This window comes from Microchirus variegatus, assembly GCF_963457635.1.
Source record: "Microchirus variegatus genome assembly, chromosome: 9".
NCBI lineage: Eukaryota > Metazoa > Chordata > Actinopteri > Pleuronectiformes > Soleidae > Microchirus > Microchirus variegatus.
The window spans coordinates 25,695,356-25,972,187 of record NC_139810.1 but is presented as its reverse complement, the minus strand read 5'-3'; the positions used below and the strand labels follow the sequence as shown (position 1 = coordinate 25,972,187).

General features: G+C 40.8%; 12 protein-coding genes across 13 annotated transcripts; 6 read left to right on the top strand and 6 right to left on the bottom strand.

Annotated features, from left to right (window-relative positions):
- Positions 1-42,817: 42,817 nt before the first annotated feature.
- On the bottom strand, positions 42,818-44,031 carry fam43b (family with sequence similarity 43 member B; the record flags this gene model as incomplete). The annotated part of the gene is made up of 1 exon (XM_083894641.1): positions 42,818-44,031. The coding sequence occupies exon 1, from the start codon at positions 43,817-43,819 to the stop codon at positions 42,818-42,820; it is 1,002 nt and encodes a 333-aa protein (XP_083750767.1). The 5' UTR covers positions 43,820-44,031.
- Positions 44,032-54,413: 10,382 nt separating this feature from the next.
- mul1 (mitochondrial E3 ubiquitin protein ligase 1) lies at positions 54,414-57,997 on the top strand. Of its 2 annotated transcripts, none has more exons than XM_083894890.1 (5): positions 54,414-54,552; positions 55,702-55,840; positions 55,928-56,015; positions 56,316-56,436; positions 57,120-57,997. In XM_083894890.1, exons 2-5 carry the CDS (start codon positions 55,721-55,723, stop codon positions 57,847-57,849), a joined length of 1,059 nt encoding a protein of 352 aa, XP_083751016.1. In that variant the 5' UTR covers positions 54,414-54,552; positions 55,702-55,720; the 3' UTR covers positions 57,850-57,997. The 2 variants fall into 2 exon arrangements, with proteins under 2 accessions (XP_083751016.1, XP_083751017.1); XM_083894891.1 differs by having other exon boundaries at positions 54,440-54,526.
- Positions 57,998-68,003: 10,006 nt separating this feature from the next.
- vwa5b1 (von Willebrand factor A domain containing 5B1) lies at positions 68,004-89,820 on the bottom strand (the record flags this gene model as incomplete). The annotated part of the gene is made up of 21 exons (XM_083895723.1): positions 68,004-68,669; positions 69,557-69,680; positions 70,962-71,031; positions 71,344-71,415; positions 72,331-72,465; positions 72,999-73,136; positions 73,582-73,878; positions 75,158-75,452; positions 77,292-77,488; positions 79,083-79,278; positions 79,455-79,640; positions 79,816-79,930; positions 81,579-81,781; positions 81,907-82,017; positions 83,375-83,551; positions 84,806-84,930; positions 86,590-86,721; positions 87,538-87,692; positions 88,595-88,814; positions 89,351-89,512; positions 89,682-89,820. The coding sequence occupies 21 exons, from the start codon at positions 89,818-89,820 to the stop codon at positions 68,004-68,006; spliced, it is 3,915 nt and encodes a 1,304-aa protein (XP_083751849.1).
- Positions 89,821-96,416: 6,596 nt separating this feature from the next.
- On the top strand, positions 96,417-101,119 carry ddx19a (DEAD-box helicase 19a; the record flags this gene model as incomplete). Its single annotated transcript, XM_083895708.1, has 9 exons — positions 96,417-96,601; positions 98,004-98,096; positions 98,403-98,505; positions 98,581-98,695; positions 98,775-98,952; positions 99,047-99,284; positions 99,829-99,991; positions 100,084-100,275; positions 101,058-101,119. The coding sequence occupies exons 2-9, from the start codon at positions 98,035-98,037 to the stop codon at positions 101,117-101,119; spliced, it is 1,113 nt and encodes a 370-aa protein (XP_083751834.1). The 5' UTR covers positions 96,417-96,601; positions 98,004-98,034.
- Positions 101,120-102,645: 1,526 nt separating this feature from the next.
- Positions 102,646-103,380, bottom strand: ubxn10 (UBX domain protein 10; the record flags this gene model as incomplete). Its single annotated transcript, XM_083895533.1, has 1 exon — positions 102,646-103,380. The coding sequence occupies one exon, from the start codon at positions 103,378-103,380 to the stop codon at positions 102,646-102,648; it is 735 nt and encodes a 244-aa protein (XP_083751659.1).
- Positions 103,381-105,285: 1,905 nt separating this feature from the next.
- Positions 105,286-106,488, bottom strand: cptp (ceramide-1-phosphate transfer protein; the record flags this gene model as incomplete). The annotated part of the gene is made up of 2 exons (XM_083894905.1): positions 105,286-105,808; positions 106,355-106,488. The coding sequence occupies 2 exons, from the start codon at positions 106,486-106,488 to the stop codon at positions 105,286-105,288; spliced, it is 657 nt and encodes a 218-aa protein (XP_083751031.1).
- Positions 106,489-107,169: 681 nt separating this feature from the next.
- Positions 107,170-117,964, top strand: ints11 (integrator complex subunit 11). Its single transcript, XM_083895713.1, has 17 exons — positions 107,170-107,292; positions 108,255-108,352; positions 109,172-109,245; positions 109,345-109,573; positions 109,687-109,785; positions 110,022-110,056; positions 110,303-110,441; positions 110,515-110,579; positions 110,856-111,045; positions 111,137-111,220; positions 111,290-111,379; positions 112,733-112,895; positions 113,017-113,127; positions 113,922-113,983; positions 114,101-114,243; positions 115,322-115,451; positions 117,698-117,964. Exons 1-17 carry the CDS (start codon positions 107,265-107,267, stop codon positions 117,761-117,763), a joined length of 1,806 nt encoding a protein of 601 aa, XP_083751839.1. The 5' UTR covers positions 107,170-107,264; the 3' UTR covers positions 117,764-117,964.
- A 123-nt stretch (positions 117,965-118,087) lies between these two features.
- On the bottom strand, positions 118,088-119,056 carry LOC310932239 (P2Y purinoceptor 1; the record flags this gene model as incomplete). Its single annotated transcript, XM_083895532.1, has 1 exon — positions 118,088-119,056. The coding sequence occupies one exon, from the start codon at positions 119,054-119,056 to the stop codon at positions 118,088-118,090; it is 969 nt and encodes a 322-aa protein (XP_083751658.1).
- Positions 119,057-131,402: 12,346 nt separating this feature from the next.
- LOC310931406 (arf-GAP with coiled-coil, ANK repeat and PH domain-containing protein 3-like) lies at positions 131,403-208,825 on the top strand. The gene is made up of 25 exons (XM_083894543.1): positions 131,403-131,474; positions 166,048-166,105; positions 171,880-171,999; positions 172,604-172,657; positions 182,775-182,833; positions 183,141-183,324; positions 184,641-184,685; positions 184,782-184,877; positions 185,324-185,398; positions 186,837-186,848; positions 190,682-190,794; positions 191,701-191,752; positions 191,976-192,076; positions 192,516-192,627; positions 193,418-193,626; positions 194,984-195,053; positions 195,306-195,400; positions 196,154-196,371; positions 196,500-196,589; positions 196,746-196,838; positions 197,940-198,166; positions 198,401-198,510; positions 199,842-199,952; positions 200,083-200,144; positions 208,442-208,825. The coding sequence occupies exons 1-25, from the start codon at positions 131,428-131,430 to the stop codon at positions 208,546-208,548; spliced, it is 2,520 nt and encodes an 839-aa protein (XP_083750669.1). The 5' UTR covers positions 131,403-131,427; the 3' UTR covers positions 208,549-208,825.
- A 1,833-nt stretch (positions 208,826-210,658) lies between these two features.
- hipk1a (homeodomain interacting protein kinase 1a) lies at positions 210,659-224,084 on the top strand. Its single transcript, XM_083895190.1, has 16 exons — positions 210,659-210,917; positions 211,958-212,688; positions 213,019-213,392; positions 213,484-213,607; positions 214,633-214,752; positions 214,837-214,923; positions 215,845-216,026; positions 216,120-216,270; positions 218,043-218,247; positions 218,483-218,601; positions 220,186-220,337; positions 220,496-220,639; positions 220,756-220,926; positions 221,025-221,218; positions 221,370-221,500; positions 222,343-224,084. The coding sequence occupies exons 2-16, from the start codon at positions 211,960-211,962 to the stop codon at positions 222,775-222,777; spliced, it is 3,318 nt and encodes a 1,105-aa protein (XP_083751316.1). The 5' UTR covers positions 210,659-210,917; positions 211,958-211,959; the 3' UTR covers positions 222,778-224,084.
- A 608-nt stretch (positions 224,085-224,692) lies between these two features.
- Positions 224,693-229,154, bottom strand: sdf4 (stromal cell derived factor 4). The gene is made up of 7 exons (XM_083894510.1): positions 228,940-229,154; positions 227,721-228,028; positions 227,194-227,330; positions 226,969-227,082; positions 226,519-226,677; positions 226,176-226,351; positions 224,693-226,061 (listed from the first exon to the last, which is right to left on the bottom strand). Exons 2-7 carry the CDS (start codon positions 228,020-228,022, stop codon positions 225,885-225,887), a joined length of 1,065 nt encoding a protein of 354 aa, XP_083750636.1. The 5' UTR covers positions 228,023-228,028; positions 228,940-229,154; the 3' UTR covers positions 224,693-225,884.
- Positions 229,155-231,659: 2,505 nt separating this feature from the next.
- On the top strand, positions 231,660-254,302 carry c1qtnf12 (C1q and TNF related 12; the record flags this gene model as incomplete). Its single annotated transcript, XM_083894738.1, has 8 exons — positions 231,660-231,839; positions 246,172-246,276; positions 246,384-246,495; positions 246,615-246,799; positions 248,774-248,882; positions 250,769-250,862; positions 253,914-253,992; positions 254,088-254,302. The coding sequence occupies 8 exons, from the start codon at positions 231,660-231,662 to the stop codon at positions 254,184-254,186; spliced, it is 963 nt and encodes a 320-aa protein (XP_083750864.1). The 3' UTR covers positions 254,187-254,302.
- Between the last annotated feature and the right edge of the window lie 22,530 nt (positions 254,303-276,832).

Sequence of the window (276,832 nt, the reverse complement as noted above, 5' to 3'; positions counted from 1 at the left end):
TGATCCGTAAATGTAAAATCGTCTTTCTCTTAAAATAAATCACTGCATTTAAAAAAGCACACACAAAAATACCCACAGTAACTCCACCAGATTGTCTTGGTGTCATTTAAAATACAAGAAAGTTCTAAACATATTCGCATAACGTTATTTCTCTCTCCTACAGCGTCCGTTACAATTACAAACACACGGCCAATTATGCAAATTAGGTGATGGCGTATCAATAGCTACTTTCCTTACTGAGGAATTGGCAAAATTGGAAACACAGTGAACTCACACAAACACGTTATTCCAACTTAACTGTACACTGCAACTGAAGCGCTCCATTCTCGCCCGTTAGCAGTGTTGTGTTGTCATTGAGAGTCCACTCAATGCTACTTCTTTAGCGATATTAGCAATCGTTTGCTGTGATGCTAATTTCTGATAGCAACGTCCTGCAACAAAGCATTAAAGCAGTGCATTATGTGCGATTAAAGCTTTATCCACTTTCTTGCCAAAAACAGTAGAAACTCATTGAGTATGCTAACTGAAGCTACAGCTAGCAGAGGTTACTATAAAGACGGGAAGCAGCAAAGTCCTAGCACCTCTAGCATGTCATAATTAAGAGAACATATCAAATTAGTTTCATAAATCAAGAAACCAATGACATGAAAGTGGTATCTTATTGCATTCTCGGCAAGAAAGTGAATAAACACATTTTTCTCAGGTAACTGACAAAACCGGACATTCTGGCCACATAACCACAACATAAAGTGCCATATTGCTGCATGACGTGCTCGAAACTTCCAAGGGCTTCAAAATGCAAATCATCTGCAACAAATATTGGAAAATACCCAGTAATCCTGTGCGTTAACCCTTTAAAATCAGTTGTAAAATGTACACAATAGTTTTGTTTGGCTGGAGCTGAAGTGATTGTTTGTCTGTTTTCAAAACAAAATAAATCACCAAAACGTTAATGGCTCTATCCTGAAGAAAAAACAAATTGTGATTCTAGTTCAGATTTGACTACTTTTTAGTTTTTGCTGTGTTATTTGAACAAAAAACGTATCCACATGACAAAAAAAAAATCTATATAATTTAAAATGAAAGAGAAAATAGTTGAATAAAAGGATTACGTGTTTTAATACAGACTAATTTAATCAGTTAAAGACCACTGTGTTGACATTAAGTTAAAGAAGCAAGTATATTTTTTTTCTGCCAATTCCAAGTTTATATATGGACTTGCCCGCTTATAAACCAGACACCGTGCATAAAGTACAGAGCCCAGGATTAGACTATTAGAGTGTGTTATAAAACAATTACTGTAACGATTGATTTCTTGTTTTACACAATTAATAAATGACTGATTATTAAATGTTTTTTTTTCCCTAGTTGACTTCTTTTATTTGAAATCACAACTCCAAATATTGCGGCTATGATTAAAGCTGTGATGTTATGGATGTGCCAGAGACAAAACAAGTTGGGGGAAGAAAAAAACAGTCATCAGTGATCATGCTACAGTGGTTACTATATTTGCAATATTTAAATCAATTGTTTAGATCAGGGGTTCTCAAAGTGTTGATACCTGAGGGCCAATTTAAGAACCCAACATTGGACTGAGGGCCGCCAAAGAAAAAAAAACCCAGAAAGAAATCCCATTTGTACTATTTTTGTACTAATTTTAATGACCAGCAGTTCTACAGTTTAGCGTTAAGTAATATAAGCGTTAATAAAATGTAATTTAAGCATTAATACAATAACGCTTTATAATTTAATGGGTAATTACCCAGTATTTTGGCCATTGTTCTTACCTTCTAATTACAGGTTAATACCAAGTAACACATTTCTGTTACCATATATTTACTGGGTAAATAGCTAGTAATTGGGGGCTGTAGCTACCTGCTTATTATCAGCTTATAACCTAATAATACACTAAAATTTACCATATACAAACCAGGTAAATACCCAGTATTTGTGTTTAAACTTATTGGTCTGTATACAGTAATGTCCAATAAACATTTAACAAGCTTAGTAGCTCCTGGATTAAAACTATCAACTGTAATTCATTGAGGGCCGCCAGAAATGTTTCTGCGGGCCGCCATTGGCCCCCGGACCGCACTTTGAGAACCAATGGTTTAGATGATCTGCTTCATGCAATGAATGACCCCTGTCTCGCGTTTTGACGAATAGACGAAGAAGAAATGAAGGTGTTCACCCGGGTCTTATGATCCCACTAACGCCCCTCGAGACAAAACTCAATCATGTGCATTGCTGGGGAGTGAATGCTGACTAATGGGAGTGGGGGGGGTAGGATAGATAACTCGCACAGTCACACGTCAGTAAAGCACTTACAGGGGAACACTTAAGTCAGTGCACTAATGAATTTTTTAAAACTACCACAGTCTCATTTGATGAAGAGCGTAAGTCTCAGTTTGCTTGTCGGCTTCTCGGCTTGCGTTCGCTCGTAACCCTGGAATGCCCTCATGAAAAATGCATGGCGCCAATCTCGCCTCTGATCTGATGACTGGACTCTCATGAAACCACTGCCTCAGCCAGCAGTGATTCCTGTAAGGACGCACAAAAGCCTGGTCAGGTGAAATCAGTGAAGATCGCATCGCACCTGAAAGGTGTACCCGATCATGACAAAAACAATAGTTGATGGCCTACTTAAAGGTGTCTCCGGTTTCCCTGCTCAGCCCTGTTCCTCTGTGGCGATGGGTGTGTCCCTGCCCTATGTGATTGATGAATTTCAGCCTCTTAGTTACAGACGGGTCTGTTGCTTTTTGTTTTTGTCCAGAGAAGACCTCTCTGAGGAGAGTTAGAGGTGATTGTCCATATAGATTAGGGAGTAGAGATTGTGATCACCAATCCCAGGGAACCTTCTAATGACGCACTCGGCAACGAATGAAAGTTTGTTTATTTAAGTTTTTAAGTTTAACATGTATTTTTTAACTTTAACGCAAGACGCGTTTCCATGACGACTGACCCGGAAAAAGACGCGTGGGACGTCATGTTTACGTGCCACGGCACCAGAGTCCAGGCACCGTTTACCAGTTAGCTCTGTTAACTGCGTTAGCTCCTTTAGCGCCGTTAGCGCGCCTACAGTCGAACCGGAGCGGTCTGTTTATTAAACGAAAAGAGCAGCGCTACAAATAACCAGCGTAGCTGTGTACTTTGTATGTGTGATTCGCTTTTTAAAGTTTAGCGTTACTTTAGAGACTAATTTTAACAAATCGTCACACCTTTTTCCGGGAGAGTCGCCATGAAAACGCGCCATGCGTTCACGGCCCAGCACTATTTTATATGCTTGTGTTTTTGTTGCAGGCCACACGGGCGGTGTCGTGGTTAGCACTTTTGCCTTTGCAGCAAGAAGACCTGGGGTTTGTGCCCCCGGTTGGGGGGCCTTTCTGCAAGTTCATGAGTTTGCATGTTCTCCACATGTGTACGTGGGTTTTCTCTGGGTTACTCAGTTCCTCCCACAGTCCAAAAACATGCAGATTTGGGGGATTAGGCAAATGGGAGACCCTAAATTGACCATAGGTTGGAGAGTGAATGGTTGTTTGTCTCCATGTGGCCCTGTGATGGACTGGTGAACTGTCCAGGGTGTAACCCGCCTATCGCCCTATGTCAGCTGAGATACGTACAGCACCCCTTGCGACCCTCCGGTGGAGGATAAATCGGTAGATGGATAGATAGATGGATGGATGGATGCTTATATTTTTGTTGCAGGCCACAAAGTTGGTGTCAAGAGCCAACCTGCGTGTTCTGCATGTTCATGAGTTTGCATGTTCTGCACATGCGTGCATGAGTTTTCTCCTGGTTCTCCGGTTTCCTCCCACAGTCCAAAAACATGCAGATTTGTGGGATTAGGCAAATTGGACACTCTAAATTGACCATAGGTAGGAGAGTGAATGGTTGTTTGTCTCCATGTGGCCCTGTGATGGACTGACGACCTGGCGACCCCGTCTTTCACCCTATGTCAGACACTGATGCGGAGGATAAAGCATCTGTTTGTGTTTCAGCTGTGCAGGGGGTGGCCCCGTGAGCCGCAAGTTTGACACCACTCTTCCTTTGGCGTGTCATCGTGTCATCTTCATTTCTCCTGTCAAAGGTGGATGTTTTTCAGATGCTTAAAGGGGGAAATTCTCACTGTTGCCGTGAGAGATGATGTACGGCAGCATAAATGACCGCATTTCCTTCTAGAAATACAGCAGAGCACAAGTAGAGAAAAATGCACTAAAGCATCTCAAATTTGCACTTAGGAGCCCTTGAGAAAACGTCCCTCGTTACCTCAGATATATGTGCTGACATCTCACCTGTTGCTGATGTTTGAAGTATTCCGGCAATGTTTTTGACTGCTTTTGAAAAAAAAAAGAGAAGAAGTCTGAACAAAAGGTAGTGGCTGATAAAAGCAGATTCAAATGCATGTGACTTCTTTAGACCACCAGTGGGCATTTGATCATTAAAGCATGAGGTATGGAAAAACAACAGATGAGGTGCAGGCCTGCAGGCGCTTCCTCTTCTCTTCTCTTCCTCCTTTGATTATAATAAATAAGCCTTTCCTCTCAAGTGCTGCGTCTCTGCATGAAATTATTAAGAAACGATTATGAATGTACGAAAATTAAAAAAACGCAGTCATGACTGTGCGTTTTTATTCCCGCCGCTTATGCGTCATTTGAGCAAGACTGAGAAGGTAGGGAGGACAAAAGGACAAAGAGAGCGGAGACATTTGTAAGGAGATCTGAGGTCTGGAGACCAGGCGACTGTCCAACTTTAGTTGGATGTCAGGAAGCTCCGAGGCATGACACAAGTTGAGAGGAAAATGTGACTGGATTATTCTCCTCAAATCCAAAGAGCCATTCAATTTCACAAACAGCATCTTCTTTTCCTTTTTCTTATACGACCCCGCAGAGATTCATGCACTTTATTATTATTTTTTTTTTTATTTTTTATTTTTTTTTACTGTTTCTGCCCGTACTTAAGTGACATGTCTTCAGCCTGAAGGGATGTTCATGAATCTGGGACAAGCACGTGTTAAATATGCAGACAGTGCAAAGATTTGGCTCAGAGGCAAAGACTCAATTTTGTATTCCCCCCCCCCCCCTTCCAATTTTATCAAGTATTATTTTTAGTGGCCGTAGTTTTTAAGAGGAATGGACAGAGGCGATGACGAAAAGTTCCATTCTATGATTCTTCATCTAATGTTGTATTATTATTGTGCATTCTTTGCATAGTGAAAGGATTCCTGAGGGCTGAACTACTCACCAGATATGGATGTTGCCACAGACTCTCTGCTAAGCACAGCACTTACATCAAGTTTAAAATCCAAGACTAAGTAAAACGTTAACAAAGAAAACATTAGTGGTAGAAGAGAGGACCTTCATTTTAACAGCAAGCTCATAATTTCTGGTTACACTCTTACACATATTTGCAGAAATAACTAAGCTGTAGGCATAGTTATTGGGATATTTTATTGTTTTTTAAATGTGTTGTTATGTGTGTGTGTGTGTGTGTGTGTGTGTGTGTGTGTTCTTGTACTTGCGGCATACTGAGGACCAGTGAGGGTTTTTAACCAACAAAGTGAGGTCATTTTTACAGGGTGAGGACATTTTGGCCGGTCCTCACTTTGTTTTCATTGAAATCACTTCCTTAGGTTGCTATAACATGCTATACTCAATTTGTAAAAAAAATCAAATTTTGGACGTTTTTGTCAAATGTTGGACCAACATTTTTTTGTCAAAAAATTTTTTCAAAATGTTTTCACATTTTTTTGAAAAACATTTTTTTCAAATTTTTTGTCAAACATTTTTTTCAAATTTTTTGTCAAACATTTTTTTCAAATTTTTTGTCAAACATTTTTTTCAAATTTTTTGTCAAACATTTTTTTCAAATTTGTTGTCAAACATTTTTTTCAAATTTGTTGTCAAACATTTTTTAAAAAATTTTTGTCAAACATTTTTTAAAAAATTTGGACCAAACATTTTTTTCAAATTTTGGACCAAACATTTTTTTCAAATTTTGGACCAAACATTTTTTTCAAATTTTGGACCAAACATTTTTTTCAAATTTTGGACCAAACATTTTTTTCAAATTTTGGACCAAACATTTTTTTCAAATTTTGGACCAAACATTTTTTTCAAATTTTGGACCAAACATTTTTTTCAAATTTTGGACCAAACATTTTTTTCAAATTTTGGACCAAACATTTTTTTCAAATTTTGGACCAAACATTTTTTTCAAAGTTTGGACCAATTTTTTTTTTTTTGTCCAACATTCTTGGGTACATTTTTTTTTTTTTTCAAATTTTGTACGACAGTATCGTACGACGTTTTTGTCAAATTTTGGGTACATTTTTTTTTTCAAATTTTGGACGACATAGTATAGTATGCTGTTTTTGTCAAATTTTGGACCAAAAATAATAATAATAAAAAAAATAAAAGTTTTCCAGCCCTTTTTGCTCTTGGGCTCCACCTGCAGACATGTTATGGTACTGCAACCAGTAGTTTTTTTTAGATGTCATTCATGAAGTAGATATTTGTAATTGTGTAGATTGTGTTTATAAAGTGGAAATGCTGGTCCTCAGTATGCAGCAAGTACAAGAATGTGTGTGTGTGTGTGTGTGTGTGTGTGTGTGTGTGTGTGTGTGTGTGTGTGTGTGTGTGTGTGTGTGTGTGTGTGTTGTGGCTCATTTTTAATGAATACATCTAGAGTGGCTGCCTTCGATTTCGTTGTATGTGGCATTATGGCAATAAAGATTTGTGATTGTCTCAGGTTTTACAGTCTGCACTAATATCATTACGTCAAATTCCGTTTGTTTCACCTGTCCATTTAGAAGATGAAAATAGGCTAATAGAAAATAACTATAAATACTTAAAGGTGCATTATGCAATAAATCTAAATCAACTGGCCATAAAATCCTCCTAATATGTCACAGAGACTCAGGAATAATGTTCATATAACAAACTGAACTCACCAACAACAACAGTACAGACAAAATATTTGCATTAAAAAAAATATTTTGCAGACTGCAAATCATGTCTATGTTTTGAAATCATGTTTTGGCATGTGGCGCCACCTACCGCCATCAACCAATCATTGCAGTCAGTAGAGTCTCAGCTGCCGAGCAACCCCGGGTTGTCAGTTACGTCAAAAAATGAAACCTAAAAGACCTCAGTATTTTGAATTTGAATGTAGTAACCGCTTTTGGCCACATTCTTATAAATGGCACCTTTAACTGTACATAAAATCAAAAAACTAATATCTTTACTCTACTTTTCAATGATAAAAAAAATACTATGGCGAGAAAATAAGTTGTCATACACAAATTAAAATCAACCCCAGCCTGTCAAAAAAGATACATTTTCAATCCCTCATGTACCCAAATATGTGATTGATATACTTAAAGGCTCATATCAGCAGATAGTGTACATCAAGATAAGACTGATATGATCAGGGGCCAGGCAAGTGGAAAACAGTTGATATGAGCTTAAAATTATATCAGGATATCTTAAAACATCAATATTCCAGAGAATTTCCAAATAAATGTGTTCATTTTAAAATGGAAGGGTATATAATTCACAGTAAACAATGCATATATGATGAAAAATTAATCTGTAAATTAAAAAGAACCTGTCAGCAGCTACTGTTGTGGCCTTTCTTGATTGGCAAAAAGACATTACACTATATATTGTTTAAATGAGCTTCCCATCGCACCTTTTCCCCTCTGAATAATTAATGTACAGAGCAGAGCGCCTGCAGTTTGGGGGCAGCTTTGCACCTTTACATAACTGATAACTCAAAAGACATCTGCTCAGCTACAAGACAACAACAAAACACGTTGTAAACAATTACAAAAGGGATTTGAGGCGCATGTGTCAGACTGTGACAGTCTGAAACAGTTTGAGCAACAGGAAAATAGCAAACGATCAGTACTGAGAAGCAAAGATGGAGATGATGACTGGAAACGGCAGCACTCACAGTTTCCATGAAAGACATTTACCACAGAGGCTGAGTGAGAGATCATCCATCTTTTCATCCACCTCCACAATCAAAGTGAGACGAACGTCTCGACATTCACAATCAAAGATATTTCACTGAAGTCGTTCATTGATCATCAGACGCATGGATGAAAATGCAGTCTGTCTTTGGTTTTGCTCTTCAATAAGTAGAGAGTGAATGGTGAGACATAGTTTAAGAAAAAGCTGCTTCCAAACCTCTTTTTTTTTAATGATTATTGTGAGGCTGTTGCCTTCAATGTCCTTTTTATTTCTTTCTCGGTGGATTTATCAAGTTTCCCCCTCAGAGAATTAGCAGGAAGTGGAGCACGTTAATCATGTTTCCTGACTTAGGACTGCCATCAAAGGCAAGCAGGCAGTGCTTTGTTCTTATGTGAAGATATTGCTGATAACCCCCTGGAGCCTGAGATCAGAGTTTGCTGACACTATTCCCCCACCAATTTATCAACTCACTTGTGGAAACATCATAACAAGTTTATGGTCATTGTAACTTAGGTATAGTGCCTCCAGTGGTGGATTTACGCAAGCAGTGAAATCAGCCACAGTTTTGGTGTATTTGTATTTTACTGGTGTATGCAACACTTTCACAACATGGGTGGGTAGGTAGGTCAGTCAGTGAGTCGGTAGGTAGGAAGTTGGATACGTAGGGTTTAAATGGATGGATGAATATATGGATAGGTTGGTCGGATGGATCGGTAGGTGGATCGATAGGTAGGTAGGTCAGTTGGTAGGTAGACTGATCGATAGGTAGGTCAGTCGGTAGGAGGGTAGATGGATCGGTGGTCGGTCGGTAGATAGATCGATAGGTAGGAAGGTACATAGATCTATAGGTAGGTAGGTAGATGGATCGATATGTAGGTCGGTCGGTCGGTAGGTAGGTAGACCGATAGGGAGGAAGGTACATAGATCTATAGGTAGGTCGGTAGATGGATCGGTGGTCAGTCGGTAGATAGATCGATAGGTAGGAAGGTACATAGATCTATAGGTAGGTCGGTAGATGGATCGATATGTAAGTCCGTCTGTCGGTAGGTAGACCGATAGGGAGGAAGGTACATAGATCTATAGGTAGGTCGGTAGATGGATCGATAGGTCGGTCGGCCGGTCGATCAATAGATAGATAGATAGATAGATAGATAGATAGATAGATAGATAGATAGATAGATAGATAGATAGATAGATAGATAGATAGATAGATAGATAGATAGATAGATCTGTTTCTGAGAATATTTTTCGTTTTGTTTTTATGTGTGCTGTTCACTGCATCACACAGCTCCAATTTTCCTGGATGTCGTCTGGACAAGTAACGATACCTTAAATGACAGATATACTGTACAGAATATTCTACTGGTAGTAGAAGTTACACACTTCAGCTTTCAGAGATTGTAATGCTTATTTAAAAAATTGCAAAATAAACATGCTGCACGGTACGGGTAACTTTGTTTTGTTCAGCAGACATGAGTCACCTCATCTCCGTTACCAGTCCACTGAGAGTTTTTTGAGATGTGTCTCATGTTAATCTGTCATGGTCTGAGGTCTCTGGTGTGCCCTCTAGTGGTATCCTTCTGTAACACATGTACAGTACACGGTGGTTTAAAAACAACATGTAGTGTCTACACTTGCACTGCCAAGTATCATGCATTTATACTCCATATTAGCACATAGTTGGTGCAATAAAGTAAGTTACTTATTTGGGCCCAGAGCCATATTTTGTAACACTATTTTTCACTGGTCATGAGAGTACATTTTTAAAGCAACTGTGTTAATTAAAAACACTTTCAGTTGGTGGAAGAACTTTTACAGTCACGTGATGAACGAAAGGGTAGTAGTACAGAGGGAGGCAATGTAAGGGAATCAAGTTTCCGTCACAATCGACATGAGGCTTGTTTTGTTTGGATTTGTGTCACTGTAACACCCCCAGTTTTAACAACACACATCCGCAGTCTCCAATCCAATCCAGCAGCGAGGTGCAGGTTTATGTAACAACAAATCACGGAGACAATCCCATCGCTGCACTGTGCTTCTCGCTCGAGGCGTGTGCTTTGCCTGCCTCCGGTGTAAAGTGAAGCGTCAGAGCCTGTGTAGCGGTGCCAAGAGACCTTTCGCTTTGACGTCTAAGAAGCTAGACAGCGTTGAAATTGTCTAAGGTAAAGGTAACAAGAGGACAAAGTGGATCAATTAATCTCCGCATGCTCCACCGTGTGAAGTGATGCCGCCACTCACAAGAGACCATAATCACACTTCCACCCGAATCTAGGAGAGAGACAGAGAAGAGAAGAGCTGCCGTGCAAAGAGCAATGAGGGAGGCTGTGGCACTTTGATTGGTGTTATGTGTGCAGTGGCTCCGAGTTCCCTTTTTGAAGTTGCCCTGCATAGAATCGTAAAATGTACTTGGCCAACAGTCTGAATCTTCAGTGGATTCTCCCCACAGAAAAGCAACTTTAACAAGCTTTCTCTTTATAGTCTCGCTGGGAAGAAAGATACATTCGATCCTGTGTCAGAGAGCACACAAAGTCGCATCTGAGCCTGAGCTGCTTTCACCGCGCAACTCTCCAGGTCACCACTCTGAGTGAGGGTGTTGAGTTTGGTCTCTGTGGAGCCGCAGTGTCATCCAGCAAACTTGAAACAATTGAAACTGGCAGAGTTGGACACAGGATGTCAGCGGTTGCAGAGGCCCCAGACACTGGATACTGCTCATCGTGAACGACAGCCGCCACCTCTACCCCCACTGTCCTATTTGTGTTTATGTGAGAGCAAATTCTTTTAGCCTTTAATTCTATCCAAAAAAAAAAAAAGCCCAGTTCAGTGCTGTGCACCTCGGCTGCTGCTGGATATCAGCTCTTTCAGCTGGAGAGGGCAGACAGGTTCCATCTCATCCATATGCAGAATGCAAAACCACTGCCAGTTCCCCTTTGCTGCCAGGCAGTGATAATTTGTGGAGGAGAAGAAGGGGTGGCAATCGATTAGGAGAGAAAGACTGATGGGATATTGGAGTAAACAGGCCTGGTCCTAATAGATCCACATGACTGCCCGGCCAATCCCAAACAGAGACAGGTGTTAGAAGGCTGCAGAGCCTCGGGGCAAAGCACACGCTCCCATATAATGAAGCTGGTGTCAGAGCCAGGGCAGGAAGAGAGCAATCTTTGCGGGAAGTCGTGAAACTTCTTGTGCGAGGAGGACATAAATATAGTCAAGAGGAGTTGTCAAACTGTGATTGGGTCTGACAAAGAATACAAATGAGTGATACTGTGTGTATGCAGCGTTCTGGGACAGGCAGAAAAAAAAAAACTTGACAAATACAAAATGCAAAACAACAACATGACACTGAATCCTGAAAAATAAGTTATCTGTAATCGGATCTGGTAAAAGTGTTTCCAGGCAAATGAAATGAAGATAGAGCTGCAACTAAAAATGATTTTCATCATCTATTACTCTGTCGATGAATCGAGTATTTGTTTTTCCCAAACCTCAAAATGACGATGTTCTCAAACGTCTCATTTTGTCCACAAACCGACATTTCTTTGTTAAATGGAGCAAAGAAACCAGGAAATATTCACATTTAAGAAACTGAAACATCAAAAAGCTTGTTTTAATTATTAAAGAATAATAAATAATCAGGATAGTTGATAGTTAATTTAGTAATGGAGTAATAATCAAATAATTGTTGCTGCCCTAAATAAATATACATTGTTTATTGTTGTTATAGGGTTTTTTTTCACCTCCTTTTATTTAAGTATCAAATCATGCACACATATTATATATAGAGCGCATATTATATAAACAAAAACAGAATAGGAAACAACTGAAAATAACATGCCAACCATAATATATCGTAATATATATGGTTTAAGAATATCTTGAAATCAGGAGGTGGTTCCTATTTAAGTGAAAAAGGCTGTGATGTGATCATTAGACATCTGTATTCGCTTCTATCTTTATGAACATTTGGCATTATAGTTTAATAAATCAAGAGAGGGGTTTAAATCAAACTCTGTCTGTAGGCTGTGGCAGTGAAAACTTAGTTTTTCTTGGATTGTGTCTGATCTGAAGTAATATTCTACTCTAATTATGAATAAAGAAATGCATCTTTTGATTGTTAAAGTCCTTTCTTAAAACATAACATGTTTTATTTTCTATAATTTGAAGCAGAACCTTTGTAACTTTTGTGAGGAAATGAGAATTTTGGCAGAAGCTTAAATGAAGAGCAGTGGGGACCTCGTGAATGACACGGTTACGTCAGATAAATTAATAATGTGTGCTCTGTTGTCACTTTGATTTACCAGCACTGTCGCTCACTTTTATGACGACGCCGGATTAACAAATAATTCATCCGCCCGACTTTCCAGCAGAGCATGAGCACATTCACTGCCAGCATAGTCGTGAAATTTGCAAAGATTTGCATTTAGCCTTCCCCGTAGATTAGTATTCAGCCTTCAGGCCAACTGTCAAATTTCCCCTCCTGTGCAAGCTAAAGTCCTTCCAAACCACAGATAAAACACCGTCTACTCTGATGTATCACCTTCTGTAATTTGCATAAAACTTTGTGAAATGATTCACGAAACTGTAATGAGACTCAAAACCTTGTGGCTAAAGGAAGATTAAAGATACATATGTAATAACAAACCTTATTGTCTAATTACTGCACAAGGTGCATGATCCTGAGCTTTACTGTAAATTCAAGGTCACACGGGAAGGTAAAAAATAAAATAAAAACGAAGCGTCTGTGCGGTGTGGCTCAGTGTGTCTCCGGGTACAAAACAGGGCTAATGTCTTCTTTAGTAAAGGTCAGTAATGAGGATTAATGAGTCTCCAGCACAACAAGCAGGCATCCCTGCACGTAAACCTCCATTTGTCCAGACTTCACCTGGTGTGTAAAAGAAACTAAATAGTGGCAACTTGGTTTGACATTGGAGTTTGTGGTGGCTGCTCATGAGATTGGATTAGATAAAAAAAAAAAACAACAACACTGTGTAGTATGGATTAGCATGGATTATATAAATGATAAATGGACATAGTCTTCCACTTCAAACCAAGAAGTAGGATAAAAGTGGCACTTGAACACCTGTTCGACCTGAATGAAAGTCCATGGGAAAATGAGTCTAATTCGCCCTTGAAAGATAACATCAGTGAACATTTTCCTGAGAAGGAGATGGTCTGAATTGCTATAGTTTCAGGTATTTCTCAGTTGAATATGATGTCAGTTTTGTAAATTATGTTTCCATTTAGTGGAAAATAGACAATTAAGTAGGACAAATATACAGTCAGGTCCATGTGTCCAGGTGTTGTATTGTAATCTCAGGCTCAGCGAGATTTCTGAAAAAAAAACCTGGTCCGGTTACATAAACAGCGGATCCTCCTGTCCGGGCACATCCGGTTGCGTACATTGTACCGCAGAAGAAGAAGAAGAACTTTGTGGATGTGTTTCGTGTCAAAGTCATAAAAGGGACTGAGGCGGGGAGTCGTGGAGAAGCTATTTTTAAACATTGTTAAAACAATGTTTTGATAATGAGTAGCAGTGCATCCACCGTTCCAGAGGGGGGAGCTGCGCTTCTGAGAGCTGGTGTACTGATTACATCACTTCCGGGTATTGGCCAATCACAAGACAGTTGAGAAAGCTCTCATTGGCTGACCAATCACAACACAGTCTGTCTTCTGAGGGTGAGATTTCAGTCTGACAGCGCGGCTGACGAGAGCTTCAGTGAGGAGAGATTTCTGTCGGCTCATTTACAGCAACTAGGAGGTTTTTGATCAAAAAACAAGTTCATGTATGTAAGTAACTCACATATATGTGCGATAGGACCATTCTATGGAAGCGTTAACTGAAATAAAAATAAAAATAAAAAGAGTTTGGAAAAAAAAACTATGCCATTTGTAGGAAAAATGTGCTTAGTTTTCGTCATTGTAAATTTATTTCACACAGAAATAATAGTTGTTGTGGCACATATCTGTACTGTGTGAGCACTAAGGGTTAAAATGGCATCTTTTGTTATGTTTTTATGACGCAATACTTTATCATGACCTTTATGAATCTTGCACCTCCACTCCATATTACAAAAAAACAAAACTTAATAAAATTAAATAAAGCTAATGAAAAATCAAAAACTATCATAATGTTGGATGTAAGTTATGGCCTAGATTTTATTGGTGATCAGAACACAGATACTGAGCTGCCTTGGTAAAGGTTTCTCTCATTTTAAAATGACTAATAATAGCCTATTTATTATATAGTTTTATTTTATTAAAACTATGATAATCCTCCAGCTCCTTTGGCTCCACATACAATTAGTAAAGTCATTTTTGAATTTGGAATCCAGGTCCTGGAGGAGCGTCTGACCGAGTCACTGCTCGTGCACACGCGCACGCACGCACGCACGAACGCACACACACACACACACATGCTGCTCTAACTCTTCTGTTGCTGTGGTTACAATCTCATGTGTGGAATATAGCCTGCTCTGTGGTGCAGTCTGGTGTGGGGAGGAGCTCTGACTGTTTTATTTGAGATCAACAGAAAAGAGAGGGAGGCAGGGAGATAAATGCATTCATATTTTTACGATCTCATTCCAATAATTCAGCTTTGGACACCAAAAAGGAGGCCTCGTAATTGAAATTTAAGTCGCTGTGAGCTGAGCTTCCTCCTTAACAGGTTTTTATTGCCTGAAAGCTGAGAATATTCTACAGTGTTGATTGGGATTTAGGTCACGCCAAGACAGCTCCTATGAAATCATCATTAAGTGGGAAACCGTGGGCCCCCCCCCCCCTGTGGGAACATCCACAAATCCAGTTCAGACGCTGCGTTTTGCTCCAAGGTTCTTCTTCTTCTTCACATCCTCATGAACGCCACGTGTCTTCAGAGAGAGAGAAGCAGCATCTGTTACAGCAAGCGAGCGTCTTGTAAAACCTACAAACTGCACAATTTAATTTATCACAGCCCCCGAGCAACCAACTAATGCCAGCCTCTGTATTTTTTAATTTGAACATATGTCTGATAGGACCAGAGCATTGGATGCTGCACACTGTGTTGGTATATGAAGGCGGTGTGATATCATTTCTGCCGTTTCATCTAAAAGAGAGTATGTGCAAACGCCTAAAAAAAAAAACTTAATCCGTCGAAGAAGAAATGTGATCTGTTCCCACGAAAGAACCAAATCGATGAGTCATTTCATTAAATGTACTTTTTTTTCTCTCTATTAGTAACATTAGTTCATGTCCTCAGTACTGAACTAAAGTGGAAGTTTGTATTCCACTCTAGAAAAAAAAAATCCTTTTCTTTTCCTCTTCAGCAAGTTTTTCTTTCTACATGCGTGATCTTTCTTTTAATTGATGCAAATTTAACTCTTGGCAAATTGCAGTGGGAATAATACACAGCTCCTTATATGGACATCCAGGGGTGTGTGTTTATAGGTCACATCTTCAGGGTTTACAAAATGCGTTTTTCTGTTGAGTGAAAGTTATGAAACATTAGGTATTGCATATTGCTTTTTTTATGTTTTTAAAAGTAATGATACTCGTGCAGATGTCACAAAATAGACCTTTTTTAAATTTCTATTAGGGATGTGAATCTTCGGGTGGCTCATGATTCGATTTGATTCCAATTCTTAGGGTCACGATTCGATTCAAAATCGATTCTCGATTCAACCGATTCGACTCATACGATTCAAAAATGTATACAATGCATAGTGTGTTAAGGCAAATTATGGCATCAAAACAATACAGCTTGTATAAGATAATGTGATAATGTGATCACACAAAGGCAAACTTGAGACAAAAGTTGACCTTTATTCATTCAAAACAAATAAAAACTTACTTACTGTACAAAAAAAAAATACTTGCACAAATAAAAGTTAGGCTAGCTGCCTTTTTTTCAAGAAGTTACAAAAATAAACTGTACACAAATTACACAAACTGGTGTTTTGTGTTGTTTTTCAAAATATAAAATCTTTCAAAAATCGATTTTTTTGAAGTTTATGAATCAATTCGGAATCGTGGATGATTAGAATCGCTATTCTTATGTGAATCGATTTTTCCCCCCACCCCTAATTTCTATTTATAAAAACGAGCCAAGCTAAAACACAACACTATCTATTAGAGGAAGCAAGCAAAGTTAGCAAAGAAGCCTGATACATTAATGAAAATTGGATACAAAACCTTAATCCTGTTCCAAAATTTTGTCGGCTCATGCACTAACTTTTCCCTAAATGTGATGCAAATCAGTTCAGCAGTTTTAAACCAATGCTGCCAAAAGAAAGAGTGTAAACACTGCCTTACTTGGTGGAGGTAACGACAGTGGGAGCTGCTGCAGAGTTGTCGTGTGTAAAATGATGAGCTCCCTGGAGAAATACGCTCTCGTCACTTATAATAACTAAGGATGTGCCTCCGTTCTGCCATTATCCCAACACAGAAATTGTTCCTCGTCCATGTCGATCATAAAGCTGTGTTAATGTTCTCGGGGTTGTCGTCGGCAATAAGTTTGACGTATCTAAAACAATGTTCAGTGGAAAAGACAATACAAAACAAACACGTCAGACAATTTATCTGGAGCTTATTCTTTTCTCTGCTCCCACCGGATCCTTAGTACCTTTTTAATAAGTCCTGTTGTTGTTGTATGTTGTTGGTATCTCCATGGTTCAGCTATCGCAGATTGAAATAGAAGTTATGGGCTAAAGAGATTGCTGTTGTGTGTTTACACGTGTGTGTGTGTCTTAGGGAGGAAGGAGAAAATTGCAAACCGTTCCTCTTTTCCATCCACTAATGTCTCACTTGGGCTCCCTCACTCAAATTGCTCATTTTCCAGTGGCTGCATTTTAATGGGAAGTTTGTCCTGTGAAACTGGACAATTGGTGAAAACCCACATAGAGCCATTTAACAACAGGATGTTAAATGACTCCACTGGGGCTCGTACATCATAGAAGTGACAGAGAGCAACATGCATAAAGTGCATTTCTCTTTTACAACACAGGGAATGGGCTTATTATGGGCACAGGAAGAACTGTGTCCCCTGTAAGTTACATTTAATAGGGCTGTGTATTGGCAAAAATCTGGCAATAAGATGCATATCTTGATTTGTAGAGGGATAGATCTACTTCATTGCAGACTTAGCGCCATAATATACAAAAAGAATTTGAGTTTGTGCAAATTGCCAAGATGGACTGCAAATTCAAAATGGCCGTCTTCCTGTTGAGACGAGGTCGTGGTCCCAATTTACTTTTTTGTTCGTCTTGGGCTGTTACAAGTTTCCACCATGTTTCGTGAAAAACGGTGCAACTCAATCTTGGCTTGCTCCATCCACGTTTCGCCTTAGGGTGGTGCGTTAGAGCCCTGGTCAGAGCCTATGTCGATTTTTGCCAGATCTGACCTCTGTGTTTCAAGAGTTTTTATGCACATTAACCCCCTCAAAAATGACTGCAATGACACAACATAATAATAATCTGAAGGATAACAACAGGCTCCTGGCACAAATTTGGGTCCTAATAAAAGCAAACGCACAATTCAAAAAAAACTAGCGTGTGTTTGTGTTTGTGTATGTGTTTTCAGAAGGCAGTTAAACAAGTGGTTCCAAAACTGAGACGTGTTTCACTAAACGTAATGCTTGTCAGTTTTAAAATGACTGTTATCAGACTCATTGAATACATTTGTACTGTCATCTTCCATCTGTAAGGTGCAGACACTCGAGCAGACACAAACAATTCACTGGCACGAGTCCATCTGGGCCCTTTTAGCAGGAATCTCAGAGCATCATCATACGCCACACTAGCGGAATCTGAAGGCTTCCTTATTTATAATTACACCATATCGACGTGCAGTGTATAGTGGGCTCGAATGGAGTTTAAACAACAAAGAGCTTCACTGCATCTGTGCAGGAACCTAATTTCCGTGACGGTACATTTGCTTGCGCGTATAACGCAGAGAGCATCGTCATCATCATCATCATCATCTGCCAGTCAATCTGGTATAAACTGTCCAAGATATTTCTCTGCGCCGCTCAGGACATTGATCTTCCTTTTGTTCGACGGATCATAACAACTCTTTTTTGTGGGATTATCTTTCGCATGACCAAGTCATCAGCGTACATGAGATGGTTCTCTGCTGTATTTCCAACCTTACAGCCTGTTCTGCACAAAATAAAAATCTAACAGAATAGGGGATAAAATGCTCCCTTGTCTGAAAAGGAGCAGACACACAGTTATCCCATTTGACCTTCACAGTCTGGTCAGCACACTAATAAAATAAGTATCTAACCATTTATTTATTTATTTAGGCACACATCATTTTTGCTTCTAAAAGCCTTTTTAGATCAGCATCTAAACACACAACACATGATTTTTTTCCTCTCTTGCAGTTACTCAATAATTTCTTTAAGGCATAGATGCATGCCATGTTCATGGATAACCCCTGAGACAGTAAGGATACTAGAAACATAGTGTAGTCTATTTTAAGAAAGGCTCTTAGAGTTATGATTAAAATGTAATGTTCATGAACAATATACAGTTTTCTTTGTCTAGTAAGAGGGCCGAAAAGTAGGTAATAGGAGGAGGAGGAGAGTCAAATGTGTGCTGCCAGCTAGTGGTCGGAGACTTAAGTACGACACAAGTCCAAGACTTTCAGAACCATCCCTGAAATACTGTGATAAACTAGTTTTCTTACAGAAATATATATATTAAATGTATGCTTATATATACAATATTTATCTTCATTCTTTTATAAATCTTTCCCAATGCAGTTGAATATAGATTCTAAAGCAAATGACAGACGAGACACGTTTCAATGAAACACAAGGTCACTGAAGGTTAGCTGAAGAGCAGTTTACGTTCCCTTTCATGGGCCACTGAGATAAATAAATACATTTATCATCAACCAGCATGAATTATTAATGTTATTAAGCTGCTTGTAGCTTATATACTGTAGTTTCTTTACTGAACAAAATAAAAGGAGAATGATTTTTTTCTCAGCAGTGCAGATATTCATGTTTGAGCATCAACATTTCCTGCTATTGTCACACATGTGAACTATGAAATGATGGGAGTTGTGAGATAACTCACCATTATCTTGAGTCAGACAGATTTAACAAAGGAGCTAAATTATCGCTGCTAAATGTAAACGTACTCCCACGGTTCACACTGCAGACCCAAGGCAACAAGGATCACTTACTAATTTCATCACCTGCAAGACTGGGAGATACAAACAAAAGGCTGCATAGGATTTATTTGCATGCAATCCAGCGAATCGGGTTTCTCAATATACTGTTTGAACTAGTTTGTGGCTTGGTTGAAGAAAGCTGATGCAAGTACATTTGAATTTTTAATGCAATTAAAGCTCCGCTCTGTGCCTCTGGCTCACAGTTATTAGCTGTGCATGTGGCGCCACTGAGCAGCAGAACATTTCAGTCAGACGCTCTGTTCTGCTTCGTCAAAAACAACTGTACGAGATTCATAAATTCATAATTCTGCTCTGGGATTCTTTCTTTTTGATATTTCTGTTTGCATGCTCTGAGGAGAGAATCCCACTACGCCAATTCCAGTTTTCCTGACCTATTTCCTTTTTATGTAACAGCGTGGCTGTAAAAGTCCTGTTCCAAATCAGCTCATACTCCGTTTTCCATGTCCTTTTCCCCTCTCACCAATATTAGTCCAAAAGTGAGCTATTATAGATTCCTTCAGTGTAATTCAGACCATCCATCCATCATTTACTGCTTTGTCCTCCACATGAGGGTAACTGGTGCCAATACAGCTGTAAACCATGGACCATGACATTGCCACATAGAGACAATTGTGTGAATGTGTACATGAAGAAGTACACATTTGGAGTCCCTGTCCGTTTTTGGATCCACGTACTTATGCCAGGCAGGTTTTCTCAAGCATGTCAATCCAAATGTGCATTTCATTTCATTTGAAAGTACTTTATGAGGTTGGGTATGAACAGCAATGAAATGTTTTCTCTTTGTAGTTCTTTAAATACAGTATATATGTATAAAACAAACTTTATACGTGATATTATCTTCATTTTAAGGGTCAAATAGTTTTTTGTGGCTCCAGATTAAATTTATTAGGGTGAGGAAGTGACCAAATGCCATTCCAACAGGGGAGCCATTCTACAGAGATCTGTGACTCATGCACCTTGGCAGTCGTATAAATATTTGGTGGTGCCCACTTGTCCAGGTGCCGATTGAAACCCAAGTCACACTATGAAATACGTCGTTATTACAGTTATATTGTTCTTGTAAATAAAGATGTTATATTTAGGGATGCACCGGTAATTCGGCGGCCTATTAAATGCTGGAAAGTCTCTTTGCGCTAAAGCGAAACTTGACTGCATAGGGAGCAGATTATGACTCCCCGCGACATTCACTTCACACCAGAGAACGAGTCTGTCACCACGTTTTACTAAGATCTACTCGGATCCCCTGCACTTCACCGTGACTGTACTTGATCCTCGTCATAAAGATTATTATTTGGATGTCGGGATAAAACTGCACTTGAAATGATCCAGTCTTTTCAAAGGATCCTTGTTCAGGGCGATGCCGACTTTTATGATGGAAGATTTCAAGTCATTCCGAGATACTTTTTGTTTTTTTGATGAAAGTGCATCAGGGAAAATGGATAATTTCCTGAATTTCAAAAATGTATTAAAATTATTCCTTAAGAGGTTTGCAAATATTTTCAACGGATCCTTGTTCAGGGCGATGCCGACTATTATGATGGTAAATTTCAAGTCATTACGAGATACTTTTTGTTTTTCTGAAGAAAGACAGCTCACTGTCAAAGTGAATCAGGGAAAATGGATAATTTCCTGAATTTCAAAAATTTATTAAAATTATTCCTTAAGAGGTTTGCAAATATGTTCAATGGATCCTTGTTCATTACGATGCCGACTATTATGATGGTAAATTTCAAGTCATTCCGAGATACTTTTTGTTTTTTTGAAGAAAGTGCATCAGGGAAAATGGATAATTTCCTGAATTTCAAAAATTCATTAAAATTATTCCTTAAGAGGTTTGCAAATATTTTCAACGGATCCTTGTTCAGGGCGATGCCGACTATTATGATGGTAAATTTCAAGTCATTCCGAGATACTTTTTGTTTTTCTGAAGAAAGTCAGCTCACTGTCAAAGTGCATCAGGGCAAATGGATCATTTCCTGAATTCCAAAAATTCATGAAAATTAGTCCTTAAGAGGTTTGCAAATATTTTCAACGGATCCTTGTTCAGGGCGATGCCGACTATTATGATGGTAAATTTCAAGTCATTCTGAGATACTTTTTGTTTTTTTGAAGAAAGTCAGTTCACTGTCAAAGTGAATCAGGGAAAATGGATCATTTCCTGAATTCCAAAAATTCATTAAAATTATTCCTTAAGAGGTTTGCAAATATTTTCAACGGATCCTTGTTCAGGGCGATGCCGACTATTATGATGGTAAATTTCAAGTCATTCCGAGATACTTTTTGTTTTTGAGACTAAAGTCTGATCACTGTCAAAGTGCATCAGGACAAATGGATCATTTGTCATTTGGACAACTTGCATGCGTCCCGAGTACACATGTGGAGAAGAATATCGATTTATTGGCCACGTGTGCCTGACTCCGCCTCCGTAGGTGGCGCTGTATCTCTCTATAAGTTTGTGCACTAATCGTGATACAAATTATATCGTTGCTGTGTTGTCTGAAGAAAGATGCCACCGCTGTATGATTACCGGCAACAGTAGTGCAGTTCATACTTGGTCTTCGACTCCAATCCGACTATGTGTATACATATTGAAGTAATCGGACTATGAACCGCATTACCCAGGTACGTTAGTCCGATTAACTAACCTATTAACTCTTTTACATGACATTGAGAAAATCGAAATGTTGTCTTAGTCCGACTAAAATCTGACTTTTAACATTAGAAAGAGAAAGTAGGAGATTGAGTCTTAAATTTGACATAGTTCTAAACAAAGCCTCATTATAATATATGAGGTTCGGAGACGATATCATTCAAAGCTTTGGTGTATTGCATCTGATGAGAAGCACCATGTTCTTGCCGAGTCTGAAGTACCATGTATTTGCATCTCGACTCCGAGAAAAGGTTTCTGAATCATTGTGTGGAGGCAGATCTTTTAATGAGCAGCTCACTTTGGGTTCTGAGCAACTCGGAGGTGCAAGGGGTTCATAAAATCTCACTGTGCAAACAGCAATTATAATGTTGCTTAGTTATTATTTTTCTTTTTTCGAGTCCAGCCTGGTGAAAACCCCTCTGTGTGGAGGAGTATTTTCTCCCTCAGCTCTGACAGAAAATATCCAACTGACATTTACACAGCTACTGTCTGTCCTAATCCTGGCAATTACTGTACCACAGCTCCGAACCACACCGAATGTTATTCAACTCGGCACAATTATGAAGGTTCTGCTAATTGTAGCTTTCAAAATGTATGTAATGTTTTCGATTACAGCTGTGATCACACATCATAGATAACTGATCAGTTTGAGGAATAAATGTGAATAAAGACTCAGGTTTGTGGTAATTAGAGCATTTTTTTTTTAACTACTGGATTTAGGTTGTAGGATGGATGTGTTGATTCGAATGTAAAATCAGTCATGTTTTTAATTAAGACATTACTTATTCAACCAGTTAGACATGTCATTAAACCTCACTAAATTAATCAGCACATTATCCACTTAATGCAATTGTAGGTTGAGGACATAAATCCATTCATGATGCACACAGAGGAGAACTGACCACAAATATTCAATTTAAAACTGGCCTTAATCCAGCCAGAGAATCAGCTCTGACAATTTCAGGTCCTTCAGGTTTATCTTGTTGGCAATCGAGCAAAACCACGACCTTCAGATTTTGTACTCCAGATTACCTGCTTATCTTCTCTCTTTAACCACTAACTTCCATTCTATTAGCCAGTTCTCATCTCCTTCACATACGTTCAGGATGTGGAGCAGGTCGTCCTCTACAACAGCGTTCACAATCCTAATTGCTTCAAAGAAACAGGCTATGCCGGCGTATGGCCCCCACTGTGTTGACACAACCACTCCTACTTTTTCGTTCTGAAGTCACAGCAATGTCATCCACACATCTCAAGCAGAACACGGCGGCAGTGTGAACTGACTAATGTGTTGGCTATTTATGGACGTCAGTGAGAGCTTCATGATTAACTGTGTCAAGTGTGTGGAGGCAGTGCTTTCACACATTGGAAAATGTACACGGAACCTTTCCTCTCCGTTGATTTAGTTCATCTGATTTAATAATGGCTTTGGTCTTTCATCTGCAGCATGTTCTCCCCTATGTCCTAAATATATCACTTACAATGTGGTTTAATGATGCAAAAAAAAAAGGTTCACAATGAGAGTGAGTCGAGAGCCAATCTGATCCTCTGTATCTGGCAGTGATTTTGCAGTAGATCTGATCACCAACGTGATAAATATTTACTTTTGGGGCACCAAGACCCCACTAACACCTAATTTTATTAACCTAATGGCCAAATGCGTTAATGTATCCCGAGATACAGTCATGCAGACCACATTCTATGGCCACATACTTAGCTGTGTGAATGGGCAAAGGATGACTACAATGATGGACCACCTCCTCAACTGATGCCCAATTTTCTGTTATTTTGAATGTAAACACAGTGTTTTCCATCTTTCTATTTTTCTATCTCCTAGTCTATCTCCTACCGACCTACCGACCTACCGACCTACCGACCTACCTACCTACCTACCTACCTACCTACCTACCTACCTACCTCATTATCATCTACCGACCTACCTATCATTTATCCACCTACCTACCTACCTACCTAGCTAGTACCTATACCTATCTGTCAATCTACCGACCTACCAATCCATCTATCATCTACTTACTAACCTGAAAAACACATTGAAAATTAACGTCTTTATAGTCAGACTATAGTAATATGTGTATATTTGCATACAGAGCTGGAAGGTGAGACCTAATCACAAGAGACACGTTCACGATGCATTTTAATTCTAGGTGTAAGCAGACATAATCAGAGTTGCCAATATTTAAAAACAGATGTTTACACTAAATCTAATCGGGGATGAAAAGCAAATTAGGAGATGATCATTATAGTCAGTACACTTAATCCACTGGGGAACATGAATAACTCCAAACCCAATGTGCTGGCAATCTGTTCAATAGTTATGGACATTCATTCGTTTCATGGTGGCGATAGAGGAAAGACAAGCAATCAACTCAGTCATTATGAGTCGTCCTCTGGAGACCATGAGTGTCTATGTAAACATAAAAAGGAAAAATCAACATGTAGTCATAATTGTTGCCACTCAACGGTGAAGTACTGAGGTTGCTTTGCAACAGATTAATTGCTTCGAGCTCTTGAGATGCCGCTGTGCCTGTTTCTGCTCTGCATCCATCCACGTGGCTCCAGAGCAGCAGAGCAGATAGACGGGTGTTGCTGGGGGATCATCTGCCTCTTCCAGCTTTAGCTTAGCTGATGGCTTGGCATGCCCTGCCTCCGACAGCCACATTGTTCAAAGCTTTAGGAGACGAGTTGAGCCGCAGCCTCTGCCAGGCACTGATACGACTGCAGCCGAGCGTATATCAGACCCGCTGAGTGGAAGCTGGGTCTGTCTCTCGGGAACACAGCGACAGGCGAGGAAGGGGAACAGGAAGCAGCGACTAACAAAAAAATATATCTGCAGTGCTGTCGGAGCAGAGGGCAGAGGTTAGGACCCTCCAGCACTGCACTCAACCTCAGGCAATCTCATTTTAAAATGTCCTCATTACCACCAAGCCACTGCAATCAGGTATGCCGTAAATCCACCGGATCCAATTTATTTTGGAGCGGGTGACACGAAGCCTCCAAACCCACTAATCGCTTTCCAGGACTGCACACTCTGGGTTAATCCACTGATTACAGCAGCTGACAAGGCAACAGTACTGCTGATCAAATGGATTATTGTTATCGTGGTGTTATGTTCAATATCTGGACTGTTAATTAAAGTCTCTCATCGTCACTAAAGCATCACATAATATCTCTGGGTGTAATTATAAACTATGTTATATTTCAATTTCCAATATCTATAAAAATGTCACTGGTTGTAAAATTAAAATGAAATTACACTTCTCGTCATTGTATAGTGTGTATGACTTTTCCATTATCAAAAGTATGGCAATAAATATTTTCCATTATCTTTAATGCTGAGCAACTTCTTTTAGTTCAGATTTCTGTGTCCCACCTTCGACCAGAGTTGCCATTACGACAGTGAGCCGTCTGCTGCTGCACACAGTGAACACATTGTTGACATTTTAAATAATAGTTGTAGTACTGTGTAATAAACTTAGGGTGCATTCACACCAGGCTCGGAAAGTCTGGTTCGTTTGGGGAGGTGCAACCGAACTCTGTTGCGCAATCGAAGAAGAGAACACTGGTCCACCTAAAAACGCATATGTCTTGCTTCAAGTAAACCAAATGCAGGAAGCTGACTATAACGCAAGGAATTGTGGGTAAACCCAACCAAAACATATGCGCGTGTGGAGCCACAGCCAGGAGAAATGGATTGTAGTCAGAGTGACAATGAGGTGAAAAGCTTGGCTAGAAATGGGACTGGAATACATTATTCAAGAGGTTTGTTTCATTTCACTTAAGTGCAGCAGCGTTAACATCAATAAACTTCAAACCTTCATTAACTCAAGACTACGCTTTACACTTGGAATCTGGTGGCCCAGGAAGATTAGTAATCAAGATCTACTGGAGAGAACAGGCCAGGAACTGGTGGGAGTCACCATTAGATGAAGGAAATGGAGACGGATAGGCAACACCCTACGAAAGCCTCCTGCATCCATCACTAGATCTGCCCTTGAGTGGAATCCTCAAGGGAAGAGAAGGAGGGCATGGCCACGGCTGTCTTGGAGGAGAGGTGTCAACAAGGACTTAACTAGAGCCAACACCTCGTGGCAAGAGGTGAAGAAGACCGGATGTGACCGGAAGCGGTGGAGACACTTCACTGAGGTCCTATGCTCCCGGACGGGTGAAGAGGATTAAGTCAAGTAAGTCAAGCATCAGTGTGAAAGCAAACTCGGGCCAGCTCAACATTGCAACCCACTATTGAACTCAGTCTCCAACCGTCTCTGGCAGACGATTAGGTGTGAAAACGACCTTATAAGCGTGCTAACATCACATATAAAGATTGAAATTACAGAGTAGATACGTGAATTTAAAAAGGGTGGACATGTTGTTGAACCTGTGTACGTTGAATGACACCGTCTTAAATCTTATATATTGTTGGAGCAGCGGAAAAAAGGAACCGTTCCTTTCCCACTTCCTACACACACTGAAGTAATAAAGTAACATTTATCTGACAGAAAGAGATGCCACCAGAGTTACAGCAACTTGCTGAGTTCCGGTACTTTGCTGGACTCGTCTATCAGGACTGATGGGAAAGCTGTGTCACTGTAGATCTGGTATGGGCTGATCCTTCCCCTCACATGATTTATTGCCAGTCGAGTTCAAGGACTGCCTTTGTTGTCGTTTCCTCGCACTAAAGGCCAAACCTCTAACTCGTATTAGAGACTCACCAGCTATAACTACAGGAGACCATAAAATTTCACAGCATACGCTCAGAGAACTCACTGAATTGAGCATATGGGGCGGAAGCTTGGAGCCACATCTAATGAGAAAGCTGTAAGTCATCCATTAATAGTAACAAACTAAATCACAAATTTTATGTCGCGCATTAATTCTGTCTCACAAAAATTACAGACCACAGTTTGAGAGCAGTTCCAAGGACAAACATCTGAAAGTCTCACAGTTAGGGCTGCAACAATTATTCCATTATTAATCAATTACTGAATAATCGTCAGCGATTTTGATGATCGATTGTTCGTTTTTGATTCGCTTTCTGATTTTATAGTTTCTGGTTACTTTGCTCCACTTGACAAATAAATCACTAAAGATTTAAAATATCGTTTAATGGAGCAATCAACATTTTTTTGTTGAGTTACAGCCCTATTCACAATATTTTTGTATATCAACACAATGACAAAAAACCTAATTTGATGAGACCAGGCAAGGAACACCGCGGGATCACGAGCATCCGTTCACCTCCTGATAAAGTGACTGATCCTCCAGGTCGTTTTCCCAAAATTGCTTTGTACTTAGTAGAACATGAAATAAAATATGATGAATCCTACTAAGAAGGAATATGAATTTAAATGGTTTAATGTGGGATGACCACTTTCTTTGGTTCACTCAAAATATTTTAATCCTCAAATAGTAGTAATAGTTACTTTAAACCCAATCAATATTTATAATGAATTCTAATTATCACTCACACAGAGTACTTTAAAAAAATTACAACATTTCCTCGTGTCATTCCTTGACACAAGGAAAAGAAACAGTTATACATAATATTACAAATATATGACTTACGATCAAAATAACAGCAGATCAACTTATTTATAACCTAGTGTTATTTTATACCGGGCTACACACAAAAAAAACAAAACACTTACAAATGTTTCAGAATATTCACAGATCTTTCCGAAACATTCAAAGTATCTTGAAATAACCGTTAAACGCCCCCCAAAAAATGACCATGTTCGCATTGTATTGAAAGTCAAAACTTTGAATTGTGCTCGGGATGAAGTCAGAAAGTCAGTGACCTCTTAGACAAGCGAAAATGAAATAAATAAATGCATGTGCGATTGGTTTTCTACTCACACTGTCTGTCCTCAGTTATAGTCTGCGGAGATGATGGGAGGGGAATAGGGAGGTGATGGATGGATGACGAAGAGGGAAAAGAGAAGAGGACCCGTGACCGCGGCCTTGACCGACGCCGCTTCTCATTCCCATTCCGATACCTGCCGCTCAAGGTCCAAGAAGTGTATTCTGGTCCTGTCCTCTGGCGAACACACACAAACGTCCTTTAACCAGTCAGTATCGACAGTCTCTATGCGCTTCCATGAGCTCATTCCGTGTTCACATAACAAACAACAGTATCGCACATTTAGCACAACAAGTAACGTGAGGCTACCACAGCTCAACATGTGTAAACGACCGTTAGCAAGCTAGCGCGAGCTAATCGCTAATGGCGTTTAGCAATCACATTGCAATATTATTAGCAGTAACGCAGTCCGTGGTTACCACAGCATCAACATTTACCTTGTGTATGCTTTTGTATATCCATAACTCTGCATTTATCATGGCAGGAGAACAATTACAATATAAATCACCCATGTTGTGTTCCCACCCCGGTGTCTCACGATTGGACGACAGTTAAATGCCAACTGAGCAGGAAACCAATTGACAAGCTTTACAGGAATAAATGAAACAAGGAAAAGAAACAGTTATACATAATATTACAAATATATGACTTGCGATCAAATTAACAGCAGATGAACTTATTTGTTATTTTATACCGGGCTACAGATTCAAACTTTTTTGAATTTTTTTCCCCCCCATCTGTGTGAAATGACAAAAAGACGAGATCTGCAGCTGCTTCACTGAATGTGAAGGAAAACCTGGTGTGATGATAATTGTTTTCATTGCTCAAAGCTTCCAAAATTTATTAAAGCTCCCATAGAGTGGTCCTATGGCACATAATATGTGAGTTATGGAGGTCTACTTCCATACATTAACTTGTTTTTATGGTCAAAAAACCTCCTAATTGATGACTAAATCTAAGGACTCGGATGCAGACAGAACAACGAGGAGAGTTTTAGGGGTTTTATTTAAAGCGTAAAGCAGGTAAACAACTGACAATACGGTAAGTATGTGTGTGTGTGTGTGCGTGTGAGTCAGTCTGCAGTGAGTGAGAGTGTGGATTGTGTCACTAATTCCTGGAAACGAGCCAATAGAAAACTCTCCTCACTGAGGCTCCTTCAGTTGCGCTGTTTCATACATAAATCTCGCACCCAGAAGACAGACTGTGTTGTCATTGGCCAGCCAACGACAGCTTTCCCAACTGTCCCAACATTGTGATTGGCCAATATCTGGAAGTGACTTAATCAGCACACCAGCTCTCAGAAGCGCAGCTCCCCCCTCTGGAACGGTGGATGCACTGCTACTCATTATCAAAACATTGTTTTAGCAATGTTTAAAAATAGCTTTTACGCCCTTGACCCGGAGTCTGACCCAGAGTCTGAAGACACTTTCGCAAGCGAAACACCTCCACAACTGACGTCCTACTTCTTCTGCAGTGGCTGAACTGTTTGTTTCGAACCTTCAGGTCTTCATAAACGAGGAAATGGCGCAGATACACACCAAAAAAACAGCGTTAATTGGAACGTCTTTTCTATGTCCGCTTTAAATAATAACTAACATTAAGCCAAAGTCTGAGTCTACGAAAAACCATCTTGTCATTTATTATTTGTGCAGCAGGTCCAGGTTTTGGTCTCTTGCTGATTTCACACGTGTGTACATACTCATTTATGGGTTTCAGGATCATGAATGTAGTTCACGCCAGCGCTCCTCCTCACCCTCGTGCTCTAATTCATTTGCTCATTATACGAAGGCCGCACCATTTTTCAGCAAACAGTGTACATGCATGAGTAATGAAGACTTGAGGTGGCCCGCTGTGTGCACTGCAGCATCCCTTTTCTGCTGTTAAATGCCTTGTTAGCAGCACATCCTACAACTCTCTCCCCTCCCTGGCATGATTGGAGGTAATTGTGTTCGATATGCCTCACTGAAATCCTCCTGGAAAGCAATAAAGTACCAGAATAAAAACAGACACGGTGGCAGCAGCATCTCTCTCGGTGTCACATTTGTTGTTCTGAACAATTAGTGAGGTTGATGTCACAGTTGTTTTTTCCCCCTGTTTCTGTGTATTGTACAGTGTGATTACACTTTAATGGAGTGTTTTCACACACACTGTATGGAAACCGTGTAACCGTACGACTGATTTCCATCTTTGTTATGGCTGGAGGGAGCTGTGGTTTTGATTTTCCTCCAGGCAGAGCGGCTGCTCAACACCACACAAACAGATGTTACCATGTACCTTTATTTATTTATTTTTGCAATTGAGAAGTGTGGAGTTTTCAGCAGCAGACTGAGGACACTGGGGTGTATCTTTTTCCTGCCAGAATTTACCCATCATTCAGAATTTACATATTGACAGATTATCTTATAATCTATCTTATATAAGGTTTTCTGTCATGGCAGACAAAGTTTTCCTGGTTCTGATTCTGAACTTCTACCAAGAGAATGAGAAAAGTAATTCATAGCCATGCATGCTGGCAGCATAACGGGAGGGGATCATTTGTCCTGCAGACAGGGAGAGCACACCATGCTGATAGGGTGGCATCCAAATATCTGAAACAGATTTGAGAGTCATCTCACACCGCATTTCTCCTCGTGTGCCATCGCAAGGTTGACATTATTATCGTGTCATAACAAAAGCATCTCACTAAATACCAGTGTTCCAGTGTGAATGAATTAGTGACACCTAAAGGTGAGACTGCAAAGTGTAGCAGATGAAACCTTTTCTTTATCTGAAGGGATACTTTGGTATAAGTTGAAGTCACCTTTTTATAATATTACTTTATGTAAGTAAAATCTTAAAGTATATGACATTTACTGTACTTACTGTACTGTATTTACTGTAGTAATTGTCTGACATAAAATGTACTTGAGTTTTAGAAGTAAAAATAAATGTTGGTTAAATTCCTGGCTCTTATAGTCTATGTGTCCTTGAGCAAGACACTTAAAGGTGCTATGTGTAAGAATGTGGCCAAAATCGGTTACTACATTCAAATTCAAAATGCCGAGGTCTTTTAGGTTTTGTTTTCTGACGTAACTGGCAACCCGTGGTTGCTCGGCAGCTGAGACTCTACTGCTCGACTGCAATGATTGGTAGACGGCGGTAGGTGGCGCCACATGCCAAAACATGATTTCAAAACATAAACATGATTTGCAGTCTGCAAAATATATTTTTTTAATGCAAATATTTTGTCTGTACTGTTGTTGTTGGTGAGTTCAGTTTGTTATATGAACATTATTCCTGAGTCTCTGTGACATATTAGGAGGATTTTATGGCCAGTTGCTTTAGATTTTATTACATAATGCACCTTTAACCCCACGTTGCAGTATGAAATTGGGTATGAAAGATGTGTGAATGGGTGTGAATGGATGACAAAACTGTACTATAAAGCAGCTCATCAAGACTAGAAAGGCGCTATATAAATACATTACCAACTCTATTTGGAAGTAAAGGTTCCTAGCAATAAAGTGCACATATGGGAATAAAGTGCTTGTACTTTGTTACATTACAACACTGCATGGAACTACGGTGGCCGTCACAGACCAGAAAGAAAATAAACTGTCCTATATGTAACACACCTGGACCTTTTAAATAAATTAGTTTTCAAAAAAGACACGTTGTGCAGATCTCAGGGGGTGTTTGACAGAGGTTATTACCTGACCTTGTCTTCACCGCCAAGTTCGAGCCTATATTTGTGGTACAGTCTTCAGCTCTTCTTTGGTCGGTTCTTATCTGCTAAATTTGTCGGTTAAAAATGAGCCTGCAAGACATCATTCATGTGTATTTAATATGTCGGAAATGCGTGTCGTGTTTTTTAAACTGCAGACTTTGTAGTGTCCAGGATAAATTTCCCATGAGACAATTAAGTCTATGCTGACGTCAGCTTTTTTGGTGAAGGTACCTTCATGTGTAAGCCTCAGAGAGCTCTGTTGTTTCCCACACGACGAGATGAAACTGTGTTTTGCCTTTAAAAGGAAACTTTGAACGTGTCCTGCTGTCGTTTTTTTGGTAATTATGTTGTTCTCTGGCACACGAAGAGTTACGTGTCGTTGGACATGCTAAACTCCCTGGCAACACCGCGGAGCCTGCCGGGTTCACCACATGCCTCATATCCGCAGATGGCGTGTATCTGCCAGGAAGCTGATAAAAAAAGGACGGTGCCAGATTGTTGGAAGCAGAGTCAGACGCAAAAGGAAATGGAAAATCCAAAACGGGGAGCAATTTTTTTTTATCGTTGCATAACATAGAATTGTGATGTTTATAAGAATACTTCAGAGGCTTACACAAGTAAAGGGATATGATGAGTATTAGGGGTGGGAATCACAGGGTACCTCACGATACGATACGATATATACATGGCCCACAATAACAATAATATCATCATACGACGATTCTGTCATAATCAACATATTGCAAGACAATCATACAGCGAATCACCACAACATCTGTCTAACTGAAGGAAACAAAACGTCCGTGAAATGTTAAATGCAGGATTTCTCTATTTATTCATAAAGTGCATAAAGTCTATGTATTAATCGTGGACGGAGGATCTCTTAAAGTAGCTTTTTCCACCATTTTTCCGCTGTAAAATCCCTAGGTAGGTTTCTCTCGTTCATTTGAGCAGCACCACTCGGCGAGTGAAACTTACGCCGAGCGCCTTAATTTATCAAATTGATATTTTGACCCACGCCTAATGGATATAAAGTATTTAGATATAATATGGGATTACATTTTCTATGTATTTGTTTAAGAAGATGTCCGTAGAGACAAATCCATGGAGTTAACTTTGAGTTCCATTTGCTCTACTAAGCATCGTTTGTGTCATTGTTTTGAACCTATAATCGTACAGAAATTGTACTAATATACCATATCCATCCATCTATCTACCTATGACTAAATTACTGTGTTGGATTTGTCGTATCAAGTTAAGAGGTGTCAGGAATATCTCTTAGGAAAATTTATAAATTAGTCATCGTGGTTTAAATCTGAAAAAAGCGAAACACTAAAACACACGTGATGAATTATTCACCAAACCAAACAAGCCTCTGCTTGTGTGCTGACTGATAATCCTGCTAACAGTGCCCCAGGGCAATCTTACTGTAGTTACATTTCAGTGATATCAATTTATTTTTTCTACCATACAACCCTAGTACAGAACAAAATTATTTGTAAATCTTGTACCTTTGGACACAGATCGTGTGTGAGTAAATGGAGTAAATGTTGGACCTTGTTTGCAGAACACAGACGTGGAGTTATAAATGCATACATGTACATGTACGACACGTATGCATGTACAGTTTCTTCCTTTCAAGACATAATAATGTAATTGCCATACAGTCGCCTTCATCTCTCTGTTTGAGCCACAGTAACTCAGCACTTACAGATAAAGGCACAGCAGATCAGTGGGGGCTCTGCGTGGGCAGATGTCAAATACATCACTTTTCATTAAAAGCTGCAACTTTCTTTTATTTTCTTATTTATCATTTACTCTTTCCTGTTGTCTGCTATTTTTACGAAGTTAAACTAAAATCAAAGTTCTGCAAACACCTGAACCCGACTGAACACCTCAGATCACGTCCACAACTCATTCCTCTCACGTTTTCCAAAGTCGATAAAAATGATAAGTCTGCTCTTCACTCTTGAAAGTGAAGAAGCAAAGATATTAATTCTGGCACTTGCTCTTTTTCTTTGAAATGTGAGAAGCGGCACTGAAGGTGTCAAAAAGACATTCATTCCACTCGTTTATCATATTCAGACTAAAACATCAAGCCGCCGGTTTCTGAGAAGTTATTTTGATGCGGTCGGCATTTACTTGTGAAATGAAACTTCCCCACGGACGGAGGTCATCTTGAGGCTTCACAAGCACATGGCAGCTGCATTTATATATATGTATATATGTATTTGATGGTGTGTGTGTTTCATGTTCGTTCTGCAGTTTTTTTTTTGTATGATTAGGAATTAATTAGGCCCCATTTCTTACCACTTACCATGACTTCTTTCTGTATATATATATATATATATATATATATATATATATATATATATACATATACAGATATGGATATTTCTATTAAATTTACTCATTTAGTAAATGTTTAATATGAGAGTCTGAGACTGAAAGAAAAGAAGAGTGCAAGTTTTAAAACAAGATGAGCAGATTTCATGTTTGCAAACTATTGTATTCATCAACTAGAATGTTTTTTGACGAGTGGATTATTGTTACGTGCCTAATTTATAGCTTTGTTTATTGTTGTTTTTGTGAACAGGTGTCAGCTGTGTCAACTGTTTTTGTGTTTAAGAAAACATTGATATTGCTCCTCTCTCACATAAGCCTGCACAGTATAACGACCCGCGGACGGGCCCCACTTTCTGATGAGTTAAAAAATATATCGGTCTTGATATCGACGATACTGGCCGGTGTCGGATCGATTTCACATTTTGCATCTAAACCAGAGCCGCAACTAACGATTGTTTTCGTAATCAATGAATCTGTTGATTATTTGGTCCATAAAATGTCAGATAATGTTAAAAAACCTCGATCAGTGTTTGTCAAACCTGGAAATGACGATGTTCTCGAACGTCCCGTTTTGTCCACAAACCAAAATGATTCAGTTTTTTTCTTTGTTATGTGTGGAGCAAAGAAACAAAGAAAATATTCACATTTAAGAAGCTAAATCTAAACTCCCTCTGAATGTAAACGGACAGGGAGAAAGCACAAGTTTTCACAAGGAAACAGAAAACCCTGCGACGGTCCTCATATTTAATGTTTACCTGATTTGAATTTCTGTTCAAAGTTTTACTCGGCGCCTCAGCTGGAGACGACCTCACACATTCAGTCGCTGGCTGTGAAAAGTAATGACAGCTCTTGATGAAAGAAATTAGGCTCAGCGTGTGCAGGCAGGAGGCTGCTGGGTATTCACGGAGCAGCTCGAGAGTGATGTACGATGACGGCCGTCTCTTTAAATAAGTCAGACAGTTATGAGTTTGTGTGGGGGCGGTAGCTCCGTGACAGAGTCGTCTTTTTTTTATCTTAGATTTTTATTATCGTTTTTTTAAATCATACACAACTAAGCCATACACATAGGAAAAACGGAAAGGGAGCTCTTCTGCATCAAACAGTCCAACGTTTACAATTATTTATCATTTCCTTTGGAAAAATTGCAGAAATAGAAAGTAGAGCCATTCCTAGGAACATCATAAGCCGGGAGTCGTCTTTCAACTGGAAGGTTGTGGGTTTGATTCCCAACTTCGCTTGTCCGCAGGCTACATGCTGATCCTGTGTCCTTGAGCAAGACACTTAAGCCCACACAGTTTATTCACATGGTGTAAATATGAGCCTGTGTGCTTGATGCTTTTGGGGACCTCACTAATATTCCCAACTCCAGCTCTTGTCATCATTTTCAAAGTTGGCTTGAGAAAATTGATGCTCGAGGAGAGGAGTGTCAAACTAGAATGACCAATGAGTATCTACAACCTTAGAAACAAGGGTTCCAAAAGAGTCCTTCTACCTGAGGGCTGAGGTTCTACCTGGAACCATTTGCTTCTGAAAAAACCCTTTCCCAAAGAAAGAGTTTTTCAAGGGTTCTTGGTAACACTAATGGTTCCAGTAAGAACCGTTTTGATCCAGAGAACCCTTGAAAACCCCTTTCCTGAATAAAGGGTTTTAAAAGGGTTCCTGGAGAAGTCCTTCTACCTGAGGGCTGAGGTTCTACCTGGAACCATTTGCTTCTGAAAAACCCTTTCCCGAAGAAAGAGTTTTTCAAGGGTTCTTGGTAACACTAATGGTTCCAGTAAGAACCATTTTGACCCAGAGAACCCTTGAAAACCCCTTTCCCGAATAAAGGGTTTTAAAAGGGTTCCTGGTGGAACCCTCCAAAAGGGTTCCAGGTGGAACCTTTATGAAAAGGTTCTACCTGGAGGCAAAAAGGGTTCTCCTATGAGGACAAGCCGAAGAACCTTATATGGTTCTACTTAGCACTTTAATTTCTAAGAGTGTACAGTCTAGTCAAAAGGGAAAAACAACAACTGTTCAGTCGCAGTTAGGCAATATAATCTATAAAATCTATAAAAGATAAAAAATGATAGCACAATATTTCCTTCATGATATCTCAGTTCAAATATTCATGATGATATTTCACAGAATTTCTAAGAAAAAAGTGCTTGTCTCGAAATTGGAATGATGTATACTTCACAATAACAACATTTATGTAATACTGTGAATATATCTAGTGTGATAATTACGACCAAATCTTATACCAAGTCTTATCATTACTACTATTACTATTATAAAAGATATTGCTAGCAAACATATTTAATATATTCTTTTTATATTATTCTATCAGCTGTGCCTCTGCCACACACACCGTGTCTGAAGGATGAGGACATGGTGATAACATGATATTAAGTTTGACACCTCCGCTCGAGGACATTCACATCAACTGAATAAATAAGTGCCTAAGCTTGTAGAGCGTTTAAACGCACACACACGGTGCACTGTTACGTACACATACATGTTTGAGCAGTTCTGAGTTATGCACTGGTGTTAAAAATTCAGTAAGACCAGTATCATCTTCTTTTTTGCAGCACGCAACCATCATCCTCAGCATTAACAGACTTCTTTCACGAGGAAGCGCTGTTAAATATACACTGTAATTGAAGTGAGTGTTTTATACATTTCTAATGGATTTTTTAAAATTATTTAACAGTTTGTGGATATATGAAGTGGGTGTTGTGAGTTTAAAATCCTCAGTGGCTTTATGTAACTCCGCTGCGTTATCCATGTAGGCTGCATGTCTCCTGGGATGGCAGCGTCTTTATGTCTTTAATGCTGGGTGAAAATTCCTTTTTATAAGTTTGTCTTAAGTGAAACCTGAACTTTTTTTTTGTTTTTTGTTAATAACATAGGAGGAGGATGCCATATATAACAACAAGACGCCATCAGGAAAACGAAAGAAGAGTTCATGACTCTTCCTTTGAAGGATGCTTCACGTCACGACATATATGCATTGACGTAAGTTACTTCCCAACTTTTCTACCACATTTTATAAAGACTGTAAATTATTAACCGACTTAACAGCATATGACAAGTTTTATTTCCAAAAAAAAAAGAACTTGATATTTAGCTTTACCCACTAATTCCAGGATTCTATTAATCCATCCATCCATCCATAGGGGCGAAAGGTGGGGGACACCTTGGACAGGTCACCAGTCCACTGGAGTGTCCTATTATCCCATGACTAGTTAAAGCAGGGGTCTCAAACTGGCGGCCCCGGGGGCCACATGCGGCGCCCCAATCGATTACACGCGGCCCCCCATTATAACAAATCATGTTATAATGAAAACATGGCCCACGACCTCACCGTCTTTTAAACACAGTGTGTAGCTGAGGCACAGCTGCCAGCGAGGTGATAGAATATAATATATGTTTGCTAGCAACAGTAATAATAAGACATTTGGTCATAATTATCCCATTATTAAATGTATCATATACAACATTCAATTACATACATATAAATACGCTTGTTAGGGCCCGAACCACGAATTGCAGTGGCAGAAATGGCTCCTGGCATGAACTTTAATGACAGTCCACACTATTATTTTTATGTAATTTAAAATAAATGTCTGTTTTTGATATTAATACATTAACAGTTGTGTTTTTCCCCCACTTTTTGGTCTCTCGGCCGGCCCCCTCTTGACCACAACGGATGCGCATTGGCCCCCAGGTCGTTTGAGTTTGAGACCCCTGAGTTATATAAAATGTAGGATTGAATCATCCCCGAAGTATCTGATGCTGGTCGGCGCATGAAATAATGTGTAAAGTTTAGCTGTCATAACAGGGAAATGTTCCCTCTTCTGTTTGTGTGTCTGCGTATCCAGTATTTGCCACGGCTCTCGTCACAACACGCCGTCCTCTGTGGCATCTGTGCCAGCCCACTCACATGCCAGCCCCGAGTCCACCCACGACCCATGTATTTCTCTGGCCCCCTTTATCCACCTGCCACTTTGTGTTACATCATCAAAGAGAGAGAAATGCTGTCTGTTTTTAAGTGAAAATGTCCTGAGCCCTCACTCGTGTTCTGGCCTCTCTATGTATGTGCGTGTGCCTAAGTGATTGCCGTCTGTACCTTGTTCCCAGAGTAAATGGAATCTTAGTAACAAATGGATGGTGGACTGATTGCCTCTTTTCCCTCCAACAAAATGCTCCGGGGGTAAATTGTTTTTCTTTTGCAGACTTGTTTTTTCGTCTACCACGCAACAACTTTCTCCACATAAAAGCGTTTCTGTTCTGGCCGTGACGTGATAAGACATCAAAGAGCTTAAGCTTCTTCACAGGTATTAATGATGAGTAGACCTACACTATTACGGCGGCAAAGAGTTGCAAATGTGATGATAATTGCAGCCAATTACTCTCCTGCTGCCCCCTGGTGTTTTGCAAGAGTCAAAGTGGCAACAACTCTCTCTCCATCTGCAGCAAACATCAGATGTTTAAAACAAAGACAACTGAGACACAAGTTCACGCAACACAAATGAGCTAGAATCAGCTTCCGGCTAAGCTAAGCTTCTCTTCTTACCATATAGAAATGGTGTTTATTATTACACTACCGTTCAAAAGTTTGTGGTCACCTATACAATTTTTGTGTTTTCCAATGAAAAACAGCTCCGCTTACATTATTGCACAAGGGTTTTCAAGGGTTTTCTAATCATCCAATAGCCTTCTAACACGATTAGCAAACACAGTGTACCATTAGAACACTGGAGAGATGGTTGCTGGAAATGGGCCTCTATACACCTATGTACATATTCCATTAAAAACCAGACGTTTGCAGCTAGAATAGTCGTTTACCACATTAAAAATGTATAGAGTGTATTTCTGATTCATTTAATGTTATATTAAAGTTTTTCCTACAAAAATAAGGACATTTCTAAGCGACCCCAAACTTTTGAACGATAGTGTATATGTAGCCCATTTGAATAATTTTGTAATTATAAGAACCAGCAGTATATTCACATATTTGGTCATATTTAGTACTTGGCATTTGGAATATTATAGTATTTAAAACTATTGTGCGTGCAGTTTAAATGTCCATTACAGTCAAACCATTGTCAGACGAGTTCACACAATACTGATTAAGTCTATCAGGTCCTCATGACTCTCTCTGTGTTCCTCAGAATAGCAGTGTTGCTATCTTGACAGGAAGTAGCTTGTTTCACGTCAAGAAATTAGACATTTGCAAACATGAGTTTGACTGAAAACACAAAGCAGTGCCCACAAAGAAAAAAAATTCTCCTGCTCCAAAAACCCCAATCATTCAGCAGTTTGACAGGACAACAGTGTTGCCAGACGTTGGATAATTATTCCAAAAATCCCACAATGTATGATAATTTGACAAGTTAATTCATGAGCAAACACAAACAGGATACGGATCCAGTGCATACATATTAGCGCTTGTTGATACCCATGTGTCTCACTTGCCTCTTTATAGCCAATCGACGCACAGCATAACGCGTGGTGACTCACAACTCAAGGGCTCATCCTGGATTTTTTTCAAGCCGTGGGAGAGAGAACAACTTCCTATTGCTCTAATTTTCCTCAAAATACGATCATTTTAAGCCGCCCGAACACTGCTGAGCAAACACTTCTTGCTGCCACCCGCCCCTGCACTGCTGCTGTATACACACAAACACTCCCTCACAATAACCTAAAAAAACAACAAAAATATGCAACGTTAAAGATAGACAACATGGCGACTCCTCCATGGGACACAAGCCACTCTTATATCCAGGATATTTGGGTTATTTTAAGACACTTTTGGCATGACTTATTATGTTTTAATAGGATAAAATCATTGATGTTTTATTGCAGTCACAAATCCTTTATTCTCATAAATCAGCTGTATAATTTTGCTCAATGGCACCAAAGTTTTTCTTTTTTATGTCAAACACAAAGTCAATTTCAGTCAAACCAAAATAAGTGCCGGAGTCAGTCTGCAGTTTTGTTTGTTCCAACAGAAGAATGCATATGCTGGGATTTTTCAATGAGTCTTGCAGCACAGCAAAAATACAGCACTCCGTTTACAATTCGCCAGGTGTGCAACTCTTTCTCGACACTAGACACTAAAATATGCATGAACGACGCTGGTTAACTTTGATGGCGCGACGCTGGTTAACTTCTTGCCTGGTATTCCTGTCCCTGTCAGTGTGCGTCTGTCTTTGTTTTCCGGGGCGTGAGCCCCCTTGTTATTGTGGAAGATAAGTGTGATAAAGCACAGCGTGTGTGCCTCACTGCTTCCGTCTGCTCCCGTCTCCTCCTGGTGAAGAGTTACGTCGAGTTAAAAACACAACACTGCCCTCATGTCAGACACGATGCATTTGTGTGACTTAATCACGTCATGCACTGTATGTTTATATAAATATATATATATGACTACTCATCTATGCAGAACCAGGGTTCTGACAAAATGGGCCAAGGATTAAAATGCAGGGGGGGGGGGGGGGGAGGGGAGGGTATGCACTGCAACAGAAACAAAATTGGTCTCTCAGTATTCTGATTCTGCAGTTTCCACAGTGAAATGAGAGGAGCTGAGGCAAGGACACGCGCATCCTTTATTATCTACCTTTTGGCATCGGCTCCTGTTTTTTGTTGAAAGGTAGCTTACTCCAGAAAAAACAGAAATATTGATCTCTCACGGTTCCAGCTGAAAGTGTCCTTTCAGTACAATCCATCTGGGTAATTCAAACGGACTCAAAATGATTTCCTGATATGTCAACAGAGCAACACCCATTCTTTATCTATTCTTCTTCTCAAAAGCTCGGATTCCTAATGTGGAATGTCAGTCCTAACCGATCTAACAACTCTTCTTGTTATTCTGCTGTTATATGAGACATTGAGCAGTTATGATATCAATAACGACATTTAGTGTTACACTACCGTTCAAAAGTTTGGGCTCACTTTGAAATGTCTTTATTTTTGAAGGAAAAACACTTTTTTTTTTTCAATGAATATAACATTTAATGAATCAGAAATACTCTCTATACATTGTTAATGTGGTAAACGACTATTCTAGCTGCAAACGTCTGGTTTTTAATGGAATATGTACATAGGTGTATAGAGGCCCATTTCCAGTGTTCTAATGGTACATTGTGTTTGCTAATCGCTACTGGATGATTAGAAAACCCTTGAAAACCCTTGTGCGATGATGTAAGCTCAGCTGAAAACAGTTTTGCCGGTTCTTTGACGAAAGGGCAACATTTTTATTTAGAATAAAAATCATTATTACTCATCTTGTCAATGTCTTGACTATATTTTCTATTCATTTTGCAACCCTTTTGGTGAATAAAAGTGTGACTTTTAAAACACAAACAAAATTGTGTAGGTGACCCCCAACTTTTGAACGGCAGTGTATTTATTGCACCGTAATAATAGATTGTGACCGTTTAGGAAAATTGAATACACGGCTGTCCAAACTGCCTGACGACACGGCTCTAACTTGCCGCGGCTTTAATTGACTCGTTGTTTTCACTCCGCTGATGTTTGTGTTCCAGAACAGCGCCGTAAAGATTCATCACCAAAGCAGCTGATGTGAGCAGTAAAATGGTTGATGGGTGGGTCAGCGTCCCCCAGTCCCCGTTTTGGATCACTTGGTTCTGTCAGTGACTGCTGAGGCAGATGCTTTATGTTCATTTCCCGAACAATTCCATTTGCTGATTAATTGCACCCCCACTCCACACACACACACACACACACACACACACACACCTTCAGGGTCAAGGTCTATAAAGCCAGTAAAGGGTTTGTAGAAATGTGTCAAACCATATTAATGTCTAACGGGAATGACAGACATTTTAAAGATGTTTTACTTGTGGCAAAACTATTTTTTATACTGCTCTGTAACTCAGGAAGCAGATGATACTTGTTATTGGTCTTTGAAATGCACACTGGACTCATTTGAATAATCCTTTTTTTTTTAAATGCCCTTCCTCCAAGATGCAAGCACAAAAAAAACAAGTGTGAGTAATTTTTATTCACCATATTTGGAAAATAAATAGCATCATTTCATCGTAATAACAACGCAACTTCAGACATGTATAGCACATATATTATTATTATTATTATTATTTTTATTATTATTAACAGGAAATCAGCTTATTTAAGACACATTGTTTTAACTTGTATGGGTCCTTGTGCATTTTTGCAAGGGCTCATGTGGACAAAAAAAAACAACTTATATTTGAAAAACTTTGATTTTGTTTTGTCGAACCAGTTTGACACTGGAATTTTGCAAATAAAACGTTGACGTGTAACAGTTATGTAGAGCTTTGTCCCTGGAGACACATTTATCACAGTGTTCATTTTGATAAAAAGCAGAAGGGTCAAATATGTGTCACATGAAGAACGAAAGACAAAAGCTTGGCAGGAAAAAGGTTAACGCCGACGTGTCATGCATTAATAATAGCTGTCGCGAATGGCAGCGATAAATACGACGACTCGATGGCTTGCTTCCTAAATTATAGCCTTGTTCATTAGTCAACTATGATCGTTAGTAAAACCGTAATAAATTCATCTCGCAGTTTGGCGCTCGAAAAAAGGTCAGCCTACAAACGACACCGTTGATGATTGTCATCTTAGAAAAATTACACAAATTTACAAAGAACCTCCCTGAAAAACATCACAATCCAAAAAACTTTCCCTGCTGGCAAAACACGGTATTAATTATACTCACAAAAATAAGATATCGAGGACTAATAAACACGTCCGTGTCAGTGAGCCCAGCTATGCTCTCTGAAATCCACCGTCCTCGTACATCATTGTGCTATTGTCAGTCTGTGCATCATCAGCCCTCTTTGTAAACAGTTTCCCCCTCAAACTGCCACAGTCAAGCCAGCGCCTGAGCCGTCGTCTGGCCAGAATAGAAATTAGTCCAACAGAGTGATGGTCTTCCTTTTCTCTGCCTCCTGGTAGAAGAAGAAGTTTCTGGTAAACACTTCACGGTACATGGACAGAGCAGGGGAGGGGGAGGACACAGCCTGAGTGGGGGCACCAGTGCAGGGCAAAGGAAGGAACACATTACTCTTGTGATACAGAATTGCACTCTTTCAACGGCGTTGTCGTCACACCAGAGAGGTTATAAACGTAAACGTGTTGTTGTTGATGTCACTGACAAAGTTGATTTGGCACTGCTCCAATCTGGCAATATCCACAATGTCCAACTCCGATAATAACTGAGTTGGGTCTGTGTTTGTCGTTAAAACCCTCCGTTTCTCTTGCTGCTCCTCAACCTCCACCTTCTTATCTCTGCTGTCCTTGTAATCCTCCTCCTCCTCCTCCTCCTCATCCTCCTCGTCTTCCTCTGTGATGGAGCAGAGTCGGGTGGCACTGCCGGGGTTGTCGGCAGGCGGTCTGTAGTGGCACTGGCCGTTCAGCAGCCTCCTCAGTGGCATCAGCGGCACCGCCTCCTCGCCCAGCAGCTGCTGCTGGCAGTGCCGGAAGTCGCTTTGGCGCTTCAGCCGCTTGAACTCGCTGAAGGCGGAGGTGGCGATTTGGTAGAGACTGTGGGAGATGGCTTGTGCCTTCTCTGACTTGCTGAGCAGGACGGCGTGGCAGCGAAGCACCACTGCCATGTTCTTGACCTGGTGCCTGTAGATCCAGGCCAGGATCTTGGGCCGGCATGGGTCAGCGGTGCAGTAAGTGATTCTGTTCAAAGAGTAAAGATGAAGCGGTTTCTTTTTCCCAGATTTGTCCACACTCATCCTGATGCCTTGGTGCCCCACTGTTAACCTCATCTTGACACTCTGCTCCCCGTAGTTGCTCCGAGCCCAGATTTTGGCAACTGCGTCCTGGGTGCAGCCGTCTCCCTTTGCCATAATGGTAACCACGCTCCCCAGGTAGCGCACGTTGTAAACAGGCTCCTCTTTGTTCAGTTCCACCTTTTGGCGTTTGGTGTGGAAGATGTTGCCCACCCAGTTGAAGGGGCAGTCGGGCAGCAAGTCGGGACAGGAGCGCAGCAGAGAGGAGAGGATGGAGTGGTAGGTAAACCCCGTCCCTAGGCTCTTGGTTTTATTCTTGGCTTCATCGTCCACCAGAACAAACTTATTCCTCTTCCAGGGCAGCATGGCGTGGGAGGAGTTGGAGCGATCGAGCTCCCTCAATGTTTGCTCTCGTCAGCTCGGACAAAAAGAGAGAGCAATAAAGCTGGTGTGTGTGTGCGAGAGAGAGAAAGAGGGAGAAAAAACAAAGAGAAGCTGCTTCATGAAGCACTGAGGAGAGACTGAGAGCTCAGAGCCTCAGCCAATCTGTTCCCCTCACTCGCTCCTCCCTCCTCTCCTCCTCCTCCTCCTCCTCCTCCTCCTCTTCTTTTCCCTCTGTTGTTTGCATCATGCTGCGCTGATCTGTGCAGGAGCCTCAGGCCAGCACTAAGGCACCCTCGTCCTCGTCGCTCCCCCCCCCCCCTCCCTGCTTTGTTGTTTTGCTTCCAAATGGCTCTGTACCAAAGCATTATTTATCGGTCCAGCTTTGCACTGAGGTATCACTGTATTTATGTTTCTTGTAAAGCCCGAGGAAGAGAGTACATCGCCGAGTCATTCTCTCTCCGGAGACGTAAAGTATGTGACTGTACTTCAGATATATAAAAGTCCGTCAACTTAATACGATGAAATACAGTCTTGTTTAGTGTCGTGTTTCATGAGTTTGTCACGGTTTGAAGGAGGATTAGACGGAGGCAACCTTGTACAACTGTGACATAATATTAGTGGATACTAGCAACTAAATATGGAGTCATTTAATCCTGAGTGTTTTTTTCATCAGCAGAGAAGAAAAACACACATTTCAAGCATTCATTATTGTCAGACTTAAATGACTTAGATACTACTATTACTAAGCAGTAAACGGGGGAGACGGGCCAAATGATTACACTGTAGTTATGCATTTAAAATAGTGCCCAGTCTATTTGTAACTGGAAATGTAATTTATATTCTGCAAAAACTTTCTCAAAAATAAACAGTGCATCAAAAATAATGCAACTTTTCTCAACCCTCGGACCTGCAAGCATACAAACTCCTCAGTAGTTAATAATAGTTCATTATGATTAACTATGTGTTTGTTTTCTTGTTAGAATGTTAAGGTAATCATATTGTCGTCTTAACATCAGGTCACGTTGTGCAGACTCTAAAAAGTGGGGTTTAGTAAGGATACGGAGTGGAGCTGTGACATCAAGGGGTCCCACAAACGCTTGATGAAGTGATGCAACTTCAGGCTTTACAAAATGTGATTTTTTTTGTGTGTGTTCTTATGTGTTGTTGAGTCAAAGTTAGGATTCATTCTATATTGCATACAACAGAAAATACGCTAGTGATACTTTTACTTTTTCTATTTTGGATCATAAAAAGGAGCCAAGCTAACTTGTTTGACCAGGTGTATTTATATAGTTGGTGAAATGGAATTCCTTAGTTTGCCTATAGGTTATGCTGAAGAAAAGGATATAAAACACTCTATATTGCACATTATTATAGGCCCTGTTTTAATATGGGGGGAAAAAGCAGTGCTAAGTGCTCTGTGTTCTAAGGGTTAATCCCACATTTAGCGTTAATGGCTAGTCCAAATCTTGCCCACCAGTAAAATAAATACTAGTTAATCCATCATTGTGATACAAACCACCAATAGAATCACAGAAACCAACAATCAATATGCCAATGTTAGCATTTAGGCAACATCTTAACAGAGACAATCATGGCTCATTTAACTAAACATAACCATTGGAGCTTGATATGGAATATTATTATATTATATTAAAAAAACAAAAGACATGGTTAAATAAAATCTGTCCTAGACTCATCAGCGCTCAACATTGAGAGCAGATAAAAGGCGGCTGCACTTTCAGTGGAACATTCTGTGAAAATGAATCATCTGTTTCTGCCAAGGACTGAATTGTCATGTGGAGGTGGTAGATAAAGTTCTCTGATGCTGAGGTCACTGTGGCAACACTGGGAGAAAAAATACGCGCCTAATAGAAAAATGTTATTGCTCTGAGCACCGTGTATACATGTGATTTATTATGATTCCGTCAAAAGGGAAGAAAACGTGAGTGTAAACAATGATCAGGACGAATCTTCACGAGTTACCAAGGACTGATCAAACGAGCATAATCATACAGCTGTGGCCTCATAAATCACCTGTGATGCGAGATAACTCATCTCTAACCACAGAAGATGAATGCAGGCCCAGATATGCTTAATTGAAAAAATCCATCATGAATTTGGCCTTTACAGAAAAGAATGGTGCGTATTCGGTATCGACTTATCTGCCATCTGATAAATCGGCCTGCAAGAGGCATGTTTGACGAAATGAGCAAATGTCTCAAGTCTCGTGTCTCAATTTCCATTGAGGGTTGCCAGTCTCTGCTCTCTTCTTTGCTCTAAAGAAGTATGAGAGCTGAAGATTAAAGCAATAATGATGTGAGCGTGCTCTCAATTTGAGTACATACTGCAGTGAGGACAGAGGAAAGATGGCTTAGTGTAAATTAGCTCTCAGGGACAGAGTGTGGTGCATTCTAATAAAGCTGTCTACATTCAAGGTGAGTCAGAGTATTAAAAAAATAAATAAATAAATTATACAGCAACCTTATACCCTCGATATACTGTGTGATCTGCCAGCTCAGTGTTGCTTTCCCTGGCAGAGGACAGCGCACAAAAGCAAGGCAAACAAATGGATTTACTCAGTGTTCAAACAGGGTCATCATAAGGATGTCAGTCCAACAGACAGAAACGTCCAGGGTCAAAAACACCAGGTCAGATCACACTGGCTAGTTACTACACAAGACAATTTTGGCAGGAGAAAATAAGGACGATGAAGGCAGATGTGAAGCTTTGTTTTGACTTTGCGGAGTTGAAAAGTTAACAGAAATGGAACATGGACGTAAATCCAATTCAGCCTCTCTCAGATCCAACCATTTTTTATGCACTTGCTGGCACGTGCACGCTCAGCGTCACTCGTGCACATGCAAGAGGATGTGTTTGAAGTTTCTCTTCTTTTATTCCTGGAAAAACATTACTCAGGAATCCAAATGTTTTTCCCCCCATTACATTGATAAACATCTCAAGCCACGCCATCACTTTTACAGGGTCAACATGATCTTCTGGCAAATGTGTTTCCCGCTCAAAAACATCCATGAGAATACTTAAACGGACCTACATTTGAAACAGCATTTCTCCTTAACAGCAGATCGTCCTGCTCTGGGCACTAGTCCGGGCACATCCGGTTGCGTACATTGAACCGCAGAAGAAAAATAACGTCCGTTGTGGAGGTGTTTCACGAGTGACAGTGTCTTCTGACTCTGGGTCTGACTCCGGGTCAAAGTCATAAAAGGGACTGTGGTGGAGAGTCGTTACGAAACAATTTTTAAACATTGTTAAAACAATGTTTTGATCATGAGTAGCATTGCATCCACCGTTCCAGAGGGGGGAGCTGCGCTTCTGAGAGCTGGTGTGCTGATTATGTCACTTCCGGGTATTGGCCAATCACAACACACTCTGTCTTCTGGGGGTGAGATTTCAGTCTGAAACACCGCGGCTGAGGACAGCGTCAGTAAGGAGAGACTTCTATCGGCTCGTTTACAGCAACTAGGAGGTTTTTGAGCATAAAAACAAGTTAATGTATGTAAGTAGACCTCCATAACTAACATATATGTGCAACAAGACCACTCTATGTGAGCTTTAACACGACCACTTTATTAGGTATACTTGTTGAACTGTATATGAAGAATAACTGTGCTTGAATTTTAAAAAGATTTTTATCCAATTACTAATGCTATAATTGGTAAAATACTTGTGTAATAAAATATAGTTGCCGCTGTTTGGAAGTGAAAGTTTACATATTTTCTAGTATGCAAAGGCCACTGTAGTTCCCCCGTTGCAGAGTTGAGCAGAGGAGATTCTTACACGTTTGACGTTGAAGCGAACGCCAATGTTAGAGCAATTAATCCTGTGGGGGAAATGAAAGTCTGAATCAGTGTAATGGATGAATGCACCCCACAGTTTCGCCGTGAATCAAGTGCTCTACAGGAAAGCCGGGAAGTCACAAAGCCGGTGTGAATCATCCTCTGCGGGGGTTGGAGCCTGTTCAACTGGTCGATGTTAAGACGTTTCACTGCATCTGGAACACATGATTTGGCGGCTTGTGATGTTGAATGACATTTTAGGGAATTATTAATTCCAACCCTGATAAATGGAGTCGAATGTCTTGAATGGTCTGCGCCAAATTTCATGGCAACATTTCAACTATGACCTGCATTTGTCACTGAAGAAAGAGTCACTGGATCACCAAAGTCAGCAGGATTCATTGTCTGGAAAACTGTGCGGATCAAAGCGATGCATCAACTTCTACACTATCAACACCACCATCTCCTGAGTCAGACCATTATAGAGAAACTGTTCACTGTTACAAATCCATCTGCAGCTCAGTCCTGTGAGTCATCCTCATTTCCCGTAACTCTGACTTCAATCCCCGCGGGAAGTAAATGTTAAAACAGTAGCAATCTAATTACTTTTATCTACGTGACATCGCCCTCTCAAACGTCTTCATCCCTTGTCCATAGGTACTTCTTGCTCTTGAGAGACAGCCCTTTTACTCCTCAGCGTACGCCACGTATTTCTGTCCAGCAAAGGCAACCTAATTGAATTAGGCCCTCTATTCATCATGCCACACTTACCCAGCGCAGTGTAATCAGGTCCCAGCTCTTACGTGGCTGATTTATGGTTGTATACGTGAGGGCAGCGGCGAGTCAGTCGTGCACACATTTAGGAACAAGAGAGAGGGGGATAATGACAGAAAGGGATGCTGCGATCTTCATTCATCAGCGTGCTGCAGATAACACTCCTGTACCCAATAAAACAAGTGCCACAAAAAATGATAGGGGGAGCCTTTTGCAAAGATGAAGTCAATTGTTTGTTTATAAAAAAGTAGAAGTGCACGGCCTCAAGACATGTAAATCAATAATATCTCATCCCGATGCTATAGATTATCATAGGCATGAATGATTCCATAATAAAGTTCAAGCAACTCATGCAGTGTTCTGCTCTCATTTACTCCCAAAGTGGAAATGGCTGCATGACAGTAAGTGATTTATTAGTCAGCATGTAAGGTCAAATTTAAAGAACAGAAAAAAAGTGAATTACCCAAACTCAATTAGAAATAAGAGCTGGTGACAGCGTGTTAATGTGACTTTGACATAGATGTGGTCTTTATTCAGGAGTCAGATTTGAAACAGTGAAAGGAAGAAAAACACTTAAGGGTTTTTGTTTGTTTTGTTTCTTTTGCTTTCTTGCCAAGGTGAGGAAATCCTCTCTACTTGCATGTCTGCACGTTAAATATAGAACTTAGAGCCAGGAGCCACTTACTGTAGCTACGTTGAGCTTAACCCTTAGTGCTCACGCGGCAAGGAGCTGTGCAGCAGGTGCACACAAGGTAAATTGCCGTGGGAATAAAACATGACTCCTTATATGGACATCCTGGGGGTGTGTGTGTTTATAGGCAGTGTTGTTTTTTTACAACCATCTTAGATTTAGTCTTAGTCTTTTGGACTAAAATGCTTATTGGTTTCAGTAAAATTTTTGTCACTTCTATATGTGATAGTTTTAGTCAACGAAAACTCAAAAGGGTTTTAGTCAAGTATTGGAGTTTGCTGTTGGGCAGTGTCACACATAAGTTGTGAAAATAGCAGCAGATCTATAAGTGCAACACATTGCAACATATATGATTATTTTTAGAGGGTTCCTGCATTTTAAATGTCTGACAGACCGCCCACTAACATTTTCGTTCATTCTCGTCTGGTCAACGAAAACACGCAAGTCTCATCATGTTTTAGTCATCAAAGAGCCATGTTTATATCGTCACTGTCTCGTTATCGTCATGAAAAAAAGTGGCGTAAACGAAATTCATCATCGTCATCGTTGACGAAAACAACATTGTTTATAGGTCAAATATTATTCAGGCTTTAAAAAATATGGGGGGGGGTTTCGTCTTCTTACTCGCATGTTTTTATATAGTTGTGAACATTAATCAGAATTTCTGTAGGTTGTGCTGAAAAAAAAGTATATAAGACACTGTATATTGCACATTCTTGTATATACTGTACGTTTTAACATGGAAAAAAAAAGCAGCCGAAATGTTCCGTGTTCTCAGGGTTAACATAGATATCAGCTGCGTTTGTTCTGCCCAAAACGACAAAAAACATTTTAAAGCTCACAAGGTCCACATTAAATCGCATTTATTTCATCTATACAATTGAAGTATAAAATGATAAATTATTCAATTACAGCAACACTTCAGGCCAGTGACTTCACACAGACTCTACAGAAAGTCGGTCTGATTGCACGGGATGTTCTTGATTAAAAGAAAAATAGGATATAAATTCCAGTCTGTCTGTCTGTGTTTTACGCGCATATCTCTCTTTACGGATGGTCCGATTGAGTTCAACCTTGACTGGTGTCTTGCTACAGGTACGAGTAAGTGCAGTGCCAATTTCGACATTGTTTGGATAAGTAATGTAAAAGATATCGTGAACTATATCGGTAAAAGAAGCACACATTGGCTTTCCCCGCTCTACTGTAGCCACTCCCCCTGAGGCTACCTGAGAGGACACATTAAAGTGCTCTATAGTGGTATATTTCTTTGCAACTGCCGCTTAAAGGCACATTTTGGACTCACGCTCAGATTCGTCGCTCCATGACGTTGACTCTTTCACACATATGATCCATTTTCTGCCATCGCTTATTCATACGGTGATAATTGCACATTTGCGATGTGCCCTCATATTCTGCATCATTAGCACCATTAGTGTTTCGTGCAGGTGGATCTGTTCTGAATATGAGAGGCACCACAATAAAGTCCGTAGCAAATCGCTTAATTATATGCCCAGAGCTCCTCTTTAAATAATCCTCAGATGTCATTTTTTTTTTCTCCACAGTGCCAGTTGATCTCAGTATCTTGAGGAGCTGAGACTAATAATGTGGTTTTTCAGCGGGGGAATGAGAATAAGCCGATTGTAAAGGCAGAGCGGAGCTGAAAGGTTTGTGACACGGTGAAAGAGCAAAAAAAATTCAACAAAATAATAAATCGGCTAATTATGCAAAATAGGCTATTGCCATTAGATAATATTCTTTTGAACTTTTAATTACATTTCCAAAGCCAAGATTTGTAATTCCATTAGAGCCATGCGAATGAAAGACACTATAATACGCCGAACAATGGTATTTGTCAAGTCGGGAATTACATAAAAAGTACAGATCGTGCTGAAAGTTCAAGACATTTAGTGGCAGCTTATTGTGCTGAAAGAATCTAAATGTTCAGATGTGACATTTTCAAGTTTAACAATGCATCAGTATCAGTATCAGTTATCTTTGTCTGAATAACCCTGTAACTTGAAACTAAAATGTCTGCAGTCGGGCAGTTTGTCATGTTTTTCTCAATTTGGGTGTCTGTGAGGTCAATTGCACACAGCGTTACGAGAAGTGCTGGTGCTGTGTGATTGGATAGAACCAAAGGAAGGGAGTTTGTCCTGATGTTGACAAGCAGACACGGTGCTAACCTTATCGAAGCACAGTAAATTCCAGCTGTCATCTTCTTAACACTACACTCCACACACACACTATATGTGCTTCTCACCTCTTGTGCCCTCCATAAAGCTGTTTCCCTCCATCTGTTGTTTTCTTTTCTTGCCTCTTTGAAAGCCACTTGAACGTGTGCCAGGCTGGCATTTGAACAAAAGTCATTATGTGAAAGACACAAAGAGGAATTTGGAGGGGGGGGGGGGGTCTGCAAGGTAGACTCAGTCCAAGAAACAAGGTGACTTATATTGACCTAAAGCCTGGAGGACATTTTTGTTCTTTTGCTGGGGTTGAGAACTAGCTAACACCTTTTATTCCAGCAGAAGCAAGCTGTGAATTCTTGTAGGCTTATCACTCACATGTCGGTGAAGGTGTCAGACAGAGGATACAACCAGAGGACGCCGTTTTCTCCACCCTTTGTTTTCACTGTGCCAGCTCTTAATGTTGCCTCCTTTAATTTTTTGTTTTTTCTTAATAAAGCATTTTAATTGAAAATCATAAGTACCTAATGCAAGGTACTTATTATGCAAATTAAGATTGAGTCTGTAATTTGTTTTTGAAACACTTTGTTAAAAAAAAACTTTTTAATAGCAGGCAACAATGCATTCCCCTCCCCGTCGTCTGCACTGGAATGATAGTGTCTCTGATTCTGACATGTCTGAATCACCAGTAAGAAGGCACTAAATATGATCATCATGAAACACACAGGTTGGCTTAGGGCTGAGCAATTCATCAAAATTTTATCAAAATCGCAATACAGCTTACTGCAATTTTCAAATCGCAGGAGACACAATATTTGTTCCAAAATGTGTGTCAAAATATCAATTTAGATCAATTATTGTCTTGATCCATACACATCTTATTCTACAGACTGAAGAGAACATCTTTGTTTCTCACAAAGCTGCACAAATATCACACATTACTCCTTTTAAATATGTTTTTCAAATGAAAATGAGAATAATGATTACCATTCCCTCTGATATCTTGAATTATATCGCAATGGCATTTCCTGTCAAAATAATCGCAATTAGATATTTATTCAAAATTGTTCAGCCCTAGGTTGGCTGGTCAGTCGAACTTTAGTCAGGCTAAGACAACAATTTGGTGTTCTTAAAGTCTTAAAATTAAAATAAAATTTAGCTAGTCTTAGACAGACTAACAGGCCTGGATAATGTGATTCATAGTCCGATTACTCCTGCTTAGACGGACTGGAGTCAGACTTAGCACTCTGCGCAAGAACCAACATTTACAGAAGTAGAAAGAGACTAAGTATAAACAGCAAAACTGTTGCTGGAAAAGAGAAAACATCACGATGGTGTCGACGAGAGAGCGAAAGCTACGGAGAAGATCCCCTTTTGGACTTTTCACGAAAACATACAGAACCACAGCACACCATCCATCTCACCATCCATCTCGCCGTTCGCTGTGTGTTTTTCTGTGACGTGAAGGTCACTGAAACCCCCCCCCCCCCCACACACACACACACACAATACTTAACATATTGATGGCTATGCCTTAAAGACGAAGTTAAATGATCTGCGAGTTCGTTGAAGTGTTTAAACGGGTTTAAACTCTGTTGGCGTGAAACAGTTATGAAATGAGCATTCACTCATGAAATGAACACAGTGGTTTTTAAATGATGTTTTCAAATTCATTCAAGAGCTTAGACGTATGGTGCACCTGCAGAATAACAGCCAAATGTATGAGTTCTTGTTTTAAATCCACAGCATCCATGCCTGGGTGAGTCGGTTATGATTGACTAGAACTGGCTGCTGGTAATTTGCTCCACAGTTCACTCACTGTTTACAACCAGTATTTTAATGGGCTGCCATGGGGGCAAAAACATCCATCCATCCATCTTCTACTGCATTATTTATTGTCCACATGAGGGTCACGGGAGGTGCTGGTGCCAATCCCAGCTAACGTAGGGTGAAACACTATAACACTATACACATACTGGACAGGTGACCAGTATGGGACGAACCCAAGAGCAAATTAACAAAAAATATATATCAGATCTGAGATACAGTATTTTAGTTTAGTAAATATAAGTGACATGACGCATCATCTGGATGTCCTGTGTTTATCTATGTACCAAAGGTGGTTTTTTTCCCAATGTTTGTAATGTTGAGAACATATGATGCAATGAGAACGCTTCGTGAAAACATGTTCATACACTGTGTACGGAGTCGATGAATTCATACTCTGGAGCGGCATCTTTTATTTATTTTTACTTTAATATAACTCGGTGCATGCACTGGTCTGGTGGGAAGTGTACGTGAACCCCAGACCATGCTCAATATCAGAGGCCACCAATAACCCTAAGCATTGAAAGCATTATTTGTATGCAGCTGGGGGACGAACACCTACCTGAGAGGGTCAAACTCTGGGTGAGCAAGTCTTCCTGACCTCCATCAGACCTGTGGGTGCTGGACGTGAGCGCTGGCTTATGTCCTTCTCTGTGACACAAGAAGAAAGAGTAAATGATAGTCACATCTGATATCTACAAAAGCACTCTTACTTGTCAAAACAACATCATTATGACTAGTCATGATTCAAGTTCAAGATATTACTTAATTGAAGATATATTTACATTGTCCTTTTCAGATATCTCGAATTGAGTTTCCGTTGTACATCTTGAAGTGGAATTTTGATATCCACAAACGATAGTATTGCAAATGTCACATATTTTAAGACTTTTACGTTTTACTTAAGTAATATTATTATTAAAAGTGACCTCAACTACTAGCAAAGATATTACTTAATTGAAGATATATCTACATTGTCCGTTTCAGATATCTTGAATTGAGTTTCCGTTGTACATCTTGAAGTTGAATTTTGATATCCACAAACGATAGTATTGCAAATGTCACATATTTTAAGACTTGTACGTTTTACTTAAGTAATATTATTATTATTAAAAGTGACCTCAACTAGTAGCAAAGTCGTGTAGTTAAACATTGTTTCTTTGTTGTTTCTGTCCTTACCACATTCTTGTGCTATCAAAACCAGGCTGAACTTAATTAGCATCATCACACTCAGGGGTATCATTACTAATTCTACAGCGACATCATCTGGCGCGGAGGAGGACTGCACCTGAACAGTGGCACACTCACTGGTGGTGTTGTTGTTGATGTTTTTGTCTGTTGAGAGCCTCGTCCGCTGTTGTTGAGGCTCTGAGTTGTTGACAGACCGACGGACACACACACACACACACTCTGGGTGTGTTTGTGTGTGTGAAAGCACAGGTTTGACATACGTTTCAAACAAACCTTGTTCGGTTTACGCTGACGGCGGCAGTGTCTTTTAAACGGTGTCTTCCTGGTCAGCTCGTGCTATAGCCGCGTCAGCTGCTAGCATACTGCTAATTTTGCTACGTAGCCAGTCAGACTTAACATGTGTCGGTACAAATGTAAAGAACAACTAGCGACTTCTTACGCTTTTGGAAGTATAATATTCAGTGTTAACGATGGATAAAACGTAATATTAAGACAGCAAATGTTGTCAATGTTGTTACCACAGTGTCCTGGTTATGTTCAGCTAACAACTCGTCTACCATGTGTGAAATGTTTTGTGCACCAGTTTGAAACCCTATGTTTCAAGGGGGAAAAAAATTTACATAAATATCAGCAAAAAAACAACTTTCTCACAGCCTCTTTTGACAGTTACCTTCCACCAAGGTGACATTGTAGAGCAGGGTTTCTCACGTCTGGTCCAGGGGAGCCACTCTCCCTTCCCAGGACCAGGAGTGAGAAACCCTTTTGTAGAGCCAGACCAACGTCTGCCCCAATTTAAAATAATTGGCCTATTATTACAAATTAATGTCTTAATTGAAACGTTTTTGAATGTATAAGTGCATTGCATTGAGTGGAGACACACCACAAGTGTTGTTTGACAAACATTTATTCAAGTTGAGTGACTTTGTGTATCGTGTGCTATAATTGTTAAACCATCTATTTCATCAGATGGGGAGAACAATTTAAACCAGGCAAACATATTAGCATAAAATAAACAGTATCATAGATCAGCTGTTGACTGCCTTGATTTATAGACGTCAGCAATGACAGAAAAACCTACTGCTTATGTGTTGTCTTTGTTTGTGTTGGAACCCTGAGTTTCTATCGCATGCTTAGATCAAATTATATGATAATAATAGCCCAGAATATTGTAAATTGTCTGTGGCTGCAGCAGTTCAGTGTTTCAACAGTGGAATAAGATAAATAAATAAAAAAAACATTTACATAGTAGAGCCTTTTCTTCAAAGTTGCGGTGCAGAAAAAAATAGATGAAAATGTCTATTGCTTCTAAATTGCATTTTGCTTGTACGACAGCAGCCATCAAATTAGCTGTTGAATACAAAGCTTGAATCTGCTCTTCTCACTCCGTTTTTAAAACAGCTCTGCTGTGGACGTCAGGATGGACTCCAGCGGAAAACCCTCAACGGCACAGATTGTGGTGTTAGCCACCAGCTCAGCTCTGACCGCCCTTTTCTACTCCATGTACAAAAGCAGAGCCACGACAGTTGCTCGATTAAAGGTCAGACGCATTTCTGCTCCTTCTAACATTGTCATGCGAATGTCACAGGCGCGTGGTAGTATTGACCGGTTGTGTTTGTCTTGACAGGGAGCCAAGAAAGTGGCCGTTGACCAGAATTTGAAAAGTTTCCTGTCTGAAACCCCTGGACGATGTGTCCCGTATGCTGTCATAGAAGGTGTGTTGAAGGCCCAAAAGAATTTATTGATTTATGTAGTATCAAGAAGTATTTTATTTAGAGATTGTTGTGTCTTATTGTGTTATTTAGTGTCTGTTGTACAGGTTTGAGGTCCATTTGTTACATTTACAATGTCACAGCAGCAAAGACAGTTAAGATAGGTTAAGATAATAAATAATAAACATGCATTTTCGCATCTGTGAATGTACAATAAAGAGAAACATCGACACTAAGGCCCAGTTAAAGTGGTCATCTCCTCCTCTGCCATGTCTAATTATAACATTGCATTGCCCACTGTAGGTGTGGTGAGAAATGTGAAGGAAACGCTGAGCAGTCAGTTTGTCGATAACTGCAAAGGCGTCATCGAAAGACTGACACTGAAGGAGGAAACGATGGTGTGGAATCGCACCACTCACCTCTGGTAAGTCTGAGAGAGATTTATAAAATAAAAAATATACATATATCTTTTAATTGTTAATATAGCAAATGCATTCACAAGGCAACGTGAACAATTTTGTGATTTCATGTTGAAGAATTTCTATCAGTCGTAGAAGACACAATAATAAGAAATAAGAAAGAATCAAGCCAAAAAATAATATGCAGAAATATTTATTTATTCATTCTTTGTCTACTGTGTGCGTCTCATTGAACGTTGCCTCTTCCGTTTCTTTGGACAAGAGCTTTTGCCAAATTTATGGATGTTTACGATTGTGAATAAATGTGCTGTGGCAGCTCAGCTGCATTAAACATTCCATAAACACAAGTGCAAATATCACCTCTGTGCATTGAAATGCTGCTGTGGTGACACAATGACACTTACCTCCAACTGTACATTCTGAATAAAACACTCTCCTTCCTGTAATTGAAAACCATGAACAATAAACATATTTAATACATAATAGATGTGCTTTCATTTGGAATTTAAACAACACTACAAATGACCTTGTTCATGTTCCTTTAACTCAGTTTTTCTCTCACAAAACTGCAGCCAAGAAACTAACGGATTAATCAAAAAAAAAGAAAAGGCAACCGACTGATAACTGATAACTTTAATAATAATTAGTTGCAGCCTCAAACAAAACCAACTGACTTGTTTTTGAACAGGAACAGCACAGAGAAAGTCATTCACCAGCGCACCAACACGGTTCCGTTTGCCCTCGGGTCTCATGACGACGACGTCGCGACCACGGTCCGGGTCATACGTCCTCTGGACGCTGTAGACTTGGACTTGGAGACCACGTACGAGAACTTCCACCCCACAGTCCAGTCCCTGTCCTCTGTTATTGGCCACTTCATCAGTGGAGAGCGACCCAAGGGCATCCACGAAACTGAGGAGATGCTGCGGCTGGGAGACAGTGTCACAGGAGTGGGAGAGCTAGTCCTGGATAACAACCTCATCAAGCTCCAACCTCCCAAGCAGGGTCTGTATTACTTCCTTACCCGCATGGACTATGAGTCTCTGCTGAGGAAGCAGGGACAAAGTGTCAGAGTGTGGAGGATTCTGGCTCTTCTCTCAGGCATCGCTGCCTGCTCCACGCTCATTTTCATCCTGTGGAAGAAATTTGTGCACCACAGACAGAGTAAGAAGGAGCGGAGGATCCTCGAGGAGTTCAAGGAGCAGCAGAAGAAGCGAAAGCGCGAACTTAACATCGAGGAGAGCAGCGTGTCGCCCACCAGCTGCGCTGTTTGTCTGAGCCGCGAGCGCTCCTGTGTGTTCCTGGAGTGCGGCCACGTGTGCGCCTGTGCTCCGTGCTACGAAGCCCTGCCACAGCCAAAGAAATGCCCCATCTGCAGGGCAACTATAGACAGAGCGGTGCCTCTTTACAACAGTTAACATGGGAAGTCCGCAGTCGTGGAAACATTTCATTAAAAAGCTGCAATATCATCAGACTTGTCGGGCTTAAAAGTTGTACTGTTTGTTTATTTTGTGTTTGTTTTTAACCCATGATCAAACATTCAAATCAGATTTGAAAACTGTTATTCACCTTGATGGCAAATATGGAATCATTTCTCTCATTTTGATAGAAATTAAATAATATATTCATTATTTACAGAACATACATGTCAAATTAAAGAGTATAACTTCCTTCACCTTGAAATATCTCAGTTCTTTTCCCTCTTTAGAAGATATTATTACTCAAAAGTGTTAATATTTTTTAATTTAGCTTTACAGAGACGTGGTTCAGCTGTAGTTTGTAGTCCAAGTTCTAAGTACTTTATAACTGCATTTTCACAAGATTAATTTCAAGAGTTGTTACAGGATTGATTGGAGAGGAGAAGAGGGGAAAAATGATTTCGTATGATATTCTCTCTTTCTCTTTGTGATAAATGGGGGAATAGTAGAGACATTTTTTCCTCTCACACAGGGAAACTGCTGACACAAGGCCTCAGTCAGACACAAAACCTACATGAGGAAATGTGTTTGGCAAGCACTTTATCATTTATCACTTTTACAGGACATAGTGTATGAATTTGACCTCAAAACCTTAAAATGCTTCTTTATGTTGTTTTTTTTACTGCTTTTATTGTTTCATGCAGTCAGTGTCATGCAGGTCTGTTTTATGTTCAGATTTCTGTCTTCTTTAATTGCTGATGCTTAATTGTCTGTCACGACAGGAAGGAAAAAAACTTCTTGATGTGCAAAATCTATTTCTGAAAATAATCAAAGATGCAGCATAAAAACAAATGAACACAAAATAAGTTACCTTGCTCTAAAGTGGCAGTGGTGCGTGATTTGAATCGCTTATTGTTTGTCAAAGATCTTTGTGGCAGTGAGAACAAGAGAACTGGAGCTCTTCACTGAACATGCTGAGCATGACTTTGAGGTGAGGTGAGGTGAGGTGCTGTTGTGTTGTGGGACTAATTGTATGAGCCTTGTTTGTGGATTATGGGGAAAGCTGACCCAGTCCTGCGGTGTTATTGCTTTTGTCTGATAATAAAAAAAAAAACACATGCTGCAGGAGCTCAGGCCCAGCAGACGCTCAGCCTCAGTGCACAGAGGCTACTCGTCTAGTCGACTGATATTGGAGAGGCAGATTACCTCTTAACCTGCTTTGCAGGCCACACAATAACAAGGTGTTAGCACTCAAAACCCAAGTTCAAGACCTGGTCATTAAAGAGTCTTTCTGCATGTGGATTTTTTTTTACCACAGTCTAAAAACATCCAGATTTGGGGATTAGGCAAATTGGGACACTCCAAATTGACCGTATGTGTGAGAGTGGATGGTTGTTTGTCTCTACTTGTGCAGCTACGCTAAATCGAAAATTAAAATGTTTGCGTTGTGCCTAATGAGGTTGCACAGTGTTTGTATTGTGTTAGCCCTATGCTAATGCTAATTGTAGCCTCGCTAGCTTACCTTTGGAAACCGGTTCGCCAAGTTAGCCGCAAAATAGTAGCATGCTAATGCTAAATTAATATGTGCTCGAGTATTGGTGAATGGACACCGACTTTGTCGTTTCAGTATAACACCATGTTCTGCGGTGAACCGTGTGAAGGACAGGACTCTTCACCCCCACAACCCCCCGGTCCAGACAGCGCAGCTGCTGCTGATGAGCCGCTGCCTGCCTGGTGTAGCGTGATAAATCGGCGAAAATTAAAATTGGATGCACACCATCGGGCCATGCTCAACCCATATCCATCTTAGGGTGATCTGACTAACGGTGAGCGAGGTATGCCCGTCACAGACGGACACAACTTTGCTTTATAGATAGATGTGGCCCTGTGATGGACTGGCGACCTGTCCAGGGTGAACTCCCCAACCTTTTGCCGTTATGTCAGCTTGGATTAGAACAGGGTTTTTCACTCCTGGTCCTGGGGAGCCTTTACTGTCCTGCATGTTTTAGGCGTTTCCCTGCTCCAACACACCTGATTCAAACCAATGGCTTGTTATCAGGCTTCAGCAGAGCTTACTGGCGAGCTGACCATTTGAATCAGGTGCGTTTGAGCAGGGTAACACACACATTAAACATGCAGGACCAGGAGTGAGAAACCCAGGATTAGAAGATGGATGAATAAATGAAGCTGCTTTTCCTATAGGTAACTTTATTTTGCAAGTGAAACCTGAAAAGACAAAAGTAGCTGTGGTTATTTCTGCCAGGAGAGGGGAGTGTGTGCCTTTGAAGAACAGAACAACGATTCATGAGTCTGGAGTCACAAGAAAGAGCATGAATAGAAATATAAAGATGCGTTGCCACACCACCGTTGTGTATTGAAATATTTAGGACATCCAGATGATGTGATACCAATACCCTTTCAGTTCTTGTTTTCCCCCTTTTCATTTTAATAGGCTGAGCAATGTAAAAAAGGCTTTTTATTTTACTCTTGTTGCAAATCAGATAATCATTCAAGCTCATTTTTAGTCCCGCGGTTATAGAGCCGAGCGTGGAAACAGCAGGGGGACCGGGGAATTCTTCGCCACGACTCCGTTTGAGTCCAGCAGGGAGGCAATTCTCTCTCCAGTCTCTCCGGAGGGGATCGACATACGCAGTTTGAGCACAGATCCATTCTTTGTGCTTTCAAATGATTCTTTGATATTTTATATTTGAAAGAAAGAAAGAAAAACCGTAATCATCAAAGCCCCGGTCGTGTTATCAGGCATTACGCTTGGATCTTGGCACACACCGTTATACATTAATATTCAACTAACCCGCAGATATCTAGTTTCCAGGAGTGAGCTAAATGTCAGATTTACAGTTAATCAAGCGGGAATGGTAATGTGCCGACCACCAGGCAGGATGGAATGACTGATATAAGAGTCACTTAACCCTCAGCAGCAGCATTATGCATTTACTCTGCTCATTTCATCGGCATGCTTTTCTTTGTTTCAACTGAAATATGCTGTAAAGTGGGTGCTGGATGCACAAAAATGTGATTTTTTTTCACAAAAATGTGATTTTTTTTCACAAAAATGTGATTTTTTTTCACAAAAATGTGATTTCTTTTCACAAAAATGTGATTTCTTTTCACAAAAAAATGTGATTTTTTTTCACAATTTTTTTTTTTTTTCAAAACAAATGTGAAATTTTTTTTCAAAACAAATGTGAAATTTTTTTTCAAAAAAATATGTGATTTTTTTTTCAAAAAAATGTGATTTTTTTTTCAAGAAAATTTTTTCAAAAAATGTGAAAAAAAAATTCAAAAAATGTGAATTTTTTTTCAAAAAAATGTGAAAAAAATTTCAAAAAAATGTGAAAATTTTTTCGAAAAAATGTGAATTTTTTTTCAAAAAAATGTTTTGATCCACAATTTGACAAAAACGTCATACTATACTATGGCGTCCAAAATGTTAATTTTTTTCTAAATAATTGTTTTGGTCCAAAATAAAAAAAAATAAAAAATCAGTTTTAAAAGAATAAACAAAATGCAAATTTTCAATTAAATATAGATAACGGGGTAATGGGAGCAATGGTCGCTAAATTTAGTTAATATTGAGTAATAATATTAGTTATTAGGAATATTAGGAGTGATATTATAGTATCTCTAAAGTAACCATCAAGCAATAGCTTAGAAATACAAATAAACAATGTTTTTGTGTGTTTGAATTATTGGATATTACTCGGTTTTAACATTCTACACACTTTGGAAATACCATTGTGATCGCAATAAAAAATAAATAATATATAGAAATAATGGCATAACATTAGCTCCTGATTACAAAGTTTTTATTGTACTATTACCATGTTATTACATCCAGGTAAATGGCTTATTTCTGATCTAAATATTGAATATTAACTTATTATAAACCCTTCATAAATGGGTTATCGCCTAATGTCACTAAGTTATATATCATCTTTTAAAATCTCCATTGCCTTGATCTGTGCCGTCCATTCAGACCGTATCTTTTTTTTTATTTCTTTAATGCGTCTGGAGAAGAACAACATCCTTGAGGATCACACATCACTTGTCCAGCCACTAGTCACATTTTAACAAATCACTCTCTGTCATCATGGGGTTACTAAACATAAAAGCAGCAGCTCTGCGCTGACGCCATGGAAACCCTTCAGGTTAGTAGCAGGAGGTGTCACTGTACTCGCCCTGAGTGAACCATCAAAGACATTCTCTCTATTATTCTCCATTTAAGAGGCCCTGCACAAGAACTGCACGATAAGAGCCACACACAAGCTTAATGACGGAGGTGAGACTGTACAGCGTTTATTCCAGGGATGGATTTGTACAATTTAATCACATTTCCTTCACATGCACAAAAACACCCCTGTGATTAAAATCCCCTAAATCATCTTCCTCAAACTATGATAATCTCAGAGCCCCAGTGCTTACAGCTTTAGTGACGCGATACATGCACAAAAAAACCAGATGTTCTGTGTCGGCAAGAGTCTTCAGCGCTGATCAAGTGTCCCTGGGGCGAATCTGTTGAGTTGTCGAGTTGTACGCGATCTTATTTTCTGACGTTTTTTACGCAATCAAATTATCTGCAGTGTGCGGCTGGAGCTGGTTCCACAACAACGTTTAGTCTACAGTTGTCAGTGAGAGGATGTTCATGTTCATGTCCACAAGAAAATGTAAGGATATACAGATGGCAAAAATGGATGAATCACTTTCCTCTTAGGTCTGCCCAGCCTATCAACAGGGTAATCTAGGATTCGCAGTCTTTAAAAAGTGATTTAAAGTCTTAAAAAGCATAATTTACCCGCATCATAATTGATCAGCTCCTCCAGGCTCCATGGAGTAGTTTCCTTGATATTGTGTGTGTGTGCGTGCGCTCTCTAAGTGCTTTGAATGGTCAATTAAACGTGCATCTACTGCACACAATGTGGTGATTTTGAATTGTTGGTGTTTTTGATTTAAGATGTCTGTGGTAGTTCCAAGTGTCTATGTTTTCTCTGTTGTATTTTAAATCTGGTGGTTTGGTGTCCTGCTGTGTTCAGACGCCGTCTATTTGTTTTTGTCTTTCATGGTTTGATGCCTCTGTGATTTGGTGTCTTTGTTGCAGTAAGTGGTGTTTTTGTGCTCATTTTATGTCTCTTTTTTGTGGTTTGAAGTATGTTTGTGGTAGTTTTGTCTCTTTGTTGTGGTTTAAAATTATTTTTGTGGTAGTTTTGTATCTTTGTTGTGATTTAAAATTATTTTCGTGGTAGTTGTATGTCTCTTTGTTATGGTTTGAAGTATTTTTGTGGTAGTTTTATGTCTCTTTGTTGTAGTTTAAAAGTATTGTGTGGTAGTTTAATGTCTCTGTTGTGGTTTGAAGTATTTTTGTGGTAGTTTTTTGTCTCTTTGTTCTGGTTTAAAATTATTTTTGTGGTAGTTGTGTCTTTGTTGTAGTTTAAAAGTATTGTGTGGTAGTTCTATGTATGTTGTTGTTTGAAGTATTTTTGTGGTAGTTTTATGTATCTTTGTTGCGGTTTGAAGTATTTTTGTGGTAGTTTGTTGTGATTTAAAATTATTTTTATGGTAGTTTTGTCTCTTTGTTGTGGTTTAAAATTATTTTGCGTGGTCGTTTTATGTCTCTTTGTTGTGGTTTGAAGTATTTGTGTGGTAGTTTTATGTCTCTGTTGTGATTTAAAATTATTTTAGTGGTAGTTTTGTGTCTTTGTTGTGGTTTAAAAGTATTGTGTGGTAGTTTTATGTCTCTTTGTTGTGTTTCAAAAGTATTTCTGTAGGAGTTTTGTCTCTTTGTTATTGTTTAATGTATGTTTGTGGTAGTTTTATGTCACTTTTTTGTAATTTGAAGTATTTTGTGGTAGTTTTATGTCTCTTTGTTGTAATTTAAAAGTAGTTTTGTAGTAGTATTGTCCCTTTGTTATTGTTTAATGTATGTTTGTGGTAGTTTTATGTCACTTTTTTGTAGTTTGAAGTATTTTGTGGTATAGTTTTATGTCTCTTTGTTGTGGTTTTGAGTATATTTTTGTGGTGGACTAATGTATCTTTGTTGTGGTTTAAAGTATTTATGTGGTAATATCTTTGTTGTGCTCTTGAGTATTGAGTGTTGTGGTGGATTAATGTCTCTTTTCTGGTTTATATATATATATATATATATATATATATATATATATACATATTAATTTTAACGTATCAAATAGTTATGATAGAGCTCACATAAGGGAACAAAGAAAAGAAAGTTCTGTTATTTTTGTAATGACATTATTGAGAACATTCTCACCAAACACGTGAAATAACAGTGGAAAGAGACTAAGGGTTTCCATAGGAACTGCTATTCATTTTCTTAACTCCTACTCCCCAAAGTTAACACAATATTCATTTATTGTGCCCTGTGAATTACCACTGGACTTGCTTTCAGCCACGCAGTGCAATTACTTATGTTTTTTTTATTTGTTCTGTCCCTGCGTGAGCACTTTATGTGCACATTAAAATGTTGTGATATACAGGCCTGGCTTACATCAGACATCTGCCTCCATTCGGCAGCCAGGGGAGATTAAGAACTAATAATTGTTGGCTGAATAATTATCACATAAGTTATTCTGTCAATAGACCTGAGTGGAGTGGGAAAAAAAACATGATGATTATGTGTGTGGAGAAAAATAATAGCTTTGTTTTTTCAAATGAAATCTAAATTAAGAGTGTTTGATTACGTGATTCTGTGAAAGTAACCGCTGTGCGGTCGCCTTCCAGCTGCGTTAATCTCATTATAAAGTTTAGTATACATAGCACAAGTAAAGAATATACTGTAATCGAGAGTGTACGTTTCAAACATATTATTTTTGCCTCGTGGGTACCATGGCAACACAATATTGTTCAAAGTTCTTGTAAGGTAAGCTTTTCCTTTGTCTGTCTTGAGAGAACTGGTGAAATTAATCAGCTTGTTATTTGAGTCTTGTTTGATGTCAGATGCACAGGTGGGGGCGTGGTTATTAGCACCACAGTCATTAAAGGAACTGTCATTATTTTTATTTCTGTGGTAGTTGTATGTCTCTTTGTAGTGGTTTGAAGTATTTTTGTAGTAGATTTATGTCTCTTTGTAGTTTGAAGTATTTGTGTGGTAGTTTTGTCTGTTGTGATTTAAAGTATTTTTGTAGTATGTGTATGTCTCTGTAGTTTGAAGTATTTGTGTGGTAGTTTTGTGTCTCTTTGTTGTGGTTTGAAGTATTTTTGTGGTCGTTTTATGTCTCTTTGATGTGGTTTGAAGTATTTTTGTGGTAGTTTTATGTCTCTTTGTTGTGATTTAAAGTATTTTTGTAGTAGATGTATGTCTCTGTAGTATTTTTGTGGTAGTGTTATGTCTCTTTGTTGTGGTTTGAAGTATTTGGGTGGTAGTTTTATGTCTCTTTGTTGTGATTTAAAGTATTTTTATGGTAGTGTTATGTCTCTTTGTTGTAGTTTGACATATTTGTGTGGTAGTTTTATGTCTCTTTGTTGTGGTTTGAAGTATTTTTGTGGTCGTTTTATGTCTCTTTGATGTGGTTTGAAGTATTTTTGTGGTAGTTGTATGTCTCTTTGATGTGGTTTGAAGTATTTTTGTGGTAGTTGTATGTCTCTTTGTTGTGATTTAAAGTATTTTTATGGTAGTGTTATGTCTCTTTGTTGTAGTTTGACATATTTGTGTGGTAGTTTTATGTCTCTTTGTTGTGGTTTGAAGTATTTTTATGGTCGTTTTATGTCTCTTTGTTGTGGTTTGAAGTATTTGTGTGGTAGTTTTATGTCTGTTTGTTGTGTTTTAGAGTGTGTGTTCCAAAGACGAGGAGGCCAAACTTGAATCAATGAGGTACCTCGTCTTGACAATAACAGCTACACAAACCGCATCTTTTGATCGTAGAATCATTTTTTATTACATGCACCTGCAGAGCTGGCCTTAGCATCGACAGTCAAAAAGACACTACAGAAGATTTTCAACAGCCTCAAACGGTCAACAATCATTTGTAAAGGCACACACAGCAAATTGAAAGATACTGCACTATACATTTGACCCAGTACGTTTAAAAAAATACAGAGTATTACAACCACAGCTGCACTTACTACTGCAATTACAGCACAAAAATATTAATATACTACTGTATATCTTATTTCAGAGGCGGGGGGGGGGGGGGGGGGGGATACTGCACTTCAGGCCCCACAGTATGAATTCAGTCATTACACATCATAACAAACACGTGTCCATGCAGAAGTACTTGTACAATCAGCCTGAGAGGTGAAAAAAGAACAAAACAAATACCTGAGTAAAGCAACACTGTAATGGAATAACAAATAGAAAAAAAGAAATACTGAAAAAATGCCCACGTAGGCCACCAACAGCAATCAAGAAGAAATTAGAAGACAAAAACGTTACCCACTGTATATCGAGGAAAAACAATCAGTCATTATCCACGCTGACTTAACAGGCGCAAACACAGTTACATTTTCTGCTGACTTCAAACCTTGGTTAGGCACTTGCGGTAAATGAGCTGTGACGACGACTGACCTAGCAGAGACCTTTCCTCTCCCCCAGTCCTGGAAAAATCAATTTCTGTCACTTACTGACAAGTTGTGAAAATTTAAATGAAAACCTCTAATTACATTCTTGAGCAGCATTTTTTTTTTATTATTCAAGTGTTGACCATATTGCACTCTTTGGCTTTGTTAGACGGTTCAGTTTACAGGGTGTAAATACTTGTTAATCTACACAACCGTTCAAGTTTGGGGTCGCTAAGAAATGTCCTTATTTTTTGACTTTTTTTTTATTACTCTCTATACACTCTATACATTGTTAATGTACTGTTAAATGACTATTCTAGCTGCAAATGTCTGGTTTTTAATGGAATATGTACATAGGTGTATAGAGGCCCATTTCCAGTGTTCTAATGGTACATTGTGTTTGCTAATCATGTTAGAAGGCTATTGGATGATTAGAAAACACTTGAAAACCCTTGTGCAATGATGTTAGCACAGCTGAAAACAGTTTTGCTGGTTCTTTGACGAAAGCTACTATTTTGAATAAAAATCATTATTTCTAATTTTGTTTCGACTATATTTCCCCTTCATTTTGCAACTCTTCTGATGAATAAAAGTGTGACTTTTAATGGAAAACACCCAAAAAATTGTATAGGTGACCCCAAGCTTTTGAACGGTAGTTCCCGTGTGACGTAACATATTTGAAACGAGTAAGGCATACGTCCAATAACATACTAATGGATCAAATAGCTCACTATTTAAGTGTTGTTTATTTTAAAAGTCTTATAACTAGGCTCATTTTAAATTTCAAACAAATGTTGCAACCAGCTCCAGGTCTGTGAACTCTTTCTAAATCCCCCCCCCCCCCCCAAAAATGATGCATGACCAAAACCTCTACATGCACAGATGATAAAACAAACGAACATTAATGTATCATCAATAATAAATAACATGCCAGTGGGGAACACATTCATAAATCCCCACCAAAGCCACATTTTTTTTTTAAAAAACACACACAACTCTTTGACATATACTGAATATTTTCTTTAGCGTTGTTTGCATATTTTTCTGTCTGCTATAATCAACTGCAAAATGGCAACATATCAATAACACTGTAATCGTAACAGCTATAAGAAAAGACGGGCAGCACTGCTAGCAACTACCCAGACGTTTTCATGTATTTTTTTTTTTTTTTCTCCACACAATACAATCAATACAGAAAATGCTGTAAAGATGTAGAACAGTCAATCAGTACAATCTCCATTCTTCCAGTAACATCAATATGATGACAATAAGAGCTTTTCTCAACAATGTTGGTGGTCAGTGGTCCAGCATGCTACTAATTCACATTCTTTACACTCCATTAAACTCTTAAAACTGCGGCATAACTCTGATTAGATCCCCTCGCAGGGAGCAGGGATGCAGCTACAGTATATGGCACCAGCAGGGTAACAGCTTGCACTTTGCCTCCGAGGAGCCTGTGATATGTTTTGAAGAAACAGCATACGAACAGAGGATAACACATTGTTCACAACTGCATTGGCAAAAATCAGACTCCGGAGAACATTAAAAAAAAAAAAAAAAAAAATAGCACAGCCTTATTAGCATAGTATCATATTGGATTAAGTACTCTTGGACGTTAGCAGGCCTCAAACACTGTTAGGGTTGTAACAGAGCATGTTAAGTTGCAGGTTTTCATCCCAGTGCCTGAGGATGATGAACAGCTGGTTAGCGGCGGCCTTGACGGACGCTAAATCTCGGCCTTCCGGGATGTCCTGCGCGCTCAGCCACATGCTGGCCTTGGCGGCTACCAGTTCCCACTCTATGAAGTAACTGGCGGAGCTGTGCTCCAGCCAGGCCAGAGCCACAGCCGTGGCCCACACCATGCCCTCCAGATTCGGCATCCTTTTAACGACAGCGCCGGGTGATGCCGTCTCCGTCGACCCCGACCCAGAGCTCTGTCCGCCGTCCGCCAGGGAGCTCGGAGAGAGCGGCGGCGGCGGCTCGGCAGCCGGGGACGGGCTCCCTGATGAGGAATGAGCGAAATCCGTGCAGGCGCTCCTGGGAGATTGAGAAGGACTGCGGGTGCTTACAGTCTGCTCTGCCGGATGCTGATATGTTTCCGCCCCACACGGTAATCTCTGCCCATCATCGGCTCTCTCAGCGCGGCGGCCGCTAGAGTGAGACAAGTGGCCCAGACTGGTGCGGTGGCTGGTGAACGGGGACGTCCATTTCAGCTTGTCCATGGGCACATTGATGGCATCACACAGAGCTGTGTCCAGGGGAAACGCACCACAAGCCAACTGCAGCAACAGCTGAGGGGCAGAGGGGAATATTTCACAGTTTGACATGAGATGTAGCTTCTTTTTTTTTTTTTTTTTTTAATCGTACAAACTTCAGTCCTTCAAAAGCACCTGATCAAATGATTTAAAGGAAACATATGATGCAAAATCAACTTTTTAATCATTTTAATACTTATATTTGGGACTCAGCCATGTAAGTACAGAAGATAAAACACGGGATGTTGACTTGTGGGCTCATTACTACGTCACAATTACACATTGTGACGTAGTAATGAGCTAAAGCTCCACTTTGTTGGAAGATGGGAAGTCCGCAAAGTGTTCTATTCTTGGCTGCACAGTGCAGCACAGAGTTCTACACAAACTCCCAGCCTCAGAGGATTAACGTGTCCAGTGGATACATTTTATATATGACGTCAATGTGCCGGCTAGAGTCGTCAAATGATGGCCTCAGTGACGCTGACGTAGTTTCCCGTGTCTGCCTGTCCCCACCATTTACCGACTGGAATGGATGCCCCCCCCTCCACCACCGTTACCCTCATTTGGAGGATAAAGCAGTAGAAGATGAATGAATGGTTCCCATTTATAGGAGATTCTTCTGAACTCCCCCTGGGTTCACCCAGGCTAGAGAGAGCGTTTGGTCTTTTAATATAACAGTGAGCAAGGACAACAGACTTCTCTTTTGTTACTGGCAATTTGAAAAATGAGAGAAGACTTGTTAATCGATCAATAAAGAAAAGTCCCGGGTTAGATGTAAACCCGGGACCCCCCCCCCCCCGACTCTACTGTTTGTGACACATTTGTCTCTCCAGACAGATCTACAGTCAGTTTAAATGATATACATCCATCAAAAACATGCAGGTTGTCTGAGCACTTCTTTCACATGTACATCTGCTACCCACCAGAGGAATGTAGTCTTTGTTCTCGTTGTCGCTCTCGCCGATGGAGTCGCCGGACTTGCTGTGAGAGCGGCTCATGAAGCCTTTGGCGGCTCGAGTCAGGAGCCGAGTTCTGCTGAGGGCCAACCTTACAGAGGAGCAGGAGACACACGCGTAAACACACTGTGTAGAATATGACCTGCTAACATCACTAACAATTACATCAGTAAAGTGACTAAACGCCTGCAAAGGGTTAGGGTTAGCAATAGCAATAATTAGCTACGTCCAGGTAGCTCCGGCAATTTAGTTTATTCTATCGCGTTTTCCCATGTAATTCTTTCCAGGATCTTGTCATTTCACTGGTGACAAGTACACCATCTACGTCATTGTCACACCCTGTCTCACCACTAAGCAGCAATCTTTGCAACACACACAGAGAGTTATCTTTATTTAATTAGATCACGTCTGTATCTAACCAGAAACCGTGAATGTCTTCAGTAGTTACTGTAGCTGCAGGCATCTGGGCTTGGACTTAATTTGAACTTAACCCAAGCCCAGGTTGCCTGCAGCTACAGTAACTACTGAAGAAGAAACTTTCAGTGGTCGTCCCTAGGACCTTTAATTTAACGGATTTGATTTTTTAACGATCCAGTATGTAACATTTAGGTGAAATTATTTTAATTTGGCAGCAAATTAGCTTTTTTTTTTAAATAAGTGTACGATGTCCTGATTGTGTGATTTGTTGTTTTTCATTAACCCAGAATGGAAAGGGGCCGGATCAGCTCTACGGAGGTCACCATTTTGGACCGCCATGTTTTTAAAATAGCCCGCAATAGACAACCAACACACATCTTCAGAATTTCAATGCAAATATTGCTGTTGATAAGTTCTCTAACGCATATTCAGCTAACAACAACGTGCAACTTCACCAGCAAATGTCGATGCACTGTACACATTGAATTTTTGCCCGTCTTCCCCCTCATTCGTTATGCACCAGTATAATGTGAAAACATATTGAATTGCCCATGAAACTGATCCCTACAGGTTACATTTATGCAAGGTTTCACTACACTTGCATATAAAAAGGCTATCTACCGTTTTTATGTCAGGGTTGTGTTTTGTCTGCAACAGAACCCCTCATTTTTCTGCTCTCACTCCATATTCTAGAAGAATTCAAACAGCCTCAATTTCCCACAACAGCTTTGCAGTGTTTGGATGTCTGTGATATCATAACCACACCTACTTCATACCATGATTGGCAGGTTGTGAGGGGATAAAAGGAGAATTTCTCTTTCTCACTGCTATTTTGTCATTTTTTTCATCATCCCGTATGGAAGTTCCGTCTTCTAGGTGTTTTTGCTTTCTTTCTGAAAATATCAGACATTCTCTCACTTTGAAAGATTCAATTATAGCACTCAAATCATCTTACCTGGCAGAAAAAAGGCTCTCCACCGATTTCTGTGATTGGTCAGAGGTCACAGACGGACTCCTTTGGGAGACTTAGAGACGGAGAGACGGAGTTAGACGAGAGATAAAGAAGCGCTTGGCATTTTTGTGTCAGTGGAGGACATGGAGCCTATTTCATCTATCTCCTCCTCTGCATATGTGTGACTTCACAACGCGTTAACCGTTTTTTATTGAGAAGTTCCAGGCAGTGTTTGTCAATACGAGCCACGGAATAGTCGATTCCCCCCCATCCTCCCCATCGCTTACAAGAGGGGTGACGAAAACGTCGATAACCTCACGTTTCAATTAATTTCCACGATGCAATTGTTGCAGACAGTTTACGGTGGCTGGTGTGCTGCACCTACCCTCTGTGAAGCTACATCTCTCCCAGCCAGAGGAGGAAGGAGTGCTGCATGGAGAGACACCGTCCTCTCCACCTAAGACAGCAATAAAGATGTCAAAGTTGTCCTATATGTGTGTAAAATAAAAAAAGAACATTTTCTCTTTCTCCTTAAAAGAGAGGGGAAAAAAGGGCTATATAGTGTTCACCTTTTTTAACCAGCGGTGCTCAAACAGTGTGCTCGTCTTGAAGCATGCTGTTGCTATGCCACTGCTGGAAACCAGTTCAAAATGCACTGGCCTTTTTTCTGAAGTTGGAGTATTTTTATAGCTTGTTGACACTGCTCAAAGTGTCACAGTGTTGGCAGTGCGACCTTATTATTTCAGATATTCTATAGACATAATTGTAGAGAAGGATATGCCATTTTTTGGAAAGACTGATGATGTAAGGGTTTCTCACTCCGCTGTCCTGCACGTTTTAGGTGTTTCCCTGCTCCGACACACCTGATTCAAATAAACGGGTCGTTGGGAAACATCTCGGGCCCCACGGTTGGTGTAGCGGTTAGCACTCTTGCCTTTGCAGCAAGAAGACCCGGGTTTGGGACAAATTTCGGAGCATGGGCCTTTCTGCAAGGAGTTTGCATGTTCTCCCCGCGTGTGCAGGGGTTTTCTCCGGGTTCTCCCTGGCTTCCTCCCACAGTCCAAAAACATGCGATATGGGGATTAGGTGAATTGGTCACTCTGAATTGACCGTAGGTGTGAGTGAATGGTTGTCTGTCTCTATATGTAGCCCTGCGATGGACTGGCGAACTGTCCAGGGTGTACCCCGCCTATCGCCTTATGTCAGCTGAGATAGGCACAGCACCCCCCCCCGCGACCCTCTGGTGGAGGATAAAGCGGTAGACGATGGATGGATGGGAAACATCTCAAACATGCAGGAAACTGGCTCCACAAGACCAGGAGTGAGAAAACCCTGACGTAAGCTAACGTTGGGAAACAAAAATGCAGCCTACTGTTGGGCGGATGGACGTCTTCAGCTTCCTCCGACATGCCGCCGGATTGTGAGCGACCCAGTCCAACAGAGTAACCTCTGTTCTTCCTGCTTCCTGAACGAGAGCTGGAGTGTGAGCCCTTCTTCAGGCCTTCGCCTGAAAACAATGATCCACTTTTATTTTATAGTGTTTTCCAGGCGAATGTAATCTCAAATTAAAGGGTGTATTTAATTAACCCTCGACTGTGATGCCAACCGTGCAGGAAAAAGTTGAAATCTTATTCAGCAAGGCGGCAGCGAGGTCAAGGTAAGATCTGTTTTTGTGATGTCGGATGTCTCCCTGATGCTCAAATTAAAAAATAAAAAGATTCCACCCGGAGCAAAACCAGTTATGGTTTAAATCTAATATTTTACTTTCACAATATTTCACAGCTCCTTAAAAAAATGTTAAGTTTAAGATGGGAATAAAGCAAAGAGCTGCACTAGCATAAGCTCTAAATAAGAGAAACAAGTCAACATTATAACTTAAGAAAAAATAAACTAGTCCTTACTTGAAGAACTAATTCATAGACCACACTGGTTTATAACTGCAAACCTTCACTTATCCTCCAGGTTATTTGTTTTTACTACACTTATACACTCAAATATGAAGAGGACTGATTTCATCACAATCAAGCCGTGACGACTTACTCGGGTTTATGTATTCGATGCATGTCTGCAAATACTCATTAGTGTCCAGGTCGATGGGAACAAACGCTGTGTATTTGCTCAGTATATTGCAGGCTTTGCTGGTCTGAATGGCATAGACCTGGTACTTCCTGCCAGAGCCTGTGAATGACAGGGGCATGCTGCGTTACATCGCATTCTAATGACATTATTCAAATGGTAGATAACATATGCATGCATAAACAAACGCAGCCCACAGGAATAGTTTTGACATTTTGAGAAATGCATTTCTACCGCTGCATTATTTTTCTGTTTATTATGAAGCTCGGGCCCAGCAGCTGGTATTATTAACATTAAGAGCGGAAAGACGCCGGAAGCGGCTTGTCTGGCGCTGTTAAGTGGTAGAAAAATGACCTATGAGCATCTAATTAACATGTCGTATCTTAATTGCTTAAAACAACAATGTAAAATGTAATTTATGATACTTGCGCTGCACAGAATTCCCCATGAAGCCACAGGGTTTAATATGAATAGACCTAATGCTGATCCGCCTCCATCATCTCAAAATTGAGATACGATAAACAGTGAATTAACACAGAATGCTCACCGTGCTCAATCTCACACTCTTTCTCCGCCATGTGCTCAAAATCGTAGATGATGGAGTGACCGGCCAGATGGTGGAAGGTCTCGTTCCAGAGCTCCTCGTGAACCTTCTCCTCGCGCTCTCGTCCGATCAGGTACGGCTGGATGTCAAAGACCACCTCCCACTTCATCGGCTTTCCGCACAGCAGTCCGGACACCACGGCCTTGCAGTCGGCTTTGCGCTGGTTGGCGACGACCAGGTCTGAAATAACACGGGCGTCCTGTGGCGTTTCCGCTTGACATAACTGGTGTCCGTAACCGTCTGAAAAGTCACAAAAAAGAAAGCGAGATTTATGTTCAGCATTTATCCATAACACTGTTTTCAGAGCTGGCTGTGGCTGCAGGATTATGTTAAAATTGTCCATATAATATTTTTATTGTGTCCTTAAATATATATAAAAAAAAAAACATTGCAGAGATCTAGTAATTCTATTGACTCTATTACAGTCAATGGTTTTATATCGGTTCCCTTAGAAACTAGGGATTCAGTGAACCAAATCATTTCAGGCAAATGTTATCACCACCACCAACATGGATACTGTATATAGAAATATAGAAATATGGGAAATTATATAGTTTAATATCTGACCGTTTGCGCTACGTTTGACCCCCTTTTTCTACCTATTGTTTAAAGGGACGCTGTGTAGTATTTATGGGTTTATATAACCCAAAATGACGAGGACGACATTTGACTGAGCTGCGGATACCGTAGTGCTCAGGGAAGGGAGGGGGTGAGCAGAGCAGCAGTTCTTTGTTGTAAATTTCAGCCTCTCCTCTAGATGGCACTATAAACTACTTACTTCACCTTTAACTCCACAGGTTGGTCATATTTCATAAGTGAACGTGCCCTGCTGCGAATGAACTGATAACGTGTAACGGCTCTACTTTCTCACTTATGCTCAGCAGCAGAAGGAAACGAACCTGGGCCAGTAAATAGCGACTGTGGACATAACTCGGGTGTTTCTCAATCCTGGTCCTCGGGGACCCACTGCCCTGCATGTTTAGATTCAGATAGTCGGCTCAATCAAAAACGCTCTGCAGAAGCCTGGTAACTGCCGATTTATTCGAGTCGGGTGTTTTGGAGCAAGAAAAACACCTAAAACATGCAGGGCAGTGTGTCCCGAGGACAGAAAATGTGAGTCCTAATGTAGAGCCATGTTGTCCTTTATGTAAAGGACAAGCCGGCAGAACAAAGCCATGTCATATTTTGGTAGCTGGTATGACATATATGATATTTGACAAAGATATTTTTAGAAAACAATCTCTTCTAACCTTTTACTTTTCACAGGTCTGCTCTGTTAAAGGCTAAATGTTAAAGGTGAGTGGGTAGTGTCATAAAATATATTAAAACTAATTAAAATGCAAAATCTGGACCTTTTGACAAAACTAAAATAACTCTTAACCTCTTAACTTGCACTGGTGATGTTGTCTTCAAATTTGCAAAAAGCTTAAAATACGCTCTATCTATTAATTTTGAAAACATCTATAACATTAGTGTGTGTTCAGTCATTTCTGTGTTCATTTATGCTGCACGGTCTCACCAGTGTCTCCGATGCTGCCAACAGATGGACTGTCACTGGAGGATCTGGATGCGTTTTCCACTGCGGTGTTTCGAGCTGCTGGTGGCACAACACCACCAACACCACCACCGCTGGTGCTGCTGCTGCTGCTGCTGCTACTGTTCAACACAGGGTTGTCCTGGACCTGGGGATGAGGCTCTGAAGCAGCGTCCTGCTGCTGCTGCTGCTGCTGCTGCGGCTCCTGCTGAGGGAGCAGCCGGTGGCAGCTGGCAGGATGCCCCCGAGATGATGTGGCACACAGGCTCGCCAGCTGTGGCTGATGACAAAAAACGTGAGAGACCTCATTTATTTATCTATTTATTTATTGTCATGTCGAAAAAAACCTTGAGGGCCTGTTCCCTCAAATTTGGAGTAAGTGATGATTTGAGCAAAGGTCAACATGACTCGTCAATTTCTTGTGAATGTGATGTACCGTACTGGAACACCTGAGGGAATTTCACACTAGTGTCTTTATATAGGATAAAACTATTCAGTGATGGACGCTCCCTCCCTCCCTCCCTCCTCACCGGGTGCATTCTTTCAAAACAAATTATATTTGTCACCATTCAAAGTTTGAATGTTTCAGGAGTGCATTGTCTATCCATATAGCAAGTTGTGTCTGTCTGTGTGTCTGTGAAGGCCATATCCCGCTGACCGTTAGTCAGATCGCCCTTAACTTTTGGATATGGTTTGAGCATGGCACAATGGGGGCCCTACCCTTTTTTTGAAAAAGGGTAGGGTTAGGGTTAGGGTTAGGGTAAGAGAAAGGGTCCTATGTTCCCCGGTCACATACAAAGCGGGGAACATAGGACCCGGGGAACATAGGACCCGGGGAACATAGGACCCGGGGAACATAGGACCCGGGGAACATAGGTACGGTCCCACACGATGGTGTGCATCCTTGATTTTCACTGATTTATAACCCTATACTAGCAGGCTACACCATGCGCACATCCGACGGCGCGTCAGGTGTGTCAACGACGGCTAGGCGGCGGCTCGTTTCACACGGTTCAACGCAGAACACGCTGTCGTACCGAAACGACGAAGTCGGCGTGTCCATTCGCCAATACGCGAGCTTTAGCATTAGCATGCTACTATTTTGCGGCTAACTTGGAGCACCCGTTTTCAAAAGTAAGCCAGCGAGGCTACGATTAGCATTAGCGCAGCTAGGTGTTTTGTGACCGTCAGCCACGCTTCAATCTCTTCACAAGGCGTATTTGATTTGCGTGTTTGTATTATGTTAGCCTTTTACGTTTCTTATCATGCATTACCATAACTGGAAAAACCTTCTTCATCTCCCACTATAGGAATACATACTTCCTACGGGCACTGCTAAATACTCAAAATATGTACAGTATTTTTTGATGTCACTGCGACGTCATAATGTTGAAGTCGTTACCGTAATACCTCGTGAACATAAGGGAAGATTGTGACCATTATTTACCCCAAATTGTTTGGTTAGTAAAGAATAATCCAGTCAAATTATCATGACATTCTGCATAAATAGGGACCTATTTTTTGTATAAAATAACGTCATCGCGGCGCGAGAATTGAATTACCTTTCGTTTCTACAATAACTCTCTAGTTCAACAATTTCTATGTCTTTCGTTTGTATAAATTTAACGAGAAAATTATCACCAGCTGCAAATGACTGTGATTAGATTTACGCTGATTAACAGTGACATTGGGGGCAAACTCGCGCTCAGCTGCGTCTAAAAAGGGAAAATATGATTCCTTCACACTCTGCTGAATTCCTTTTAATTATATTAGGATGCAACAAATGTTCGAACTAAATTACAATTCGTAGATTTTGCCCTTCATTACTGTGGAGTACACACGAGTCTGCTCTCGATTACTCACCAGTACAGACAAAGGACTAGACTAAAAACAAATTATATTTTTCTTCATACTAATTAACATTCTCCTGTCTTATTTAATGAGTCACTGTGTACTTTATTGTTATTTCAACGAACGAAGCACCCCCTTTTAGATCTATGAGCTAAATTACAAATTGAATCTAAAATGATCGCTGACCTAGTTCAGAAAGTGGCGCAGAGCAGAGCATCTCGTCTTCAAAACAATAATGTGGACGTTAGCAGAGAGCGAGGGCTCACACCTGGTAGTCGATCTTCCACTGCGCCTCATGCTCGGGACTCATCTGACCAATCAGCTCTTGGACCTTGGCTCTCCTCAGGGGATTCTTGCCCACCACAGAGCTGGGGTCACTGGGGGTGTAGACCTTCTTAACTGGGTTGTAGTCTGTGATCTGGTTGGTGCTGTACGCCCGCCTTCTTGGCGACGTCTTATCCAGCCCTAGATAAAGAAAGTCACACCAACAACGGACGGTTGGCGCTATAGTGCTGTTGTTGACGTCGTTAGTCCGCCTCTGTGTGGCCTTTGTGAAATTAAACAACGTGTGTACACTATGTTCTTCATCTGAAAACAAGCATTATTAGCAGACCTGACTGAGGCAGCGTTTCTCTTGTCAATTTTCTGAGCGACTGGGTTTTAATAGCGGAAGAATTCTAAAAACGTTTCTTGGCTTGGGCGCTTCTTTGTATATTTTCAGTCATTCTCCGAGCTGTTTGCATCCGTCTCATTTTACTTGCAAGACGTTGCCTTGGCCTGTCTTGACATAAAGCAAATTACTATTACCAGGCCACACAAGATCTAAACACTGTTATACTGAGAAACACAAACGAGTCCTGTGGAGCCGTTAGGCTTAATCAGCGCTCATTTGACGATGATTTGAATGTAACAGACACGTTTTTGTTTTAATTTAAAAGTCACGTGCTACAGTTGTAAATTCAGGATTGGAGGTAAAACATGAGGAGGATCAACAGATCATGTTTAATACTTTGCTCACGATCCACCTTTAGACAGCAAATTTGTGAACATAATGTAATCGCAATCAGTAATGTAACAAAGTACAAATACTGTACTTAAGTAGAATTTTCACATATCTGTACTTTACTTAGTTATTTATATTTCTGACAACTTTTACTCCACTACATTTCCTAAATCAAATGTGTACTTTTACTCCGATACATTTCCCTTGTCCATCTTCGTTACTACAAATTACAGGCTTATATTAGCATAAACCTAGCTCAGCTGTTAGCTGGGGGTCGTACCTATGTTCCCCGCTTTCCCCCAAAAAGGGATCTTCTGTTTCTCAGTTACTAGGGAGATGTTTCAGGTCTCTTCCTCGCGTTACGGTTACTGTTATGGTTATGGTGACCGGTAGGGTTAGGGAAATGGACATGGTAGGGGATATAGCGCACCGTCATGTGACCGCGGCTCCGTGGCGGAAATAACGTAACACCGCAATAACACCGTGCATTACTTTTCGTAGCTTTCAGTACGAATCTTTCATGGAAAAAATAATCACTATATATTATTGGACCTGTTATGGAAAAGCGGGGAACATAGGTACGCTCCCGTTAGCTGTTAGCTGCTCAGCTGTTAGTCGCTCAGCTGTTCGCTGTTAGCCGCTCAACTGTTAGCCGCAGATTTCAGCTCCAAGTGGACTTAAAACACACCAGTGTCTCGTTGTTTCCCGCCTCCGACACCGAGGCTCTGGTCTCTGGGTTCCTGTTGTACACTCGGACGCTGGGTTTTAGCTATCAGTTGTTTCAGCTCTCAGCTGAGTGTCCAACCAATACTTTTACTTTTACTTCTAATACTAAAGTACATTACATGTCAGGTACTTTCAGACTTTTACTCAAGTAATATTCTAAAAGATGACTTTAACTTCTACCAGAGTCATTTTTTGGTAAGATACTTGTACTTTTGCTCAAGTATCACTTTCAAGTACTTTATACATGACTGGTTGTCGACATATTCAATACGGTGAACCGGTCACATAAATGATGATCAATATTGCCGCATCTGTGTAAGTTGTTCTCACCAGTGGTGTCTTGTTCTGTGGTGACAGGGCTGCCGTCTGTCACTGAGTCCTGGTAGGAGTCGTACAGAGGGCCAGAGAGCGGCTCTCTGTAGGGACACTCGGCACCAGTCCTCACCACGTCCTCCTCTTGAGAGTGGTAAAACACTGAACTGGCTGATTCAGTCGAGCGCATCATGCTGTATCGCCTCCTCTTATCCTTTTAAGATTCACATCCAAGAGAAGAAGTGCCTCGGTTAAGAGCCATTAGCAAGGTTTAATTAATACGCTTCTGCAGTTGCTCTTTGCCTCACGATCCCCCTTAGGATTTTACTTCAAACACGTTCACAGAAAATTCATCAGTCTTTTTTTTTACGCCATTTGTCTTCTACTTACAGATTTGGGGTTGGCATGGTAACGGGTGGTGTCACACACCACGCTGTAGCCAATCAGGCGGTCCCCTGGAAACAGGAAGGTGTTGCCCACCGGAGAGAGTAGCACTTCTTTGGTCTCAGGGAAGAGCCATTCGATGGAAATGTCACTGAGCACTGGAGACAGGGTTTTCTTCAGGGACTTTATCATCTGTTGAGCAAAAACAGACTTTCCGATAGAAAACACAGCTTCCGTCTGACCGGTAAATAAAGCGAGTGGCGTCTGAGATAGCATCTCCTAATTGGTATGGGCAGCGGCCACTATATAATGGCTCTTCAGTGGCTTCACCGTCATTAGAGTGATCCACAGAGATGGAAATATGTACCTTGGGCTGCAGCCTCTCCCCTTCAGCCAGGAACTCTGCTCTCCCTTTGGAGACTGACGCCAATCCCTGCACCAGCCTCCTGCAGGCGTTTTGTCCAATTCCGAATGTAAAACATCTGCAGAAACACATTGGAAAAAAAGGGCAGATGAAGGCAGAGGTGGAAAGTAACGAAATACATTTACTCAAGTTACTGTATTGAATACTTTTTTGTGTGTATTTTGTATTTTTTAAGTACAATTTAAAATAGATTTTTTTTTGTATTTTACTTGACGTACGTATTGACTCAAGTATTGTACTTAGTTACTTTATAAATCCTATCCGTTACTGAGTAAAAATACAAATTCAGCACAATGAAGACCTACAGGGGGAAAATATACACTACAGAACCAGACGAATGATGATGTGATTAGCACCAGCACTGGTGCGTGAACGTAGAGGGCGAGCGCCAAAAGTGACGTAATATCCTGTGTCGCGCCGGGCGTGTGAGCTCCAAAATAGTTTTGTATTTCTGACCCCTTGTCATATTTCTACTACCCTCACACCCCACGCAAAGTAACTTTTACTTAAAGTACATTTCAAATGAACTACTTTTTACTTCTACTTTACATTTTCAGATGACTACTTTTACTTCTACTTGAGTAATATTTCATCAAAGTATTGGTACTTTTACTTGAGTACAATATTTTAGTACTTTTTCCTACTCTGGATGAAGGCATATATGAGCAATAAACACATTCAAATTAAAGATAATCATACAATTTGATCCGTCAGATGCAGCTTGGGGGGGGGGGGGGGAACCAGCATATTTTCTTTCATGGCAAAAAGTTGTATCATGCCCGCTGCTTTGTTACAGGTCTCTCAGTAGGTACAGGGAATGCTTCACTGTTTTTCACTTTCACAGAGAGATGAGCTGGCTAATTTCATTGCAGCAGCTTCATCTCTGAATTTTTAATAAGAGCAAATGAACAAAGGGAATCACTTTCTACACGCATTAAACACCAAACGTGCATTCTTCCTGCAAAACAGAGATACATGATTGTTTGATCTCGTCTGTGACTGGCGGCATTGGTTCGTAAAAAGCGCGGCGCGATAATGACCCAGGAAGTGTTGACGAACTGGCTGAGCCGTGTGTACCTAATGCAACCATCTGGGGACATGGATCCATTAAATGGGGGAAGACACAAGTCAATTATTTCCAGCGGGACTCAGGAGAGGGATTCACAGTGTGAGACTGAGATGCAATTGGCAAAAATTGGGAGTGACGTCTGTGTGCACTGCAGATCTGCTGCGCCACCAGCACTTGCACTCAGCTGGCAGATGCTGTTCGCAGGGAATATTGCTATGTCCCTTTTCTGTTGTCGTCTTAATCCGAAACCGAGCCCTCACAAACGTTGGCATGGAAACGGTTCTGTGGCGGTATGTGGTATTTGATTTCGGTACGACAGATGCTGCTTGATGTTATTTTTGAAAGGATGATGGTGCCATAACCAGGTGTTGCATTTAAATCCCTGACAATCCCTCACTGTAATATAAGTGTCATCTGAGCGCTCCAGCTTTCGCTATTTGCATAATGAGTGTAAACAAAGACGGATTTATTATCACTTGCTTTGGCACAACACACGCAAGGAGACTCTCTGCGAGTGTTTATTTGTTTCTAATAAGCTTACCCTTTATTCTTCACGTGTGATTATACAGTACGTGTACACACAAATTACGCAAATTAATTCGAAAACGTGCTATTTTCCGCGATACGTCCTACTTGCCTGACGTAGCGTGCATGTCTGCGGACCAGCTCGATAACTTTGCCCGTGTTGCCGACGGCTCCATCAGTGAGCAGGAACAGCAGGCGAGGGTGTCCGCTGAACATCGGCTGCCTCAGGATCCAGCTGAGCGGCGCCAGGATGTTTGTTCCTCCCATGTCGGCTCGGATCTTCCTGACATACTCGCACGCCAGAGCCAGGGCCTCCTGGGTTATCGCAAAAAAATACGTTCATGAAAGACAAACACTTAGGATATTAGACAACTGTTTTCAAAGCCTTTCCTAAGGTGACTGAACTAACACAATGTGGAATCAAATCGATGAGCCTTTACCTCCTCATAGTTCTGACTGGTCGTGAACAGCGATTTGAACGTGGAGCCGAAGCCTATGATGTTAAATAGGCAGCCAGGTACCAGACTCTTCAGGATCACCACCATGGCATCCTTAGAAAGAGACAGAAGTTCAGGTTAAGAATGCACGTCCAGGAAAGACTCTGCTCTGCAATCTGACATTTGGTGCTTAATGACCGGTTGCGATATTTGATCATTTCCGCTGCAGTGCAACGACACGTGCTGATGTCACGGCTGAATGGGAGCACGGTTCTCTACAGCGTTCCATTAGTGCAGAGCAGATTTTTTTTCAGGCAGTGTGAGTGTGGAGAGAGTGAGATTACACGGTATCATTATACATTCATCACTGTCTGTTCTACAACAGTTTCTGGAAGAATAACACGTCTCTCTCAACCTTTGCTCCACACTCGTAAGAAAAGGATAAAGACTTTTCTTACGAGTGTGTCACTTTGACAGGCAATGCAAAGTGACATTCTGATTATCGGAAAACTAATAATAATATAGAGTTGTAAATTGGCTTGGCTTCAAGCTCAGATGGGTAAGGTTTAGGATTAACAACATCAAATAAAAGAGTCTTAATCACAAATCGACCGCTCAATATCATATCACAACAACATAACATGTCAATTTGTATAAATTGCACAATTAATAAGAGTCGGTGTTGAATGTAGGTGTGAAAGACATCCTACATCAAGTGTCGATTACATGCGGCCACCCCTGCCAGAGAGGTGATAGAATATGTTTGCTAGCAATGTTTTTTTATAACAGTAATAATAAGACATTTGGTCATAATTATCCCATTATTAAATGTATCATATACAACATTCAATTACATATATAAATACACTTGTTAGGGCCCGAGCCACAAATTGGCAGTGGCCGAAACGGCTCCTCGTACAAATTTTAATTACAGCTGTCCACTCTGTTATTTATGTAATTTAAAATAAATATCTGTTTTTGATATTTATAGATGAATTTTGCATCATAAATAGTATTATTAAGTATACGTGTGATATCATGATGCAATATTGTGAACAGTTGTTTTTTTGGCCTTGGCCCCCAGGTCATTTGAGTTTGAGACCCCTGTCCTACATGAAGCCTTAAAAAGAAACTTTAAGATTTGCTGTTTAAAAAAAAAAAGAGGAACTAGTTTGGTGAATAGGGAATAATTTGTCTGAACAATATCCTCGAGTACATGGCCTTCACACCAGATCTATAATCTTCCCCCGAAACTGAGGGTTCAGTGTGGCGATGAGCCAGGAAAGCAATCGTGTGCAGCCTCTAATGGCGTATCGTATTCCTCACGTGTCCTGCTGCATCACATTAGCATTAGCTACCTCTTTTGTATATTTCCAGTGTTTGCCGATGACTGTAAAACATCATAGCAAATTTGCACGATCTGCATATAAACACGCAACAGCACTGCAGAGAACACAAAAATAAAAACAACCTTCACGCGGTTGATGTTGACTCCGCTCATGCTGCCGCTGCGGTCGATGAGGAAGATGAATTCTCCGTGAACCTTCCTCAGGTCTGAGCTGATTGACTTGAGGTCGGGGCAGAAGTTCAGCATCACCACAGGGTTGTGAAGGATGTCTTTGTGGAGTCGCCGATGAATAATATCTACCTGTAAAGACACGAAAGTGCAAGATTTGTACAAAATCACAGGATAACAGAATTCCCTTTAAATGTGTGCAAGCTTTAATTTAACAAACAGCTGATATTTAAAGGATAAAGGGACAAAAAAGAGACAGGGCAACAAGGGCAACAGACAGACTGCATATCAATTATTGTTGTAGATGTGCATGAAATTCCAGGCAGAGTGTGGTGAGCCTTTGGAGTGTTTCCATAGAAACCAGTTTTTATGGCTGTCCAGTTTCTCCCGTTTAGGTCTGCCGGTCACTCAACGACCTCAACACAGCTGAGATATGAATGGAGCCGCACAACTGTCATCAGTGAAGGAACGAAAAAAAAGCAAAAATGATCACAGAATGATAACATTATGTCAGTTTGACTGCGCTTGCTTTGTAATCACTGTGTAGCTGGGGTCCCGTCATGCAGACGTTCGGGCCTGATGGCAGCACTTTGTGTCAAAGTTTGTCACAATCAAATCTGAACATTTAATTTAAAGGCGCCATATGTAAAGAATGTGGCCAAAAACAGTTACTACATTCAAATTCAAAATACCAAGGTCTTTTAGGTTTTGTTTTCTGACGTAACTGGCAACCCGTGGTTGCTCGGCAGCTGAGACTCTACTGACTGCAATGATTAGTAGATGGCGGTAGGTGGCGCCACATGCCAAAACATAAACATGATTTGCAGTCTGCAAAATATTTTTTTTTTATGCAAATATTTTGTCTGTACTGTTGTTGTTGGTGAGTTCAGTTTGTTATATGAACATTATTCCTGAGTCTCTGTGACATATTAGGAGGATATTTATGGCCAGTTGATTTAGTTTTATTACATAATGCACCTTTAAGATTCAGTTTGACAGATTGCAAATACATGTCCATACATGTGCAGAGAGCTGCAGAACCTGTTTGCGAATCATCATGTTTCAAGTTCTATTATAGAAAAATAGAAATACAATACAATCGGCTAATGAATCAAACTTAATTTTCCAAATATAGTGTATAAAATCAGGTCCCAAGTTGTTGCCCATAGTATAGAACAAGTTAAATGATCAAATTAGAGATTATCTTCAATCGGATGAAAACAGATTATTATATATTGTGGCATATATGGATATGAATAAGACGACCAATAATAAGTAACATTACGGGTTTTTTTTACATTTGATATAGTACGTTTCATAATATAACGCTGCTGTTAGTGCGTTCTTTCCCCACCTTGTGAAAAAAACACTACGGTTATCACTCACTTTCCTCTCGTTGCTGGGGTCCTTTTTGGTGGCCTTGATGAAATCGCTGCGGCCATGAAGATACTCGTCGTACTCTTCCAGTGTCATGTCTCCGTTCTCGATGAGCACGTGAGGCAGATGAGGCTCTGCAGTGACGAGACAATGTCAGAAATGTCGGTGGCAGATTGAAAAGCAGATGGACAAACGTCTGAAAAGGACACCAGATTGCAGCAGCAGAGGGTGGTGGACCGCGGGGGGTCCGGAGCGAGAGACAATTGTGTCCACGTTGATGTGAAAATGAATGAGGTTTTTCCCAGCTTGGTCAGAATAAAAACAAAATAAGCTCAGAGGGATGGAGTGAATCCCAGTGGTGTTAGACTGCTATTTCTCGTTAGAGAATATATCCTGTAAGAATTTAGACATGTCCAGCTTAATCAGAGTATAGGATTAATTAAAAAATGTTTTATTTATCACTGTAACAAGATTAGATTATCGATCCCATGTCAATAAATGTACACACACGAAGCCTTATCATCTCAACATGCTGTCACAGTTTAAAATAGTATATAACATGGCACAATAATGTCCTTAAATATCTCAGATTTGACTTACAGCTGAGTCTCTTGACTGGACTGGACTGGACTGGACCCTTTATGTTGGTGTCACTCAGTCTTCTCTGAGCCTCCAGTTATTGCAAAATGCAGCTGTTCGCCTTTTAACAGACTCGATGAGATGGGAGCCCATCACTCCAATACTTTATTCTCTCCACTGGCTACTTGTGCGTTTTAGAATTCGTTTTTTAAAGCCCTTCATGGCTTTTAATACCCAGTCGTGTGGTGATAGTTTTCAATTATTCTTTCTTTTAGTTCAGTTTTGTCATGCTTTTATTTTGTAAAGCGCTTCGGGTCAACTGTGCCTTGTTGTAAAGGTCTGTAGAAATAATGTACGTTACATTACATTACAACTGGTCCTTAATATGTTTTCTAGCCTGTTGTTTTTGTATGCAGATTTATCTCTCCACCTTTGACCTTGTGTGGAAATGAATGCGTACCTTTATCGATTATTTATCTTTTTAGTTTGGTTAATACAATTTTTTTTCTCGTCCAAGCTAAACTTAACGATGCGCCTAAGAATTATTGATTGGATCATTGAGATGAACTGCTGGTGAATCTGGCAAATCGTATTTGTGAGTGATAATCATTAGACAATGATGATATTATCTTGGTGTATGTGGTATTAAAAATGTCTTACACTGGTGACTTTATAAAACACACACAGTCTGTGGTAAACAAACAAACCTTCGGGGTTTTGTTCATATGTACACACACACACACACACACACACCCATGCCTGTAATATAGCAGCATGTCTCTTGAGCATCTGTGTTGTGATTGAAACTGCAGCACCAGTCAGAGCTGAATTAAATTGCCGCAGGTCTTTTTGTGAGCAGTGCTTTCATAAGAGACCTGGATTGGATCGGTGAAGCCGGAGCCGACTCCTGCCTCTGGTGGGAGACGACTGGCCCACACATACTGCACCGTAGGTCAAGGCAGGAGTCAGGGCCAGACGAGAGGAGGAACGACCCGACAAAGCACACCCACAGTCAAGCCTCTAATGGCGTGTCCATGCATTGAAAACAGAAGAACACTCACGCAGAAAAACACTGTGAGTCAGTGAATCGCCTCGCACACAGAAAACAAAGGCCACGAGAGACACTTAGCGGCGCTTCCGTCTAAATGTTTTTAGACTTGACAAAGAGAAACACAAGCCATGCTGTGAGTGAGTTCGGAAAGCCGCATACCCACCGCTGGGATAAATGAGGATGTTGACAGGACAGTCGTAAGTGTATTTGTCCGCCAAAGTGATGACGACGTTGGTGGCAGAGCGGGCCAGAGGGTCGGCATCAGCTCGGATGGCGTGAGACGGGCTCTCCACACCTGCACAGAGCAGGAAGCCAATCAAGTGACCACGGACTTTTACCTCCAGCTACAGTAATTACTGACATTAAACCAACCCCTTAATTACACATAACCGTTGTTGTAAATGATGCTTTCAAACGCTGGAGCAGTTTGAGAAGACAAAGAGAAAACACTTGTCAGGTTGAAACGGAGACAAAATCTGGTGAGGACAAAGACTCAAGGACAACGCTGCTGTAGTGGCATCTCAGCACAGCTTGTATTTTTGTGTTTGGCTCAATTTGGCCTCAGTTTTTAAGAGCAATGACTATGAGGTCAGGAAGAACCTGCATCGTCTGCAAAAGAATGAAAAAAAGCGAGGAGACTTCAAGGACAGCGTCTAGTGTTCACTTCACACAGGTTGCTGGGTGATGAGAGCACGATGTCTCCACTTCTAAAAATCAATGGTTGTGTTTTCACAGCAGTTTAATCTGTATGTATCATTTGAGAGCTTTAGAGGTGCAGGTGTTTTTTTTTGTGTTTTTTTTCTAATTTGGACAGTGAGCTAAGCAAAACATCCCCTCGCTGTCGTGTCATACTGAACTGGCTTTACTTGGCAGTTATGTCTTCTCAACTATGTCTTTGATTTAAGCGCTTTACTGACTTCATCACAGTTACAACTTCTACAACAAACACGATGTCAGCAAACATTCTTATAGCAAACATAAGTCAGACTCCTGAGCTGCCAGATCACACAGCAGCTAAAGTCAACAGACCGTCACGGTCTATAGACACACGCCGTATACACAGTAGTAAAGCCACATCTTTGCCCTCTGAAAAATAGGTTCCTTGTCTCACCTGCCAGGAGGTAAGGGGCACGTATCTCCAGCTGGAAGTTAAACTTGTAGTCCATGGAGTTGATGGCCTCCTCCTCCAGCAGCGAGGTCAACCACAGCTGAGGAGAGTTGGGCGTTTGATCGTGAGGACTCGAGGCGCAGGTTTGCCTGTCCCGCCTAAAAGTGGCAAAGCGTCACTCCTTTAAGGGCTAACTTGAACAAAAAAGTTAGTTTACAGCAAGTTCCCATCCTAGAATATGTATTTATTTATATATATATATATATATATATATATATATAGGGGCCTAAAACATGGACACAATACGCTTTAGAGCGATTACATGCGGCCCCCCACTTAATACCATGTTATAATGGAAACATGGCCCACGACCTCACCGTCTTTTAAACACAGTGTTTAGCTGAGGCACAGCTGCCAGCGAGGTGACTATAGAATAGTTGACTATATGAGAATATAATATAATATATAAAAGTTTTTGCGGATTCAAAAAAAGCGTGACCGTGGCAACCCATTCGCCACGATACAGGAAGTGCCCTACTACTTCAGCATAGATTGAGTTCCACCAGATTTCCTGAAACGTGGTGGGAAGACCATGGCGTCAACTCAACAGGAAGTCGGCCTTTTTGAATTTTGGCGATTTGTGACTCTGTGTACGTTCCTACAAATCTATGTAGGAGCAATGTTAGTAAAGTTGTCGAAAGGTTTTGCGTATTCAAAACTGCGTGACCACAACAACCCTTGACCGAATTTCGACCATTAGCCACGAAACAGGAAGTGCCCTATAACTGAGTTCCACTGAATTTCCTGAAACTTGGCGGGAAGACCATGGCCTCACCTCAACAGGAAGTTGGTCTTTTTGAATTTTTCCATCCATTTTGGCGATTCGCACCCTACGTAAGTTGTTTTTTTCCCCCCACTTTTTGTTCTCTAGGCCGGCCCACTATTGACCACACTAGACTTTCATTGGCCCCCAGGTCATTTGACTTTGACACCCCTGCTTTAGAGTAAGCTCAGCCATTTGTATTGTTGTTTGCATACGTTTATGGTGGTTGTTTCTTACACTCGGGAGAAGTTTGGAGACAGTCCCTGCTCCTCGTTGATGGTCCTTTGTACTCGAGGCGTGCACACCGGTGGGGATGAGACCATGATGCCCCCACTGGGCAGGGTGGTGAGCTCTGAGGAGGTGCTCACCAGAATGTGGACAGTCTCCATCGGAGGGATGACCCCAAGGTTAACTACCAACACTGTCCGCTCCAAATCCTCGTCCAGCACGATGTGTCCTGGAACGCCAGACAACATTAGTAAATGTCACATTTGAGGTCATAAAAGCTGTCTACGGTGCTTGATTGCTTGATATATATTTTTTTTTTTTTCATTTTATCTTCTCCAGCATATATCGCTCATAGTATACAATGCTGAAATGACTTTGTGCTGGTTTAAGATCTAGAAGCAATATATTTCCTTAGATTCTCGTGGTCAAATCATTGGTTAAACGCTTTGAAACCTCAAAGTTGCGTAATTAGCTCAGGTTAAACTTGCATTACAGGCTGTACGCGAAAAGAAATGTATATGTGAATACAAACAGTGCATTGTAAATACTCTATTGTGTTCATTAACTCGTGTCTGATTTAGTGTTTCCTGATAACAACCAGAAAACCACACCGGTAATGACGAGAGCCATAAAAACGCCCCCCAGGGCCGGAAGGCAATGGCAGAGTTGTAATTCTCCGTGGTTTCATCTCTTTGTGCGACTCCTCTGGGATTCCACTTAGACATTTGAAACAGAAAAAAAAAAATATTGATCGATTCATCTTACCGCTGCCACTCTGAAGGACTCCATTAGCTGTGCTGCAGCAATCCAAATAACAGTCCTCAATTTTTGCCTTGTCTTTGATCTGCAACGTTATAATCTGATGAGATATCATGGCCTCAAACCCTACAACGATGGAATTCTCCTCCAGAGGATAAATAAAGATCCCTAAACAGATAAGAGAAGGGGAAACAACAAACAAATAAGTGAATGAACCGGAAACAACAAACAATCAATGCGACTTTCAGTCAATAATCAGTTTTACAAAAGTGCTTCAGAGCATAAAGTGGGTCAAGTTGGTTGAAAGCAGCTACTGCAGTATTGAGTGCACACTCACCCTCAATTGCATGATCCTCAATATTTTCATAGGTCATAGACGCTGTCAGAGCCAGAGAATAACCCCTGACACAGGAAGTGATGTCCGAGACACTGAGGGGCAGCGCGCTCCGATTCTCCTTGTTAATGAGTCCTGGCATGGTGCTGGTTTTATTCTGTTTATTTGTTGTCACGTGTGTGTGGGGAAAAAAAGACAAACACCTTCATCAGACAGGACAAGTAAACAAAAGCTGCCACCAATGTTAAAAAAAAAACATTATGAAATAATAGTCTGTATTTCATGGTACATGGGGTCACTTAGAAATGTCCTTATTTTTTGAAGGAAAACAACTTTTTTTCAATGAATATAACATTAAATGAACACTCTATACATTGTTAATGTGGTAAACGACTATTCTAGCTGCAAACGTCTGGTTTTTAATGGAATATGTACATAGGTGTATAGAGGCCCATTTACAGTGTTCTAATGGTACATTGTGTTAATCGTGTTAGAAGGCTATTGGATTATTAGAAACCCTTGAAAACCCTTGTGCAATGATGTTCGCACAGCTGAAAACAGTTTTGCTGGTTCTTTGACAAAAGGGCAAAATGATTATTTGGAATAAAAATCATTATTTCTAATCTTGTCAATGTCTTGACTTGATTTTCTATTCATTTTGCAACTCTTTTGATGAATAAAAGTGTGACTTTTAATGGAAAACACAAAAAAATGTATAGGTGACCCCAAACTTTTTGTATATATCTTACAGTATTCTATGGTATTTATGTCTTAATGACGACTCAACTGCCACACCCACGAACTTCACCGAAATAAACATACTTATGTGAGTCATTTGTAGAATAATTAATTAAATAATTATAACTTGGATTTAAAATGATGCTCGTTCAAAATTCTGTTTTTGTTTCATGATTCCAGGGCAACTTATATTTCGTAAACGTTTTGTATAATGGCAGTTTTCTTTCATAGGTCAGTTAGCGTTACTGTGGCCACTTTGTCATTGGAGAGTTTATAATCGAGTAGACTATTATCCTGAAGTGTCCAAGGGTGCGTTTTGCTATGGTTGTGAAGGAGAGGTAAAGAGTAAGTTTGCTTTTGCGGTACATTTTCATAAGTTTTATCCAATAAGCAGACCCGTGTGCCACAGAAGGGCTCTTCAATGTGCCACGTTTTCCTGTCCCTGAATTGAAAACTCCAAAGATGAACAGCAGGATGACACGTTTTCCTACCTTTGTACGAGTCAAACGGGAAAACACGCCATATTGTACAGACTCAAGTTCTCTCTTTCTTTTTTTTTTTTTTTTTTTAAATCAGATTTGACTGAAAACGTAGGGTAGCCTTTATTTCCCAGTGACCAGGTGGATCTCTTGCAATTCATTTATACAGGAGCTTAGGCTTGTTAGTCCATTATAACTGCCAGGGGGCATTACCAAGATGGCAGCTGAGTGGCAGGAGTTGTCCATAAGGGCTTTTGTTGTTTACACCCTCTCACACATCAGCCAGTATTCCTCCTGCCTCTCTTATAAGCTCCACATCAGAGGCGATTCTAGATTTTGTAGGGGCCCTAAGCAAAAATTCCCAGGGGGCCCTTCCAACCAGTGTACATCACCATTATGTTATAAATAATCTGACACCAATGAAAAATGTATGAGTTCAGAATATTTTTTGAGAAATGAATGAAATAACATGGAAAAACCTTGTAATTAAAGAGTATGTGAAAATTTACACGTAAAGAACAATAAAATACTGTAAATAGCTTTTAAAAAACTATGTAAACTTAGTAAAAAAAAATACATTACACTGTAAAGAACCCACATTATAAAACAATATAAATATATAGAACAATAAAATACTGTAAATAACTGAAAAAAAAACATGTATAAACTGAGTAAAAAGGATATGCATTACACTGTAAATAATCCTCATTTTCCAACTTCACACAGGTTAACTTGAGGTGGGGCCCCTTTAGGGAGGTTTCCTACTGAGATGTCATTGCAAATCGCCCATTGTTTTTTAAGGGGGGACGGGTAGACGGCTGGTCACTGCACATTTCAGTAAAAACAGCCCTCAGGCTCCGAGTGTCGGGGGCCCCCTATCAGCTCGGAGGCCCCAAGCAGTTGCCTGCCTTGCCTGTTCACAAGCTGCGCCTCTGCTCCACATTTATCAAATCTGGCTGAATGTTGAAGAAGAACAAGAAAAATCCCCCCCCCCCTAGTTTGACAAATTTTACTTAAGAACAAACAACGCTTCTCTCATTTTCATAAATGAATCACATCAAGCGTATGGCAGCGCCTCACCACAGCCTTAATCTATGTGTCAGTTTTAGTGTAGCAGGGTTTTTATCGGCACTCCAACCTCTGTAATCGTTTATGACATGACCGAGTCCTCTGGAGGGTGACGGGGTCCTTTGCACATTTGAGCTAAAGGTCACGACAATAAAACACAGCGAGGATTAAATCATTACAGCACAGCACAGCGTGTATGTATGTGTGTCACAATTCTGCGCCATGTGAGAGGGAACAGGACATTTAAAATGGCTTTTAAAAATCCTAGATGAGGAATATAACATTTCTAAGCGAGTTAAAAAAAACGACAACAAAAACCATCTGTTGCTGGAGTGCCGTGCTTCACTGCAAGTGTCATCTTCCTTCACCAGCAATCTTGGTCATGTGCTGTCAAAGGTCTGCGTCTGCTGCACGACCAGAGCCCCAGCGCAGGCTTGATAGCGAGCGTTATGACGAAAGCAATTTCCATAGAGACAGCTCTGCTCGCTCGCCTGTATAGACGGACCAGCAACATCTGCGAAAAGTGCACCTTGATTTGCTTTAACTGTAACCGACCGATCTCAAATCAGAATAGAATTAGACACACTTTTCACACTGATCGGTCTGGACGCGCATGGAGGCATTTTTCACATGCGATTAGTCTTTTCAGCGCCCAAACTGGGATTTTTTTCTGGCACCACATGGTTACTAATGGTGAGGAAAAAGGTCATACAGAAGCAATTATGGATTTATTCAGCTGCGTGTCTCAACAGTGCCATCATGTGTCCACTCAGCCACAGATTGAGAAACAGACATCCCCCCCTTTGTTGAGAAACAATCTTCGATCACTTTCAATTTGAATTAAGATGAGGGAAAAAAAGGGAAAAATTGCACCTGGACCATAAAACATCTTCTTGATATCTGAGAGAAAATATGACAACATGAGTTATGTGACAATGCATAACTAATCATTTAAAGAAATACCATGTAAAAGGGGGTTGTCCATTTAAAAATTGAAAGAGTTGGAATAATGCTTTAAAACGCTGCATTTCAGATTTTCTGTTTCTTATGCATCCTTTTTCTCTTCACGCTCTCTCGGGTTATAGTAATTAGTGTTAAAAGTGTCAGCCCCAGGATGCTTTTCTCCTGCTTGTCTCAGTCGCATGAATCATCGCCTCCCGGGATTCACTAAAAGACCAGAAACCCATCAACTCTCAACATTTTCTATCAGCGGTGTCGCACTCTTCTGCACTCATTAGTGTCAAAACAGAGAGCAGATGCTGTGGAAACCACCTGTTGGAACACACCAGCTGCACACACACACACACACAGAGAGACAGACCGACACAAATCAAGACGGATTTGCTGGCAGTTCAAAATCGTCATTTAAACGGATTGACCTTTTTCTTTTCTCCCTGATTTAAAACAAGCAAACAAAAACAAGGAGGTTTTAATTAATGTAACCATGAGAGAGAGACACACACACACACACACACACACACACACTGCAGCGTCAACGTGCTTCTGGTTCCGACTGCAGAGCATCAGCCTCATCATCTTACCTTTCATTTGTGTCAGCTGGACGTGCAGCGAGGATGCCTCTCAATCAGAAGTCCACTTATCATGAAAGATATCCTCCTCCACCCAGACCTCTTTCAGCTCTCCCCTGTCCTCCTGTTTTGTTCTTCCTCCCAGACTTGCTTTCTCTCTCTCTCTCTCTCACACACACACACACACACACACACACACTGTGGCGTAGAGGGAATAGGAGTGCTGCCACAGGTGGAACTACAGATGCAGTGGCCACATCTCGCTGGTTAAGACAAGACGTCCAATGCAAAACAAGGGGGAAGGAGGCAGCTACTGCAGCGCTTCAATGAGACACAGCAACATGTGGTGGCAGCAGCAGAACGGGAGTTTATCCTCGCCTCTTCCACCTCTACCTCCTCCTCCTCCTCCTCCTCCTGCCTGTTGATCCTGGAGTTGGAGGGCTTGGGCACAGAGAGATAGAGAGAGTATAAGACAGAGGGTCCAGTCGTTCCAATAAATATCCCCCTCCCCCTCCCCTATGCATTCAAAGCACCACCCACTCACCCCAGACCCCTCTAACACTGATGACAACAGGAACCATTCAGGTGGATGCTCTAATATCAAGGGATTTGTGTATTGTAACACCAAGGCAGATATAAATAAATAAATAAATAAATAAAACAGACGAGTGGGTGAGGGAGCACTGGATCTCGCCCTCCTTTCACCCATTATGTCTCCCTCCTCTTCTTCTTCCCTCTGGTGTGACTGGAAAGCCCTTAATGTTTTAAATCTAACGTGGGCGTTTGGCTGTCTCCGTGTTTTGTGAAACACTCGGTTTGATCCATCTGTTTTCATGCTGGGTTACCATGACGATATGTGTTTATGAAGTCTTTTTGGCGTAGTCGCTGAAATGTAGATTGTGTGTGTGTGTGTGTGTCTGTGTCTGCGTGTGTGTGTGTTGGCTGAAACGCAGCATCCGCTTCCAAATTGAATTTACCTGCAGCCAATAAAACTTGGCCTGTGCACCCCACCACCTCCACCACCACCCTCCAACCCAGCCACTGTTACTCAACCCCTCCATCACACACACACACACACACACACACACACTGGCTCTCTTCCTCACAGCATCAACACAGCAGGAGGATTTAAAGGCAGACGCCACTGAATTTTAAAGGGCATATATCAGCAAAAACCCTAACCAAAGTAAATGGAGTGATTTGAGAGAAAAGTACATTTTTCACAAAATGTTCCTTCTATTATTTCATTATCATTAATTGGCTGTGTCACCAAGCAGCCACGACAAGCCACACAAACATAAAAGAAACAATAATTGAAGAAGACAATAATAACTAATCATTTATTTATATTTAAAAAAATAAATAAATACTTAGTGTCCCCCCTCTCACCTGCTATGAGAGTTTTGATCAATTCTGATTGGTCAATAAAGAGGAAATTAATCTTTCCCTAAAAGTAATTGAATCAGTTGTTGTGCAAGCATAAATACTAATGCTCTTTTAATTAAATTCATAACAATAAATTCTAGCTGCAGAGCTAATAACAGATATATGTACTAGGTGTCACTGGATACACCAAAAAATGTTATATAGGCTTGGGCCTAATAACATGTAACTTTATTGTACATGTTATGTAAGTTGTAAACATCAGATAACCGGATAAGGAAATACAGTGTGTGAAAAGAAAGATCTTTGTATTTAAAAAAGCGTTATAAGATGGAATACCTGTTAACGAGTTAGCATAAAAACAGTGCACTTAATTGGCTTTTTTTTTTGTTTTTTTGTAGTTAAATACCTCATCATCCTGTTGCAGTTCAATGGGTTAGAATCTGTGTTTGAAAGTGTCTGCAGCCTCTCTGGGATTATCCAGTCCAGATTTGACAAGTCTAGGTACAGATGTGTTACATCCGGACCTGGTCCAATGTGGTCTAGATGCAGAAAAAAACAGTGACATGTCCCTTTAAAAAAAAAAAAAGAAAGAAAATAATAAAAAAAAGAAATTAAAAAAAATCCAATATCACACGTAAAAAAAAAGTGGTCAAACTCGTTTTTAAATGCCTAAAATGCACGGTCCAAGCAGTACGAGGTGAAATAAACGGAGGATCAATCAGAGGCTGCTAATCGGATGCTATTGCTAACTTCGACGTAGTTCAGTACGACGGTGCCTTCAGGTTCCGCCCAAGTAAATCTGGATACCGCTAAATTAAAATCGTGTTTCTTGTTTTCTTGAATTGCCAATTGTACAATTGTTTCAATTACTTTTAAAAGTACATTCTCCTCACTGTACACCACATATTCATAATTATAAATACCCAGTGTTGTAGAACAACCTGAAGGTTTACATTTATAGTCTGTTTATTTTGTTTCAAGAGTATCAGCTCATTAAGTGGCGACGTTTCCGACGCACATGAAGGCATCATTGGTGCTGCTGCCCAGTGGACTGCGGTTGGTTCAGCTCAGGTCAGCGGGTCCTCGTCACTTTCCCGTCACGTTTGGCAGCAAACTTTTCACCAAAAAGTGTGTTGTTTATCACGAAGGAAAAACACAATTAATGTCTGAAAATGTCCCAGAACTCGTGGGCGCAGGCTGTCGATGCCCAGGAGGCCACAGCTCCATCGGGGCAGGTGAGTTTTACAGGTGTAACACAACCGCCACACCCTAGCTCGTTAGCGTGTTAGCTTACCCCGCTGCGTAGCTTACATCGTCGTATTATAGTTTAGCTAATTATGTGATGAAGTGTGTTTTCTTTGACGATAGTTGGATTCTTCTAAGAAAGTTCATCGTTTGTATGGTGGGCCTAACACGAGAGGAGACGTAAACGGTAATTTAATTCTCTATTACTGAATTTCAATTAGCAGTTTTTGACCGTTGACTAATGGCGCGCGCGCGCGTGTGTGTGTTTTGGCTTAATCTGTGCAGCTAACATTGTCCTGGAGAAAAGAGAAAATGGAGGCAGGGCCAAAGACGGCGATTCGGTGGACCCGGCCGAACAGTCCCTGCTATACAAACTGATCCGCCGCTCCCTGGTGCGGAACAGAAACCAGGTGGAGGTCCTTCAGAGGGATCCAACCTCCCCTCTCTACTCCGTCAAGACGTTTGAGGAGCTGAGACTGTGAGTCTACACTGTTCTCTTTTAGTTGTAAAAAAAAAAAAGAAATGCAACCAAATGGGAACGTTGTGTGGAGACTCATTTTATTTTTATATTATATTATATTCCAGTTTTTGGTTCCCTCAGCGTTTAGGGAATGTTGGCCTTCTACAATCTGCATAAATGTTAGTTTTTGGTTTGGCTCTAACTTCAGGAGAACCATGGGCCAATGTTCTCTGAATTTTAGTAGGGTAGAAAGTTTCAAAAATAAATCCAGCATTTGTACCTGGATCACTAGCAAAATTTCCATGGACCATAACCAACTCACTCACTCATCTTCCACCACTTTATCCTCCACAGTTTGCCTTAACCCCAAATCATGTTTTTGGACTGTGGGAGGAAACTGGAGAACCCAGAGAACCCACATGCACACAGGGAGAACATGCAAACTCCATGCAGAAAGCCCCTTAACCTAAATCCATCCTTTACTTTGTGACTTACATAAATATTGACCAAAGTATAGTCCCAACAAAGTTACAATTAGAGGTGGCTCATCCATTATTCTTTTTTTTTAAAGTAATTATTGATATAGCAGAGATTTAAAAACACATTTGGCTGAGTCCCATATGTGTAATAAGATCACTGCTGCTGTTCATGTTTAAATCAAATATCCCCTCGTCCTCCTGAGGAAGTCCCTCATAATAATTCCCATTATGCATTCTGTTAGTCATGGGGCATGGACCGGTGAATGACACTCGAAGCATTGCATGCATGGATGGAGGGAGAACTGGATTCTTCTAAATATTAGTAAACTGTGGTTGCACGCATCCTGTAGGCGGTCATAAATCTGGAATTAATAAAAAGGGACAGGTTTCTCAAGCTGGTCAGTGATCCGGAGTGTGTCTTCAAATCCATCATGAACCACTAAACATAAGCTGAAGCTCTCTGTGGGAGATCTGTGGGTGAATTTGCAGTGATATGTAGCAAGAATGCCAAATCAAGATTAGAAATGTAATATCTGTATGCGATGCAACTATGGTTTAAAATGGATTTTAAAAAATATTGTAGTGTTGTGCCCCTCATCCTCCCCAGAGACGTGCAGTTGCCAGGTAGTTGGAGGATCCAATCCTGCACAGACTGAAAGACAAATCTACAAGGAGCTACACTTAAGCCCTCTGTCCACAACATAAACGCACACCACATTTGCTGGCTGTAAATTTGGTTTTAAATTGTGAATATGCTGACTGTATAAGTGTAATTTTTCAATTTATTCTCTAACCTATCATGATAGTTTTTTTTCACCCCGTTTCTAAGTTCACCGGGTAATAAGTAACATTGAAGTGATTATTTAAAAAAAAAAAAAAAAATGCACATTTTAACTGCACAGGCAGTTTTTCCTTAATATTTTTTACTTGATATTCAATAGGAAACCTGACCTGTTGAAGGGTGTGTACAACATGGGTTTTAACAGACCGTCCAGAATCCAGGAGAATGCATTGCCCATGATGCTGGCACAGCCGTGAGTTCATTTTCCTTCTTTTAAAGTTGTCCTGAGACATGTAATCGATTCATAAATGAGCCAATTGACAGAAAGCGAAGGCTCAAAAATATTTGGTCATGTAAAATGCAAATGTACTTCAGAGTGAGAGGGAAATTACTCATACTGTGTTAATGTTTTGTTAGCTACATTAACAGCTTAACTATTGCCCTTTAAATTTGATGGCAGCAACACAGCTGTTGTAATTAAAAAGTGATTGTACTCATTCCGAACATCTGTTTGGCCTGTGATGTATTTAAATCTACAATGTGTTTTCTGTGCTTGCAGACCTCAGAATCTGATTGCACAGGCTCAGTCCGGCACAGGTAAAACTGCTGCGTTTTCTCTGGCCATGCTCAGTCATGTAGATCCAGCCAATAAATGGACTCAGGTAAGCAGATCCTATCGTTCACCCTATTCAGTCCCTGAAATGTACTCACCATTTAAAGCTTTTGGGGTCTTTCAGTGCCTGTGCATCGCACCGACATATGAGCTCGCGCTGCAGATCGGTCATGTCATCGAACAAATGGGGAAATTTTATCCCGACGTGCAACTGGCATACGCCATTCGTGGCAACAGAAGTAAGAACATGGCCGTAATTGTAATAACCTCTGATGACAATGGCGATAAATGTTGGCTTTGTATTTGTGTTGTGTTCAGTGGAGCGAGGCTTCAAGTTACAACAGCAGATTGTCATTGGAACACCAGGCACCGTCCTCGACTGGTGCACCAAGTTCAAGCACATCGACCCCAAGAGGATCTCGATGTTTGTGCTGGACGAAGCGGATGTGATGATCGCCACGCAGGGTCATCGTGACCAGAGCTTTCGAATCCATAGGTGTGCTCCTTTTGGACATTAGGACCAAATCAATGAAATATTTTCTATCATGTCCTTTTAACATGTTTCCCCTGCTTTCTCATTACCAATACAGGCAGCTACCAAAGGACTGTCAAATGCTCCTGTTCTCTGCAACATTTGAGGACTCTGTGTGGAAGTTTGCAGAGAAAGTGGTTCCCGACCCAAACATCATCAAGCTGAGGCGCGAAGAGGAGACGCTGGACACAATCAAACAGTTCTACGTGGTCTGCGAGCGGGAGCAGGACAAGTTCATTGCTCTTTGCAATCTCTACGGATGTCTTACCATTGCACAGGCAATGATCTTCTGCCACGTATGTCAGTTGTTCATTTTCCAAAAGAAAATGTTTTCTGTCACTGTACACATCGGTTTATTGATGGTTTTTTCACATATATAGAGACAGTATCTGAGTTTACAACTAATACAGTTGTTGGTTATCTCCATTTTGTCCACACTGTGACACCTTCAGTAGTTAAAGCTGACAACTTTTTGGCTTAAACTTGCGACTGCGATGTTAAAACGTATTCATTTTGATCTCCCATTAGTCTCGTTTCCCACTATTATTCTCTTGGCTACCAGAACATAAAGAGACTGTTCACTCAGTATCTATGATTTATGTTTCACCTGGGTGCCTCATATACAACACCAGCTTTGATGAGAATTACCTGACTCATATTTTGTCACTGCTCTTTACCACAGGAACTGTAAGGACAGGAAATTTTTCTTTGTCATTGTAGAACTCCCCAGGAGATAAATTCTTTCAGCTTCTGGTGAATCACAAAGTGTGCATGTCGATCTGTATTCTTGGTACACACTGGATATAGTATATCGCTCTATTCCTTGTCCTCTTTCCTCAGACTCGCAGGATGGCTGCTTGGCTTGCTGAAAACCTGACTCAAGAGGGCCACCAGGTGGCGTTGCTGAGTGGAGAAATGACCGTGGAGCAAAGAGCTGCTGTCATTGAACGCTTCCGTAATGGCAAGGAGAAGGTGCTCGTGACCACAAATGTGTGCTCTCGAGGTGAAGGATACAGGTTTTTTTTTTATTATTATTGTAAATGAAGTTGAGAGACAATGTAAATATCTTTAAACTTGCCTGTGGTCGTGTTGCAGGTATTGATGTTGAACAGGTGTCACTTGTGGTGAACTTTGACCTGCCTGTGGACTTTAATGGAAATGCCCACAACGAGACATACCTTCACCGGATTGGCCGGACTGGACGCTTCGGCAGAAAAGGATTTGCTGTCAACATGGTTGACAGTGAACACAGCATGGACATCATCCACCAGATTGAGATGCATTTCAGTATGTTCCTCCTCCTTTCAGTATTTATTTAACACTTTAAATCATAAGATACTGATATTGGATAGCTAAATCAAATGCAGGGTTTCTTCTCTTTTTCCGTTTAGGATTTCTTTTGTACTGGAGCCATAATTGGCACACCTCCTTCTGAAATGCTGTATCAGTATAAAAGCACAGTAATCATAGGTTATCACCTGCTCTTATAAAAGTGCATTTGGTTTGCTTTGTCCCCAAAACTTGTCTTTCCTCGATGCACAAACGGAAAAGCTTTGCCACTCTTTTTAAAATTCCTTAAAATGAGGAAATGAAGTACAGAAGACGGGACGACTTTAGCTACAACAGCTCTGTGTTTATGTACAGCATGACGTTAAATTGCAACCACAATGGGGAAAAAGCCTTTCAACAAGTGGTTTGATATCCGTGTTTACATCTTTACATGATTTCACTTTCACTTTTTTTGAATGATTTAAATTGCCAAGTTGGTTAATAATTCCTGTGGGGTGACAAAAGTCAGCCAAGATGTTTTTAATTTATGTTTGCTCCTGAGTGAAAGTTTAACCAGATTGTTTTTTGTGCAAAAAATGACAGCCTTATTTAACAGAATATTTCACTAACTAAAACTAAACCTCAGAACAGTTATTCAGTATCTTGGTGTGTTCCCATAATTGCTGTGTATATATATTGTTATATTGATATTGAAGAAACTAACAGCAACAGTTATAATTGTCTCATCATCCAGGTTTATGTCAAACTGTAAATAACTTGGTTTTTTTTCTCCCCCACAGACAGGAAAATCATAGAAATTGACACCAACAATCTTGAAGAAATGGAAAAGCTGTTCAGTTGAAAAGCTCTTCTTTGCGCACTTGCCAACACCGGAGCAGTTCAAACATGTTACCTCAAATGTAAGTTCTTTCAAGAGATTTGTTCTCACATTTTATTGTTTTACAGAAAAGATGCATTCAAATGTTGATGCAAAGTTCTTGGGCCAAAGTTTTCACCTGGATTTCATTTGATATGTCTGAAGTTGATTTACCCCTGAAGTAAGCCTTTAAGATGAGTCTCCTGGAGACTGAACTAACCACTAGCTGTGAAAGCAGCATTTAAGTAAGGTGAAGATATTAATGTACTTGTTTGCTGTGTTTTGATTCTTTTCTCTTTTTATTAGAAGTGTATATTTCTGTAGATTAATGAGACATAATTATGTTTAATCTACACATCTCTGCATGGTTTGCTTCTGACTGATTTAATATCCTTGAGTGACTTATTTGGTTGTTCTATCTTGTTTGTGGATTTAAAAGAATAAATAAATGTACTGTCACATGTGAAAGACATTGAAATGCTGTTTCTGTCTTGACAGCTTTGGTTTGTTACAAAACAACATGGACTGTGTCTGAAAACAGTTTCTGAGATCTAATAGCTTACAATGTGGTCAAAAGGAAAGAAACCTGTAAATAATTCTCAGAGATTGTTTCAATAAATGTTCCCGCATCTTGACTTTGTCTTGAGCCTTTTGTTTAAAAGACATTTGAACACATCGACACATGATTTAAAAAAAAAAAAAAAAATCTTAAAATTAATTCTGAAATGGACAGGAGGTCAGTGGAGGGAGGCCAGGATGTGGCTAACGTGTTCCTCCTTAATGTTAAGAAAGTGTTTTTAAAAACGTATAAATGCACGTTATGCTTTATGAACAGTTTCATCAGCATCAAAAGTTTGTTTTACTTTAGTCGGAGTTGAAACTGCCGTCTTTCTGGTCACTGATGTTGGAATTCAGTTCTATGTAGAAAATGTCTTCAAAATTCCTTCTTGGTGGAACATTTTCCTCTTTGAATGTCCACTTTAATGTCTCTTCCTGAGATTTAAAGTCTCTTCCGTCTGCTCCATACGTAGTTATCTGTGCAATAATACAAGTGACTAAAATGATTTTAAAATCCACAGTTGAGGTTGATTTAATAATTTACAAAAAAGCCTGTGCACTATTCATATGTACATCCATATTGCATGATTTGCATATTTGTACCTCATTGTAATTTTTTTCTATCTATCTAATCATGCATTCATAGGTTTACTGGACACAAGATGTCTTTTGAGCTTCAAAGGACCAGTGTGTAACATTTTGTGAAATGTATTTGCAGAAGCGTGTGTTTTCATGTACCTTGCTATTCAAAAGGCCACCATATTTCCAAGGTCTCACAACAGTCTCACCATTAGATGTCACTAATTGTTTTTTTTACATACTGAACCTTTATGTTGAGTCCAGAAAAGTAGTGCATACAGGTCAGAGGGCAAACGCAGAGTGACGTGAGACTTTAAATGCCACCACAGGAGCCAGATTCCAGCTGCAAACCAAAACACGAAGCATGAATTCACTCACTCATGTTGCACCGCACCGTCATTGCTATTGAGTGTGATGCACAGCACTGATCTGTTCACGACGCCACACTGATCCAGAGTCATATCCATGTCTGTGAAGCTCCTGCGTGGCACGTCCATGGTTTCAATGAAGGCCTCTCCATACTGGAGTCCGAACCTGACCTCTGCGCTGGCTCTCACCGTCCGCAGCGTGTCCGTGGACTCAAAGTGCTGCTCGAACCTCCTGCCACACGGGGCTCTTATGGCTAAGAGCAAACTGCTGTTGGCGCCAGCTTCTCTGCTCGTCGTTGTTGGTCCTCCTGGCTCCGGTTCTGGAGGCTTGGACCGGATCCTGAGAGCGACGTCAGCCCGCTGCAGGACAGCATGACCGGACAGCGTGAGCGCGGACATGTGTTGGTCCAGACCACCTCCTCCACCTCCTCCTCCACCTCCTCCTGCAGCAGCGCTCACCTCTGACCGCCTCCTCTCGATGGACGGCAGGACCTTGTACTTGTTTAAGGACTGTGGTGGAGCAGCGGGAGCGCGCTGCCGCATCAGATGCAGCACTTGGTCCTCCCTCATGCTCATACTGGGCTGAGACTGGGAGCGGAGGGTTCTGTCCGTCCTGCTGTGGTGGACAACGGACTCTGGACTTCCGGGGACATGGTCACCTGCATGCGGGGAGTCGTTATTTGCAGCAGCAGCAGCAGGCCTGCTCCTTCCTTTGGAGGACTTGGGTCTCGTTAAATGCATCGCTAACCAGCTGTTTGGCTTCTGCAGTTCAGTGAAGATTCAGTCCTCGGATTTAAAAAAGTCGAGAAAAGTCATCGCCGAGTGAAAAATCTGTCCTCGAGGACGAGCGTGCCTGTGCTAGGCTAATGTCAGTTTTTGAAGTTCTGTTAAAATGTCAACATGTCGCTTGTTCGCATGACTTTTTCAGTCGCTTTCCACCCGGTTTCCCCAGTAATCAGTTCCTCCTTCAGCGTCACTGGTTACCATGAAAGCCGGGTTGCCATGACGACGACGTCCTCTATTTAAGAGGCATAGAGCTCCCTGGTGTTGGAAGTGCGCAACTGCAGCTACAGTCACCAGCCAGGCTAACACTGGATACTTACAAATAAAATGTCATATATATATATTTATATATATATATATATACCTTACAGCAATTTAAAACTTGATTACAAAACTTCAAACTAAATTCAGCTATATTTATATTGAATCACTTCCACATGCAGTACCGTCACGATCAATTAGGGGGCGGGGACCCACACTTTGGGAATAACTCACTGCCTTATATTGTGAGTTTAAGCTCTGCTATCTGTAGTCCAAATTGTCACAATCTTGTCGGATAGGGTAGCTTTATCTTTAATTTTAATAAAAATTTCAATATTGATTTGAAAAACTGTCTTATAATAAGTACCTCAATCTGATCTTGAGTTGTTTAGACACTGTGAGAAGCCTTGGAACAGGTTTGTGCTCTTATGAGGGCTTTTTCTAGTTCAATAATTTGAAATAAATCGAGTCCATTATACAAAAACAAAGGCATGTCTTCGCTGCACGGCTTGTGCAACTTTACAGTGTGGTATGCCACAGAAATAAACCAGTAGCTGGTTTAATGGGCTTTATTATTATTATTATTGTCAAATAGAGACACACACTTATATATGCATATATACATACAGTACAGTCCTGTAAACCAATACACCATCCAATTTAATCCTTACAGTAGCTATAAAAACAGCATGTTTGTCCTTCAGAGCTTCAATAATATGATTTACAGTGAAAAGTTCTGGTCGTCTGATTCATTACACATACTTTACTGAAATGTGCTCTAAGCAAATCTTTTAGTGATATTTGCATGAGTACATTCATGTTCTGGATGTGGCACATTCAAACTTCTTTTAGTCTCTGGATAAGTAGTTTGAAATCTGTGATTGCCTATTAAAATAATTTCCCTGCATTTTAAATACGTGACCGTTGTACATTATCTGCGTCATCACATTTGAGAGGTTTTCCGTTCTGTAGTGGGAGCATAAATGAGTTAATATTATTACATGAAATATAATCAGTTACCCTATTATTACATTTCCCTGATTTGTACAAATCGTGGTCGGCATCGGATCCAAACAGGGCACCAACAAACAATTATTTTCTGTGTCACCTAATTGGTTCGTTATCAAATCAGTGTAAATCAAATCAAAGATTACATTGTCAGTACAGGGAAAGTCGCAAATGGCTTACATTTGTAAACATGAAAAGAAATAACTTAAAAAGACACATCGGTTTAGTGTTTTTTTGTTAGAATAAACAATGGAAACAAATAGCTGTTGGCAGCAAAGAAAGAATAATGTGATTCCCTACCTATGGTCCCTTCATTTGTTTCAATGACAACAAATCAACCTACAAATAAAACATGGAATGAAACGGATGATTCACAGAGACGAGACAAACATGCAATATTACACGTAACAGCAGGTTTATATTAAAAATCGTATAATGAGTCGTTATTTCTGCCCAACACCGTATAGATAATGCACAACCTTCATCACGTTCTCTTTGCACAAGTAGCAGCTTGCTCAACAGCCTGTCAGCCGGTACATGTTGATATACAACCATGTCATTTAGAAAGAGGCAAATAACAGACGTTCTTGCTCTCTATGGTATATCCAGCAGATTATTTTGAGCATAAAGTTCCTCCGTTACTTGGTACACGTCAGAGATTAAAGGTAGTGCTTCTCCCAGTATGGCCACAACGTTGTCCGGGGGGCCGACATTCATCACCTCGAAGAAAGCAGGACGCCCGGGGAGCATGTGGAATGCCACGCCCGCAGCTGTTCGGACCACCCACGGGTGATGCTGGGCAAGAGAGTCGTTGTACGCCTCCGCGCACATGACGGACGTCTTGTCGTCCTCGGTGCTGGTGCGGAGTCGCTCCAGGAAAAGATCAAGCCACCTCAGTGCGCGGTGGAGCCTCAGCAGAGTGCGGCAGCCCGACTCTGGGTGGCTGCCTCGCTTGGTCAGGTCCACGAGTCCATTGTCCATCTCATACTTGACCATCGACTGGACAGTGACGTACTGAGACCCGTTGTCCCCACTCAGGTGGTTGACCAGAATCTGGATCTTGCCGACAGCATCCTTGGAAATGAAGCCAAAGACGTTGCCTAAGCTGTTCAGAAGCCTATGAAATGAAGCACAAAAACAACAATGTTACTACCATGACATTGTACAGTCAGGTTTTAAACTACTGATAAACCTGTGGGAATATAGGTCATGGCCTAAGGAGGAAGTTACTAGATTTTAAGTGTGATCCTGATTCTCGTCAGGTTAAATAGTGACCTTGGTGGAGGTTTGTGCACTCTGTCTGCTTGTTAGTTTGTTTCTTGAGTCCACATGCAATACTGTTAAAACTTATTTTACTCAATTTGAATGTATCATTACCTTTTACACACCTGGTTTTCATATTTCATAGTAATGTTATTAAATGTGCTTTACCACATGACATGTGTTTATAAAAAGGAATGTGTGTAAAATACTATTAACTACACTGTACTTTAAAGCTTAACACAATGTTTTTTGCACACATGATTGTTTTATGCATTTGTTTGTATACACTTTTCCATATTTGATGACCACGTGACATGTCTTGTATCATTTCCGTGTAGTGTACTCTAGAGGTGAGTTTGTGTATTCTTTATGAGCCAAATGTTGTCAAAAAATCTCTTACTTGATAAGCCCACGCCAGCCATCGACATAGTGTTGAAGGTAAACTTCCTTATTTCCCGACAGACAGAGCTTGAACGTGTCGAGCACCTGCTGTAAACAGAATTTCTGCTCCTGTGATGCCGCCGAACCAGCCATGGTTTTCAACAAGGATATAGTACCGTCAAACAGGCAATAGAGAGGGATACAAATATATATATATATATGGCCGTCAACGACGAACCTCACGTCACTGTAGAATACAGTCCTAATGTGTAATATTAAAGACGACACAAACCACCACCTAAAAACAACCTCAACGTGAAACACAACATTTATCTGGGGTTGTGATCTGTCCCTACTGCGCAGACTCGAGCCGGGAAACATCGGAAATCAACATACGCTGCCTTCAAAATAAAAGTAATCGCTGTTGAGATTAAGACACAGTGCCTCAAAAAAAGACATTTTGGTCTTGTAACAAAACACCAGAGGTAGGTACAAATATGAAATATGAATGTTAAAGTTAACTAAATGAGAATTTAAAAAAAATAAAAAGTATATTTCAAAATTACAATGATAACAAACAGGTTAAATATATTGGGAAAGTACATGAAAAATTACACTTTCAAGAGATGATTTCGCCATTGATTAATCAATTAATTGAATTCATTAATTCATAGTTATTGTCATAGGTTAGCTGTAGGAGAGGACTCAAGCAACTGAAGAGAACTGACCGTAAACCTTTTATTTTGAAACTGTTAAGTGGAAGTCCCATATTTGAAGGTAGCTACTAGCTTGACACCACAAACACCTCACATCACATGTACGTTTTCAACAAATGAGTAACTTTTTCTCTATATACAAAAGGTTCATCAGTGGAAACAGTCTGGTCGTGGAAGTGTCGCCTCACCTGTGCTCGGCACTGACGAGAAAACATGCCTGAAATAAACGTAACGCCACTTGGTGAGTATCGTTACAGGTACTTGCTGGCTAGCTAGCATCCCGCTAAGCTAGTTCCGTCAACACACTTGGCTGTAGCTTGATAAAGTCTATCTGTGGAGATGCCGCCCCATTTTGAACATTCCTTGCTATAAACAATGACTTTATAAAGAACACTCGTCTTCATGTGGAGCAAAACATGGTCCCATACAACTTAATGTGAGGGTTGGTGTTAGAAATTCGTAAATTGGTGTCAGGTTTAGGTATTAAATGGCTAAGAGGCTGGAAGCTGTTAAAAAAATAGAAGCTCTGCAAGTAATTGTGTGTTTGTGTTTGTGTGTGTGAGTGTGAGAGAGAGACAGAGCTATTTGAACGAATGAATGGAATCTTTATTTTCCAGTAGTAGTAGTAAACAAAAGAAAATAAACAAAGAAGGCCTTCAGACCTTGGATCACAGCTCTGAAAAGGAGTAGGCTCTACTAAAAAAAAACTAAATTGTACCATCGCTTCTCCAAAACTCAACCAAAATGAATTAACCATTCATCTTTACTTTTAATAGCACATGTTTTAAACCAAAGAAGACAACACCAACAGACTACATAAATGCACAGTAAACACCCAGTTATACACCTGCTTTCCTGTACCTTGTGAATATCATCGTCTCTATACATCCTCCGAAAGTGCTTCATGTTTGAACATCTCTTTAAAGTGATCCACTGCTTCACCCCACTAACCAAAATACCAAAGGTTTTCATTGTAGTGTGCACTCTTCTGTGTCATTTAAATGAACCCCTTAAATGATAAGTCCCTTCTCTTACAGTGAATATTTTCAGCTAATTGCTTGTTGTTTTCTGCTCTAAGCATTATCTGTAAAGTTTGGAAGTCCACTGGGTCTGAAAATGTAAGAATTTTAGACTGGAGTAATAAGGTTTTGATCTCGGTCTCCAGCCTTGAGATTTGAGTTATGAACTCCTCTTTCTCTCCAGGTGCTGGACAGGATGTCGGCCGCAGCTGCATTCTCGTCTCAATTGGAGGAAAGAACATCATGTTGGACTGTGGGATGCACATGGGATACAATGATGATGTAAGTGAAGCAGCTTATTATCTCAGGGCTTTACAATCTGTTTATGACTGACACCGTTTATCATTAGAACTAATGGTAAGGATAAAAATGTTTAAACTGGAAGAGCCACAGATATTAGAGTCCTCGCCCAGGGCAGACAGACAATAGATGGGAGTATTTGCAGAGCAAATTAAAAACAAAACACATTGTGAAGTATACCGTTATATTATGATGTTACAGTACACATACAATAATAGTAGTATTATGGCTAAACATATACAACCAGCATCTAAATCCTCTTTCTCTATTCTTCATGGATTGAATCTTATTTTTACCTGATTTTTAAAGGGTTTACATTGTGAGTATCAAATGTTTTGATATGGGCAAAAAAGAAATTGGTTGGATTTTGATGACAAATTAGATTTTAATTGTTTAACTCATTAATCGTTGCTTACAAATGATATCAACATGGACACCGTCAGGAAAACTTATTTCAAAGACAGCTGGAGATGCTGGTGTCTCCATGTTTTCTCCCTATTAGCATAACCACACGTGGCTAACCTGTGTCGCAGGGAGGATGCGAGCGAGAGGTCATGTGATCACATCGGCCCACTTGTGGTGATGTGATACTGAATCGTGCTCTCTGCTGCAGCAAGGAGAGCAGTTTGTGGAGTTTCAGTGCCTGTTTCATTGGTTTTTGTTCAGTCATTTGAATAAAAACATCACTTATGATATTATCTGAGATGATTTATCTTGCACAGCTCTATAGTGAAGAAAATAATCTACCGTCCAGTGTCACTTCATCCCAATAAATGTAATATGTCTATATTGTCATTCCAGAGACGTTTCCCAGATTTTTCCTACATAACCCAGAATGGACGCCTGACAGAATTTTTGGACTGTGTGATCATCAGGTTTGTTGTCTGAATCATGTCACTTCTATTCCATTCATATTAAAAAAAAATAAATCATGTATTTTTTTTTTACATGGCTGCACCTGTTCCTTTTTTCAGCCATTTCCACCTGGATCACTGCGGTGCTCTGCCCTACATGAGTGAGATGGTTGGCTACGACGGCCCCATCTACATGACCCATCCCACCAAGGCCATCTGTCCCATTTTACTGGAAGACTTCCGCAAGATTACGGTTGACAAAAAGGGAGAGACCAACTTTTTCACCTCACAGATGATCAAGGACTGCATGAAGAAAGTGGTACCTTTGAATCTTCACCAAACTGTCCAGGTACGTTGCTGACTTAAATGTCAATGTGTATCATTATCTGTTAATTGTGTCTGCACAAGCTGCTCGTCTGGTCCGGTGGCCAAACCAAGCTGTTTTTGTTTTGCTGCTGGCAGGTCGATGATGAGCTGGAGATCAAGGCGTACTATGCAGGCCATGTCCTCGGAGCTGCCATGGTGCACATCAAAGTGGGGTCAGAGTCTGTGGTCTACACTGTGAGTGTCAACAAGTCTGCACTGTGTAACTCAGCGGCCCTGTTTAGCCCTATCATTAACATCTGCCCTGCATGTGTCAATGGAAATCCATCCTCAGTGTGACATTAAAGACCCTGTAACCAGCCGTGTTTTTATTATTATTATTTATTTTCAAATCGACTGTAATTTCACAATGAACTGAAAATAAATTGACAATTTATTTGTGGATAAATCAAATTTCATCTTTTCTTTTACAGGGAGATTATAACATGACGCCTGACAGGCATTTAGGGTAAGTGGTATTTCCTTGAATTTAGTGATGGTACAAAATATGTAACCTATCGGCGATGTCTCTGACCACCAGAAGTGCAGACAGAAGGCTGCACCTGTTTATTAAAACACATTTTTTCAGTCGTCGCAATTTTATCGTTAACTGCAATTATTTTGGTCAGGATAATCGTAAAAAAAAAAAAGTGAATTTTCCTACGCAAATGATAAGTTATCTGTGACATGATGCTATATATCAACATATCTGCAGCGCTGCATGGATTGATAAGTGCCGTCCAGATATCCTCATCTCAGAGTCGACGTACGCCACCACCATCCGTGACTCGAAGAGATGCCGAGAGAGAGACTTTTTGAAGAAAGTACATGAAAGCATAGAAAGAGGAGGAAAGGTAAGACTGCGTTGGGGAGCAGGTTTTTTATTTATTTCCTTATATAATACTTTATTTATTATTCTCTTTTCAGGTTCTCATCCCTGTTTTTGCACTTGGACGAGCACAAGAACTCTGTATCCTGCTGGAAACATTTTGGTAGGGTTGTACCCACAAAGAGAATTTAAAGGGTTTTATAGGAGCTTTTTATCATTGAATTTCCAGTATAAGCTTGTTAATGTGAACAGGTCTACATCAGAGCGAGAAATAAAGCGCAAAGACAATATTAGAGGATATCTGACCATGTTTATGGTTGTAACAGGATGAACTGCAAATGGTTATAAATAAATAATGAAATAATAAATAAATATCTGTTGCCTAAATTAGCTGAATTGCTTCTCCGTGAATAACGGTGGACATTTATTCCCTGCACAGGGAGAGAATGAACTTAAAGGCCCCAATCTACTTCTCCACTGGGCTGACGGAGAAAGCTAATCATTACTACAAGCTTTTCATCACATGGACAAACCAGAAGATTCGGAAAACCTTTGTACAGAGAAACATGTTTGAATTTAAGCACATCAAACCTTTCGATCGCTCCTATGCTGATAATCCTGGACCTATGGTGAGTTTTGTTGTGTGTGCGCACAAGTGCAACATGTTTTCGATTTGAAAATTCTGATAGCAGTGAGATAATCTCATGTGTGCACTTACAGGTGGTGTTTGCCACACCGGGAATGCTGCATGCTGGTCAGTCTTTGCAAATCTTCAAGAAATGGGCTGGAAATGAGAAGAACATGGTGAGTGTTAGTAGTCTTACTAGTCTTAAATACTTTATATAATGATACAACTAATTCCTCTTTTCTTAGGTGATTATGCCTGGTTACTGTGTACAAGGGACGATTGGTCATAAGATCTTAAATGGGCAGAGGAAACTGGAGATGGAAGGGAGATCGACGGTAAGACAGACGTCTCTCCATTATGTTAATGTCATTTTCGTACAGCGTTCTTCGTGAGGACACACGTAGACATTCGTTTGTTCAACATTGAAGCCTTTTATTAACCCTGTAAAGCCAAAACCCTTAAATAATTGACAGAAAATTCTAATTATTTGACACTGAAGCCTTTATTGGTCCAAAATTCAAATATCAATTTCCATATAGGAGTTTTAATTTGTATCATATTTGATACAGCGGGTCACAATGATCAAATATTCTTTTTTTTCTTGAACAAAAAATACACAAACAAATCCAACAAAACAATGCAGCAATGGAAATGGCAGGGTGGTAGTCTGGAAGACATAACATTTCAGTTATTGTTACTCATTTTGCGGTTCACAACCTTTTTATTTTGAGTGATGGTAGGCTTGAAAACAGTCTGCATTTCTCACAGTACACATGGGCAATGTGGCCTACGCAGTGCCTGCATCTCTGTCCGGTTTCCCATCATTTTATACATCAGTGTGACAATTATACAAAATTGTCACACTGCTCGTGTTGAGGGCTCAAAAACTCATGTATCACATACTCACTGGTTTGAATCCAGTTTGACCTTGGGCCTTTCTGTGCTGAGTTTGCATGTTCTCCTGTTAGTGAGGGTTTTCTCCAAATACTCTGGTTTCCTCCCACAGTCCAGAAGCATGCTGAGGTTATGTGGACACTTTTAATTTGACTGTAGGTGTGAATGTGAGAGTGAATGGTTGTAGCATCTCTGTGTGTTTGCCTGGCAACCTGTCCAGAGTGTACCTTGCCTTTCTCTCCATGTCAGCCAGCTCGCACGCGACTCTCATGTGGAGGATAAAGCAGGACAAAATTAGTGTGAGAGGGGTTATGGATAAAGTCAGGGATAACACTTTTATTATGTTGTCCATATTAATGGATGTCAATGTGTGTATACATGCCCAGAGACATGTTTCACACAGATACAAATGATAAATCTGATATATTCCAGTCCGATAATCCTATATATCGCATGCTTTACTATGCACAGACTGTTAACATGTAAATCGACAGCATTTTAGTGGAGTCAGGTTGAGGGGCTTTTCATTTCTTCTTTATGAGAGAATAATATTTGTAAGACAGGTTTTGAAATGGCTACAGCACAAATGTGTTGTTAACAACTTCATAGTTTAAAAGGTCTGATCAAGAGTAGACTTTTATTGTTGGTTCTTAGGTCTATTAGGTCACATGTTTATGTTTTATTTATTTATCGCTGATGTACAGCACTTTGTTTGAGCTGCTGTTGTTTTTAAAGTACTTCATGAATACAGTTGGACTGGATTGGAATATCAACCTGCTCTGTGGTTGTTGCAGTTGGATGTGAAACTGCAGGTGGAGTACATGTCCTTCAGTGCCCATGCAGACGCTAAAGGCATCATGCAGCTCATTCGTATGGCAGAGCCTCGCAACATGCTGCTGGTACACGGGGAGGCCGTCAAAATGGAGTTCCTCAAGGGAAAGATCGAGCAGGAGTTCAGTAAGTGTACCTCCATTGTGTTGTTAATAATGTTTGTCTCATTAAAATCTAACGGTAGGAAGTGAAGGGGGCGGGGGGGGGGGTTTCCAGTCTTGCTAATGATTCTGTTTTTAAATGGCAGGTATAGACTGTTACATGCCAGCGAATGGCGAGACGGTAACTGTGACGACAAACCCCAGTGTTCCGGTGGATATCTCGCTCAATCTGCTGAAGAGGGAGATGGCTCTCGGAGGTACGTTATGACTGTAGCTCAGGAGTTTTTACAGCAAACTGGGTCATAAAAGGACACTGGTCTCGGTGGTAAAGACGGTGTTAAGGTAGCCCACGCACGTTTGGCAGAGGTGTTTGTTCAGTGTGCAAAACACGGCTGGGAATTTTGTTTGCAAAATGATAAATGCCGTTTATTGCTGGTGTTAAGTCATTAATTTAACCGTTTGTAATTGAAGCTGTAGTTTTGTCCTACGAGTCAACATTGCAAACACACTTGGAAGCACGAGGAAGAAAGAATAATAGGAACACTTTTCATGATTATGCTGTACATTCGAAAACCACCAGCAATAACATCTTAGTTAATTAATCATGAGCCTGAAAGATGATCTGTAGAAATCAGCCAGTGTGAGCTTATATTTGTCAATATGAAAACTTTTATTTTAATTATTGTCTATTTTATAGATGTAAATGTCAAGATTAGGTTTTCTTTTTTTACATTTTAGTGTGTGTATTGCCATCAGCCCAAAATAATCCATATTGTCTATTCAGTCAAGCTTGAGAATTATACAAGAATGAAAGAATAGAATCTTGGATGAATTCTTGCAATAGCTGCTGACTATAAGAAAGCTGTATAAATATTTACTAGTTCTTGAGTTGTTAAAAAGTTATTGTTCTGTTTTCCTCGGTCAGTGCTACGAGTGCTATACGTGCTACACACTACATACATGATATAATAATATTTGAATGTATTTTTATACTTATTTGCTTGTTAATTGTATATTCATGTTCTCAACTTACCTCTTTCTTGTGTTGAAGGTCCTTTGCCTGATCCCAAAAAACCTCGCACCATGCATGGAACACTGATCATGAAAGAAAACGTGAGTTCTCATTAACTCTTATTTAACTAAATTAATGTTACTGCTGTGTGACTCGCAGTCTGGTGTCTTTCTGCTTGATGACGGACACACTCTCGTTATCTGTCCTCCTGAGCACAGAGCCTGAAGCTGGTGTCCTCGGAGCAGGCTCTGAAGGACCTGGGCCTCAACGAACACCAGCTGCGCTTCACCTGCCGCGTGCAGCTCCAGGACCCGCACAGTGATAACGACACGCTCCAAAGGATCTATGTACACCTGAAAAGGTGAGCGGGCGCGCTGTCATCAGGGTCTTCTGCATTATGCATTATAGCCTGCATCACAGACTCGCAGTATAATTTATGTGTGATATTCTGGAGATTTTTAAGTTTACACTCTTTTATTGTTGGATGTTGTTTACCCTTAAGAACACAGAGCACTTCGGCTGCTTTTTTTCCCCCCATTATTATGTTAAAACTTATATAGAGAAGCTATAAGAATTAGAACTATAAAGGGTCTTATATTCTTTTTTTTCAGCACAAATTTTTACAACAAAACAAAACAACATTTTTTTAATTTTGACCAGCTATATACACTACCGTCCCACGACCCTCTGGTGGAGGATAAAGCGGTAGATAATGGATGGATGGATACACACTACCATTCAAAAGTTTGAGGTCACTTAGAAATGTCCTTATCTTTGAATGAAAAGCACTTTTTTTTCAAAGAATATAACATTAAATGAATCAGAAACACACTCTATACATTGTTAATGTGGTAAACGACTATTCTAGCTGCAAACGTCTGGTTTCTAATGGAATAGGTACATAGGTGTATAGAGGCCCATTTCCAGCAACCATCTCTCCAGTGTTCTAATGGTACATTGTGTTTGCTAATTGCGTTAGAAGGCTATTGGATGATGAGAAAACCCTTGAAAACCCTTGTGCAATGATGTTAGCACAGCTGAAAACAGTTTTGCTGGTTGTTTGATGAAAGCAAAGTTTGAAGGGCAAAAATCGGATTGAATTTGTGACATTTGTCACAGTTCAGAATTCGCTTGGCTCGTGTTTTTAAACAATAATAAAAGAAAAGTGAGAAAGAAAAACGAATGACAAAAAAATAAGAATGAGAAAGAAATACATATGCAATAATGCAATATAAAATTAATCACAACTTTGAATCAACTTTTGAAAAAAAATTTGTAGAGCCTGAAGTTGTAAACACACACCCCCAGGATGTCCCACGGCAATTTACCACGAGTACGCCTGCAGCATAGATCACTACGGCTTAACCTTGACGTGCACAAAACAGCAAAAACCTTTCTGAATTTTTAATATCTGTTGTTTTTACCCCCCTGTATTTCAGCGTATTAAAAGGTTACACCATCCAGCACCTCCCTGACGGCACCGTCATGGTGGAGTCTATCGTCATCAAAGTGTCGTCCTCCACTGAGGACCCCAACACCAAAGTCCTGCTGCTTTCTTGGAGTTATCAGGTATGACATTGTCACTGTGCGTGCCTCTGAATTAATGCCACTGTAGCTTCCGAGCGGTCGTGGGAAATGATTTGGAAAGTCAAAGTCGTTTAGCGTTAAGATTTTTCATTCTCTCACAAGAGGCAGAAAAGCACAATGACTCAGTTATAATGACAGTATAGATTGTGCTTTGAGTACATGATGAGATAAAGTGTTTATGATTATAGTTCAAATATAATACTACCTGATGTAATCCAGTTTTAAAGTTTAATCTTTGATTAATTCCCATGTTTGGCATAATAACTGTGTTTTGGCAGCTGATCTGGCTGTTTAATTCTGCAAACACTCAGTCACGTTATAATTATTGTTTTTGTTTGAATTATTCATTGCAGTTTGTCAAAAACTCTTACATTTATGACAATAAGCTAACAATAACAATAATTTTGTTTCAGCATGAAATGGGCTTTGTGCGCGCGTGCGTGCTTGTATTATATCTTTACGACCTTTCCTGGCATAACCACTGGCCTTGTCAGGACCAGTAGTCCTCATGGAGACTAAAGCCTGGTCCTAATGAGGCAGAAACTGATGGTCAAGTTCAGGGCTAAGATTTGATTTGTGGTTAGGGTTAGGGTTTGGTATTAACTGGTCATGGTTATGGTTATGGATAAAAGTCAATGCAGTGTCCTAAGAAAAGATAACTGCTTAATCCTCTGTTTGTGTGTGTGAATCTAAATGATATAGTTATGAAATAAAAAATGGCAGTTTAAAGATTACTTTAGAAAAGGGAACAAATAATAATGTGTCCACCTCCAGTGAGGAAGTGGAGACTTTAAAATCAGTTACTTCTGACATCTGAGCTTGAAGACTGAAGTCACTGAGCTCCTTTCTCTTTGCTCTTGGTTCAATTATTGACTTTTTTATTACTCTGGCGACCCCACACTGCTCCAATGAAAAGTTAAACTGAAGAATTCTTTCAACACTGGTTGCAAGAATCAACAGGAACACATTTTCAGATATGAACTCTGGTTGAAGATTTGAGCCCTATTTTTCTCGCTGTGGATTATTCAGACTTTCTCCTGCTGCTTTTTCACATGAGCTCATTTATTATATTCAGGCAGAAATCCGCTCTGTTCACAACAGCTATGTTTTTGTTCAAGATCGTTTGTAGCCACAGCACTAATGCTGTGCTTTTGTTACGTGGGGGAATCTTCTGGCCCGACTGCAGCATGAGTTAAACTGCGTGCGCTTTGATGCCCACGCAGTCCTAGTAAAGGTCTAATCAGCTCGAGAAGTGAAAACACTTGTGTGGGTGGACAGTATGAGAGTCAGGCCAATGAAAGGGAGAATAAATTGAAAGCAGGAGGTGGGGAAACCTGCCCGTGTAGCAGTGCGAGGTGGGAGTTTCGGTGGCTTCATATGTTCCATGCAAAGGGCAAGAAAAACAAGTTATGATCTGTATTTCTGCCTCTCCGTGATATCTGTCATCTTTAACTAATGTTTCCTGATAAAATTGAATAACCACTAAAATGAAACCCCAACCACACGTACAGTCGGTGGCTTAAATCGGGTCGTCTGTCTTGTGTGAGAGCTTTTATATATATATATATATATACGTATGTATACGTATGTATATGTATGTATATGTATATATTTACGTATGTATATGTATGTGTATGTGTATATACATATACACATATATACATGCACAAGCACACTATTATTTCTTTCTCTGATTAAGATGTCAAATTATAGTTTATTTACTTGCATTCTTGAACAGAAAAAAATAGTTTTAGTGGTTGAGCATTATGCTTGATTAAGTTCTGACTGCCAAATAAATAACAATGACATTTTTAGTTTTAGACTAGTTTTTTGAAATACTTGTAAAATATTTGTTTGTTTGTTTTCTTGTTTTAATGACAGGTGGTCTAATAAATGTGTTTAATCTTCTTCAAAGAGATACTTTTCAGATTATGTTCAGTCAGATGTCATAGTAAACTGAGAATGTTTGGATGATTCAAATAGAAAAGATGAAAATAACCAAGCGTGTGCGCTTTAATTCTCTGTAAACTGTAATATATCAGTGAGTGTAAGGGCTGGTTAGGGGCCACAACCCAATGTGTAGTGTGAGAAAGGAAAAAATACAAAATTATTCATGGATTCTTATCAAAATTCTTTATTGTTTTTTTTCTGAGGACACATCAGACACCTGTCCGTTCATATCTGCCTGTTTGTCTTCTTGACTTTGATATTCTGTTGTTCTCTGTCAGGATGAAGACCTGGGCAGCTTCCTTTCAACTCTGCTGAAAAAGGGGCTTCCATCTGGACTGTGCTGAAACATCTTTTTTTTTGTCTTTGTCCCAAAACTGTGAGCACATGAAGGAAATTAAGTAATGTGCTGCCAGACAAGACTCTGGACAATCCATTCTATCATTTGGAGGTCTCAGTTTTCTCAGTTTACTCCCCTCTCTTGTTGAGGCTGGCCCAGTCCCAGACACATTCACAGACACAACCTCTCAAGATAAAGAAAAAGAAGATACTCATGTTTTCATTTCTCCCTTTATTTTGACACAGTTTTAATAAACACTTTTATATGAAAGTCAACAAAGAATCATTTATATTTACATGAGGTTTTTTTTTTTATTTATTTCTCAGATCACTCAACTCACTGCGATGGTATAAACACCGGTTCTCTTCTGAATCCGTTTACACAGACACCTCAGGTTTAAACGCTTCCACTTGCAGTGGCGGGTGGTGACATAGTAAAGCACGGGGTCCAGGCACGTGTTGAGGGTGACGAGGGCCATGGTGACCCGCCTGGCCACATAGATGTGGTTGGCAGAGGCGCAGCTCTTGATGACGTCCATGCGTCGCAGTAGGTGCAACAAGTAGACCACATGGTTGGGCAGGAAGCAGAGCAGCGTGATCGCCAGGATGATGTAAATGACCCTCACAGCCCTTTGGGCTGTTTTTGACCGGATCATGGAGATGCGCCTCACAGCCAGTGGGTAGCACACCAGGATGATCGCGGACGGCAGCAGGGAGCAGAAGATCAGGCTAAGCAGGCTGTACGTCCTCAACCGCGTGTCCCACTCGTGCTTGGCGAAGTTCTCAAAGCAGCTGTGGCTGCCAGACTCGTCCACGTTGGTTTCCAGAGGTCCCATGAGGACAAAGACGAGCATCGCCACTATGGCGACGCACCAGAGCGCCGCGCTCACGGCCAGCGAGCCCCAGGGCCGCCGCATCCTCAGATAGGTGTGCGGATGGACCGTGGCCATGTAGCGGTCCACGCAGATGCACGTCATGAAACAGATGCTCAGGTAGATGTTGGCGTAGAACAGGATCCCCGTGATGCGGCAGGCGACGTCCCCAAACACCCAGTCGTTCCTGTTGAGGTGGTAGTGGATTCGGAAGGGCAGAGTGCAGAGGATGATGATGTCTGCCAGAGCCAGGTTACTGATGTACACACTGAAGGCCGTGCGAGGGGTGATCTTGAAGGTGAAGGCGAAGAGCGCAGCCAGATTTCCGGGCAGACCGACGACTAAAGCCAGGATGTAGACCACCGGAAAGAGGTAGTACTGGAACTCGACTGAAGGGATGCTGCAGCCAAAGTCTGTGATGTTCATCATGGCAGATTCCAGTGTTTGTGTTTTGTGAATGAAGTCAAATGAAAGCCAGAGAGAGAGCGTAGGTTGATCTTCACACAAGCTGCTGCTGCTGCATCACACCCCGTCCTCTGTAGCAACAGAGAAGTGTTTCCATTCAGACTTTTTCCACTTTAACTCAACCATGGAAAGTAATACTTTACTCATCTGATTTTAAAAAGCAAAAACATTTCCCTAAGGTAATTTCTTAAATGTATTTCTTACACTTTTGCTAACACTAACACAGTAATGAAGGAGATGTTTTCACCACATTTCTAATTTGTCCCTAAATTAAGATTTATTATAATTGTCTTGTAACGCTTAACACAAACTAAACCCATTCATGCAGGGTAATACAAATGAAGACTATTTGGACTGAAATAAATAAATCAAATAACTTACCGTATAATGTATTGATGGTCTCTGGTTGATGTCTAAAGGTGAACAGGTTAACAACACGCGCTCACACACACCGTGTTGTGGCTCTGCTGTCACTGAGCAGCTGCTTTTGGAAATGCTAAACGCTGATCTTCACTCTAATTTCCTGTCTGTGTTCTGGGGCAGGAAACCACACCATGAGACATAATGTATGCATGCAGTCTGTGTGGCTTTGAGCTTCAGTTTCCTTTTTTTTAATTTTATTTTTTTTATATAGTTGTGCTTGATGACTCTCTTCCTCCTGGGCTTCCATTTGCAGACTTTTACTCGCACCTCAAATCTGATGCCAGATGTAGCTACAGAGAAATATCAACAGGGTTTTTATATGTTCATCAACCTCACTTTTGTCTCTGAGGACTTTCCCTTTTGAAGAATGGGCTTTGAAAATGGAATCTAGAAGTGGTTTGCTATTTCAGCCAATTCTGCTTTTCTACAATTATCAAATTGTCCTAAAGTGGGAGTAGCCAAAAGGTTTTCTAAAGTGGATGATGCCATTTTATTTTGTATTTTTTTGAATAAATTGCACGTAATTTATTTTATGCACACAAAGAACCCACAAAATCAGCTCGAATGTGAAATACATAAAACAGGGAGTCCTGAAATCAGGGGTCTCAAACTGGCGGCCCAGGGGGGGCCACATGCATACGGCCCCCACTTAATATCATGTTATAATGAAAACATGGCTCACGACCTCACCGTCTTTTACACACAGTGTGTAGCTGAGGCACAGCTTCCAGCAAGGTGATGGAATATAATATGTTTAGTAGCAAGGTTTTTATAACAGTAATAATAAGACATTTGGCCATAATTACAAATAGCAGTGGCCAAAACGGCTCCTGGCACAAATTTTTATTAGTTGTCCACCCTATTATTTATGTAATTTAAAATAAATGTCTGTTTTTGATATTAACATTATAAATAAGGAGGTGGGAATTAAAAATGTATTTAACAAAGGTGGCAAATATGTAGTATACAAAATATATTGTGGCTTAAACAAAAGAAAATGGGCAGTGGATGGTGTTGAATTAAAAAAAAAATGCGTCTAAAAGACCCTGTCTAAAATAACCCTTCTTATTTATTTATTTACGTACAGCGAGGAGGTGTCCATGCTTTCCCTCATCTTAGTTTGCTCACTGGAGGTTTGACGTCACCCGTCACGTCCACGCCATGACTGGACCACAAAGAGACTACATTGCATTTGCTCTATCATTAAATGACAGGTTAAAAGCTTGGGGAGGGACTGATGTGCTTTGACATGTATTCTTTTCATTTTGTCCACCCTGTTCTGGTATATATATATATATTGTGTTCTATATAATTTGTGACTTTTACTTTTACCAGCAGTGTTGGTAATATGATTGCTATTAACATTTGGATAGCAATAAAGACACAGTCAATCCAGTGTATTCAAAAGAATACATCATAATCATAAATAATATATGCATGTTCTAACTCTAAAAACTAAATTCTTCACATAATCATTCAGACTTTGATGTATTGGGCTCTTAGATAAAGGTAAATACACAAATGACAGGGAGCCTTTGAACTTGGTTCTTCCAGAGCTCTTCATACTGTTACAACAACTCAATTTATTGTGACTATAGTTGTTTTTCATGCAAAAATTATTCACATTGTATATACCACAGCAGTAAAGCATTTAGAACAATTGTCGCAATCTGTTTTTGACCTACAGTGATTAAAATAGTGGTTGAGGCGACGGTTGATCCCACCCCGACACAGCAGGTGGCGGTATAAACCTTCGTAACGTTGGCTACGGAAGAAGACGAACTGAACACTGTTGGACAAAAAAAGTGCTCGCTATTCATTCATTCTTTCAGCCTATTTAACGTAAATTATTACCCATACAATGTAAAAAATAAACATTAGTAGGATTGTAAACCAATAACAGGAAACAGTGTCACTCAAGCCCAGTGACTTTATTTAAGGGAGCGCGTAAAACAATCATCATGTTGTTAGCTACCGGCTAAGCTAAGCTAGCTCACTGGGTGTCAACAAACTAAAAAATTGACTTCATTTAAATGTATTTTGTAATTGGTCCTTATTTCGGAGCATTCGCCGTTTGCCCATATTCTCAAATATCAAATTTGGCACATTTAATTACGGTCAAACCATTAAAACATTGAATCCAAAGTTAGTTTTGAGTACGAACTCAAACATGGAAACAGCGGATAAATGTCACATCTGTCTGAGTGACTTTGAGCAGCAGACTGTGGGCTCTCTGGAGAAGTGCCACCATGTCTTCTGTCTTGACTGTATTCTTCAGTGGTCCCAGGTAATGCTTTTCACTATGAAACTAATTAATTAACACAACTCTTCAGGCAAAACTGCAGCAAAAGATTATTACCTATCATCATTTAATCTGTGTGACTGTTTGAGCTCATAACTCAAAAATGGCCCCACAGCTGTCTTCAGGAATCAGCTTATATTATATAGAAAATGCATTAAATAAGACTTGTTGTTAATGCTCGATATCACTTAATATTGTATTTTAATTGTGTCCTAATTAAGGTATCACTCAATCATGTCAGCTGTGCAGCAGATTAATCACTCATTATACATGGACACCAACATTCACATTATTGTAAAGGCCAACAGTGATGAATTGATAATGAATTAACTTTTGATCTTCTTATTCCTTTGCTTCGCTTGTACAGTAAACTGAATATTTGTGGTTATTATAAATTATAATATTTCAGGATGAAGTCATTTAGAGTTTAGTTTAGTTTACAACTGCTCGAGAATATAATCAGTTATATTCAATGAAAAATGTCAGTTGCTGCCCTTCTATTGTCCCCATTCAGTTTGGGACATAATCGCTTCAAATGACTATTATTAGATTATTTTCTCCATTAATCAGTAAGTCAGAAAATGGCTGTGTTCAGTATTTGCTAAACTTGAAAATGACAACGTCCTAATGAGTCCAAAAGGACTAACAATTAATTTGTTTGTCAGTTAGTAGAAAATTCAGTAATGATTGAATTGTTGCATCCCAATAGGTCACTGTGATGTTTGATTATGATATTGATATCTCTGTTTACATGTTACAGCCCATCATCTGATTATGATTGTAATGTTAAGTCAGAATGCTTCACATCTGATTATTTCTTATTCTGTGTAGGACCTTATTCAGGTTATGATAATAATCAAAATATGCTTTTTACATGGCATTTTACAGTCTTTTACAGACTGTTGTTTTATTTAGGGTTGGTGTCAGAGCATTGTTGTGAGCCCTAGTTTAGATTCTTTTCTTATGTGTAATACTTATTCTAAAACAATACTTTACTAGGCTGAGCTGCATTAACCTTAATGGATTTGTTTGTTTTTTCCTTTACATTTTATCTCTCTGTCCCCATCCTCAGACTGCCAACACATGCCCAGTGGACCGGATCAGTTTTGCCGTCATCCACCAAAGGCAGCGTCGCGGAGGGGACGTTCAGGCAGAGGTAATAATCACTCGCTGTGTGGGAGGGGAGCTTACTCTGCAGAGTCTTTTAGGTAACGTGTGTGAACACTGTGCCGGCAGCTCTAACAGTTTGTGCCGCTTCTGCAGATCAAAGTAAAAGCAGTGAAAAGGGACAGTGATGATGAAGAGCAGGCGAGCGATGCTGTCATCTGCGAGGAATGTGGACGCAGTGACCGCAGGCAACGGCTGCTAGTGTGCGTGAGCTGTGATTCAGGGTATGGATTCACTTCACCTCACGGCATTTTCATATAAGGTTCCTCCTCCAGAATCTAATACAGACTATGAAATAACTTCATTCAAGTTTCAAGATTCAAGATTCAAGATTTTTATTTGTCACGTGGATGTACAAGTACACCCCAGTGAAATGACATTGCAAAACAAGCCCCTCTGTGCAACTGTGAAGCACTAATAAAATAAAATCAAATAAGATAAAGTAAAGTAGAGTAAAAATAAAAAACATAAAATAAAAAATAAAATACAATTTAAATTTAGAATAATTCCCAGATAAATATAAAAATATTCACAATACACAAGAATAAAAAATAAAAGCAGTAAGATGCAATAAAATACGGATCAAATGCACAATGTTCAATATGTTCAATATCCAATATAGCAGCAATGTGGATTTGTGTGTGTTGTGTGTGTGCTGTATTCACGTGGGTGGTTGAGAGTTCAGCATTCTGATGGCCTGAGGTAAGAAGCTCGACCTCAGCCTCTCTGTTTTGGCCATGCAGGAGCGGAGACGTATCATCATGTTGATCAGAAACCTGCTGACTGCGTATGGAGTGTATAATGATAGTGTGAGTTATTTAATCACGAAGCAGTAGTTGTACTTTGTGTTTACAGGTATCATATGGACTGCTTGACGCCAGCGGTAAGCACATCTCCTGAAGGTGACTGGGTTTGTCCAGACTGTGCAGCCATTCCTCCTCATACAGGTGAAACTGTGAAGTTATTGTAGATGTATATAAATCATAAAGCAGCAAGTGCAGTCCCCAGCTTTAAACTCTTCAGAATAAATACAAACCTTTTATTTTTTTCATTTTTCATGCAGCTAAAATCAAATTTTTGTGAAATTCTCTTTAAATAATGCCAACATTGTTATGAAGAAACCAGGCATATGTAGAGGTGTAAGTTTGTCTTTGATGTTGAACACGATCCAGATGTTTTTATTAATAATAAGCATTGAAACTTGACTTTTCAAAATTGTCTCCGTACAGACGACGCCTCCATGGTGGAAGAGATCAGTGATGGAGAACTTTCAGACCTTCTCGCTGAAGTCGATGACACGGAGTCTACCAGCAGTCGCCTTCGACCTTCGACCTTGACTCACGCGAGCGGCTTGTCAGTGCGACGACGCAGCACGAGGCTCCGGAACAGAGCCAGAGACGAGCCGAGTCCTCGGCCACAAACATCCTTGGTCAGTTTAACGTTGCACACCATCTGTTTTTATTTTCCAGACAGCTCGTGGTGAACACTTTATTGGAGATAGTGGTACAATTTAAGTTAAACCTTTCAACTACAGCAACAACAACAAAAAACATAAAACACCAGTTGATCCACTGGAGATATTTCCAGTGTCCTCACACACGCCTCTGTTAAGTAACCAGACATAATAAACAAATCTGTTTACTCCTTTTGTGCGACAGAGGAACTTTAAAGTCCAAGTGTTTCAAAAATTAGCTTTCAAATCGTGTAACTTTCTCTGCTCTGAGATGGAGGCTGTGTCCTCTGGAGAAGCGGAACGTGATAAATGAGGACAAAAGTCCACAAATGTGACACTGTCAGTTTTTATCCGAAATAAAAACGTAAACACGCTTAAAACAAAAAGTTCGGTTTAACTTTAATATGAATTCACATTGTTTGCTGTACATTAATCTGATAGATGTTAGATTCCTGTTGATTTCTAGTTAATATTTAGTGCAGGTTTCTTTTCTCACTACAATTTTTCTTGTGGGACTATCAATATAACTGATATTTATTCTTCCTTTAGAAGTGTAGAATTTCCCCTATTAAACCATAGCAAATTTACCCCTTTCTTCATAGTCATTCAGATGGTGAGAGGGCTATTAAATAACATTCAAACCAGTCACTGTAAATACACTGCTGTGGCACATAACCGCGTTTCCTGCTTAACTTTAGTACAGGTGCATGCAACGCAGCCATACGACCGACTGCACACTCATTTTCTGTGGCAGCATGTCGGCGAGATCGCGTAGTGTTTTAATTATTAGCAGGAGTAGAAGTAGTTTTTTTGGTTTTTAGTACAGTTGCAGGTTTGTTTTTGATACATTGTGGTGTATTTATTCTATACTAAACAGCATTTCACATGAATGAATATATACACATGTAGACACATCTGTAGTTCGCGTTGGCATTTATCTCTGCTGGTCCCGTGTGACCGTCAACCGTGAACTTTGAACCATGAGGCAGGTCAGTGGAATAAGACAAAATACTGAATAATAAAAGGTGACAAATAACATGAACAAAACAACAATAACAGTCAAGGAAAATCAGTATAGGCTCCAATTAAAGAATACATACTACTAGCCATACATAATATGTGATAAAACAAGGCAATTTTTTTTAAATAAAATGTTTGTTTGCCTTGTCTTATTTCCTTGTTTTTGTGTTCTGGTAGTTTTGGTTGTATTCATCAACCCTACGCCCCTTTACCCAGTTTGGGATCCATCATTCAAACTTATTAATTCTATCTTTCTCTCCGAGTTTCTTTAATTGTTGTAAAGTCATCCGCTGCATGTGTTTGGGTCTGTGAGTGTGAAGTTTTGAGAGCTTAAAAATACCCTGAAGCTTCCGTCTATGTTGTTTGTGATCCTTTCGTCATCAGCTTCCATTGTATTGATTGATTGATTTTTTTCTTTTTCTTTCAGCATGTACCTAAATACCTGCTCCGAGCATCGAGGCCTGCAGTCAGAGCAGAAGATGACGTAACCACAGATAATCGGAGCAATACCAGCAGTTCTTCTTCAGTAAGTTTGTCTTCAACTGTCACTTCACTTCAGTCTCTGCACAGTCTCTGATATTCAACATTTCTTCTTGTGTTTTTCACAGAGTTAAATACACAAACAAAGGCAAAGTCAGTATAAGAGGATGTTCTTCACCGTGTGATACATGTTCTGTTAATCGCCACTAGGCGGCAGCATTGTATTTGGCAGATACAACCATAGACTTGATGTAGGAAAATGTAACCTGCAGGTGCTTCTTTGTTGTTTTCTAGCCTCTGTATAAAACAAAAGTGTAAAAATAGATAGATTTAGATGTTTTTTTTATTGGGAATAAAAACTTAAAACAATGTATGAGTCTCAGTACTATGTTAGTGGACAGTGGCAGAAAGAACAGCAACAGTTATTTTAGAACTCAAGACTAAATGTAAATGAAAAGAAAGCCATGTACAATGTTCCAGATTAAATTATTTAACTGTACAAACAGAAATGAAAAGTGAGAATAAAGTTGAGAATTTTCCAGCACCCGTTAATGACTGTTTGTCTGTTTTTATTTCAATAACATAAAACTTTTAAGTTTGGATTATTGGACAAAGGACTCATTTTATGGATGAAATGAAATAAATTTTAAGTTTCATTTTGAAGTTTAAATCCAAAATGATCAATTATCAAATCGGTAATTTAATCAGCCCGTGAATATCATTTAATATGGTCCCATACATGTACAAAGTGTTAGAGAAAACGAAAATGAATATGAATCTTTTGTCTTGACTTAAGAGGGTGAAATAAGTGTCATAGTTGTGTTATTTTGGTGCAGGTGCCTCGGTGTGGATTACAGGAGGTGCACTGGGGTCTCGCACCTCAAATAGGAGTCGGCTCCTGTGATCGTCTGCAGGATTCCCTAATCCAACCTTTATCAGCGGCACCGAGCCATCGCTTAGCAACGGCAGCCTCAATGATTCCTCAGGATGTGATGCAGCTTTGAAGCACATGAGGAGGCGTTCTCACAAGGACACACAGGTTTATGCTGCTGTTCCCTTTTAAGGACTCACATTGACTTCCGTTCATCTGGACAGCCTAAACAAAGCAATATCCCTAACCTTAACCATAACCAGTTAATCCCTAACTGTAATTAAAATCTGATACCTAAACTTAACCAGTTCCTCCAGGTTTTCTTCTCCATCAGGACCAGGACAGTGTTTATTCCAGAAAAGGTCATAAAGAGAGGTAACGAATACAAACGCACTTCGACTGTTTTGATGTTTATCAATTTATGAAGCATCAGTGAATTCCCTTATCTTGTAATAAAGTTATGTATTTACTCTGAAGTTGTTATCAGTTTGTATTTAGAATCCGTCAAACAGAGACAAAACATGCCTGCAGCTCATGTCATACTTTTCCAACCCCAAAAAATTGAAGCGCAGGGGAAAAACACGTTTTCTGTCGTGCTGTGTTTAAACTAAGGAGAATGTCCCGGTTGTGTACTCGAGTGCTCAAACTGTGATTGTTGTTGTTCTTTTGTGAATACAACATAAAAATCATCTCTCAATCAATCATTTGAGCTGATGGAGAAAGGACTTCCCTCTGTTTCTCCTCCAGCTCTGACCCAGCGCTGACCCTTGTCCACACTTTATGAGATCCCGCCACTCGTCTCCCTGGCAGAACTCTGTAGTCTTTTGAAGAACTCTCCAGCACAGCGGATAAGGATCTGGGCCTGTGGTGCTGTTCTGACACAGTGGAGCCAAAGGTCAAAACATCTACTGACCCCGCTGCTGCTGCTCCTCTTCATGATGAGTACAGTATGTTCTTGACAGCTGATGTGCTCATTGACAATAACAGGCGCACACACAGTATAACTTATTTAAGTTCTATAACTTTTTAAACCCCCTTTAAAGCTTTTAAAAACATAGTTCAGTTTCTTTTGGGAAAATACTTTTTATTCAACCATCTTGCCAAGAGCTGGATTGGAATATCAGTACCATGTGTATGTCTGCATGCTGGAAACAAAGCTCAGGCCCAGAAGAAGAAGAAGAATGAAAAGAGGAAACGGTCTGGCTCAATCCAAAATGAAAAACAGTTCAATAACACCTGGTGCATAAAGTCCCACGTCTTATTTTTTTTAATCTGCACAAAAGAAAACATCATAGAACCATCCAGTTTTTATGGATTTTTCTTTTATAATATGTTTCGAGGACAGTGTCGGTACCATTAATATTGTGTAGTGTAGTGAGAAGACGCATACGCACATAATACACAGCATTATTGAGCTTCTGCACCTCACACCTGCAGTCAAAAGAGATGCCATTACATACTGTGTGCTCAGCAGCAGCAGCAGCAGCATGGCTTCTCACTGCTCTCTCTCTCTCTCCAACAGACCAAAGAGGGGAGCTAAAGTAGGTCACCCTCCCTGAGACCCACACATCTCCTCTCTCCCTGTGATTCAACGCTGCAGTCGTAGTGCGTGTGTGTGCGTCTGCCACGAGAGCGGCTGCCGAAATGTGAGTCGACAGCTTCTCTCTGCGCGTGTTTTGACAGGGCATGGTCGTCTCTCTGACCGAGTCTGACGCCACAGGAGCCACAGGTCCGTGCACAACCTTATTGATATGATAGACAATAATGATAGCCACACTCTTACTGACTGCAAAGACATTGGTGTTCTTTCCTCTGAGGACAAAGAAGTCTGAGAACACAGAACTATGTTTAAATATATACAGAGGCTATAAGAATGTGCAGTATAGAGTGCCAGTATATCCTTTTTTCAGCACAACCTATAGGCAATTGGATGAAAACCTTTTTTTTTTTAAATTATATTTTCACCAACTATATAAAATAACTACTAAAAATTTTTTGGAATTGGACTGAATTTGTGATATTTGGAAATACAAATCAAAAGTTCCGAGGTCTGTTGCCTTGTTTTTAGCAACAAAAATCAAATAAAAAGGCTCTATTTTGTGACTTTTGCACAATTATCACTACAAAAAAAAAAAGTATGCGACATAAAATGAATCATAACTTTGGTTCAACAACACGTGAAAGAAAATAATATGCATTTTGTGAATCTTGAAGGTGTGACCTATAAACACACGCTCCAGGATGTCCATATAAGGAGTTGTGTTGTTATTCCCGAGGGTGCACCTGCGGCACTGACCTGTGCTGTGTGAGCACTAAGGGTTAAAGGTCCAGTATGTTGGATGTTGGGGACGGATGTCGTAACAATATGTTTGTACAGTAGCCCAGAATGGACGTGAAGACCACTGCAGTTTCTTATAATACACTTGAATAAGCAGCAGGATGCAATATGCAACATGCCCCCTAGATGGCACTAAATCCTACACATTGGTTCACAACAGTTAGGTCAGCTGACCATCGTTAAAACACTCTCAATGTGTAATGCAGGGTTTTTATATCTCCACAAATAAATAAAATAAGTTTTTCCAAAAATTAAACACATAAAACTATGAAAAATACCCAAAACAGCCTGTACAAACTGATTAAAACATTACAAGAACATACTCAAACAATAAAGTAACAATAAATAGAAAGTGCAGAGATGCATCACTCTCTAAGAATAAGTCAGTTATAGGTGGATATTATTGGATGGGATTATTGTTGTTGCATATATTGTTGTTTGGCAATATATTAAAAGTATTTAAAACAACGGGTGTCTGTGCAGCTGCGAAAAAAATCCAAAACAGCATCAGGTTCAAGCTTTTACATAATTTGTTAGACAAAGTAAAGCAGATTCGGAGCTGCCAGGCCACCATACTGCACCGTCATGCCAGATAACAATAGTTTCTCCAGGATTTTAAGTGAAGCCAGCCGCTGACTCGGCAGTTTCACTGACCAAGAAGCTCTTGGAGCTCGTATCTCGTATTAGTAAAAGAAACTTGGGATGAAGCAGAGGAGGAGACGGCGTCACGTGACTGACCAAACTGCTGTTTTTTGTCCAAAAAGAATGGACATGGCCTGTTCTGGTGGACCGCTTGCTTTTAAGTGCCACAGGCTTATGATGATCCTGCTTGGTTTTATATTCCCTTTTTTGACTATTAGCAGAATCAACGTTCAACAGTATTTGTTTGTTATGTAAGGAGGAAACACTATACTGTGTCTTCCCTTTGAGATTCCCTTGAATGACTGTAGCATTTAGTCAAGTCACCTCCGCTGAGAGTCGATGAGATCATCTTCATTCATGTCCTGAGCTGCAGGCTTTTTAAAGCCGGGATGGGAAGGAACAATGGCGCTCTATGAAAACCTGCAGTGAAATCCCAAGCAGGCGCTCCTTCTCCAGCCTTTCCTATTTCCTGTGAATTAATAATAGCCTTTCTGGGTCAGTGGATGCACTTAAGATACTCTTGTTTAACAGCTGCACGGGGGAAGTGGTGCACTACAGCTATCCTGGAATCGTGTTAAACCTTTAAAAGGTTTTATTTTAAGTGTTTGGGAATTACTGTAAGTGAGTGAATTAAATGGCTTTTACATTACATGGATTTCACAGCTTGTGCGACGGTCAATAAGACTGAAAACGTACTATACGCAAAGGAGCGAAAGTAATGGATGGAAGTGGTATGAATCTGTGTGGGGATAGAGAGAAGATCCATACAAGCTGTGGAGAATTTAAAAATGAAAGAGAACTTGATTAACGGATTGAAAGGCCTCATAATTACAACTGGATTATAGTTCAAGTCACCAATAATCTTTATGGATATTTTGACGTTTGATCTGCATTGACTGAAATTCAAATCCTCAATTTTTTGTTTGTTTAAGTACAAAAACATAAAGAATAGTTAACTCACATCCATTCCATTTATTCAAATGAATTTAAACATGACGTCAGCACTCAAGATGAGGGATGAGCATGTGTTGCATTCATGCGCAAACAGAAAATTTCAGTGACAATTTAATTGGTGGTGTTTGGTTGATCATATTAACTCATATTGATCTGGTATTACTATTTTAGTGAAAAACAACAATTATTTATTTAAAAAAATATATATAAACAATAATTTCTGAGAACCAAAACACCAAAATCCAAATGGATTTTCCTTTGCTTAACTTAAAATGTCTTATTGTATTAAAGTTTTGCCGTTTCTCCATTTACAACTGAAAATATAACATTTACTCCACAATACGATTACTTTAAATACTTACTATGATTCTGGAACTGCTCTCACAGGTCCTACTGTAAGTCGAACGTATGGAGTTTTAAAATTTCCGACATTTCTGTGGAGCACGTGAAGGCAGCACGATGTGCAGAGCTGCTGGAGGAGTGCAGCGGCTCCTCAGACCGGATCAGACCGAGCAGAGTGAGGGGAGAGTGGGCAGCAGCAGGAGCAGGACAACGCGGGACAAGACTCACTGTAACTGGATACTAACTAAATACTCTGTTTTTTTAAAAAAACTACCTGGGAGATGAACCCCGCATTTTAAACACGTTGAAGTCTTTTTTTTTTTTTTTACTCCAACTTAAGAAAATGACGGTGGATTTTGAAGACTGCATCAAAGATTCACCCCGGTTTAGGTAAGAAACACGAAACTCTCCGGTTCATTTAACGTCTCAGAAGTGTTGAATTGCGAAATTGTGTTTGCGGGTTATTTCTGCGTAATTATAATAGACAGGGGAATGGTTTGAGCAGCGTGAGTCTCTTACATGTGTGAACTGCGACGTGTTGCACTGAAAAGTCGCTGGGAAATGATGGACTTCGAATTACAGTGTTGAGGTTCCCTCAGGCCCATCCCTGTGTCATTCATTTCACTTGATTTCATGATAATTATGTGGTGTCACATGGCCTCACTGGGAGCTGCTGAAATAAAAGCATAGATTATATACAGTTAAATTTACATACATGTGCACATAAACTCATATACAGTCATAAGTTCAGGTCTCAGCCTTGATTATTCTTGACTTGCCACAGTATTTTTTTCCCCCATTAGCATCCTTTGAAAAGCCGTTCAGTCAATTGGTGGAAAGCAAAAAAACCAAAACTTAAAGGTGCATTATGTAATAAATCTAAAGCAACTGATCGTAAAAAAAAATTAGAGCTGAAACGATTGATCGATGAATCGATTATTAATCGATGACTAAATTAATCGGCAACTATTTTGATAATCGATAATCGGTTTGAAGCTTTTTTCATGATTAAAACAAGATTTCTGATTGTTTTAGCTTCTTAAATGTGAATATTTTCTTTGTTTCTTCGCTCCACATAACAAAGAAATCATTAAAACTAAATCATTTTGGTTTGTGGACAAAACAAGACATTCAAGAACGTTGTCATTTCCAGGTTTGACGAACACGGATCAACGTTTTTTTTTAACATTTTATGGACCAACCGATTAATCAATTAATCGAGAAAATAATTGAGAGATTAATCGATTACTAAAATAATCGTTAGTTGCAGCTCTAAAGAAAATCCTCCTAATATGTCACAGAGACTCAGGAATAATGTTCATAAAACAAACTGAACTCACCAACAACAACAGTACAGCCAAAATATTCGCATTAAAAAAAATCTCTTGCAGACTGCAAATCATGTTTATGTTTTGAAATCATGTTTTGGCATGTGGCGCCACCTACCGCCGTCTACCAATCATTGCAGTCAGTGGAGTCTCAGCTGCCCGAGCAACCGCGGGTTGCCAGTTACAGTACGTCTAAGCTACAATGGCGGAGAAAACGAAACCTAAAAGACCACTGTATTTTGAATTTGAGTGTAGTAACCGTTTTTTGGCCACATTCTTACATATGGTGCCTTTAATGTAGTTAATATAGCTAGTATATCATACATTTTCTCTCAAAAAGTAGAGTTAGGGGTACACGACGAGCAGAAATGAATTGGCAACTTTGTTTCGCGACTCTCATTTCATGCAACATACACATCACTGTCCCCATATTTGAAATGTATAATGTCAACTTAGTTTTATAAACTCTTAGATTGCCATTGAAAAGAGATAAAGTGTGAAGAAGATGTAAACAAAAAGGATAACAAGCCATTTGTGATTTATCAGCTGTGTCAAATTGGCTCCATCTGAACAGATGAAGTCAATCTGCAAATCCTGCACAACTCATTTCCTTTTCAATATAATGCTTTTCACTCTCATAGCAGATCAAGTTGACTTTGCTGACCGCGCTAAAACCATACGTCGTGACTTGTTTAAAGGGCAAACTATGCAATACCCTAATTTAACAACTTCGGAGTCACTGAGATGGTTAAAATGGCTTGTCCGCGAGGAGATTGGCCGATGTCTCCGATTCCCCCTACTGTCTTTTAGCGGAAAACCAGCCCGAAATCGCACAAGACGCATGCGCCGCCCAGCCAGGTAGATGGAGGCGTCAAAATTTAGACGTTTATCACAGTAGACAAGAAGCAAACATCGGACTGGCTTTTTTTGAATGGCTTTTTCTTGCAGTTGTAAGAATCTTTCGGATAAACTCTCTACGCATTTATGTGTATTTGCACAAAACGGCGGTCGACCCAAGGGGGAGCGCCGTGGAGTTGACCTGTAAAGTTCCAAATTGTGCTAGTAGACTGAGACAGCTGCAAACGGTTTGGAGTTTTTGCAAAAAACACAAAAGAAGCGCCCACAAAAAGAAGTATATTCTTGTGCCCCGAGCAACTGCTGTATACACCCAAAGGCTCCCTCAGTCAGGTCTGCTACCATTGCTTGATGGAGCCCGCCTTTTGACGAAGGACCAAAGGTTACACACTGTAGCTTTACACTGTGATATTAGTACTTCTCCTTCTCAGTTTAGGATGTGAATACTTCCACCGCCACTCGCCTGTAATAATATATCATATTTCCGATCCAGGAGAACCAAAGGAAAGAAGTGAAAGTGATTTACTGCAATGTGCTAACAGCGGAAATCCATCGTAACGTTTAGATTCCCGTCATTAATAAGCTCCTGTCCAAGGATCCGTCTCAAAGTCGGGTTGCAACCAACGGTCAATCAATCATCTCGTCTGAAAAGCGCGAAAAGGTCACTTGTATGTTTTCTTAAAGCGTAATGCTGTCAAACATCTGTTCACCTGCAACAGAAAAGAAAAGGCTAATTCTCAACATGTACTGTACATTTCTATACAGTGACTGTTGTCTGTTGGCTTATGCTTCAAGTATTGTTTCAGCAGCAGCTCAATCAGTGTCACTTCAAACGGTTTCGCTAATCACTGGATCGCAGAAGGTTTCCACTCAGACTCTGAGTGACCGCTGTGCACCAGAGGTTACATCAATAAGACAGGAATTTTTCGACACCCACATCTAAACCTGGTCGTCTGCTCTGCCAAACTGTCTGAGAATCCACAATCCTTTCACACGTACAGAGGAGGAAAGATCCTTCACTGCAGCTGAAGTACCAATGAAATGATATGGGAAGATACTTGGTTATAAGTAAAAGTCTATAAGTCCAGGATAGGTCTTATATATAATAACATACATTACAGTCATCCACCGTATGTTTACACAGTTGGTTTAAAATGCTGATTTGAGTATTAAGTATTCCATTTATTTTTCAGTAATTTCAAATTGTGGCATTGAGCATTGTTGTCTCACAGCAAGATGATCACCGTGTGGAGTTTGCAACTGGGGATTAGGTTAATTGGACGCTCCATAAGGACTATAGGTGTCAGGGTTAAAGTAAACGGTGTTTGTCTCCTGTGATGGACTGACCATCTTTCGCTCTATGTCGGCTGGTATTGGCTCCAGCTCTCCCTGCAGCCCTCATGTGGAGGATGAAGAGGTAGACAGTGGATTGATGGATTCCAAATGGCATACAATGAAAAGCACGCATGAGTCGTGTGTGTCCTCAGTGATCGTCACCGAATATTTTGATTTTTAATCGCGAAAACAAATGGACGGACAAAAATGGAGTATAAATTGGCTGTTGGTGTTGGGGTTATTTGTGATTCATCAATGTGTTTCAGAATCTGCAGCTGCATTAGTTTGGTATTGTTGCAAATTAGTTCACAGTGCAGGGGATTGATTAATGCAGTGTGATTAATGGTGTGCATAATCGTTATCATATGTATGTTTCAAATTCCTTAATATTTTTATTGTTTTGTTTTTGTGAATTATTGGATAATTTGACCTGGAAAACAAAAGCTTTTCAGCTTTTTTTTGGCAAGACATCAAGCAAAAAGTTTTATCATTGTGATCTTTCATTTGCGCGCTCCCACGTAGAGAGAATCTGTGCTTCCAGACTTGACAGCAGCACGTAAATGACTGTCATCTGGAGCTGCAGAGAGGCGCACATGTCGCAGGAGGCTTTGCTCAGTGAGCGACGGGCGTTTGCACAAACCTTCTCCTTCTGTGTTTCACAGCGCAGTGAAGCTGCAGCGAGTCGGGGCTGCGTGTTAGCGTCAACTACCTCATTATTTGGGTTAGAAAGAAAATCAATGATTGTGTTAGTCCGACTAAAGCCAGACTTTTTAAAACAGATGTTAACATGTTAGTCCGACTAAAACCAGACTTTTTAAAACAGATGTTAACATGTTAGTCCGACTAAAACCAGACTTTTTAAATTAGATGTTAGTCCGACTAAAAGCAGACTTTTTAAAATAGATGTTGAAATGTTAGTCCGACTAAAACCAGACTTTTAAAATAGATGTTAACATGCTAGTCCGACTAAAAGCAGACTTTTTAAAACAGATGTTAACATGTTAGTCTGACTAAAATCAGACTTTTAAAATAGATGTTAACATGCTAGTCCGACTAAAACCAGACTTTTTAAAACAGATGTTAACATGTTAGTCTGACTAAAATCAGACTTTTAAAATTAGATGTTAGTCCGACTAAAACCAGACTTTTAAAATGGATGTTAACATGTTAGTCCGACAAAAAGCAGACTTTTTAAAATAGATGATGAAATGTTAGTCCGACTAAAACCAGACTTTTAAAAAAGATGTTAACATGCTAGTCCGACTAAAACCAGACTTTTAAAATAGATGCTGACATGTTAGTCTGACTAAAACCAGACTTTTTAAAATAGATGTTAGTCCGATTATAACCAGACTCTTACAATAGATGTTAACATGTTAGTCCTGCTGAAACCAGACTCTTTAAAATAGATGTTAACATGTTAGTCTGACTAAAACCAGACTTTTTAAAACAAATGTTAACATGTTGATCCGGCTAAAATTGTACTGTATGCAATTTCTCACAGTTGGGTTAACGTATCTGGCAATTGGGATTCAAATTACTACTGTAGGTATATATTCAGTTGGACTCAATCCACAGATCCCACCCTCTGTCTTTGACCTGGAAATAAGAGAAGAAACTGGTACACAGACAAAGAACAAGAACAAAAACATAGCAAAATCCAGACGTGCACTTTTGGTCTTCTAAGGACATTAAATGTGATCTGTCAGCTTTATTTTGAAGTTAATGGATGGTAGAAAGACATGGAATGACATGCTATCAACCAGCCACCAGCTAACGTTTGGTTTTGGAAGGACACTCAACTGTCTCCAATACAACTGCATCAATGACTTTAAACCACATGTACAAGTGGAGAAAGACGTTCCCGTTTTGCTCCAGATATTGTCAGTTACGTTTATATTACGAGTCTTTTATGTGCTGCCCGGGATGTTTAAATGACCAGAAAGAGTTCTCGCAGCCACTGTAGCCCCGTAACAGTGTTTTCAGAGAGCATCCAAATGGCTCTTTTGTGAAGCTAAAAGCAACACGCTACAGTTAAATATGAAGCGTTATGTAACCAGCCCGGAGGTGGATGACTGGAAGGAAGCAGCGGGCCCAGAATACAGGAAAATCAAGGGTTTTCACAATGAGCATTGGAACGACACACTGATTCCCACACATGTAAAATCAGACAGGGAATCAGTTCTGTGCTATTACTTCTCAAATATTCTCTACTAGCTTGATGCTCACTCTGCATTTGAACAAAGACGGTGAACAAACCAGGAGACGGCGGCCTGCTGCGTATGCTTTTCCTAACAACATCACAAGTATAACTCGTCCACTTCAGAGCTCGAACTAACTATTTGTGTTTTTCTGTTAGTTTCCATGGATACGCTGACTCAGACAGATGTGAGGCTGCGACCAGCAGCGATGCTCATGCACATCTGCTTTGAGAAAGTCTGTAACAAATAACAAGGCCACAGGAACTCATGTGTTTGTGTTTGCTCCGGCACAACATTGGCAACGCACGACGTTTGAGCTGTTTTCTCACCACTGACATGTTAATTTGAGGTCACACTTACATACTGTTGGAGCACAATATATATACGCAATGGCTTCACACACATGGCAGCCATTCACTTATGTTGTAGTTTATATTAGATGTATCGTGGCTGCGACTAATGATCATTTTCATTTGCAAATAATGAATCATGATATTGATTACACCAGCACTCAAGTGCCAGAACATTCGAAAAACAATGTTCATCATCTTTTCCCAGCGTCCACCATGATTCAGTTTAGTTTTGATAACTTGATTTACCGGTCGATCTACGTTCCAACCCTGACCTATAGTCATGAGGTTTGTGCAATGACTGAAAGAACGATATTGTGAATACAGACAGCCGAAATGAGTTTCCTCCGCAGGGCGGCAGGGCTCAGCCTTAGCGATAGGGTGAGGTCTGGGCATCTGGTTAGGATGTCTCCTGGACATGCCAACAACAAACATGTCTCCTGTGGAAGTGTTTTGGACTTCCGAGAGGAGACCTTGGGGCCGACCCAGGACACACTGGAAGGATTATATCTCTCGGCTGGCCTGGGATCACCTTGGGATCCCCCCCCCCCGGCTGGAGAGAGGGCTGTCTTGGCTTCCTTGCTACAGCAACCATCATGCATGGCTCCAGAATAGTATAGTATAGTAACACTAAACAGTATAGTAATAGTATGGTAATAACCTTGTTGTAGGGAGGGAGGTGATATTCAAGCAATACAATCTTATCTGAAATGCAATTTCCATTTTAACTATAGGGCTGAATGATTTAGATCTGATAGAACTGTCTCCAACTTGCATGTTTTTCCAATTTGCATTGAAAATAGACAACAATACCATGTGGCTTGGTAATGGGATCAATACATCTTTCACATGAACATATTTGTGATTACCATGATATAAAGTCCTCTATGTCCAACACACATTTCCCATTATAACCAACTATTATCTGGTGATTAACACAGTAATGAGATAATTCTTATTTTATTACAAACGATTACCATACTAATACTCTACTGTGTGCATTTTGTTGCTGTACTGTAAGTGTCACATTTCTGGTTCTTTCTTGCGTCCCAACAGTCCTGCAGCAGGATATGACTTTTGTCTTGTCCAGAGCTTGACTTCTGCTGTGGCTGAGAGACTTTGAGAGTCTTTTTTTTACCTGATTCTTAGTGGCCCGGGGGGCCAGAGACCTCCATGATACCTCCACCTCTACTGTGAGCAGCTGGGGGAGGAGAGCTGTGCCTCGGGCCGCCGTCATGGCAATGGGCCTCGTCACTGAGTCACAGGGCAGAGACCAGAGAGCGCCGGCAGGCGGGGAATTCAAGGCCAATGACCTGTGGCTCTTGCAGCTTGTGTGTATCCAGTGTCTGTGAGAAAATGAGTGGATGGATGGATTTTTGTGACAGTCAGATGACAGGGCTGGAGAGGGCTCCATGTGTGCAATTGTCTGGTGTGAAGGAATGCTGAGCATGTGGTGTTAACGTCTTGCTTTTGTACGGGTAGATTTACTCTGCCTGTTGAGAGGAAAGTTCAGCAAGAAATGCAGTAAGTTAGAAATCATATGCAATGTTGTGGCACATTTCTCACATTAATCTCACAATGTTGGAAATGTTTAAAACCAGACAGACATTAACAAATTAATGTTTAGTCGATGGTAGTTCTCTCTCAAAATGTTGTAAAAAATAATTACTTGATCAACTGTAAATGAACCGGCAACAATACTGGCCCTGACCCTGACCCTATATAGGATTTGAACCAGCGACCCCCCTTGTCTTAAACCCAATTCCTTTACTTTTGGCCAAGGGCTGCCAGGGGAAAAAAAACCCCCGCTTTTGTCAACTGAAGATCAAGGAAAACATAAAACGTTAGAAAATTGCGCCAAATTCTCACCACGTTGTCCAAAGACAACACTAAAGATAACGTCTCTCCCATGTTTGGTACGGTCCATCAACGGCACCAAAAACAGCACAAAAAAGACCAAAACTTCCACAGAATATCTTCACTAAACTGTGAAAAGTCCTTGTGATGTATTCAGTTTGCCTTCATCTTCTAACAGCTGTTGGATTATGATGAAACTACGCATCAGCGCTCACAGGTCGACCTTGTCCATCTTTAGAGGCGTCCATGTAAACTCTGTGCTGCGTTTCGTGAACTGCGACATTCATGATTTATTTGCTTTAACGTTTCAAGATGTACTATACTCTACCCATCTGTTTCATGTATGGTTGGATTTCATTCCGAGTTCATATCAAATACATATTTATAGAAAGGAGCTCGCTGCCAAGAGTGGAGTCTGTTCCTCATTATTGCTACTATAGATATTCAATTATTAAACAGCCGAGTGTCAAGTTCATCTCAGTCCGTGTGTGTGTGTGTGAGAGAGACATCACAGTTTTGGGGGATGTTGCTTGTGTTTCTGGAGGATCTACATCTCCAGCTGCAGCTGGTTGTGATGCTGTGCTGTGTGTGGTCCTGTTGCTTCTGCTCTAGTTTAGACTGACCTTCTTCCATCTGAGCAAAGAATGCTCCACCCAACACTGGGACTTTGGCTGGTTCACGGTGAAGGGCACACTCACTATGATAGTGGTTGAATAAACACCGCAGCTTATGTTAGTTTTTTGACTATCTTTGACCTTTGGTCTCCAGTGGTGGACTTTAACTGCATTTGTTCAAATCCTGTACGTCAGTACAATCTGGAGACGGGAAAGGATGAGTTGATTGTGTTGAATTTCCATGATGATCACAATTGGGAATTGAATTATCTTCTTGAAAATGCTGTATAGCTCGCAAAACATGCATTCTTTGTGATTTATTTTGAAGCTTCACAAGGGGGCATCTGCATCTTTATAATCATTCTAGGCCTTTATGAATTATAATGATCTTATTTAGGATTTATGTTCACTTGTTTTCTATCTGTGATGAAGGTACAATGTGTTCAGTGGGTTAAGGAGTGAATTAAGAATTTAAGGCAAACTGCCTATGCTTTTTTTTAATCCACTACATAAATTACAAATTAAGATTTCACTCTAAAATGCTTCTTTGTTATTCATAAATTCATAAATGCACTCATAACATTATGAGTTAGTTTTACTCGATGACATGTTCAACCTCCATCATGGAAGTTATGTTTGTGTTGTTGGTTGGTTGGTTGGTTGGTTGATTGGATGGTGAGTTGGTTGGTTGGTTGGTTGGTTGATTGGATGGTGAGTTGGTTGGTTGGTTGGTTGGTTGGTTGGTTGTTTGGTTGGTTGGTTGGTTGATTGGATGGTGAGTTGGTTGGTTGGTTGGTTGGTTGGTTGGTTGGTTGGTTGATTGGTTGATTGGATGGTGAGTTGGTTGGTTGGTTCGTTGGTTGGTTGGTTGGTTGATTGGATGGTGAGTTGGTTGGTTGGTTGGTTGGTTGTTTGGTTGGTTGGTTGGTTGGAGGCCAAGGAAGAACGCAGCTGATTGTGGAGAAAATCCGATTTAAGATTCATGGGATATTGGCGAGAAAAAGTGTTATGAAGGTTAATATGGATCGCACTTCTAAGATGGTGTTTGTGTTTGAATACTTCACGCTTGACAAACAGCATTGTTTCTGTTTGTTTAGTACTGAAGCAAAGCCTGTGTTCTGGTCTGTGACCTCTGCTTGTGATGTCAGCTTTACACGCATTAAACTCCAGCTCTGCTATCACCCCCCCCGAGGTGCACCCATGTGAGTTCATCTGCTATTTTAATTTTCATCCATGTGCTTGATTTTATGAGCTGGAGAGCTCAGTGGTGCTGGCCTGTGTGGGCTTATCACCATTTTGTTTAGGGCATCTGTGAGCTCTTATGTGCCGCAGCTAACAATTCCAGGTAATGAAAGTGACTAGGGATTAAGTCAGCAGTGTGCAGTGTGTCTTAATCGGGGATTGGCCCACATTCGCTTCAGCTCAATCCCTGGATGGTAAATTGTCACACCTGGAGGCTTAACATCCAATTGGTGACATGCTGATGTGAGGAAATGCAAATAGATCTAATGATACACACAGTGCTGCCGTGTAATTTCTTAATCACAGTGTTGTTGCCCTCCTACTAAAAAGGCCGTGCACCGCTAGTTGGGAAAAGGCTTTCATCTTTTTTAAAAGAGACCAGATGAAGGACTTGTGCCAGTTTGAGCCGCCGAGCTCTTCAAAGCATGTAGGGCAGCTATCGGAAGGTCGTCGCACAAAAAGACGATCAGAGTGCCACCTCCTAGTGTTTAAAGGCGTCTACATGTTCTCTACAGACACAAACTACAAGGCAATGTGTAGCAGATCGAGTGTTTATAAGGAAAAGCCCCTTTTCAGAGAAAGAAACATCGTGTTTTGCAGAGCTTCGAAATGACCCATTTTGCTGCAGAGCGTCTTCTGCACAGAGCGAAAATGAGATAGGATTGGAAGTTGTTTGTACGACCAGAGAGCATTATGCAAACCATTGTTTTCCTCTTCTTGAGATTTTCTGTTTGTTTGTCGGAGCCTTAACTCCTCCAGAAACGTCTCGCAGGCACGTCTGCATTTTTGTATCGTGGTGTTGATGTGTGAGGGAAGTTGTTTGTTGCCTCTTCAAACTTTCAGCCGTGGCTATAAATCACCATGTTCATTGAGTCTCAGTGAAAGGCTTTGTTGTGGGTGTGCAAATATTCTGGTGAAGGTGAATGTTCTGGTGAATATTCAGCACATGTTGAAAATTAAACATCGTTTTTTTGGTTTGTTTTGGACATGGAATAGCACAGATCCTTTGTGCCATAAATCAATACATTTTTTTATGTGAAAACTCATCCCAGTGGCAAAATGAATAGAAAATATAGTCAAGACATTGACAAGATTAGAAATAATGATTTTTATTGAAAATAATAATTTTGCCCTTTCGTCAAAGAACCAGCAAAACTGTTTTCAGCTGTGCTAACATCATTGCACAAGGGTTTTCAAGGGTTTTATAATCATCCAATAGCCTTCTAACGCTATTAGCAAACACAATGTACCATTGGAACACTGGAAATGGGCCTCTATACACCTATGTACATATTCCATTAAAACCAGACGTTTGCAGCTAGAATAGTCGTTTACCACATTAACAATGTATAGAGTGTATTTCTGGTTAATTGTTATATTCATTGAAATAATATGAAAATAAGGACATTTCTAAGTGACCCCAAACTTTTGAACGGTAGTGTAGGTATATGGAACCATAGTATAAACATTCATATGAATACTCGTGGATCAGTTTGGTATGTACAAGAGACTGCGATCAAATTCAGTTGTGGTTTCCCTAGTTACGCAACCATGTTAACTTTATGATGGTAATATAAGTTTGCCTTTGATGTGGTTTAGCTTGTGAAAAATCTCATAACCCACCGTTTGAAGTGTGCCTCTAAAAATCCTCGGTTTGAAGGTGATACTTAGTCCTTGCATTTCATTCCCGAATCCTCTCCCTCGAAAAAGTATTGGGACATGCTAAAATGTGAATGTGCAGAACAACAAAGGGGCTAAGTAAGCCTAAGTGGTGAAATGTGATTAGGCCTTAAAGGCTGCATGGATAGAAATTTGCCTACTTCTGGAACGTACTTACACGACAGTTCGAAAGTTTGCGGTCACTCAGAAATGTCCTTATTTTTGAAGGAAAAGCACTTTTTTTCAATGAATATAACATTAAATGAATCAGAAATACACTCTATATATTGTTATCTATGTACATAGGTGTATAGAGGCCCATTTCCAGTGTTCTAATGGTACATTGTGTTTGCTAATCACGTTAGAAGGCTATTGGATGATTAGAAAACCCTTGAAAGCCCTTGTGCAATGATGTTAGCACAGCTGAAAACAGTTTTGCTGGTTCTTTGACGAAAGGGCAAAATTATTATTTTGAATAAAAATCATTATTTCTAATCTTGTCAATGTCTTGACTATATTTTCTATTCATTTTGCAACTCTTTTGCTGAATAAAAGTGTGACTTTTAATGGAAAACACAAACGTGTTGACCCCAAACTTTTGAACGTTAGTGTATATTAATGTTTTTGGTGCTAATGTCAGAGTGCTCACACTTGTCCTTTAGACTGTTTGGTGTATCAGTTTATAAAGTGCTGTGTCCATCTGTTCTATATCCCGGAAGCGAATGAATGCTTTGTATAAATGGAGATGAATCCCCTGGTGAAATGCTTTGGGGTGCGGAGATGATGTCATCCCTGAGTCTTTTGTGAAAGGAGGGGAGAATCGCCGCGTGAGCCCCCACTGTCCTTCTTTTTTCATTTTGATGAATAGCGAGACGTTTCACTCACAAAGAGCTGTGGGGGGTGCAGAACGCTGCACTAATCTTCTTCTGTTGGACATCCTGAGAAGTGGCAAAGAGCTGGACAAAGTCGGTGCACAACTGGCAAGAGTGTGCGATGAAATCTAATGGATGAGGCTCAGTTCCTCTCCGCTCTCTTTCAAATCAACCGTCCGCTGTTGCCACAGGTTGCCCCTGGCTGAGACTCAGACATTGAATCGGCACTATGGCAACATCTTGAGCCCTAAATGATGGATGAGTTGTAGTAAATTGGCATTGGTGTTCCTACAACAGCCATCGGGTGAATCAAACCAGTGATCGCTAATGCAAGGCAAGGGGAGTTAGAAAGCAGGCGCTGTTCCAGACAGTGAGTGCAACATCACACACACGGAAACAACACACAGACTTTTAATACGGATAATCCACGTCTTTCTTCACAGAGTGGAGGAACAAAAAAAAACAAAAACTCAGCATTTGTTTTCCCTTTCTAGATTGGATTATGGTAATGGACCAAACATCTGATCTCAATTCTGTGTTGTCCGTGGATATCCGATGACTCATGTTGTTTGGAAATCCACTTTCTTTCCCCCCCGTTAATATGTCAGAGAGGGGCTCCAATTTGTCCCGGGATCAGACGCTGGTCACGTGTGTCTTACCTGTGAATGTCTCAATGTAGGAAGGAATGTTGAAAATGTTTGTCCCAAAGTTAACAGCTGGAATCTCTCGTCTCATCTGGGCACTGGGAACATTTCCTGACCTTTCATGGAGCAAGTTAAGTTCGGGCTGTAATGTGACTCCATGCATTTTAGCTCGTCACGCCGCATGAGAAGGATGATAATTCTGAGTGCATGTTAAAAAAAAAGTCTGGCTAATGTTCCTCGTACTGTAAAGATGTCACATTTGTCACAGGAGATTCACAGTAGGTTTTTTTTTCTTTTCCCCTCTATAGTCTTCCTCTTTTTTTTTTTGTCGGAATGGCTTGACATTTTGGGGAACTACATTTCTTCCCTTTTGTTGTAGACAATTATATGAGAACATCGCTACTGATCCAATGAAAACAAAACTAGAGCCAGTTCAGCGTAGCACAAATGTCCTCTCTCCTGACCAGTGCTTGGAGACAGGAGTTTCCAGTCTTTATGTTAAGCTATGATCACAACTTTATCAGGAAGCGAATGAAGCTGTTTCCCCGAAACCTTTTTTTTTTTTTTTTTTACTGCTGTGTGAGCTCGGTTTTGTTTAAAATACCTCCGCTCTCTTGAGTGCTTGACCTAGAAACTCAACACAGAGGTTCAAGCTCTTAGGTCTTAAAAAAAAAAAACACATTAATCGGTATCAGGTTTTCTCATTAGTGGTGTTTTGGCGGGTTTTTCACCTGCACAGGTTTTACATTCAAGAAATAAAAAAACAACATTAATTGGAAATAACCCAATTTCTCCACTGTGTTTTAAGTCTTTGTGCTATAAGAGATTTTTGTATGAGGAACTGTCTCATCCATGACATGAGTGACTGTGCTTTATTTGTCAGCAGACTATGAGACATGATGACTTGTGTTTGGCCTTTTTGTACCACTACGAGTCATGGATTATTGAAACAGTGAATTGATAAATATAAAGTCCCTGTAAAGTAATAAAGTATGTATCTTCTGACTTTGTCGCTCCACTGCCCTTCCCTTGGAGTACTACTGGAGTAAAGTGAGCTGATTGGGCGACAGAATCAGAGTCTTGATGTCTTGTGGAGACAAACTGCCTCGAACCAACCAAACGATCTGCTGGACGTCCTCTGTTGTTGTCTGTTGTGTCGCGTCCAATGTCGGTGTTCATCGCTGCCGAACCGGTACGATGTCACGCGCTACGTATCTCGCCTACCAAGTGAAGGTGCTGTTCTCAGTCGAAACCCATAACATACTGTACCAAAACCGAACTCTACCGTGATGGAAACACGGCTGAATAAAGAAATCTGCTGGCTCAGCTTTTAGCCCAGCTGAGCTAACAGCTAATGGTGCGTTCCAGAGCCCGTCCAAACAAATTCCAGGCAATTGAAGTCGAATGTTAGAAAACATGGACGATCGCGGCGCTTTCGCTTTATCTTTGAAGAGGCATTTTGACGGTCAGCAATTCAGTCTACTTACATACACAAGCGAGCCGTATATGTAAAAGCGATACATATCGATATGTAACGTCATGAGTATACTTTTACCGTAACCCTATATATCTTCATGCTAACAGATATCAAGGACGACATCATTTCACGCCATAACATGAAAAACAAGTTGTGATAAAATTGCCGTGTCTAAAACAACTCTACACGCAGAAACGTAAAGTTTATAGCCTATTCATGTGACTCCGTGGGCGCCACCATTTTTCTCCGACTTAGTTTTGGTGACGTGGGGGTAGGTCGATCAGCCCCGTCTTCGCGAGTAGGAGGTCCCACTTCGACTGGCATTCCAGTGCAATTTTTCTAGTTGGAGGTAGGGTAAGCCCCACGTCCAACTGGTTTGGATGGGCTCTGGAACGCACCATTAGCAGTACAGTTACTCAGTACTCGCTCTGAGCAGAGAAAGGTGGAGAGTGAAATGACTTGGGGAGCTTTCACACCTATAGTTCGATTGTTTTGGTCCGCACCAGTCAGAAAAAACGTTACAATGTAGCAAACAGACGTGGGTACGGTTTGCTTTCACACATGCATAGTTCTAAAGGAACCAAAATAGACCGCGAAGACCATCGGCGCTGGAACCAGACTAACCCCCGATATCCACCAGGCGCCTTCACCGCCACGGAACGTAAGCGCCGCGGTCACCGGAGCTGATCGATGGCTCACTGAATACGGCTGGCTCGCAAGGCAGCGCTCATGCTGCCATAACGCGCATCAAACCTACGCAAATGAAACAAAGCAAGAGACCAAACACGTTTGGTGCACACCAAATGCTGTAGGTGTGAAAGCACCCTAACTCTGTAAAAGACGATGTTCAACAATAGCTAAATTAGTCAGCAGCTAATTTTGTTATACATTTTTGACAACAAAGTTGGTTTATTGTTGCACTCCATTCCCGTACATTTGAATCTTTAACGTAGAAAGGCTGACGAGAGAGTTATGACTAACCAGTTCGCTGTTCAATGTCACGTCTCTGAAGCGTCTCGCCCGATGACCGAAATGCTTGAAAATCCGCTGTCTCATGGGGGAAAGTGGCTGGATAGAATCCAGGTGTGTCAACATCAGCCTATGCTAAATATTTATCGTCCTATGGGTCAGGAAATGGGATGAAGTTATAGAGAGAAGTCGGGGGGGGGGGGGGGGGGGGGGGGGGGGGGGATTCCAGCTGCACAGCTGTGGCTGTTTGTGGTCAACTGGGGAATATGAAGTAACCCCCACATCCAATACAAATACTAAGCCGTTATCCTCAAAGTGTGAAAAGGAGACGGAGTGACGGGACCCCGACTTCTCTGCCCAGTTTCGAAATGCTGAATCACATATGTACAAGCATCTGTTTTTGATTTTTTTTTTTTGCGTCGCTCTCACTCTCTCCCCCCCCTTTTCCCTCCTCTTTTCCGTCCTCCCTGCCTTCCTCTGTGTGCGGGGGCAGACTTTGAGTCGTGGCTGGGCCAGAACCGGGTCGAGGGATGGGTCAGGAAATGCGTCAGTCTGCCTGGATATTAAAAGCAGGCTTGTAGTGAAGGGTAAAATCCCAGGGCGATAGGGCGTGAGTGTGTGTGACGAGCTTTGCCGACACCAGGCCCTGAGTCACCAACGGAGAACAACCCTTAAAAGACACTGTTCCGCCGCTGACGAAGAGATGACTGATTATTTACGTGTAACTTTTGTTTATGTCATATGTCTTGCACAGAGTGAAAACACGTGTTGTTTAAGCAAGAGAGTCGAGGTTCAGGTGGTTTGGTCACGTGCAGAAGAGCGATGGTTATTATGTTGAAGATGGAGCTGTCGGGCAGGAGGAAAAAGAGGAAGGTTCATAGATGTGAGGACAGTCGGTGTAACCGAAGAAGACACAAGGTATAGGGCGACATTGATCCGCTGTGGTGATCCCTAAGCTGAAAGAAAAAGAAAACTTATAGTACTTTAAAGTCGAGGGTTTTAAGACTCTTGTTGTTTTATATGAGCAAAGATTGAATACATTCGATTCTCGACCTGAAATCTTAAATTGCAGGAGATATACTTGAATTCTGGATTGTTTGTCCTGAAGGGAATAGATATAATTCACATGCACTCATATAAATATTCAGTTTTCAGATTAATCAGAAACATCCAATGGTTCCCTGAGCAACCATCTACGTCACATCTACCGCTGTTATATTTCCTTACCTTCTGTTCCATCTCTAAACCAGAGCTTGTATCATACTAATCAGAATTTTTCATTGTTGTCTCACTGCTTTTTGTTGTTTGTTGTGGTTTTCTGTGCAGAGTGTGGTATTTTGTGACGGGGGCCAATGAGCCATGACTCGCCTCGTCTTTTTCTCACAGAACTGAGTAATTCTGCTCGTTTCTTCTTCCCTTCCTTCCTCTCTTGCTCTCCTCACTCAGAGTCGAGCGGAACGACTGTAGATGAAATCCTCTGGAGAGTGATTTCGACGTAGTTAATCAAGGACATGCAGCTGTCCCAAGCTTCACTTCAGCACATACTCATACTCAACTGTTGTTGAGGTTTTCTCACACATTCGCAATGTTGGCTTAACAGCATCTATATGTTCCATCTCAGATCTCAGAGCAAGTTCAAAACTTCCTGGTTTGTCGGTGTCAGGGTCTGGTCAGGTGTCTGCTGGTTGACACAGGAGTGACATCGGCACTCGGGTCAACGGACTAATGGGAAGAGGTCCCGGAATCTTGACGGCGAGCCAGAGACTGACGTCAGGGACGTGCTGCGATCTTCAAACCAGAGGAAACACCTGGGGGAAACCCAGGCGGAAGTGACGGGAGCCAACGCCTCTTCACTTGCCTTTGATTGTCTTTCGGTCTGACACTGGCACTGTCACATGATCGATGGGTGACCACCGTGGATCTGTTGCTGTTCAGAGTTCCGTCTCCAAGGGAGATTAAATTGTATTGTTTGGTATTTGCTTTTACTTTTCCATTTGTTTTAAAGGTCCCATATTATATCCTATTTCTCCAAGGTAACCTAGTTCCCTGGTGTCCTAATGAACATGTCTGTGACATTCTTTGGTCAAAATACCATAAGAATGAATGAAGCACCACAGCAGTTCAATCGCCCTGCCAAAACAGCCCTGTTCAGAACGCTCTGTTTAGTAGTATCTCTTTAAAAAATAGTAAAACAAAACTTAAGAGACAGGAAATGACATCAGCGACAGAGGCTACTGGGAGCTAACAGCAGTTAGCATTTGGAAAAGTGATCATTTGCAGGCTCTAGCAGGCACATTGCCGTCATATATAACATGTATCCACTGGACAAATAAATCCTCTGAGGCTGGAAGTTTGTGTAGAACTCTGTGCTGCACTGTGGAGCCAAGAATAGAACTTTTCGCGCACTTCGCGGAGCAATTCCAGGAATTTAGCGTCTTGTGACGTCCCAATGAGCGCGGAAGTCAACATTACGTGTTTTTCATCTCCTGTACTTAGACTGAGGAGGACCACAAAAAGACGAGTGAGTCATCTTTTTTCACACTTTGGCGACTGATAGGACCTCCAGAGTCCCAAATACATAAAGATTTAAATGATTAAAAAGTCGATTTTGCATAATATGGGACCTTTTAAGTCAGTTTACACTGAAAGGCACATGTTAGCGCTATTCCCAATGGAAGCTGTCTTGTCGTTTTTGAGCGGTTGTTCCTACGAGCTCCATCTCTCAAGCTTCTAGACAGGAAAAGAGCTGCACGCATCACAGGTCTGGTATGTCTTTCTTGTGCAAGCCAAGCTGCATGTTTAGCCCACAAAAATGCCGGGAAAGACTGTCAGCTCAGCTCCGACTGGACACATCGCGCCTGTGTGGGGATTTCACTGAGTTATTGCACCGAAATGTCAGGGTGTTACGCTGTAGGACTGGCTCTCTGTGAGCACTGCTGTATTCTGCGCTGGGGATTTTTCTTTTTTGTTTTTGGGCAGCGCAGCGTCTGTAGGCTTTATTGTCTTCCTCCCTTGAATGGAATATTGTCCAGGCCAGTTCTCACACTCCGGGCCTCCTCTGAATCTTCTCTCTCTCTCTCTGGTATCTGTGTGTTCTTTCTTTTTTTTTTTTTTTTTTCATCTCCTTCGCCCCGAATATCTTCATTGACATATTTGTGTGCTGGAGTAATCTCGGACCACCCTGAGTTAATATAAATCCCGCGAACACCAGACGAGACCTCTCATATCCTGGCCTCTCTTTACCCCGTCAGCCTCCCCCACCCCCACAATGACCAACAAACGGCCCACCCCTCACTCCCACTCATACAATACACTTACGTTGTACACATCCTCTTGCATCCTATGCAAATGAAAGTTGTCGTGATCTCATCCCAATGTGAACTCCCATTCTGAGGCCTCGAGATTAGTGACTTGGCCAGTGCCGTGTTGACTGAATTTCACTGACGTAAAACCTAACCCAGGTGCCTATCGCACAACACCAGCTGTCACACTGGTGCATTATTTACACATTTCATATCATTTGGCATAAACAAATCATAAACGTTGTAAATCAAATGAGAAATAGACTCATTTTCCCACGGCCATCCATTCAAATTGAGTTCTTCTTCTTGCATCCAGCAGAGTTGCCCCCTGGTGGCAATTCAATATATTTTTGCTTCCTGTCTACGGGAAGAGATAATGTCCATGTTTTTATATACAGTTTATGCTCCACAGTAATAACAAACACAGAATTTGAGATGATACACAGGAAACACATGCAAACGCTCCAGAGCATTGTTGTGCTTAATTTGTGTAACTTTTGCATGACCTGTCGTTGTTGGCTCCCTGTATGTAAGTGCCATATACCCATAGGCTGTGATGGGCTAATTACAGCACATGACCCAGTCACCACCACAGCTGATGAGGGATGGATGGGGCCGTCGTTGCATTATGCAGGGCCACTGCACCCCGCTGGTCCATCACAAGGCCTGTATAGAGCTAATATTAAAGCTCTTGCTCTGGCATAAGGCCAGAGGCACATTGTCAGCGCACATTATCTTCTCAGTCGCCGTTGCTTTCGAAGTTTAAAGTGAGCATGATACACAATCAGACCCTCAGTCAAAGAGCTTATGCACGTCAGAGAAATGGGGTCCACATGGGGTTTAGGTTCGTTTAAGTCAGCACTGAGTTATCGTCAGCTTCACTTGCAGCCAAGAGAAGGTCACCCGATTGGTTTCTAGATCATCACAGAGTTAATATCTGTGGCTTTTATGTCAGATTCGCCTGCAAAATGGATGCTTCACTATGTCATTAATTTCTGACGCTCACAGTCCTCAGATTTTCCAGAAGTCCAGAAGAGACGATCGTTCATTGCCACATCCACTACACTGCAGATCGAAAGCAAATTTTTTCTCACTTCTGAACTACGTGTAGTTTAATGTCTCAGTGCACATGTTAAATTAAATTAAAGTAAAGAACAAATCTTTAACTGAATTGTAAGATTTGAAGATGACGATTGTTTCTTTAGAGGTGAAGTAAGTAGTTTATAGTGCCATTTAGAGGAGAGGCTGAAATTTACAACAAAGACCTGCTCCTCTGCTCACCCCCTCCCTTCCCTGAGCGCTACGGTGTCCTCAGCCGGTCAAATGTCGTCCTCGTCGTCTTTCTCCGTGTCAGCAGATGAGGTTCGTGAGGCGAGGGAGAGGGCGGAGCTACCGCGGCCGTAGCAGACGAAGCGGAGAGAGTGGAGGCGGGACTTCCTCTACAAGTAAAGAGACGCTTGATTTGTTCTCTCGCGTTTGTCCTTACAGGCTCCGGTAGAAACATGGCGTCTCGCTGCTAACAGTGACTATGCAACCGCGGCCCGCGACCATGTTATTTTACATGACTTTTTGAAACACTACGAAAATGAAACAAAAAATATTATACAGCGACTAGACAATGCAGGAGCACATAATATGTATAAAAAAGTGGATTTTGGGTTATATAAACCCATAAATACTACACATTGTCCCTTCTGTTGCTCAAGAAGACCAGAAAGATCCGGCCGTTTGTTTAAATGTAATAATAATATGTTAAGTCCAGTTACAGACTGTTGCATCACACACAGCCGCCCCCCCCCCCCCCCCCCACACACACACACACTGAGGTTTTATCACTTAAAGCTTGAAACCAGCATCATTGTTTCTTCCAGTTTTGCTGTTATACGTTGTTTATGACTTCATCGATAGCCCACGACAGCGTACGGCCACTCGGGACTCGTGGGCCACTTTCCCGTTCATTGTCGCCTCGCTTCCCTTTTTTTTGTGAGCGACATTCCACCTTGGCTTCCAAGGAAAGTGGTGTCAGCAGGAAGTTCAGGAGGTGAGCAGCACACAGCTGCTCTCAAAATCTTAAAGTCTTATCCCCTTACACTCTTAGACTCTGACTGTATCATCTCATTATACACAGTCGATTTTAGCTCTTTGCCTGGACCCAGTGTCATCAGCTGATGCTAATAGATCCCTTTAATCTCTTGCGCCGATGGTTGTAGCATTCAGTGCAGACTGGGGATTTATTAGTGGCTAATGCTGCTCAAGCCACAAAGCTTCAGAGGCTTAAGATCACGGCTGCTGTGTGGAAAACTGCTCTAGGAACAAACCGCATTCGGTCTAAACTTTTCAGACTAAATGGAAAAGGACAGAGCATCCTCGTCTGTGCATCCTCATGTCGGACGCCACCTCTCTAAAGTTTTCCTCAAGCTGTCACTCACAGTGTCCACAGTGAGCACGGGCGTGCAAAATATCTTCTCTGGCACCTTAACAGTGTCCCTCAAATAAGAGGTACTTGAATATCCAATTTCTTTTTTAAGATCAGGGCTGCTACAGCTGCAGCACTTAAAGGGACACTGTGTGGTATTTATGGGTTTATATAACCCAAAATCCACTTTTTTATACATATTATGTGCTCCTGCATTGTCTAGTCGCTGTATAATAGTTTTTGTTTCATTTTCGTAGTGTTTCAAAAAGTCATGTAAAATAACATGGTCGCGGGCCGCTACTGCATTGCCACGACGCCATGTTTCTACGGGAGCCTGTAAGGACAAACGCGAGAGAACAAATCAGTCGTCTCTTTACTTGTAGCTGAAGTCCCGCCTCCACTCTCTCCGCTTCGTCCGCTACGGCCGCGGTAGCTCCTCCCTCTCCCTCGCCTCACGAACCTCATCTGCCGACACGGAGAAAGACGGCGAGGGCGACATTTGACCGGCTGAGGACACCGTAGCGCTCAGGGAAGGGAGGGGGTGAGCAGAGGAGCAGTTCTTTGTTGTAAATTTCAGCCTCTCCTCTAGATGGCACTATAAACTACTTACTTCACCTTTAAAGTTATTTTAACTTGATTATGACTATTCATTTTGCGTATAAAATATCATACGTGACCAATTGTCGGAGGAGGAGCTTAACACTAACAGGTAAAAATCATAAAATCTTGAAAATTAACAATGTTATATGTGATTCACATATGTCATGATTAAATGATTATTGTGGTTTATTACAATTATCCTCATAAACTATAAACTTGATCCTCAGAATTTTAATACACTCTTGGAAATAAAAGTACTAAGTAGAACCATATAAGGTTCTTCGGCTTGTCCTCGTAGGAGAACCCTTTTTGGCTCTAGGTAGAACCTTTTTATAAAGGTTCCACCAAGAACCCTTTTATAAAGGTTCCACCAAGAACCCTTTCAAAACTTTTTATTCAGGAAAAGGGTTTTAAAGGGTTCTCTGGATCAAAATTGTTCTTACTGGAACCATTAGTGTTACTAAGAAGGCTTGAAAAACCCTTTCTTCGGGAAAGGTTCTTGTAGAAGGACCCTTTTGGAACCCTTATTTCTAAGAGTGCACGGATACCTGTCCTCGCCAAACTATTACTTATAGTCCACAGATTCCCAGATAAACCTCCTTGGTCCTACTGTGTTCACTGTTTAGTCTGACTATAAATGTTAAATGCTTAAATAAACCTTATTCTGACGTGTCTTCGGGCCTTGACATCTATCCAGCTGCCTGACTACATAATGACAGACGACATTGTGCAGAAAACGTCTGTTCAAAGCGGACTGGTTTGAAATATTAGTGGAAAAGCTGACACGGGAAATAAAACCCTCTCAAATCCAGCTCGTGATTAGTAGCTACTGCCACATGACAGGAAGTCGGGCTTATAACTGTGGAGTTCAGGCATGTGCTTCGACTGCTCTGTCCTTATTTTTTTTTTGACGTAAGCAGAACAATTCTTTCCTCAGTATTTAGCTAATAATTCATGTTCTCCTGAAACGGCCTGAGCAGCAGAAGCTAAAATTGGATAATGCAGATGTTTTGCTATTCATGGATCCCCGAGCCAGACGAGGTTATAAATGGAAACGATGTTATTTGAGGTTTTAGAACAATCTCAGTGCGTGACTTCAATGAGAAGAAAGCAGCAGTGTGTGTCATATTTGCATACTTTGTAGTTGAAAGGGCCTTTTATCATTTGCTGATTTCCCTTCCCGCCCCCCCCTTTTTTTTCAAATTAATGCAGAGATTGTTTGCTTTACTTTTTGGCTGATTTTGTTCACACGGTAAACAAGGGTGTCTTCACACAGGCCTGGTGGGTCTCTTTGGGCTCAATGCTTTGAATTTGAAAAGACGATATGCCTCCTTCAGCTGTTGCTGTTGGACAGCAGCAGTCTGTGTGAGGCAAAGAGGAGAAATATGTTGTGTTTTTCTTTTGGCAGGCGAAGCCACCTCTTTATGTAGCCCTGTACTGCCTGATTCTGGAGTGTGTGGGGGGGCCACTCAGTGCAGCTGTTCACTCCATAGGGGGTTTGGACACTGTTGAAAGGTCGCTGCAGGGTCAGAAGTCATGGTTTGGCAGCTACTGTCTATTGTATGTCTACACAGTAAAGGCCACATTATACTTCTCTCGACTGCGTGATGCGTTATCCGACTGCGTAACCACGGAGACCCCTCGAGCCTTCATACTTCTCCGTCGTGTTGACGGATACGCGCTGCAATTTCCCGCCCCATCAGTAGGGGTCGCCACGCAAGGTTGTTGTGCTTTTGGCTACAGTGAGCAATGGCATCCGAGAGAGAAAGAGAGAGAAAGACTGTTGTTGTTGTTGCAGCTGAATAACATTGAAACAGTGGCCGTTTCTCACTTTTCTGTGTCCCGGAACGCAGTTTTAAGATCATTTTAGGCGAGAATTTAGCCATTTAGAGTCTAAACATGTGCTGTGTGTATTAAGATATGACATATTTATAGTTTGGCAGCGACGTTGTCGGCGGTGATCAGCTCCGCCTCTGTGGACGCTCGGTGCGCACTGTGAGCCGGCACAGAGCAGCGTTAGCTCGGCCTGTCCTGAGGACCAATCGTAGCCCTTGCCGTCTCCGTTGTCCCTTGACGGAGTGACGGACACTTAAAAAATATTTCGCCGACACAGAGGGCTCTGTGTAACCTACGTAGAGCACTTTACGCAGCAGTATAAATTGGGCTTGAGGAGTGAAAGAGCTGTGAGAACATAAACCTTTGGTGTCAAATGAAATGCTGTGTTTGTTGCATCATCATGAGCTTTTTTTAGCATGATCCTCGGAGGATAAATCTAACTTCCATTCATCTTCTACCACTTTATCCTCCACTAAATCTAACTAGACCTCCTGAAAGTCCCTTTAGACCCACCTTGAGGTTAACTTTGGTGGTTTTGTGTGATTCGTTTTTAAAATTGGTGAGAGTATAATTCGTTGCCCTCTCCTGGTAAAATGTATAACATCTTTGGTAATTCACCAAACATGTTGTCATCATGATGCCATTTGCAGTTTTTACAATATTTAAATACTAAAGAAAACACCTGCTAAACATTTGTTTAATCACTGTAATTAAACATCTAAGAGTAACGCAATGCTGTAGTTAAGCCTCAGTGTTGCCAGCATGGCTGCACTTTCGGTCTTGATTTAGTTTCTTTCATTAAGGTTTTTTTTAATGTTTGAGGAAAATATAGTTATTCAATTTTAATGCCAAAAGTTGGCTACAAAGATAAATGCTGCTCTCAATGAATATAAAGATACAGCAAGCATTGAATTAGCTTAGCTTAAAATCCAGAGCATATCTGTATCTCTATCAGAGATAACTAAATCATATTTGTGCTAAAATTCAAAACATTGGTTTAACGATTGCAAACACCAAACATCTTCATGCTAGCAGTGTCATTGTTGCCATGTTTGGGTTAGCCATTAGCTTAAACTATCGCTATGCCTTAGCTCAGTTTCACAGTACTGCTAGCATGGCTGTTTGTTTTGTAGCAGCTAAGGTGCAGTTTGATGTGTTGTCGAAATACGGTTTAATTTGCTTTGGAAAATTTGGATGTGAAGATTAGTGCTACCCTCAAGATATATGAATGTACAGCTGGCAGCAGGTTAGCTTAGCTTAAAACCCAAACATGGGAGGGAACTGGGCTGTCAAAGGCAACAGAATCTGACTACTGTGCGCAGCTGGTTGTAGCCTTAAGGCCCATTTATACTTTTTTGTCAGTTTTTGTATGTCCGTCCGCTCCAAAAGTTATCTCCTTCACTACCCTCACATATGTCTGTGCATCTTTTGCGTTGGTATGGACGTTTACACAATACTTTCTCGAATACTCGTTGGGGTTGCCATTGAGAGAGATCCATGATAAGCGGCATTTTCAATATTTCCGGTGGTATAATATGATGGACAATGATGGACAAAATGAACACAAAGCACAGAGGAAAGGCTCTATGTGTTTCAGTCATCCAAGTATAAATGGGCAAGAAGCAAGAAGAAGGAATTTCCCAGCACATCAAATGTTACCTTCATTTTGTCAAGTGTGAGTGTTTTTCCTTTGGACGATTCGTTGAACAACCCTGGCAGGAATTAGTGCAGGAACAAGCTTGGCTGCACTAGTTTTGTTTCATTTGAGTGTTTTTGCAGAAAAAAAACACGTCTCCCTGCTGTCTTTTCACATTGAGAAGATGGTATTCATCAACTTAAGTGGGAATGTTATTCCTGTGACGTGCTCAGGGACTTGCCTGGGAACCGTTGGTCGTTGGACTCTGCCAGAACTCATTTCTCTCTCCAAGGGAGGGTCAGAAAATATGCACACGTGTTGTTCAAGGTCCAACAAGACATAAACGGGCTGATGCAGGATATGGATTTTGCATCAGCGCAGATAATATTTTGCTTAAGCTTCCAACAGGAAGGAACACTGAAAGGACAGATGTGTTCATCTTCCATAATGTCTTCCTTTACTTTCATGCAATCTTTTCTGATGGGGAGATTCCACCAGTTTTACACTCAATTTACAAATGATATCAATTCACTGATGACGATTTGTATTAGGTAGAGTGGGTTATCAACTAATCACAGGGTTGGTGGTTTGATCCCCAGCTCCACGACACTGAACCTCCACCTCTTAAGACCAGCACACCCTATCTCATTGTTATATTCAAATGTGTGATTATAAACACATCTGTATATGATTTCTTTAAACACTGTTATACCAGATTGTTAAATCAGCAATACAATATAATCTCTTGATTACTTGTTGTGGAGGTTTTTTTTTCTCTTGGTTTTCCCATGAAAAGTATTTCAATATTAAAAGTAATTTGAAAGACTGAACATGTATAATTACTGGCAAAGGCACTGGCATAAATCAGCCTACTGGTGAAAAAGTGTTGGGCCTTGAAAAAGTCCTTAGTTAAGCCTTTATTTAAAAAAACACTAATATTTATTTCAACTGTTGCTTCTCTATGTGGCCTCAGTGTATATGATGAACACCAAAAATGTGCTTCTGACTTTGGTTTTTCTGGCTGATTTCTGAGCAGACACATCAGGTTTTTTTTTTTTTATTCCCTCAGGATTTATTTGCTGTGGTCTGTGGTGTGGAGAGACGCACCACACTGCCAACCCATGAGAGTGCAGGAGAGGGGGAGTTTGCAGGGGTGTGGCAGGAGGGAGGTGGTGGAGGAGGTGGAGGAGGAGGAGGAGGAGGAGGTGTAGGGAGCAGACAGGCAAAAGTTCACCCACAGCAGGCAAGCTGGTCATCTGAGGTGGGGAGCTCAACCCGTCGCCAGACTAGATATCTCTGTCAGTTAAAGAAAACATCAGGAGTGTTGATTTTGGACAGTTTGTGTACACTCTATTCATGAGATAGGAATATATTTGAAGTTCCCATTCTCTCCACAGCCAGACTCCTTTACCTTTCCCATCTTCTTTCACTCTCCTTTCATAACTTTCCATCCTATTGTTTCCAGACAGCTCTCTGAGATTCAGGTCTGTTAGAGTAAAGCTCAGCTGGCTCCACATGCACAGACTGACATTTTCTGAGATCCTTTTTCCAGTTCTGGCTTTGGGGGATTCCTTACTGTAAATCCACAGGAGCACTTGGTGTATGTTTTTCACTCAACCTTGTTGGTTTTGGGAAACTGATGCTGCTGACTTTATTCTGTCACATAATTGGAGGTTGGAAAAATGGAACTTGCTGCTCACTTGAATAAGGAAAAAAACTTTTTCTCACCCCTGACATAAGTCGGAGCGTTTACAATGCATGTTTAAAGTCTGATTTTAGTCTGACTAAGACAATCATTTGGTTTTCTTAATGTCATGTTGATCGATCTAGTCTTAGTTGGACTATCGTACCCGTATAATGCGATTCATAGTCCAATATATGCACTATGCAATGATGTTGCTAGAAAAGAACAAGCACAAACAACACAATGGCATCGGTGAGAACGGAAGCAAGGTAGATGACCCACTTTTGGTCTTTTCGCGATAAACCGTTTTTTTTTTTTGTAGTCAGCAGGAAACTGAATCAATACTAGATACAGCGCCACCTATGGAGGCAGAATGACACGTGCACAACCAATAAATCGATTTTTTTCTCCCCTGCATTCATACTCGAACTTGTCAAGTTATCCGGTTGCCTGTCATAGTCAGACTACGGCCTTAGCTTGATTAAGCTGTGCATGTAAATGTGGTTGTCGTTTACATTGTAATGTGAGGAACATGCTTGTTTTTACGTGCTGTGGATTTTGGTTGCAAAACTGCAAGGAACCGCTCGAGGAAACTGGCAACAGGGCTTCGTGTCAACACCATATGCACCTCTCATAATAATACATCCAGGATCCAAACACTTTAAGCTCTTCCCGTTATACTGAAGTTTAGATGGAGACTAAAATGTGGACTGAAACAAAGCATGCATTCGCTTCTATTTTTGAGACACCAGAATCAATTTGCATTTCAGAGACTTCTCCCAGTCTCAACGACAACAACACAACCTATTGTGTTCTTTTCACTGCGTTGGATTATTCTATTTTTGTCTTGGGTTTGATTAATCATGTCTGAGTCTCGTATAATTCTTCTTTTTTTTTTGGTTGTTTTTCTATATAACGATCCACATCTCTCCTGCTTTTGGCTCGCATCAGCTTCATGTCCTTCTTTTGTCGGCCTCTCGTCGTGAGTGGCCAGGGTTCACATATGCCCTTCTGCCAAAATACACCCATTTTTTTTGGTCTTTTCCACAAGGGCAAGCTCAGTCAAATGACTAGTCACTGCTGATTTAGACACTGCCTCACTGAAAGCCCTGTCGAACCCAGCTCTGGGTTCGCCTTCTAATCCTGGCAGATGTCAGTATTTTTGTTTCTATTAAATGGTGAAAGAAGTCTCTTCTCCAGTTCTACTGACCTTTGAGCTGGTCATAATCAATAGATATTTATTGTCCAATGCATTAGGGTTAGGGGTACTATGTGACAATCACCCATCTTGCAAGATTCTATTGCTTCTTTCTAGTGTCTAGAGTCTTTATTTTTAATGTTAAACAAGGACAATATCTACCAGAAGTGTCATAGTCACTGACCTTCTGCATAACAGGACATTAATTGGACTGTGTGCTTGAAGTCATTGTTGGAAAAGTTCAGGTTTTAGTTATTTCAATATGGACTCAAAATTCTAATAAATGGATGTTGTGAACATCAGTAACATCGTCTGGTATCTTTTATTTACTGAAACATTTCATAATTCTCTCCTCATATGTATACGAGAGAGTACCGGCACTGATTTAAGCACCTGTCCTGTCATTGATGCTATCCACGCTACTACGTCTATGCATTCACCTCTGCCGTGATGTGCTGGCCTTCTGCATGTTATAACTGAAGCATAAATTAGTAATCGCTGCTGCTGCTGCTGCAGTCATCATGTCACTTCTGTGAAGCCATTAGTGCAGATGTGTGTGTCAGAGGAGGAGAGCTCAGTGGAGTCTGCTGCAGAAATATTTATAGAGCAGCTCGGTGCGTCTCTTTCCTCTGTCGGAACAGAAAAAAGCAGGCTGCTTTAAGTAAGAGGGACACATCTAAGCTCTCGAGTGGAAATAAAAGCCTCGGCTTATGAACAATAGGCAGAGCTCTGAACACATGTTAGGGAGGGTATTATTGCAGACATTTGAACTCGCGCTGCACCTCAAATGCATTAGGATCGGGTTACTACATATTGCGGGGCGTCGTAAATCCTAAATTATTAGGATGACAATGTACACGTGACGCCAACTGGAAGAGTATAGGGGCTTTTTGTTGGAGGTCATAAAGTTAAGAATGTGCTCAATGCACACTGTGAATCAGGCATTTTTTATTTTATTATTTGGATGTGTTGTTACTGGACAGTGAAGACAGGACATGCAGAAAAGGCAACAGATTTGTTTTGTCGAGGACGAGCGGCTGGGTCTTATGACCCTACTCAGAAAATGTGCACACGTGTTGGACACGTCAATGAAAGGGATCATAAAAGTAAACTTGATGGTTTCCTACCACATGGTACTGTGCTGACAGACTGACACTAAAGCCATTATCTTCAGCAGTTAGTGGTCCATGAAAAAAGAGGGGAAAATAAACTACAATACAACTGTTGTTCTATGGCTTTGAAGAAGATGGCTGTTTACCAATGTAGCTCACAAAGCAAACTGGCTGAAGTTTGCTAATTTGACCAAGGATCCAGGTATTTTGATGTCTATCTTGACCTTTGAAATTGCAAAACTCTTCACTTTCCAAACTCTTCAGTATCTTGTATTACAGCCTGTATACATGCTTGGCTTTTAAGCCCAATTTATGCTCCTGCGTAAAGTGTTGGTTACGCAGAGCCCTCTGCGTCGCTGGAGAGCCTCTCCTTCGTCTCCGGCTGCATGAAATATTTTTAAGTGTCACTCCGTCAAGGGACAATGGCTACGATTGGTCCTCAGGCCGAGATAAAGCTGCTCTGTGCCGGCCACTGTGCGCCCCAAGCGTCCACAGACGCGGAGCTGACGAACTATAAATACGTCATATCTTAATACACAAACCACATGTTTAGATTCTAAATGGCCAATTTCTCACCTCAAATTATCTTAAAACTGCGTTCCGGGACAGAAAAATATTTATTTCAGGTGAGAAACTGCCACTGTTTCAATGCCATTCAGCTGCAACAACAACCACAACAGTATTTCTCTCTTGGACGCCATTGCTCACTGTAGCAAGAAACACAACAACCTTGCGTAGCGACCCCTACTGATCGGGCGGAAAATTGCAGTGCGTATCCGGCATCACGACATAGAACTATGAAGGCTCGAGGGGTCTCAGTGGTTACGCAGTCGGATAATGCATTACGCAGTCGGAGAATGGTACTGTGCCTTTAATGCTGGTTGTAGATTCTTCTGAGTCTGACGAGGTTGTGCTCTTAAAATGCACTCGGTATATTTGGCACAGCATAGCCGGGGTTTCCTCCCTGACCCTGAATCAGTTCACATAGTGGTCTAGAGGAGGAGGAGGAGGGGGATGTGGATGTGGAGAGCTGGGTAGGGCATTATTCACTAAGAATAACCCGAGCTGCTGCTCTGCTCAACATAGCTGAAAGGAATATGCTTGGGGATCCCACCCCAACCCCCCACCTCAAATTAGCCGTTCACGCATGCAATGCAGCCTCAATTGGGACACTAAAGCAATCAATATTATGACAAAAAAATGCAGCCTTTTCTCCAGACAGGAAGCTGCTTTGTCACAATGGAGCCCTCAGACAGACTGGGCCACCCTTTCTGCAACACTTGGCCTCCCCCCTTCCTCCTGCCCGCCCCAACGTCTACATCCACACAAGTAAAACATTCTTTGCAAGGTTTTTGAATTAAGATGACATTAAAGATACTGAGGAGAGAGCAAAATGGCAGATTCAGATATCAAACAGCTTGCTGATTACTGAGGATCACTTGAAGCTAACATCCAGTCTGCTCAACAGCTGAGCTCATTCGTATCCTGGCACCATCATCACCAGAGCGTGCTTACACCACTGCATCACTCAGCAGCTAATTCGCCCGTACCCAGCTGCCTGCTGTCTGATGGTTTAGTCTCCGTACCCCAGCTGGTGGATGTGCTTTAGGGGTCAGTACCTGGACCTAGTGTTGTGCTCTGTCCTCAACATTCCACCTGCCTCATTCCCCCTCCAGGTTATCATGAGTTCAGCTGCATCTCTTTCTGACAAGACTTACCTACTGACGTACTCGTGCTTAATTTACTTAATTTACTTTTTTATTGAAAGTAGTTGGCAACACTGCCGAACAATCCAGACACACAAGAGAAGGACGTCGATACAAACATAGACATACAGAGGTGGGACAAATGACGTCATTGTTTTCCTAAAGTGGCGTATTCGCTGTCTAGATCAGGGTCCTTCAGTCCTGGTCCTGGAGACCCACTGCCCTGCATGTTTTAGAAGTTTCCTTGCTCCAACACACCTGATTCAACTGATCAGGCTTCTGCAGAGCTTGTTGATAAGCTGAACATCTCAATCAGGTCTGTTGGAGCAAGGAAACTTCTAAAACATGCAGGGCAATGGGTCCCCAGGACCAGGATTGAAAAACCCTGGTCTAGATGAAAATGCAAGGCAACACTTTGAGATTTTCCCAATCTTCTGGGACCCAAATAATACAGTTTCAGGTCTCTCCAAACCCTGTTTCAGTGTGGATGGACCCTTAGATTTAGTGATAGCTGAGTTTGTTTGGGGGCGTCTTGACAAAAGGGGTTAAAGGCTCTGAAAAACAGGGGAAAAAGGATGTCAGTTTTTACAAACGACTCTTTCTGTAGCGGTGATGGCTCGATGGTGTGAGCAGGTGTGTTGAATCCCAATGAGGAACAGTTGAGTAGGCTGAAGGGGAAAGGAATAAGGGGAATCCATGCAGGGAGACTGGCAAAACCAAAGCACACCACTAATCCAAACATGATCATGAAGAAATAATAATACAACTACACTCGCACACGTGGTGATGTGCCAGGGAGTTGCGACAAAGTGTGTTTGGTAGGAGATGAAAACAGATGTTCATTAAGACAATATAAGAATACATTTAAATGTGTGTTTTGGTAGCACCGTCAGCAGCCAGGAAACCACAGGAGCTGCAGCTTACTCGGCACAATCTCTATTTTTTACACCAGCGTTTTTACTGCACTGTTCCATGTCCGATAAATGATTCCAGACTGAACCTGCCCATTAACAGGCGCACACACACACGCAGAATAACCTCAACCTGCTCAAATACGTTTCAATCAAACTCCAACAACAACCGATGACTTCACGTGTGTTTCAGTCAGTCAGTGATGGACTAGCATGTGACCTCATCAGTGCTGTTTCCTGATGAGGTTTTAATGAGGCAGCAATGGTCATCTGCTGTCCTGGTAGCCTTGTTGTGAATCATGTCATTATCTACTTAGCTTCCCTGCTCCCTGTGGTGTGAATGAGGGGGTCAACTCACAAACACACTGGGGACCTCTGCGGCCCACTTAGGCGATGGTTGCCGTGGCTACAGGCCTGGGGGCACTGTGTGTGCATCCATTATGGGAAGGAGGCATGTGCAGTGAAACTGGGCAGTGGTGGGGGTGAAGCTTTAGGGCGTGGGGTTGGACGTGAGCAGCTGTAACATGAGCCACAGTTTGCACATGTGGATCATCTGGCTCCATGTTGAGCCTCATTGGTTCAGGAGAAGGATGACAGATGACCCACTGCCATCCTCAGGCTTCGCTGCAAATATATCGATATTTAAGAGAGATGTATGCGATTTCCTATGTTTTGATGTTGTTGCATGAGCATTGGAAGTAATTTTGGGGCAAACTGAAAAGAAAGGTGCTTTAATTATTAAGTGCTGGCTCATTTTAGGTCATATGATCCTTTACTCAGGTGAAATCTAGGGATCCCTTCCAACAGTTTGTCTATGAACTGAACACAGTAACTGAACAGTTTTGTTTTGTTTAACATGATTGGCAAACTTTGCATCGAGCTTTGTTATCGTCTTATAAAGCAGATATCTACTGTATTCATATACCACAGGGACATTCATTTAGATCCTTGTATCTCAACACAGCATATTGGCTTCCAATGACATAGATTATTTTATGCAAAGCCACCAAACAGTCCAATAAACAGAAATGTTATGACCAAGGACAAACATTTAATAGTAAATGTATAATTTGCAAGGTTTTCCAATAAGAGACTTTTTTCTTTCTTTTTTTTAAATCAAAGACAGCTTCTAAAAAGCCCCTGCTTATCTTGTTAAAAAGACGTATGAAATATGATAGGAGAGCACACTAAGCCCTGCATTATCACATTAAAAGGGCCGTTTGAAAAAAAATGACATCAGCAATGAAAACAGCTTCGCTCACTGCAGGATTATCCGCGGGTGTGGTCGACCGAAGGCTGGTCAGAGATCAGCTGAGGTTACAATAACACATGTACACAGGTGGAATAATATATAACATTGATTATTTAGGTAATGTATGTTTCCATTCTGCATGAGTTGGAGCTTTTGACAGATATTTCCTATCTGGAGTATCTCCCCCCCCCCCCCCCCCACACACACACACACTCATGTGAGAGCAGACGTTGTGGGGGTTAAAAAAGTGTGTGGAGAGAGGAGCATGAGCGCTCTGCAGCCTGGCAAGCGAGCGAGCAAGCAGGCGGCTAATCCACCCAAGGCCAGGGAGGGCGGGAAGAGATGAGTTACAAGTTTTATATCCTGCCAGGCATGGCCGATATATGCCACAGATACTCTCATCACAGAGCTCCTCTGTTTGTGTGTGTGTGTGTGCAGAGCTGTGATTTGATATTAATTGGAAAACTACCTTTGTGTGTGTATCAGATCAGTTCAGCTCAGACCTTTATTGTCCCTCAACATCTTTATTGACCCCCACATGTTTGCTTGAAAAGAAAACTGATTACGTGCATCAATTGCACTCGGAATAAAAGAAAACTTCTATCTATTGCACGTTGCCTGAGGTAACCTCCAAGTGTAAAAGGTAGGCTGTTAAATTGGAGGAGATAAAACCCCGGGTCTAGCCCACACCAACTCACCAATTCTCTTTCTTCTTCTCCTAACATATTCCTGCAGGCTGCACAGCGAGACGTTAAATGCCGTCCTCCACAGTTTGAAGTCACCGTGCCCCTCGAAGTATCGACTGCTGGTTTAACGCTGATTCAGCCAAAACGTCCTAAAAAAATCTGATACATTTGAGTATATCTTATATAAAATAAATACATCCAGAATATATTTCATCTTCAATGTAATTGTAGAACAACCGTGGACAAGTCAAATATTTCCCCCTGAAATCTCTTCATTATAACCAACCTGGAATATAATTTACAAGCATAATTTATCTCTGCGCAGATTAATGATATGGAACAACAGATAGAATTTGTACAACAATAAATAAAACTAAAGTTGTAGAAGCATCATATATGTAGGTCAACTATTCCGCCAATGCAGTCATCTCTGTAATTATTATTATTATATGTATATGTAAAAATACACATTTTCTTTCCTAAGCTGCCAAAGAAATAGTATCTTCTATATCTACTTTTTTATGTTATGTTAACCGAAATCTAAATTGCAAAAGCAAAAAGTTTTCATTGAGAATGTGATTGTAGTGTGGGAGGGTGTGTCGTCAATTTATACGTTTGTCAAATTTAGTCTGCAGACACGTGTGTGATAGTTGTTGGAAATATATCAGGGGAGCGTTCATGATCCAAACACAACCTCCTGATGTCAACTGTTGAGAAGCTGCTGGGCGTTTTTTTTTTTTGTTTTTTTTTTAAGGAGTGACATCATCCAGCTGTGAGCCTCTGGGTGTAAATCACACCTCTGGCCCTTGCTTGTGGCTCCACATGCAGCTGGGTGTGGTGGTGACGTTGGCGGTGGTGTTGTCAGTGGGTAGGTGGACCGGGGGGGGTTTTGCTGCTGGATGCGACGTGCAGACTCCCCGTCTGTCACCATTGTTTTGACAGAGCTGAACTGCTCCCGTGACGGCGTCTCAACCACTTAAAGAACACACACAAACTCCCGTCTGTCCCGGCTGCACTAACTCATCTGCCGCTGGCTTTGCGAAAAAAACCACGAGTGTCATGCTTTCGAAAAACAAAAAACATGGGGAGTCACAAGCAGACTGTTGAGTGGCTGTTTTTTCAGTTGAATGGATGACTTTAATGGAATGTCTTTACGGTCATTAGGTTGCTCAAAACCACACAATTCAACACTAAACGTTTCTCTTTCTTTTGTTTTTCCAGGGCAAATATTGATGAGGTGGAAACCGAGGTTGTGGAGATTGAGGCAAAGCTAGATAAGGTAAGACGGCTCTGTGTCTGTGTCTGTGTCTGTGTCTGTGTCTGTGTGACCGAATCAATGCTATACAACGAGATTTTATTGATGCCACACGGTTGGTGTAGTGGTTAGCACTCTTGCCTTTGCAGCAAGAAGACCTGGCTTCAAGCCCCGGTTGGAACAAGCGCTTTTCTGCATGGAGATTACATGTTCTCTCCGTGAGTGCGTGGGTTTTCTCCGAGTTCCGTGTTCCAGTATTATGTGTGGCTTCGTGATGGACTGGTGAACTGTCCAGGGTGCACCCCACCTGTTGCCCTATGTCAGCTGAGATAGGCACAACAGCACCCTCCCGCGACCCTCCTGTGGAGGATAAAGCGGATGGAAGAGGATGGGTGGACGGTTTTAATGACACTGTCTCTAGGATATACCTCGTCTTTTGCCCTATGTCACCTCACATTACAACTAAGTGCTGTTAAAGCGGAACTAGACCAGAAGTTCCTATTAACGCTGTTTTTTTGGTGTGTATCTGCGTCATTACCTTGTTTATGAAGCCCTGACGGTTCGAAACAAACAGTTCAGCCACTGCTGAGAACGTTGTGTTTTATTGTAATCTCGGGGCTCAACGAGATCACTGAAAATCCCGTAATAGTTACGTAAGGGAGGTTCTCCTGAACAACCGATCGTCCTGCTCCGGGCGGGAGTCCGGGCACATCCGGTTGCGTACATTGAACCGCAGAAGAAGAATAACGTCCGTTGTGGAGGTGTTTCACGAGCGACAGTGTCTTCTGACTCTGGGTCTGACTCTGGTTTAAAGTCATAAAAGGGACTGCGGCGGGGAGTCGTGAAGAAGCTATTTTTAAACACTGTTAAAACAATGTTTTGATAATAAGGAGCAGTGCATCCACTGTTCCATAGGGGGGAGCTGCACTTCTGAGAACGGATGTGCTGGATAGTACTGGCCAATCACAAGACTCTGTCTTCTGGGGGTGAAAGTTCACTCTGAAATCTCGCAGCAGAAAAACACCGTCAGAAAAGAGGATTTCTATCGGCTCGTTTACAGCAACTAGGAGGTTTTTGACCATAAAAACAAGTTAATATATGTAAGTAGACCTCCATAACTAACATATATGTGCAACAGGACCACTCTATGTCACCTTTAAACAACTGGGGGTAGGAATCACAGGGTATCTCACAATACGACCCGCGAAACATGGTCCACGATACCAGTGATATCACGATACAATGATTCTGTGATTATCAAGTTAAGAAGTAGCGATACATCATAGTTTCTGTCTGAACTGAAGAAAACGAAATTTAAAAGTGCAGGATTTATTCACAGCATGTAGAACAAAGTGCATAAAGTCTATGTAACACTTTGGCAGAGACAAAACCGTTCAGCTGTGCCAGGCCAAGTCGTTGGTGCATGCTTGATATCTTCTTCAACAAGCCTCGAAGAGTAATGTGCTGATTTGGTTGACATGGAAAGGAAATCTTACTTCATCACCCTTAAGGCACCTGGTGACATCTCTGACAGAGTTGTGGCCAGAACTCTGACGCACCTGAAAGCAGCGCAGGGATGATTATTTGTATGGTTAATGTAACAGTGTGACCTATAAGGTACAGATGTGCCTTTAAACACCGCCGTTTATGTTGGTCCTTAGGATTTCCAAGTCATTCAGCTTCAGTGAAGCTCTCAGCATGATATTAGTCTACTCTCCGTTTAATTGGCACTCAGTTTGAACAGTTCAGCTCTGGGTTTGTTAAAACGTGACGTGGCAGTCGATGTGGATTCACTGCCCTCTCAGAGCATCTAGTCGCTCTGTAATGAAACAGCCAGATGCTTCGCCCTCTAATGTTCGTGTCTCCATCTGTCCATCTTCCGACTTTTAAAAGTGTTGACGTGTCAGGGAGGGACAGGATACTTCTTCTTCTTCATCATCATCTTCTTCTTCTTCTTCTCTTCTTGACATCTACATTGGAAACCCGCACTATCATTATGCTGCTCTAAAAAAAGGATCCTGGTCAGTTTTAATTGGAATATTCAAAATTCTGATTCCAAATAGTTCTCAGGCAGCGTTCTTGAACCGCAGAAGCGAAGCCAGTTCAACAGCGTTTGCGTCACTTTGCGTGAATGATTATTATGATGAAATCCAGCTTCACATGTTAAAATTAGATCATGAAAATGGCAAAAGGAGAAAAGGAAATAGTTAGAAACACATTTCTATGGCGTGTATGATATAGATATCACACTGTTCTCATTATCAAGTGAAGGATTTAAAGGAAAACTTTTGAATGTGCGTCATTCATTTTTGTTTGTATTGATGGCCTTCAGCTATTTCTATGTGCACCAACGGCCAAATTTGAATCACCTTCGTGATCTGTTGACTTTTCACATTGCACAAAAATAAGCTAATTAGCTAGGGGTGTGCCCAGAACTCGATTCACATAAGAATCACGATTCTCATTTACTACGATTCAGAATCGATATAAAATGTCCCAGACTCGATTTATTTATTTTTTTATAAAAAGGCACTATTATTTTTTTTACTTGTGCAATATGTGATAATGCTTTTGTTGTTGGGTTTTTCCACTGGACGCGTTACAGCCGCGGCACGTCTCAGCAGCGTCCCAGAAGCGGCTCGCCGCCCTGCAGCGATATCGATAGGTAGCAGTTCAGTTTTTGCCGTTGCCGCTGTTGAACCGCGTAAATTTCAACAGAGCAGATGGCAACAGACAGGAAGTCCGACACAGAATCAAAGTAAAACACTTCCGCCCCCCCTTTCAAAATAAAACACAATACGCAGGTCATATAGCCTGTCACAACTTCACATCAACATTACGTCGTGACCGGTGCTGCCAGGTAAACAGTCAATTAATCAGAGCGTCTCGGAGAGTCATGATGTACGAGATTGATTGTTGAAGTGGAGAAACATTGTGAAGAGAAGTGTTGTTGTTTCCTTTATACACACAGTTTATCGCGGGATCTCGCGAACTCGCGTCCGTTCGAGATTATCGCGTGAGCTTCCGTAAAATACCACTGGCTCCCAAGGCACCGCGCCGCTGCGCTGTAACGCGCCCGGTGGGGATTGACGCTGGGCAGAGGTTGCAACAGAACCGCTGACGTGCCGCGGCTGTAACGCGTCCAGTGGAAATCCGGGGGGTTAGGCTATGCAACAATTCTTCTAAGCATGGATAAAACTTACTAAATCTGAAAGATGTGTCATTCTGTCTTGCAAAGCACACTGGACTAGATCATCCTTTACACACCTATAGATTGAAGCAGAAATAGTTTTGAATCGAAAATTGATTTTGAATCAAGTCGTAGCCCCAAAAATCGGAATTGAATCTAATCAAATTGTGAGATAGTAAAAGAGTCCCACCCCTATTATAAGCCTAATCCTGTAAAATACTCTAAAATACTCTCCCCGTTACCCTTTGGTCTACAACTGTTACTTTTATGATGAAAACAGCTGGCGACGAGACCAGTTTTCTGACATATTGGCTGATTTGTGTGCCGTTTACTGTCAATGGGATGAACCCACGTTGCTGTTTCCTGCCAGAGTTATGTGATATCAACGCCCAGAGCTCTATAGTATTTGAGCTATTGAGGCATAAATGTGATTTGATTGGTCAGCATCTGTGTTGGTATATTTGCATAATGTCCTTTGGATGGCTGACGCTGAACAACCCACGATGCGGTTCGCCAACTCTGGACACTGCTCCATTCAAAGTGAATGAGAAGCTTGGATCAGAAGTACGTACGTGTGAGTCTATTGTTACTAGTACGTCTGGTTAGCAGATGGGTGGAAGTGGGACTGAAGAACAGAAAAGCCTGGCAGCAGAACACAGGATGTAAAATAACCAGAGATCCATTATTCTTTTTTCCCTCTTGAGAAAAGAAGCAGCTACACAAAGAAGATTTCATGGCAGATATTGCACATTTTTGCTGACAATGGCAGTGGAACAATGTGTTTGTGGTCAACACGGCACCAAACACAACATGCTCAATCATCAGCGCGTTATCAGTCTGGTCCAGGGTGACATTAATAACGTTTGCTGGTTGTCGACATATGGACTCCAGCTGACGACTGTAGCATAGAATACTGCGATGTCACCAAAGGTGGTAACGAGACAACAGACATGCGTCCTTGTCCGTGTGCCACGTGTTATGAGGAATATTGAGAATTTTATGTGAAAACAAAAGCTAAGTGAGAGCAGATTTTTTTAATCACCACAGTTTGAAAAAAAAAAAACATATAATCAGAATCAACATGGGCAGTTTTATTTTGTTTATTTTGTGCTTTTCAGTCTAAAGGACCATTTGTGCAGTATTTCCACTATATTTTTTAAGATTGAAATATCCACTGCTTTAACTCATTCAACTTATGAGTTATTACAGGACGTGGTTTGTAATAGACTTGGACATTTCACAGGTCCAAGCCAAAAGAGAGGGGGGGGGGGAAACGTTTCCACAGGAGAATCTGAACTCGCTCTCCGAGTCGATCTTATCACACAAATATGAAATGGATATGGATATTATAAAAAAAACTGTCAAGTGCTCAGATATATGGGGAAAAAAATGACACTATAAATAATTAAATAAATAGGTGTGTGCAAATAGGCAGGCGATTAAAACTATGGTAAAATAAAATCATTAAATTCCTACAAACAACAGAAGAGTCAATTGTGAGTCAATTGGACACACAATGGTGGGGGAAACACAGGAAGTGAATTTGTGTTGCGTTGCCAAACAGGAAATGGTAAATAATGCTAACAAAACATCTTCTGACTGAGAGATGATGTTTCAATATCACTATCGCAGGCATTTCCACAACAAAAAAATAATAATGACAAGATGCACGCCAAATTCAAAATGGCCTACTTCCTGTTGAGTTGAGGCCTTAGTCCCAATTTACTTTTTTGTTCGTCTTTGGCTGTTACAAGTTCCCACCAAGTTTCGTAAAATTCGGTGCAACTTCATCTTGACTTGCTCCTTACACGTTTCGCCTTAGGGGGGTGCTATAGAGGCGTGGTGCAACGCACGGGTCCAATATCGCATTTTCGGCACACCTGACCTCAATGCAAATTTTCAACACTTTTTATGCAGGTTAATGATCTTGTTTTAATAATGAAGCTGTCGAGCTTCAAACCGATTAATCGATTATCAAAATATTTGACGATTAATAATCGATTAATTGTTCCAGCTCTACTTACAACTGATTCAGCACAAACCGTGAAGAAATATAGGCAAATATACTAACCTTTTTTTCTCCCAATGACATTTTTATTTATACAATTTTAAAATATTGAGCATTTAAAGGTGCATTGTGTAATAAATCTAAAGCAACTGGCCATAAAATCCTCCTAATATGTCACAGAGACTCAGGAATAATGTTCATATAACAAACTGAACTCACCAACAACAACAGTGCAGCCAAAATATTTGCATTAAAAAATTACTTTGCAGACTGCAAATCATGTTTATGTTTTGAAATCATGTTTTGGCATGTGGCGCCACCTACCGCCGTCTACCAATCATTGCAGTCAGTAGAGTCTCAGCTGCAGAGCAACCACGGGTTGTCAGTTACGTCAGAAAACGAAACATAAAAGACCTCTGCATTTTGAATTTGAATGTAGTAACTGTTTTTGACCACATTCTTACATATGGCACCTTTAACTGCCCACAAACATATATATATCAGGCATGATTGACATAGTCCTGTATGGTTACTATGAAATCCACAGTATACTGCATTACCACTATTTATCGCTTTTTTCCCCCCCCTCTATCTCCACAGCTGGTGAAGCTATGCAGTGGGATGATTGAAGCGGGGAAGGCGTACGTGAGCGCCAACAAACTCTTCGTCAATGGCATCCGGGATCTGTCTCAGCAGTGCAAGAAGGACGAGGTGATCTCGGTGAGTTTCCTGATGAGCCTGGAATGATGAGTGTGGAATGAGTCCCAGTCTCTGTTTGATCCATTGTCGCCTTTACTGTGGTTTTTATTGCATTTAATGGAGGGGGGGGGGGGTGTTTTTACAGGGTGTTAGCTCTTAGAGCCCCTGTACTGTGTATATATTATATATATATATATGATGTGAGTAAACCTGATTACGAACACATTAGCTAGTGAGGAGCAGCTCACGTCTGGAAACTTACTTCTGGCTCAGCGTTGCAGCACCAGTGTCTCAGACTCTTTTCTTTGCTGCAGACACTATTAAAAGCCTTCTTGGCTTGAGCTGCATGACTAATTGTGAGTTTCTTATTAAAGTCTTGTTCATATTTGTCGTTTCCATTGAAAACCCTGCAATTACAGTTCCTTTTCCTCTACAAGTTTGAAAGGAAAAAGACTCGTCAGTACACTTCAGTGACATTAACCAGCTTTGACCTCATTTTTTTTTTTTACGATTTTGGTTTTGCTTTGTGACTATTTTTATTGTCAAATGTTAATGCAGCTGTAATAATAAAACATATTTCTTTTATTAAGCAGTTAAAGAACGTTTTATGCTGTTTCGTGTGCAGGTGTTCCTGGAAAAGTGCAGTGAAAGCCTCCAGGAGATCATCAACTACCACATGGTAAGTGAGCCCCGCATTGCACCATACGTTGTCCTCATATGCTCCACGTACACTAGACTGAGACACACCTGCGCAATTATTTCATCCACTGCTGGAACACGAACAGTAACTGGGATGTAAAGTCTCTCTGGGCTCCTAACAGTGTGATATAGAGGGTCAGGTTGGGCTGCAGGTGAACCGATGGATACAAGGCATTGGTTCTGTAGCTGTTAGAGCTGCAACGAACAGTTATTTTCACAATAAATGTCTGTTTCTCGATCATTTGGTCCATAAAATGTTGAAAACTGTTGATCGGTTTTTCTCAAACCTGGAAATGGTGATGTTCTCAAATGTCTTGTTTTGTCCACAAACTTTTCAGTACAGGATCGGGTTGAGTTTTAAGGATTTCTTTGATATATAGAGCAAAGAAACCAGGAAATATTCACATTTAAGAAGCTGAAAAATATAGAAAACACTGAAGCCGATTCATCGATAATCAAATTAGTTTCACTAGTAGCTGTCGGTGAAAGGCTGAGCTGGATCACGCCTGAGACAGGAGGACAAAAATAGGTCAACTCTGTCTTTAGTACAAGATGAATGTTCAGTAAAGATGGTGCCACACGACTGAGGCACCTGTTACAAATTGTGGCTTCTCTAATGGTTAATACATTATTTGTTAATGCTTTATAAATCAGATAAAACAAAGGTATAAGGAAGGCCAAACATGGATATTTTTTAAGATAATAACAAAGTTATTAATGGTGAACATGTCGGTTTTGCAATTCTACATGTTGACGAGCCCTAAAGGAAGGATTTTAATGATCCTGTGTTTGGTTGATGCTTTAGCTTTGTTTGACGTTGTTAGTGTAATTTACAGTGGTCAAATCCTCATCCCAGACACTCAGCTGAGCTTGTGTTTCACATCTGTGTCATTTCCTTTCCCGCCTCGGAGGCTCCTCGCCCCCCCCTGCCCCCATCGTGCTCCTCCAAGACCCCTTTGAAGCCCATTAGCTTCAACCCCTCGCATGCTGATGATGCAGTTAAATGCAGTGTGTGTGTGCGTGTGTGTGTGTACTGTGGGGGTCACATTCCTTTTTTTTTTGAAGCTGCAACAAAGATGTGTCTTTACAAATCAGCCTGCACCTCCTCCCCATTCACTCCCCAGTCTATTGGCACAAGGAGTTTAGCAGCACAAGTGGAAGCTTAGTGGCTCGGTGTTGATCAGGCGAGTGTGAATTAGCTTGAGTTGTTGGACAGTCGTGGCAGGGTACAGTATATATATATATCTATGTGTGTGACTGTTGATAGCTAGAGTGGATATCGTGTAAGAGCCATGTTGTGATGTGTCACAGCTGAAATTATAGACACGATCACAGACGGGCAGGATAACAGCTATTAACCTTTGACGCAAGGGTTGGGGAAAAGAAATGGAAGAAATCGACATAAAATGGTGACTTTTATATATGATACAGATACTGATTCTTGCCTGATGAACAGAAACAACTAAAAGTAGCAGTTGCTGATTTACTTATTGGGAGATCTGTTAATTATCTGGTTTAGAAAATACATTTTTCTCTTATTTGTGCCGTGTCCTGTTTTGAGCACAAGCTCAATGAGGGTTAGGGTTTGGTATTTAGAGTTAAAAAACACATTATTTTCTTTATTTTATCTTATTAGCAGTGGCAGATAAATATAGCAGTTAACTTCAAGGTTAGCTCATTGTCAGACCGACTGACTGTCATGTGATCTGCATTGATTATATAGAGGTGCAAAACTGCTGTATACAAACAAACAACAAAAGTATTCTTTCTGTTAGCAGTGGCCCAGTGATGTTGTTTTTGATTCGTTGTTGGTGTTTTCCCTCATAAAAATACAATTAAAGACTAAAATCTAAATTTTTTTATTATTATTATTAATAAATTAAAGGCGCCATATGTAAGAATGTGGCCAGAATGTGGTTACTGCACTCAAGTTCAAAATAATTAGGTCTTTTAGGTTTCGTTTTCTCCGCCATTGTAGCTCTCTACTGACTGCAATGATTGGTAGATGGCGGTAGGTGGCGCCACATGCCAAAACATGATTTCAAAACATAAACATGATTTGCAGTCTGCAAAAGATTTTTTTTAATGCAAATATTTTGGCTGTACTGTTGTTGTTGGTGAGTTCAGTTTGTTATATGAACATTATTCCTGAGTCTCTGTGACATATTAGGAGGATTTTAGCACCAGTTGCTTTACATTTATTACATAATGTACCTTTAACTAAAGCCTTTATTTATCACCTTACCTTTACAGTATAACCTTAATTCATATTCGTATGACTAACATGCTTCACAGTCTTAACGCAGTCACAATCCTGGTAGTTTTAGGGTTACACGGTGCGTCTCTGAGCTTCATCAGAGTCGGCATTGACAGATTCCCCTTTCAGTCTTTACAGAGACCACAACACAGCGTGCTTTGGCCTGCGACCAGCTGGCCTCCTCCACTGTAAGCTCAGCTGGGGTTTCAGCCTCCTGCTAGCCCCTCTCTCCTCTTCCCTCCAGTCCATTAGAGCCAAGACTCTGACTGGACATCAATATGATCGGCCCTCAAAGGTTTTCTTTGTGGCTTTGATGTAAAATCAGAATGGAGGAGGAGGAGGAGGATGCAAAGGCGGCGTAAGAAGAACAGCGCAAGATTCGGGCAATGAGAGAGATTCCCCTGAGGTTAAAGATTAAATGGAAATGTTCTTGCGACCTTAACGCAGCCTCGTGAGCCTCGTGATCTCGTCTTCCTGTTGACATCGTGTTTGTCTTTCAATAAAAGGCGGGACGAGCGATTAACTGTGCCGCTTTCCGCGTATCCGAGTGAGTCGAGCAGCGCTGGGTGAATGAATAAGACATGACGACGGTCATGTCTGCTATACTTTTGACAGATGTCCCGCTGTGTGCATGCTCTGCTGTGCCGCGTGACACGTGTGCTCACTCTATGTGTCAGACGCTTTAAGAATATGAAATGGGACGGTGCCGTGTGTTCCTCGTCTTAAGCCCAATTTATACTCCTGCGTAAAGTGCTCTGCGTCGACGCAGAGACTCTGCGTCGACGCAGAGCCTGTCGAAGAACCTCTGCGTCGTCTCCGACTGCACGGAATATTTTTTAAGTGTCCGTCACTCCGTCAAGGGACGACGGAGACGGCAAGAGCTGCGATTGGTCGTCAGGACAGGCCGAGCGAAGCTGCTCTGTGCCGGCTCACAGTGCGCACCCGAGCGTCCACAGAGGCGGAGCTGATCCCCGCCGAGAACGTCACTGCCAAACTATAGATACGTCATATCTTAATATCATATCTAAAACACAGCACATATTTAGACTCTAAATGGCTAATTTCTCGCCTCAAATGATCTTAAAACTGCGTTCCGTGACACAGAAAAGTGAGAAACGGCCACTGTTTCAACAACAACAGTCTTTCTCTCTCTTCCTCTCTCGACGCCATTGCTCACAGTAGCCAGAAGCACAACAACCTTGCGCAGCGACCCCTACTGATCGGAGCGAGAAATTGCAGCACGTGTCCGACACCACGACGCAGAAGTATAAAGGCTCGAGGCGTCTCCGCGGTGACGCAGTCGGATAACGCATACGCAGTCGGAGAAGTATTATGTGGCCTTCAGTCAGAGTGCATTCTCAAAGTGTGTTTAAAGCCCATGAAGGAAACACAAACGGCACATGTGTTTAAGCATTTACTGAGAGGAGCAAAACACGCCAAGAGAAGCGCAAGAGTCTCGGCCCTTTGCTTTCCTGTCCCTTCTCTTTTCCGATTGTTATTGTCTGTTATCAGAACTAAAGAACAAACAGCGTCTGCTTTGTTTTTAATGAATGCTTAAATGCAAGTCTTGCCCTCAGGTTTCACAGTCAAAGAGAGAGTTGTTTACTTTTCCGACGAGCAGAGACATCGGCGGAATCGGGCCAACGCTTTAACAGTTCTGTGTTTAATTCAAGCGTGAAACTCCGTATGAATACTCAATAAATTATTGACCTGTGTTTGACTCCCTGAGCATCCATTAGACATAAGAGGGGAAGCTGACACAGAGAGACAATGTTAGAGACTAACATATGAGCTGCTGCCAACTCTCAACGCACTGAAAACGATGGGATTTACAGAAAACATGTTATGAGTGGATGAATTTGGGTTATTGTTACGAGTGTCCTTGTGCTTTCTCAGCTCTACATAGTGAACGAGTGAGTTCCCCCGTGAGATGCCAGTGTGTCTCTCATTGTGTCTCTTTATATTTAGAAGCCAAACTGGAAAACAAAGGACACAATAGAAATACTTTTGTTTGTTTGCAACAGAACGTCCCACAGATCTAAACACATCATCTACTGCGTGTAAAGTAACTTAATACTCTAACGCTAACACTTAACATTAGGGAACACATATTCACCGTTAACTAGGTGCTTACTAACACATATAAGTCGCATACTAGCCCTTTAATAGTAATCATTAAGCACATATTAACACCTTATTCTACATAACTTAACTTATTTTTATTGACTGGCCTTTGTGTGATGCTGTCTTTATCTCTTTTTTTTAATGATTTTATTGTTTTATCCTTTTATCTCATTTCTTTCTAAGCACCGTAAATCAATGGAAATTTGTTTTATTTATACTGTTCATATGTGTGTATGTATTGTGTGTAAAAGCACTGTGTAAACTGTTGTTTTTAAAGGTGCTACACAAATAAAGGTATTATTATTATTATAATAACCTTATTCTACCTCTATTACAACATGAATTAAGATATTCCTACATAAGGTGTGTTAATACGTGCTTAATATTTACTAATAAAGGGCTAGTATGCTACTTATATGCATGTTAGTAAGCACCTAGTTAATGCTGAATATGTGTTCCCTAATCTTAAGGTTTCATTCATTAGCTGCAAGTTGCTGAAAATCCATCCTTAGCATGTGTTGGAGAAGACTTAAATGTAATGCAACAATTAAAAATAAATGTTGAATAAACTTAAAGGAGACCCATTTTATGCAAAATCAACTTTTTAATCATTTTAATGCTTATATTTGTGACGATGGAGGCACTATGAGTTGGCAAAGTGTGGAAAAAGCATGCGATGTTTACTTGCAGACGAGGGCAATAGTACCCAGAAGAGCAGAAGTCTGCAAAGTGTTCTATTCTTGGCTGCACAGTGCAGCACAGAGTTCTACACAAACTTCCAGCCTCAGAGGATTTACATATCTAGTGGATATATTTTATATGTGACGGCAATGTGCCGGCTAGAGTCGGCATATGATGGCTTTTCCAAACGCTAACTGCTGTTAGCTGCCGGGGCCTCAGTGACGCTGACGTAGTTTCCTGTGTCTCATTTGCATTTAAAGAGACAGGCACTCAAAAGCGAGTGTTCTGAACAGGGCTGTTTTGGCAGCGTGATTGAACTGCTGTGGTGACATGTTCATTAGGACACCAGGGAACTAGGTTCACTTGAAGAAATAGCGTATAATATGTTTATATTAAAAGTCGAGCAGCATTTTTGTTGTGCTTGAAATTGAGCACTAACACTACCCAAGGTTCCAGCAGAAGACGGAGTGTCTGTGTATGGGATATTTTTACTTGAGGACCTGGGAACACGAAGCAGAATTTATGATCAGTCAAGCCTTCTTGGTCTTTCTTGACGCTCTGTGACACTCAGCAGAGATGCTCATAGTGAGTTTGGTGTTTACTCTTTTTCAGATTAAAGTTAACCGCCTTGTTTGTGTCATTAGATGAGTCTGTGTCCTGACATGCCAGTGAAATGAGGAGGGGGGGGGGGGGAATTAAAGCGAGGCAACAGTCAGGAGGACAGTGCTCCATTGTGATGTTTGTGTGCGTTTGTAGCCGTCTCATTCTTGAGCCGTGATGTCATGTCGGTGAAGATGTGCCAGATTTCCCTTTCTTTCTTACAACGCAGCATTTTCCTTGTTTTTTTTTTTTTACCACAGCTCTGATTAAAAAAGTAAATATTATAATAGTCTGATTTACGTCTATAGCCACTATCGGACAGGAAGACTTTAACCTTCACCTTAACTTAGAGACTGTGTTAAATGTACATGTTTGAGTGCAAATATAGTGTAAAGGCAGTGCTTTATATAATATATAATTGTATATGTAGATTGTTTGTCATATGCCTTTGGTTCTCAAACTGTGGTGTGCGTACCACCAGTGGTACGCAAGTTTCCTCTGGTGGTACTTGGAGGAAAATCAGAAATACTGTTCTACTTTTATATACCAAGGTATGTGAAACAAATAACAATAATAACACATTAAATAATAATATTAATATTAATATTAATGAGCGTCACCTCCTGTGAAAAGGCCGTAGCTGACTTTGCTCGGCCTTTTTACACCACTGTATTTTAACGTTGGCGATACTTTTTGAGAGCTCAGTATTTTCTCAGGTATATAAAGTTTGAGAACCGCTGTCGTAGGCTACACTATATCATTGTCTACCTAGTGATTAGTAATTAGATTGTTTTGTGCCTTTCAACCAGAGAAGTGTGGTAAAATGACTATAAAGGTATATTATTTGAAGGTATGGCAAAAATATTATCTTCAAGTAAAATACACATTTGCGTCTTGTATTAATATTTATTTAACCAAATTTAATCAAGAAACAACCACATACTCTCAGCTCTCTGAGACAAAGAAGGAGGGATTTGGATCCCTACACGACCGTTGAAAAGTTTGCGGTCACTTAGAAATTTCCTTATTTTTGAAAGGAAAAGCACTTTTTTCAATGAATATAACATTAAATGAATCAGAAATACACTCTCTACATTGTTAATGTGGCAAACGACTATTCTAGCTGCAAACGACTGTTTTTTTAATGTACATAGGTGTATAGAGGCTCACAATGTGTTTGCTAATCATGTTATAAGACTACTGGATGATTAGAAAACCCTTGAAAACCCTTGTGCAATGATGTTAGCACAGCTGAAAACAGTTATACTGGTTCTTTGACGAAAGGGCAAAATTATTATTTGGAATAAAATGCTTTATTTTCTATTCATTTTGCAACTCTTTTGATGAATAAAAGTGTGACTTTTGATGGAAAACACAAAACAAATTGTATAGGTGACCCCAAACTTTTGAACGGTAGTGTATTTATTTTATTTATTTTTTTCAAAGTGCGTGCTCGAGGTCCTGTTGCTGCCCTGAAGTCGCTCAGAGGACTTTTCTCATGAACCAAATTATAGCTCCCGGCAAAAAAAAACTATGTGTATCTGAGGTGCAATAATTGAATGTTTTGACTTTCTCATGTGTTTGGAGGGTCATCATATATTTAGAAAACTTCATGGTCTGCTGCCTCGTTACTTTTCAGCACATCACCGTCTCCGTGTTGTGATTGTGGTGACGGGCTGCAGTTTCATGCCAGTGGGTTGTAGTGTGTGTTTTCTCTGTCTTATCGGAGTTGGCCTCTTTACAAGCCGATGACTGCGGCGAGAGTAAGGAGTCAGACGAGGTCGGGCGACGGCGTTGATGTTGTTCTCCTTCTTTTTTCTGCTAAATGTGGCTTCTAGTAGCGCAAGCGGCTTCTTAACGCTGCTTTTCAGATCTTGCAGAATTACAAAACTACATCGTGCGGCAACTTTTATCATCAAACGGTGCATTTTTTCTTCTTCTTCTTCTTAAAGGAGCTAATTAAAATACAAAAATCCTTCCAGGCATCTTTAGGCAGTGCACTGCTTATTCATCTTTCCTCTCTTTGCAGTCGGGCTCGTTCGCTGTCTATCGCGATCGAGCATGAGACACGACTTGTGAAACCTGGCTCCAATGAAAGTAGGGTGTCAGCTTCCCACAAAGCAGCTCAGGAATGCCACAGGCTGCTCTAACCTCAGACGCAGGAAGTCCCCGTCACAGCTTTGCTGCCACCGCTCACTCACAAACATCATGTGGAGGTGCACTTGTTGACTCCAGATGGTTAAAGCAGAACTAGACCGGAAGTTCCTATTATCGCTATTTTTTTGGTGTGTATCTGCGTCATTACCTTGTTTATGAAGCCCTGACGGTTCGAAACAAACAGTTCAGCCATTGCTGAGAACGTTGTGTTTTATTGTAATCTCGGGGCTCAACAAGATCACTGAAAATCCCGTAATAGTAACATAAGCAGCGGTTCTCCTGAACAACCGATCGTCCTGCTCCGGGCGGTAGTCCGGGCACATCCGGTTGCGTACATTGAACCCAAAAAGAAGAATAACGTCCGTTGTGGAGGTGTTTCACGAGCAACAGTGTCTTCTGACTCTGGGTCTGACTCCGGTTTAAAGTCATAAAAGGGACTGCGGGGGGGAGTCGTGACGAAGCTATATTTAAACACTGTTAAAACAATGTTTTGATAATGAGGAGCAGTGCATCCACCGTTCCAGAGGGGGGCGCTGCGCTTCTGAGAACGGATGTGCTGGATAGTACTGGCCAATCACTCACAAGAAGTATTCTGGGGGTGAAAGTTCACTCTGAAATCTCGCAGCAGAAAAACACCGTCAGAAAAGAGGATTTCTATTGGCACGTTTACAGCAACTAGGAGGTTTTTGACGAAGTTAATATATGTAAGTAGACCTCCATAACTAACATTTATGTGCAACAGGACCACTCTATGTCACCTTTAACATCCGAGTGATGATGCCCAAACTAAGCTTACACTTGGGTGTTTTTGGCCTGGATCGATGACCTCCCGCTTCTCACTTGCACTTGACCGCACGTGCAGTCTTTTAACGCCAACAAAGGGAGTTCATTTATCTGACGAGACTTGTTTCTGGTGTTTTGGAGTGGTTCCGTTGTGCATTGATGACTTGGATGCCTGAGCTTCTTTTGCTCCTCCACTTTCACACATTCATTTGACGTTGTGAGTTTATGGAGCAGTAAAAAAAAAAAAAAAAGAGGCCTAAAAACCCCATGATCAAAACAAACACTGCTCTTTTGGAGGCGCTGGCAAGAACACAATAAAGCTGACCACTTCCATCTGAGCCACATTTTTTTTGTTTTCAAGTCTGGTTAAAATTAAAGCCATCTATATTTATTGTGTTTCTGCTGGTTACTGGCTCCCACTGTTCCGCTGCCTTTTCCTCCTACAGTTGCAACAATAGAGAAGTTCCTTTTTCATCATCGGTTTCTGTAATCCCTGAGTTAAAGCACTCGGATGACTCGTCGTATAGGGAACTGAAGTCTCCTAATCCACACACACACACACACAGTTCTTTATCCAATTATTCAGACAGGACGAGGGTTGGTTTGCGTCCTGCATTGGATGCAGATCCTGTAATGTCACATGGAAGCAAAAGCCCATCCTCTCTCTTTCTCCCGCTCCTCGTCTCCTGCCCGAGTGACCTATTTAGCAGCAGCAGCAGCAGTAGTGGCACAGCAGGGGAAATCAAAGACGATGTGTAACTTCCGAGTGTCATCAGACAGGAGGGAGGGTTCTTGGATGTAAAGCATCTAATTGAAGGCAGCAGCACGTTATCACATTAGAGCAGGTGTGTTTGAGTCAGAGTGGCGTTCATTGCAACAGGCCGGAAGAGCCGATGTGCATCATTTGAATGCATCATAAAGTTGGGTTGTGTCGCCCTCTGTTGCTGGAAACAACCAGTGAAGCAGCCTTTTTGTTGTCATAATTAACTAAATGGGTTGAAATTGACACAGTTTGAGTTAATAATATCAATGGGTTTCAATATTATACTGTACAATCATGTCGGTTGCTATGGGTTACTTAACAAGCTTCAAGTATTTTCCTTATATATGTTATAAATATATTGTTTGGGGGGTTTTTTTGCACACAAGAAACATCAAGCAGCAAATGGAACTAGCAGAGAATACACATATTGTTATTAATTAAGGTTAAAAAGGTTAATAATTGTGACTTTAATGGTGTTAAAATCACAATTCTAGATGAAAATGGAGTAGATGGAACACATAAAGAATGTTTTACATGAGTAATTAATAATAAAAAATAAAAAAAGAGCCAAAAAATACATATTTTAATGCTAAATTATTGATATGTTGGTATAACTTTCATTCAGCACTCTAGAAATATGAATATTTTGCTAGCGTCTTGTATAAAGTCAACTTAAATTTAAGTTTCAGAGTTCAGACGTGCTCATTTATTCTTTCTTTCTGTGTGTTTCAGATTCTGTTCGATCAAGCTCAGCGGTCTGTGAAGCAGCAGTTGCACAACTTTGTCAAAGAGTGAGTAAACCGACTTCACTCGTATGAAAAATTCAACGCAGGTAGAAAAAAAACAAAAACCACCACAACTTTAATAGCGCAGACGTCCCCTCGTTGCCTCTGAAAAACCCTTTTTTTTGTCTCTTGAAATATTAAACAGAGTGCAGCCTAGATATTTTGTCACAGACATGTGAACAATTTAACAAACAAAGTCGGTTACTTTAAACCTCACGTTGACTTTGTGGTGACCCCTGGTCCTGGTAAATATCCGTGTTCTGTCGATGTCATTATTTGAGCTTGTTAACGCTCGGTTGTCCGTGTCTGTCAGGGATGTTCGGAAGTTCAAGGAGACCAAGAAGCACTTCGACAGGGTGCGAGAGGATATGGAGATCGCTCAGGTGAAGAACGCTCAGGCGCCGAGGAACAAGCCTCACGAGGTGGAAGAAGCCACCAGCACGCTGAGCATCACCCGCAGGTGCTTCAGACACCTCGCTCTGGACTATGTGCTACAGGTCAGCTCTTCTGTTTCTAACATATTATTTTTTCCATGTTTGAGTGTAATTTACAGCAGAGCATCTTTTACAGCTGCTGTCAGTTGATGTAATCTTTATGCCCACATTTAACCTTTGGATTATAGCGCTATTTAACCCATATTTCAACAAAAGTAGCAGCTTTAGTAATCCAGGAGGAAAACACAGTGGGTTGAAAGCACAAACGTGTCACCTCAAATACATCCGAAATCCTTGTATGTCCCAAACATATTTGATACATTTTTTTAATAAATACAAATATTTTAGAAATCTTTCAAAAACCTGTCGAAAATTAAAATATTAATGTTAGTTATTTGACAAATAACAAATGGAATTCATCTTTTTAGACCCAAATTCTGTATTATATATTATATATATACATACATAAGTATGCATGCATGTATGCATATACTGTATGTATGTGTATATATATATACATACATGTATGTATATATATATGTGTATGTATATATATATATATATGTGTGTATATATATGTATATGTGTATACATATGTATGTATGTATATATATTTATATATACTGTATATATATGTATGTATGTATGTATATATTTATATATACTGTATATATATGTATGTATGTATGTATGTGTATATATATATGTATGTATATATGTATATACACATATAGATACAGTATGTATATGTATATACATACTGTATATATGTATACTGTATATGCCTCAAAATTTCACAGGTGATTTTAAAAGTTTCTCAGTGTTACATGATCATTTCTTTTCATCTTTTATTCACAAATGTTTATCCTTGTTGTTCTCCAAGGTCTTTGTGCCGCTGTGAGAAGTCTATATTTCACGCAGTAAACACTGATTAATATGCGACTTCGTAACATATCTGCGTTACAGTTTATTTATCCTACACAGTGCGTGAATTCACTAAAAATACGACTTCTATCCTGCAGCAACGTCTGTGTCCATTCTTTCTCCCCTTTGTGACACATTCTGTTAATAAGCTGCGTTATGTTGCCCACATGTCGTAACCTCCTTCCTCGAAAGTGCCCGTGGGAACAAAGTGACTGATTCAGGTTCATTGCTGTGAGAGGCCGGACCCTCTTTCCATTTCGACTGTATGTCTCAAGGCGAGAAAAGGTCACAAAGCTGCAGGAAGATGTGTTATATATGTATATGTGACCTCTTAAATGCAGCACAAAACAAATGAATAATGTTGTCACAGTTGATGTCAACAAGAGGAAGTTAAGTCTAATATTGTTCATTCTTTAAAACATTGTTAATAATAATAATCTGTATTTTCACCGTAGATTAACGTCCTGCAGGCGAGGAAGAAGTTTGAGATTCTGGATGCTGTAAGTCGCTTTCTTCTCCAATCTTTATAACACGTTCCATAAATGCAGCATAGTGGGAAAAAAAAAGGTCACATTTTGCTTCTGTCCTCCACTCAGATGCTGTCCTTCATGCACGCCCAGTACTCGCTGTTTCAGCAGGGCTACAACCTGCTGGACGAGATCGACCCGTACATGAAGAAACTGGCCGCTGAGGTGAGCGGCAGCGTCTTTAACCCTCGCTCGGCGTGAGCTGCGACGACCTCCCAGTCGCGTCGTTGTTATCGAGCGGTCTATTGACGAGGAGCCGGTTGCGTAATATTGGTCGATTTAATTTCACTGTAAAAGATCGAACGATTGCGACGCGTTGGGTCATTGGGTTTATGATTATTTTATTACAGTATGTGTGTATATGCTGTAGGACGTTGTTCATGAGCCAACTCGTTTGTCACAGCAGGTTTATTGAATCGATGCTTCGTCCTTCCACAACTAACTGACCCAAACATGTCATTCTGAGCCTTAGCCTGTGTTTGAATCATAGCAGCTCTGACTCTGAATCCTTTTTCTAATTATTTTTACTGCTAAAGGAATGAATTTAACTGAACTTTTCTTTTTCCTGTTCTTTGTTGTTGTTGTTTTGCTCCTGTTGAACTGACCTTCAGCTGGATCAGCTAGTGATCGATTCAGCCATGGAGAAGAGGGAAATGGAGCATAAACATGCCACTATTCAGCAGAGGGTGAGTAACTATTAAGTAAACAAGTAAAATAAAGTATACGTAAAATATGATATTCAGACATGGACAGTCCTGGCATTTCTAAGTAAGTAAATTATCTTTGTTTATATCACATTAATTCATGGTTTCAGATGTCTACACTACCGTTCAAAAGTAAAAAAAAATTTTGTGTTTTCCATTAAAAGTCACGCTTTTATTCATCAAAAGAGTTGCAAAATTAATAGAAAATATAGTCAAGATATTGACAAGATTAGAAATAATGATTTTTATTTAAAATAATAAGTTTTCCCTTTCGTCAAAGAAACTGTTTTCTTTCACAGAAGAAAGGGTTTTTCAAGGGGTTCTTGGTAACACTAATGGTTCCAGTAAGAACCATTTTGATCCAGAGAACCCTTGAAAACCCCTTTCCTGAATAAAGGGAGAACCAGCTCTATCAGTAGTTCCTTAGCCCTTTTTGAGGTAAGGTTCTTCCTCTCTGCAGCAACTGTGGTTGCAGTTTATAACGTCGTGCCCAGGACGTTAGATAGCGATAATGCTAAGCTAATCCACAACCGAAAACAGCTTAAATCAAGTGGGTCCAGCATATGCTATCATGATATAATTGACAACACTGTCATATTTCTTTCAGATCTTCATTGATTCATTGCCTTTTTTTTTTTTTTCAAAGAGGCCCTGGAATCATATCATGTATTACTTTTTAATGCGATCACATCCGTGCGTGTAGAGTACATCTCTCTGTGTGATACCTCCTTTCTTTAATAATTCAAACAGACCTCTTTATTTTCAGGGGGCTCCTCTGTGCCCCCCCCCCCCCCCCAGGATCAGGGCCCATCTGTCAGACACAGCTTCAGTGTAGTCGTGGACAGAGCCACGGGGAAGGGCTGGGTCATGTGTGGAGCCACTTATTGATCTGTTATTGCCAGAGCTGTTAGACTCTTCACCAAGAGACATGCAGTAGAACATTTCAAAAATAAGGTTGTTATGATAAGTGGACGATGTTTTTGTTTTTTAGGTTTAAAAGAAAGATTATTGTGTTATTCACTCTTAGAAATCAAAGTGCTAAGTAGAGCCATATAAGGTTCTTTGGCATGTCCTCATAGGAGAACCCTTTTTGGCTCCAGGTAGAACCTTTTTATAACCCTTTTGGAGGGTTCCACCAAGAACCCTTTTAAAACCCTTTATTCAGAAAAAAGGGTCCTTTGGATCAAAATGGTTCTTACTGGAACCATTAGTGTTACCAAGAGCCCTTGAAAAACCCTTTCTTCTGTGAAAGGGTTTTTCAGAAGCATATGGTTCCAGGTAGAACCTCAGCCCTTGTAGAAGAACCCTTTTGGAACCCTTATTTCTAAGAGCGTTCCCAAACAAAACCTTTGGTGTTTCTAACGCCTCTAATTCTCTGTTCCTCTGTCTTCATGTTCCCTCTGCTGCCGTCTCCTCTCAGACCCTGATGCAGGTGAGAAATCTTCCATTTATTATTTTCCCCATAATGTTCCCATGAATCACAGCTTTGGTTCAGCGTGTTGGCAGAGTGCAGCGTTAGTGCTGAACATTAGAAACCCTCTTTGAAGTTTTCCTTGGGCTTTAGTCTCGACTCTGTCATCCTGAATAATTCACAAAGAGAAATGAGTTGAACTTAATTGCGAAGAAATGTAGAGAAATTCCCCTTTTGCAATTGTCTTAAAATGTGCTATTTTACTTGATGTCGAATGGAAACGCTGTTTTCAGAGCAGTGTGACATTTAATTATGTTCTTCCTCCTTAAAGAGTCTTAAGATATTCTTTTTTTCTTTCCTTCCTCACTCACTACGTCAAGCTCGTGCACTAATGTACTAAGCCTTGTGTAAACTAACACGAGGACAAAGGGTTTTTAGCCGTTGGTCAGAACAAGAGAAAACACCACGGGGAGCAGAAAAGGGAGTTGAAGTGGTCCACCTGTGGACTCTCACGAGCGCACGGATCAGCGACACGCATCTGAAGGCAGAGCCATTTATTTTTAACCACATATTTAATGGAGAAGTCCTGTCGGATGCAGCGGATGTGATGATGCTGCTGCTGCTCCATATTTCTACATTTACATCAGTGGCTGCGGCTCTACATGCGTCTCCTGCGTCTATTTTTACCACCTAATACTGCGGAGAGATGTCATGAAATAATGATATTTAGTCACAACATACTGTATACACTGCCGTTCAAAAGTTTGGGGTCACTTATACAATTTTGTTTTTGTTTTCCATTAAAAGTCACACTTTTATTCATTAAAAGAGTTGCAAAATGAATAGGAAATATAGTGAAGACATTGACAAGATTAGAAATAATTAATTTCCATTCATCATAATAATTTTGCTTTGGTCAAAGAACCAGCAGAACTGTTTTCAGCTGTGCTAACATCATTGCACAAGGGTTTTCTAATCATCCAATAGTCTTCTAACACGATTAGCAAACACAATGTACCATTAGAACACGAGAGATAGTTGCTGGAAATGGGCCTCTATACACCTATGTACATATTCTATTAAAAACCAGACGTTTGCAGCTAGAATAGTCGTTTACCACATTAACAATGTATAGAGTGTATTTCTGATTCATTTAATGTTATATTCATTGAAAAAAAAAAGTGCTTTTCCTTCAAAAATGAGGACATTTTTAAGTGACCCCAAACTTTTGAACGGTAGTGTCTGCTGTAATAATACGGCTATGGCTATTTTTTACCACCACTTTGCCAGTTATTTTCTATATTATATTTGTCATGAATTATTTAGTCTTCTTTATCACAATCAGGATACTTGTGTTGTTACAGTTTCTCCATATCAGACTATGACCCAGTGCACATCTTTTTCAGTGTCATGTGTGCTTTATTAAAAAAAAAAACAAAGGCTTATTGTGACAACTGAAGGTAAGACGGATTCCCTTCATCGTCTTTTTGAAGTTGCAGTGCACGTTTCAGCTTTTGTTCGTGTAGACCATTGGTTCTCAAGGTGCGGCCCGGGGGCCAATGGCGGCCCACAGAAACATTTCTGGCGGCCCGCAATGAATTACAGTTGATAGTTTTAATCCAGGAGCTACTAGGCTTGTTAAATGGTAATTGGACATTACTGGATACAGACCAATAAGTGTGAACAAAAATACTGGGTATTTACCTGGTTTCTATATGGTGAATTTTAGTGTATTATTGTGTTATAAGCTGGTAATAAGCAGGTAGCTACAGCCCCCAATTACTAGCGATTTACCCAGTAAATATATGGTAACAGAAATGTGTTACTTGGTATTAACCTGTAATTAGAAGATAAGAACAATGGCCAAAATACTGGGTAATCACCCAGTAAATTATAAAGCTTTATTATATTAATGCTTAAATTACATTATATTAACGCTTATATTACTTAAACGCTAAAGTGTAGAACTGCAATCTGGTCATTAAAATGATTACAAATGGGATTTCTTTCTGTTTTTTTTCCTTTGGCGGCCCTCAGTCCAATGTTGGGTTCCTAAATTGGCCCTCAGGTATCAACACTTTGAGAACCCCTGGTGTAGATGTGCAGTCTTCAGTAGTAGCCCTTTTGGTTTGGTGACCATAGAAAGACTGTAACTCCCACCTTCTCCAGGGAGGGAGGTGCGTTTAGACTCTGAAGTGTCAGAGCAGCCTGTTTTGTCTTTGGCTTCAAAAGCAGCTACAGTAAAGTACGGCGCAGTTCTCCCTCACAGCGTCCTGTTATGGAGAGATTGGCAGCTGTATGGTAATTAGAGATAATCCAGAGGCTCACGGGGCAGCAGGCAGGTGGATGAAGTGGAAGGGCACACATGTCAGTGTTGGAATTACTCAGCGCGATGCAGCAGCAGCAGCAGCAGCAGCAGCAGCAGCAGCAGCAGCAGCAGCAGCACAGTGCGCTGTGAGAGAGTGAAGAAGAACCATGTTTCTACTCTGAGACACTTACCTTTTTTTTTTTTTTGGACCTAATAGTTTATTTTATTTTTGTTGCTGCTTTTCCATGTTGTTGGAACACACCAAGCGTCTGAAAATGAAGATCTTTTGCCGGTGGAACAGCGGTTTGGTGGGTTTTATTTGCATTACACAGGCAGTTTAATGCCGTTCTTGCTTGAGCGATAGAAGGTTGCGATCTCAGACTTTGACTGCAGGTTGTTTTATTTGTCTTATTTGTTTTTGGTTTTTTTTGTCTCAGCAAATGTGATTCTTAGTGGTGAATTTAATGTCCTTTATAAAGGGTGTAATAATGACCAAATTTCAAACCCAATTTATGATGAAAGATTTTTTAACTTTTTGTTTAATTATGGAATTTTGACAGGGTATTGCGTCTGCTGTCTTATTGCTTAGCCAAACTGTCCATCTAAAAATATATATAGTGTAAAATATGATTATGTTCTATCTTAACTTGTATTCAACTGCAAATAACCTGCAGTTCTAGTGTTTAAGTGTTTGACAGAAATGTGCTCTCACTCTGTGTGTGTGTGTGTGTGTGAACTTGGCCTTTATTCCCTTTGTTTGCACATTTAAACAACAGTAAGTCTTGCTGTTCTTCAGTCATGTCGTGAGTAGTGAATGTTCTCAGTGCTGCTGCGAGTGCACACATTCTTCTTATCGTGCAACCGAGCCAGAGTTTTTCTTTTCGTATATTCGGGGACACTTTGTGAACCCTAACCCTAACTTAAAAGGTTTTTCTACTGACATTTTTTCAGTCGTCTGTGGAGATAATGTTCCATATTCCTCTTACGTTACGGCAAAACATCAAAAACACTCATGTTTACGTGGTGATTTTCGGTGCTTCCTGTATCCATTAACGACCCTCTGTTGGGTTTCATTAAAATGCTCGGTGTCATGATGTAGCTGAAGGTCATGAAAAGGTCGGATGGTAATTTTCACGTGAAAATCACCCCCTCGGTTTTATGTAATAATTTGCGTCACACTCGCATCTGTTGGGTTATGAAATGCCCTCCGTGTGCCGCACAGGAAGAAGACGGCACGACTCCACTCCCGTCGCGCACATACGCTCGCACGTGGTGTGCGTTTCTACATGATCGCACGATTTCTGCCGATTTGTCAGGGTTCGTGGACTCCGTGTACATTAAAATGACTGCGATTCCAGGAACAGCAACACATGCGAACCTCTTCATGACGTAAAAAGGAAAAAGAGAGTGTGTGTGTGTTTCCTGTTTGACCGGTTGAAGGACAGAACAGCATCCTGACAGGGATCAGCTGTGGTGGTGACCGTAGGATTAATTTTCCGCTTCCTGTGTGTCTCTCTCTCTCTCTTCTTTTTTTCCTGTCTCTCAGGACTTTGCATATGACGACACTAAGGTGGAGTTCAACGTGGATGCTCCTAATGGTGTGGTGATGGAGGGTTACCTGTTCAAGAGGGCCAGCAATGCCTTTAAGACCTGGAACAGGTACATTTGTACGACGCCAACAAAGGGTTATGTGTTTTAAAAGCATGAATAACGTGCAGCATTGTTTTTGTTTTATACGTCGTTCATAATTCGTTTGTATTTCTGCACGTTTATGGTTCACGTTGGATTTAATCTGTATGTTTTTGTTTGTGTGTTTGTTTGTCATGCCATTATCTTGTTTATAATAGGTGATATGTAAGATTTTACCCATACTGTATGTTTAATTAAATGAGGGGGCTTGCTGCTGGCTGGAGTTCTTAAAATAGGAAGATAGATGGTGATTATTATTTTTCCATATATTTTTCTGTATAGTAAGAACACAGACATTCTACACATATTTCTGAATCCAGACTGACATAGATTTCAGTCTTTTTAACCTTTCTTTTACAATTTTTACCTACTATTGAAGTTATTTTAGGGGTGAAATTTTTATTTTTTGAGATTTTTAGTGATACATCTGTCACATTATTACTGATACATCTATTAAATTTTTTACATACGTCCTTTTTCCCCCAATCCAAATGTATTTCTATTGCACATTTGAGTTGACCAATGTGCTGCACATAGCATAAATACATAAAACAGGCAGAATATAAAGAGCAATAAAAGTATAAAATGCAACAACTGCCAACTCTTATCATGAGGGAATTCTAAATAGAATTTTAGTCGAGATTTAAATAAAGGAGTTTTAACCTCGATCTACGTTCCGCAAAAAGTGATTTCTATCAGTGCTCATACGAAAAAAGATTTTCCTTGTGACTCCAGAACTTTCAACTAAAAGTGCTGTAAACCGTAGCCTGTCCTCGTGTCGAGTGTCCACAGTGGCTCTACCTTTGCACACTGAACGTTTACACATCCAAAGGATAATCCATCTAACACATGTTTTATTTACCTCCCTCTCTTCAGACGCTGGTTCTCCATACAGAACAGTCAGCTGGTCTATCAGAAGAAGCTCAAGGCAAGTCCATTTATCTTCTACCTATCAGTTTTCCCCAGGGCTAAAGAGGTTAAGTGCAGCGTTAGTGCAGGGGAATGTGGCATGTTTTTCACTCACAGAGTCGAGAGCTTTCTGCTTTTATCCGTGGATTCAGTCAGAGGCTCAACATGTGTGTTTTTCACATTATTTTGACCCTTTTTTTTGTAGTTTAATACGTAATGAGAAGGTGATTTTGCGTCAGCAGGACTCTCTGACGGTGGTGGTGGAAGACCTCCGACTGTGCTCCGTTAAACCATGCGAGGACATTGAGAGGAGGTTCTGCTTTGAAGTCGTGTCCCCGTCCAAGTAAGACACACACTCGCACTGCCATAAAAATAGTCACATATTCACTCTACCTCGTACTGAAATCATCATTACATTTGATTAAAACATACTCTTTTATCACATCGAATATCTCAGTTTCTGAAAACAGCTCAACATTAGCATGGTATGATGCACTTTGACAGTTTTTATAATTAAAGTCAGCATCATCCTGAACAAGGATCCATTGAAACTATTTGCAAACCTCTTAAATAATAATTTTAATGAATTTTTGAAATTGAGGGAAATTATCCCATTTGCCCTGATGCACTTTGATAGTGAGCTGACTTTATTAAAAAAAATAAAAAGTAACTTGAAATGACTTGAACTTTTCTATACTAATAGGCATCACCCTCTTACTATATTATAATGTATATAAGGCAGTGCACTTTGATTTGAACCACTGTGATGGTTTGTCTTGCAGGAGTTGTATGCTTCAGGCTGAATCTGAGAAACTAAGACAAGCATGGATTCAGGCAGTTCAAGCGAGCATCGCTTCAGCCTACAGAGAGAGCCCGGATTCTTATTATATAGAGGTAAGATTCTTATTATATAGAGATAGAGGTAAGATTCTTATTATATAGAGATACGATTCTTATTATATAGAGGTAAGATTCTTATTATATAGAGATAGAGGTAAGATTCTTATTATATAGAGATATAGGTAAGATTCTTATTATATAGAGATATAGGTAAGATTCTTATTATATAGAGGTAAGATTCTTATTATATAGACATAGAGGTTAGATTCTTATTATATAGAGATAGAGGTAATATTCTTATTATATTGAGATAGAGGTAAGATTCTTATTATATAGAGGTAAGATTCTTATTATATAGAGGTAAGATTCTTATTATATAGAGATAGAGGTAAGATTCTTATTATATAGAGATAGGGGTAAGATTCGTATTATATAGCGGTAATGTTCTTATTATATAGACATAGTGGTAAGATTCTTATTATATAGAGGTAAGATTCTTATTATATAGAGGTAAGATTCTTGTTATATAGAAATAGAGGTAAGATTCTTATTATATAGAAATAGAGGTAAGATTTTTATTATATAGAAGTAGAGGTAAGATTCTTATTATATAGAGGTAAGATTCTTATTATATAGAGGTAAGATTCTTATTATATAGAGGTAAGGTTCTTATTATATAGAGGTAAGATTCTTATTATATAGAGGTAAGGTTCCTATTATATAAAGGTAAGATTCTTATTATATAGAGGTAAGAATCTTAATATATAGAGGTATGTCACAGTACTCGTTTTGATTTTGGCTTGGTTCTGAGGTTTATTGACCCTGTTTTTCTGTTGACATTCAGCACCTGGACAGAACTGCGTCCCCGTCGACCAGCAGCATCGACTCGGCCAGCGAGCCCCGGGACCGCAGTGCCCGGAGCGAGACCATCCTGCAGCGGATTCAGAGTCTGCCAGGCAACGAGCAGTGCTGTGACTGCGGCCAGGCCGACCCGCGCTGGGCCTCCATCAACCTGGGCATCCTGCTGTGTATCGAGTGCTCGGGCATCCACAGGTAGAAAAAGAAAATCTAACAGGCGCTTTAACGCTGTCAGTTGTTTTGTCGACTTTTATCACTCAGGGTGAGTGAGGACGTTATCCTCACTTCCTGGAGCACAGAGTACTGAAGGTCAAACATCTAACACTGTTAGATGAGAACAGCGTCCAGTGCTGTGAGGTTAATGGCTCTGATAACAGGAAGTGTTTTCCTTGTGCTGCTAAAGGGGCTCGGTGTGGTTCCAGCACACACTTCCGAAGGGACTATTGGATCAGTTTGGCTTTGATTTAGAGGTTTTATATACGGGAGGGGAAGTGAGAAGTTAAAGAGGGGAAAAAAAAAGTCCTTAGTTCACTTCACAGCGGGATCTCAGTGAACGTGACGTAACGCTGTTGAATGAAGTTTCCTGCTGCAGGTAATAACATTTCCTCCTCGTCCAGATCAATGCACTGCTCTCATACTGAGGTCACGTGTTACATCACAGTGCTGCTTCACTGACTTGACTTGGAACAATCCCCTCTTGATTTATGTGTGTGTGTGTGTGTGTGTGTGTGTTATTTTAAATTGCATTATCAGTGTTTATGTAATCACAGACCCTGCTGCGTGTATGAATATTCATGTTCCCTCTTTGGCTACGGTTTAACACAGTGAGAGCAGACTTGGCCTTAGTGTGGCGGGGTAAACGAAGGGGAGAAACACTATCAGCTTCTTTTTCTTTTTCTTCTTCTTCTTCTTCTTCTTCTTCTTCTGCTGTGTCTCTGTTGCCAGGATACCAGACAGCATCATTGCAGGAACTCAGTGATTTGCATGACATTAGGTGCGGCTTCTCTAATTTCTCCAAAAGGATAATTTTAGGTTCTTGCAGCTTTACAAACCTGTCAGCATCAAACACTAAAAAAGTCACCAAATAGAACCAAACTGAGTGGAACAGAAAGTGTATCTCTGTGTAGTTCTTTTGTTAGTTTTAAGTACGTTTTAAAATTCCTTGATTTCTGTCTCTCTTGTTGTTGTTTTTGTCCATCTGCTGTTACATGGACAACGTGATAAAATCTTTAAATCACTTGATATTGATCATTTTCATGATTACCCTTCAGCAAAAGTTAAAAAAAAACACTTCATTTTGGTTTTAAACAACTTTTTTGGCAGAAAATAACACACACCTTTGAATCTCTTCGCGTTCATATCGTCTCATAATTGAACTCTGCTGCTTACAAGTTATTTTTAATAGAGATTTGGGATAGATCACCTATGGCCACAGTTTATGACTCATTTGTAAAAACATCTCTTTTCTATAAAGTGGAATATAAAGCCCTCAAATCATCACCTCATGGAAACAGCATATATTTTTTTTTAACCTGAGACGTTTCTGTTGCAGGAGTCTCGGGGTTCACTGTTCAAAGGTTCGCTCACTCACACTGGACTCATGGGAACCAGAGTTACTGAAGGTAAAGTTTGCCTCTTTAGGTCCTTATTTAATTCATTTAATTAATACTATATGCGATAATCTCAGCTTTAGAAGTGCTGATAAGTGTTTTATTTTGTGTGTGTGTGTGTTTAAAACATAGTGAGAAGAGTTGTTTCCACGTGTTTTTACTCTTCTCTAACTTTATATTCTGTGAACAGACTTTGTATTTCTATTTAAAATCCAGCGTTGGTTTGGACCACATTAATGTCACGTCTCTTGTCTTTCCCTGTAGTTGATGTGTGAGCTTGGAAACAGTGTCATCAACCACATTTATGAAGGCTCGTACCAAGGACAAGGTGTGAAGAAACCTTTGCCCTCCAGTTCAAGGTAAATACACCATCTCATTCATTATTAGGGCCAAAGCTTCTGGCACGAAGTGCTAGGAACCTGTTGTTCCTGTTGAGTTGATAATTTTTTTCTCCGATGTTGAGCTCAATTTTGAGGGGTTTAATGGGAATAAAAACTCTACAAATTTGGCACGGAGGTTGGGTCGGAGAAAATGCGATAGTGGCATAGGGCAAGAACTCGTTTGTAGCCCCAGGGCTGTATAGCGCCCCCAGAACTCGGTTCATGGTCAGATAAAAGTCCTTGGATCGGGGCGAACGACACTTGTGAGTGTGTCGGTCTTACACCAAATTCTCTTAAGGAATTTTTGGGGAATTTTTGAGAATAAGTGGTCAAAATTGCGTCAAGTGCTAAATATTAGATTCTTTGTTTTGTGTCTAAGTCGGACATAGTTGTTCCGATTTGAACCAAACTTGGTACACTTGTTGCTCTCATGATTCCAAACAAATTTCTAATTTACTTCCATTAGCTCCGCCCACCCAGTAGTCGGCCATTTTGGAAAAACAAAAGTGGCTAGTCTATGCATTTGAACGAACTCGTCCTAGCATGTTTGAGCTAGCCCCGACAAACTTGGTACATTATGTTCTAGACAAGTTGATGATGAACATTTATGAAAGGATTTTCGCTACCTCAAAAGGCGAGGCCTCAAAGTCGATGTTAAAATTGTAGGAAAACGACTTCAAAATTCCACTATTCCCACTAAATCGATGTCACACATGGTTCGGTCGTCTGCAGGCAGGAAAAAGAGGCTTGGATTAAGGCAAAGTACGTGGAGAAGAAGTTCCTGAAGAAGCTCGGCTGCACAGAGATTCTCATCAACGGGGAGAGGAAGCCGGAGCGGCGGTGGAGTGTGAAGAAGTGTCGGAGACACAACAGCGCCACCACCGTACCCAAAACACGGCGGAGATACCGACAAGAGCTCGGCAGCACGTCCCCTTCTACACTCTCTGCAGGTAGTTTAACCCTTTAACACTCATTTTGTGTCCTCGAAGAGCAAACGCTTTCCCTCTCTTGTGTCAATGTACATTTTCTTTCCACCGTTCTACTTAACCTCTCGCTTTAAATTGTGTTCGTCTCACAGCTGCTGCTAAATTCAGACGAGAATCCCTGTTTTGCCCTGACGAGTTGGACACGCTCTTCTCCTACTTTGATACAGGATCTGGGCCTCGAAGTAAGCAACTCCTTCTGTTCACATTTAACAGTCTTGTCGTGCAGATTAAAGACAGGATGTGGATGAGAGGCTTGAATCTTATTTAGAGGAGGCAGCTAATGCGGGTAATACCAAGTATCTAATGTGTCCATGTTGTGGCATCTCCTGGTCCGGCAGGTCTGAGCAGTGACAGCGGGTTGGGAGGAAGCACAGACGGCAGCACGGACATCCTGGTGTTTGGCTCGGTGGTGGACAGCGTCACAGAGGAGGGTGAGTCCATATGGGGAAGGTTAAGCAGATGGACTGTTTGTAACACATAGGTAGGAGGTGTACAGGGTCCAGTCCAGTCCTGTGTACAACTCAAATATTCAGTAGATTTGAATTCTAGTACATGTTTATTGCCAATTATATCCAGTAACGTCCCTCTTAACCTTTAGTGCTCCCGCGCTAGCACACTTGGTAAATTACTGTGGAAATAAAACACAACTCCTTATATGGACATCCTGGGGTAGTGTGTTTATAGGTCACATCTTCAGGCTTTACAAAAAGCATGTATCCATCTTTGAATGTGTTATGATTCATTTTGTATCACATATTTAAAAAAAAATATGGAGTAGTAATAACTGGGCAGAAGTCAACTGTGACATATTTCCAAATTTCACAAATGCAATCCGTTTTTAAAGATTTTGATATAATTGGTTAAAATGAACAAAAAATAAATTGCCTATAGGTTATGCTGAAATAAAGGCTATAAGACACTTTATATTGCACATTCTTATAGCATCTGTATATCCGTTTTAATATAGTCAGGGGTAAAAAAGCAGCCTAAATGCTCTGTCTTCTAAGGGTTAAATTAAGTTTCACATGTTTTGTATTGGCATTTTTTCAGCAAATGTTGCGCTGATAGTATTGCAACCAGTTACTTTACACAGCGTGCACTGACAAATGTTAGTGTCACAAAATTAATTTTACATAAGACTAATCAACTTCTCGGCATACTACAACACTGAAGTTAAGAAAAATACGTTTTTCTTTCATTTTGGTCGAATTTTTATTTATAATTGTATTCAAAAATTGACCTCTTGTGCTGTGTGGTCTCCCCTCGGTCAAACAACAGCACTTATTTAACAGAAAATATGTTTTTGTTAAATTATGGTGAATGGTTATTTTATCATTAAGAAATTTAAAAAATATTTTCAGTATTGAGTTATTGAAACTTTTTTTTGTTTCAAACGTATATATGAAGCCAAGGAAAGGTGTACAATGTTATGTAAATGTAGTGAAATGACTTTGCTTGTAACGCATGTGTTATGTGTGATGTAGCTTATGCTGCTGTGTTATAAATAATCCGTCTCCTTTCCTCGTCCTCAGAGTGCGAAGTGTCTGACGACTCGAGCGGAGACGCCGAGCTGGAGGCGGAGCCGGAGACGTCCGACCCGGAAGACGTATGTAACCTTCGTCCCGGAGCGCTGCTCTACAAAGCCTCGAAGGCTCGCAACCTGCCCGTCATGGCCGAAGCTCTAGCTCACGGAGCCGATGTCAATTTGGTGAGCGACGAGGACGAAGGGAAGACGCCGCTCATACAGGCAGTGATCGGGGTGAGTGGCCATCACCAGTGTGCATAATGTTGCTAGAAGATGAATGAATGAATGAATGAAGGATTTCAACTTCAGCTCTTACTCGATCATTGACTGCACCAAAATAATGACCAATGAAAATATCCATGTTGACAAAAACTGTCAGCTGCAAATGAGTTGAATATCGCTTTAAAAATAGTCTTTACACTCTCAATACTCATTCATTAGTTTTCAACAAATAATCCTTTATTTCAGGGCTCACTGATCGCGTGCGAGTTCCTGCTCCAGAACGCCGCTGACGTCAACCAAAGAGACGCGAGGGGGAGGCGTCCCCTGCATCACGCCACGTATCTGGGACACACGGGGTGAGTCACGGGAGAGGAAAAAAATATGACTGTTTACTCCAGGCTGCATCATTAGGGTCATTTGTAACCACTTCACACACACACACAAACACACACACACACACACACACACCTTTTTGTTGATGGGATGAAGCAAAACAGGCTTCATACAAGAACCACTTGTCTGTTGTGACACCTGGAACTCCTCTGAGGCTCTTCCCGGGGTTTCTAACATTCCCCCCCCCCCTCTACAGGAGTTTTTGTTGAGTTTTACCCCTCACTCGATGTGAGGGTCTAAGGATAGACTTTCACAGACTGTGAAGCCCTTCGAGGCTAATTGTGTTTGTGTTGTTGGGCTGTGCTATAAATAAAATTGACTTGACTTAAGTGAGTGAATCAAAAGAATCTGTGGGGATTCACTGCTGTCTCAGAGAAAAGCAAAGACTGCCTGTGAATTTATGAAAATTGAAATTGTGAAATTCTCTATTAGTGTAGAAAATTCAATAAAATTAAAAATGAGAGATAAGAGACTCTAACGTTAAATTTAAAGCTGCTATAATTGTTATCTTGATGACAGCAGTGTGCAAAATATTTTCGATGACTGATAGAGCTGAAACATTTAATCGATTAATCGAGATTTCTGATAGTTTTAGCTTCTCAAATGGGAACATGTTCTTTGTTTCTTTGCTTCACATAAACAAAGAAATCGTTCAAACTGAATCATTTTGGTCTGTGGACAAAAACAAGACATTTCGAGAACATCGTCATTTCCAGGTTTGACAAACACCGATCAACGGTTTTAAAACGGTTTTATGGACCAAACGATTCATCGAGAAAAGAATCGACAGATGAATCGATTACAAAAATAATCCTCAGTTGTTAGGGGTGGGAGGAAAAAAATCGAATCACATAGGAATCGCGATTCTAATCATCCACGATTCTGAATCGATTCATAAACTTCAAAAAATCGATTTTTGAAAATAACATTTTGTGTTATTTGTGTACAGTTTATTTTTGTAACTTCTGGGAGAAAAAGGCAGCTAGCCTAAGCTTTTATTTATGCATGTTATTATTTTGTACAGGAAGTAAGTTTTTATTCGTTTTGAATGAATGTGAACTTTTGTCTTAAGTTTGCCTTCTTGTGATCACGTTATCTTATACAAACTGTATTGTTTTGATGCCGTAATTTGCCTTAACACACTATGCATTGTATCAGTTTTTAAATCGAGAATCGATTTTGAATCGAGAATCGTGACCCTAAGAATCGGAATCGAATCGTGATCCACCCAAAGATTCACATCCCTGTTAGCCGCAGCTCTAATGACTGATCTGATTTTGCTTTGTGTTTCCAGGCAGGTGTGTTTGTTCCTGAAAAGAGGAGCGACGCAGAACGACGGCGACGAGGACGGCCAGGATCCCCTGAGTATAGCGGTGCAGCAAGCCAATGCAGATATAGTCACGCTGTATGTTCACATAACCACGTCCTGTGGTTGTATTTTCTTTGAGAGATTTTTTGTTGTTTCCCTCCAGCTTTGATGTTTTTCTAACACTCTTACTGCTCTTATTTTTCTTTCCTTTCGTCCTTCTCTTTAGTTTGCGTTTGGCCAGGATGAACGAGGAGATGCGGGAGTCGGAGGGACCCTTCGGACAACCAGGTCAATACCCGATCAGCAGTCCCACTGAGCAGCAGTATAAGAAATGCATTCAGGAGTTTATCTGTCTCACTATAGCGGAGTGTTAGAAACGACCACAGTCGGGTTTAAAAAAACGCAGTGTTCCTCGAAAAGGGGACTTTTCACCACTACATTAACTCCTAACATCTCTACATCACACATATCCAGACTAGTTCTTCTCTCCAGCACTCGTCTTGTCATCTTAAGTCCAGAGTCCACCAGCAGCAGCAGCAGCAGTCAGCTCCTCCTCTTCCTCTCAGGATCACAAAAACAATCAGTGTTAACCTCCTTAAAAATGATGTCAGATTTGAGCTGACTGACTTTGCCAAAACAGGGCAGGGGTGTCCAGTCAGTCTTTTCACTGCCAGGAGAGAGGGAGACATTTATTTAGCCTTTCGTTTCAGGCTTTAGCGGTTTAACAGCGAGCTCTGAACCAAAGAACCTGCAGCAGCTCGTTCGCTTGAACCATTCTCGGTTTAATTTAAATCATTTGTTGTGACGTGGTGTGTGAAGTGGGAGGAGATGTTTTGGACGTCCCAGTTGTGGAAGCATCCGTTTTCTCACAGACGGTGTCATGTGACTCACGGTTGTAGCGTGGATGACGAGGAAAGTTAGTTTTGCAGAAGCGTGTATGAGAAAATGATTATAACAAAGTCTTATTTTGGAGAAATGTTATGTTCTCTCCTAGAACATAAAGCAAACAATTGTAAAATTAGTTCATAACAACAGCAACAACATTGTGCTTGTTCAAAACGGCTCCTCACTAGAGGATAAACGGTCAGATTTAGCCCTTCCAACAGTCGTGTGTGTCCTCTGATTATAGGCTGATTTGAACAGATTATCTGGCCAGATTATCCTGCAGTGTGAGGGTTAACACACACGATTTTAATGTTAGTGGATGTGTCAGAGTCTTCCCAATTCCCAAAAATCATAAGTTTTAAACCGCGATGGGGGCGTGAGCAGAACCCCGCAATAACCAAATTAGAATTTTTTTATTGCATACTTTTGTTTAGAACCGTAACTTGTAAACGCCAAGTTGATTAACTTCATCCACAGTTTTTTTTTTTTGCACTTCTCAGCGCAAAACATCGCGCACACAGCTAACAGCTATTAACTGACGTCCGCCTTCACGTCTGTTTATATTCTGAAGTCACGTTAAATCACGCACGAGTTTCTGTGAGATACCACGTCCCTGGAATCTCATCCCTGAAATGGTTTGATTAAACGGCGTGTAAAAGTGTGAGATCCTGCGTCTTGACTAACTGGATCGTCTAGCCTAGAAAATTGGTTAAGTCTATGCTCTCCCATACTGCACTGGGGGGCAGGTCGTAGTCTGACTGAAAACACAACGAAATACAAAAAAAAAAAAAACCTGGTCCTCAGCAGTTTGACAGGATAAACGCTTCTTGCCCCGCCCACTGCTGACTCAGGTCTGATAGTATTGCGTGACAGAGAGCATTTTCAGATGAAGGACACTGCATATAAATAATATCACAATGTTTCCTGTTTACGCAGACTAAAGCCCAATTTATACTTCTGCGTAAAGTGCTCTGCGTAGGTTACGCAGAGTCCTCTGCGTCGACGCAGAGCCTGTCGAAGAGCCTCTGCGTCGTCTCCGACTGCACGAAATATTTTTTAAGTGTCCGTCACTCCGTCAAGGGACAACGGAGACGGCAAGAGCTGCGATTGGTCCTCAGGACAGGCCGAGATAGCGCTGCTCTGTGACGAGCGTCCACAGAGGCGGAGCTGATCCCCGCCGATAACGCCGCTGCCAAACTATAAATACGTCATATCTTAACACACACAGCACATGTTTAGACTCTAAATGGACTCAAATTATCTTAAAACTGCGTTCCGTGACACAGATAAGTGAGAAACGGCCACTGTTTCAACAACAACAGTCTTTCTCTCTCTTTCTCTCTCGGACACCGTTGCTCACTGTAGTCAGAAGCACAACAACCTTGTGCAGCGACCCCTACTGATCGAGCGGGAAATTACAGCGCGTATCCGTCACCACGACGCAGAAGTATAAAGGCTCGAGGCGTCTCCGTGGTGACGCAGTCGGATAACACATTACGCAGTCGGAGAAGTATAATGTGGCCTTAAACAGAGGCAGAATAATAGCAACCAAAATGGACGCATCGCCGCTTTTAACAATCTGGTCAATTAAGGATGGACTCATAAAAATCGTGTGCCATTTCTAACAGTAACGATGAGGTGTGTTGAGATCAAAACCTGTGGTCATAACATAAACTTACCTTACCTTAACCAGAAAAGTATTTTATACCTGGGTAAAGATAGTTTTAATGGAAATACACAGAAAAAAACCACCAGAATCAGCCCTCCTACTGTTTAGGTATTACATATATTATGAAGTATTTTAAGGAACTTGTTATCAGTGGTGACAGAGCTCTTTATTTTACACTGCAAAGGCTGTGATAACTGTGACGAAGAGCGAGTAAAAGCGAACATATGCACTTTTTTTCTTACCCAGGGTTTCGTTTTTCTTCTTGGATAAATAACCTTTTTAACATTTTTATTTTTTTTCCCCTATATTTGAATGCTTCCCTTTGCCCAGAGCAATAGTGCAATTATAATTTTTTTTTTGTCTGGTACAGATAATCTGTATTTTTAATTTTTTTTTTTTTTGTATTCAATGCAGATGGTATTTTTTTAGGCTGGATCTATTTTGTTAGATTTGACTTTGCTGAGCACTCTCTCATACTCGAGCACCAGTATTATATTATTCTCATGATGAGACAGAGAGCCAGTACACTTTCTTTATACAGAACCATGTGGACTAATTGCAGTGTACAATTGCACAAACGTGTATTACTCTATATACAGTATGTTATGGTAATTCAATGTTTCATGATTTTTCGGGCCAATATTAGATATGTTTTTTGTTTATAGTGCATACTGTAGGTGGCTGTTGCTCAGGTTTCCCTAAGCCTTGTTGCTTTTGTTTACTTCTGTACCCAGTGTATGTGACTCTTTGATATTTAGTATTGTTGATTAATGTTAAAACTTGTATGATATTTACTGCTCAATCATGGCAACAGTGCAACAAAATGACATTCAATACAGAAATCATGAGACTCGACACTCATTTCCCGCTGTCTTCCATCGGCCGGTTTCACGTATGTGCAAAAAGCTCCATGACAATGAACGTGACGTTTTTATGGTCTTAAATGATTTATTTGACCCCCCCCCCCCCCCCCTCTTTGATAGCTCACTATAAATGACAGTAATCCAGAATGTGCTGGAGGCAACTGTTGGTTAAAGACCAGAGACAGGTTTTTCGAACAGTTTTTTTTAAACCTACCTTTAAGAGACTGTACATACGTTATTGTGGCAGGGAGAAGGAGCAGCTTCTAAATCTCACCGCACTTATTTAATAACTCAGTGAATCAGTTATTTCTAAATAAATACCCCTCTTTGGCAATTAGGAATGTTGTCAGTTATCGTTAGTCAGTTATTATATTACACACATGGTGCTTTTAACAATTATTAGTTTGTATCACAGGCTCGGAATAGGCAGCTTTTTCTGTGTTAGTTGTGAGTAAGAGAAACAACGTTAACAACTACTGCATTTTTATTAGGAATAAGTCAAAATGGCTGAATCATACGATGGAGTATTAGGGCCAAACAACAAAGAAAAAAAAATAGAATCTTTCGAGAATAAAGTCGTAACATCACGGGGATAAAGACGGAATATTGACTTTATTCTTGTGATGTTACGACTTTATTCTCATAATGTTACTTTATTCTCATCACGGTACGACTTTATTCTCGTAATGTTGTGACTTTATTCTCTTAACGTTACGACTTTATTCTCCTAACGGTTACAACTTTATTCATGTAACGTTACGACTTTATTCTCATCATGTTACAACTTTATTCTCTGAATTTTGCGACTTTATTCTCGCAGTGTTACGACTTAATTCTCAAAAGATTTAAAAAAAAAATATTATCAGTTTGGCCCTAATTCTCTGTGGTAGAATCAGCATAGTAAAAAAGAAAAGTGTAATCTCATTCAATCTGTAAATCTTACGTAACACATTAATGCATCATTAAGCACAGAGAGTCGTGCAGGACTTGATTACATCAGCACAAATGTCTCACAGTTCAGCTATTTTTTTCTTGAAAGTCATTAAAAGGATATTTTGGACTGATATCGGTGTCAGCCTCACAAAAAAAGTGATCCCCAATTTTCATTTAGTAGTTAAAAGGATGACAACAGTGGTCAAAGAAAAGCTTCCTGCGATCTGAACGAGGCTGTTTGTGTCGATAACTCATTACTCTTTCTAGAAAAAACCATCTTAACATGCATTGATTTAGCACTAAAGCGTTCAACAAAGTCAATTTCATCTCATTTCCTTCTTTCCCTCGTTTGTTTTGTTGTCGGCGATGGATTCAATGCACCTTGAAACACTCGCACGCTCTCTCTTCATCCAGCGTTATCTTATTTTTGTGCAGTATTTTTTTACTAAAGTTCACAGGGAGCAGTTTTTACTAGAATTATGTCAACGTTGACCAGTCCTTGACATCGTGCCACTGAATGATTACTGTTCCCGTCTACAGCGTATAGTACTTCAACAAGTTGACTGTTGTGTATATAAACAAAACAAAAAACAAAAACAACTATTAACACTTTAACTGCCTGCTTCTTAACATGCAATTTTTAACATTGTTGTGTTTTTTCTGTCTCTGACTGTTTTCTGTACAACGGTGTGAGAGAACGTGTGTCTTTAAGTGAACAGTACGTGTCTATATTAACACTTAACTGCTACCTATGTTCGTTTGTCTTTGTTTAACCAGTCCTACCAGTGTCTTTCTCAAACGATACTGAAAATAAATGGACAACGTGACGAAAAACTAACCTCTACCTTTGCTTCTTTGCTCCATTTCTATTTTTTCCTGGCTTTTTTACTACATCTAACAGAAAAACGACAAACATCTAACATGATGTGCTGCTGGTGGTGGATTAAGTATTTGCAATACTATAGGGTATTTACTGTGTGAAGTAGTAAAAAGTATCAACTCCAAGGCAAAAGTCCAGATTGACATGCAGATAGTATTATGCTTTAATGGAAGTGAGAACAAACACTGCAGTTTCAATGGGCTTCAATGGGACATTTTTGGCTCTTAAGGGTGTGAGTGTGACAATTTGTTTGTACTGGAAATAACAAGATCAAACAAAAATACAAAATCTTGCCAAACTTCATACTATACGCACAAACATAGCTAAAATAACCCTCACAAGTACTTGAGAAGTAATACATGGTTTATAAACTTAAATAAATGACAAAAAAAAGTTCATTAAATTATTTCTCAAGTCTAAATCCTTACAGTGTTTCCTATTTGACCCATTTCTAAAGCCAACTGTCATAAAATACATAAAAGTTGAAATATAAAGTTGTTTTTTTTTCCCCAATTAGCAGTTGATATCTAATTATTTCTTGGTTATGTTAATGTGAAACTGGAAAAAACATCAGATTCTTACATTTTAGAAACTTCAAAAACTCGGCGTACAAATTAAATCACACATGAAAACTCGATGATACAACATTTCAGCTGCAAATCTGAACTTCATTCTTTGACTTTATCAACTAATCAACTAATTGATCATCTCTTTTTCCCCTCCATACTCTAACCCAGAGGTCTCAAACTCGCGGCCCCGGGGCCACATGCGGCCCTCCAATTGATTTCATGCGGCCCGCCACTTAATATCAAGTTATTTCTGTTTGTTTTTTCCATATTAAGATTAGCGGCAAGCAAAATGTGGCCCCCAAATCAATTTCATGTGGCCCACCACTAAATATAAAGTTATTTCTGTAGTTTTTTTTGCATCATAACTACATTTATTTTGTGAACTATTCATGGTTCCATATCAAAATGTACACTTTTATTTTGAAATGATGTGAAATGTCATCATCAATATTATTATTTTAATGTATTTTTCTCAAAAATGTAACTTTTTTTTTTTACTTGACGAGTGGCCCCTGACTGACCCTGAGTGACCCTAAACTAAACTATACTAAAACTGAACTTAAACTAAAACTAAACTAAACTAAACTAAAACTCAAATTAAACTAAAACTAAACCAAACTAAACTGAAACTGAAACTGAAACTAATCTTAAACTAAACTATATTAAAACTGAACTTAAACTAAATCAAACTAAACTGAAACTGAAGCTAATCTTAAACTAAACTATACTAAAACTTAACTTAAACTAAAACTTAACTTAAACTAAAACTAAACTAAACTAAAACTCAAATTAAACTAAAACTAAACCAAACTAAACTGAAACTGACACTGAAAGTAATCTTAAACCTTTCTTTACTTGACGAGTGGCCCCTGGGTCATTTGAGTTAGAGACCCCTGCACTAACCCTTTTTTAAAAAAAAAACTAAAAAAACAACAGGGTTTAAAATAACTAAAGTAAAACTATATTACAACTATACTACAACTAAACTATATTACAACTATACTACAACTAAACTAAACTGAAATTGCAACTAATCTTAAACTTAAACTATTCTACAACTAAACTAAACCAAATTAAACTAAACTATGCTATACCATACTAAAACTGAACTAAAACTAAACCATACTAAAACTTAACTTAAACTAAACCAAACTAAACTGAAACTGAAACTAATCTTAAACTAAACTATACTAAAACTGAACTTAAACTAAAACTAAACTAAACTAAAACTCAAATTAAACTTAAACTAAACCAAACTGAAACTGAAACTGAAACCAAAACTAATCTTACATCTTTTTTTTTACTTGACGAGTGGCCCCTGGGTCATTTGAGTTAGAGACCCCTGCACTAACCCTTTTTAAAAAAAACAAAACAAAAAAACACCAGGGTTTAAAATAACTTGAACTTTTTCCCACACACACACACACACACTAAGAGAGAGAAACCAGGAATGTTCATTCCTCTTTTTAATTAGCCGAGTCTGGGAGCTCTCATGGGACACAAAAGAGTTGAACTGCTTTTGTTGCGCCTGAAGACTCAGCTGTTGTCATGGACACAGGAGAAGTAAAGGCTCAGTATCTGCAGAGTTGAAAGAGGGGAAGCGTCATGGTGCCTCAGTCTGTTTCTGCCTCTCCATTCATCAGACGTTTCTTCCTCCATGGCTCCTCTTGCTTTCTGTTCTGCTCGTGGCGTGTGTTTGTAACTTTGATATAAAAGATGTTGTGACTGTTCACAGCCTAAAGTCTAGAGATTTCTCTCCCTGTCGAAAACCACATTTACAAAAATAACATAAGAGGACTGACTGAGAAAGAAGTAAAAAACCATAATAATCTGCACGTATCCAGTGACTCACATTCAGTGTTAGTGTATCAATACATTTACATGCTAAACTGGAAACATTGTATGTTACAGTACATTATAAAATGGTTATGAGATAATATTAGTTTAAAAGTCAGGTAATAGTTTGTTAATTAGAATTAGTTTAGTTTATTGTCAGTGCAAGACCTTCAAATGAAAATGTAAATAATAATTGTAATAGTTTAAACTTCTGCTTGTAAACTAAAAACTAAACCAAACCAAAACTATAATAAACTCAAAACTTATCTAAAACTAAACTAAAACTTATCTAAAACTAAACTAAAACTATACCTAGACTATACTACAACTAAACTAAACTAAACTAAAACTGTACTATACTATACTAAAGTAAACTAAACTGAAATTGAAACTGAAACTAATCTTAAACTTAAACTATACTACAACTAAACTAAACCACATTAAAATAAACTATACTATACTAAAACTGAACTTAAACTAAAACTAAACTAAACCAAACCAAATCAAACTGAAACTAATCTTATACTATACTAAAACTGAACTAAAACTGAACTTAAAGTAAACTAAACTAAAACTGAACTTAAACTAAACCAAACCAAACTAAACTGAAACTAATCTTAAACTTAACCTATACAATAACTAAACTAAACCAAATTAAACTAAACTATAATATACTATACTATACTTAAACTAAACTAAAACTGAACTTAAACTAAACTAAACCTAAAACTGAACTAAAATAAACAAATTTAATCCTAGCTTATGTACCACACACACTGCCTGTTGTTATTGGTAGAATTAGCATAATATTACTCCATATTGTACATAATTATGACCATACCATGTGCTGTTACTGTACTGTCATGTAAACTACGCAAAAAAAAATCTTTCCAGTTTGTGATGAACCATCATTTTCATCATTATTTTCACCATTGTTGTTTCCTCATCAGGCGACGCCACGTACCTCGACATCTTCCGAGAATTTTCCCACATGGCATCGCACAACCCGGAGAAGCTGAAACGGAGGAGCGTGCACTTCCGACACTCCTTCAGATAGTAGGCTGCCGTGTCCCTGGACAGGGACAGGAACAAGATCACGTACTTGAAAAGTGCAACAGCCACTTTCCAGACTCTACTTACAAGTCTACAATGATGGATGAACTGTATGTTAAACACCATCGACGTGTGATCCTGACGAGAAACACAGACCCAAGCGTCTCATTATATCACCATGTATCACCCAGAGAAATGTACACATTTTGTCATATTTAAAGTGAAACATAAGAATGCTGTTGTTTGTGTTGAATAAGCTGCATTACATCTGCATTAGACGTGTGTCCTTTGCTGTTCGGAGATCAGTCTTTTATGTCGATAGGTTTTCGCTTCGTGAGGATTTGCTGGTCATTTTCCTCTTAAATAAAGCATTTTTTTTTTTGGTTTACACAATGTTAGATTGGATTTTTGATAAAATGTCAAGCACTTGTTTTGTTGTTTCCTCTGCGTTTATTGAAGGAAATCCATCACTACTTTGTCTTTATATGTAATGCATGCAATTTACTCCAGTTATACTGTATATCATCCATTACCTGAACTTGAATTCTGCCATTGTAAGGGTATACATTGTTGTTCAGCGACCGATCCACCATCTTACTTTCTCTGTTTCTGAGCAAATCATTTTGTAATAATGTAAATGTTGTATTTCTGCATGGACTACGCTGGTGTAGACTTTGTAGTATTGTATTCAAGTGTATGTGGCAGCACCACTATGAACGGCAGTGATTGTGTTACAGTGTGTAAATGCTGTCGAAGCAAAAAAAAAAAAAGATAATATATCTGAATGGACAGGAAACCTGATCTTAAGTTGGAATGAAATAAAAGTCTGTTTTCATACTGTATGTGCACTCAAGGGTTTTTGTCTCAACCTGACATGCAGTCAGTCTATATAAAAGACATCAGCGCCCTCTTGTGTTGAAATGCGAGACTGCTGATAGAACTCCTCCCATGAATTTAATCTGATGTGAAAATACTATCAATACATATTTTTTTTTAAAGGACAGTGTATATTGAGGATAATCAAAGATATCTTGAATTATGGCGAGTGATAATGACGTTATAGATGTCTATGACTTCTTCTTTGTGGACGTCGTTGGCTGTGTTGATGCAAATTGCTTCAAATTTGAGTATTTTGGGATGAATTTTGAGTCTTTAATTCACCGTGCAAACAAAAAGAGGCGATCTATTGTGTCTATTGTGCAATATAGTGTTGAAATCCCTTCAAAATTTTTTTATTTTTTTTATGTCATGCAACAGAATAGACAGGATTATTTTAAATATTAATATTGAGGACTAAAAGTTTTCTATGGCAGTCTTTAAGAGAGCGTTTTTTGTGTCTTCAACTTTTGCAGCAAAAAACAACAGCTTCTTTTTGTTGTTTATTTTATATATTTTTTTAATAAAAATATCAGTTTACAGACAAAAGGGGGGTTAAGGGGTTAAAATCAGAAAATACAATAATAATGTATGGTAAGGACTGAAGTTTATGGTGGAGCATTACATTCACATAATAAAAAAAAAATTGTTATCTCGTAATTATGACATAAAGATCTTGTTCTCATAATTACGAGATCGTTATGTCATAATTACGAGGTAACCAGTTTTGTTTTATCATGTGACTGCAATGCGCCACTGTAGAAGATAAGGATTCATAAAAAAAGAGGAAAAATCTATGGTAGTCTTTAATATGGCAATTTTTTAAAATTTATTTTTTGACACTCCCTGGCTCGGATAATCTCCCTATAAAAATAAATACAATTTGCATATATGGGATGGAAAATATTTAACTTTTTGTGTGTTTTTTTGCTTTAAAAATGCCTTAAAAAAGTACTCATAAAAACTGGTTCAAATTATTAAAACAATATATATTAATATTTGTTATGTATAGTAAGGACTGAAGAAAATTATGACATTCATTAAAAAAATGTCTTTGGCATTTATTTATCATTTATTAACCAAGGGACACCAACGTTTTAGCAGCCACAGGCACGTGCCGACATCCTCGAGCTCTGACGTCAGCTACGTGACGTCGCTACGTCAGGAAGCGCCTTTCACGGCTTCTCTCTACTACTTGACGGACGACGATGACGATGGAGCTGCGTCTGCCTGAGAAACTGCGCTCGTTATGATAAATTGCGGACACTCGCGGCGACATTATGCCTCGTGCCGCGTCACCGTGAACATGTCATGTGACGACACAGTCCGCGCACATGCGACGTGAGTCGGACGCTCGCGACGCGTGAAGCTAACTGTTAGCTCAGTCACAGAGCTGCTGCTACCGCTGCTGCTGATGCTGCTGCTGATGATGACGATGATGATGAAGAAGAGGAAGAGACCTTAATCTGCGACGGTGTGTTCGGTCATCAAATACAGGTACGTGTGGTTTACTGTCTGTTCTGTACGAGCGATTTTACGACAGGGGCGTAAACCAAAAAAAACAACAACAACAACAACATCCAGGTGGGATGAAAAGAGGAGGAACCCCGTGATTTTGTGACATGAATGAGTGATGATGCTCTCAATCTGAACGTGTGGACACACATCTGTACATATTTACAGAGGTTTGTAGCATTTTCATTTTCTCAGAGTGAAATTGGGAACAAAGTATTTAAAAAATAATTATGTGGACTATTTGTAAATGCGTTTGGCTTTGCTGTTATTTAATTTAACAGTGTTGGAGCAGCAACTAAAGATTATTTTGTAATCAATTAATCTGTCTATTATTTTCTTGATTAATCAATTGTTCCATAAAATGAAAAAAAACAAAACATTGATCGGTGTTTGTCAAACCTGGAAATGACGATGATTCAGTTTGAATGATTTCTTTGAAAGGAAATTAATAAAATAGTCACATTTAAAAGTGCCATATGTAAGAATGTGGCCGAAAACGGTTACTACATTCAAATTCAAAATACAGAGGTCTTTTAGGTTTCGTTTTCTGACGTAACTGCCAACCCGTGGTTGCTCGGCAGCTGAGACTCTACTGACTGCAATTTTTGGTAAATGACGGTAGGTGGCGCCACATGCCAAAACATGATTTCAAAACATAAACATGATTTGCATTCTGCAAAAATAATTTTTTTAAATGCAAATATTTTGTCTGTACTGTTGTTGTTGGTGAGTTCAGTTTGTTATATGAACATTATTCCTGAGTCTCTGTGACATATTAGGAGGATTTTATGGCCAGTTGCTTTAGATTTATTACATAATGCACCTTTAAGAAGCTAAAACAATCAGAAATCCTGTTTTAATCATGAAAAAAGCTTCAAACCGATTCATCGATTATCAAAATAGTTGACAATTCGTTTAGTAATCGATTAATCATTCATTGTTTCATCTCTAAACAGTGTAAACTACACTGGTGTTGACGTGTCCAGTTTTTGATTACAACCAGTTGTTCCTCTCATCCGCAGACATGGCGTCACAGCTTCAGGTGTTCTCCTCCCCCTCGGTGTCCTCCAGTGCCTATTCTCGTTCAAAGAGGCTCAAAGTAGAGAACCCTGCCTGGGATGTGTCCAGCCAGCTCGGAGACAATGCTTACTACCAGCAGAGTCCCAGCCAGGGAGCTGCACCCTCCACCTCTGGCTCTAACTTCAACCCAGTGTACAACCTCAACCAGGTCCATCTGCCTGCTGCCGGTTCACGGGAGCAGACGGTGGTGCGGGCAGCGGACAGCACAGGCAGCCTTCGCGGACCCCCCTCGTCCACCTCGTCCACCTCCTCCAGCCGCCGCGTCAAGGACGCCACGTCATCCTCGCAGCCGTGCGACCTCTACCCCAAGCAGTACAGCTTGAAGCGGAAAAGCGAGGAGGTGGACAGCAGTGACAGCGTCCAGATACTGGAGGAGCTCTCGGCACCTGTCGTCTCAAACCGCACAGGCGGCGGAGCAGGGACCACCACCGCGCAATCCATAGCACATTCCACTTCGACCACGAAGAGCAGCAACTCCCACAGCGAGGGCGACTACCAGCTGGTCCAGCACGAGATCCTGTGCTCGATGTCAAACAGTTACGAGGTGCTCGAGTTCCTCGGGCGCGGCACTTTCGGACAGGTAGCCAAATGCTGGAAGCGCGGCACAAATGAGATCGTGGCCATCAAGATCTTGAAGAATCACCCCTCTTATGCTCGGCAAGGACAAATAGAAGTGAGTATGATGCTGTGAAGGAGTTCAGGATCAGTGGCTCAAAAGCTGTAGGCCCTTTGCTGTCGCCATTTTGACATATTTCACGGGTAGGCACAGGTGTTACTGATCACATTAACAATGGCTCTGTTCATGAAAGTCAGGATAGGGTGACAGTGAAGCCACATGCACCCTGAAGACCCTGAGTCCTACTATGACCGGTCAAAATGGCTGCTGTGTAAAGGGCCCATTCTGTGCTTAACCTCGAGCAAGTGATTGACAAATAATATGCTAGGATGCTACTCATCATAAAAAGGACTCACTCTCATCTCCCCCTGTCTCTCCTCTGTTCAGGTGAGCATCCTGAGCAGACTGAGCACAGAGAACGCCGACGAGTTCAACTTTGTCCGCTCGTACGAGTGTTTCCAGCACAAGAACCACACGTGCCTCGTGTTCGAGATGCTGGAGCAGAACCTGTACGACTTCCTGAAGCACAGCAAGTTCAGCCCGCTGCTGCTCAAATGCATTCGGCCCATTCTGCAGCAGGTGGCCACGGCGCTGATGAAGCTGAAGAGCCTGGGGCTGATCCACGCCGACCTGAAACCCGAAAACATCATGCTGGTCGATCCTCTGAGGCAGCCGTACCGAGTGAAAGTGATCGACTTTGGCTCCGCCAGCCACGTGTCTAAAGCCGTTTGCTCCACCTACCTGCAGTCGCGGTATTACAGGTGAGTGTATTATTATTCCTTGTGTTATATTAATTCTGTGAACGGCCGGTTGTGGTTTTGTCATTAAATGTCATGTGTGACTTTGTCGCAGAGCTCCAGAGATCATTCTGGGCCTTCCTTTCTGTGAAGCAATCGACATGTGGTCTTTAGGATGCGTCATTGCTGAGCTGTTTTTGGGATGGCCCCTTTATCCTGGTGCATCAGAGTATGATCAGGTCAGCTGCAGCTCTCGCTCATGTGAATGCTTTAGCTGTTGTGAACCAACACATTTACCTGCACATTGTTTTTAAAAGATTCAGATTCTTTGTGGGTCTTATTTGCCGTCTTTCTGATGGCATTTGAGCTACAGGTAAAAATAAATACTAAAAACACAGGGAACAAGTTTTGTTTTATGTATTTTTGATGTGCTGTACCATAGACCATACTAGTTTGTTAAAATGTTATCAAAATTACAATTTTGCTTCAATTTTCAAATCACAGGATATTTCTTAAAGCCAAAATGTGTGTCAAATTACCGTTTTAGATTAAATATTTTGTCATATTATTCTTCAGACCAAAGAAAACATCTTTGTTTCTTACAGATCTGCACAAATACCGCACAGTAACCATTTAACAGATGAAAATGAGAAATGTGATACAGCGAATCATATTTTCAGTCAAAAATTATTGATGATATTAGATATTTATTCGAAATTATTCAGCCCTAAAACATACTGTACATTACATGTTAGTATAAGCAGTACTTTAGAAACAAAATTGTCTTTACATTCATCATTTGCAGCCACAAAGTGTGAAGAAAAGCTCCTCTACTATTTGCCGATTGTTTTGATTGATCTGTTCTGCTGTTCTAATTCATGTGTTTTGATCAAAAGGTACATTATAATGTCATTATTGTAAAATGAAATAAAACAAACTAGTAACGCAAATCCAGCCAAAAACATCAAAACACGAATACAAAGTAGAGGTAAGATGTTATGATCCAGTTTATTACAAGACTACCCTTTAAAATCTAATTATTTGACATAAAGAAACTATAATATTGCTTCCAGAAAAGGGTGTTTACTGCTGTTTGTCACCGCAGCATTGTCAGCGTTTTAGACATGAGAGGAAAATCTGTTTGATTCCAAACCTGTGTGTTTAGCAGAATTTCACTTGTTCTGTATACAGTATGACTGAACATGTTTCAGAAAAGGTGTTGATATGTTTGTCTTACACAAACAATTCTGAAACTCTCTTCCAGATACGTTACATTTCCCAGACCCAGGGTCTTCCAGCAGAGTACCTGCTGAGCGCCGGAACCAAGACTTGCCGCTTTTTCAACAGAGGACCCGACTCCAGCTACCCACTCTGGAGACTGAAGGTAGGCGTTTCTGGCAAACGCATCCCTGCACGAGTGTGCGAACAGAGCATGCTCTAATCTCTCACTGCGATTGTTTTTCTGCAGACGCCCTCGGAGCACGAGACAGAGATGGGGATCAAATCAAAGGAGGCGCGTAAATACATCTTCAACTGTCTTGATGACATGATGCAGGTGAGGGGGCGAGTTATTAAGGCATATTGTTTTGTGGGGAATAAAGATGCTACAGCTAATATTCAATCAGTGCGCTGTAAGACTGTCAGCACAAAACAAGACACAGGGTAGAAGACAGATCCTGTAAATAGTGATTCATTAACATTCTAAACACTCCGTCTTAAAGACGCAGTAGCTCTGTCAAGTAATACTATCAGACAAGACCGTTTTTGACCAGTACAATATAATATTCTGAAACTGTTTGCAGTGGGTGACACAAGATCTGAACACAGCTATAGTGAAAAACAGGACTTGTGTGGAGCGGACAAGTTTAATTATTTCACAGTGGTTTGAATGTAGTGTTGGGCACGCTAACGGTGGTTAATGGCGTTAATGGCGTCAACGTTAGCGCACATTAACGCATGACGCTTTTCCATGACGACTGACCGGAATAAGAAAGCGCGTGATGTCATGTTTACGTGCCGCGACGCCGGAGTCCAGGCACCGTTAACCAGTTAGCTCCGTTAGCTCCTTTAGCGCCGTTAGCGCGCCTACAGTCGAACTGGAGCTGTCTGTTTATTAAATGAAAAGAGCAGCGCTACAAATATCCAGCGTACCTGTGTACTGCGTATGTGTGCCTCTGTTTTTAAAGTTTAGCGTTACTTTAGAGACTCTTTTTAACAATCGGGAGTTACGTAAACATGTCACGCGCCTCTTTTTCCGGGTATTCGTCACGGAACAGGCTCATGCGTTAACGTCGACGCCGTTAGCGCCCAGCACTTAACGTAACAGGCATTTTGTTTGTATCAAAGAATTACGAACTACAGCTTTAAAGTGAAACAGTAAATGTTTTCTTCGTTCCTCCTGTTGGGATGTAAATGTTTGACTTGTATGCTTTAACAATTTAATGGAACCAACGTCTAACTTCCTCTCCTCCGCCAGGTGAACATGACAAACCTGGAGGGGACAGACATTCTGGCAGAGAAGGCCGACAGAAGGGAGTTTATAGACCTGCTGAAGAAGATGCTGACGCTGGACGCGGACAAACGCATCACGCCCATGAAAACCCTGAACCACCCGTTTGTTACCATGACGCACCTGCTGCACTTCCCTCACAGCTCACAGTACGTTATTTACTTGTGTGATCAGCTGTAGCGGTGTCTGTTGTCTATCGTTGCTGTTTTATTTCACGGTCTTTTTGTGTTTATTTATGACAGTGTGAAGTCCTGCTTCCAAAATATGGACATATGCAAACGCAGATGCAGCGCCTTTGAGAACGGAAAGAACATGTTTGCCAACAACAACACCCCAAGTGCAGCCACCAACCTCACCGTCACCTTTAGTAGCCAACTGAACCAGCACAACCAGGTGAGGACATCATTAGAGCTGCAACTAACGATTATTTTTATAATAATATGTTTTCTCGATTAATCGTTTGGTCCATAAAATATCAGAAAACGCTATAAAACGTTGATCAGTCTTTGTTAAACCTGGAAGTGATGATGTTCTCGACTGTCTTGTTTCGTCCACAAACCAAAATGATTCACTTTAAATGATTTCTTTGTTATGTGGAGCAAAGAAATGAAGAAAACATTCACATTTAAGAAGCTAAAACAATCAGAAATCTCGTTTTAATCATGAAAAAAGCTTCAAACCGATTAATTGATTATCAAAATTGGGACTCAGGGATTTTTACACATCGATCCAGCAGCTTTTAAGTGATGGCACTCATTTATCAGCTGTGTGTAAATACAGTTTTGTACCTAAAACATGAGTTTGTCAATTTCTACGCACATTGTGTTCTGGGAAAACTATTTGAATCCTTGTGTTGGTTCTGCAGACCGAGTTTCCGACTCAGTCTTACAGTTGGGTCATTAGTTCTGTTACTAAAATGAGTGTCCATGTCACTCTAGTGTTACATGCACGCGTACTTGATCTCGCGTTCCACTTTAGAAGCGGCGATTTCTCAACAGAAGTGCACCTACTTCTGTGTGTCTTTGTATGAGTTGCACACTGACAGAAAATCTCATATAACCTCAAGTTTCCATGGGTCCCATTTTCTTTATCGTCTCTTTTGACCAAAACAACAGCGTGCTCTCAACTGGACTGGAAAATATTGTGCTACAAGGAGCACGCGAACGACATCGTGTACGGTTTCTGTGGAATAACACTGTGCTTGCGGTCGTCTGCGTAGGTTTCTCTGTGGACCACCGTGGAAATCGGTGGATGATGAAATATACGTCACACGCAGACCCTCGGGGATGTGGAAACATGCAAGATGTGGAAAATATGACCCTAATATGGCTCTAATGGCTAGGGGAGATTCGCCAAATTAGCCGGCTGATGTTTGAACCACAGATGGCTACAATAAAAGAAGGCTTTTTGCACAGTAGGCAGAATTAGCCAAATTGTGCCCAACACAAGGCCTGTGTGAATATTCTCCCTTCTCCCTTTAGGGGTCACCACGCTGCATCATCTGCCTCCATCTTGCCCTATTCTTTGTCCTCTTCTGTCACACCAACTGTCCTCCTTCACAACATCCCTGAACCTTCTCTGTGGTCTTCCTCTTTTCCTTCTGCCCAGCAGCTCCATTTTCCAACATCCTTTGTCACCAAAACATCTCAACCTTGCCTCTCTCACTTTATTTCCAGACCATTCGTCATGAGTTGTCCCTCAAAAGCTCCTTTCTAATCCCGTCCGTCCTGGTCACACCAAACAAAAATCTCAGCGTCTTCAGCTCTGCTTCCTCCAGCTCCATCTCCTGTCTTTTAGACACTGCCACTGTGTCTAAGCCATACATCATAGCAGGTCTCACTACCATCGACCCTGTGTTTTTGCCGCTATCCTTCTGTTACACATCACAAATAAAAGCTTGAAATAATGCGACAGTCTTTTAATATCTTCGTCTGTACTGCTTTTTAACTTCAACTGTCTTGGTTCCTTCCTTTTGCGCATCATGAATGATTTAAGCATGACGCTTGTCTGTCATTCTGGAGGTGTTTCTCTACGTAAGTGAGTGTTGTACGAGCAGACAGATGTGGAGCAGATGAGATGTAATCATTATTCTGACAAACGAGACCCCTGGGTTTCTTTTAAAGAACGTCTTCTCAGAGCTGTCTGTGTGCTGCTGTGTCTTCCAGATGTCCTCCACAGGAGGCCAGTCTCTGTCTCTCAGCAGTAACGTCCCACTGCTGAACTACCAGCCTGGCCTCTACCAGCAGGCCACCATCAACATCCCGGGCCTGACCCAGCAGAGCGTTCCCCTGCAGACCAGACCCGCCCAGCTCTGTGCGCAGACCGAACCCTTCCAGCAAACACTCATAGTCTGCCCCCCCACCATCCAGGGTGAGAGTAACGGATATTCGTGACAGACGAGAAGAAAAGACGTCTTAGTTGACACAATAATGTGATAAAGCAGCAACTGACACTGTGCATTCATTTGACTTTTTTATTTTTTTTACCAAAAATCAAGCAAAGCATGTTTTGATCTTTTTCTCTCATGCTGCTAACTTCCTTTCATCTCCATGTCTTATGGGTGTGTCGTTATTGAAAACATAACCTGCCTCCATTCATCTTCTAGGTCTTCAAACATCCAATAAGCCCTCTGGTTATCCTGTGAGGATGGACAACTCCGTGCCCTTAGTTCCTCAGAACCAGTCGTCGCAGTCTCTTCACATCCAGCCTGGCATGCTGACACAGGTACGACCCCCCCCCCCCCCCCCCCGACAATTTAATGATTCTGAATGCAATGAACCAAACAAATGAGCGGCAGCAGTCGTATAAATGCTGCACTCAAGTACATGCTACTGAGGTTAAAGTCACTGAAACTGACCGCTCCATCGGTACTACGTTACTTGTGAAAGAGACATGTATAGATATGCAATTTTGTGTTTGTTCCATGTATTTCTTTTTTTATTAGTATTACATTTAATATAAAATGTGACTTGATGCCTAAATAAGACACCACAGATGCATGATCGGAATATGCAGTGGAACCCTAATGATATTAAAACCTGTGTTTGCTACTATTTCAGGTTGAAAAATATCTGTTATAGTGGTTTATTGAAGACATGCTTGAGCATTACATACACACGAGTTAAGCTCATTGACAGCTTGCCAGAGATCAGAAGAACAACAAAGCCGGTGGTTGTCCTTTGCAGAACTCATCGGTCGTGACAGATGACGGATGCAAATCTCCCTCCTCTGTTCCAAATGTGTGTCTTCTCTATTGTCTGCTTTGGTGTCTCAAATTTGGTGTCTCCCTTCCTTCCTTCCACCCTCTGGTCCTCACACCTCCTGCCAGGCCTCCCTCCTCGACCCCCTGCTGTTTGGCGGCCCGTACGCCTCAGTGGCAGCAATGCCACATTTAGGCTCGTTCCAGCCGCCAGTTGGCTGTAGAGGTGGAAACCTCTGCAGCTGTCTGGATCAGAATGCCTCCATGCTGGTAAAACACCATAATCATAAACTGCTGCCAACTCCTTTCTTTTTTCTTTTTTTTTTTTAAATCTATCTTTCCATCGTAGCACATGTTTGTTGGTGGTGTGTAGCCAAGCATGGGACGCATTTGCAACTCACCAGTCTGGCTCGTGCTGTAGCTCGCAGCTTCTGGTTTTCCTCTTTAGTTCTCAGTGTTTAAAGTCCACGTGCATATGAATGTCTTTGTTGCTGTAATTCCCCAACACATTTCCCTGTTCATTTTGGCCGATGTTTGCACACAACAGTGTGACAATATGTGAGGATTTAAAAAAAATAGAAACGGGTGACAAACAGCAAGCAACGATTTTGTGTTAGTGGTCCTTTTTATTCAGTTATTAAAGGAGGACAATTTTGTTGTCTATATGGCGACGAGACCACACACCTTCTCCATCTCCTAACACATTTCTTTCAGTTCCAGGTTTGCTGCCTTTCCACTGGACTCTTTATGGCACATGCATGCATGCATGCTTCACATTAGACACTGTCTTACTCCTGATGTTCTCCTGTAGCACAGTTTCTCCTCAACTATAACATATGTACTGTAGTTCTCTCTCTGTTTAGGTATAAGTCTGCTGATGGCGACGTCATCTTCCCTTCTCTTGAGCTTGTTTTCTTTTATTGAGACGTTTGCTTTGTGGCTTGGTGTGGGACAGCGATGGGAACCTTTGTGTCTCTCTGCAGGCTGCATGTCTTTCATTTTGGACTTCTTTTCCTCTATAGACGTCACTGTTTGGGGTCTTTACTGACATCGGTGCAGTTTTTCAAACTCTTGCTTATTTGTGCATGCGTGTGTGTGTGTGTATACAGCAGGCCTGGCCAGCAGGCACTCAGCAGATACTCATCCCGTCCACCTGGCAGCAGATGCCAGGCATGGCCATACACAACCCCGGGCAGACCTTAGTGCCCGACTCACCCATGGGAGCGTCTGTCTCTGACAGTCAACAAGCTTCTGGCTGGAGGTAAGTTTGTTTTTCATGACAAAAAGTCATATCGTGGTATATTTAGTTATAGTATAAATGCTATATAGATATATTAATCCCTAATCCCCACTCCTACACACACAGCCATACTCTTAACTTAACTCTTAGCAAGTTAACTTTTCTCTACTTTGTCAAAGGGGTCGTCATGGCAGCCAGTATGACGGTGTCACCCAGCAGGACTCTGGTGCTGGCCGTCTCCAAAACCAAAACTCAGGGGCCACTCACCCGAGAGCCCAACAGGGCAAGAGGTCAAAGGCTCGACATGCTGAGCGCAGAGCCAGGTATCAAACTGTCATACAGTGACATCAAGTATTATGTTAAGAAGCAGGTTATCCATGAACTGTAGAGATGTGTGGTTTGTTCTTAAACACTGGCTGGATCTCGTGCTTTCCTTCAGGTCTGTGTCGTCGGTGCATTCGGCCACCGCTGTGGTGAACAACACCTCGACGTTTGCTGGCGACCAGACTCAGCCCATTGTCATCTCTGACACGCCCAGCCCTGCCGTCAGCATCATCACCATCCACAGTGACTCGGACGATGATGATGACAGGAAGTTCCCCGCCGCATGGTGAGCTCTTTTCCTCGTTAGTTGAAAATATTTGTGTAAAATCAACAGATACGGTAATGCACTCTTCTTCTTCTTCTTCTTCTTCTTCATACTCTCAGCTCTGGAACGAGCCAGAGGACCAACGTGATCAGTTGTGTGACAGTACATGACTCTCATGACTCTGACTCCTCCACCAGCAGCCCCCTCAGCCCCAAGACCAGCGCACAGCCCAGCAAATCTCTGGCCGTCATCCTGCCCTCTGTGAAGAGCCAGCCAGGAGAGGGTACAACACACAAAGCTCCAGCAGCTCCAGGTCCATTAGTGCAGAAATCCGGTCCACAATCCACGTCATCAGTGTTATTCATTTTGTGTCGTCTCTACAGAAACTTTACATACTCAAAAACATGATGATGATCGAATTTATACTGTTATTTGTGCTCAATTATTTGTTTTTTTTCTGCTAGTTCAAGCTGTAAGTGGCTTTGTGAAGTCAAAGAAGGGATCGACAGTTCAGTCCAGTCGTCCCGGAGAATCCAACACTGATCGGCATCAGCGGGCGGCTTCCAGCAGATCTCAGCCTCTTAACCTGAGTCAGGTAACGTTTTTTCAAATACAGCTGATGTCTGTCCCTGAGGTGAAGAGTTTGACACCACTGCAACTATGGTCTGTTTCCTGTAATTGCTACAGTGCTCATTAAGACTGCAAGATATACAGTATGTAATGGTCAATGTGAAGAGTGAGGTCAGTGGCTCTTGTGGTTGCTCTGTTGTCTGAAGAATGAAGCCGCATCCATATCATTTCTGGGAAACAGTACCGCAGTTTATATGTTGTCTCCTACTTCCGGGTCAACATTTTGGCTAATGTTCAGAAAGCCAAGTCCGACTCTAATATGCGTATACGTTAGATTTTAGTCGGACTAACCAAATTATTGTCTTAGTCCGACTAAAATCGCACTTTTAACATGCCTGTAAACGCACTGACGCTGATAAATGTGTTTATTGATTGCTGTCCAGAAGTGAAGAGGATTTCGACAAATAATTAGTCTACAATCAGAAATAAATTGTGGACTCAAGCTTTAAGGGTCTCACATTATGATTTTTGCCACGGTCTTAGCTGTAATCACATGATAATCACCTCCAATATTGCCATGCTAATTCTGTGTAGTTCTGTACATTCTGATTTCTCTGGAAAACAGAGCACAGCAAAGCATATAAACATCTACAATGATGCCTCATCTGGTGAAACAGTGGGTATATTTCACTCTCAGATTTAGATTAACTTGATTTCAGGAGGGTCAATTCAATATGTTGCACATAAAAAGCCCAGATCGACAGTCAGAGGTCGATGTAGGACAGGAACTTAAGGTAAAATAAGGCACTAAAATGAAAGTAAATAGACATTTGTTACATCTGCTAAAGTAACTTTCTGTTCTTACAGGTACAGCAGTCAGTGATGTCATCGTCCCATGAACAAACAGTACCCATTGGTTCGCTGAGGCGTCAGCCCACATATCCCCCTCCGGCTTCGTCGTACCGCCCCCACGAGAGCACCCTTTTCACCTCGACCCCCAACCTGTACGCCTACCCGGCGTCAGCCGCGTTGGCCTCCGTGTCTCAGGCTGTGGACCAAATGCACGGCGGTCCGTCGCGCCACAGCAGAGCGGGCGGAGCGTACCCCTCACTGGCGCTGCTGCAGAAGAACAGCAGCAACTTGGCCCTGGGAGGTTCTGCTCCGGGGCAGTTCACCAACCACCATCACCAACAGCACCATCACCACCAACAGCACCAGCTGCAGCAGCATCTGGGGGAGCAGCCGTTCCATCGCTCCAGTGCAGCTTATCAACGAAAGCTCAACCAGTATCCCTTCCTGTAAACACTGACGGATGATGCTCTGCGTGAAGACCAAATGAAGACCAAGACTAGAGAGGAGCACAAGATCGTTACAGGCAGGTGTGAATTGACTTTTAATTTCCCTTTACCGTCAAACTTTTTTGTTTTCAGAGCTTTCGCTGGTGGATAAAATAATCGTGGAATGTATTAATATTTTAATCACGTTCAGTTTTTTTTTTTTTTTTTTTTTAGCTATTCCTTCCTTTGGAGTTAGTGTTGTGTGCTTTAACAAGTGCAGTCCACAAGTATTTACAACAGTCCTGTGGACTCTTTCTGCTTAAATATCAAAGCATATGAATCCATGGTAGATAAACCAGACATTAATTGTTGCCTCCTTTTTTACATAGTGCCCAAATTAATAGGATTAATCCTAAGACTGCACTGTGTTTTTATTCTCAGTATAAATCATGGAAAAATAGGGTGACCAGATCGATAGTGTAAAATGTTGATAGACTGTCTATTTACCTTAAAAACAGAAGAAAACCAAGCACTTAGCATCATTTAAAATGTATAAAAAACATATAAGAGATTAATAACTAAATTAGTATTTGTAATTTATGCGTCTACTTTTTATTTTTCCCCAAAAGTGTTTAAAAAATACTGTATGTTGACTCAAAGTTGAGGACTGGATGGAGACAGTGCCCTGTGTTTGTCATCTTGATTGACAACCACGACGACACAGCCTTTGAATCAGATGAATGCTTTAAGAAACGCATGGATGTGGGACATTGTCTCAGTTAGTAGGATGCGGGGACACCTGGTCACCCTATGTAGAACCCAAAATATGAATTTTATTTGAGAAATCTGTGTTGAGGAGGAACTGAAACGTGTTGTGTTTGCTTTATCGATGTCCTGTGTGTGTGTGTGACTGTAATCTGTGCTACATAAAGAATTGGAGAAGGTAAGTTATGTATTGTACCTGTGTTAAGTATAATGTGTCAACGTTGAGTGTTTTCCACGTGAGTTCTCTTTTAGTACTGACCGTGGACTCGATCATATTTATTTATCTAATGTGTTGAACGATGCAGTCTGGTAATCGGAGGGAATTGCCGTTTTTTTTTTTTTTTTTTTAAGTTATTGCTGAGTTATTGCATGTGTCTTGAGACATGAAGTAGCAATCAAGAGAGCTGCTCACAACGATTAGTCATGTTCGATTCATACGACAAAAAAAACGTGATTTAATGATATTGGTTAAAAAAAAAAAAAAAGTAAAAGCTCTTTGTCTCGTGAAGTGATGTCTGTGAAGTGAAGCGTGCACCTAAAATCAGGTCGGTGTCATACTTAGCGAAACGTGAAGCCATTTGGATCAAACTTCTAAAGAAAATCATTGATTTGGTGAAATCCTGCTGTGTTGTGAAGTGCTACATGACAAAGAACACACGACCAACCTTAACCCGTATATACGCAATAAAATCTTGCTCAAACAAAAAGACTCCGTGGTGATTCAGATGTACTAGCGTGACTTAAGCTAATAAATACTCAGTGTAGTTTTCTAACTCAACTACTGACTTAATGTTAACATACATTGGTGTTCTTATGTTTTACTATACTATTGACTTTTTTCAGCCTCACTGTACCATGTTTTTATATCATATTACGTATACCAAGACACTGCTTAATAGAGATAAATCACAGGTGCAAGGTGAAAAACTAACCACAGGGTTCTTGCCCTTTCTACTACTTTTTTCCAAGATTTCACACAAAATTCCAGACGTTCAAGGTCTAGAAAACATCGCAAAATTCCTTACTTTAGGACTTTAAAGACCTGCGCAAACAACACCCTGTAACCAGGTGTTTAACTTTCCATAAAAACAAATCAGGCGCTCTTCATAAGAAACGTTTATTGTTTAACAGTATGTTTGTGGTACATTTTTAATAAATCTGAACATTCTGTTAAATCTTATTTTACAATTGAAACGGGACAGAGGGACTAGAGTAGGATCCACAGCTTATTGAAAAGCTCAACAAAAACTGAGGAATACAATTCCATTATTTGTGCATGCATGTATAACCATGGGACATGTGGAATTATATCGGTTAAGTATACTGAGGAGTCGACCTTTAATCCTGTGTGTCAAGACAAACGTGAAGACTAGCATCAAAGAACAAAGATGCGGGTGATCTAAAAGGACACAAGCCAAATACACAGATCGGTCTTCGTCCACATTTAAACAAGGCATGATTTTAACAGTTTAACTTTGTAGTGAAGAACACACATCTTTGCTATGGTGTGAACACACTCGCACAAAACTAATGTTAACATAACAAAAGCTCTCATTGAGGACACAACACGTACTTTTCCCTCAATTAGTCCAAATGTCTGCTGTGAAAGTCACCATCTGTATAATATATTAATCTATTTTCCATTCTCTTAAGACAATTAAACATTGATTAAAGCCTGTGCTGTAAAGAATCACTGTATATTATTAAAGCAGTTTTTGTAACATTTCTTTTACATGACCAATACCCTGTAAATACGTCCTGAAGGACAGATGGTGGAAACCGGTGAAAAGTGCACACTTTTGGTGTGTGTGACAGCACCTAGTTTTTGTATGTGTCCTATAGCAAAAATGTAATCTCTAGATGTGTGGTTTACTTTCAGCAGCATTTTATATATAAATATTTTTTTTTGCATTGGTTCCTAAGTATGACAAATGAATATTTACACTGCAGCACAAAGAGCTCACCTGGCTGCAAAGTCTCCCTCAACCACTACACCAGAAAATCTACTTGGGGGGGGGGGGGGGGGGGGGCTAAATTTCCTCATATACACACACATTTCATAATATTAACACAAAACCAATGTCGAGTTGATGCTGTGCCTCAACATTTGATGGTCAAAGAGTCCACACAGTGGCACACAGAAGGCTGACGACGTTAACTCTGATGGATGGCAGGCGGGAGCAGATAGAGGAGGAGAGTATTAACTGGAGCCAGCAGTAAAAGAGGCAGCTGAACCTAGAACCTAGGCTTTTAAAAACACAAGAATTGCACACTACAACATCCTATCATTAGGTTGTCCCTGAAGCAGATGAAGGATGCCGCCGTGCCTTGCTGAGCAAACCAGAGGGGGGAAAAGTGAACGTGTCTTTAGAACTCCTCGTGAACATTTCTGGCATAATCCATGAGCTTGCTCCCGGTGAAGTACTCGCTATATTTGAGAATCTCTTCCAGCTCCAAATTATGATTCTCATTCTCATCTGCAACGGCAATCATCTGCTTGGCCTCGTTCAAGGCGTTGTGCTCATTCATGGGGTCCATGTACTCCTGGAAGATGCAGAAACCCAAATAGATAAGTGGGTGAAAACATCCATCTCCTGGAGAGGTAATAATACTTTTAAATCAAAACTATTTTCTTTATACAGAATGTATATTACTCACCTCAAGTTCCTCCATGGTAATGATGCCGTTACGGTCTGAATCAATGACTTCCTGAAACTCCTTCTTCCTCTCTCTAACCCAGTCATCATCGATATCCTGCGCATGCTGGTTCTCCACGGTGCCCACGGGTAAAGAGATGAACTCTGACAGGGTCAGCTTCTTATCGCCGTCTTGATCTGCGAGGAGCGCATCATAGAAAACACACAAGGTAACTATGTATAATATTTAGATACAGAAAGTAAACGAGGTGAAGAAAAAAATGTGTGTTCTGTGAAACAGGGCAGCAGTTTTCAACATTTTAGACACCAAAGCTCGAGATTCAGGTATTCAGGGTACATCGTACCTAGGTCCCTGACGATCTCCTTGACCATGTATTGGAGCATTCCTCTGCTGTGCTCTGGGTGGAGGAAAGACAGGAACTCCTGTTCATTCAGAACCTGGTCTGCTGGAGGGCTGTCTGCCTGAAACCAGCGGTCCTTCAGGCTTTCCAGAACCTCCTGAGCTGTAATGATGAATAATAATATATACAATATATACATTTAAAACTCAGTCAGATAAACAACAGATATCCGAATCAACTGTTCACTGATTTAGAGACTAACATTTCCTATGGTTATTATATTATGTTTTTATTTTACTCCGGTGATTTGATTTAGAAATTAACAGCTTTTTGGCACGTTGGACATATTAAATAAAGTCTCTTCAATTTTTAGATAAAGCACCAGGTTAGAGTTTCTTCCAGAGCATTATAAATACAATTTAGTAATTCTTAAAAATCAATGCCATTACTTACTTTCCTCATCCAGTTTCAAATCTTCATTATTCTTTATTTTCTCAGCAACTTCTTTTTCATTAAAACCTTTACTGGCCAGGAATTTGATTCGGTATTCATCCCATGTCACAGTACCTGTGGACGAAGCATGAATTCACATTTTGGGTGAGCACAGAATATTCATAATTTTAGGACACAGAGTTACATGTAACACGACCATCACAGAAGATATGTTGATTATTTTACCATCTTTATCTGGGTCAACAGCACGGAAACTGTTCTTGTTCTCGTTGGTGGCTTCCTGAAAGTGTTCCTCCGTCTTCTCCATGATCCATCGCTGCATCTCTTTGGCGCTGACACTTTTATCTTTGTTGAAATCAACTCTGTAAAGTTAAGGAAAGAGGGTGAATTTGAAAGGTGAAATATCCAGTTACTGACCATTAGTAATTATTGTAATAATTCATCGTCTGTCTGGCTTGTGTCCAGTCTGGACAGAGATTGATGAGATTTTGAGAATTTGGATTTATTTGTTCATCAGGCTCTGCGCTTTAGAACTTCAAGCTCAATGGAGCGTCAATGGAGGAGGATATCATCCGTCTGTCTCTTAAACTCACAACTGTTTCATAGGTCAGTGCAGTGCTGACTTAGCCTGTGTTTGCACATGGCGCAAATATTTCCTGACTTCATGCTGGTGAGTCCTGAAGAACGTGACGAGCAACATAATCTGTGCGTCCAGAAAAGTCAAGGGTCAAAGAATGAAAAGCATGTCTTACTTGTTGAAAATGTCAATAAGCTTCTTCCTGTTCCTCCTCGGCTCCGAGTCCTCGTCAAACTCCTCCATATCTTTCCCCAGGAAAACTTCCTGATGGAAGTCCTTATTGAGGTGTCCGTCCATTTCCAGCTTCACTCCATTCAGGTGGTCTGGAGGAAGAATCTCATTCTCATCCTTACTGACCGCAGGCTTTTCTCTGATGGCTGACATGTTGGCAGGCCGTGCACGTACATCGACGATAAGGAGCAGAATGCAGAGAAGCAGAGCTGCAGTGACAACACTTCTGCACCACAGGTCCGTCATGATTGTCTGTGGAAGGACACATTTCAAAGCAAGGAGTTAGTGAGGTGTGCGGGCTGGTCGAGCCTGCTGCACTTTCTTGAATTCCAATGCATGACCATTTTCCTTTTCATTTTGAAAAGTTGGAGTAGCTTAGTTTGACCAGAGAGCTGAGCATTAGTTGAAAAACAGACTGCTTCTCTGGATTTGGTGGATTAATTAATACAAAAATGTGGTTATTATTATTATTATTATTATTATTATTATTGTTATTGGTAATACAATAATGAAAAATGTAAATTATTCTCCATCCAGGTCAGAATAAGCTATGCAAGATGTTAGAGAAGGCACATCTTTCTTGGTCAATAAAGATATAAAATAAAACAATAAAAAGTAATACAAGTAAAAACTTTTTACTAGTAAGATTAGTGTACACATCATTAAATTGCATTCAAACGGATTATGTGCAAGACTCAACAAATAGTTAAAAAAAAAGAAAAAAAGAAGTGACGTAGTCAACCCTTTAAATTAAATAATTTAAACTTTTTTATATACAGAGATGACATGACGAAGAACACAATATGTTTTGTGTGTAATTTTACAAGCACTGTCACTTTATATATATATAATATTTAACAAGCGGCATTTAACCAGGTTCCCTTGAATAAACCTGCTTTTCTAAAGGCGGAAGTCCGTCATTAACGAATTAGCCTCGCCACGTCATTTCAATCATTCAACAACGTATTTAAGCTAAACGGCTAACACGGACATGGACTCTAAACGTCTAAAGTCTGTTCGTAAGTTGCCCAGCGTCAGAAAGAAGCAGTAAAAGAAAAAAACTGTACAACTAAATGCGACACTGCGGTAAAGTTAAAGTTGGTTGGGGGTAACGCCTGGCTAGCTGCGGAGTAAATAATACCCAGGTAGCATGTTAGACAGACCTGCGCTGGTGGGTCCAGTCAGTCGGAGCTGTCAGGGTCCGGTTCCTGTACGCGTGGCTCCCCAAGGACACCCCCGCCTCAAATGTGGGACGACTCGGGCTAAAAGGACTCTTTCGAGATTTGGAAGCCCCGTGCTAATGTTCCAGTTAGCGCGTATTCACTCAAGCTGTCAGAAGAGGGAGGCTTCTTGCTAGCCGTTAGCCATCGACCGATCAGTTTCGTTAAGGTAGGTGCAATGCTACGCGTCACTTCCGTTGAGCACTTTCAGAATAAAATATTTCTCCCACTAATATACACTTGGCGGCCGTTTTATTAGGCACACCTGCTCAACTGCTTAACACGGGCAGCTAATCAGTCTGTCATATGGCAGCAACTCACTGAATTCAGTTGCTAATAATAATAATAACAACAACTATTATTGTTGTTATTATTATTATTATTATTATTATTATGAAAAATACTAAACTAAACTCAGCGACTGAAACAAAATGGTTTCTTGTTTGTTCTGCCATCTTTCTTGTCCTCATTACTACTATTTTTTATTTAAACCACGGTCCTATTTGTTGTTGTTTTTGTTGTTTAGTTATGCACTGTTTTATATACTACGATCACCATGCTTGTCTCGTTGGTACACACTTGCCAAAAAAAGTATGAAATGGATTAGCAAATGTAATGAATATAGTTGCTGAAAATACTTGTACTTGACTAAAATAGATATAAATCAAATCAAAAAGAATGGTAACAGATAAAGAGGTTATGTAGATTAATAGATGAACTATTGAATGGGTAAAATACTAATATCAATAGCTATAAGTAAGATAAGTTATTGTTAAATTTGTGAAAATGGATAGCCACTATTAGCTGAATTTATACTAAAAGTAGTAATACAAATGTAAATAGTTATGTGATGAATGTTCAAATATCACAGATTTGCTGGAATCTAAACTAATTCAATAGTTTGGGTGGTGCTTAGTTGTTTGTACTTCAGGCTGCTGCCTCTGGGGGGCGCTATAATAAAATGTAATTCTACAGTTGAAGCAGTCGTCTCAAAATGTGAGAGGTCTTGAGGTTTGCCCTCATGAGTGAACATGCTATTTATCCTTACAAGAGTGATTTGTTTTCAGACAGAAATGACAGTCATTTTGCAGTGTAAGCAATGTGTGAGTGTTACTTCAATAGTTCTTATTAGTGCATTAGGAGAAGCAAGACCTAACACTGAACAGCAACACAGAATAAACCAAGGTATGCACCGTTTTTGCTATATAGAGCACAGTTGATCATCTATGGCTGGTTTCCAAGCGGTAGATTACACAAGATAATGCATTAAGATTATTCAAAATAAAAAAGGTGCAGGGATTTGTTTCCATTTCTTAGCTTTGATTTAAACACGGGGCTTTGGTAGAGTAGGTTAATATCGAGCTATCTTGACAAACTCTCTCAAAACAGATTCACAACTTTATACATATCACACACACATTCAAATTGTCTGCCAGAGAACCTCCTCAGTCGCAGCATTTCATCTATGAGATAAAGCAGAGCTGAATAAGCTTGTGAGGCTGCCAATAGTGAGAGGGAAGGGAGTGAGAGCTGGCGAGAGCTAGAGAGAAGAAACAGGGAGAGGGAGTGGGAGACGGCGAGAAAGAGTAGCGGGAGGGAGAAAGGGTGATGATAAAACTCCACTGTGATCCCTCCTGTTAGCTCAGTCAGATGGCAAGGGAGCAACCGAGACCAGAAGAGACTGGGATTGCAGCGGAGCAGGCGAGAAGAGACCTGCCACACATCAAATCTCAGCACGTGGCCTTGGACTTGTTCATTTTGTCGGGACAATCGGTTGACAGCACCTGAGTCAAGTCATCCAGAGGCAGGAGAACAAGTAAATGTTTGGCTGTGTTTTGTGTAACAAGTGTTAATACTTCAAGAAGAAGAAGAAGAAGAAGAAGAAGGAGGAGGATCTGAAGTGGAGATCATCCATCTCCTCCAGACCTTTGTCCGCTCTGCATCCCTGCAGCGGGGTTGGCGTTCCAAATTGACAGATTGATCTTTCCACGAGTGTCCCAACTTTTGTGAAAGTTTGGGCTTTTTCTTCGCAAAACAACACCACTTTGGCTGGATCCAGCGCTCACTGTCAGAGAGAAGCGGGGAGAGAACAGGGGGGTGAAGAAGGAGAATATTTGCCATCCATCTCTCAAACTCCCACAGCCCACCCTCAGCTTTGGACGCCCCTCCTCTCCGCCTCTTCCTTTTGCCCACTTGTCTCCCCCCACCCCTCTACCTCCTCTCCTCTACACCTCACCCCCCCCAACAGAGCAGAAAGCGTGAAAAATCTCACTAATGGGTTTATTTGCTGTCAGATCTGTGCCGATCTGTCATTCTCTTGGGCCGTTCTGCTTGACAAATTTCATAGTTGAGTAAGCCTCCTGGCACTGTGTGGAGAGCTTTACCAGTGCCCCTGCAACGTCGTGCTGACTGAGAGCTCATCAAGAGGGGAGCAACGGCGGTACCAGTCAGTCTGACAGTCTCTTGGACAGGGAGTCCCTGAAGCTGCATTCCTCTGGTCTCCTTCACCCCTGTTGGGACTCCAGTGTGTGTGTGTGTGTGTGTGTGTGTGAGAGAGCGCCTTGTAAGCATCCTCAGCTTCTGTCCAATCACACAACTAGTCCATCACATAAGGGTCCAGTTTATTCCCGGGGATTCAGTTTGCGGATCAAAGGAGTGTGAAGATGTGGTGTGGGGCTGGGCCTCTGGCCGTGGTGGCTGCAGTGTTTTGGACTCAGTGTGTCCTACTGGATGGGGTGGACGCCAAGAAGGAGAGGAAGAGGCTAAAGGAGACCACCCCGCAACACACGGAGGCGTACAATTCCACTCTCTCCAACAGCGAAGAGGTTGGCGGAGGCATCAAGGTAGTGACTTAAAATGCTCTAAATTGTTTAAGGAACATGTTTTGTTGATGTTTTAGACGTCTGATTTTATTCTCTAGCTGCTCTCTACAAGAGTGTCGAATTAGGTTTTTGAACTCAACCTGCAGATGTGTCCAGGGCAATATGCAGAAAATTAAGCGTGGCGAAGGTAAAAAAAAAAAAAAAAACGGGACAGGGGCAGATGTGCCCTTTTAGGGTCAAGCCTGAGACGGTGAGATGGACCGAAATGCGTGAAACGCTGAATGGATGACTTCCATAAGTATGTCAGGAATGTGGACATCTGAAGGCCGATCGATGCATCAAGTCGTGAGCGCTGTGCGGGCGTCTGCTGCCAATTTACCAGGCCGTGGCAACAAATCACGATGCAAATAAGTTCCATCTGTCAATATTAGACAATAAGATAAGTGTAGCAGCAGTGAATCTAGGTAGAAACAGAAATGTATTCCACAGGGTTAGAGTGATGCATCATTTTCAGGAGCTGGACTTGGCCCTGGACTCTTGTTATTTATTGGTTTATTGCGGGTCTTGTATATTTGCAAGGGTTTTCCAACAGGCTATTTGTTTTTTTTTGCTTTCAGCCCACCCATTATGTTGGCATTCTCATGTAACCCTCTCTCTCTGCCCTTTTTTTTTTTTTTATATCAGCCTTCACTTTCAGCCTCTACCAGTAGCGAGTCTGTGGATTGCGAACCGTAACCTTCGCCACCTTCCCCCCTCCTCCCCTCCCCTCCCCTCCCCTGTGAAACCAAGCAGTGAGGTCTCCTTTTGTATCTTTTAAAGAACACGTTGTAGGTGGCTGTGGCCTGGTTGTGTTTATTTGACTTGCTTTGCCCTGTAAAAGCACAAGCTATGAAGAATGACCTTGTGTCAACTATGAAGCCTGCTGAGGATTGCGCCCCCGTCGGGACTTCACTTCTCTGTCTCATCCCGTTGTGTCTTCACAAACACAGCCCCCCCCCTCTCTCTCTCTCACTTAAAGACCCTTATAGGCCAAGAGCCGTGATGTAACTCCTGGGAAAGTTAGGTAGACGGATATTTAAAGACTTACGGTGATGTTGTTCCCAGCCTATTGATTCTGTCATTCACAGGCCTAGCCTGACTCCGCTGTGTCTGGGACATCCGATAGGGGCGGTGCGGCCCCGAAAAACTGGGGCAGCGTGCCGTATAAACCCCTCACAAAGCCCCATAGAAAGGGTCCTGAAAGAGAACACCTCGGTGAGGATTAGCCCCCAGCGCCTCCCTCTCTGACATTCTTTTCATCTCATCTCCCACAATCGGAGAGTAATGACATAATCACCCTTAAGACACGGTGTTATGCCAGATAGCGTCTTTGCCAAACATTGTCACCTCTGACGAGAACCTGAGATTTGAGCTCGACGTGCGTGCAAGCGGTTGCGTTCACTTATATCCTTTTGTTGGTGCCACTTGAACATGAAACACAAACTGTTGGAAATTAGCAAACGTGAGTCAGTACAGTTTCTGAGTTGATCCTATTACACCTCTTGTTAGCTCCCAGAGAAAACAACACGTCCGCTGGAGCTGTCCTGGCAGGCAATTATGTGTTCTCAAACAAGCCAAACATTTACACTCCGCATTTACATTTTTTTCCCCCCTTGTGCCCAGTGGAAACAGTCGAAACAGTTCTTATGATGGCATTTGCTTTCTATCTGACCAATCGTGTGTGTGCCTGTGCGTGTGTGTGTGTGTGTGTGGGCTGCTGGCAGCTCGCAGTCGTACACACATGCATTCCTTGGGAGATTTTTCCATTTTGAAAGTGATCACAATGGCGAGGTATGGCGTTTGCGCGAGTGGAATTCTTTTAACGAGACGATAACCGAGAGACGTTTTCAACAATCTCAGTGAAGCGTCTACGACGTCGTTGTCGTACATTCTGGAGCGACATGTCGGAGGTGCAAGCTTCTAAGACGTATTTGCTCGCCGCTCTTTAAGATGAGAGGGGATCTGTCATAGTTGAGCGCGGCGAGGGATCCGCGATGGCTGTAATTGGGGGGGAGTCGAGTCAAACATCGCGCCTGGCGTGTTGAGTAATGGTTGGGTTTAGCCCGAGGCGAGGGTTTTTGTTTCCTCTCTCTCATTCCCAGTGATGATTAATGCAGCAGTGTGTGGGACCTTTTTGGATCAACCCACACACACACACACACACACACACGAGACAAGAGCAAGTCCCGTAGGAAACAGGGCCAACGACCATCACTTTGTGCTGCGCGATAATGAACTGTGCTTTCAGCGCGTCGCACCCCTTAAAAAAAAAAAAAGGTTCCGCTTATTTTACGTTGCAAAATGGCCTAATGAAGTCATCTGAGAGAGAGAGAGAGAGATGGAGCAGAGAAGAGAGTCAATAATCAGCGGTCTTATGTCATTACAGCAGAAATTTGCAAGTAAAATAAACTGCGCTGTGTGTGAGTTTCACTTCACCGACTGTTTCATTTGGATTAGGTTTCATTTGTAATAGCCCTAAAGCTGATGCCAGATTTACAAAAAAATCCCTTCATGTGCTGCTGAAGCTAGAATCTCAGAATTATTACTCCAATAAATAAATCGGGTCCACTGGTGAGTCAAGTAAAAAACGACTATACAGGCATAATCAGTAGAAAATTTACAATTTGCACATTAATCCAAATGATCTGCTTTTTTTTTTCTTATAGCTGTAATAAAATCACAATAATGATGTTTGCGCGAGTCTGGAAATTTGTTAAAGAGCCAACAGACAACTTTGATGTCCCCACTGGCTCCAGGTGTATTATTATTTGGTCTGTTGTAAAGAGAGGCAGCAGTAGCGAGACAAAATATGCTTTCGTCAGAACCAGAGTGTTGTCATAATAATCGTCGCTGATGAAAAACACAAATGGATTTCGGGTGAACTCCGTTCGCGTCAGTGTTTTTTTTGGACGTGGAATAATGCTGTTCCTTGGTCCTGTCAATGGAGTCTTTGCGAGGCTTAAAGGGACACTGTGTATTATTTATGGGTTTATATGACCGAAAAATCCACTTTTGTATACATATTATGTGCTCCTGCATTGTCTAGTCGCTGTATAATATTCTTTGTTTCATTTTCGTAGTGTTTCAAAAAGTCATGTAAAATAACATGGTCGCGGGCCGCGGTTGCATAGCCACTGTTAGCAGCGAGACGCCATGTTTCTACCGGAGCCTGTAAGGACAAACGCGAGAGAACAAATCAAACGTCGCTTTACTTGTAGCGGAAGTCCCGCCTCCTCTCTCTCCGCTTCATCTGCTACAGCCGCGGTAGCTCGCCCTCTCCCTCGCCTCACGAACCTCATCTGCTGACACGGAGAAAGACGAAGGGAGGGGGTGAGCAGAGGAGCAGTTCTTTGTTGTAAATTTCAGCCTCTCCTCTAGATGGCACTATAAACTACTTACTTCACCTTTAATGGGGGATCAATAGTAACACAAAATGGTGTGGTGTTTCTTCTACTATTACTACAACAACTGTGCAATCAGTTTCAACATCGTACTCGGCCAAAAAAGTAGTTTATTCCATCTCTAAATCGTTGGGGTTACAACTGCAAAGTTCTGCTTTTAACTTCCAGTCAGTTAAAAGCAATAGCATTAGCATGTAAAGACTCTTATTAGTACCTTCAGGTCTCAGCAGATTAAGATTATTCAAGAACAAAGCCTGGCTAACAATATCTGCCTACTTAAAAGCCACTTATTAGGAGTAAGCTTTGATGACGTAAAAAAAAAATATATATATATATATATTTTTTTATTCTGCTGTTGTGGTTAGAACAGAAATGTTGTGCCATTATTTGAACGGCGTGTCTTTCGTCTGAAAACAGACTCTGTCACGCAATGCTATCAGACCTGGCTGAGGGAGCGTTGGTGTGTATACAGCAGCAGTGCAGGGGTGGATGGGGGCTAAGGACCATTTATCCCACCAAACTGCTGAAATATTGAAATATAGGGGGAGTGTGTGTGTGTGTGGGGGGGGGGGGGGGGGTGTTAGTGTGTTTGCAGTCCGACTATAACCTGTTTGGAGCCTCCGTCTCTTTCGTTACATAACACTCATCACTTCCTGTGTGCAGTACCTGGTGCGATGTCACCAGGTGACCCAAATGCCGCTAATACGGAGTCATGAGGGCTTAATCAGCATTTTGACCTTGGCATGAATCTAACCAACATGTATGTGCATATGTGAAAGTTACATACTATAGTTTTAACAGCCTATCTGCACGTTATGTTCATGTTTTCATGTGACTTACTTATGTTAAATGTGTTGTTTTGTAGCTCTGTTGCGGTTTTCCCCCATTTTCTGGTCTTTGTGCTAAGCGAAGGCGATCATCTTCATATTTAATGAAATCACAACAAACAAATGTTGAACTGCTCCCTTTTTAATGGAATTAGAGGTGAATGAGGAGGATCTAATTATTTTTTTTCCCCCCTCCTAAAATGTTATTGTGCCTGAAGTCATGGGGCAAACCTGTACCTGAGATGGAACTGGTGCTTTTCAACAGCTCATTTTACCTACCACAGTGAAAATGAGCACTCGCTCCAATTTTAAAGCTATAATTTGTTCACAAAACAGATGTGACGCAGCCATCAAAGCCAATCAGCTTTATTGTCTGAAGCTCAACACCGTCTCGTACAGAAAAACAAACTTATTTCAAACCTTAATTGTTTAGCTTTCTCCCACACACATGATACGTTTGGGCAACGCTTTGAACACAACTTAAAATCAAGCCCAACTATATCATTATATATGAAATTTTAATGTCATCCGCACTTTCAAACGAAAACGCTGAACTAATAGCGAGTCGGGGCAATTACGATTTGTACACTTTTGCTTGCCAACTGAGAAATGACACTGACAACAGAGTCAACATTGCACGCCTCGCTGTGTTTGCACCACGGTGCACTTTGTTTCTGCAGAAACGTGCAGGAAAAACAGTTACGGATGCATGGAGACGTGATGCACGCAGGTTACCCAGGATCCCCTTGGCCCACACAACCTGGGGAATCCTGCCTCCCCTGCAGGGGTGGGATGGGCCCAACATTGGGCCAGTCCACCCATGCATGGATGACTGCACAGGGAGCAGTACATGGGGATGTAAAAACAAGGGATTATGGGAGGCTTTCTGTCATCCCGGCCAACCTTAAACCTGTCTGTGCAACAGTTTGATCAAGAGCAAAATGTTTCATGTTATCTTTTTATGCGTGCGCTGTTTGAAAAACAGATGACATGAAAAAGAAAATAAGTTAAGTTCCAACCGCATGTATGGAGGAATTCAGCAGTGGAGTAGAGTTTCGGTGTCTGGTTGCAGCCCCAGAGACATGTTTTAACAGTTGTGTTTGTGTTGTTGGTGGCACGGTGCCCCAGGGAAATAGTTTCCCATTTTATTGCCTCAAATAAATTCAACCTAATTTTCACCAAACTACATGACAAACACGGTTAAAGCAGTGAACATAAAAAAAACCCAAATTCATCTTTGGAGGGTAATAAAATCTCCTGCACTCCTGGGGAATGGATCACCAGTGATCCAGTAATTGATCCAGCCCCTCTAACCACATACTGTGCTGTAGGTTAATAAAACATTCCCAGTTCACTTTCAGTGTGTGCCATGGGTATAAAATACACACGTGGCGCTATGTAATGAAGTATTATTTACCCAAATGGTGTGCTTAGTACAACTTTGAGCGATTATATTACTTTATAGTTCTGCTTTTTATACAAAGAGGAGGTTTCAGGGCTGAGATGAGATGCTGCTTAAAAGACACGATGAACCACAATGACACGATCAATTATAATAACTATATGTGAGTGGACATCGGTGTGATTGACAGCTGGTATCTGGCTACAGTCTCCCTCTTAATTATACAAATAAATAGTCCAAATGTCTTTATTTAGATATCATGCAAACACCGTGTCTGTCTTCAGCCTCTTCTCTTCTTTCACCACGCTTTAGTGGGGAAAAGCCAAACCAATTGTAATCCCCATTTGCCCTTGCCAGTGTTTGCTTTCGTTTTTTAAACTGTAATTCTTCCTGGGAATACCGAGTTTCTTTCTGGAACGTCAGAAACCTTTTCTTGGAGTCTTCCCAGGTGTTTTTTACACTGTACTGTAGTTTTCACCATAACCCCAGTAGCTGCTACAGCCTACTTTTGTCACTACTGATACAGAGTGATTTACCATGGCAATGATGAGCTTGACCAGCACTGGTAACCAACATTAATTAAGTTAATGTATGCACTCCAAATTTCATTCAAAGCAACTACAAAATCAGAGAAAAGTCTGTTCATGTGTCAGTGCCACAATCGAGTAAAAAGTAATATAGGCCTTCTAAAATTGAGCATTTATTCCAAGGCTATATATAAATGTTTGCTATATTTTTCATATCAATTCTGCAGTAACTTACACATTTATATTTACTGATGATGCCAGAATGAATCAACAGCTCTTGTGTGCTGTAGCACAAGAAAAAATGTCACAATCCCTGGATCTTCTCAGCTCTATTATTCTGTTTGTACTTTTTGTTGTTCTGTTTTACTTAGACTGGGTTTGTAGTTCTCGATGTGGTTCTCAGTTCCTTGTTTCCTGTTTTATTTTGAAGTATCTACCTTGTCCAGTTTTACTTCCTGTCCCGTCTTCCCTGATTGACATGCCCCGCCCTCATGCGTCTCACCCGTGTCTTGTTATTTAGTCTCTGTGTTGTCGTTTTTTCGGTAATTTACGTCACATTTCAATCCCATCTGTTGCTCTGGTTTCATGTGCCCTTGCTAAACTCATTTTCTTAGTGTTTCAAAAAGTCATGTAAAATAACATGGTCGCGGGCCGTGGTTGCATAGCCACTGTTAGCAGCAAGACGCCATGTTTCTACCGTAGCCTGTAAGGACAAACGCGAGAGAACAAATCAATCGTCTCTTTACTTGTAGCGGAAGTCCCGCCTCCTCTCTCTCCGCTTCGTCTGCTACGGCCGCGGTAGCTCGCCCTCTCCCTCGGATACCGTAGCGCTCAGGGAAGGGAGGGGGTGAGCAGAGGAGCAGTTCTTTGTTGTAAATTTCAGCCTCTCCTCTAGATGGCACTATAAACTACTTACTTCACCTTTAAGTCGTCTTAACCAGACGCTTTTTTTAATGGAGTCTCGGCTCTCTAGTGCCCCCCAGAAAACCAGCCAGTTTGTGGGGGCCACACGTGGCAAAGACAGCATTGAATACGAGTCAAAACCTCGTGCATCCACCTGAACTATCCCTTTCAGCCTGGAAGAAAAGTTTGTCTACTTTTGGCAACAGTACAGAGTAATGATTAAGGAATTATTAGATTAAGTTTATAATAAGATATTTATTATCTGCCAAAAAACCAGTGCCGTTGGACGTTGTATCTGTACCTTGACTGAAGGGAAGGATTCCACTTGTCCACCAGTGGCCAAAATGCATGCTATGGCCTCAGCTTCACATGTGTGATGATTAGAGCGCTGTCACTGAAGATAAACACTGTCTTGAAGATTTCCAAGTGTCTCGCCCCCCCCCCCCCACCCACACCACCTTTGACAGACGCTCCGACACAGAGAGCGCTGAAACAACACGTGCTCGCCCGCTGACAGATGAGGCCACTTGCGAGGATCTCGTACATCAGCAGTGATCAAAGCCAGAAGACCCCGGTGTTCTTCATCAGCTCTCTCTCTCTCTCTCTCTCTCTCTCTCTCTCAGACTTGATACCTGGATCCACTCCCTCCCCACTTTGTCCATGACTTGTACATGCTGATACACAGCTATACGGGCGAGGGAATCCAAAGTTTACTCTACGCCAACAGTCGATGGCAGCGAGTGAGCGATTGAACGCTCCTGACAGGTTATCTGTGTCATCAGGCAATATGGTTTTCATGAGCGCATGTGCACAGTCTTTGAAGTTCTCTGTGGAGACGGAGACTCACCTGCATGCAATGAATCTTTTTTTTTTGGCGTGTTGTGTGAACCATCCCTGCAGCACAAAGAGCGGAACATTTTTATAAGCTGAAATTATTTACGCAGTCGGTTATTGTTATTATTTTTTTCGCTCTCAAATGAAGTTAATAATTACCTCAGTTATAACCTTTTCTCTCTTGAGCACAGAAGATCCTTGAGGGCAAGGTTTTAATTACAACGCTGTGAGTTAAAGAGGATAACACTCTCAATGTTCTGGCAACAAAAATTCAATATTTCTTTTTTTTATTATTATTATGCAGAGCTCAGTGCTGTGTAATTATAAGCCATATGTGTGGGCTGAACTGCTCACTTTATATCTCTGGAACATTAGCACGATGATCTTCAACATAAACAGAGAGATAAATGTTAAGTTTTTTTTTTTTTTTTTTTACTTTTTGCCACTGGCTGTCATAATCATTTCTTCTGAATCATAGTAAGCTGTCAGAGCGGATGATTCAGTTGCTTTTATTCCCAGTGGAAATAATTCAAATTCAAAATGCCACAGGCTTGGCGCTGTAGTAAAACCCAAAACACAAACCTCTTTCATCTACATGAGAGGTTTTTTTTTTTTTTTTTTTTTTTCAAGCTTATGAACTTGGAGGTCAAAACTGACACTGAAGATATGCTTCTTTGACTTAATCGAGAAGATTGACACAAACGTGTGTATTTGTAGAATAAGGTGGAATAGATGGAGGATCCTGTGTATAACACTGTAAGCATCAATTTTGAGTTAACCCTTAGATGCGCCTTCAAAAACGTGTTCTAAACAGACATCAGTCCGCAATATTAATGAATGTCATTTTTAACCCTTAAATTGCCAAATTTTTTTCATCACTTTTTTGTCTAAAAAAACCCACAATAGATGAATTATATTCAATGTACTTCATGCAAACTGGATTCATTTTTATTAGATTTTTGTCGCCTGGTATATGGTGAAAGATTAGCAGAAACATTTGTTTATATGCATTGTTTATTTGTATTTATTTATCATACAATTCTCACCTTAACACACATAGAGCACCAAAATGTGCTCATGAAACATTTTTATAAATTATTTAAAAAAAAAAAAAAATTCAAACCACCATCCGTCCTCATCATAGATCAAACATTAATGCATTTTTACTTAAATTGCCAAGTTTTTGTTATGATGCATAAAGAAAAGTGATTTGAATGAGTTTCAATTAGCACATTTTTGTGCGTAGGTGTGTTAGTGTGAGTATTTTAGTTCACGTTGTTTAGACTACAAATAAATGCATGAAAAAATTAAATACACAACCTGGCATACATTTTTTTAACAATATGCCTGGAAAAAAGGATCAAATAGTCTAGAAATTAAAAGCCCAAAAACATAAAAATGTGTCTGGGGGTGTTTTAAGGGTTAAATTGCATTAAACGATGCACTTTTGGCTCACAGCTCTTATAGTAAGTTTCCGCGTTGTAGTTTTGACTTTGGATGTTGGCAGGAACGCAGTCTGAAAGAATGATGAGAACTGAGGTGGCACAAAGCCCACATGAAATCTGATGTAATCTTCACACTTCAGTTTTAATGAGATAAATCTGTTTACATCACTCTGGAGATGTCACACAAACTGTGTTATTCCCGACCTTCCTGCAGCAATGTGTTGCATCTGCATCGCAGAACATCTCGCTTTTTATTGAGGCGCACATGTTAACCGATGAGAGACTTTTACTTTGAAAGGGTGAGCAATATCATCCTGGATATTTTAAATTTGCAGTGTCATGATGAATTATCAAGATTTATCCAAACTGTTGAACTTTTTTTTTTCCCTCTGACCAGCCTAGAAGTTCACTGGCCCCCAGGTCATTTTGAGTTTGAGGCCCCTGATATGAAATATAAATGACAAATTATACATGTTCAAACGTGTGTACGGCTATCATGTCACTGTCGTCGTCATTATTTAGACATATTAGCACTTTCACTATCACCATATACACATAAATCCCGAATGTCATTCGTGTCAATGATGTAGCGTCGAGTGTCTATGCGTTCTATAAGCAGGAGCATGTATTCCCTGATGAGACGAGATAAAGTGCCGTGAGATACTCTAAACATTTCTCCCAGATTTACTTGCACACCACCGAAACTGAGAGGCTCACGTCGGTGTCCAAACACTCTCCATCAGTCCAGACAGCTGTCGGAACATAAAGATATAAACGCAAAACACTTTTGTTTTTGTTCCCATTTTTCACGAGCTGAACTCAAAGACAGAAAACATTTTCTGTCTACACAATAGAACCCATCCATCCATCCGTTATCTACCACTTTATCCTCCACCGGACGGTCGTGGGGGGTGCTGTCGTCCTATCTCAGCTGACATAGGGCGACACCCTGAACAGTTCGCCAGTCCATCGCAGGGCCACACATAGAGACAAACAACCATTCACTCACACCTACGGTCAATTTAGAGTAACCAATTCACTTAATCCCCACATTGCATGTTTTTGGACTGTGGGAGGAAGCCGGAGAACCCGGAGAAAACCCATGCACACGCGAGGAGAACATGCAAACTCCTTGCAGAAAGGCCCTTGTTCCGAAGTTGTTCCAACCGGGGCTCGAACCCAGGAACCCAGGTCTACTTCACGATAGAACCATTTCTCTCACATATCTAAATCTGTGCTAGTGAGCGGAGATAGTCCATCCCACCTCATATCGAGATGCTGATTAGACAGCATGAATATTGCACAGTTGTGCGTTAGACTGGCCTCAATAAAAGGCCACCGTAAGGCTACGTTTACATGATGACGGTTATGAACAGAAGGCGCAAAAGTGGCGTCGCGTCTTCACATTTTATTCCAGGTTTACGACGCAAGCGAAACCTGCGTGCATACGGCGACGCAAAAAAGTGTGTGGAATTCGATTGGGTATGTACATGCCAGGCAGCTAGGTGGTGCTGTGATACACTATCACACAACACCGCCATGTCTGAGCGCATGCGTAGAATCTTCCTTCTTCTCTTATCTGCTAAAAAGGAGAAGTTTATTAGAGCTGCCAGAGCAGCTTGAAGGTCCGTTGATGGAAATAATAATCCGACATGTTTGTTTATTTCCCTGTTCCGGCGCATGTATGTGATGTAAACACGTACGCGACGTGAGCAGATCCGAGCAGAGTTTTGCGTCTTGGCCGTGTGGACGGAAACGCTACGGCGGAGCCTATTCAAGTTTTCCTCTCTGGAGGGTTGTTTCAGAAAACGCCGTCACCGTCTAAACGAAAAGGCACTTCCGATAAAATATTTTGTCTAAAAATATTTGCGAGAAATGGTTCTATTGTGTGCATACATTTTTTTTAAGATCTTTGAGTTCCTCTCATGAAAAATGAGCACAAAAGTGTTTTGCGTTTATATTTTTGTTCAGTGTATTTATTACGCATTTAAATGTCGCTTTTTAAGATTCACACATTGAACAAATAATCATGTCAAGAAAATGGTGCTAATTTAAAGGCGCTATATGTAAGAATGTGGCCAACAACGGTTACTACACTCAAATTCAAACTACTCGGGTCTTTTAGGTTTCGTTTTCTCAGCTTCGGCAGCTGAGACTCTACTGACCGCAATGATTGGTAGACGGCGGTAGGTGGCTTTGAAACATGATTTCAAAACATAAACATGATTTGCAAAATATTTTTTTTAATGCAAATATTTTGTCTGTACTGTTGTTGTTGGTGAGTTCAGTTTGTTATATGAACATTATTCCTGAGTCTCTGTGACATATTCGGAGGATTTTACGGCCAGTTGATTTAGATTTATTACATAATGCACCTTTAACTGGATGTGTAAATAACCAACGAGACCATGTCAACTTAAACGTGTTGTAATCCTATAAACAAACTGCCCCCGCGTTGCCAAAGCTGAACCGTGTTAATGAAGATGAAACTTTTAAACGGCAACGGAAAAAGCACTTTATCCACCATGGCTCTCGCTCGGTCTTGTGGAAACAGCGCAGAGTAGTGTGCGAGTTTTCTTGTCTTCCCTTTTATCTGTTTCCAAGCCTCAAAATCACAACAAAAACAAGAGGAGCGCTCCAACATGCAGTAGGCGCAGCGCTTGTTAACGTGTTTATTTTTCCTGCTGTCAGACAGAAGAGAAAGTCGCAGACGGAGAGTGAGATTCCTGCAAATTCCACACGGGAGAAGAAAAAACACGCTCTTTTATTTTTGGTATATTGAAAAGACAAACGAGGAGTGACTCTGCTGTGGTGGAACAAGAGGGGGGGGGGGGAGTCTTTAACAGTGAACAAAGGCAGGGCCATGTTGGTTCTGCAAGATAAGTGATCCGTGTCCCACTGCCAAACGTAAACAAATTCCGTTTCAGACAGCTCACCTCCACAGCCCGTCTTTATCTTCTCTTCTATCTGAAACGAAGGCACTTGACGTTGAGGGAAGTAGAATCGGAGCTCACTGTAATCGGAATCCATTCAGTCGCACGTTTTTACGAAAATGGCAGGACGCGTTCGAATGTTGCTTCTGCGGGTTTATCTCGCGAGTTTTGTTTCTTATCTCTCTTGACAGACCCCAGTCTCGTCTACAGTCATTTATTATAAATGAGTTATCTCCGATAAGGCAATTGGAGCGCACGTACAGTACAGCTTTGACAAAACAATCTTAAATCATAACCCGCTCTCGTGTACACACTGTGTATACTTCTGCTATCTTGTTTATTAAAATTCCCCATCATAACACTGCTCACGCTGATATTATTAATAAAAAGGAGAAATACCAGTGTGTCTGTGGACGGAGGGGAAAGTTCTGGGCCAGTTTGACATGTTGTTACAAACTACAGTAATTGAGGTCTGCGATCCACAGAAATCGACATCACACCGCTCATTTTTCATCGGCACGCTCATGGAAATTTTCATGTGCTGAAAGAAAAAAAAAAGAAGAAAAAAATCCCATGACATGGTGTGTTTACATTGATTTTAAGCGTACCGGGCAAATGAGAAGTGACACGGCACCTGAGTGGATTATTGTGGATAAAAGAAAAGACGCATGAAGTAAAGCCTTCTGAGCAGAATGGTGACTTTATCCAGATGATGGCAAGTTGAAAAACAAATAGTTACTGCTCTGCAGCAAAAGTAAAAAAATAAAGAGGTTTCCCTGTTTCTCCTTCCTTGGGCTCTGGCACCATTTAATTCACGTGTCAAACTCAAGGCCTGCGGGCTACATCCAGCCTGCCATACACTTGTATTTCACCCACGTGATAATATGTTGTCTTTCCTGCTCCTCTATTGACACACTTACTACTTAGTACCATACATCAAGTTGCCTCCCCTGTAAAAAGATTAACTAATTATATGAGAATTGAGCTGGAACCAGAGGGGGAGGTAAAAAGCGAGGTCAGTCCCTCCTTGGTCTTTATCACCGTCTGTACAGGTTGGTGCTTTTCCACTGTACAGTACAGTTCGGCTCGGCTCCACTCTGCACAGTTTGGTAATTTTCCATTACTTTAGTACCGACTCAATGTGGGCGGAGTCATCATAGCAGCCGCACAAAATTAGCGACGAGCAAAGCAGTTGTTTTGGGTGTAACTGAATCATGAGAATCGGTTAAATTAAAGGGATTAGTTCAGTTCAGTACTTCCTTCATGACCAGAGTCACTGTGAACTAAAATACGCCTGAAACGGGTTGTGATCCGGCTCACGATCTGCGGCTGATCAGCAGTGCTGTCGCTAAAATACGCCAGACTCCTCTGTTAAATGTTTTTCATTTCCTTGCTAAATGTTGGCGATATGGCAGGATTTGTATGTCTTTTTAACAGATCTACAGTTCGACATTGTTCGGTTTGATTCTTGACTCTTCCCGTGACGACACCCTTTGACCAAATCGGTGGCCGGCAGTCTGTCGACGACACGTTTTAGAATTTGACTCAGCTTGTTTGGAACCTTGCCTGAGCAAGATACTAAAAAAGTATCATGAAAAAGCATTAAAAAAGGCTTCTAAGATACATAAGACTACAGGCCTTTTTGTGCTGTTCTACTGAAATACAGCAGAGGAAATCTATTTGAACAAACTGCATTAATGTACTGCAGATTTCAATGGAAAATCATTCATACAGTTCAACCAATATTTACCACTCTTCTACTCCAACTAATGTGTATATAACTTTGAAACTGTGTTCTAATTGACAGTTGATATTTAGCCCTTCTGAGGCTCATCCGTGGGTAAATCAATTCATCTAAATTTATGAAAAAAGTGTCCATTGCGTTCATGTATCTTTAGTTTAAAGTTTAATCCCTGATTTGTTTACTTGTTTAATCTGTAAGCTTGTTTTGTGCTGAATTTGTATTATTTGACCTGGTCTGGCCCTTGACTTTGACACGGCTCTTAATTTCGTTCCCCTCTGTAATTTCATTTGTGATGCAGGCTTCAGACAACCAGAGAGTCGACCCGCTGGGATCATGGATGGACTTTGTCAAAAGACCCGTCGGCAACTTCCCTGGAAAGTGTCGCAAACGCAAGCGTCCATTGGTATATCTTTTTTTATATATGTGCTATGATTGGTCCATTTTAGATTAAATGACTTTTAGATCCAGATTGATGCATGACGATGTCCTGTGTGTTCTCTCGTCCACTAGCCGGGCCCACCTGGTCCTCCAGGTCCTCCTGGCCCACAGGGACCTCCTGGCTCTCCTGGGGCTGAAGTGACTCAGGAAGTTCTTCTTCAGGAGTTCAAAGAGATGATCAAAGGTTAAAAAAACAAAAAGACTATGCACACATTTTACGCCCCACATAGCAATTTTATGTTGCTATGTGGGGCGATGATGGAGTCCATCTGCACAGTAACAACCTGGGTTTGTTTCTTTCAGAGGCTACAGAGCGGAGAACAGCAGCGCTGGAGAGACAAGCCAGTCCCAGCCAGCTACCAACGGCTCTGCTCACCCTGGAGGGGATGACCTCCTACAGGCGAATAGAGGAGGCTTTCCACTGCAAGCTCAAGGGGCCTGTGGTGGTGGATAAGAAGACTCTGGTGGAGCTCCAGAACTTTCAGACAGTATGTTTGTTTGAAACCAAGTAAATGTTTATGAACCGGTTCTGCTACGCTCGCTGCTCGTAGCTGAAAAAGTAAAGTTTTGGCTTATCTTCCTCTGTTTGTTTCTGACCCATTTGCTTCTCTGTACTAAACTGTGCGTGAAAGAGCGAATGTTTGGTAACCACCAGCTCAGTTTGCATGTGGGCAGATTATGAGTAGATCATCCCCTCACTGTTAACTGGCACTGGCAACGTGTGCAGTTGCCACTCCGAGACTCAAACTAGCTCTTTGGTCAAAAAAAAGATCTCTCTTTTTTTTTTTTTCTTCTTCTTCAATTCTACACATCACTCTCTGGGCGGCATACAAAAGGCACTCTGTCTCGGACTTGGAATAAAGTGTGGAGAGGACAGAAATAGACACTGTTTGAAACGGCATGCTGTAGTGGAAGAACTATGCCCTGTTGGGATGGGCTGTCAGGGCTGGAGGAGGAGGAGGGGGGGGGGGGGGGAGTATTAGGCTTTTCTGCTGGACTATTAAACATGTTGACTAAGCACTATGTTGTAAATACGTGTTACTATGTCGAGTGAAACTTGAATATAATTTTTAGCAGAGTCAGGGGTAATAAGGAGGAGGAAACAAGGAGGCAGGCGCTTGAAAATTAGGCCCTCGGTAGCCTTGACGTTGGCACGGATCAGAAAGTGGGGCCGGCAAAATGAATCCACACATCTGCATAATATATATACGTGTGTGTGTGTGTGTGTGTGTGTGTGTGTGTTCTATGGGGGGAGTTGGTGAACTACTTATACACCTTTTTCTCCCCTCCCATATTCGCACTATGGGACCACCTTAGAAACCTCAGTTTGTGTCCTTAAATAAAACATTTGTCAGGGTTTAATTCACCCTTAAAAGTCAACATCGAAAACACAAGTTGTCTTTAGAGAAGGCGTCCTACTGAAATACTCTCGAGTCCCTGCACTGATTACCTCATAGTGTTTTCCGTGGCTGGAGCGGTTGATTAAAATCTTTATGGCACGGATGTCTGAACGCTCGCGGCTTCTGCATATTTATGTAGGATGATAATGATGATAACTCGTCTTGTGCTCGATTTCGATCCAATGAATCACCGTGCCGCCCTCAACCCAACTTAACGCTCGTATGCATCCACTCTTTCGTGTAGGGATGAGCCTGTGTTTCTTAAAAAAGTTCCTTCTCATCTCCTTTATCCTCCAGAATTGTCGCTCACAGATTCCTTTTTGGCTGTTCACCGTAACGGAGTGTAGGCTGTTCATGTTTGACAACGTTGTCGCGCTGCGTTGTAGCCGCAGATTCATGTCCTGATGACTTTACGGGCCAATTCCAATTCCCATCTTAACCCTCAAGCTCAACCCTTAATCTTAACTGGCCCTGAAAACCAAGTGTTGAGGGTTATTTTGTCACTTAGAAATGGGACACCCCTTAAATGCAGATAAGTCTTCAGACTGTGGGGGGCAGAATAACGCGAAAGCTGCGTCCAGTCTGTCAACTCCAAAAAAGAAGAAGAAGAAGAACATATTTACGTCACGATTATTTATTACGATCCGTCTGTCAGTCAAGTTATTAGGTTGGGTAATTATATACTGTAATAACTGTAATATTCACTTATTAGTTATAAGATTAACAAAGAAAATACTTAATTTGTAGCGTACTCGTTTCGCTGCGTTGGCCGCCATCTTTGTTATGTCAAAACACGCAATGCATTCTGGGTAGCCCTTGCTCCCAAGGGTGAAAATCTCAATATTGAGGGCGATACAGCCCTTAAACTTGCCCCTCAACTTCATTTTTCTGAGAATCGGGACAGCACTTGCACTTGCGGGAGCGCGCATTTTTAAGATTGAGGGTTAAGCAAGGAATTGGAATTCACCCAAAAGTTCCCAAAAGTGGCCTGTAATGGAAAACGAATGCATTGTTGCACTGAATTTTAAACATTTATTCAGATTTCTTTCCTTTTTCTTTCAGCCGCCTGCTAAAGGAGCCTTCCTTAGAGGGTCAGGAATGGACCAGTCTACTGGGAGATTCACAGCTCCTGTCACAGGAATCTACCAGTTCTCTGCTAACGTCCACATTGGTAAATCGCATTAATGTTCCATTAAAGTGTCACGACTTTTCTGCAAACCATGGGAAATGTTTACGTTTGACATTCTGCTCAGAATGAAATGTTCGAGTGTGACGTTTTGACCAAATGCAAACGGAGGAGGGGTTTTGAGATAGCGTTGCAGTAATGTCCGAGAGACGTCCGCCAAGCACCAGACCACAACCCGAGGCCAGTTGTCGAGCCAAATGTCAGAGGATTTGTTGCAGATTGTTGTGGTGTAATAAGGAAATTCCTTTGTGTTTTTACTGCAAACTTGCAACGTGGAGTGTTTTTATTATGGAGAGGCATTTGTGAACCTAAAACTAACTTTGAATGGGAATCGTTAGGATGTTACTGACACCAGTACTGTTTATTGAAACCAATATTCTTACTGGTGTGCTATAATTTGTTGTTGAGGACGCCTGAGCACAGAGGTGCGTGATGGAGAGCTGTTACATCTCCACCAGAGTCCAGGGATTGTTTACATTAAACTTTGTCACGTACCCTCGGGTTGGACTGACCTTCTGTGGCAGCTGCTTGATCGCATTGTCTCTGAGATGACTTATTCCACGAATTAGAAGTTCTAAAACGTGATGCCAACAGCGTCCTTAGACTGTAGCTACACAACAAACCAAAACGAGAGGTGTTTCTGTCAGAATTGGAGCCGATGGAGTTCTGTTAGCAGCAGCAGAAACACCAAACAATGGTTTTGAAGCCTTTTTCACACTACATTATTGAGCATACTTGGGATGTTAGTCAAGTTTTCACCTACACTCCAGACTTGGGTGAATTGTGATGTCACTGTCTGATGTCACCACTTGAAATACATGTTATTGACCGCTGTCCGTCAAGTTTTAAAGTTTTAAATAGTAAGGATTGCTACAAAGATGAATGCTAATGGCTACGCTAACGTCAAAGTTAGCATGTTTACCTACATTAGCTATGTTTTCACTTTGCAGTCATTTAAACCTATTCCCATTGGTGAAAAAACCCAGTGAAATGGATTTTACTGACCATTGGGGCCAGTTTCTCATGATTTTACGGGGCTAATGTTTTACGGGACCGTATCTATGTTCCCCGGGTCCAATGTTCCCCGCTTTGTATGTGACCGGGGAACATACAAAAAAAGGGTCCTATGTTCCCCTGTCACATACAAAGTGGACCTTTTTTGGGAAAAACGGGGAACATAGGACCCGGGGAACATAGGTACGACCCCTGTTTTACTGATTATTTGCTTCTTTGGTTGGAAAATACAAGTCACTGTTGTCTTTGCTAAATTTTAGCAAAGTGAGCCCAAACTGATTTGGGGAAAAACTGACACCAACCCTAACCCTAACCCGACACTGGCTACTTTGTCATCATTAGATCGCGGCAGTGATGTTTACTGGTACTTCTGTCGCGACCAGAGAGGAACCAGTTATCGACAACATATCCCTAACCCTACCCCGTAAACCACAGGTTACTCACAGGTTACTCACAGGTTACTCACTCAGGAAATTGTTATCATCGTACTCGTTTCTTCAAAAGCACCACAAGCAATTAAAGCAACCATCGCACTGATTTGTAGACGTGTAAATAAGTAACGCAATTTTGGTTCAGAAACGTGAGCGCACATGCGTCTGCGGTTTGCTGGAACGTGCGGTTGGCGTTATGATCCTGGTGACTGGGTTGTTTGGCTTTCTTTCAACTGAATGTTTTCAGAGTGGGTGGTAATGGATTGATTTACCAATAGCAACTTATTTAAGCTGTATAGGTTTAAAACAAAACAGAACGTATTTGACAGTAACCGCAAGAATCAAGATCAAAATGACATAAGAACTGTGCGTGTGGGGATGGTAATAATTTTGCATTACATTTGTTTTTTTTGTGATTGTCATCAGACCACAACGAAGTGAAGAAGAGCAAGAGTCAGCTGAAGGCCAGAGACAATGTGCGGGTGTTGATCTGCATCGAATCTCTCTGCCACAGATACACGTAGGTATTCAGTATCATCTTTCCCTGAATCCATATTAACTACACACCTGACACCTCGGTTGCCATGTTATATCTTTAATTCTGTTGTGCCTGTAATGCACGTTGGTCACTAATAAACGCCACCTATCAACAGTGAAATTTAATAACATTTGCCGCACTTTTATTGCATTCTTGTTTAGACAGTTGTTGACTTTTCCTATGTCCATCCATCCATCCATCCATCCATTATCTACCGCTTTATCCTCCACCAGAGGGTCGCGGGGGGTGCTGTGCCTATCTCAGCTGCCATTGGGCGATAGGCGGGGTACACCCTGGACATCGCAGGGCCACATATAGAGACAAACAACCATTCACTCACACTCTTACACCTAGTGACCAATTCACCTAATCCCCATATCGCATGTTTTTGGACTGTGGGAGGAAGCCGGAGAACCCGGAGAAAACCCACGCACACACGGGGAGAACATGCAAACTCCTTGCAGAAAGGCCCTTGTTCCGAAGTTGTCCCAAACGGGCCTCGAACCCAGGAACCCGGGTCTTAGTGCTAACCACTACACCAACCGTGGGCCCACTTTTCCTATGTAACGGTGATATTATGTCAGTGTCTGTTACAGTTTGTATAGAGCCAGTTTGGCATTTCCTGTGTAAAAGGAAAGCAGGAAACGTCTTCTCGTTTAGTGTCCTCGTCCCTGTCGCCAACCTAACCTTTATAGACTCACCTTTGACATTTGTACGCAGCTTGTGATATTCAGTAGCACAGAGGTGAAAGTCGTTTATTTAGGCTGCAGATAATAAAATATCTGGTAAAAAAAAATGGGTGGTGAAAAAAAAAGAACTTAAAAAAAGACGCATTTGGGAACAGCTCTGCGTTCTTTCCAACATTTCCAAATTTCTGTTTTCATAAAGTCAGTGAAAATTGCTGAAATGAATTGCTCCCTAATGTCTCCCCCAGACAGTGCAGTGCTCCACAGCCTCCCTTCTAGTATGGTACAATAAGGAGAACATATAAATAATATTATTTTGATAGGTTACCTAACCAAGAATGCCTCTTTTCTTTTTTTTAATTCATAGCCTCAGCCAGTCTCCCTCTCTGACACATGAAAATGCGGAGAATGTGAAATGAGGCTCATTGTGATGGCAGTTACACCAAAGACAAACAGGACTGATTTGCCATAAATTTTTTTTTGCTTTTCCACTTAACAGGAGCCAGTGGTCTCCCTGTGTGGTTAAAGGCTGCGGTGATGTTACAACCGTTTGCTGAGCCTCTGAGGGCACAGAGTTGCTAGAGGAAAGGTTCATACTTGATTGATACCATTTCAACATAATATGTACACTTAGTATGAAGCTGCTGCCAGTAATTTAGCATATATCACATACTGAAAAGTGCTCCTGTCCGTAGTTTGAAAAACTATACATCAAAATTCACCTATCGGAGCTCTTATTGCTGATGTCACAGAAATCCCTTCATCGGAACCAAAACAATGCCATTTTGGCAGGAAGCGGGTGCTGTTTACATCCAAACACATTATGTCCAATAGCATATGTATATGTGTGCCAGAATGCCAAAACACCATCTTGTGAAACACAGTGTAGAAGATGGAGTGATCACTTTATATCAGGTACTAAGTCACAACGCTGAAGTTTGCAATTTGCAGCTTCCCGTTCTGCATTTAAGGTGAAACTCAAGGGAAACTTACAACTTAAAAGTATGTGTTACTGATGTGAAAGTGCAGTGGACTAAAAAGTAAAGCTTTACTGAACTATGGCATTTATCAAACCTTTATTTTATTTGACACATTTAAGGACAGGATCACTATAAGTTAAGTTTCCCTTAAGTTGCCCCTTAAGTTGTGTATCCAGATTCCAACTTCTCCAGTGGTAAATAACTTAAATATCTGGTTGTTTTACATGGTTTTATTGAGGTGAGTAAACATTCTCCGTCGTAGAAGGTCTGGAATAATGTTTCACTCTGACTGTTTCCATACTCGTGCGAAGAATCCAGGGGTATTTTAAGAATCAGATGTGTTCTGTCTGTGTCAAGGTTCTGTGATGTATTGCTCGATAGCCGTGGGTTTAAAGTGCGTAGCTTGAAATTGGCACTGGTGTTGCTCATTTTTCAGAATCTTTTTCCTGCCAACGGACACCGTGTGACGTCCACAGCTCTATATTAGTTAGACTTCATCGATCTGTGTTTGTGAAGTCTGATGTCCAACATCTAAGGTCAACCTGAAGCTATCCGCTAATCAATTAGCATCCTTGTTGTTGTTACAAATCAAAGCCACTTACAATTCCATCAAATTGCAGAAGTGTGGGAATCTTTTTTAAAGGTGCATTATGTAATAAATCTAAAGCAACTGGCCATAAAATCCTCCTAATATGTCACAGAGACTCAGGAATAATGTTCATATTACAAACTGAACTCACCAACAACAACAGTACAGCCAAAATATTTGCATTAAAAATAATCATTTTCAGACTGCAAATCATGTTTATGTTTTGAAATCATGTTTTGGCATGTGGCGCCACCTACCGCCGTCTACCAATCATTGCAGTCAGTAGAGTCTCAGCTGCCGAGCAACCACAGGTTGCCAGTTAAGTCAGAAAACGAAACCTAAAAGGTATTTTGAATTTGAATGTAGTAACCGTTTTTGGCCACATTCTTACATGTGGCTCCTTTAAATATCACAGTCAAAGACTGTCTGCATAGAATAAAGAATTTTCTCACCAGAGCAAATTGATGTTTTTCCAATAATGATGACAATCTGTTTAAGTTAACTGGTCAGTAAAACCATTTAACTGGGTTTTTCACCAGTGGGAATATGTTTAAATGACTGCAAAGTGAAAACATACTGTCGGTAAACATGCCAAGTTTGACGTTAGCATAGCCATTAGCATTCATCTTTGTAGCAATTCTTACTTTTTCAAACTTCAAAATTTGTGGTCAATAACGTATTTCATCAAATGTATTAAGAGAGAGTTAAATTTGACAACAAATTGACACAAATGGTGAAAAAATACTGTATTCATTAAGTTCTTTTATTCTGATTTCAGGTCACTGGAGATGATTGTTGGATTAGAGAGTAACAGTAAGATATTCACGGTCAGTGTGCACGGACTGCTGGAGCTACAGGTGAGCAACACACGGACGGACAAAAACAAACAAAAATAATCTGGATTTCATTCAAATCTGTGCTTCATCTGTGTTTTGCATATTTCTCCCCGCAGGCTGGGCAGTACACCTCCATATTTGTGGATAACGCAGCCGGTGCTTCCGTAACAATACAGAACGGCTCAGATTTCATGGGCATGCTGCTTGGCGTATAGCCTCTCACTGAGAGCGAGGCTTCAAACAGTTCACTGCTGCCGTTTTTTTTTTTTGCTTTTCCAGCACCATCACACAGAACCAAACAATCGCAGGGGGGATTTTGAAGGAAGGAAAAGGAAGGCTGACATTGACTTGACGGCTTGTCAGATGGTGAAGGACAATGTGGAAAAACAAAAGTTTTCTACAGTGCACCACGACTTCCCCCGAGGAACCTGGTTGCCTGTGGCTTCACCAATAAAATAACCTGTACGAAACGCAGTGAATACGTGTTTTACTGTATATTTTCCTCATGATTTGTGGTCGTTGAGCGCCGTGTTAGCCTTGACTAAAATATCAAATATTTTTTTATGTTCTATGTGTCGCTGTTGTAAGACGTGGGGAACATGAAAGAGTTTTTTTTTTTTTTTTTTTTTTTTTATTGTCTCCATGATCTCTTGTATACACACTCATGGTTTGTAGCTATTGTTTTTATTCAATCTTACATTTAAATTATATGGTACATAGACTCTGTGAGTACACTGGACAATGGAAATATGCTCCACCAACAGTAAGGTCAAAGTACAGCCGCGTGTGGCTGCTAGCCGAGTTGAGCGTGTATGGCGTACTCACACTACAGTGAATAAACGTGTCTGCTACAGTATAGTATTGTGTGTGTGTCGTGCGATGGTTACAGTGCTAATGTTGCTTTAAGAAGAGACAACCTGTTTTTGTAACTACAACCGATAGCTGCATCTCCACATGACATACAGTTTATATATATACGTATGTGTGTGTGTGTGTGTGTGTGTGTGTGTGTGTGTATATATATATACACATAATCGATGTATGTATGTATATATGTATATACATATATGTATATATATACATATATACACACATACATAGATATATACACATATATGTACATATATGTGTATATATATATACATACATATATATAAATATATGTACGTATGTGTGTGTATATATGTATATACACATAATCGATGTATGTATGTTTGTATATGTATGTATATATGTATATATATGTATATATATACATATATACACACAGATATAGACACATATATGTACATATATGTGTATATATATGTATGTATGTGTATATATACATATATATACATACATACATATACAAACATACACCTCCATACACCTCCATATTTGTGGATACACACATACGTACATATATTTATATATATTATATATAAATATATGTACGTATGTGTGTATATATGTATATACACATAATTGATGTATGTTTGTATATGTATGTATGTATATATGTATATACATATATATGTATATATATACATATATACACACATGCATAGATATAGACACATATGTACATATATGTATGTATGTGTATATATATACATACATATACATATATATAAATATATGTACGTATGTGTGTATATATGTATATATACATACATATATACACACATACATATATACATACATAGATATAGACACATACATAGATGTGTATATGTATATATGTATGTATATATACATACATATACATATATACATATACATATATGACCCTGAGCGTCATGAAAGGCGCCTCCAAATATAATGCATTATTATTATAATATGTAAAGATGACGCAGCTGATGACGTGTTTGGACTTTTGTTAAACCCACTCTCTACAGAGATCACTGTGGACATTTGTGCAAAAGCTGTTTATCCATGTTTATGTGAATATGTCTGAAACACGTCCGCGTACACCTTCTCACGATGGCTTTAAAGGACCGTTTTTTGCGGGGGGAGACGCAAGTTTATTTTTTTACAGTCCCTTTGTGCTCTCACTTATTATCTTGTTGACTTTTCTGTACGTCCTTCTCCTCCTCCCGACGTTTAAATGTTTGTAATTTATCATCGCTGAGTCACCAGTAACATTGGAAAAGGAGTGACATTTCATGTGGTATTTATGAGAAAGTGTATCACTCTTGTGGACTGCTGAAAAGCACACATTATTACAAGAATAAAACTATTATGTTTTTACTTATTATTACCCATAATATTCTGTACTTTCAAAATTAAACTATTAAATAACATCACCATTTTTTGGTCTTTGCACATAATAGCAATGGTTATTCGGATTCATCGGATTCCTACGTTGGATTCGTCAAAACATCCAATGCATGACTTAATTGACCTGTACAAAAATACTGATTAATTGAAATCATTCACTGTTACGTGAAATCAGACCTTATTTGCTATTCTTCAATATTAGTTTGTGGTATCTGAGGCTTCAATAGCAAGGCTCTAATAAGGTCTTTATTAGTCGGGATCATTGCATGGATATAATATAACAGTAGCTTCTCACTGAAGCATTGCTGAGATGCCAAGTGTCACATACTGTACCCAAGGAACAACCACAAGAACGTTGCACCCATGTGCTATTTCAGCCGCCCTGCAGCGTACTGTAGCACCACTCTCTCTTGCTGAAAAGCACTCCCAAAATCTAGAAAAACAAACATCATATTTTTATTTTTAAATGACATTTTAGGTAACGTCTTGTTTTGAATTCGACAATTTTTATGCTTCTATTTTGTTTAAAGTGTATTCACCTTCTCAACCCCCCCCCCTTTAAAGTGTCTTTCAACATGTTTAACGGTGCAGGGATGAAAGACGACACATTTCAAATAATATTTGCCTTTTCGTTGCTCAAGAAGCCAGAGAATGGCACATACTTGTGAGTTTTGATTGTCTTGTGCTTTTTTCTTTTTCTTTTTCTTTTTCCAAATGTGTCTAATGACAGCTATGCGAGCGTGCCATAACGCATTCGCTGCCCTGCAGTGGAACGCGGCGTCTGCCAAAGTTGTTGTGAAACCGCCCCGCGCTGCGACTCTGACAGGAATTTCCCATCACCCCATTATCAGCATCAGACAAGCTGAGTGATTGCAATTACATCTGCCCAAATGCTAAGAGCAACTGCTTTTTCCTCTGTTCCCTCGTGAGACGTGAGCTATTATGAATGGCCCCATTGTGAATCTGCGAGGGTTTTCGCTCTGCCTGTAAACCAACATAGTTGAGCTGTGTGGCTTTAATGAGGCCTTGATTATGAGACTCCTCCACCTCAGCGGCTGACTCACTGGGTGATGGCTTTAAGCAAATCCCCCGTTTGTTCAGGCGTCTTTAAAACAACACACACACACACACACACACACAAAAACAACGCGTCCACCGCACATTTTTTCATAGCAGACGCTCTGCGGAGTTTCGTGTAAACAGGGAGATCAATCCAGATTGCTTGTTAAAGATTTGACATTTACCCCAGATGTATACAAACCCCGCACGGTTATGAAAAGGTGACCATAGTTGGAGCCCAAATATGAGGAGGACGTGACATTTTTGGCAAAGAGCCAGTCCACCAGCCTGGACCCCGTGCATTCTGTCTTTCTTCTCTGTTTGTCGGCACTTCCAAACATGGCTACCTGCGGAGAGAGGAACAGACGGCGAGACACTCGCTCGTAGGGATGCCAGGCTCCTGTATATTATGTTTTTAGCATGCCTCGGATTTTTTCACAGCAGCCCGTGTTACTCCAAACAAGAGTTGAGCCGTCCAAGTCCTGCTGATACCGAGACGGCCGCCAAAAACAAACCTGTTGCTGTGATACGGCTCCTGTCCCCATGGTCCTCTGAGCAGATGAAAGATAGATGCAGATAATAGGCAGCGCTCTCCTGGTGGGCTACCGCTTTCTAATAACACAGTTTTAATAAGCAAAACTGATGGCTTTATTGCATTTAAAGAATGCAATCAACTTTTTTAATCATTTTAATCCTTATATTTGGGACTCTGGAGGCCCTGTGAGTTGGCAGAGTGTGAAAAAAGATGACTCACTCATGTTTTTGTGGTCCGCCTCTGTCTAAGTACAGGAGATAAAACAAGTGATGTCGACTTCCGCACTCATTGCTACGTCACAATGACACATTCCTAGAATTGTTGTCCTGTGGAGCTCCACTTTGTTCCTGCGAAACGTGAGAGTGCAGACGAGGGCCATAGTATCCGGAAGAGCAGAAGTCCACGGAGTGTTCTGTTCTATTCTCTATTCTTGGCTGCACAGTGCAGCACAGAGTTCTACACAAACTTCCAGCCTCAGAGGATTTACGTGGCCAGTGGATACATTTTATATGTGATGGCAATGTGCCTGCTCGAGTCGGAAAATGATGTCTTTTCCAAATGCTAACTGCTGTTAGCTGCAGGAGCCTCAGTGACGCTGACGTAGTTTCCTGTGTCTCGTTTGCATTTAAAGAGACAGGCACTCAAAAGCGAGCGTTCTGAACAGGGCTGTTGGCACATAGGTGATTGAACTGCTGTGGTGCTTCATCCTTAAAGCGGAACTAAACCGGAAGTTCCTATTATCGCTGTTTTTTTGGTGTGTATCTGCGTCATTACCTTGTTTATGAAGCCCTGACGGTTCGAAACAAACAGTTCAGTCATTGCTGAGAACGTTGTGTTTTATTGTAATCTCGGGGCTCAACGAGATCACTGAAAATCCCGTAATAGTTACGTAAGCAGCGGTTCTCCTGAACAACCGATCGTCCTGCTCCGGGCACTAGTCCGGGCACATCCGGTTACGTACATTGAACCGCAGAAGAAGAATAACGTCCGTTGTGGAGGTGTTTCACGAGCAACAGTGTCTTCTGACTCTGGGTCTGACTCCGGTTTAAAGTCATAAAAGGGACTGCGGCGGGGAGTCGTGACGAAGCTATTTTTAAACACTGTTAAAACAATGTTTTGATAATGAGGAGCAGTGCATCCGCCATTCCAGAGGGGGGCGCTGCGCTTCTGAGAACGGATGTGCTGGATAGTACTGGCCAATCACAAGACTCTGTCTTCTGGGGGTGAAAGTTCACTCTGAAATCTCGCAGCAAAGAAACACTGTCAGAAAAGAGGATTTCTATCGGCTAGTTTACAGCAACTAGGAGGTTTTTGACCATAAAAACAAGTTAATATATGTAAGTAGACCTCCATAACTAACATTTATGTGCAACAGGACCACTCTATGTGACCAAAGCATGTCCCTCTTGCACTTTAAATGTTAATTCGGACACCAGGGAACTAGGTCACACATGTAGCTGAAGTGCAGCCTCATCGCTGTGATCGTGACTGCAGTGTTTTTTGCCTCACGGACAAGATGCACGCTGATGAGGTCACTGAAGCAACACTCTTTTTTTTTTTTCAGTCGTCGCTCACCATCAGTCACGTTGTTGTTTGGCCTGACAGGCTGTACTTTGTTGGCTTTCTGTCGGAGTCTGTGTTGTGCTGCTGCTGCTGCTCAGAGCACGGTTTGTTGACGTTAACTCACGCCATTGCTCCGCAAACGTCCACGGCTCGCTCGCTCGATCGCTCCTCACTGTTTTGGTAACAGTGGGTGTAAAGTCAGCCACGGATGTTTACCTGAGGCTGACGGGAGCACGCGAAATTTCACATTTTTTGCACATAAATCCGTCTACAGGCCATCGTAGGCGACGGAGCAGTTTTTTAAGTTTAGTGCATTCATAATCATACATAATGATGAGAAAAACGTTTGTTAAACTTATTAAAAACCTGTTGCTGTGATACAGCATATTTGTTGGCTCTAACTGGTCATGATAATGGTATTAGCACATGCTACACTCTGAGAAATAAGGGTTCCAAAATGGTCCTTCTACAAGGGCTGAGGTTCTACCTGGAACCATTTGCTGGATCTTGGTGACACTAATTAGTTCCATTAAGAACCATTTTGATCCAGAGAACCCTTTAAAACCCCTCTCCTGAATGAAAAAATGGTTCTTGGTGGAACCCTCCAAAAGGGTTCCAGGTGGAACCTTCATATAAAGTTTTCTACCTGGAGCCAAAAAGGGTTCTCCTATGAGGACAAGCCGAAGAACCTTGTATGGGTCTACTTAGCACTTCTGTTTCTAAGAGTGTACACACATATTAACACGTTAATAATTGGATTTAAATGTTATTCTTTCCGTATGACAGACTTCACATTGAAACTTTGAAGCAGATCAGCTGAAGAACTCCTTTATTACTTTATTTAGACGTCCTCTGTCCATAATAAAGTGGCCAGTGAGAGAGATGGCTTCTTATTGTTCAGATCTCGAAAAATCTCACTCCTTGTTGCTGTGTTTTAAACTGAAAGAGACATATTTTTTAATCAGGTGTACTTTTTTTCTTTTGGGATGTTGTTGCAGCTCCGTGTGATTTATTGTCTCTCGGCAACTTAATTACTGGCTAGAGGAGGAAGAAGAAGAAGAAGAGAAGCACGAGCACACGTCGTGTCCTTATACAGTGCCTGCAGGATATCGCAATATACCTGTGCAAATGAAACGCCATGACCACTTTCCTGCAAGCCGGAGCGAATGGAATGTGTCATGCATCTGAATTGTCTTGTATCCACAGCCGCTGTGTAAGTATTCTCGGCAATTTAGCTCTCAAATTGTGGCTGTCAAGTGCAGTTTAGACTTCCCTCGGTCATGCATGGCCCCCTCAGATTGTGTCTCATGTATCTGTCATGTCTACATGTCTGCACCTTTACAGGTTCACTCAGCAGCCCATAGTGCAATTACACACAAAAAGTTGTGTCAGGACAAGGGAGACACACACTCACACGCGCACACACACACACACACACACACACACACACACACACACACACACACACACACACACACACACACACACACACACACACACACACACACACACACACACACACACACACACACACAGAAAGAGAGAGAGTTTGTGTAGCTATTCCTTTTATGACTCTGCATTGACTTCATTCCCTAACTATATCCAGTTAATACCTAACACTAACCCTGACCCTATAACCACAATTCACATCTTACCCCTAACTTTAAAGTAACACAATGTAGATTTTGCTGTTGGCAAACGGTATTGTTCGTCAACTATTTGAACCCTTTAACACCTAACCCTCAAATTGTCCACTTAGACCACCTTTTTTTGCTTAATTTATCCATAAAAGGACCAGAGAATGTCCTGTAACTAAGTGCTTTTTACGGTGGCCCTGCAGGTGCAAAACACAAACCACTAAACACAACGCAAATCAAAAACACAAACACAAATCACAAACGCAAATCAAAAAAAACAAACGCAAATCAAAAACACAAACGCAATTCAAAAAACACAAAAACATTTACTCAAAACAGAAACGCAAATCACACAACGCAAACACCAAAGCAGAAAACACGAAAACATTAACTCGGCAACATACTCGAAAACATACTTTCTGCTTTTGTGTTTGCGTTGTGTGATTTGCGTTTCCGTTTTGAGTTCATGTTTTTGTGTTTTTGATTTGTTTTGTGATTTGTGTTTGTGTTTGTGTTTGTGTTTGTGTTTGTGTTTGTGTTTGTGATTTGCGTTTGAGATTTGTGTTTGTGTTTCTGATTTGCGTTTGTGTTTTTGATTTGTTTTGTGATTTGTGTTTGTGTTTGTGTTTGTGTTTGTGTTTGTGTTTGTGTTTGTGTTTGTGTTTGTGATTTGCGTTTGTGTTTCTGATTTGCGTTTGTGTTTTTTATTTGTTTTGTGTTTTGTGATTTGCGTTTGTGTTTTGTGATTTGCGTCTGTGTTTTGTGATTTGCGTTTGTGTTTTGCACCTCAGGGCCACCGTATCTTTTGGCCATTTTTCCAGAATAAAGTCCAATATCTCGCAGCTGTCTACAATTTACTGCACGTTGCAAAAAAGGTTTATTCAGAAAAACACCACAGTTGTCCACGAACAACAGATTCTGTGTGTTAAATTTTGAAATTTAATTCAGTTTGAAACATGTTTACACTAACACTTTTTTCAGTCTCTCAATGTTTCTTTGTCAATGTGGAAAAACAGGACAAAAAAAAAAGGACACCACGTTACAGGCGTTCTTCCCACTCTCTCCTCTCTGGCGACAACAAAGACGCTGATTCTCCGGCTTCCTGAATCAGCGTGAGTGAAATTACCGTAATAACCACACGTTGGCTTTGACCGTTGAGCTTTCAGTAACGGTTGGAATGTTTCCGATCGTACAAAACGTCCCGTAAGTACAACAATGCCAAAGTTGTTACAAATATGTAACATGTGCACTTGTTGCCAAGCCGGCAGCGCTAGTATATGACTAATCTGCAAACAACCATGTTTTCAGACCAGGTACGGTTTTATTTTGAAATTCAAAGCGCTGTAGTTTGCGAATAACCTATTGCTCATTGTTTGAATCACTTGATTTATGAACGAGAGGACGAGATGACTTCAATAACACTGTCTGACACAGTAATATAGATGACAAGCAACTACTCTTACTAGTCCAACAGTAACCAGAGTGAAAGTGAACACAAGTTAGTTAAAACCGGACCAATCCCTTTTCCTCCCTTTTCCTCAAACATCTTTGTTTTTTGTTCTCTTGTTTTATGACATGGACCAGAAACCTGAAGTGACATCATGCCGATGCAGGTGATGCGGACCCTCTCAGGCTGCGACAGGAGAGCCATTCTGCCCTGTTGTGAGTTGATGAACCGTCGAAAAAAATAACCTCGGAGACATTATTTGAAGGTTGAACTCCTTCATTGTGTTGCTTTAACCATGAGCCTCGAAAAAGAGGTTCTGCCTCATTGGGACCAGACTTTGGTCTCCATGAGAAACAACTGGTCCTAGAAAAAAAAAAGTCAGTCCTAAAGAGGTCATAAAAACGACACACACACAACACACACACACACACACACACAGGTAGCAGGAAAGAAGTCTGTCATAGTTGGAGTGGAGACGGTGGGTTTTAATGACACAGTATCTTTCAGAACAACATTCCCATAATTATCCTCAGTCTGACGTGGATCTGTCATTGGCACTGATTGTTTGTCCTGATGCCCACCTCCTCCAGGGTGTGTGTGTGTGTGTGTGTGTGTGTGTGTGTGTGTGTGTGTGTGTGTGTGTGTGTGTGTGTCAGAGGAGACTGCAGCAGCTCCCCTTGAGTTGGACAGTTGTATTCAGCAGCCCATGGGAGGCCCAAACTGGAGCCATTGGAGAGATTGGTATCGTGTTAATGGCTCCACAGGCTCCAAGATACATAGCAGCAAAAGCATAAGAGGCACTGGAATGTGGACTCCATTGAATCATTGTCATAATTAGGGACAATTGTACACACAGATCCAAGGTCTGTTGTGCTCATTTGGAATCTGTCTCGTCTGTGTGTGTGTGTGTGTGTGTGTGTGTGTGTGTGTGTGCACCTCTGTGTTTTGTGAGTGTGCTAAAGGAAAAGTCTGACAGTTTTGCCTCATCATCCCGCTGCATTTATAGAAGCTCAATGTTCCAGCAATGTCTGATTCACACATTTCAACCCGTTTCCTGCTGTGGTTTTTGCAGTAGGTGTTTCTTTCACATGTTTATTTTCAGCTTATTAAACTATTGACCACTTTTTGTCCGGGAACATCAAACTTTACCCCGATGAGTGAGGAAGTGAATAATGCAGATCCTGTTTGAATGTTTCTCGTGTCTTCATGCTTTATGCCTATTGCATTGGGCTGTAGATACAATGTCGTAGCGATAATAAAATGTCAAAGTTGCATTTCTGTTACTTGAAAAGTTGACATCCAGCGCAGTATGCTTGTCTCCATAGCTCAGATGATTAGACCTTAAATAGCCCTATTGATGCTAATAAGGGTAAATATCCCTTATTATCTTGATAGCAGAAGATGGGAGCAGGGGGGGGGGGGGGGGGGGGCATTAGGACTCGGTCTCAGGTGCCTGGGAATAAAACTGCAGATCAGCTGCTCTGGGTCCATGGGCTATAGTCGTGTAGTCATCATGTCTGATGCTGTGGTGAGTCTGAGGTCGGTATAGTGTGGATAAGATAAGACTTTGCAGCGATGACAGCGAGTCCTGAGACTGATGTACGGATGACGGAAGGCGCTCAGAGTGATGAAGTGGTCTGCACATGATCGTAGGAAGTAGTACTTGTACGTGAGGCAACATAAGTCTACATCTGTAATGTTACTGCCTCCTTTCCTTTCCTTCTGTTCCGTTCCTTTCCTTCTGTTTTGTTCCTTTTCGTTCCTTTCCATTCCGTCTAAAGGAACAGAAACTGTTCCTGTCTGTTTCTGTTCCTTTCCGTTCCTTCCGTTCCATTCCATTCCTTTCCTTTCTGTTCTGTTCTGTTCCTTTCCTTTCTGTTCCTTTCCTTTTCGTTCCGTTCCATTCCTTTCCTTTCCTTTCCTTTCTGTTCTGTTCTGTTCCTTTCCTTCTGTTCTGTTCCATCCCTTCCATTCCTTTTCTTTTCGTTCCTTTCACTTCCTTTCCTTTCTGTTCCTTTCCTTCTGTTCCTTTCCTTTTCGTTCCGTTCCTTTCTGTTCCGTTCCTTTCCTTTCTGTTCCTTTCCTTATGTTCCTTTCCGTTTTTGTTCCGTTCCTTTCCTTTCTGTTCTGTTCCTTTCCTTCTGTTCCGTTCCTTCTCTTTTCGTTCCTTTCCGTTCCGTTCCTTTTTGTTCCTTTCTGTTCTGTTCCTTTCCTTCTGTTCCGTTCCTTTCCTTTCTGTTCCTTTCTGTTCTGTTCCTTTCTGTTCCGTTCCTTTCCTTTCTGTTCCTTTCCTTATGTTCCTTTCCGTTTTTGTTCCGTTCCTTTCCTTTCTGTTCTGTTCCTTTCCTTCTGTTCCGTTCCTTCTCTTTTTGTTCCTTTCTGTTCTGTTCCTTTCCTTCTGTTCCGTTCCTTTCCTTTCTGTTCCTTTCTGTTCTGTTCCTTTCTGTTCTGTTCCTTTCCTTATGTTCCTTTCCGTCCCTTTCGTTCCTTTCCTTTCTGTTCTGTTCCTTTCCTTTCTGTTCCGTTCCATCCCTTCCTTTCCTTTCCTTTCCTTTTCGTTCCTTTCCTTTCCTTTCCTTTCCTTTCCTTTCCTTTCCTTTCCTTTTCGTTCCTTTCCTTTCCTTTCCTGCTTTCTCTCTGCAGCCCACTGTCTCCTGTCTCTGTTGTGCAGCTTGACCCTGTGAAACACCTCTGTGAGTGTCAGACCAGTCTCTCTCTCTGTCTCTCTCTCTGTCTCTCTCTCTCTGTCTGCATGGAGAGACGTGTGGTTTTTCATTACTCAAATCACGACTGTCAAACGACTGTGTATATCCCAGTGGAGACTGATCCTAGAGGCTCATAAATGTTCCCGGCTCCTGCCATCCATTTGTTCACATGTGTGATCTCATATATCACACTTGTCACTCCCGGGGAACTAAAATCTCCCAGAAGCTTTTAGTAGAACTCCTGTCGACGGTGTTATTTGAAATGCCTCATTATTATCCTTTGTAAAGCTTACACACATGTGTGGGAAGATCTCTGTGTAGATGAAGACACGCAGAACAAACTTTAAAGTTAATGAATAGTTTTCTCCTCTATACGCTGTTAGGAATAAAAGTGCTAAGTAGAACCATATAAGGTTCTTCGGCTTGTCCTCATAGGAGAACCCTTTATGGCACCAGGGTGCCAAAAAGGGTTCTTGGTGTAACCCTTTTGGAGTGTTCCACCCTTTATTCAGAAAAGGGGTTCTAAAGGGTTCTCTGGATCAAAATGGTTCTTACTGGAACCATTAGTGTTACCAAGAACCCTTTCTTCGGGAAAGGGTTTTTCAGAAGCAAATGGTTCCAGGTAGAACCTCAGCCCTTGTAGAAGGACCCTGTTGGAACCCTTATTTCTAAGAGTGTATTTCCTTTATAAAAATATGTGTATAAGCACTTTAATATGCTGGGGTATAATGAGATAGACTATAGGATGAGATGTTCTTTCACACAGTCTGCGCACTATAATCTTCCAAATCCTGTCCAATCTCGGGGATGTATGTTTCCCTGAATGTATACACACTCGCTGCATGTTCCCTCCGTCTCCCAACGTTTGTGTAATAATTACATCCTTGAATGCATTTGAATGAGAATGAGTATCAGTGGATGTTTTGGGCCGACTGATAAAACCTTCAAAAAAAAAAAAAAGTAAGAGTAATATTCGTGGACGTAACTCTTCTGCCGCGAGACAGGTTTACAGTCTCGTGCTGGCAGGATGGATTCCTGAAATAAACTTTCCAGAGCCGGGGCAGTGAAAACAACTCCCTTTCTTTTGTGAGGGAGACGAGGCTCGGCCCGATATTCATCAGTGGGGATAACCTCTGACCCCAGAATCATATGACGCTGAGTGCTGGAGATCCCGCTGCAGCCAGACAGTCTGTCTGAGATGCCATCTCCCTCTCTCTTCCTGACACTTTTCCTCCCTCTCTTTCTCTCTATCTTCCACTTCTCCTCTTGCCTCCATGACTGCAAGACAGGGGTGTGAAAGAAAGGAGATGATCATGTTGATTTGGGATTTTTTCTTTTTAGAATTATATTTCTTTAAATGCTGCCAACTTGTCAAAGTGCATGTCTAATATCTGTATAAAAGTGACACAGATCTTGACCCGTGAACACTTCACTTACGCTCATAAAATCCACAATCTTGTGGGTTTTTTTTCCTCCTGCAAAATAATGGAGTAGTTACCAACTGACTCATCTGCACGGTGAGAGCCAAAGTCCTGTCTTTTCCATGTGCCAAACAACTAAAAAGAGCAATTAATTTAGACATTAAACATCATAATTTACTCGTCTTTCACCACGGGTCACAAAAAAAACGATACAGAATATAATCCACAGTAGGCTGAAAAGGATTAAGTTCAATTATTTATTATTGACATTGTTATGAATGTCTGTGGAATGTCTTACTTATGCAACAATGGAAAATCTGAGGTGAAAAAACAAAACAAAAAAAACCCTCCCTGGCTTCACCCCGAAAAAACGTAGACCACCCTTCCATTAACAAAAAACCCCAAACTTTCATAACAATCCCCCTTTCTTTGACCTCAACCTCCCTAATAATTTTCCTTCAGTCCTTTATTTCGCCTCCTTCTAAATATAATACTGACGTGCATCCCCGACAGTATCAACAGTGTGTTTCATAAATATGTTTTTCTCAAAGCAAAATCTGGAAGAACACGATGGATTTCCTAGTCCCTTACTCAACTACTCACAGCTAAATGCTACCGTACAGCAGAGGAAAACACAGAACGTGTCCAGAGAACAATGAAGACACATTTCATCAACGCACCAGTGAAAGCACCACAAAATGGAAAGAAAAAGTCAAGTCATTTAAAGGTGAAGTAAGTAGTTTATAGTGCCATCTAGAGGAGAGGCTGAAATTTACAACAAAGAACTGCTCCTCTGCTCACCCCCTCCCTTCCCTGAGCGCTACGGTATCCTCAGCCGGTCAAATGTCGTCCTCGTCGTCTTTCTCCGTGTCAGCAGATGAGGTTCGTGAGGCGAGGGAGAGGGCGAGCTACCGCGGCCGTAGCAGACGAAGCAGAGAGAGAGGAGGCGGGACTTCCGCTACAAGTAAAGAGACGCTTGATTTGTTCTCTCGCGTTTGTCCTTACAGGCTCTGGTAGAAACATGGCGTCTCGCTGCTAACAGTGGCTATGCAACCGCGGCCCGCGACCATGTTATTTTACATGACTTTTTGAAACTCTACGAAAATGAAACAAAAACTATTATACAGTGACTAGACAATGCAGGAGCACATAATATGTATAAAAAAGTGGATTTTGGGTTATATAAACCCATAAATACTACACAGTGTCCCTTTAAGAAACACCCTGCCTATCACACAATGAAACAGTGTTTCCCAACCCTGGTCCTCAGGGAACACTGCCCTGCCATGTTTTAGATGTTGCCCTGTTTTTTAAAATAATTTCATATTTCAACTTCTGTAAAAAAAACAAAAACGAAAAAAACCCACTTTTTTTTCTTTTTAAATGAAACAGTTCATTAAAAAAAACAAAAAAAAAACTTTTGTTAAAAAATGTTCTTCAAAAATGTAACGTTTCATCTGAATCAGGTGTTTTTGGAGCAGGGCAACATCTAAAACATGGCAGGGCAGTGTTCCCTGAGGACCAGGGTTGGGAAACATAGTGCAATAAAACATACATTGAAGACGTACACGTATCAACAAAAGAAACTCATCAGGAAGTGGTCTAAACATGTCAAGGTAATTAAATATAACCTTAAAAGTTCTTAAGCTCAACCCAAGTCTTGACCCTCAAACAGCACTTTAAAGTAGTGAGGAGCCAAAATGTCCTCATCGTCTTACTACATACACAGACAAACCTTCCCCTCCCACTCCAAACCCCTGAGATACCAGAGGATTGACAGGACAGAGGGCCATCACCACTCCAAACAATTACCATTAGGTCCTCACTGGACAGAACAGACTGAAACAGCTGCTGACAAGCTCCTCTCTTCAGAGTCCTGCTCCTTCAGGTCTGCTGTGATGACACTAGATTTCCAGATAACAGCGACGCACAAACAAAACACCTAACGGGGCTTTCTTGCGACATTTTGTTCGAATGCATGTCCAGGAACTCTCTTAAATTGTTTCCATCTTGCATTACCGTACGGTGGCTAATTGCAGACTCGCTGCTTATCAGCGTGATCACAGGTTTTAAACCTTAACGTGATGCAATGGATGTCACTGTAGGGATTTTTCTGCCCGAGACACACTGTAATTACAGAGCAACCATGAATAAATCTCAGGGTAGGATGCGTTCATACTTTCACTGATCCAGACATGGAGCCTCGAAACATGCAATTACCTTAATAAAAGAAGCATGCGCCCTTTTACATGCGCTCAGATCATTTCGAAATGTCGGAGCAGATAATGTGGTTATTTTCACACGGATAAGTACTCAGATCTGGTGGTGTTTATGCACTTATCAGTGCGAAGCGGATTGTGCCGGTGCCGACATAATGAACTTGAGCAATTACAGGAGCTGTGATTTAATGTTCTTGACCGCAGACTGTTACCTCACGTTTATTGCGCTGGTGTTTACAGTAAATGAGATATGTGCAAAATATGAGGTCGTGTTTTTGATGAAAAAGGCAGTTTTTGCAGGTGGGCTGCAAGTGCTTGTGCGATCCCCATCCCCCCCCCCCCCCCCCCCTCCCTGCTTACAGGAAGAGAGGGCATACATTTCTGTTCAATTTGGCAACTGTAATGTTTGAGGCATTTCACTCAAGTGAGTCATGGTTAAGAGCGGAGCCGTGTGCCAGAGAGGTGTTGGGTTTGAGCGCCGCGGTGTTCAGAGTGAGGCAGAGAGCGTGAGGTGACATGTTTCGCTGTTATAGAGGATATGGGAGATACTCCTGTAATGAGTGCTTTGTGAGATAATGGTATGCACGAGCCCGCCCTCTGCTATGTTTTCTCACTCGGCTTCACAGGCAGAAACAACAAGAACGATGCTGAAACATGTCACGCAGACGAGCTCGGGACGCACATGCAGGCAGGTAGAGCTTTAGGAGTGGTTGGCAGGACGTGCTGGCTAAATAATCTGATTCCCGCGTGGTACATGATGACGACGGGGCACTGAATAATATGCTCAAAAAAAATTAGTAAATATCCAAAAAAAACAGTACAACTTTATCAATAAAGTGGCTTTAATTTGCGAGCATTAAGGTGCATTATGTAATAAATCTCAAGCAACTGGTCATAAAATCCTCCTAATATGTCACAGAGACTCAGGAATAATGTTCATATAACAAACCGAACTCACCAACAACAACAGTACAGCCAAAATATTTGCATTAAAAAAAAACATTTTGCAGACTGCAAATCATGTTTATGTTTTGAAATCGTGTTTTGGCATGTGGCGCCACCCACCGCCGTCTACCGATCATTGCAGTCGGTAGAGTCTCAGCTGCCGAGCAACCACGGGTTGCCATTTACGTCAGAAAACCGAAACCTAAAAGACCTCGGTATTTTGAATTTGAATGGAGTAACCGTTTTTGGCCACATTCTTACATATGGCACCTTTAGGATCAATTTCAAAACAAAAGTCCCGGAGTAATGGCAGGAAGAAGACAATGATCCAAGTTCACAAACTTCAATAACGTGTATGTGATTGTAGTGGAGCTGAGGAATTTTGACCGGAATGCGTAGATAATGAAACAAATAATAAAGAAATAATGAGAAATAAATAATTTTTTTAATTAAATCTGCCACACTAGCTGACTTTGCTTGGCCTTTTTGCGCCACTGTATTTCAACATTGGCGATAATGGTGTTACTAATGGTGTTTGAGAACCACAGGTTTGTGGTATTACTTTTTTATTTTTTAGAAATGTATTGCTATGTTGTTATAATAACAATATCTGTTCATACTGAACATTCCAAGATCATGCTTCCAGTGAACGAAAAAAAAGATAAACTCTAGTAAACCTTGAGATACTTAGCATATTATGTTCACTTTTCGCAAAGTGTACATGACATTTACTATGTTTTGAATTGGCCTTGAACCTCTCAGTGAGAAGTGCGTGTGTATTGGCTGAACCAGGTGTCAATCTTGTCATTAGCAGTCAATCAGAGCACAGGTGGAGTCAAGCCGTTAGCCAATAGGAATCTAAGGGAGTGGACGTGAACACAGCGGGCGGTCGGCAAAGTTGACAGGAGACGAGTGAGAGAGAGAAAAGGTTAATTATGTTTAAAATAGTTTATTCCGTTACTTTATTTGTTTAAAAAAGCTATTATCCAGTGAGTCTTTTGAGTTTGTGTACCGCGAAGTTGTGTAAACGAGCATTGTTTAAAGGACTTTTCCCTTCCGAGGAACGTGAAGTACGTGCTAGCTTATTTTCAGCTTGCTAGCTTACGCTGCTAAAGGAACCAACTGGAGTACACGCATGTGGGAAGCACGGTTTCTACCAAGTCTCTGAGTGAGTATGGACACTGCAAAGTGTGGAAATGTGAATATTGATATTTATTAGAGTTTGATTTTATTGATGTTGTGCTTCGTGGCCATGATTTGGGGGTGTGAGTTTGTGCTGTGTATGTTATTGTCTCTCACCTGTAACTGTAGGTACACTCTTGTGTTCTTTGTTTTTAAATGTTTGCTTTCTTACTGTACAGCACTTTGATCAACTTTTTTTTAAATGTGCTTTATAAATACATTGGATGTGATAATGAATCTGTATCACGGGAGCTATATTCAGCTAACTTGGTCTTGTTGCGCTTAAGTGAGATAATATTTCTACAACTGTATGCATATCCCTTCATTATATGTTCATAGCATTAACTAATTCAACTTCAATGTAAGACTAATGGTATGTGCCATTACTGTCCTGTGGTAACACTGAATTGAGTGGCTGGGCCACACTTTAGGGCTTCAAGGTCTATATTTGACGGATCTAGTGAGTTTTGTACACTTTAACATAGTCTGCTGCAGCTGAGCTAGAAATCTTCTGGCCTAAAGTGTTATCTCTTTCTTATTGTTTACTCTCTATCTCACCAAAATCTGCATACTGCACAGTTCTGTCTTAAATTGTTTGTCTCAGATTTATGAAGTGCAGAGGGATTTCATCATGGTCTTAATCGTGGTTCAGAAACTGCAATACGAAACTATTTGTCAACCTTGTTTGTGTAAAAGTTGTCAGAATTAGCTCATATACATATAAACAATGAAATGATCAGTACCAAATTACATTTGTACCTACAAGGAAATTAGTTAATGCCACAGACCTTGTCAATTATTTCACTTAAGAACAAATTTGTTATCGTAACCTTTGAAAACTCATTATTTCCCTTTTCGTATAGACGTTGTCATCACATTGACTTTTACAACCTTGTATCAAGTCAAAGTTACAGTATTTTCCTGTTAAATTGGAAACAAGTAACAAGCAAATGCAGCCCTCACATACAAATAATCACCTTGTAGGTTGCTAATAAGCAGATCCAGCACTTCAGAACAACATGATCATTATACTGAGCGTGTGTGTTTTTAAGTCTTCACCCTCACTTGAGGGTATTTTCTGGCATCTAAATCTCCTCTGCTGTTCTGAGCAGATAGTACTAGTACTAATAAATACTATATACAGTTAGTTTTAAGCCTTTTTTGCTGGAAACCACTGCCAGTTTTGTCTTAAGAACCTTTTTGTATACACTGTCATCATAGAAATATTAATCGCAGCCACTTTGAGATTAACATTGAAACATTTTCTGTGGATTTTGTCTCTGAAAACATTAATTTAATGCCCACTACAAGCAGGAGGAATTATTACAACAAACCTTTTTAAAGCACCTCTGGGCATGTGAGTATTGTTTGGAGACAGACTTGGCAGACTTGGGTTTTAAGGCAGACCTGACAGTGATTCTTTGTGGATGCTAAGTCATGTATTTGTGTGTTAATATCAAGCAGCAACAGGCCAACAGAGAGCACCGTCTAGACTGAGCTGGAGTATGGCTAACAGCTGTGCTGTCCTGTCCAGGGACAACTTGCTGTGGCAGCATTTCCTTGGTTATTCTCTCACATACTGTGTCTTTATTTCCAGTGGTCAAGCTTGCTTGCAGTATACCCACCATGGATAAATGCAGCTTTGTCAGGAGTTTTTTTTTTTCCCCACTGAGCAGCTGTTTGCAGCCCCTCGGGCAGCTTTCTGCACCACAATCCAAGCGAAGGCATGACGGTTCTCAGGGCAGCAAGAAACTAACGTTATTGACGTGACAATTTTAATCACGGAGCTCAATCTACTTGAGATGTTGGAAAAAAATATTCTACTCAAAAAGATCTTCTATATGCAACAACTCGCTCTAACACTCCAATGTACCGTGGTTTTCTGATGTGTGTAATCATTGAATTCACACCTAAAACAATTTCACAATTCCTGGTAGATGCATGACTCACTGACGCTGTGTGGATGTTTCCAAAGATGGTTTGTAGTCACACTGAGCTGATATCTTTCCGACCATTATGTTGCCAACAACACAAACTGAAATCCAGCATTAGTTTGACCTAAAATAGTGTAAAATTAAATAAAATTTCACTGCAGAATCTTACAAAATGTATTTGGTTCGATGGCTGCTGTTTGTGTGTCCCTTCTAGGCTGCTGTAGTGATATTGTAGTGAAGCACAGCACAAGTTCACGCATCTGGTAAGCAATGAAGAGAGATGCTGCAGTCATCTGACAACAGAATTAGGATGATCATTTTTATTGTCAATAACTTTTTTAAGACATAACAGAGGTTTTCTGAAATGGCAGCATTCCAAGTATTCATATTTTTGAAGCCCCTTTTATTGTAAGATAAGGAAATATGGTAAAATGTAAAAAAATAGAATTACTTTACAAAAATCTTATGCCTCACATTCTGACGGTATTGGACAATACTAACTGTCAATCGCACTGGTGTCCACTCATGTATCTTTACTATGGTCTATTTTCCTTAAGTGGAAAAATATTTTACAAAATTGATATCATATTTGAGACCATTAAACTCATCAGGAAGATATTTACTTATGTTATAAATCATTATCATTATCCCATAGATTTCCATTCAAACTAATTTTTTCTTTGCAACTAGCAAAGTCAGCCCTGTCTTGTGGCTAACTGCTGCTTCTGTCTTACTTCCTGAGCTCCATTTTACAAACTCGAGGACTTTTTTCAGTCTTTGCTCATAACTGGCTGTAGATATTCTGATAAGCTGATTCGTAGATTGACACTGTTACATCAGGAGTTTGTAGTAAGTTGTATACACACAAACATGGCCTTCAGTGGCTGATTGAATACAGGAGATGCTGCAAAGATTTGGAGTCAGGCAGAAGCATGTGTGTCACTAATAAGGCCTTGACTTTTACCTGGACTGACAGCCAAAGAATGGGAGGAGAGGGGCTGGCTCCACTCAGTTCACTCAGCCAGAAACCCCCCAAATGGCAGGGCTAACGTAGGTCAAGTGATTTGGCGCCTCAAGTGTATTAAAGCTATTTACAAGCGACTTAAGGATTTACGTTGTTTCACCCATTGGGTCTGCGATTTTTATGTGACCTGGCACTGGGCTGCTGCGTTTCTGACCCTCTCAATCAATACAAAGGCGTAATAAACAATGTTGCCTTTATGGGTGTTTGGCGTTTGTGTTTAGTTGCAGGGTAATGAAGTTTTTATAGGTGGCTCCCGATGCCTGGTGTGAAGGCAAACAGTTGAGATTACATGAGATCCTCTGCACTCTGTCATTCACACACACACAAACACGTTTGTGCAGCACTTTTTGTGAGGACACCCATAGACCTAATGCAGTAATTCTAACCCTAACCTTGAAACCAGGTCACCTCAAACATCCCTCACAAGGTCAAAATGCAAAATGCAAAATTCCTAGCTAATGAATTGGACACAGCTTAAAGAAAACATTATTCCTAACCTTAATTATAAGCAGTTAATGCTTTCAGTTTAAGCAGTTAATGCTTTCAGTATAAGCAGTTAATTTTTCCTCCGCGGCGCTGATTTTACGGCTGTTGCTTTTCAGAATAACCTTAGTGCCTCCCAACCCTTTTGACAAAAACGCAACATCTCGGGTTTAGTTTTCATGTTCTTGGCACTTCTACCACAGAGAAATGTTCCTTCTAAACCTCAGCTCAGAAGTTTTCATTTAAGTGATTGTGGTCCAAAGAGGTAAAAATATGAAATATTTCACCACAAGAATCAAAGATCAGAGACACTCCTCAAAACTTACAACACAAGTGTGTACCAGAACTTTGATGTTTCTTCATTTTTTCCCTTTCATCACTCGCCTCACCCTTCAGTTTCATTTAATTGGCTTCATCTTCATGGTTAGAAATACTGGTCTGAAAACAAAATAGTCAAAAGTAGCTCTTGCAACAGCACAAAAACACTGCGTACACATCGTCCAAATTTAAGAAGATTGAGTAATATAATGTATGCAAGTACATTTTACTTGAAAAGATTCTGTACAGAAGACCTTTTCTTGATATTGAGTGCAGTTGTACTGCTAGTAACATAGTTACATGAAGACCGATGCTGCCATCTTGTGGACAACTACAGAGAGACTTGCACTAAAGTGGGTTAATGCTTTACCACAGGATTTTCATCCCCCGATTAAGTTGAATTTCTCATTCCCACCCCCAAAAACATATCTGAATGTCAGTTAAACTCTTTCGGCCTTGCAGTTAAACACTAGGAACATGGATGAATCCTGGATATTGCTTTGTCCTGTGATCACATTGCACCACTCGATGGTGCTAATCAAGCCAATGATTAATAATAGATTCAAAATCCACATTGAGTGGCAGACAGCATAGGCTTACAATTGATTTAGCAAAATTGACGAAATAGGGGGGGTGGGGGGGTGAAGCCGTAATTACACACTGCAGTCAGAATATGATTGCCTCTCGGGCATAAAAATACACACTCGCATGAACACAGGCGAATTTACAGCCATTGGCCTGTCGGTGCCCTCGCCTTCTGGTTCCAGACAGGCAATGTGTTCCAGATTAGATCAAACTCTAGGTTGCCCATTTCAATTCCAAAAGCAGCCATACGGCACTTGGTTACCATGACGACACTCACAGTCTGGTTCAATGTTTATAGGCATACAAATAGACAGTGGTTGTGAGTCAGTTCACTTCAGGACTCACTGAGATTATAGTGGGCAAGAGACAATCAGAAAAAGAGCATGATTGCATGGCTATTAGCCTGCTAGAGGATTTGGCATCAGTCCTTGATCACTCTGATGATACAGCAGCAAGCTGCACAGCTCCAGCTCGAGTGTTTCTAACTTCATGGTTGGTGCTTCACATGGTCTTCAGCTGCCACAGTCCACTGTGTGAGCGAGTGTGGACAGAGTTGTGTCCCCTGAAATGCAAAACAACCGTGATGACAAACAAAGGCACACACAAAAGACACAAATGAACCAGAGACACTACACAACTACAACAATGGAAATGAATCAAACCGAGAGGCAGAACAACCACAAAATAAACACAAAATGACTATAAAGAAACACAATGTGGTCACAGTGGTGCAAAAGTAAGTAAAAATGCAATTCAATAAACCACAAAGAAAATGCAACATCACTATAAATAGATGCAATATGACCAGAGCAATGCAAACAAGTAAAAACTGATGCAACTCAGCAACTAGGTCAGGTTAAAAAATTTAATAAAATACAAAAACATCATCAAATACTATTGTGTTTGTGTAAAATTTGGAAGCTAAATAATAATTTTAAGATGAGTTTATATCGGTTTTTTTTTCAATGTTATGTTTGCTGTAACAGCAGATATGAAGTTTATATTTTGTGCTATTATCTGTTGTTCCGTCATTACTCTGGATAATTTCACAAAAACGTTTCCCCTTCTCCTTTTAGATTGTACCTCAGCCGGGAACCAGTTTCTAAATCCATTTCTGAGATGAAAGGTCACTAGTTGTCAGTCAGTATGATTTATTTCCAGTTTAATAAAACCCTCATGTGTCGAGCTTCCCCTGCAACAAGGAAAACCTACATCTTACACTGCTGCTGCCACTTGGATTGCTCACATTATTAGAGCAATGCGATCTCAGTCGAGGTAACAACAGAGTGATTTTGACTAATTGGGGACCAGTGAAGCCATGATTGTCTGACTCTTGTTTAATGTGGCAAATAAAGCAGATGCAACACTGCATTTTAACTTCTAAACAACAGCAGTTTGTTTGTTTCTTTATAGAGTCTTATTAGTTCTGCTGAAACGGTCTCCGTTTAAACACGAAACTAAACTAGCCCAGACCTTCTGGCATCGTCATTTACTCGTTTTTATTTGTTGGCCTCGTGCATACCTTGTTGTGTAATGTTGTTC

What these genes read in the sequence shown, in the direction of transcription:
- mul1 (XM_083894890.1), top strand. Translation starts at nt 55,721, where the DNA reads ATGGACTCCAGCGGAAAACCCTCAACGGCACAGATTGTGGTGTTAGCC. An exon ending in CGACAGTTGCTCGATTAAAG is followed by an intron (nt 55,841 to 55,927) that starts GTCAGACGCATT and finishes TTGTCTTGACAG; the next exon opens with GGAGCCAAGAAAGTGGCCGT. An exon ending in AATCGCACCACTCACCTCTG is followed by an intron (nt 56,437 to 57,119) that starts GTAAGTCTGAGA and finishes GTTTTTGAACAG; the next exon opens with GAACAGCACAGAGAAAGTCA.
- ints11 (XM_083895713.1), top strand. Translation starts at nt 107,265, where the DNA reads ATGCCTGAAATAAACGTAACGCCACTTG. An exon ending in GCATAGAAAGAGGAGGAAAG is followed by an intron (nt 110,442 to 110,514) that starts GTAAGACTGCGT and finishes TTCTCTTTTCAG; the next exon opens with GTTCTCATCCCTGTTTTTGC. An exon ending in ATCTATGTACACCTGAAAAG is followed by an intron (nt 114,244 to 115,321) that starts GTGAGCGGGCGC and finishes CCTGTATTTCAG; the next exon opens with CGTATTAAAAGGTTACACCA.
- LOC310931406 (XM_083894543.1), top strand. Translation starts at nt 131,428, where the DNA reads ATGACGGTGGATTTTGAAGACTGCATCAAAGATTCACCCCGGTTTAG. An exon ending in TGAAGAAACTGGCCGCTGAG is followed by an intron (nt 184,878 to 185,323) that starts GTGAGCGGCAGC and finishes ACTGACCTTCAG; the next exon opens with CTGGATCAGCTAGTGATCGA. An exon ending in GGGACCCTTCGGACAACCAG is followed by an intron (nt 200,145 to 208,441) that starts GTCAATACCCGA and finishes TTTCCTCATCAG; the next exon opens with GCGACGCCACGTACCTCGAC.
- hipk1a (XM_083895190.1), top strand. Translation starts at nt 211,960, where the DNA reads ATGGCGTCACAGCTTCAGGTGTTCTCCTCCCCCTCGGTGTCCTCCAGT. An exon ending in ACCCACTCTGGAGACTGAAG is followed by an intron (nt 214,753 to 214,836) that starts GTAGGCGTTTCT and finishes GTTTTTCTGCAG; the next exon opens with ACGCCCTCGGAGCACGAGAC. An exon ending in AACTGAACCAGCACAACCAG is followed by an intron (nt 216,271 to 218,042) that starts GTGAGGACATCA and finishes TGTGTCTTCCAG; the next exon opens with ATGTCCTCCACAGGAGGCCA.
- sdf4 (XM_083894510.1), bottom strand. Translation starts at nt 228,022, where the DNA reads ATGACGGACCTGTGGTGCAGAAGTGTTGTCACTGCAGCTCTGCTTCTC. An exon ending in GGAGATCGTCAGGGACCTAG is followed by an intron (nt 226,352 to 226,518) that starts GTACGATGTACC and finishes CGCTCCTCGCAG; the next exon opens with ATCAAGACGGCGATAAGAAG. An exon ending in TTACCATGGAGGAACTTGAG is followed by an intron (nt 226,062 to 226,175) that starts GTGAGTAATATA and finishes TGCATCTTCCAG; the next exon opens with GAGTACATGGACCCCATGAA.